This window comes from Gigantopelta aegis, chromosome 3 (assembly GCF_016097555.1).
Source record: "Gigantopelta aegis isolate Gae_Host chromosome 3, Gae_host_genome, whole genome shotgun sequence".
Taxonomy (NCBI): domain Eukaryota; kingdom Metazoa; phylum Mollusca; class Gastropoda; order Neomphalida; family Peltospiridae; genus Gigantopelta; species Gigantopelta aegis.
Window position 1 is genome coordinate 85,367,563 of NC_054701.1, and position 288,358 is coordinate 85,655,920.

Here is a 288,358-nt window from a genome sequence, read left to right on the forward strand (position 1 = left end):
ACGTGCACACTATAGGGTCTCCACGAGTACTCGGGCACGGGCCGAGTCTAGCAAGACTCTAATCTGATGTCACTCTTTGACGTGCACACTATAGGGTCTTCACGAGTACTCGGGCACGGGCCGAGTCTAGCAAGACTCTAATCTGATGTCACTCTTTGACGTGCACACTATAGGGTCTTCACGAGTACTCGGGCACGGGCCGGGTCTAGCAAGACTCTAATCTGATGTCACTCTTTGACGTGCACACTATAGGGTCTTCACGAGTACTCGGGCACGGGCCGAGTCTAGCAAGACTCTAATCTGATGTCACTCTTTGACGTGCACACTATAGGGTCTTCACGAGTACTCGGGCACGGGCCGGGTCTAGCAAGACTCTAATCTGATGTCACTCTTTGACGTGCACACTATAGGGTCTTCACGAGTACTCGGGCACGGGCCGAGTCTAGCAAGACTCTAATCTGATGTCACTCTTTGACGTGCACACTATAGGGTCTTCACGAGTACTCGGGCACGGGCCGGGTCTAGCAAGACTCTAATCTGATGTCACTCTTTGACGTGCACACTATAGGGTCTTCACGAGTACTCGGGCACGGGCCGAGTCTAGCAAGACTCTAATCTGATGTCACTCTTTGACGTGCACACTATAGGGTCTTCACGAGTACTCGGGCACGGGCCGGGTCTAGCAAGACTCTAATCTGATGTCACTCTTTGACGTGCACACTATAGGGTCTTCACGAGTACTCGGGCACGGGCCGGGTCTAGCAAGACTCTAATCTGATGTCACTCTTTGACGTGCACACTATAGGGTCTTCACGAGTACTCGGGCACGGGCCGGGTCTAGCAAGACTCTAATCTGATGTCACTCTTTGACGTGCACACTATAGGGTCTTCACGAGTACTCGGGCACGGACCGAGTCTAGCAAGACTCTAATCTGATGTCACTCTTTGACGTGCACACTATAGGGTCTTCACGAGTACTCGGGCACGGGCCGGGTCTAGCAAGACTCTAATCTGATGTCACTCTTTGACGTGCACACTATAGGGTCTTCACGAGTACTCGGGCACGGGCCGGGTCTAGCAAGACTCTAATCTGATGTCACTCTTTGACGTGCACACTATAGGGTCTTCACGAGTACTCGGGCACGGGCCGAGTCTAGCAAGACTCTAATCTGATGTCACTCTTTGACGTGCACACTATAGGGTCTTCACGAGTACTCGGGCACGGGCCGGGTCTAGCAAGACTCTAATCTGATGTCACTCTTTGACGTGCACACTATAGGGTCTTCACGAGTACTCGGGCACGGGCCGGGTCTAACAAGACTCTAATCTGATGTCACTCTTTGACGTGCACACTATAGGGTCTTCACGAGTACTCGGGCACGGGCCGGGTCTAGCAAGACTCTAATCTGATGTCACTCTTTGACGTGCACACTATAGGGTCTTCACGAGTACTCGGGCACGGGCCGAGTCTAGCAAGACTCTAATCTGATGTCACTCTTTGACGTGCACACTATAGGGTCTTCACGAGTACTCGGGCACGGGCCGGGTCTAGCAAGACTCTAATCTGATGTCACTCTTTGACGTGCACACTATAGGGTCTCCACGAGTACTCGGGCACGGGCCGAGTCTAGCAAGACTCTAATCTGTTCATAGGACTCGAGTACCCGTGCAAGAAGTATATATACTTCTTGCACGGGTACTCGAGTCCTATATGGAATGCTACATATACAATGGCATGATTTGGCATCTATGTCCAGCACTGTAATTAAGATGCATAATGCTATTTTATTTTATTTGTTATAGTCTCATCAGGACCGTAGCTAGGATGTTTTTGTTTGTTTGTTTGTTTTTGTTTGTTTGTTTGTTTGTTTATTATTTATTTTTTTAATTTTATTTTTAATGTTTGTTTTGTTTTTTGTTTTGTTTTGTTTTTGGGGGGGGGGGGGGGGGGGGGGGGGGCAACTGAGTAGTTAATAGTCTAAAACTCCTTAAATGGCTAAGAAGAGAATTTTCTTTAAATTTCTAAAAAAAATTCTGGATCAAACAAACAAACAACCCAACAACAACAAAAACCCCCAACAACAACAACAAACAACAAACACCCCCCCCCCCCAAAAAAAAAAAAAACCCACCTGATAAAAATATACATGTGTTTGCTTCTAGAATGTTAAGATTATCTCTTTGAGGAAAATGCCAGAGGATGATAAAGTAGGCCAATAAAATCCATTCTGGCACACATGTCCAGCTGGGATACACGTATTGTACTAGTATGTAGACTGGATATTGGCAATATATAGGAAGTGACTACCTTAAAAAATAATTTAAAAAAATAAAATAAATTCTTGTCACTCATGTTCATTGACCTAACCAGAATTTTATATTGGCGGGCACCCACACGGGGATGGGGTGGAGCATTAACTGTCTGAGTCATATTCTATACGACAGGTAAATATAAAAAGTGGGTGGGGAAGAAGGTGTGATTAGGGGAGGCATGACCCCCATGCCCCCTCATGATACGCCAGTAGTCGGGGTGGGAGGGGTGTGTGAATACCGGTAAAATAAATTCCAAATATTTCCCCACGTATGTGATAGGCCCATAATCACAAATTTAAATGTAGGCCTATAATTTGGTTCATTTTGTTTAATTTAGTAGCCTGTATAGATACACTTATCTCAAAACTCAACCAATGTTTTTTTTTTTTTTTTTTACCTAACTGGCAACAGAGCAGAAAATCGTGCAGGGTGGGTTCTGACTGAGGCAAGCGAACTTTTTAGGGGGATCAAGGCTATGCTTGCCCGAAGAATGCATTTTCACGAGCGTACAAACCGTACGCGCGGGGGGGGGGGGGGGGGGGGGGGGTTAAGGTGCCAGCGTACACTTTTTTTGAAAGTGAAAAATGTCGATCAACATTTTTTATTTGGGGATGTACACTTTTAGGGGGGGGGGGGGAGTGGTCAATAATGTACGGTTTGTACGCTCGTGAAAATGTTGAAAATTATGGACGGCCCCTAACCTTTAAGTTGTTTAACTTCGTTTACAGGCACGTGTGCGGGGTAGGCGGGGGTGTTTTTGATCACATTGACTATACTAACTGTGTTGACGTCATCAATGATATGACGTCACATGATTATTACGATAAGTTTGTGAAACCGCTTGGAAGATCGGTGAGTTTTTCTTTTGGTTTCTTCTTTTTCAACTTTGTATTAGACCCGCAGAAATGATATCTGAAGTGAGGTGGAGAGGCACTATCTCTACTGGGTAGCACAAATACGAGTTTTATCTAAAATTATAGGTCTACAGAGTAGAAAAACAAAACAAAAAACAGTCGTCCTCAAATGGGAGTGCAGGCTGTGTTCCCTCCCACCTTGGCCCCCTATTTATTTCTATGGGCCTGGTTTCTTCTTGTTCATGCTCACCCTCCCCTTTTTTTTCTACGTTGTTGTCTTCTTCTTAATGTGTTTGTTTTTGTGTACGTGTGCGTGTATTTAATTATCATTTTTAATTAATATTTGAATTAGTTTTGTATTTTTGTTTCTTGGATATGACCGGCCTCGGTGGCGTCGTGGTTAAGCCATCGGACATAAGGCTAGTTGGTACAGGCTGCGCAGCCCGGTACCGGCCCCCACTCAGAACGAGTTTTAATGACTCAGTAGGTAGGTGTAAGGCCACTACACCCTGTTCTCTCTCACTAACAATTAACAACTAACCCTCTGTCCTGGACAGACAGCCCAGATAGCTGAGGTATGTGCCCATGACAGCGTGCTTGAACCTTAATTGGATATAAGCACGGAAATAAGTTGAAATGAATGTTGGATATGTGTGTTTGCGGTTGTTGAACACTGGGTTTTTTGTTTTTGTTTATTTGTTTGCATAATTCTGAATGAAATGCAACCTACTCGCACTAGGCGGCGAGGGTCGTATGTTAAGAAAACAACTTTAAGAGACCATCTCAAATGGGGCGGGACGTAGCCTAGTGGTAAAGTGTCCGCCTGATGCGCGGTCGGTTTGGTATCGATCCCCGTCAGTGGGCCCATTGGGCTATTTCTCGTTCCATCCAATGCACCATAACTGGTGTAACAAAGGCCGTGGTATTTGCTATCCTGTCTGTGGGATGGTGCATATAAAAGATGTCTTGCTGTTAATTGAAAAGAGTAGCCTATGAAATGGCGACAGCGGGTTTCCTCTCTCAATATATGTGTGGTCCTTAACCATATGTCTGACGCCATATAACCGTAAATAAATTTACAAATGCAACATTTCGCCATTTTTGGTCTGGTTTTGTCTTAACATTCCATTACGTTTGTTCAGTTTGAATGTCTTAGGGGCCTATTCAGTTTCGTCTGTTCGGTTTTCATTAATCATTTCTGCTATTTTGTTAAGTTCTCATTATTGATTTCTGTTACAGTGAGAGTGTTCATTTCTCATTTTTGATTTCTATAACTGTTCTCTCTCAGCTTTTGTTTAAGTGTTTGTTCAGTTCGCACTGTGGGTTCAATGTTTATCATTGTAGTCTTTTACAGTTTGACCAGTTCTCATTGATTTTCATGTACAGTTTGTTGTGTTCTCATTAATGGTTTCTGCTACAGTTTGTTCTCAATCTTTTTTGTTTACAGTTTGTTCATTTCTCATTAGTGTGTTACAGTTTGTTCAGTACTCATTATTGATTTCTGCTGCAGTTTGTTCTGTTCGTTTATCTCTGTTATAGCTTGCTCAGATCGCCTTAATAATTTCTGTTAGTTTGTTCAGTTTTCATTCTTGTTTTAATTTCGTTACGTTTCAATTTACAGTTTGTTAATTTCTCGTCAGTTTTCCATTTCTCTGTTAGTTTACATTACAATTTGTTCAGTTTTTATTATTGATTTCTGTTACAGTCTGTTCAGTTCTCATTATTGGTTTTTGTTTCAGTTGGTTCAGTTTTCATTCGTTTCTGTGTACAATTTGTTCATTTCACATTAGTTTATGTTACATTTTATTCAGTTATCATGATTGGTTTCTGCTACAGTTATTTCTGTTTGTTGATTTCTGCTAGTTTTACATTCTCATTGGTTTATTTTAAATTTGGTTCTGTTCGCATTATTTGTTTCTTTTACAGTTTGTTCAGTTCGCATTATTGGTTTCTTTTATATTACTAGTTTATGTTTCAATTGTTCAATTCTCAATATTGGTTTTTGTTACAGATTTTTCAGTTCTCATTGTTGATTTCTGTTACAGTCTGTTTAGTTCTTCTCATTTATATCTGTTACATTTTGTTCAGTTTTCATTTTTGGTTTCTGTTAGTTTGGCCGATCTGTTTACTAATTTGTTAAAGTTTGGTCCGTTGTCAATATTAGTTTGTCCTAGTTTCATTATTGATTTGTGTTACAGCTTGTTCAGTTTCCCATTATTGACTTCTGTTAGGCCTATAGTTTGTTCCGTTCGCATTTCTGGTTTATGTTACAATTATTCTGTTCTCGTGATTATTATCTGTTATAATTTATTCAGTTGCAGTTTGATCCTTTCTCATTATAACATTTTGTCAGTTCACATTATTGATTTATGTTCCTGTTTGTTCAGTTCGCATTATTGGTTTCTGTTACACTTTGTTCATTTGTCTTTTGTTTCTGTTTAACTGTTGGTTAATTTCTCATTATTGATTTCTGTTACAATTCGTTCTGTTCTCATTATTGATTTGTTTACAATTTGTTAATTTCTCATTAGTTTAAGTTACAGTTTATTTAGTTACCATTGCTGGTTTCCGCTACAGCCTGTTCTGTTCTAATTGGTTTCTGCTAATGCTTGTTCTGTTCATTGTTTTCTGTTACCGTTTGTTAAGTTCGCATTATTTGTTTCTTTTATAATTTGTTCAGTTTACATTACTGGTTTTTGTTACAGTTCTTTGATTTCTTATGTTTGGTTTCTGTTACAGTTTGGCTGATCTAATTACCGATTTCTGTTAATGTTCAGTGTTTGTTTATGTTATACTTTGTCCTGTGTTCATTATTGATGTGTGTTACAGTTTGTTTAGTACGCATTATTGGTTTATGTTACAGCTTTTTCAATTCACATTGTTGTCTTCTGTTAGGCCTATAGTTTGGTCAGTTACCATTTCTGATTTATGTTACAGTTTGTTTATTTCTCATAAATTTATGCTATAGTTTATTCGGTTCTTATTATTAGTTTGTGTCACAGTTTGTTCAGTTCTCATTATTATCTTCTGCTACAGTTTGTTCATTTCTCATTCGTTTCTGCTTACAGTTTGTTCATTTCTCATTCGTTTCTGTTTACAGTTCATTTCTCATTCGTTTCTGTTTACAGTTTGTTCATTTCTCAGTATATGGTGCGATCTATTCAGTTCTTATTATTGATTTTTGCAACAGTTCAATGTCTTATTCTCATTCGTTTCTGTTTACAGTTTGTTCATTTCTCATTCGTTTCTGTTTACAGTTTGTTCATTTCTCAGTATATGGTGCGGTCTATTCAGTTCTTATTATTGATTTCTGCAACAGTTCAATGTCTTATTCTCATTTGTTTCTCTTTACAGTTTGTTCATTTCTCATTTGTTTGTATTTACAGTTTGTCCAGTTCTCATTATTGTTTTCTGTTAGTTTGTTCATTTTCATTCCTTTGTGTTTACAATTTGTTCATTTCTCATTAGTTTATGTTACACTTTTTTTCTGTTGTAATTATTGATTTCTGTTAAAGTTTCTTTAGTTCTCATTCGTTTTTGTTTACATTTTTTTTTCTTTCTCATTAGTTTCTGTTACAGTTTGTTCAGTTCTTATTATTTATTTCTGTTATTGTTTGTTCAGTTCTCATTATTGGTTTCTGTTACATAGAGATTAATACATGAGTGGCCGTTAGATACCATTTATCTCACGAGTTTTAAAATGTATATAACGATTGAAAGCGAGTTTGATACGTTTTTAAACAACGAGTTGTGAGATAAATGGTATCTAACAGACACGAATGTATTCTTTTATTTGTTACATATCCTCATAAAAGAGGTTTTAAGCAAATTTCAACATCTTTTGTTCGACTAAAAGTTATTTACAGCTTTTGAACTTGTAGCTGACATAGGCATCACAGACACATGAATGTCAGGTTAACTGTACGTCACAGTCTAATCAATTTCATAATAATAGTTTTTCATTGGTTGTATGGCATCGGTGACCTGGTCTTCACCTAGGAGCAGACAGTCGTATGTCTTGAAATTGTGAACACACATACATTTGTTAACAACCGTGTGTAACCAAAAAATAACGCATGGTGTTCTCACCAACGGGTATGTCAAATGTTTGTTAAGTTCGCATTATTTGTTTCTGTTAGTTTGTTTAGTTCCTCTCATTTTTGGTTTCTGTTACAGTTTGACCGATCTGATTACCGATTTGATTTAAAATTACGTCCGTTGTCAGTATAAGTTTGTTATACTTTGTCCTGTTTTCATTATTGATTTATGTTACAGCTTGTTCATTTCGCATTATTGTCTTCTGTTAGGCCTGTAGTTTGTTCAGTTAGCATTTCTGGTGTATGTTACAATTTGTTCAGTTCTCGTAATTGTTATCCGTTGTAATTTATTCAGTTGGCATTGTTGACTTTTGTTGCAGTTTATCGCTTTCTCATTATAATTTTGTTAGTTTCTACGGTTCTCATTGGTTGGTTTGTTCTGTTCTCATTATTGGTTTTTGCTACAGTTTGTTCAGTTCTTAATCATTTCTCGTTACAGTTTGTTCATTTCTGATCAGTTTACATTACACATTGTTCAGTTCTCATTATTAGTTTCCGGTTGTTTTTTTCAGTTCTCATTATTAATTTCTGTTCCAGTGTTCAGTGCTCATTGTTAGTTTCTGTTACAGTGTGTTCAGTTCTCATTCGTTTCTGTTTACAGTATGTTTATTTCTCATTAGTTTATGTTATAGTGTATTCAGTTCTCATTGTTGGTTTCTGCTATAGTCCAGTGTTCAGTTCTTGTTCGTTTCTGTTTACAGTTTGTTCAGGTATCACTATTGGTTTCTTTTAGTTTTTTCAGTTCTCATTGGTTTATGTTTACAGTTTGTTCATTTCTCATTAGTTTGTTCTGTTCTCATTATTGATTTCTGTTACAGTTTGTTTAGTTCTCATTCGTTTCTGTTTATAATTTGTTCAGTTCTCATTAGTTTATGTTACTATTTGTTCTGTCATCTTTATTGGTTTCTGTTACAGTTTGTTCAATTCTTATTGTTGGTTTCTATTACAGTTTGACCGATCTAATTACCGATTTCTGCCAGTGTTAGTTTATGTTATACTTTGTCCTGTTTTCATTATTGATGCCTGTTGAGTTTGTTCAGTTCGCATTGGTTTATGCTACGGCTTGCTCAATTCGAACTGTTGACTTCCTATAGTTTGTTAGCTTCATAGTATTGTTTATGTTAAAGCATTCAATTCTCGTGATTTGGTGTCCTTTGACTTTTTTTTACAGTTTGTTCGGTTCCCATTAGTTTACATTTCAAATTGATCAGTTCTCAGTATTGGTTTCTGTTACAGTTTGTTCAGTTCTCATTAGTTTACATTACAAATTGTTCAGTTCTCATTATTGGTTTCTGTTACAGTTTGTTCAATTCTCATTATTAGTTTGTTACAGTTTGTTCAGTTCTCATTGGTTTCTGTTTACTGTTTCTTCATTTCTCATTAGTTTACATTACAAATTGTTCAGTTCTCATTATTGGTTTCTGTTACAGTTTGCTCAGTTCTCATTCGTTTCTGTTTACAGTTTGTTTATTTCTTATTTATATTACAGTGTATTTATTTATCATTATTGGTTACTGCTGCAGTTCATTGTTCAGTTCTCATTCATTTCTGTTTACAGTTTGTTCAGTTCTTACTATTAGTTTGTTTTAGTTTGTTCAGTTCTCATTCGTGTATGTTTACAGTTTGTTATGTTTCATTAGTTTATGTTTATTCTGTTCTCATTATTGATTTCTGTTACAGTTTGTTCAGTTCTCATGATTGTTGTCCGTTATAATTTATTCCGTTCACATTGTTGACTTCTGTTACGGCTTGTTCAGTTCTCATTATAAGTTTCTGTTACAGTTTGTCCAATGTTCATTATTGATTTCTTTTGAAGTTTCTGCAGTTGGTTTCTTTTACAGATTGTTCATTTCTCATTATTGGTTTTTGTTAAGAGGTTTGTTCAAGTTGTATTTGATTCTGTTGTGAGTTTCCAACTGATAATTTCTGTTAGTTTATTTAGTGTGAGAAAACTGATAGCTTCTGCAGTTTGTTCCGTTCACATGATTGATTTATTTTACAGTTTGTTCATTTCTCATCACTGGTTTCTGTTACATTTTGTTCATTTCTAATTATTGTGTTTTGTTAAGAGATTATTCAGTTCTTCTTGTAGGATTCTGCTAGTTTGTTCAGATCTAAATGTTTATAATTGATTTCTGATACAGGCCAGTTCCCATTCATTGTGTGTGTGTGTGTGTGTGTGTGTGTGTGTGTGTGTGTGTGTGTTACAGTTCAATTCTCATTATTTCTTTCTGTTACAGGTGAGTTCTCATTATTTCTTTCTTTGATGTGTTTGTTTAGTTTTCATTAGTCACTGATCTTACGTTGTTCAGTTCTCGTTATTAGTTTGTGCAACAGTTTGCTAATTTCTTATTTTTGGTTTTGTTCAATTTTCATTATTGTTGCTTTTAGTTCAGATCTCATCATCCCTTTAGTTCGTTCCCTCTTGATTCTATTAATTCTTTCAGTTCTTATTATGTTCTGTTAAAGTGGGGTTTTTTTTGTTCTCATTGGTTTTTGTTAAGATTTCATCAAATTCTCATTACTGATTTCTCTCAGAGTTTGTTCATTTCGCATTATTGTTTTCTGGACCGGCTTCGGTGGTGTCGTGGTTAGCCATCGGTCTACAGGCTGGTAGGTACTGGGTTCGGATCCCAATCGAGCATGGGGTTTTTAATCCAGATACCGACTCCAAACCCTGAGTGAGTGCCACGCAAGCTCAATGGGTAGGTGTAAACACTTGCACCGACCAGTGATCCATAACTGGTTCAACAAATGCCATGGTTTGTGCTATCCTGCCTGTGGGAAGTGCAAATAAAAGATCCCTTGCTGCCTGTCGTAAAAGAGTAGCCTATGTGGCGACAGCGGGTTTTCTCTCAAAATCTGTGTGGTCCTTAACCATATGTCTGACGCCATATAACCGTAAATAAAATGTGTTGAGTGCGTCGTTAAATAAAACATTTCTTTCTTTTTTATTGTTTTCTGCTACTCTTTTCGTTTTTGATTAGCATTAATTGTCTTTGCTAAAATTGTATTCAGTTCTCATTATGTTTCATGTTACAGTTTGTTCAGGTTTTAGTTTGGGGACTGGGAAGAAAAGGTTTGTGAAGAGGACAACAATAAGACAAGAAAGAATGAAGAAGATGATATCTGTTGTGACGGTACATGCTCTAATTTCTTTTCGCCTGTGGCGATATTAATTGTTTTAGAGGGCCGTGTGCAGTTCCAAATGCACTTAGCCCAGGTGGCCAGTAGTTACGTAATACCTCCGCGAGTGCGGTTTTTACAACCGTGATTTTGGCGACTGGCGACAGAATGTCTGGTCATCTAAGAAAATATACCGACTCTGGGAGAAGTGGAAATATCAGATGATACGTGAGATACCGCCTTGTACCCCCAGGCGATATTCGGATTTTTTTAAATAAATAGCTAGGATTTTAGAGATATCAGGGAGAAACATAGGAAGTCTTCCAGGGGGAACGTTAGTCCGTCCGGACTGGTAAATATTTTTATTTCTGCTCTGTGTATAACCTTGATGTGATTGATGTGACTTTAAATATTTTAATACTGTATTATACCAATATTATTTAGACGGTGCTGCCGGTCATCTGACGCAGTATACTGTAGGCTCACCGTTCTGATATATATATATATATATATATATATATATATATATATATATATAAAGCTTATCCAGTCATCCTAGAGGACCTAGGTAAACTGTAGGTTATTGTCTTTATTGTGATAGGTACCAGTATTAATTCTGTGTTACAAGGTTACTGAATGAGTAGTAAGGGTTAATTAAAAATTAACCCGTTAGGAATAGAGTTGTAATTCCTTTATTTATTAAGTTCCCCTGGCAGCGTTTCTCAATTATCACACGTTACTGAACGAGTAGTAAGGGTTAATTAAAAATTAACCAGTTAGGAATAGAGTTGTAATTCCTTTATTAATTAAGTTCTCCTGGAAGCGTTTCTCAATTATCACACGTGTGGGTGTTGTGTCACGGTGAAGTGATTAGCATATTGTGTAAACTAGACACCTAGAGATTAACTAATTAAGTGATCAGTTCTAGGTTGTTATTATTTGTTGTTGTTAATTAACTACTGCGGCAGTACATTTGTCAGTGTAGGTTAATACAGATTCCAAAGTGTATTGTGTTTTTGTTGTGTTTTCTAGTGAACTAAACGTGCTATAATAATATATACTTTATATAAGATCTTATCTCTGATCATACCTAGACGAGCCACTCGGGTAAATACTGCTCGATACAGAGATATCTAATAGATATACAGTTAGGAGAGATATTTGTATAATCGTGTTTCATCCAGTTACGGGTATTATAGGATCCCCGTGACATCTGTACTGATACCAAACACACACACACACACACACACACACACACACACACACACACACACACACACACACACACACACACACACACACACACAAACACACACACACTCGCACGCACGCACGCATACACACACACACACACCACACACACACAGTTAAGTTCTCATTTATGGATCATATTACACCTTTTCGGAACTAAGAAGAAAACGTTGAAGAAGATAACAATAGAAAAGAAAGAATGAAGATGGCATCTGTACACACACCACACACAAAGAGGGAGGGAGAGAGAGAGAGAGAGAGAGAGAGAGAGAGAGAGAGAGAGAGAGAGAGAGAGAGAGAGAGAGAGAGAGAGAGAGAGCCGAGAGGTTGAGAGTGGAGGAGAGAGAGAGAGAGAGAGAGAGAGAGAGGGCGGAGAGAGAGGAGAGAGGAGAGAGAGAGAGAGAGAGAGAGAGAGAGAGAGAGTTAACGGGAGAGGGAGAGAGAGAGAGGATTTAACGGGAGGAGAGGGAGAGAGAGAGAGAGTTAACGAGAGGAGAGGGGAGGGAGAGAGAACGATAGGAGAGAGAGAGAGAGAGAGAGAGAGAGAGAGAGAGAGAGAGAGAGAGTGAGAGAGAGAGAGAGGAGAGAGAGAGAGAGAGAGAGAGAGAGAGAGAGAGAGAGAGAGAGAGAGAGAAAGAGTGAGTGAGTGAGTGAGTTAACGGGAGAGGGGGAGAGAGACAGATATACAGAGAAGATATAGAACGTCTGAATTGCTTTAAACATGACTATATTCTAATGTGTTTTATTTCCTGACATGATAGTTTGAAGTCAAGATGTTTATGTTGTAATGGGATCCGTCACGAAATTCAGTGTATAGTATTAGAGGACATCAAAGAATCAAATGCTCAGAATTTTCAATAATATGTTCATATTTAGAAGATTTTTTTTTAATAAAGTTAATAATGCTTTAGAATAGGCGATGAATAATAAATCAAACTGAATAGCTTACAGTGCATTTTTGCGCGTTATCAAATCAGAATTCATATGGACAGTAACTCTTGGCTATATTGAAATTGTTGCGAGTTCTCTCCCTCTATCACAATACGTGTGTACACGGACCCCTCTTTTTTAAACGAGAAGAACATTTTTTGTTTAACGGTACTGCAATTTATTTTGAACCCTCAATCATTATATGTTTATCATCGAAGTTGCGAGACATACTAGCAGTTCAAATACGACAAATACGTGGCGGGACGCAGATAACGGTAAAGCGCTCGCTTGATGCACGGTCTGTCTAGGATCGATACCCGTCGGTTGGTCCATTAGTCTATTTCTCGTTATATCCAGTGCATCACGACAGGCATATCAAAGGCCGTGGTATGTGCTATCCTGTCTTGGATGGTGCATATAAAAGATCCCTTGCTGCTAATGGAAAAAATGTAGCGGGTTTCCTCTTTAAAACTACGTGATAATTACCAAATGTTTGACATCCAATAGCCGATTATTAACAAATCGATGTGCTCTAGTGTAGTCGTTAAACAAAACAAACTTTAACTTCCATGATCCACTATCAGGTGCTCGTCCTTAAGAGGACTTCCACGTCCCTAGGAGTTCCGTACCAGAATGTTTCATCCCTCCTGCACCGCTTGTAGGACAGCCACTCACAAGGACTTATTTAGAAAGAAAACCATTTGCTGGGAATAGAGCTCAGTGGACTATATACAGCTGTGATGGCATGCACTCCTAAATCACTAAAAACAGTGACGATACCAGGTGTTCGTAAAAGTTGAGCATGTCCTGACCCACTGACCCCGTCATGAGCACAACCCTCAGACATCAAGACCATAGTTGAAATGTACAAGATTTTCACCAAAAAAAGAAGATAAAAAGCCATGTACAAGGTCAAAATAGGGTATTGTATCACACACCATTTCAGTCGGTGATGCATCATGTCGCAAAATGACCTCTGAGTGTCTACCATAAAACGTTTTAAAGCCTTTCAGGATTCCTTTGATGTTATAGCCAAGATCAAACAACTTTACCTCAACGATATGTCGATCTTTAAAATCAGCATCATGCCCTATGGTATCTCCGAAGTTGTGAAATATAGACACCAATAGCTGGTGCAGAAGGGAAAATTTACTGAATTGGAAAGTTGAAGTCATCTCTTTTATCATACAGCTTTGTTTGAAGGCCAACGTTGTTCCAAATTTCTATGTATACACCAAGGTATGAAACGGAGTTTATACATTCTGTTTCCTTTATTTCTAACTGGTTGGTAAATCAATGGAAGGTAATCTGTGATCTTATTATTATGGAATGATATAAGATCTTCAATATGTCGAAAGGTGAAATTAAACGTTTTCGCCAGACTCCTTTGTTTTGATTTAGCCAGATTAGTTAGAAAATATTATACATATGCATAGATAAACGAATCGGTGAGTAATGGAGCAAATTGGTGCCCAAGGGATCGCTATCTTCTGTCTATATGCCCTATCACCAAATCGAAACTACTATGTTGTCAGTGAGTAAGTCCAACATTTCACATATTTATATTATGTCTGTCTCAGTATACTTTTGTCATCTATTTCGAAAATAAATACATGTAAATGCTTTTTTTTTTTTATCATAGATAAAAGAAAGGGTCGCAGTAGTCTTGCACAATATTATTGCATGCATATTTTAACGAACTCAAATTCAGAATGTGTTCAGTTGCAATCATTTGTTAAACCCCCATAGACTGTTGATAACGGTTCTATTATAACACACTTAAACGAGATGCAGCGTTTCCCTCCATCAAACTGATATGACGGACTTTCAGGAGTGAAGCCGCTTTTGGTTTAAACATTGTGTTGTGCACTTCTACCACATTAATTTCGAAAATTTCCTGTCAACTATTGCAGTGCATACAAACTTAAAATAAAAAATAAGATATATCTGATACTCTCTTAAAAACAGAAAACGGCCCACATTTTGGAAGATGTATCAAATGATTTTTTAAATTATTATTTGTTTTATCAATATTCAAAATAATAAACTGGTTTTGTGAAAAATATTAATGTTTTGTGTTGCATACCTTTTTCGCTATTGAACTTTAAAAAGTTTGACTTTTATATGAATCAACCGATATTTATAGGTATATAAACGCAGTTTACAATAATATATAGTATTGTATGTTTGGCCATATGGGTTTAACATAAAACGGGAAAAGGTTTTTTTTTTGTCAAAGTGTTTATTTTATTTATATAAAAATATACCACATAATATGTTATGTACACATGCAATAATAATTATCTTTTTAATTATATGTTTGGCGTATTCCGTCCATTCTCTTCGGCATTCAGTGTCATATTACCAGAAGAATTCTTCAAAATGTGATCGAAGGATTAACTAAAATGAAAAAAGATAATTTAAGAAAGTTAAATTATAATTGCATTCATAAGCAGTCGAGTAATCATTAGTGCAATCGAATATGGGTCGAGTAATCTGTAGTGCAATCGAACATGGGTCGAATAATCAGTAGTGCAATTGAACATGAGTCGAGTAATCAGTAGTGCAATCGAACATGAGTAATCAGTAGTGCAATCGAACAAGGGTCGAGTAATCGGTAGTGCAATCGAACAAGGGTCGAGTAATCAGTAGTGCAATCGAACACGGGTCGAGTAATCGGTAGTGCAATCGAACAAGGGTCGAGTAATCGGTAGTGCAGTGGAACATGGGTCGAGTAATCGGTAGTGCAGTGGAACATGGGTCGAGTAATCAGTAGTGCAATCGAACATGGGTCGAGTAATCAGTAGTGCAGTCGAACAAGGGTCGAGTAATCAGTAGTGCAGTCGAACATGGGTCGAGTAATCAGTAGTGCAGTCGAACATGGGTCGAGTAATCAGTAGTGCAATCGAACATGGGTCGAGTAATCAGTAGTGCACTCGAACATGGGTCGAGTAATCAGTAAGTGCACTCGAACATGGGTCGAGTAATCAGTAGCGCAGTCGAACATGGGTCGAGTAATCAGTAGTGCAGTCGAACATGGGTCGAGTAATCAGTAGTGCAATCGAACATGGGTCGAAGAGGCCAAGTATTCCATGTAAGTGTAAGAAACATAGCTGATCGAGAGAGACATAGAACCTAGTCTGGTTGAAATCTGGGCCAGAGCTTTATAAAACGTTAAAGTCGACACTCAGGACTTTTAACAACATCCAGACTGAAAGTACATTACATTCGTTTAGACATAACTATAACATTATTTTGTTTTAACACGAAGCATTAAGAATGTTAATATTTCTTCTATATAAAATAGTTTATTACACATCGCATGCAAGAATCAATGATGCTTGTCAAATAAAAACAAAAACAGCCATGGCGGAAATCATTTCTTGATGCTTCTGTTTTCAAATGCGATCGTATGAGAATATATTCCCTAATTAAATTAATTATTTATCGCAATCAGAATTAGTTATGTCAACAAGTGTGAAATTGTCGACGTAGTACACCCAAGGCCGTGCATAGCATAAAAAACTAACAGGGCGGTGGTTGTGCTGGTGGCCGTGTGTGTGTGTGTGTGTGTCTGTCTGTCTGTCTGTCTGTCTGTCTCTCTCTCTCTCTCTCTCTCTCTCTCTCTCTCTCTCTCTCTCTCTCTCTCTCTGTATGCGTGTGTGTGTCAGTAAAACGATACATTTCTACTGCAATAAGTTTATACGACCTTCACACAAGTGGGATACGCATGTACTTGTGCACCAAATAAAATGTACGTGTAGGTAAATATTAGTCTTCTAAAGATGTACAAAATTAATTATTAATTCAAATATATCTGTTACCAAATGGCAATGCCTATAGCTTAGAGACTACGTACGACTTGTTTATATTGAGCCATGTTTATCCCGGAATCTAGATCTCTCCCATCATTTAGTGTTTGTCATTACTCTTAAGAAACATAGTTATAAATATATGAGGAACTCCCAAAATAGTTTATGGCAAGATAAAATGTATGTTGAAAGCTAGTATCATCGTTTTAATACTACATGTAGTAGTAATTCATAAGCCCATACAGTTACATATTTGTGGCTCATTTAGGAAGATTAAAACCACAGACTGTCAAATACTATTCGAATCGGTGAGGTATATTCGAATCTTCCCAGTATACATTTTAATTGTTTATTTATTATACTGATGCTTATCATGAACAAAAATTAGTATTTTTCACGTTTTATATTATAGTAGCATACCTCGGATATATAGGTATTCACTGTTGATATACTTACGTTGATAAAAAGTAGACTTTGTCATTCCACATAAGCCGGATTTAGTCTGAAATATAAGCAAAGCATTGTTAAACATTAAGCATATTTCAAAAGCTATACTGGTGAAATAAGAGAACACATGGTGTTTGAGACCAAATTTAATTCACTACCAGAGTAGTTGTGTCTGTATACAATACAGATATGTAATGTGGGACTGATCATGATCATAGAGCTTGGTGCATGTACAGATATTTCCTTTCGGTTTCCACGCTAATGCTAATGCATAACTTCTGACTTCAGTGGACTTGGTTTGAGTTTGGAGTTTTCCTTCTTCTAGGAGAGTTTCCTTACTAGGATTCTCAGCCCCTCCAGTCCAGTTTTGATTTTGGAGTTTGCTTCTCCTAGACAGTTGTCTTTCTTGACTCACATCCTCTGTCTGTCCGGTCCATATTAGTCTAGTCTTTACCCTTTGACCAGTCCAGCTTGGGTGACCCTACCAGGAGTTGATGCGCCAACTGACATAGCTCTCCGTGTCATTGAGACATGCAAGCTACCTCACTACGTCAAGGAATGGACCATGAGATAGTTAATATGGGACTGACTGCTAGTAACACGGTTAACTTCCTGATACTGTGGTAAAGGTTTCTCTTGCAGTCAATATCTGTTGTCACTATTTATGTCGTATTTTATTTATTTCCATCAGTATACGACTATTTTTTTTTATCTTTCATACACAAATAAACACATGCATGGGTTGACATTGCTTAATTTGTGTGCTCTTTGTTAATATATGTTCTTGGCATGCCTGTTAACTATGTGTTGCACATTGTAATATGTCTGAGTATCGTTGAATAGATTTGTAAATTGACAAATAAAGATTAATAAACTACGTTTTTTTTTTTTTTTTGTTTTTTTTTTGGGGGGGGGGGGGGTTGGGAAAGGGGATGGGAAGTAGAGGATGCCAGCTCAAGGAGTTGAGCCAGAGATCACTGAAGTTGTGGGGTTTTTTCTGGTGTCACAAAAAAAGATGAAATATTTAGACCACTAAACACATATCACAAACAAGAGACTAGGGATACTTAGGTCCATATATGGATGTAGTCTTTCTGTCCTGATACGTTCAGATTTACGTTAACATAGGCGATTGCCTGATCGCTTACCAAACCCAATAAAACATGGAAAAAAATTCTTCTTTTTAAAAAAGATATGTCTTTGTTTATACTGGATACTCAAGTTTTTACTTGATTTCTAATCTTTATTTAACTTATTCAAAATAGTTTTCATAAATATATTTTATCAAATTGAACACACACAAACACGTCTATTTGATATGGAAAACAGATATTTGTCACACTGGTATTGTACAGTGTGCTTTTGTAATGCTCTTATCGACCTAATTCGTAATTGTGTTTGAGCACTGAATTATTAATATGTATACATGGCAAATCTATTAGGGTCTGTTTTAATGTTGTATATGTTAATACTACCAGATTGGGAAGGTAAACTTTCAGCAATCAATAATAAATTTGGCTTTACGGATTTGCATCCGCATCAATTCTGGCAAAGATGACGGCCATTGTCTGTCAAATCAGTATAAAAAAGTTAAAGTTTATTTTGTTTAACGACACCACTAGAGCACAAATTTATTAATCATCGACTATTGGATGTCAAGCATTTGGTAATTTTGACATAATATAGTCTTAGTGAGGAAACATTTTTTCCATTAGTAGAAAGGAATCTTTTTATATGCACCATCCAACAGACAGGATAGCACGTAGCACGGCTTTTGATATACCAGTCATGATTCACTGGCTAGAACATGAAATAGCCCAATTGTCCCACCGACGTGGATCGATCCCAGACCGACCGCGCATCAGCCGAACGCTTTACCACCGAGCTACGTCCCGCTCCTGTCAAATGAGTATCGAACAAGCCAAGGATAAAAAGTGTCCTTTGTTAACAGGTACGTGCATCATACAGGTCATTGTTATACTAAAGTGTCCTTTGTTAACAGGCACGTGCATCATACAAGTGACCTTTGTTAACAGGCACGTGCATCATACAGGTCGTTGTTATACTAAAGTGTCCTTGGTTAACAGGCACGTGCATCATACAGGTCGTTGTTACACTAAAGTGTCCTTTGCTAACAGGCACGTGCATCATACAGGTCGTTGTTACACTAAAGTGTCCTTTGCTAACAGGCACGTGCATCATACAGGTCGTTGTTACACTAAAGTGTCCTTTGTTAACAGGCACGTGCATCATACAGGTCGTTGTTACACAAAAGTGTCCTTGGTTAACAGGCACGTGCATCATACAGGTCGTTGTTACACTAAAGTGTCCTTTGTTAACAGGCACGTGCATCATACAGGTCGTTGTTATACTAAAGTGTCCTTTGTTAACAGGCTCGTGCATCATACAGGTCATTGTTACACTAAAGTGTCCTTTGTTAACAGGTACGTGCATCATACAGGTCGTTGTTACACTAAAGTAGCATATGTCATAAAGATGGACACTTTCACGATATACATATAATCCAATAGTAAGTCAAAGTGTTTGCATTTGTATATTAGAGGAGCAAGGACAATGAACTGATTTAACGTGCACGTTCAGTTGTAGCGCACGCCTGTCTTGGGCACCGCTTCTGACATGAGCCAGAACGAAATACCCTTTATAATAGTTGCAGATCGAAGAAAAAAGGGAAGACGAGGTGCCCCTTTTAGTAAATTAAACACATTTTTTGTTTCTGCAAATTCTCACATTTTTAAAAATAAAGTTAAAATAAGCTATATAACATTATTTACATTTTGTCAAAAAGTACTTAAACCTCACCTCAACAACAACAAAAAGCAACAAAACAAAAACTATTTCAGGCACTGAAAAATTCCAAGATGACCCTTTTCATGTTACTTTTGGAGACCATTATAGATCTCCTACTGTTTCAACAAGTTGGTAATCATGGTTTCGTTTACATCAGGTCCGACTGTTTAAACATAAATCAAAAGCGAACGTTAACATTAATAACGTTCTTCAAATAGCAGACGCCTGCGCCGGTCTCGCATATTTATCCCTTGTCCTTCAGTTTGCTCCTTTAATGAAGGTTTCGATCGCGAATGTCCAGGCTCTGTTTACTTTGAGTTTTAAGACACAATTGTTCAAAGTGGCCCACGTCGGGTCCTAAAGAAACGCCCCACCTCCGTGTAATTTCCTCAAATTCTAAAGAACATTATCTCACAAATATTTTTCTAGTTCATTTTGAAAGAAACACGGATGTAGTACAACATTGACGGGAATCCGACTGTGTTTACACAGAATTATGCACTTGTCGGGTCAGAAATCTGATTTTTGAAAGAACACATTGATTTTTTTAAACCAAAAGGCGCACACGTGGCTACATCGTAAAATACGTTGCAAAAAAAAAATACCGACATCGATGGTGTCGTTGTTACACCATCGGACATAAGGCTGGTAGGTATTGGGTTCGCAGCCCGGTACCGGTGTAGGAGGCTCAAATCACGCTAGAGTGGTTTGAGCCTAGGCTCAAATCACTCCCCTCAGGCTCAAATCACTCACCCCTTGCAGGCTCAAAACACTCCCCAGGCTCAAATCACTCCCCCTAGTATATTAATGCAGAACGATTTATCATGTCATGTCATAGGGTTTTACGTGCACATTCAGAAAAATAGTAGTGTTTTATTCATGTTTTCTTAATTATTAATGAAAAAATTGTATATTGAAATTTGCAGCTGTTGCCATGGTAACATAAATAAAATAACCATCTACGAAATGCTATCATTACGTAGGTGGATCATTATGGTATATATGGGTGTAATTTCATGTTAAAATGTCCATGGATTTTAATAAAATTACTAGAAATGTAGAACAGGTGAAAATTCTTTAAATTTAGCAAAAAGAATGCGGCAGGATAAGGGTTAATATATTGGATAAAACTATGTGTAATGTATTTCTTAGATTTCGTATTGCTAATCACTTTTTACCTACTGAGCCAGGAAGGTGGTCCAATATTTTATATGCAGAGAGAACATGTATTTATTGTTCTACTGATGACGTTGGTGATGAATTTCATTATTTATTTGTTTGTACAAAATTTACTGAAGAAAGATGTAAATATATTCATAAATATTATACCATTAGACCAAATATTCATAAATTTAAGCATCTTTTTAATTGTAAAACAATTGGCATCCTTAGAAAGCTATGTAAATTTATAACTATTATTAACAAAACTTTCTGTTCCTCCTAAGAATTCTAGTATGTACAGTATATGAATTATTTGTTTTATTGAAGCCTGTTATCTTGACGCTGATATGTATGTATATATGGTACCGGAAAATACAATATATATAATACAAACAAATACATACATAAATAACATACAACGTGATCAATATGGAATAATTATCATTTATAATTCATGTACAATAATAGCATATAGTCTATAATAGTTATGAATTTAAACAGATTTTTTTAGTTCCTTTACAGAAATATGTATAGTAGTAGAGGATTTGTGTCATTCTACAGAATATCTAATGTTGCTATTTTAAACTCTGCTTGTTGACACTTATGAATAAGACCGGAGGGCCTAAAGACCTAATGGGCAAATGATCAGGAGGGCAAGTGACCGCCACCCTCATTGTACATGGTCTATAAGAGTATTCTTGACCAGTTTAATGTTTACACAATTGCTTCAACTTTCAGTTCGCGACTTACGAGTTGTGCTAGACGAGAAGGAACGGCACAGAATAGTGACGATGTGCCACGAAGGGTGTAACACTTCAACTGAAGCACAGGCTATTGGCGGACACATCGGAAGAGATAAGACTCTCATCAAAATATTGGAGAGGTACATATCAATCTATTGTTTTATTCAATGTATGTTGCCATAAGTACGCCTACATGTTAGTGACCAGGGCATACTTTCACAAATCTCTTATCCACTACTAAGAGACCATAACGCTCTTTTTGCAGATAGTTAATGCACTGCAAAGAGAGCGTTATGGTCTCTTAGCGGATAAGAAAGCTTTTATGAAGAGCTTTTATTTGTGAAAGGATACCCAGTTAAAGCCGCGTACGATTTATCGACACCACCCCGTATGAGCGCTACCCACTCATTCTCACTAATGAGGTACAATTGGGTATCAGAATAATATTTACATATAGAACCATAGTAATATGCATCGAAAATATAGTAAAAACAGCCAGTTGACGAGCCCAGTTTATGTAATCGTAAACGGACGGTTGATGAATTTTCAATATAATTTTCATTGTTCAACAAATGTGTGCTATATTATGTACATAAGAAGAAAGAATTAAATCTCAGGTAAACAGTAACTGCATTTGGTTGCAGGTTTTGGTGGCCTGGTGTCAAGAATGATGTTAAGACCCACGTGTCGAGTTGCGATAGATGCCAGCGGGCGAGTACTAGATTCCAGAAGACAGCACCACACATGACTTCAGTTCCGATTCCGGGAATGCCATGGAAGCAAGTTGGAATTGACATCTGCTCTCTACAAACGACACCCGACGGCTACAACTGTATGGTGGTCATGGTCGATTACTTCACTAAGTGGATTGAAGCGAAACCTCTGCAGAACAAAACGGCGAAGAGCGTTGCAGTCTTCATCTATGAGACCGCCAACAGCGCGACTACCAGAAACGCCATTCAAGGAAGACCTCATTTACGCAAGGAGACCTCGTCCTGGTATGGAATTCCAGACGTGCAGACCGGAAGGGTGGCAAGAGTGTCGGTCAAGGCCTGTACGAAGTCAGACAAACAGACAGTTCTACGGTCTTAAAGTCGAAGGTTAACGGCACCAACATGAAGGTATACAAGTCGAGGATTTCAGCATCTAGCACGCCACCAAAACCCCAAGAAAAGACAACAGAATCCACCGATGTACAAGTCACACGATGTGAAGAAAATCCCATCTCATTCGTCCCGACTGATGCTCCCTGGCGGAAGTTCGCGTGTCAAAAGCTGGACATTGCGCAACCGAAGGGAAGGTTCCCAAAGCGATCACCCCCCGGATCTCTAGAGAAACTACCAGCGAAAATTGACACGATAGTAGGGGACGGCAACTGCCTGTTTCGGGCCATCTCCAAAGAAGTAAGCAGAACTGAAAAGCACCATAGGACAATCCGCTCACAAGTCGTTCAAGTTCTCGGTGATGAACGCTATAGCAAGCACTTCCAGGGTTACTCTGGCCACCCGGATATGACAGCATACTTATTGGCGAGTGATATGGACAATAATGCAGTTTGGGTCACAGACATTGAGATTGTTGGCGTGGTTTCCATGTTAAATACACCAGTAGTCATACACACGGAAGATCGCCAAGGCCAGCGACGCTGGATGCGGTACGAACCCTTGTGCGTTGTACCACCCCTCATGGACTCTAACTGTATGATATACCTCACAAATTACAATGAACACTTTAATCGTGTAATGTAGTCATATATGAATCTGAAATGTATGCTTTCTGACATGTTGACCTCATTGTCTATTTTCCATTACCTGTGTTCGTGAAAACATGGAAAATAACCCCACAAGTTAGTCTGTGTTATGGAAAATCTGCTCTCGTCAACCCACTTACATCCATGAAGACGTAATATAAAGCAAGTTGATTCAGACGTCATTCCTTATATTGACAGTCACACGTAACAACACAAACTGTTTTTTACCAAGTTTAATCATCTGCAAAAAAACTATTCTCGGAAGATAACTATGACAACGTATAAATTGAGTTACAATGTAAACAATAAAAATGTCCTCCTTTGCTTATTATAAGTAACAGCTGGTATTTAATTGACAAACTATTATCCTGTTCAATTATTTAGACCCAAAGTTTTTTGCAAATGTTACGTTTATTTCCTATTCGATATTTGTTTTCTTTGCATTTACATGAAAACAAACCCAAACCCCGACAGGTTTTATATACAAATCATCATATAAAATGCACGAAGTTGACTTAATTTCACTTTTTAAAAATCTCTGTGTCATTTGAATGCACGTTATTTCGCCTATAAATAACTAAGGTCATTTGCATATCAAAAGCATCATTCTATAGTGCGTTTCAAACTAATGTTCGGTTCTATCGTCCTATCCGCACAAATCGTAGTATGACCTATATTTAAGAAAATATCTGTAAACATGAAGCAGGCGCGGATTTTGGTGGGGAGTTCAAGTGACAAAACCTCAGTTTGAAAAAAAAATATGTATCAAATATTATAATTATATTGTGGAATACACAACTAACTCACTGTCCTGGACAGATAGCCCAGCTGAGGTGTGTCCAGGACAGCGTGCTTGAACCTTAATTGGATATAAGCACGAAAATAAGTTGAAATAAAATAAATGAAACGTGACTACATCGTAAAATGCGTTGCAAATTTTTTTAAAATAAAAATGCAGTGCTGATTAATGTCAGAAAATTTAATTTATACAGGTTTGTATTACTATGATATTATTTTTTATTACAAACCCTTCGACGTAAGTGCATTAATGTTGATGTATCCATTACTTTGCATCTAGAAATCGATTTTGTCAAGGAAGAACACACACATTAATCTGCACTGTGGTATTGTTCTTTGGAATGGAAGGACACTTCAGCACATTTTATAACTACAGTATTTGGGTTTGTTTATTTTGTTTAACGACACCGCTAGAGCACATTGATTTATTAATCATCGGCTAGTGGATGTCAAAACAGTATTTGGTGTCTAACATATGGATATTTCGGCAGATAGTCGAAAGAAGTAATGTGATAGCACAATACAAAAACCTATTTAGCCACGAATCCAACTATTTAGGGAGTTCCAATTAGATCTTAACATAAATACTCGCAATTTCGAAAGCGCGGAGGTGGGAGGAGGTCAAGACCCCCCCCCCCCCCCATATTTCCATGGCGAGGAAATACACAACACAGTCTTTGGTGTGGCTGGGATGAGAAAACAAACGAAGGCGATTGATTCTAACCATCGCACCCACAGTTTCTAGTTATTTGATTAGTACCAGTCGATGGAACACTCATGCGCCATACGCTATATTGTCTGTGTTCATATATAATATATGACAATAAAGCGTTGTGCGCGTAGTGTTCCATCAACTGGTACTAATCAAACACACCTAGAAAGTCCAACCAGGACCCGAACGCCCGTGATCGCTCATTAGACGCTATCTCGCATCTCAAGAAAGAACCCCCCCCCCCCCCAACTTTAAAAGAAGGACTAATTTGATACCTGAGTTTGAGTCCATTAATGAACATTTAGCTCTCTGAGTTTTTAAAAAGGGTTCCTGAGTTTGCTGTAATTTTTAAAATGTTATCGACTAACAGAGACTTTTTAACGATTGTAATTACATATCAAATATATTTTTCTGCATAAAATATTAGTGTCTGTATATTAAACGTGTTTCTGATTGTTCTAATATTTGTACTGGTTTAAATTTCATTTTATTTCCTAAAATATTTTTTTTTCGTACGTATGACATTATTTGAAGACAAAATCCAGTTTGGGCTTCTTACAAATATTAAGACGACCAGAAACACATTGAATAAACTGGCACTGATATTCTAAACAAGAAAATATATTTATCATGTAAGTTTAATCGTAGAAATATTTTATTAATCGGAAACATCTTACAATGCAGCAAACTCAGACATGTCCCTTTAAAAAAATAATTAGGACTACACAGGAAAACTGAAGGGACAGTGTGAATGCTTTAAAACCTGGATTATAAATCGGTGAAAATATTTGTTTCTCTTCCAAATATACTTACATCATCCGGGAAGTTGATATTAGTTCTGAGCGATCTGTTGTTAAGAGGTTTTGTTGGTCGTATGTTGCTGAGGAGTGGGGCCGCCCTATCGCCGGACCATCGGTATAGTGATCGCAAAGAGTGCAGCTGAAACGAGAATACAGACATAGCAGTATTAAAAAAAAGAATTGTTTGATTATCATCATCTCAAAAAAAAAGAAATGTTTTGTACACAATTTGTGGGGCATTTATGTGGGACTCGATCCTACAACCACAACGCTGTTAGATCATACTGATTATTTAATCGTTGGCGATTGGATTTATGAAGACAGACTTTACTGGAGATCCTTTACTGGAGATTTCATCCCTTTTGCATCGACACAAAGAGGACTTCCACTTCAAGGACTAGTCTCACTAAATGAAACCTAGCACCGGATAGAGCCCATTGAAATAAGCACTCACGAATCACCTTAGAAGTTGTATATACAGCGGTTATTGTCATTGTAATTTTATCTCATTATTTCCATGAACGGTTCATGCACGCTGTTATATAGACTGTCCAGGACAGTGGTTTAGTGAATGATGAGAGAGAGAGAGAGAGAGAGAGAGAGAGAGAGAGAGAGAGAGAGAGAGAGAGAGAGAGAGAGAGAGAGAGAGAGTATGTCGACGTAGTGGTCTTTCACCCCTCACAAGGCCGTTAACAGTCATTTAGTTTGGGATCTGTTACAGAGATGCGAACCCAGTACTTATCAAATTTAAGTCCGATGGCTTAGCCACTATACCACCGAGGACGGCAACATGCATACAGATTTATTCATTTATAAGATAACTACTTCCGTTTTGTTCCGTCCATAACGCTCTGTGTATTGCAGATAATTACTAAATGTCTGAAGATTGTAAAGACCAAAAGCTGTATACACTGGACTAACCAATAATTAACACATTTCACAAGTTTGAAGCATTTCTTTTTAGTTTGGAAATTACATAAATGAGACCCGTATATGAACTGGCCCGGATATTTGTTTTATATAACTGCACCTTAGCACTTGCTTAATCTGAAGTTATTGTTGGTGTGAAATAAATTGATATTGATACTTGGTGAAATAAGAAAACCGCTAGCACCTCGTATTTCACTCTTTTCCATTATTAGCCAGAGTATGTGTGTACAGTTTCTTACACATTAACACGCATGCCGCTATTTTATGACTTCCCTGGAAGAAAGATCTAGCAACACCAGACGATCACTCTCTCACCGAGTCGCATTCCCATTCCTACATGGAACCACTTCTAAGATAAGAAAGGAGCTGGACGTAGCCGAGTGGTAAAGCGCTCGCTTGATGCGCGGTCGGTATAGGATCGATCCCCGTCGGTAGGTTCATCGGGCTAGTTCTCGTTATAACCAGTGCACCACGACTGATATATCAAAGGTCATGGTGTGTGCTATGGTGCATATAAAAGACCCCTTGCTACTAATGAAAAAATGTAGCGGATTCTCTAAGACTATACGTCAAAATTACCAAATGTTTGACATCCAATAGCCGATGATTGATAAATCAATGTGCTCTAGTGGTGTTGTGAAACAAAACAAACTTTAGATAAGAAACTGCATTATTTGAATTTTAAAAATGTTTTTATTTTAAAACTGTTATACTTTTTTAAACGTTAAAACTCGTTACTGATGCCGAATCTTTGCGCAATGCAGAGTCGAATGGGCATTTGGCAAAATGGTGGTTGATTCCATGCTACTGGGCATAAACAGTTCTAACTGTCAGACCTCGATATACTCCCATGTGTAATTGTACTATCGAAGGACATCCCACGCAGCCTTCCATTTATTAAGTCGTCGACTGTACCAATAAGTGTCTAACAGCCTCTTTTCAAAAGTAATATAAAGAGAAAAATACTTTAATGTTTTGAAAAAAGGAAACTGCGATTAGATATGTTTTACTAAATTAACCGTAAGTAGTTTCTGGTTTGTCTCTGCATGTTTTCTAAATCTCATTTCACTTGCTTCAGTAAAGAGAGTGGATTTCAAGTTGAAAGCAGAACGTGGAAAAGTAGTTTGATCATTAGTGGAGGATGAAGACAAATCGATATTTTAAATACAAAACAAAAACATAGACTCGTCAAAGTAATATCTTCATTATATCTCCATAAAGATGAAAGGACAAAGGCAATCCTATTACAGTCGCGTGAGTACTAAATCTATATTTATCAAATGTACAGGATATTAGTTTACAAGGCGTGTTTATAATTATAATATTGTCATCCACAAACTCTCTTTGAAAAAGACCAATATGGAAGGAAACGAAAGAAAGGAAATGTCTGTTTAATGGTATCTCAATAGGCTGTTTAATGGTATCTCGATAGGCTGTTTAATCAGAGGCAAGGAAATGTCTGTTTAATGGTATCTCAATAGGCTGTTTAATGGTATCTCAATAGGCTGTTTAATCAGAGGCAAGGAAATGTCTGTTTAATGGTATCTCAATAGGCTGTTTAATCAGAGGCAAGGAAATGTCTGTTTAATGGTATCTCAACAGGCTGTTTAATCAGAGGCAGGGAAATGTCTGTTTAATGGTATCTCAATGTCTGTTTAATGGTATCTCAACAGGCTGTTTAATCAGAGGCAAGCAGATAAAATGCAACTGAATTTCTTATTGACAAAACCGTAATCTGTAATCAAAATCGTATCTCCACAAAATAGAGTCGAAAGGATATTTTAAGCAAAGTTTGCTTCCATGATCCACTATCAGGTGCTCGTCATCAGAAGGACCGCCATTCCCCTAGGAGATCCGTAACATGATGGTTCATCCCTCCTGCACCGCCAGTAGGACTGCCACTCCCCTAGGAGATCCGTAACATGATGGTTCATCCCTCCTGCACCGCCAGTAGGACTGCCACTCCCAAGACTAGCTTCGAAACTCTCGTATAAATAATTACTTGAATCATAAGGTTTGCTTTATTTTTGTATTATTTATAAAGGGAGGGGAATGAACGAAACGTGTATTTAACGACATGTCAGGCGGGCAACCTTCCACTGAGATTGTGATTGGACATAATCCCCCCCCCCCCCCCCCGGTAATAATCCCCTGATACAGAAACCCACTTCCCTTGTGGAAAAGTAGAAACAATCCCCTTCATGATTATTGCGGGTGACTAGTGGTGACGACAATGACCACCAGATAGTCCTTATCAAGGACAACGGAGTCCAGCAACCAGATGATCACAAACGATGGACTAAAGTTTGTTTAAAACCAACTAGAGCACATTGATTTATTAATCATCAGCTGTTGGAAGTCAAACATTGGTAATTTTCACACAGTCTTAGAGAGGAAACTTGCTTAATTTTTTCATTAGTAGCAAGGAATCTTTTACATGCACCATCACACAGGACAGGATAGCACATATCACAACGAACAAGTCGTTGTGCACTGCTAAAACGAGAAATAGCCCAATGGTCCCGGAGGCCCACCGACGACGAGGATTGATCTTAGGACCATGAACTAAGACATTTGTCTAACTGTGAAACCTAGTACATGAATAGTACTGTTAAGAGTCTGGGATAAATAAGGGATATTATCGTGGATTCCACCGAAGTATGGCTACATCTAGGCCCTAGTTTTGAGTGAGTTACCTGTATATGAAAATAAATAACCCACCTGTATTTCATTATCTATATCTACTAATAAATACTGGTTAACATACCAATACTTTAGAGATGTAAACAGGTTTGTTAAAGAGACTACACGTGACGCAATATAAATACAGGTGAACTTACCAACACTTTAGAGATGTAAACAGGTTTGGTAAAGAGACTACACGTGACGCAATATAAATACTGGTGAACTTACCAACACTTTAGAGATGTAAACAGGTTTGTTAAAGAGACTACACGTGACGCAATATAAATACTGGTGAACTTACCAACACTTTAGAGATGTAAACAGGTTTGTTAAATAGTATCCACGTGACAGTCTCGTGACAGCCCGGCTGTGTGAGGGATCCCTCGTATGTGACGTAATAGTTCGTGTTGGACATCAGTGACATAAAGGGTAAAGTCTCCACACGAGATGTCTGGCCTGTAACAGAAAGCTAGAGTAAAAACACCTTCATCTGGACAAGAAATAAATATTTATTTTACATCACCTCGGCATATTCTAATATCTAATCTACTGCTATTTGGAGTCCAACATAGAGAGAGAGAGAGAGAGAGAGAGAGAGAGAGAGCGAGAGAGCGAGAGAGAGAATTAGGGATAGGGAGACAGAGACAGAGATAGACAGACAGACAGACAGACAGGCAGACATAGTAAGCGACTGAGAGAGACAGAAATAGTGATAGAAAGATAAAGTTTGTTTTGTTTAATGACACCACTAAACCACTAGAGCACATTAATATGTAATCATCGGCTATTGGATGTCAGAGTGAGAGAGAGAGAGCGAGAGAGCGAGAGAGCGAGAGCTCTAAAACATTCATAACTACTCGTAATCAAATAGTTGTAACATGCAATATCGTGGTCCGCTGGGAGACGGGTTTTTTTTAGCGCAGAAGCAATCATTATTTATATTGTATGTAAGTGCACACGTTTCGATTACTGTAGGTACCAGTTTTTAAACAGCACCCCGTCCCTAAAAATATCCTGCCCCAGAATACACCGAATACTAACAATCGGCCAGTGTTGGGTACAGACCTTGCCTTTGTATTTTCTGTATGTCCGCGGCCAAATTGTCGAAACCTTCATCCACCGGTTCGCCCAACTGCAAGTACAACACAGACAACGTTAAACCATAGACACAGGTACCTGGGGTTGGTCACATTAATAGCTATAAAACAAGGCATTCTTGTACATATATTTTATTACTAATGAAATACAAGTGAAAATGTACACACCTCTGCAAACACTGCTATGACACTAACTCCGTAAGGAGATTTGACAGCTTCCGCCAGCGATGTATAGATGTCAGTATTGTAGGCCATGAACTGTATCTGCAAAACAGAATACCGTATACGTTTTAATAGACATTTAAAAATAGACAATTATGTGCATTTTCATAGAAACAGCACAAACCACGACATATGACATACCAATTGTAAGACTGAATAGGATAGGATAAACGCCCAATGGATAGCTGAAGGGGTTCGTTCCTACCACCCAAGCACACCGAGCGAGCTGTCTACTGAGTGAGCTACTGATGTTACTATAATCTTATATTGTGATAAGGAAATGTGTACCTTGGTTTAGTCACCTGGAAACACCGAGTAGCTGTTGATGCTTACCTCCCGTGTGTTCGTCTGACCGTAATAAATCATAAATAATTATAATAAATCACAAATAATCATAATCAAACATCTTTTCAACAACAAAAATGACACACAAACAAACTAAATAACAATAATACAAAACTGACTGTGTCAAAAGCAGTTTTTAGCAGAGACACAGGAAACCAAGCTCAAAAATAAAAACACAAAGATTAACAGAAGAAGAAGAAATAATGATAATATATTTTAAAATCAAAATGGTTGATGTCACTCAATCTGAAATCACTGTGTGTGAATATTATAGGGACATTCCTGAGTTTGCTGCATTGTAAGATGTTTCCGACTAATAAAATATTTCTACGATTAAACTTAAATATTAAATATATTTTCTTGTTTAGAATATCAGTGTCTGTATATTCAATGTGTTTCTGGTCGTCTTAATATTTCTAAGAAACCCAAACTGGATTTTCTCTTCAAATAATTTCGTACGTACGTTAAAACAATAATTTAGGAAATAAGATGACATATAACCTAATACAAATATTAGAACGATCAGAAACACTTTGAATATACAGCCACTAATATTTTATGCAAAAAAATATATTTGCTATGTAATTGCAATCGTTAAAACGTCTCTGTTAGTCGATAACATCTTAAAAAGTTCATCAAACTCAGGAATGTCCCTTTAAGGCGAATATGAACACCTCAAACTATGCACATGTATATTTATCATCTATTCTTCTCTGTCTTTGAGATATCCACATAGTAACAAAGTGAAGAATTACTAATGCTTTGACATTAATGTTAGGTGTTTTCTCAGTAGGACCTTTTAAGTATATGTTTAACAGAATATTCAAGATTAGTCATAGTCAGTATGATCGCTTAGATTCCTAAACCTGTAGTATAATCACACACACACACACACACACACACACACACACACACACACACACACACACACACACATACATCTACACACACACACACATATATCTACACACACACATATATATATATATATATATATATATATATATATATATATATATATATACTGAACAAAATAAGAAACTTCCGCTAACTTTGCTTGAACATAAATTGATGAAATCAAACCGGGGGAATAATTGTTATATATGCGTTTAAAGAGTGTTCCATGATGCATCGTTTGGTGCAAAAATCATGGCCATAGGTTAACAGAAACTCGAAGAAATTTTGACCAAATGTGGTAGGGGTTAAAAATAAAAACACCCACATAATAACGGGTATGACCACCTCTTGAAATGACCACTGCAGTGCATCGCAGGCGCATAGAATTGACTAAAGTGTTGATTTCTGCCTGTGGAATATTGTTCCATTCCTGAATGAGCGCTTGACGAAGTTCGTTGACGTTAGCGGGTGGGTTGGGACGACGCCTCAATCGTCTGTCCAGACTATCCCAGACATGCTCGATGGGGTTGAGATCAGGACTTTTAGCGGGCCAGTCATCAATGAAATCAATGTTATTTGTCCTAAGAAAAGTTACAGTGTCTCTAGCTGTATGAGAGGTGTCATTATCATGCTGAAAAATCGAGATGTTGGCGTTGTTATGGAACAGAGGAATGACGTGATGAGCGAGAATGTCATCGCGGTAACGTTGAGCATTTAAATTGCCATCAATGACGACTAGTGGTGAACGATAACCATGGGCAATGGCTGCCCAGACCATGACAGAACCCCCACCCCCGAAACGATCTCGTTCAAGAACACAACAGTCAGCATAGCGTTCATTTCTCCTACGGTAGACGCGCACCCTGCCATCACCACGTTGTAAAGAAAATCTGGATTCATCCGAAAAAATAACGGTATTCCAGCGTCGCCGTATCCAACAAGTGTGTACACGTGCCCAATTAAGACGATTTAGATGATGACGTTGCGTTAAAACGCATCCGACGTAAGGACGTCGTGCATGTAAACCGTTCTCCCGCAGACGATTACGAACAGTTTGCCCACTGATTCGGTTATTATGAAGCCCAGGTGTGTTAGCAGCAGTAGCAGTGGCAGTTTGGAATCGATTGCGCAAATGCGTGTTCATGATATAACGGTCTTGACCACGCGTTGTAACACGCGGACGTCTACGACGTGGCAAGTCGTTGGTGCTTCCTGTCATTCGAAATCTTACGCGAAGATTTCGTATCGCTCGACTAGAACTCCCAACATGCCTTGCAACGTCTTCTGTCGACATGCCAGCATCAAGCATGCCAATCGCCCGTTCGCGTAAATTATTGGGTATTCTTGGCATACTAAAAATGCTACAATGTAAAAAACGTTAATGTTTTTACAAATTTTGAAGCGTTTTCGTTCACTTGACAACAATGTCAGTAAGACAAGTAAAACAAATTGACCGAATACTACACGGGACATGTCGAACCATGCATGCACGTGCAAATTGAATTTCACGTTGTCGACGATTAACAGTGCAAAAATAATCTATAAAATTCATGAATCCTGATAATACAGCTCAAGGCTAATATTACCTATATAATTTCATTACACAATGAATTCTTTAACACAACAAATACTATATGTACAAATCGGAAGTTTCTCTTTTTGTTCAGTATATATATAATATATATGCACATCGACACACGCATACCACCACATACATATATGTGCGCGCGCACACACACACACACACACACACACACACAGAGACACACAAATTGCAAAAGCATTTCTGTATATTAAACTACACTACGTTGCTATGCAATGTTACGAAACAGAAAATAATGCTACGGTGACATAACAGTCAATGTATATAAATGATGACGTCCACTGATTACTTTGAATCAGATCGTCACTGCGTTAAAAAATCTCTTTTATTATGGCGTGTACAGAATGTTGTATTTTCATTTGAATTTTAATGCATTTAGTTTTATTAAGAACGTAACAACAATCCATTGCATTGCCTGAGATTAGACTAATTATTATACTTAGGGTGCGATATTTATGATTATGAAAATGATGACATCTCTTTGAGTCTGTCATGTACAGAAAAAAAGGAAAAGAAAAAAGACCTGAATGATTTGTAATAATATTAGTGCAGCTTTTATATCAACTCTAATATTCGCTTAGCTCACATTAACGATATTTATGATTATGAAAATGACCCAAAGGGAGCAAAAGCAAATGAGTTATTTGATATGTCATTTCTTTCCCCATTAACCCGTGGTGGGTGCAGGTTTTATATACACGCTGTATTTTCGATGACAGTTAATCAATAATCGCAATATCCTGTTCACTGCAATCAATGTCATCACTGCACTGGTTCACGGCAGTTGTATTTGTCACATTCTTTTCTGTTCTTGGTGTCCCGGAAACAAATACAATAAATTCGCCAAGCACCAACGATCCTGTGGTTTGGAGAAATCGTGTAATATTTATAGATACCAAATGTCAAATGACATGTTAAAGATTAATGTATTTTATGGCTAGAACGTAAAATACATGATTTTTTTACGTATTCTAAATGAAGTAGAAACATGCTTTTCACATGAAAGTCTGATATCCGCAATTAGTGAATGTTATTGCAGAGCCCGCGGGTGTATTTGAAAGTGTGTATATAGGGAGCGGGGGGAGGGGAGGGGAGGGGGCAGAAACCGGAGGAGGGAAATGTTACGGTCGTAAAGGCCTGAACCTGTTACAGCTGATTCGATGTATACCCCGCCGAGAAAACATTGAATTTCAGGCGTTCAAATATTATGGCATTTCCAGCATTAAAGGGGCATTCCTGAGTTTGCTGCATTGTAGGATGTTTCCGACTAATAAAATATTTCTACGATTAAACTTGCATATTAAATATATTTTTTGGTTTAGAATATCAGTGTCTGTATATTCAATGTGTTTCTGGTCGTCTTAATATTTATAAGAAACCCAAACTGGATTTTGTCTTCAAATAATTTCGTACGTACGAAAAAATAGTTTTTAGGAAATAAAATGAAATTTAACCCAATACAAATATTAGAACGATCAGAAGCACGTTTAATATACAGCCACTGATAATTTATGCCGAAAAATATATTTTATATGTAATTACAGTCGTCAAAAAATCTGTTAGTCGATAACATCTTTAAAATGTGGTGGTGGTGGTGTGTGAGTGGGGGAGGTGGTGGTGGTGGTGTGTGTGAGAGTGAGTGAGTGGGGGGGGGATGTGTTCCACGGCCCCTGTATGAAAGTTGAAAGGAAATATACATTTCATGGGTATATTTGTGCATTAAATACCAACAGGATTTGCTACTGAATCTGATCTGGTGGTGATGGTGGTGGTGGTGATGATGTCCGTGCTTATCGTCACATGGTTCAAGCATATTTGCCTTGGCACAAAAATCAATACCAAATTATACCATTACAACACATATGATTTTAATGTTATTCTTCCTCGTATTTATGACTTCTTTTGTCTCGAGTTCGAAACCCACAATAGCATGCTTGAACATTACTTGAAATCGTCTTTTACCATGAAATGATTTTTGAAAAACAAATCCACTCTGGACAAGGGTCTCAGGCGAATACTAGCATGGGCATAATTTGGTTTACAAACACAATACAAGAAATGGACTGCAGCGTGAAATGCACACAGAACATTCTGGGGATTTAATCTGTCTGTTGACAAACACGATACAAGAAATGGACTGCAGCGTGAAATCAACACAGAACATTCTGGGGATTTAATCTGTCTGTTTACAAACACGATACAAGAAATGGACTGCAGCGTGAAATCAACACAGAACATTCTGGGGATTTAATCTGTCTGTTTACAAACACGATACAAGAAATGGACTGCAGCGTGAAATCAACACAGAACATTCTGGGGATTTAATCTATCTTTTTAGCTTTATAGTCACAAGCCCACTAATTTTAGTTCTGATCCTTCATAAAACGCCCCCACATGTGTAATTGTGTGTCTTTAAAAGTACTTCATCCTCAAAGGAATGTCTTTTTCCCCCGAAAAAAATGACGATGATACGTGTTAACGTACACGCTAGCAATAGGCCTACACCACTGAATGAATGAATGAATGTTTAACGACACCCCAGCACGAAAAATGCATCGGCTATAGGGTGTCAAATTATGTCTATAATGTGGTATTTCTATAATGTCAGTATGTCTATGATGTGGTATTTCAATAGTGTCAGTATGTCTATGATGTGGTATTTCTATGTCAGTATGTCTATGGTGTTGTATTTCTATAATGTCAGTATATCTGGTGTGACATTTCTATAATGTCAATATGTCTATGGTGTGGTATTTCTATAATGTCAGTATGTCTATGGTGTGGTATTTAAACTGTTTAATCAGTGTTTCACTTTTACCATGTTTATTTTTTATTTTAAACTTATTTCACTTAAGATTCAACTTCTTATTTTATCGTAATATGTATCGTATCGTAGGTTATGTATCGTGATACGTATTGCATCGTGGGTTATATATTGTGATACGTATCGTATCGTGATATGTATCGTATCGTGGGTTATATATCGTGATACGTATCGTATCGTGGGTTATATATCGTGATACGTATCGTATTGTGGGTTATATATCGTGATACGTATCGTATCGTGAGTTATGTATCGTGATACGTATCGTACCGTGGGTTATATAGTGATACGTATCGTATCGTGACCTTGGTGTATCGTGACACCGCTAGTTTTTGACCACAATATGTGGTTCCATCTCCGTCTGTAGGAAGACTGCCACTCCAGTATAGACGCCAAACATCTTGCTACAGATTTCGTAAAACAAGGGGAAGTGTGAATCCGAACACGGACGTGCATAGAATAATATTTCACGCCAGCTATTTTATAGAAATATTGCTCAAATTGGATAAGATACTCGATGAGTGTGTTTGAACTTCCAGAGCATGATAAACGTAGTTATTCTGTTATACGCTAACCATGGAGAGTTTTCTCCGCGCGGATGTTGTCTAGCGTTATTAAGTCAATCCATTTGTTCATCATGTCGCATACTTAATGACACTTCCAGAATGGATGAGCATGCCACGTATCATTTCCCAGAGCAATACCCGTAAGCCATTCACGCATGCCTGGTGTCTGAGACAACACAGTTCTTGTAAATATTGAAATCTGATCTGGCACCGGCGACGATTAACACTTTAGGGACTTAATTCACTAAAATTCTCACAACTTTGCGATCTCGCAGCGCAGTGGAAAACGACTTGCAGGGACGATGCCATGTTACTTAAGGGATCTGTGAATTAGGCCCCGTGTTCTTCTAAAGTGCAGGTTCTTTCACACCAAATGAAATTGCATTGTCGATAATGTTAAAAAGTTTCTAAAAAAACAACAACTCCGATATAGCAGTTTACTAAACCACTTATGCAATGGGAACTATTTTAACGTGTCCACATTCACTTAACCTCTGACTTCGCCTGGCATACAGTACACACAAAACATGTCGCGCCCTACATTTAATATATCAGCAAAAAAGGGTGGATCATATGACATTTAAAAGATTTAAATAATGTTGTTTTTTGTTATTGGTTTTGTTTTGTTTTTTAATTAACAACCTTCAATCTTAGAAAATCGTAAATGCATGTTTTAAACTGCACCCAATACTGGTTTCAACTTCTCTATGCATAGCAACTGTACGCTAAATAAAAAACTATATTATTTTATTGGGAAAAGTAGTATTTGCTGAGATAAACGCTGTCAGAAATTACTACCAATCACAGCTGCAGTAGTTTGTTTTCTCTTGAGATTCTTAGAACAATGATTAAAAAGTATCTCATTTTGTGCAAGACAAACACCATAAATGGACATTCCACGATTAGACGACCACTAAAACAATACTTAGGTTTCGCTAATAAAATCCAAGACAAGAATCCAATTATGTTGTATTTGTTATCTTTGATGCTTTGTAAAATGTACGGAAACACGTTAAAGTTAGTTTTGTTTAACAACACCACTACAGCACATTGATTTATTAATCATCAGCTATTGGATATCAAACATTTAGTAATTTGGACATATAGTCTGAGAGAAACCCACTACATTTTTCCATCAGTAGCAAGGGATATTTTATATGCACCATCCCACAAACAGGATAGCACATGCCACGGCCTTTGTTATTCCAGTCATGGTGCACTGGCTGGAACGAGAAATATCCCAATGGGCCCATATGATGGGGATCGATCCCAGACCGACCGCGCGTATGCACCAATTTTGTAATCATATTATATTTTGTTCGTTTGTTTTAGTTTAAAGTTTAAAAAGTATTATTTAACTGAAGATTAACGGCGAAGCATTGGGTCCTCTCCTTTAAAGTCTGTGCGAATCTCATCACAATTTAAAGGCTAGCTAAGCCATTGACAGAGATACTCCTAATGATTTTAAATTCCATTTTGACACAGTTGGGAAGCCTCATCAGAAAACAGTTCTGCTCATCCATTCTGGAATTAAATCATGTTTTCATGACCAGCCGTGGCCTCGAGTACCTGCTACGCTGGCTAATGGACGGTTCTAACGTGGAGGATCGTGCACGTTTAGACATGTCTGAGATGAAGTTCTCCATGTTTCTCACGGCTATCGCAGAGAGCGACAGGGACTTCCGTGATAAGAGAAATGACGGGAGCAGCGGGAGCGTCGGTAAAACAATCGATCGTCAGTAAACGATGAACTAACATTCGTGATCACACCTCCACGCACGAACATAACACCTAATCCTGTTACTGGAGCTATTTCAACGATAGTTCAAGAATCGCTGTGTGAGACAACTTTAAAAAAAATTGCACACTTTAAATTATTAAATGTCTTACAGTATCTAGCATTAATTTAATTATAGGCCTATGCAAGTATTAAAGGGCCATTCCTGAGTTTGCTCCATTGTAAGATGTTATCGACTTAGTCGGACTAACAGAGACCTTTTAACGATTGTAATTACATATCATATATATTTTTTCTGCATAACATATCAGTGCCTGTATATTAAATGTGTTTCTGATCGTTCTAATATTTGTACTAGATTAAAATTAATTTTATTTCCTAAAATATAGTTTTTTCGTACATACAAAATTATTTGAACACAAAATCCAGTTTTTTTTTTTTTTTTTTTTTTATTTTTTTTTACAAATATTGAGATGACCAGAAACACATTGAATATACAGACACTGATATTCTAAACAATATAATATATTTAATATGTAAGTTTAATCGTAGAACTATTTTATTAGTCGGAAAAATCTTACAATGGAGCAAACTCAGGAATGTCCCTTTAAAATATATATTTGATAACAAAACATCTTTTAAATAAATATTATTATAATTACATGTATATGAACGTCTCTAGTCCAAAGGTCGCAGATAATTGCAGACAGCGCTGGTTAAGACGATCAACGATTATTCCGTAAAAATCCGCAAAAATCGCCTATGTCGCACCTATGGGCTTTTCGCTGACTATTTTGAGTGTCGAAATAACTATACTATTATATTAAAGCGAGAATCGCTGATTGCACAGCAACCTATGAAATTGTAAACGTTTTGTCTTGACGCAATCGGATACTCTTATGGCTATTTTTGTACGACAAACTCGTATTGTGTAGCGTCGCCTTTAGATACAAAATAAGTTGTAGTTTATAGTGTGACAAGGTGTCATTAAACCACGTTCCATCCGTTTTCACTAGTCAGAAATATCATACACATTTATTAAATGGGAATTTTTTTTACATTTACATTAAACAACCTTTGATAATAACATCAAGATTAGATTTATGATCATAATGATGGCAGACATTCTCTTGCATGATGATGAACACCATTTCGCGGTTCAAGAAAAACAAACCCAACAAAAAACTACCAAAAAAAAGAAGAGAAAAACAAGCGAATGTCAGATATGTATAATTAACAACCTTAATGCACTGCATCATTCTGTCGCATCGGAACTAAACTCTGGAGTAATCAGCTTTGTGAGCGAGCCGGACTAGTTGGCGCCAGAAGGATTACTCCGCCATAAAAACGAATAGGAGAAATCCACCAGAAAGGTTCCGTCTCACTGGAATTCAAAACCAATGGACGACCAAGAGCCAGTAGTCGACGTCATTTCACCAGGTTATTATTAGTAACATCGCCGAAATTGATTGTTCTCAAAGTGAGGGATTAAAACCAGCTTATTTTAAATGAGAATATAATAACTTTTTACATGAAACAAACATTAAGAGGAATGCATCCACCACATCCTCTGTAACATAGGCGTATGATGATGCCAGCAACTGGAGGGGCCAGCTATATATGTTACTATAAATTTTCAGCTGGTAGTGGGGGTCTTCCGAGTTGGTGAGTAGCATAGCTCGAGTGTCATCTAGCCGTGGGACAGCCGGAGAACAATCGAGTTAGGGAGTTGCAATGTCATCCGGCCTCACTGCTTTCAACACCTATGGACTTCCAACTTGGAAAGGTCGGGCGGGACGTAGCCCAGTGGTACAGCACTCGCTCCATGCGCGGTAGGTGTGGAATCGATCCCTGTCTGTAGGCCCATTGGGCTATTTCTCGTTCCAGCCAGTGCACCGCGACTGGTATATCAAAGGCCGTGGTATGTGCTACCACGTTGTTGAGATGGTGCATATAAAAGATCCCTTGCTGCTTGTCACGGGGATTCTATAATACCCGTAACTGAATAAAACACGATTGTCAAAATATCTCTCCTAACTGTATATCTATTAGATCTCTCTGTAACAGGCGGTTAAACCCTAGTATGGCTCGTCTAGGTATGATCAGAGATACGATCTTATATAAAGTATATATTATTATAGCACGTTTAGTTCACTAGAAACACAACAAACACACAATACACTTTGGAATCTGTATTAATCTACGCTGACAAATGTACAGCCGTAGTAGTTAATTAATAACAACAATAATAACAACCCAGAACTGATCACTTAATTAGTTAATCTCTAGGTGTCTAGTTACACAATATGCGAATCACTTCACCGTGACACAAAACCCACACGTGTGATAATTGAGAAACGCTTCCAGGAGAAGTTAATTAATAAAGGAATTACAACGCCATTCCTAACTGGTTAATTTTTAATTAACTCTTACTACTCGTTCAGTAACGTGTGATAATTGAGAAACGCTTCCAGGGGAACTTAATTAATAAAGGAATTACAGCTCTATTCCTAACGGGTTAATTTTTAATTAACCCTAACTACTCATTCAGTAACCTTGTAACACAGAATTAATACTGGTACCTATCACAATAAAGACAATAACCTACAGTTTACCTAGGTCTTCTAAGATGACTGGCTAAGCTTTATATTACCAAATACTCGTATAAAATATAGAACAGTAAGACTACGATTTACTTCGTCAGATGACCGAAGACACTGTCTAAAGAATATTGGTATAATACAGTATTAAAATATTAAAAGTCACATCAATCACATCAAGGTTATACACCGAGCAGAAAATATATAATTATCAAAGTCCCGTCTGAACTAATATAGTTCGTTCAGTGGACGACGTCCGTGATCCCCTGGAGCCTTCCTAGTTCGTTTTCCTCATAACTCTAAAAAAACTAGCTATTTATTATAAAATCAGAAATTCGCCTGGGGGTACAAGGCGGTACCTCCCCCTATCATCTGATATTTCCACCGCGACCAAGCGGTATTATTTCTCTCTGATCGTCAGACTTACTGACGCCATCGTCGGTATTACGTAACTACTCGCCACATGGCCTCCGCACCTGGCTAAGGGTGTGTATTAGGCGTACCGATCGAGGACTGTCGCGCAGAAGTATTACGTAACAAGTGCACACGACCCTCTAAAACAATTAATATCGCCACAGGCGAAAAGAAATTAAGAGCATGTACCATCACACCCCCCCCCCCACCTCAAAAAGGATATTTCCTCTACTCTAGGAATAGGGAAATATACTACATTAAAACAAAAAGGTGCGTTAACCGACGCATACGGGCATTTATAACACATGTAATAATAAGGTGACTACCAGTAATCACACTGAGTCTCTGAGTCCCTGGTATACACAATAAAATATATATAAACAAAACAGAAATCAAGAATGTCAACACATTATCATAACGTTCAACTTCGGGACAGGGCATCAGCGATTACATTGGATGTGCCCTTGATATGTCCAATGGTAATTGGGTATTCTTGCAGAAGAAGACTCCATCTCAAAACTCTCTGGTTGGAGGCTTTCATTAGGATGGTCCAGTCCGTCTTCGTCTTCTTGGAACAGCACAGCTCCAGCACCCACGTCACTGGCACCCACAACTAGCTTGAACGGCATTCGGTAGTCTGGTGCTGCCATCACGGGAGACGAGTGGCGCCTCTGCTTGAGACGGTTGAATGACTTCTCGCATTCACCTGACCAATGGAACTTCGTTTCCTTCTTTTTCAGCGTCGCACGTTTTCCAGGTTTTCTCCGATAGGCATGCTGTCGAATCGGTGTAGCGTTGGGTTCCAAGCGCACATCTTGGCTTAAGGTCTTGGTAACCGTTGGAAGGTTCTGACAAATGGAAACATTGTCTTGTTTCAACGTAGTCAACTTTGCTCGCTGGGGGCTCAAGTCTGCTAGAATCTGGCCGTTGGCCAACTTGACCTCTGCAGTCTTGACGTCATCACAGGAAATTGAGTGTCTCTCAATTTGGACCGGTCTCTCTGGAACTATCGGCAGTCTGTCAAAATAACCTTTTAGCAAATTGATGTGACAATACCTACTTTTCCTAACCCTATCAGGAGTGTTTATCACATACCCTGTCTCATTAACCCGTTTGTGCACAACATAGGGCCCGAAATACCTGTTCTGCACAGAACCCCGTTTAATGGGAAGGTACAGCAGCACCTTATCCCCTGGTTTAAATTCCCGACTTTTAGCCTTCCTATCAAACACTGATTTTATTTTGCTCTGAGCATGGCTCGGTTGCTTCCTAGCTAGTTCGGTCGCCGGCAACCTCCTATCCCTAACTCTTTTATTCATCAATACTCTCTCAGTTAACAATGTACTGCGAACTGCCAACAATTTTGGATCAGCCCCCTGCTCTAGAATTAACTCTTGTCTATTACAAGGTAAATCCCCTCTATCAAACACAACTGGTTCATTTCCCCTCTGCGGGAGATCAACAGGTTCCACCACATTTAATTCCTCAGTTGACTTATCTACCATTTTACTGATAACCTCATCCACTCCAATTTCATGGCTCACACACGTATCAGACAAATCACAAATATCCTCTGGGTCTCGTGCTAACCTACTGGCCATAGCCCTAGTCTTTACACACGCAGGATATCTAATCTCATCAACCTCACTCTCTTCTACTGGTAAAGGGCTGTCTTTAATTAACAATTGGTCACATGTCGGCTGACAACACTGACTAGTCAAATCATTACCCAACAAAACTCCTATGTTTTCAACAGGCAAGTCCTTCACAACACCCATAACGACTGGTCCCGTCACAAACTTCGAACACAAGAAAACCTTATGTAACCGGACAACAATTTTTTCTCCAGTAACCGAGCTTAAAGCCAAACTATGTCCTGTATCTGAATTTTCAATACCAGCTAAACACTTTTGCGTTATCAGACTCTGACTACACCCGGTATCTCTATAGATTGATATTGCCTTAGGACACAACTCTTGTTTCACATCACAAACCATACTAGTGGACACATACGGGTTTACTTTCTCTGCCATGGGACTAACCATTAACTCTCTCGCTAACGGAGCTGACCTCACTAAACCGACCACTTGCGCATTATCGCGTTTCCTTTTAAAACAGTCCCCGATAAGATGGTTATCCTTTTTACAGTAACTGCAATGTGGACGAAAAGTTCGTGCATTGGCTGATAATGCAGGTCTATCCTTACTTTGCCCACCAGGTGCATTCCTTGCCTGACTAGCTGACCAACTAGATGACTCTCCCCGATAGTTACTTTCCCGGGAAAAACCTGGCTGAAATTTCTTCTTATCACCCTGTTGTAAAGAGCTACCCTGTACTGCCTGAGGTTTGTGTATTAACACGTAATCATCTGCCACTATGCCTGCCTCCTCTATCTTTTTGTCATCACGATCCTCTAAATGAATACGTAAGCTAACTGGTAATCCATTTTTAATGTCCTGTAAGATCAACAACTCCCGTAACTCGGTATATGACTCTACCTGATGAGAAATCACCCATTTATCAAACATCCCTGCCTTATTAGCCACAAACTCACTATAAGACTGACCCTGCGTTTTTCTCAACTCGCTATACCGTAAACGATAATCCTCAGGTCGTAATTCATAAGCCCTCAACACTGCAGCCTTAACTAGGTCGTACTGACTTGCTCGCTCATCACTCATTGAATTATAAGCTATACTAGCCTTCCCCTTAAACTTAGACACGGCTAACAATGTCCACTTAGACTGCGGCCAATTTAGCTGCTTAGCGGCCCGTTCAAAAAGTTGAAAGAACATATCTACCTCCTGGTCATCAAATACCGGCACTGATCTATAAGCCTCCGACATGTTAAACCCATTTCCGGCTTCTCGTCTGACTTCTTCAGTATTCAGCTTTAACTCATGTTCCACTTTTAATTTTTCTAACTGGAATTCTCTATCCCTCTCTTCTCTTTCTCTCTCTCTATCCCTCTCTTCTCTTTCTCTTTCTCTATCTCTATTTCTATCTTCTCTATCTCTATTTCTATCTTCTCTATCTCTATCTTCTTTCTCTCTATCCCTCTCTCTATCTCTCTCTCTCTCTTCTCTATCTAATGCACGTTCTTCTCTTTCGTACTCAAGTTTTTTTAAAGCTAATTGTTGTTCCACACTTAACTCATTTATCTCTATCTCTGGAACAATCTCACTGTCTTCCATAACAGGCCTATCACCAAAAACTTCCTGGATAATAATTGTCTTTATATCACCTAAGGTTTTAGCTGATGTTAAATCAATTTCTCGCTCACCCGCGATTTCAACTAATTCGGCCTTACGTGCTCGCTTAATCTCCACTACACTGAGCGTAGGCCTATCCAGCAAATTCTTATCCATGTTTAGATATGACGCACTTATTATTAATTAATTTTCTAGTGAACAACGTGCTACTTCGAGTAAATTTGTAAAAATTAATTTATAAAGCCCCCATTTACAAACAATACTTTTTTAAATATGCATGTCCCGTTTCAGATCCGGGACGAGCGCCCCAATTTTCTACTCCTGTCACGGGGATTCTATAATACCCGTAACTGAATAAAACACGATTATCAAAATATCTCTCCTAACTGTATATCTATTAGATCTCTCTGTAACAGGCGGTTAAACCCTAGTATGGCTCGTCTAGGTATGATCAGAGATACGATCTTATATAAAGTATATATTATTATAGCACGTTTAGTTCACTAGAAACACAACAAACACACAATACACTTTGGAATATGTATTAATCTACGCTGACAAATGTACAGCCGTAGTAGTTAATTAATAACAACAATAATAACAACCCAGAACTGATCACTTAATTAGTTAATCTCTAGGTGTCTAGTTACACAATATGCGAATCACTTCACCGTGACACAACACCCACACGTTTGATAATTGAGAAACGCTTCCAGGAGAAGTTAATTAATAAAGGAATTACAACGCCATTCCTAACTGGTTAATTTTTAATTAACCCTTACTACTCGTTCAGTAACGTGTGATAATTGAGAAACGCTTCCAGGGGAACTTAATTAATAAAGGAATTACAGCTCTATTCCTAACGGGTTAATTTTTAATTAACCCTAACTACTCATGCAGTAACCTTGTAACACAGAATTAATACTGGTACCTATCACAATAAAGACAATAACCTACAGTTTACCTAGGTCTTCTAGGATGACTGGCTAAGCTTTATATTACCAAATACTCGTATAAAATATAGAACAGTAAGACTACGATTTACTTCGTCAGATGACCGAAGACACTGTCTAAAGAATATTGGTATAATACAGTATTAAAATATTAAAAGTCACATCAATCACATCAAGGTTATACACCGAGCAGAAAATATATAATTACCAAAGTCCCGTCTGAACTAATATAGTTCGTTCAGTGGACGACGTCCGTGATCCCCTGGAGCCTTCCTAGTTCGTTTTCCTCATAACTCTAAAAAAACTAGCTATTTATTATAAAATCAGAAATTCGCCTGGGGGTACAAGGCGGTACCTCCCCCTATCATCTGATATTTCCACCGCGACCAAGCGGTATTATTTCTCTCTGATCGTCAGACTTACTGACGCCATCGTCGCCAAATCACGGTTGTAAAAACCGCACTCGCAGAGGTATTACGTAACTACTCGCCACATGGCCTCCGCATCTGGCTAAGGGTGTGTATTAGGCGTACCGATCGAGGAGTGTCGCGCAGAAGTATTACGTAACAAGTGCACACGACCCTCTAAAACAATTAATATCGCCACAGGCGAAAAGAAATTAAGAGCATGTACCTTCACACTGCTTATCGAAAAGAGTAGCCCATGAAGTGGCGACAGAGGCTTTCATCTCTCAATATCTGTGTGGTCCTTAACCACATGTCTGACGCCATATAACCGTAAATAAAATGTGTTGAGTGCGTCGTTAAATAAAACATTTCCTTCCTTCCAACTTGGAAAAATGACAGCAACTGGAGAAAGTGGGAGGGGGTGGGGGTAGGCGTTTGTTAGGAAGTGTGTGTGTGTGGAGGGGCTATATTTTAATTGGAATTGTAACGAGGGAGGGATGTATTGTCTTAAGAGTTGGGGGGTTAATGCTACCGGTGCCTATTACCTATATAGAATCACCTGAAAAAATATACACGAAACATAGTACTATATTGTTGTCATAATACATGTACATAATATTATATAGCACAGGCACATGTACAAGTGATCTAAAATTAACTTTGTAAAACGTTAAATATATAAAAACATAACGGGGAGATTTACCTCAGCTGTAAATGGTATTCCATCAATGGTATGCTCCGATCCCCAGTTGTCATCATGGCCGAAGTGAAATTTTATCTGGACTATCCTATATCGGTACATCAAAGGGCCGTCGCTGATGTTTACTGCATTGTCAATGACGTCATCAAGCACGATAGTGACATCGTGCCCAGTGTTGTATAAGGTGCCACGGACCTGCGAAAACCCCCAAATAAAATAGTGTAAAGTAGTTGATCGAATAACCAAGCGTGTAGCTGAGAGGGACCCAAAGGCTTTGTCCACTAATTTTGGTCAAGTCATTAATTTTGCGTTTCTATAGGCCTTAAAATGAGAGTTTTATTTATAAAATATATTTATGAAATATTAAAAAAATAATAATAAAAAAATCGTTTTGTGCGTGGTGGTGGTGGTGGTGGTGTGTGTGTGTGTGTGTGGGGGGGGTTGACATGCACCTGATACATATCCATTATCATCCAAATACTGCAATGCGCGGAACACACCACGACATTATCTTAAACGTCCTAGCTCGAGTCAACTCTAGCCCTCCCCTTATTGATAGGTTGTAGTGGAGGGCTAGAGAGGACTGTGTGTAATACTTCAGCAATTGTCGACGACCAAATGGTTGCCAGCTACTGTGTCTACAATACGCATTTTTTCCTAAATCTGATAACACAGAGATTTAGTTTAATTATTCTCGAGTCCAGTCATGATATCAAACTTACTTGTTGTTGACCAGTACCAACATGTCACGTGGGCACACACTTTGTTCTGCGTCACCACAAGAAAGTACAGCGCATGTTCGTTTTGCATAGCGGCGTCTGGCTTTTCCGTGTAGCGTTAACTTCATGTGAGTTTAATGTTACGACGTCCAAGCACACACCTGACGTAAATTAAGGTTCCGAGCAGAAAAGTGTGTATTTCAGTCTACTTACTGTTTTTACAAAATTACGTAGACCCACACGACAAAAAAGCATATGCCATGGTCATGGATATATTAGCCATGGGATAGTAGTTGAAACTGAGGATAAACCAGCGGGTTTACGACAAAAGTAGACTCTTTGAACTCAAGTGATGTAGAAATCCTCCTGCTCAAGCAATTCTTTTTCAAATATTTTCCATGGGGAGTATGATTCGACTCTCCTATGAATTGTTGGCCACAATCTTGACCCCCCAACCCATACTAATATGTTTGTGAACACGCGTTCGACAACAGCCATTTCCTGTTAGTAGGAAAATGTTTGATTGTTCAATATAGTCTGTATAGTTCGCTGTGCTATACAATCGTATGATTCTATTAATGCATCTAGTTGGAATTGACCCGACGATGTACGTAGTTAAGCTAGTATAGACAAATCGTTTTCTGCATAGATACGAGTTCCGATTGTGGTAACGGTTTGGTCGTTCGGATATACTATATGTGTCCGGTGTTCAGTGACATGTTCATCAGAATCTATTCAATTAAGTTGAGACAGGTTTGAGATACATGCTCGTGTCGGATCGCGAAGGTCACATCTATCATTGAAGCGAGCCACGCGGACTGCCTGGGATAAATGGTTTGGAATGTAATTAAGAAAACTGACCGTTTTCGGGGCATCGATGTCAATTCTCCGGAGACTCGGGTCAAACAGGAGGGCGCGTGGCTTGATGTCCACCGGCGATTGGTACTTCCCGGACTCGCAAAGCGTCCAGTCGGGGTGAAGTGACCCCCAGAACTTAGGACCTGAAAACACACCATATGACACTGTAAATATGTATGTAAAAAAACATTAATTTTTACAATTTACAATGTATTCAATAACATAGTACCTAATACAGATATAGAATTCGAAGCCAATGTTTATGTATGTTTGCTCTACCAACATTTGCATTAAAAACATTAATTCTGACAATTGATTTTAAAAAATATAAAGTTGCATAAATGATACTGTAAATCTGTTTGTCAAAAACATTATTTTTGACAATTTAAAATACATGTAAATTCAGTATCAAAGTACTTAATACACATACACAATTGGAAGTCGTTGTTTATGTTAGTTTACCCTACCTACACGTGAAGTACAAGCATTCATTCTGACATCTAATGTTAAAAATATACAATTGCACAGATCCTAATACACATAAATAAGTCAATGTTTATGTTGGTTGCTCTGCCTACACTTGTATTAAAAGCATTCATTCTGATATTAAAAATATTCAATCGCATACATACATACACATGCATTAAAAACATTAATTTTCACAATCGATATTTTAACAAATTGCGTGTGCCGTGAAGAATTAAATATTCTACGTTCGGTAATGCAAGGATTGCTTAATAGACAAATAAAAGCCAAAGTTTGTGTTAGTTTACGCTACATATATTTCTAATGCGAATTTCAGAACGCCCTCAAAAGTTTCACGGTAATTTAGTTCTGGACACCACCCGAATAAAGTGTCATCATATATTACACGAGTGTTCATCACCGACATGTCGGAACCTAACCACCATCTTATCCAGCTATGAACTATCCACTATCGCTAAATGATAAGGGCAATGTGACAATATCTGATAATCTGACAACATCTCATAAAATGCATAGAATAAACCTTCAAGAGGAAAACTCAGGAGCGTAGGCTAGGGGGTTCGAGGTTCGAACGAACCTCCCTCCTCCCGCTGAGGCTGAAACAGTTTGTTACAATGCAATATTAGACTATTAAAATGTGCCAAGAAAAAAGTAGACAAAAGAGTCCGCTATTCCACTTCTTCCATGTTATGAAAACAGAAAAGTCCGTTTCTTCAAAATGCATATCTTGAAGGCTATCGACAGCTTGACTGTGTGAGACAAATTATCAATCTTTGATATCTAACCTCCCCCACCCAAAAAAAGAAAAAAAGAAAGAAAAAAAACAAACAAAAAAGGAAGCTAAAAAAGAAGAAAGAGAAGCATTTTGAAGTATCCGATTATAAAAATGTATAAAAAATAACTTAAACAACTGAAAACCTTAGAGCAGTTGAGTAGATGCCATACTTTTATCAATGGATGTTTCTGTCTTTTGAAGATGGTTCAGTGAAAAAAATAGAGTCGCTCGTGTAGAAGCTAGTAACAAAGAATCAGACGACGTCACTCCGAAACCTAATTAAGAAGAGATTGGGGTTGGCCATCTTCAAAGAGAACGGATCGACACTGAAATGCGTCGAATTACATGTTGATAAAAGAGTTCACAAACCTTGATCGCATTCATTATTGATTTATTTTCTCTCAAAATGATTTTTTCCAACTGACTTCTACTGGAAGGCCGAAAGAACGAATTTAACTGAGAGAGCAAAAAAATTTAAATTTCAATCTAGAGCCGAAGAGGAAAACATTTCGCAACGATTTCAGTTTTATTATGTTTTAAAAACGTCTTGAAGGAATACACGACTAAACTAGAGCCCGTGGAGAAACATGATTTATTATATAACATTTAGTGAAATAGCTTAAAATATCAGTGAAACAAAAGTGTTATCAGTCACTCAGTGACGATAACACATTTTAGAATGAAAATTTCACTATTTGACTCTAAAATGTGTTATCGTCACTGTAGAAAGTGTTATCTTCACTGTAAGAAAGCCGGAACTATTTTGCTGCTGGCATTTTAAAAATAAAGGTAAATTGTCAAAAGTTATATAATAAATAGAAAATTTAAGTTTTTTTGTTAAATATGATTTTTATTTCATCTCATGAAGTTTACAATTATATCACACTCGTCGCACAAGCGCGTCTCGTGAGATATGATTGCAAACTTCACTCGATGAGATATAAATCATATTTTTAAAAAATCCCATGAAATATCCTCAATATACATGTAGTACCAAGCTAGAGCCCGTGAAGAAACATTATACAATTATAGTCCAGCGGTCAGAGCGTTTGTCTGATCTGCGGAGTGTTGTAGATTCCTTGGACCAATCATCCCACTAGATTATTTACCGTTTCAACCAAACATAAAGCTGATAGATACTGGGTTCGCACCCCGGTACCGGCTCCCACCCAGAGCGAGTTCAACGACTCATCTGGGCAGGTGTGAGGCCACTACACCGACTTCTCTCTCACTAACAAGTAACCTTCTGTCCGGGACAGACAGCCCGGATAGCTGAGGTGTGTGCCCAGGACAGCGTACTTGAACCTTAATTGTATTTAAGCACAAAAACAAGTATAAATTAATATTCTATGAATGACGCACCAAAGGTTGTGGTATCTACGCTCATGTCTGTGAGAAAGTACACATACTATATCTAGCAGTTGTATGAAAGGAGTCTGTGCAGAATAATCGTCGGAATAATCACGCTTAGCTTTCCTGAGGTTATGTTACTCAAACATTACTTTACTACAGTCGTACTGTCATAAGAACCGAATGGCTTTATTTCACTGGTATTGTCATAACTTGTCAAAGCTGCTCCGAATAACAAAAGAAAAAAATATATATGCCCACATTTTGTGAGTATGTGAGTGTAGTAATGTTTTATTAATCAGCTATTATACGAAATATATGTAATACTAGCCAAGCAATATACTATATACCAAATTTGCAGCACCATTTACAATAGATCATATGAATTATAAATAACCGTTATAGCTGAATTCGTTTTATAGTCCGCTGTTTATTGCTAAAGCGTTCAGCAGGAGAGAAACACGAGGATGGTAAATAGATCAAACCAATCCCATTAGTAAGGTGATTCCTTGAGCAGAAATGATTATCCTCGTAGATACAACAAACAGATCAATCTACATTTGATCGCAGTCAGCTGCTGGCGGTTTTGGTTTTTTTGATCAGCCGGAGTCGGCATACGAGACTTCTGACTAACACGGTATTAGCTGAAATCAGGCGACCAATTACATCCTCAAATATATTGTGTACAGTTAATTTTGTGTTAGCTAAAATGTGTGCAGTTCGTTTTCAATTTGTAATAACTGTTTTGTACAGCTTAGTGGTGATGGTGTGAGAGAGAGAGAGAGAGTTAAGGAGGGTGTGTGTGTGTGTGTGTGTGGGGGGGGGGGGGGGGGGTCTAGAATGTGGCGGACGACATTTGCGGAGGAAGGAGGGGTCGAGTCGTGATCCCTCGGAAAATACATTAAAAAAAAAAGAATGAAAATTTGATTTGTTTTTTTTATTTAGGTTTCAACCCCTGAAAATCACTCCCCTAAAATGTTTTCACATCGATGTCTGGATACCCGACCCATTGGGTTGATATGAATCATATGTAATAGGTGATTTCTGTTGTATGGGTGATAATAACCTCTGCTTGAAATCCGGTCGCTATTGCCCCCAGGAACATGATTCCAACGACTTCCATTGAAGATCCGTCCTCTGCGTCGCATAGCATTTACAAGAGGGGAATAATCATAACGGACAAGCGCAGTGTACGAATGTATTATTGCAGCTTGTATTCGCCCACCTGTAAATTTAACACCGTACGTACGCGTATGCAAGACGCTCACGAATAAGCATGATGACCAAGATATACAATATGTACGACAAAACTGTATACCGTGATCAAATTCGTAGCTCTGCACAAGACAGAGTCAAAAGGACGTTATTGCTTCTATGATCCACTATCAGGTGCTCAGCCCTAGGAGATACCTAACATGATGTTTCATCCCTCCTGCACCGCCTGTAGGATGAATGCCACTCGCAAGACTTAACTTGGGGAAAACTCGAACTTGCACAGGATAGAGTAGCCCGAGAATTCTTACCGTAATAGAACAAGACGGACTTTTGGACACGTGAAGAAAGCATTATAACTGTCAAAATATACGTCTTGCTCTTTTACGGTTAGAGTACTCGGGCTAAGGATAGAATATATATATATATATATATATATATATATATATATATATATATACACACACACAGCTGTGTACCCACGAATCACTGTAGAAACAAAACTTCCATATAGTTTGCAGAAGTGTGTCACCGACCGTGTTCCATTTCTTCAATCCAGGTGCGGCTTCTATTCGTCTATTCAGTACCGGACATGATGGGTTGACATGGCCTTATTTAATAGCTGGTTTCTATTTTATGGTTGACATAGCCTCTTTTTGAAATTCAGCCGCCAGTTGCTTCAGGAACATGGTGAAAACGACGTTCCTTAAAGATTCAGTGTCTGTTTCATTGAAGGGCATGGTTGATACGAATCCTGTTTGACACCCGGACTCTCTAAAATCTCTCTTTCTTTGACGGATACGTCTCACACAAGCTCTGAGATCTGGCTTTTTGTTACCCCCCCCCCCTCCCTTGTCATATCCATGACACCACCCCACCCTTAAAAACGCGACCTTTGTTACTTTCAGAGACATCGCTGACACGACCGATGTTTGAGATCCGTCTTTTGATTTCTTTGAAGGACATGACTGAACCGTCACTTAATTTGACTTTTCTGTATTCAGATCGTGTCCGTCTTAAAGAAGTACGGTATGGCAACACGTCACGCCCTATAAATCGACCAGTTTATGATGGAATCTATGATTTATGGACATTGATAATTGCGTCTATTACACTATCAGTTTCCTCGGGCCGAAAGTGTTTCCTCGAGAGTATTAAAGCCCATTGATTCCCGCCGCTTCATCAGAGAGTAAATTAGCCTTCCATCGGCGCTCTAATATATTGTTTTCTAAACGTATTTGCTCGTTTTAAATCGCATTTATTTCACAGACGCATGTCATAACACAACGATCGTCGCTTAGGTTGATTTTGGGGCGAATACAGTAAAACCAGTATTTGACATTCAGTAAACTGAATTTTTTTTCTCTCTCGCTCTTTCCTCCTTCTGTCGCGCTTTCTCTCTCTCTCTCTCTCCATCCATCCATCGATCCATTTATCGATCCATCCATCGATCCATCCATCGATCCATCCATTTATCAGTCCTTCCATCCATCCATCCATCTATTTTTAATCCCTCTCTCACTCCATATATCATTACTGCCGTCATCCCACAAAATTCCTCCACCAGTCCAGTTCCATTATCTTTTTTAAAACATGTAAAATACTACATATTTTTGCTTCAACAACAGCATTATAGTAAACTGTTTATGAATACATTCTCTCTTTACTTTTAAGTATAATACATTGTCTTAGAATCCGAGAGTCTTTCCTATTTTACTCCTACAGAGGATTCTGGTTTATCGGATAATACTTTGGAACCGTCTTTAAAAACACTCCATTTAACTCATATATACATGTACATTTCACTTTTGGATATCCCACACAAAAGAGCACACAACTTACTTCAAACCGTTCTGGACTTATTTAAAAGGACATTCCTGAGTTTGCTGCAATTTTAAAGATGTTATCGACTAACAGACACTTCAACGATTGTAATTAAATATCAAATGTATTTCTCTGTATAACCCCTGCGCGTGCTGTAACCTCACCGTGGTGCAGGGGTGTAACATTCTCTTTGAGAATGGCCAATACAGCACAAATTGAAGTTTAGAGTAAAATTCGGTGTCCGTAAAATTCTGTGATATTTGTATTTGTATTTTTGGCACAGTTCTTTACACTGTTTTTGTTTAAACCTTGAATTTTTATATTGATGTTGATCATCACTTTATTTATTTGCATTATCATAGTTTGACACCCAATAGCCGATGTATTTTTCGTGCTGGGGTGTCGTTAAACATTCATTCATTCATTCATTCATTCTCTGTATAAATTATTAGTGGCTGCATATTAAACATATTTCTCATCGTTCTAATATTTGTACTGGTTTAAATTTAATTTAATTTCCTAAAATAACCTTTTTTGTACGTACGAAATTATTTGAAGACAAAATCCAGTTTGGGCTTCTTACAAATATTAAGATGACCAAAAACACAATGAATATACAAACACTGATATTATAAACAAGAAAATATATTTAATATGTAAGTTCACTCGTAGAAATATTTTATTAGTCGGAAACATCTTACAATGCAGCAAACTCAGGAATGTCCCTTTAAATACGTATGTACAAATACATAAAAAGTCTACAAATATTTTAGGAAAATAATAATTTTAAAATGAAAATAAAGCCGCAGTTCTAAATATACCCCTTCTACCTCTCCCTTCAACCACTCCCAAAGCCCAGAATAGGCGTGCTTGAACAGTTTTCTGATGGAAGCTCGTCAAACATTTCTAATAACCATACTCAGTATTGCACAATGGTATAGTGGTTTCGTTGGAGAGAAAGAAAGAGGGGATGCGTGTGTGTGTGAGAGAGAGAGAGAGAGAGAGAGAGAGAGAGAGAGAGAGTACCCTTTTAACATGCCCCTATACCACTAAGATTTTGGGCATGTCCATCCCGGGCCCGGCCTCTGGATAGCCAGTGATCTGGTCCGGGACAGAATATAAATGGACAATTTTGAATTTTTAAACTAAAATTGGGAGTGGGACTTTAACAATTAGACAAATTATTTTAGAAAGCGCAGGCCAAAAAGAATTTAAATTTATAATTATCTATTTTAAATAAAATATTAAATTTTAAACATTATTTATTTTTGACGCTAGTAATTTCTGTCAGCGATTCAGAAAATAAATATATTAATATTTAATCAAAAGAAACATTTTAGCCCTAGGGAGGAAAAGTGGAAAGTTGGGCCCAAGCCTCATAGGTTTATTTAGTAAATGTTTTAAGAAGAGACACTTTTCCTATCCGGAACTTCAGTGTGACCAACCAAGAGGGCAGGGAGGGCGGGAGCGGGTTCTAAACATACCTAGTCAACCCTACGGCCGAAACCGCCTACGCCCTATAGCCTCCCTAGTAGTTCCTACCATCTATTAGCTCCAGCTCCCCCCTCCCCCTGGCGAGTGCAACCGTCATGCCGTCCAGTGGCAGCGCTCTTCAAACATACTCTTAACAAAAGTAGGGGAACTCTAATAAGAATTACAATTGCCAGAATTGTAAAGTATATTAGCTGTGGGGAATGGTTATATGATAATAGTGAATTAATTGGGTAAACATTACAACAGGTAGTTCAGTATTACAGTAGGTTTTATGACCACCAAAGATCTTGAAGGACGATTGGGGTCAGAAGTGAAATTTGAAAGTTGACGTTTTTTTATCAGACAATCGCAAATTCAAACAACTAATGACTAAACACAAAATAATAACAACTGTATGATCAACAGAATGAAAACGATTAACAGAAATAATGTTCCACAGTGATTAATGAACCTTCCTGGAAATTGTCAAAATCGAGAATGTCACACTACGCACGTGTACTGCGTGATGTACGTGCAAACTATGGAATGTATTTCGGTGTGTTGATAAACAGACCTGAACGTTCTTTACTAGGATGTCTGTGGTCAAAACGTATGTTCGGTCTAATAGTTGATTAACATTAATAGTTCAGGTTTCCCTACTTTTTTGAAGAGTATATATTTGGCCCCAACAGTTAACAAGAATATAGCTCATAATTCTTTTTTGAAGAGTATATTAATAAAGTTTCAGTGATGGTCACCAGAGGGTGACAGATGTTCTGTAGTTGTATCAGAAGTAGGTTAAGGCAGCAGAAGATTAAGTTGAGTGGAGTTGAGTTAAGTGTCGTAGAGTGGAGCGAAACATCTGGATCGACGCTGATGAGTAGGAGCCTCGCAGAAGTCCCGAGAAACTGAACGTTATGCAATTCACAGACGCTGTCACTCTTTAATTTTAACCGCCAGTCGAGGCATGGGATTTTTAATCCAGATAACTACTCCAAACCCTGAGTGAGTGCTCCGCAAGGCTCAATAACTGGTTCAACAAAGACCAAGGTTTGTGCTATCCTGCCTGTGCGAAACGCAAATAAAAGATCCCTTGCTGCCTGTCGTAAAAGAATAGCCTATGTGGCGACAGCGGGTTTCCTCTTTAAAAAAAGTGTCAGAATGACCATATGTTTGACGTCCAATAGCCGATGATAAGATAAAAAATCAATATGCTCTAGTGGCGTCGTTAAATAAAACAAACTTTACTTTTTTTTCTTTAATTTTAAAAACCACATAACAACAGCCATGGTACAGGGGCCATGCTGCTGATGGGGGCACAGGAAAGTGTGAACCACCCTGTTAAATATTTATTGGTATTGTAAAAAGGATAAAAAAATATAATAAAATAAATCACATAATAAAATACAGAGAACGCTTGTAAACATTAAAACATTCAATTTTTAAAACAAAAACACCAAATATAAAAAAGACATTAATATATATAAAGCCAAGCCAAAGAGCCCCCCCCCCCCCCCCCCCCCCCCCCCCACACTTGTGAGTGAGAAAGTCTTACCTAAATCACCTTCATATTCCCAGCTCGGTAAACTGGCGCCTGGATCTAAAAAACCCAAAACAAATGCAAATGTTAGTTAATGTAAATTTTTTTTTATTATTTTAACATCTCTATTCAACCTAAAACATTAAATTAAATAAAAATTCACAGTCCGTTTGTCATGTGCTCATAATTGGACTTCGTAGAAAAGAAATTAGTCTGAGGAAAATACATTCGTATAACAAACAACGCCCTTTTGTATAAGGTGCATGCAGCATATGTTCTGCCATTTGACGCTGACATCATCTGTCTCTGTCTCTCTCTGTGTCTGTCTGTCTCTCTCTTTCTCTGTCTGTCTGTCTCTGCCTCTCTCTGTCTGTCTCCAACTCTCTCTCTCTGTCCGTATGTCTGTCTCTCCCTCCCTCCGTCTCTGTTTCTCTCTCTCAGTACTTCTCTCCGTCTCTGTCTCTCTCTATGTGTCAACTCTCTCTATCTGTCTGTTTCTCTCTGTCAGTCTATCTCTGTCTCCCTACCATTTGACTCCCACCGAGGATCTCTCTCTCTCTCTCTCTCTCTCTCTCTCTCTCTCTCTCTCTCTCTCTCTCTCTCTCATATCTAAATCACCGTGTTATACACCAAATAACCGTAGTTGGAAACATGCCTGGGTGCCATTAAACAAATATTCCTTTTCTCTCTGCTTTAAAACAATTTTTATTTTATCTGTTTATGGATTAAATTTTCTTTCTTTCTTTTAACTCAACTAGTCGTGTTTATACTAATGGAAATGTCGAGCTCAGGTTTCAGACATTTAGCGAAATGATCCACCATTTTTTATTTACTGCAGAGTCGATCAATAAGCAGCAAACTTTTTGTTTTAATTATTAAAACGTAAAGAAAATAAAGAAAGAGATTAAGAATTAAAAAATTCAAGATAGATCAAATTACAATAAGCAGTTTTCTAAAATGGTCGTATAATTAATTCTTGAGTATATATATATATATATATATATATATATATATATATATATATATATATATATATATATATAATGCAGACGGGTTTATTGAGACTATTGGCTTCAAGGCTGAAGTACTAGTACCGTGTTCTTATCAGTGTCGTCACAAATCTTCTTCATTAGACTGGCTGACAAAGTAGGAACTGAATTTCTCTGTAACTGACTATAATTGTTGCTCACATTCGCATAACTCATCAGATTAATGTAATAATGCATGACTTTATTGAGGGCCCCTCCATGTCAGACCATCATTAGCCATATAACATGAACCAAACAAAATCTGCTCTGATATACTGCGGGCATTAGATGTTCTGCTGGTTATAATTAAAAGTGACAGAAAAAGAGGAATACGGTGAAAAACCACAACTAAAACCCAGACGGCAATTAGGCCGGTCGCAAAATAAATTCCTTTTTTCATTTAATTGTTAAATTCAGTTACTATAATGCATTATTATTCTTTGTTTTCCTTTTATGTGGTTGTTTCTAAATTAAACACTTGTCGTGAACACGTTTCCAGGGGAACTTTCAGAATATGCAAAAGAACATAGATGCGATCTAAAACCACAAAGAGCCAGCTGCCACATATACTATTTGTACAGAAGATAGCTGCAACTTAGAATCTTAGAAACATAGCCTGTGATGACCAATCATGGAACACTGGATTGAGGCATGCCTCCCCACCCCTCCCAGTCCACTGAGGACGATCGATCCTGCGACCCATCACGCCTAAGGCTGACCTACATTCCACCACCAGACTGAAGAAATGGAATATGGCCAGTGACACACTTCCGCAAACTATAAGGAATTTTATCACCTTGGCAATCATCGTAACAGAAAAGTTATTCATGAGCGTCTGGCATTCAGTGTTACGACTGTAAAATCTATATGTGTGTCGTTGACGTTTAAATGTACAAAAGGGCACATGCAAACTGCAGTAACACATTCGTGCAACATGTTCGCAAACCATGGTACCATCTCGACTAACTACTGCATTTCGACTAACTACTGCATTTCGTAAATACTGCATCTCGTACTGCATTTCGCAATGCAGTATAGTTAAACGGAATAGTATCTTGGCGTGCGAAGATCATTCTTGGACTGCGTTAATAAAGATGCATAGCTTGTCTGTTACAAAAAAAAAAAATCACTATTGCAAATGATATATGACGCCAGTATAAAAACCCGATAGTCCCTTTTGGTCTTGGAGAAAATGAGCTTTGAAATGATGACCGCGGCGACTGTCCATCCAACAGACACATTATTACTACAACACGACCGCCAGAAATTGCGTCCATGCATATTTCACCCCAGGGAGATGACAGGACAAAGCTGAAATTATACGTGTGAGTCTCGTGGCATGTGCTATCCTGTCTGTCGTCATGGAAATACATATAAAAGATGCCATGCTAATGGGTAAGGTAGTCTACGTGGCTTTAAAAGATAGTCCTGGGTTCTGTGCTAAATTGTAACGTGTTCACGACTAGTAGAGACGTTTTAGCGACTATTGTTACACATGTAGTGTATTTTCGTACCTAGAATATCGGTGTCTGTATAGTGAATGTGGGCGTCCTAATGTTTGCTGCAGTCCAAACTGGCTATATTTCTCCCAATAATTTCGAAAAAAAGGAAATAAAGAGAAGTTTACTGCAAACATTAGGACGATCAAAAACACTAGATAATGCTGTTGTAAAATGGAAAAATTTGTTTTTAAAGCGTAATTTTAGCCGTTAACTTAAAAGAGCTGTCAGAAAATAGACTGCACCATTAGTCGTGTTACGATGTGTTTATAGACAGGGCTTCTAGATTACGGTAGCCCCACTCACATGACTAGTGATATTCAGTGTTGGGCTAGTAAATAACTACTATTGCCATACCCGACGGCTAGTGAAAAAACAATTGTCATATGTTGCAGTTAAGTCTTATTTTGTAAATATGAATATCCTGACCCCACCCAAACCCCTAAGTTAGTGATTTTTAAACTCCGTCTCCCTCTTTAGGTAACATATCTGGTTATTACTATTATTTAGTCAAATTATATTAACTTCAAGTAAAGTAGGGCTAGTGAATTTTTAATCGTGGCTAGTACATGTTTTAAATCACTGATCCCATGGCTAGTGGATTTAAACAAAATTCTAGAAGCCCTGTTATACATTTGATATCTCAATATCCTTTCTTTCTGCACAGTAAAATGGCAAAATGGTTGCACTGGTCCCGAATGTCGCTGTATTTGCATTTGTATATGTATATGAGTTTATGGTTTTGAATACAAATAGACTGAGACGTTACGTGCCAGGAAGAGCGTTCTTAAAAATCACTGGATATAGTACGAACACAAGGTATAACATAATCATCATCATCATTACAGTCTTCTATAAGACCAGCATTATAACTATCATCATCATCATCATCATCACCATCATCATAATTACAATCACCTCTATGACCAGCATTATAATAATAATAATAATAATAATTATCATTATCATCATCAGCATCATCATCATCATCATCATCATTACAATCACCTCTACGATCAGCATACTACTACCACTACTACTACTACTAATAATAATAATCATCATCATCATCATCATCATCATCATCATCATCATCATCATCATCATCATCATCATCATCATCATCATCACAACCTTCTCTACGACCAGTATTATAACTATCATCATTATCCCCAAATGTACATGTGTGTTTACAGTTCCGACATTACCGACATTTCATATAATATAAATACATGTACACGCGTAGGCCCTTTTCTAGTTCCGACAACCGACATTAACAATACATTATTTTCTAGTCGACATTCACATATTGTATAGATCTCCAAATGTACACGCGTAGGCCCTATGTCTACAGTTCCGACAACCGACATTAACAATACATTATTTTCTAGTCGACATTCATAATGTAATATATTATATAGATCTCCAAATGTACACGTGCATGTCTACAGTTACGACAACCGGCATTAATAATACAAGCAATTCTGCGTGTTATAATTGCAATTTCCGGCACATTGTCGTGCTGATGAGAGGCGCGGACGGGTCGATGCTAGTCCAGATCCCGTTGCATGCCTCGCTTAGTTCGGAAGCGAACAAAAAAAATATTACAAGATTGATTTATGGACAAGCTGTCATCGTGATTTCACGGTGGAAGATACCACTGAGGCAGGACACGGTACCGAAAGACGTGGGAATTGAAAGAAAGCAAACACCATCGGTCTTTTTTTTCTGACAGCTAGCAGGCAGGCAATATCGCTGATATTATTTGGCGAGTTATAATTATGTCGTCAAAGTCGATACTTTCATCTGTGGAAAAATGTATGTAGAGCAATTTAGTACACTCAAATATATAAGCTACTAAAAGCTAAACTCTTGTATATTTTAAAAACATTGTTTAATTATTTAGGATAGCACACTTTAAATTGCCCCTAAACCCCAATAACAAAAAACAAATCCAACCCAAAACTATCCAACACCCCCCCCCCAAACAAAAACCCCCAACAACTCCAAAACCATCCCGAAAACCCCAAGCCCCCAAACTTTCCCACCCGAAAAACATCCCACCATGCCCCCCCAATCCCGAGAAATTTTTACCTTTTCGTTTATTAATAACATTAAAAAGGTTCCTGTGTCATGTCCCACTACACAGGTGCCCCCCCCCCCCCCCGCCATACAAAATCCTGCCTACGCCAATGACACAAACACACACACGCAATCACGCACGCATACATGCACACACACACACACACACACACACACCAATATCAGTGATTCCATAATTATGAGCGGCGCAGTTTGTGGTAGTAGACACGCCATCGCCACCGTCAGTAAGCGCGCACAAGGATAACGGCCTATTACCATTCATCTAATATCAATATCTCTTGGCCTATAATCACTCATCTAGGTCACGGATAAATGTAACACTCGCAAATGGACAGCTTTTCCAGTGGTTTGTTACAAAATGTTTGTGAAAAAACATAAATAACATTATACTAAATTGTCGTTATTTTATTCCCCTGAGGAAGTTTATATATATTTTTTTATATTATGCTAAATTGTCATGCTTATATATCATCAAATGCACGACCAAATGCAAAGTGTGCCATTACCGTTCTATTATGTCGACATATTTATATGCTGTATGGACAAAGTTGGCGAGAACTGTTCATGGCGATAACAGGCGAGTTTATTAAAACTAGTTATCTTTGTATTTTGCATTACAATAATATTTGGTGATGTCAAATTGTAGCATTAAAATTCTAAACCGAAATGTTAATCTATTTGATGAGCATTCTGATGCTTGCAAACATGGATGTATTAAATTCTCTGGATTTTGAACGAAACCTTGGACTGATTTTAGTAACACAATTATATGGATCAGTCGACATTTAGACCAAGTGTCGAAGTAACAAAATGTTGGACACACAATAGCCATAGTTTAAAATGTGTTGAGGTGTCGTTAAACAAACATTCCTTTTGTCAAAATAACCATATGATAGATATAAATTAGCAATAACATAAAATGTGCTGACTCAGTGAGGTGTCATTCAACAAACATTACTTTCCTTTCCTCTCAACAAAATAGCCGTAGTTTAAAATTTGCTGAGGTATCGTGAACTAAGAGCGAAAATAACCATACGACAGACACAATATAGCGGTAATTTCATTCATTTATTCAACTCATTTTCGTGTTTATATCCAATTAAGGTTCAAGCATGCTGTCCTGGGAACACACCTCAGCTGTTTTTTTCCAGGACAGTGGTTTAGTGGGAGAGAGAGAGAGAGAGAGAGAGAGAGAGAGAGAGAGAGAGAGAGAGAGAGAGAGAGGTAGGTGTAGTGGTCTTACACCAAACCACTGGGTCGTTAAAACTCACTCTGGGTGGGAGCCGGTACCGGGATGCGATCCCAGTACCTACCAGCCTTATGTCCGATGGCTTAACCACTACACCACCGAGGCCGGTAACCGTAATTTTAAATGTACTGAGGTGATGTTCAATAAACATTCCTTTCCTTTCCTTCAGATGTGCAACGGGGACACGAAATGGTCTTTAGGTAAACAATATTTGGGTGTTGTTATAGTAAATACATTTTTACTTGTACAAGATGGCAATTTCGTTTAGGTTTCAGGACAGCACATCCACGTTGGGCATTTCGTTAAATTGAGCGTGAGTGATGCGCCAACAGACACAACCACGACAGATCATTATCTGGGCGACTCGGCCGATCAGCAAATATCCATTAGAGAAATATATGTTGGATCTGCTCTCTAGCGTAGTTAGAGCAAGTTATGTTAACATGGTAATGGTGCGTCCACCAGACGATTTGTATTTACAACCCAGTCGATTGCAATAAAACATCTCAGTTCGTGGTCGGGGTTGTGCAAACGCCTGCACAGTAGCATGATTTGTAGTTTGTCCCGAAGCCGGAGAATCAGATAAAATAGAAATCTGTGCAATTTAGGTAAAGCGATGCCTTATCGGTAAAGTGATGGACGTATCGGCTTCGGGACGCCATTAACGTTTATTGCATTATTTCATCATGGCCTTAATTGCAGACAGGGATGAGGCAATAATTTGCTTATTTTATGTATCATTCTGAGTTGAGTGGTATCATGTTAGACAATTTTTATGGGAAAAACCAATATGCTGCTGCTTTTTTTCAAAAAGAAAACAAATCGCAAAACGAATCCAGCAAATTAATGTCACTGATGTCAGACAGAAAACTGTTTAAGATGAGTGAGTCAGAGAGAGAGAGAGAGAGAGAGAGAGAGAGAGAGAGAGAGAGAGAGAGAGAGAGAGAGAGAGAGAGAGAGAGAGAGAGAGCACCAGACAGACAGAAACAGAGAGTAGAAAATGATAGAGATGAGAGAACGACAGCGAGATGAAGGTAGACAGGAACGAAATATGAAACTAAAATGACACAAATTGAACAAAATAGATATAGGCAATGAGAGCACAATTATGTCGAATAATTTTTTTTATAACAATACCATGATTTAAATGAAGAAGAGTAACAAGAAGAAGAAATGAAGATGGGATCGAACATCAGCCGATGTACATTAATTGTTTGTACTACTGGACAAAGCGTTTTCACATTGCCGAAACAGAACACAATGCTACAATCAGATCACATTCAAACTGATCCTCGCCAATAGACCGAAAACCATTTCAATTCGGACTGAAAATAATCTGACTGTGCATCAAACCAGGCTGAATACCAAACTAGACTGATCATACAACAGAAGATAATAAAACCAGATTGAGACAACAGCAGACTGACCGTGAAACTAGACTGTCAAACAGTTCAACATTAACTTAGCAAAAATACAAAGCTAGCATCAAACTAAGATTATACCATACACGCTATCACATATGACACACTTGAACATCATCACGGCAATGACATCTATTTGACTGTAAACTACAATAAGTCTGGTAACACAAAAGGGTCACAAAGAAGGATGGCTATTTTCTGCATCAACGTGACTTACAATAAATGAAGTCGGAAACGTCAATCAAATTTCGCTTCAAGGGAGCCACTGTAAAGTTTTATAAGCAACATAAAAGAAAAATACTGAAAGCATTAGAATGATCTGACATAATTTGCACAGTAAACTGATAATGAGAAATGCGTGAACAGAAAACACAATAGCTTTATTCTTCTAAAGTACATTAATGAGACGAAACCTTCGCTCAGCGCTGGAATTGATTATTTAATAGTCTCAGCACTCCCGGCCAATTATGTAGCATCCACATCTAACATGCGTGACCAGGCGTGGGGTCGAAACGACGGACCATTTTACTCCCACCGAGGATCTCTCTCTCTCACTCTCTCTCTCTCTCTCTCTCTCTCTCTCTCTCTCTCTCTCTCTCTCTCTCTGTGTGTGTCTGTCTATCTATCTATATATATATATCCGGCCTCTCTGTATCCACCCACCTCTGTCTGTCTGTCTGTCTGTCTGTCTCCTCTCTCTCTCTCTCTCTCTCTCTCTCTCTCTCTCTCTCTCTCTCTCTCTCTCTCTCATTCTGTTTCTCTCACACACACAAAACACATCATCTAGTGTATACTCGCCAGTCGTAAAATTCAGTGTATATTCATCAATGATAAAATTCAGTGTGTACTGAGCAGTGAGGATGTCCCACAGGACGTGTTGTGTTTGCGAGACATGGACAAATCTGTGTGTAAAACTGACAATAGCGGAGGACGCCATGGCGGTCGCGGTGGCACGGAACTGGGCAATATCGTACAGATTTAAGTCTTTATCTTCTCGTCAGCATGACCCCCGGGGACCTGTAATAATCGTAGGAGCGTGTGTTAATGTATTGGCGGTGTCCTCCTGTACGAGATACAGAATCCATCTCTGATGGTAAAGGTGTCCACTTGGGAAATGACAGAAAATATGGTCGATCTATTACGTGCGACGTGAGAGTTTCACGGCGAAACTGAGGAGCCGTCTCATTATTTAAAGCTATGTTATCTGACAGAATCTGAAATTAATTTTTCATAGCAAGGTACCAGAAGAATCGATTTGTTTTTCTTCAAAGTATCACAGATCCATTTCCTGAGATAACAAATTACAGAGCAATTTAGATACCATTGGAGCAAAAAGTCATTTGCGATCATATGCATTTACAAGTTTCATTTATTTCGCTGTTGTGAATGCAGACGAAATCTCCTGTGGTAAAAAGATTAAGAGTTCGCAGACTATTTAATGAGAAGGGAATCCATGTGGGAGATTAAAACTCCATAAATTAGCATTAGTCTCAAAATGCAAGCAAAGCTGATGGATCCAAATATTTGAAAACTTCCCTAAACCACGCTGTAACTTAAGTTCAAGTTCCTTTTATTGCCTTAAGTTTTACAACTCATCAGCATCATACAAACAATATAGCATATATTATACAGATATGTACACAATAATGTACAGGATAATGATGGAGAGTGATTTAACACTATAGACATATATAATACAAAGTATCACAGTACTGCTGACTTATATCACATAAAGATATAGGTCGTTATTACATAAGAGAAAATGTTAAATACTTGAGGTGCTACCGGGATACACATGTATGATGCACTACATTGTACATCACTATTAGCATTACGTCTTTATTCCACTAGTTCATTTCTTACCTTATTTGCCCGTTGTAAATATTTCCCAAGGTTATTAAGATCTTTATTATTGTCAGTTCTTAAAAGTTGTATAAGCTTGAAAACACTTGGACGTTTATAATAATATTGTTTTATAAATTGTGTTCTTATATCATTGTATCTTGGACATTGTAGAATGAAATGGTACTCATCTTCTACTTCATTTGTATTACATACTGTACATAATCTTTCTGATCTTTCAATGTTTCTGTATCTACCAAATTCTATATTTAATTTATGGGCGCAGAGTCTAAATTTTGTAATTTCTTTCAATTGTGTAACGTCCAACGGTTTTGTAAGATAACTTTGCAATTTAAATTCAGTTAATAAATATTTATACAAATTACCTTTTGACGTTGCTGTTATTCTATTGTAAGATTGTTGCTTGAACACATCACACAATCTTTGCTTAATTACACTGTAAGTATTATTATCAACTTCCGTTAGACTCCATATATAATTTAAACCAAGTGCATTTAGTTCCTGTTTAACATCCATTAACCAATTGTTATCAAGCTGATCCATTTCCTCATATATAGCCATTAATATGCAGTTATTAGTATTACGTAGTTTAATCCAGTATTTAAAAATTCTTAGTTTTCTAATAATATACAATGGAAATCTTCCTAATTCACTATATACAAAATCATTACATGTCCCTTTCCGTACACCCAGTAACTTTTTACAAAATTGTAAATGAATCTTTTCAACGTCTTGGCCAGGGTGGAAACCCCATACTTCCGATCCATAACTAAGAACACTGTTGACATAGGTATCAAATACAGATAGCATTGTTTCAATATTAAATAATTATTTTTACATACGTTATGAATTGAGAATAAAGCTTTACGACCTTGTTCCGCTGCTCTTTTTTGTGTCCTACTAAATTTTCCGTTATAATAAAATAAAATACCAAGGTAATTAAATTCATTGACAACCTCTAGTTGACAACCATTATAAAATCACTTCTCATTATCTCGAAGTTTGCCTCCATTTCTAAAAACAATAATTTGGGTCTTAGTTGTATTTACTGTTAAATCCCATTTACTTGTATAATTAGATATTGAATCAAGCATTTTTTGCAATCCTTCGGGTGTTTCAGCTAGAAGCACCATATCATCGGCATACATTATTAGAAATATATTTAACATTTGTATATCAACATATGGACAATTATCTGATAATAGGTGCATTTCGCAATCGTTAACATACATAGAAAATAATATTGGTGACAAAACCTCACCCTGAAATAAACCGTTCTTGCACATAAAAAAATCAGAAAGGTCATTATTGTATTTTACACAACATTTAACATCATTATATAAAGACCGTATAATAGCTAACATTCTTCCTTCGATACCTTGTTGAATTAGTTTGAACCACAAGTTTTGTCTGTTAATAAAATCAAAAGCTTTTTTTGTAATCTACAAAGCAACAATATAAACGTGTTCGATTCTTTAGTGTTCTATGTATTAAATGTTGTAAGATAAAAATGGCATCTATAGTAGACATTTGGTTTCTGAATCCTAGTTGGCGTCAGTAATGATATCATGATCTAAGTCGTAATCTAGCAATCTTTTGTTTAAAATAGAAGTAAAAAGTTTACCCAAACAACTGACTAATGTAATGCCCCTGTAATTGTCAGTATCATTTGTATTTCCTTTTTTAAAAACAGGAACAATACAGCCAACTGACCAAGACTGAGGATAGTGACCAGATTTAAAAACATTATTAAACAATAAAAGTAGACATGGCATCAAAACATCTTTACAATTTATAAGATACTCATTTAAAATATGATCATAACCACAGGCTTTGTTCTTCTGTAACCCTTTAATCGCAACGACGATTTCTTTTTCAGTAATGTCATGATCTAATGCAGTACATGATGTTTGACTAGTGTGTGTATCATAACTCGATAAGAACTCATCTACTTCATGGTTAGTTGTAGGTTCGGTACCAGCCAGATTAGAAAAATGGTTGAAAAATGCATCATTACTCAACTCCGATCTGTTATTTTGTTTTCTTTTCTGGAAATATTTGTAAAACGTTTTAGGGTTATATTTTCTTAAATAATTCAACATGTTACCCTGTTGGCATTTATATTTCTTTTTCAATTTATATTCTAATTTTTTTGTATATTTGTTTTACCCGAATAAGTTCAATGCGATTGTCATTAGTTTTGTTAGCGTTAAAATTTCGTATGGCTTTTCTGTATTCATTGTATCGTTGTTTCAAAACTTCGTTAAACCAAGGTTTATCTTCACGTTTGGTCTTAGATGATCTTTTCTCTGTTGTACTAGTTTTGTAAGTCTTAATGAAACAGTAAGGTAAAATAATGTTATTCAGTTCATTTGTAAATTTGTCTACACATGTATTTATATTTTCATGACTGGTTTCTTTTATGGTACATATATTTAATAAAGCATCCATACGCTCAGCAATTTTGAGAACAATCTCTTGATTATTTTCATCATTCCATTTTACACTAAAATGCGTTTGTTCTTTTACATTTGGTACATAATTAATTTCTTCTACAACAGAGTAGTATATTGTGAAACAAACTGGCGAATGGTCCGAAAAACAATTAAAGTTACCTGACTCAAACTGTTCAATTAATTCAAAACAAGATTCATTTATAAGTACATAATCTATAAGGCTAAAGCCATTAGCATTATAAACTGTTATATTTCCGTTTCTATCTCCAGAATGTCTACCATTTAAAATCCGCAGACCACTAGTTTTACATAAAGATAAAAGTTTCCTGCCGAACTGATTTATTGTTTTATCTTCATTAAAACGTGATACGATATCAGCATCAGGTATGTATTCTACAACGTTAGATAATATATGTGCTGAGAATTCAGATAGTCTATCATTTTCAATGAAGTCAGAACCAGTCCCAGTACGACTGTTAAAGTCACCAATAGCTATAATGTTACCTAACTCGATATATCTAGCTATACTATCTTCAAGCACTGGAAATAAATCAACATCATTGTTATTATAATATGTACTACTGATAGGGGGGATGTAATTAATAAAAATATAAGTATCTCTACCAACATTAACATTAGCTACAAGCTTCAGTATAACAATGCTGTCGCAAACCTTCTCAATACAAAACAACAATCTTTTAAAGAGTCTCTGATGAAAAGAACTATTCCTCCTCCTTTGCCATGCTCTCTTGGTATATTGCATGTAATATAATTGGGTATGGTTATATCATTAGAATCTATCCAGCATTCATATAAACAAATAATATCGTATTTACAAATGATGTCTAAAAATTCCACATCTTGCAGTTTGTTATTTAAAGACCTACACACGTTCCAAGATAGTACAGATAAATCACCCTCCGCGAGTCACTATACTGCATTGTCACTGGTATCCGATGGTCCAGATGCGTGATGGTGATCCGATATTGGTGTAGAAGAAGCACGCTGTCTTTTCGCTGTAGGTCTCCTGTCACGTTAAAGGTGCTATCTCAAAGTCTAATAATGGCGTTTTCCCACCAAAATTATATATTAACTTTTGCTTTAAAATGTAAACATTTTACCTTCAACTGTATGTCCATAAAAATTACAGCAAAATACTTTAATGTAATAGTACAAAATAATACGTTTTACTGGAGAATACTTGGTGGGACTTCAGTGGTAAAGCGCTCGCCTGATGCGTGGTCAGTCTAGGATCGATCCCTGTCAGTGGGCCCATTGAGCTATTTCTCGTTCCACCCAGTAGTATGTGCTATCCTGTCTGTGGCATGCTGCACATAAAATATATATTTCTACTAATGGAAAAAGGTAGCGGGTCTCCTCTCTAAGACTATATATCAAAATTACCAAATGTTTGACACCCAATAGCCGATGATTAATAAATCAATGTGCTCTAGTGGTATCGTTAAACAAACTTTAACTTCAGTGGACGACGGACAGAAATGAGCGTACAATCCAGGCAAACATTCCGTAACGTTATGCCAGGAAGATTTACGTGATTTCTGAGCAATTGTTGTATGCAGAATATTAACCTGTGTTCTGAATGACGCTGGAAGCTGATACGTCTTGCTTGTAACAGAAAAATACGCTTGTACGATATCCAATCAAATGATTGATTACGGTCATAATCGCAAGTATCATGCTGGATATTAATAACAAAAAGCGTGTCATTCCGAGGTTTTCAGTTGTATTTAAGGCGTCGCCACACAATACGAGTGCCTCGTACAAGAACAGCCAATTGCTTAGCAACCGATGAAATTTTAATATTTGTCTTTGTAACAATCGGCTATTTTCGTGTCTATTCACGGACGTGACACTCGTATCGTTTAGCGTCGCCTTTAGACAACACTCAAAATACGTACGATGGGCCAGACTATTTTCGTGTTATTTCGTGAAAACAGATTCCGATAATGGTTTATAAGGTTTACAATACACGTCTACGTCATTATGAATGCATGGTCTGGTGATGAGAAACGCATAAGTCTAGCTAGTATGTCGCCAAACGGTTGTGAGTTGGAATCCCTAGTGAAAAAGTCAACCATTTTGTACGCGAACGCCCTGTTAAGTACCAAGCTTAAGTGTGTCACTGTATAAGACCTTTCTTTTTTATCCAACAAAATGAAAAAAAAACCTCACAAAAAACCTCCTCCCCCCCCCCCCCCCCGAAAAAAAAACAACCTAATTAATTTGTATTTTCTTTCGAAAGAAAAAATCCCAAGTAATGGCTAAAGTTATGATTGTTCGACATGTGCTGTTTTTGTTCGATCCAGTTTATTAGACACTAGTTACACTTGCTGATGCTTCGCTGCACGCGAATGACCTTTCATCTTTTTCTTTTATCCATCTGGGAACCATATTTAACACGACATCACCACTACTGTTCTCATAATGGCAAAACGTTATTTGTCGGTGGAAATTGATTTTAACGAAATACACAAACCTCATCATTAAAGTCAGAACTACAATATGTAGCCAGACCTCAATTCCTTTAAGAGTTTCTATATATACCGCAAGTTCATGACTGATGAGAAAATACAAACTCGACAGTTACAAAACGATTATTTGAGGGGTGTTCCGTAGCATTCCGCCAAGCAAAAAAAAGTAAGATTAAAAAAGAACGCTTAAAACACTGTTAAACGTAAATTATATTGAATGAAATTGAAATAACTGAAACAGAAAATTGGATATTGAAATAACATAGTGAAACAGCACGTTGAAATTATTAAGTAATAATAAAAATAAAATTAGAAATTAAAACAAGAAAGTTGAAGTTGAAAGTTAAATAGAAAGCATAATAATTTATAATTAAATAGTGATTTTTGTTAAAACAGAAAATAAAAATGATTTGAATATTAGTGAACTTTAAAAAAAAAATGTTTTGAGAAAAAAAACCTCGATTAATATTGTATATAATATACGATAGGCACTAGAGTGCAGAAATAGCGCTTCAGTGAATTTATCGAATTTATCTTGAAAACATTTCCAAAGCAGCTTCCTTTCTTGTAAATATTTTCTGCTCAGATATTGTAAACAAATTATATTGATTGGCTGTCTACCGAGTTTAGAATCTAACAGCATTACCAAGAAGGAAGGAAGGAAATGTTTTATTTAACGACGCACTCAACACATTTTATTTACGGTTATATGGCGTCGGGCATATGGTTAAGGACCACACATATATTGAGAGAGGAAACCCGCTGTCGCCACTTCATGGGCTACTCTTTTCGATTAGCAGCAAGGGATCTTTTATATACACCATCCCACAGACAGGATAGTATATACCACGGCCTTTGTTACACCAGTTGTGGAGCACTGGCTGGAACGAGAAATAGCCCAATGGGCCCACCGACGGGAATCGATCTTAGATTGATCGCGCATCAGGCGAGCGCGGTACCACTGAACTACGAGTCCAGTAAATTTATGGTTTGTCCTCGGACAAATTGCAACAGAAGGGTTTTTGTTTTATATTGTAGATATTACCTCAATGAATATTATATCCAAAATAGGATAAAATCGGACATCCCGCCCCGCATATTCAAGAAAGTTCTATACATCTTAATATTATGATTCCGGCTCTTTGTCTCTCTCTCTGTCTCTCTCTCTGTCTCTCTCTCTCTCTCTCTCTCTCTCTCTCTCTCTCTCTCTCTCTCTCTCTCTCTCTCTCATATACCGCCCACAGAAAATTGGCTGTAACGAGGGGATCGATCTTACAACCTCTAGAACTTTTTCAGTTAAACACGGCTTCAGTTTGTCGTAAAAGTCTAATTGTGTGCACAATCGGCAGCTGGTGGTATCTTTGCAAGCAACTAATCCCTTGCTCAAGTTGATATGTAAACCCACAGAAATATTGCTTACCGATGAAGGAATGGTTGAATGAATGTTTAACGACACCACAAGCATATAACAAATGTATCTGGTAGTGAGTGTTAAACAAGGTAAATACATCAAAGAACTGATAATCAACATAAATAAAACACGTTCAAGATTTCAATTAAAACACAATATCAAGCGTTGGGCAAAAGAATAAATATCACATGTAAGTATATTAAAATTTCGAATAAAATTCATCATCTCGTAAAATGTTAAAATAAATTTAATGTAGAAACGAAACGATTCCATCAAATTTTGTTTACCAAATATATGTTTCTCAAGATTATGATTACATTGTATCAAAACCCTTCTTCGGAATTATTGGTTACCGTGTTCTGTTTTGGGTTGGTGTACGTATTCTACGCGTTGGATGAATCGCTAGTAACGAAGAATGTGTCTGAAAATGCCATATACAGCTATTCAATCCTAGTATCCCTTTCTGACTATAATTTTCAGCGTTTCCAAGTTACTGTAAAAACTTTCGAACTCTATATACACATCTGTATATCTATATGACTGACATACTAGTATTACAACGTGCTGTCCTGTCTGTGGAGAATTACATACAAACGATCTCTTGTTGTTAATTGAAAAAATGCTGCAGCTTTTCTCTACGACTACGTGTCAAAACTATACATGTACTTTGTATCCAGTAGCTGATGATTAATTAATAAATATGCTCTAGTGGTGTTGTTAAACAAAATAAACTAAATTCTAAGACTACGTGTAAAAAATTACCAAATGTATCCAATAACCGATGATTTATAATCAATGTGCTCTAGTGGTATCGTTAAACAAAACGAACTTTTAACTATTATTACGACGTCTTCACAAGTTATGACCCTTACCTTGATCTGGAATCGTCTGTCCAACCAAGGCTAACAGAATGAGAGCCAACACGTGTACACTCATCTTCATCCCGAGGATCCGCTCTTCTCGCTTCTGTACTGGGTCGCTGGCAGTGTCCACACACGGTTATCTACATCTATCTACACTCGGAGTAATCACCGACGTCACGAGACGAGAACGCTCTCACGCAGGAGTCGATATCCGACTGCCGCGCGCACCGGCCCAAGGTCCAGCCCTTCCGCCGTCAGCTGTCACATTCATCGCTTCCACAAATTGCATTTCTTTTACCGAACCATTTTGCGTTTTCACGAGGTTTGCTTGGAAGAGAATGGCATCGCGGATCTTTCCTGCAATTGTATTACGGTTTGCTGATTGCGGTGCCGACGCAGGCCGACTATTGATTGCAGGGGAAAGACTGATCTACGTATACGACGTTTGGTGTCGTGACGGGATGGACCTGGTTCTCTTGAGACCACTGAGTGATTTCGTGGGGTCGTGTCATTACCGTGCGGCTTAGTCCCACCATCAGAAGGGTGATTTGATAGGATATCGTCATTACCGCAGGGTTTATCCCCCACCGTCAGTTCGGTGATTTCGAAGACCTTGTTATTACCGCTGGATTAGGCTCGAATCATCAGTCCCCTACATAATCACGTACAGTGTACTTTACATGCAATTACTAATTATGCCTTCACGTGAAAGTATTGGAAACTAAATTTTGTGCCTAACTTCACAATATTTATGTTGAACAAAGAAAGAAAGAAAGAAATGTTTTATTTAACGACGCACTCAACACATTTTATTTACGGTTATATGGCGTCAGACATATGGTTAAGGACCACACAGATTTTGAGAGGAAACCCGTTGTTGCCACTACATGGGCTACTCTTTCCGATTAGCAGCAAGGGATCTTTTATTTGCGCTTCCCACAGGCAGGATAGCACAAACCATGGCCTTTGTTGAACCAGTCATGGATCACTGATCGGTGCAAGTGGTTTACACCTACCCATTGAGCCTTGCAGAGCATTCACTCAGGGTTTGGAGTCGGTATCTGGATTAAAAATTCCATGCCTCGACTGGGATCCGAACCCAGTACCTACCAGCCTGTAGACTGATGGCCTAACCACGACGCCACCGAGGCCGGTATATGTTGAACAAATGTTTAATAAATGGGCCTACTGCTCAATTAGTAAAACCAATCAATCAAACAAAAATAAACAACAACAAAAAAAAAGAAAGAAAGCCAGACAAAGAAAAACAAATATTTCAAAGAACTTGAAGCCTATTGGTAGACCATATAAAACTGAACGATATTGTACAACAGCGATTAACAAGGAACGAAAGAAAGAAAAAAAAACACTAAGGAAGAAATTTTTATTCAAGGACGCCCTCATCTCATTGTTATTTACAGAACTATATTTCGTTTAACATATCAGACACGTGTCCAGGAGGAGGGTTTCGGGGGTCGAATCCCCTCCCTCCTCAAGCACATTTTATTCTTTCTCAATATATTTTTTTCAGTGGATCATAACTTGACCCCACTATAGACTTCACTCGTCACAGTCTAGACCTTCTCCCTACTAAAATTCCTGTGGCAAAGGACAATACCTATAATAGGCTACCAGTTTTTACCTAGGGATATTTTATTATTATGCACAATCCCACAGATAGGTAAGTATATACATGTACCTTTGTTACACCACTGGTGGAGCACTGGTTGGAAGGAGAAATAGCCCAGCGGGCCAACTGACGGACATTGATCCTAGATCGACCGCGCATCAGAAGAGCGTTTACTACAGGATACCATCTCGCACCCGAATAAATGAATGAGTACAGGACTCAAGGATGGATGGACGTTGAAATGTTTAACGAGCCATATCTAACCGTAATGGAAATGTGTGAGCGTGCGTGTGTTATATATATGTATCTCCTGTAAAACCCATCTTGTCACTGTCAAATATTGTTATTGCATATTCCCCATATGCCGTTGTGTTATGCCTGGGAGAAATAAAGTTCTGTTCTGTTCTGTAGAGATCAAAGGGAAATTCGAATTCGGTGACAGATAAGCATAAATGAATGAACGATCATGAATTGATGAACGATCCTGAATGAAAGAATGAATGAATGACATTGCCAATATGTTGTAGTCAACACTTCAAACAACAGTGTATTAAAGTCAAAATGTTAGTTTGTTTTATTAACGACACCACTAGAGCTCGTTGATTTATTAATCATCGGCTATTTTTGACTCGTAGTCTCAGAGAAAACCCGCTACATATTTCCATTTGTAGCCAAATATATTTTATATGCACTTCCCACCAGACATGACAGCACATTCCACGCCTTTGATATACCAGTCGTGGTGTGCTGCTTGAGACGGGAAGAAACCCACTCAGAGAATAGGTCCACGGAGGTGGTTTGATCCTACGACACAAGCTCTACCAGAAACACACAAATTACAAGTGGAATTCAGGGCTTGCCCACGGTTATAATTTATGTTCACCTAAACATTCGCCAATCTGCAAATTCTTTCGCCAATATCAATATGTATTCACCAAATATTTTTAGAATATTTTTTTCCCTCCAAAATATGTTTTATTCATATAAATGCTCAAATATTCTCATTATGTTTTTTCTTGCATTACAGATTTTTATTGGTCTCTTGTATACACAGATGAAGTCAAAACTATTAAAAATAATATAAAAGAAAGCTTGTTTTGAAATTTAATATCAAATGTTCATGTTCTACAAAGAGCCATCAATAATAAATAAATAAAACATATCAATACCAGGGGTCGCGTTAAGATGCGTCCATGCGTCCCTGAACGTATGGAAAGCAGACTTAGACGCCTGCTCATCACCACAAGTGATAATAAAACCGTTCCAGTTTATTTTCAAAGACGCATTCCAGACGCATGTTTATTCCATTATTTCATCATAACCACGTCCTAAGTGATCTGGACGCATAGAATCAGTTAGCCAAGTCAAACAATCCGTCACTCATAATGCCGCCATGACATCCGCTATCGTTCCCACTATAGTGAGAAGATGAAATGTCACAATAACTTAATAATTGCGGCCACTATATCAGCAAACTGCATCAATATACCACTATGCGTCTGAACATTGATATAGTTTAGGTATTGTGTGTATTTATTTAAACCATTAAAGCCGCACACCCTAGTTCCATCCAGCGAAAATAAATTATAATTTGGTTAATCTACAAACCTGTAACACACTTAGATCACGTGTTTATCAAATGGAGTGAAAAAGCAGGTTTTATATCGATAAATACCATGGGAATCCCCATGTCCCAATTGCTTGAAATAATTTTGAAAGTTAGTATTCTGATGTCACCGGTAGATGTCTCTCGAAGCACAAAAATGCCTACGTCACGACAAATTTCACAGACTTGGGGTGCGTTCGTTTCACCTCTCCAGATATCGTAAGACTTAGCAAAATTATTGGTTTTAAGGGTTTGTAACGTTTTGTATTGAGACACTTACTTGTCTGAACTTTATTGTTACTGAAAATGTTCACGAACTCTGAAGAAAAATCTCACAAATGAACAACAACAAATCGGATGTTGATTGCGCGAACCGTGCACGAGAAAACAAACTGAACCAAAATGATAACGGTCACGTGATATACCAACGTCTGTGACATTGAAATGGAAATATCCCCTCTAAAAATAGATTGGACCTCGCTTGCTTAACGTTTTTTTCTCGACAACACGTCTTGTGAAAAAATGCAAAAAATGCATTTCGTGGTTTTACAAACATCAGGATTACCAAAAAAGTACTTCAGGTGAATGGAAATGTGTATTCTAAATAATAAAATGTAAGTAAAGTGCAATTTTATTTGTGAAAAATGGGGTTTAATAGCGAAAAACAACGCCGTAATGGTTAACAAATAGCCGTAACTAGGGTGTGTCCCTTTAACACGACTATCGAAAATATAGTCTACAAAATGACGTCATTTTGACGTAGATTGGCCAGGAGAGATTTTTCCCTTACAAACAAAACAATCTAACTTAGATATGCATCACTAATTGTTTATTTTGAAAACAAATAACTAAACTATAACAACATAATATCAATACGATAACCAAAAGAGTAACAAGCATCGCACCCCTATTTGGAAACTGGACCTGCCCTACATCAGACCTTGAAACAATCATGGCCGCCAGTATTTGGTTGAATAATGAAATTTAACCTAACTTGATAATAATGGCCATTGGCTGTAAAAAGCTAGCGGCAATGAGCCACTTACACTGACATATGGCACCCACGTGTTTGGAGTGTTCGTAGGCTCTATGGTGTCTACTATGTACTGTGTATAGTCAATAGAAATATAGTGATATAACACAAGGCTAAAAATAAGCGGTGTCGCATCGCAATTTGCGATAATTAGAAATTATAGGCCTACATGATCATAATTAAATCAATTTTTTGTATCTCATTTATGAAGGACTAGTAAAGCTAAGAGAGTTGCGTTTTTTCTAGGTCAGAAGCCTAACTGCGCTCTTTGTGTAACGACTGCATTCAACGATGGACCGTGATCCAGTTCCTCTTTGTGTAAGGCCCAACAAGCACGTGCCGCGGTTGCGTAGCAAAAGCATTTTCCCCTGGCATGGGTGGGTGTTGTTTTTTTTAGAAAATTTATATGAAATGTATTTCAGGCGGACACTGTTTCAAACATGACTTCTGACGACAGTTTAAGGTATGTAGAGGCATTTTAAGGTACGAAACACTGGGGAGGGGCAAGCAAATTATTATTTTCTTTTTGTCCCAATTTTTTTTTGAAATGCTGACACAGGGGTTACGCATTTCCTTGCTGCTATGTATTCTTATCCCTGGGGTAGGAATTCTCACCCCGGGGTTAGTGGTGGTGGTGGGGTCAAATGAATGTTTTATCGAGATTGGTGTCAAAATAAAGGGAATTTGAAACTGAATAACATTCTAGTTATCGTGACCTACTTTCCAAACTTTTTTTTATATTTTCAAACATAAACATATCGTGTTTGGTACCAAAATAAATGGTATAATAATATGGACTCATGGATTTTGAGAATGGACTCATGGAAATGAGCCAATTCAGGAGCAAATGAGACCACTGGGAAAAAATCCTTAATGCTACCCATGAATACACGAATTACATGATGTAGTTTGATGTCAAATTCGAAATAAAATAAAACATCAATACATGAATAACATGAATAAGAAGAATGCACATATGAAGTAAAAAACATCAAGTTTATAATAAAATAAAACATCAATACATGAATAACATGAATAAGAAGAATGCACATATGAAGTAAAAAACATCAAGTTTATAATAAAATAAAATATCAATACATGAATAACATGAATAATACTCCTTTGTTTCACCAAAGACCAGTGGCGAAACGCAGATTCAAAATCAATGTCATCTTTTTTCAATGCAATTTTCATCAGGTTCTGCAAACCAGCAATGTTGAGACTGTTTCTCATTGCTTTTTTTTTCCATCAAATTTTGCCTACTGAACACACGTTCACAGTCCACTGTTGAAACAGGTGCGAGAAGTAATTTTTCAGCAGCTGCTGCTACCAGGGGATACGATGACTTAGACTTAATGCACAGTTGTGCAACATCCCCATCAGACTGAAACATCTCCCTACCCTTCCCCAACTGAATCTTTAGATAAGCTAAAAAAAATCTTAGTATTTCCTGCTTACAGTCTGTCACCTCACCCACCCCACACCTAGCCACACCTGTTTTTACAGTATCCTCAGCCACATCAACACTACATACCGTTGGATCAAACAATTTGGTCAAAGCAGAGAGAACTGCAGCATCACCTTCGTTGGTAAATCTTCTTTTTTTTCCTTTTTTTTTTGTTAGTAAATCTTTGGTTCAAGTTGGTGACAACATCGTTTACAAAACTATCAAAACCTGTGACAGCCTCAACTCTTTGAGCTCTGCTGTCTCTGATGGTGTGACCTTGAAATTCAAATGTCTGCAAACCTAACGGGTCAGTCTGGGGCTCAGATGGAACTGTACTGAGAAACTTTAGCTAAATACAGAGTTACTAACTTTATTATGCTATTCCCAACCTTATCATTAAGAACTATACATTGACCAAATGAAAGCCCTTCAAATGTAATATTTATTTATTTAGCACATTTTAAACTATACTTAGTTTGACACTGCCGAAAGAGAGAAGAAACCCGCTTTTGCCTGAATGCGAAGACTTACAATAGCACTGGGGCCCCCCGCCCCAATCTAATTAAAATTAGCTCCACTATTACATGTGGATCTAACAGCAGCCCTTTGGAGCTCATGTCCAGTTGACCTTTCATTCGACCAATCAAAAACTTACTTGCAAAATCATGCCAGTGATTTGAAAAGAATTTGAAAGCATTCGGGATTATGCCGAGGGTATACGAAATGATTCGGGTGAATTACGAAGTATGCCGGAAACTAATTGCAAAATAAAATTTTATATAAAATTCGTTTCAAGACGAAAAGAACCCGTGATGGTATAGCCATAAAATCTATTTATACTAGTATAAAATCCAGAGTTTATTACTGCACTTTCCCCCCTGTTTTTTCAATGTTGAAATAGACCAACAAGTTCGGCTGTTTCGCCCGATATTTTTAGAATTTGTATGCTCCCGAATAATGCTATAAAAGCAGAAGTGTAATTGGTCGATATTTAAATTGTTATTTATAGATTAAATGTCACCTGGACATGGGAGTCCACGCAATGCTGTTAGATCTACTGATAGACCCAGTAGAGCTAATTTTCATCAGATTGAAGCCGCCCCAACACTGCGACCCATCGCACCTCGAACTAGTGTTCTACCATTGAGCTACAAGCCGCCCCAACTCTGCGACCCATCGCACCTCGAACTAGTGTTCTACCATTGAGCTACAAGCCGCCCCAACACTGCGACCCATCGCACCTCGAACTAGTGTTCTACCATTGAGCTACAAGCCGCCCCAACTCTGCGACCCATGGCACCTCGAAGTAGTGTTCTACCATTGAGCTACAAGCCGCCCCAACTCTGCGACCCATCGCACCTCGAACTAGTGTTCTACCATTGAGCTACAAGCCGCCCCAACATTGCGACCCATCGCACCTCGAAGTAATGTTCTACCATTGAGCTACAACCCATCCCAACACTGCGACCCACCGCACCTCGAACTAGTGTTCTACCATTGAGCTACAAGCCGCCCCAACACTGCGACCCATCGCATCTCGAACTAGTGTTCTACCATTGAGCAACAAGCCGCTCCAACACTGCGACCCATCTCACGCACCTCGAACTAGTGTTCTAACATTGAGCTACAACCCGTCCCAACACTGCGACCCATCGCACCTCAAACTAGTGTTCTACCATTGAGCTACAAGCCGCCCCAACACTGCGACCCATCGCACCTCGAACTAGTGTTCTACCATTGAGCAACAAGCCGCTCCAACACTGCGACCCATCGCACGCACCTCGAACTAGTGTTCTACCATTGAGCTACAAGCGCCCCAACACTGCGACCCATCGCACCTCGAACTAGTGTTCTACCATTGAGCTACAAGCCGCCCCAACACTGCGACCCATCGCATCTCGAACTAGTGTTCTACCATTGAGCAAAAAGCCGCTCCAACACTGCGACCCATCTCACGCACCTCGAACTAGTGTTCTAACATTGAGCTACAACCCGTCCCAACACTGCGACCCATCGCACCTCAAACTAGTGTTCTACCATTGAGCTACAAGCCGCCCCAACACTGCGACCCATCGCACCTCGAACTAGTGTTCTACCATTGAGCAACAAGCCGCTCCAACACTGCGACCCATCGCACGCACCTCGAACTAGTGTTCTACCATTGAGCTACAAGCGCCCCAACACTGCGACCCATCGCACCTCGAACTAGTGTTCTACCATTGAGCTACAAGCCGCCCCAACACTGCGACCCATCGCACCTCGAACTAGTGTTCTACCATTGAGCTACAAGCCACCCAACACTGCGACCCATCTCACGCACCTCGAACTAGTGTTCTACCATTGAGCTACAACCCGTCCCAACACTGCGACCCATCGCACCTCGAATTAGTGTTCTACCATTGAGCTACAAGCCGCCCCAACACTGCGACCCATCGCACCTCGAACTAGTGTTCTACCATTGAGCTACAACCCGTCCCAACACTGCGACCCATCGCACGCACCTCGAACTAGTGTTCTACCATTGAGCTACAACCCGTCCCAACACTGCGACCCATCGCACCTCGAATTAGTGTTCTACCATTGAGCAACAAGCCGCTCCAACACTGCGACCCATCGCACGCACCTCGAACTAGTGTTCTACCATTGAGCTACAAGCGCCCCAACACTGCGACCCATCGCACCTCGAACTAGTGTTCTACCATTGAGCTACAAGCCGCCCAACACTGCGACCCATCGCACCTCGAACTAGTGTTCTACCATTGAGCTACAAGCCGCCCCAATACTGCGACCCATCGCACCTCGAACTACTGTTCTACCATTGAGCTACAAGCCGCCCCAACACTGCGACCCATCGCACCTCGAACTAGTGTTCTACCATTGAGCAACAAGCCGCCCCTACAGTCCGACTGCACAGTACTGGACACACCTTTATTTGTGCTGTGCCAAACAGTTTATAAATAATTTAATATATACTACTAAAAAGACGTCGGTCACCACCCTGGCACGATGAGGTCTGGCCTCAGATTACAGTTATCTTCCCATTTGGTTGTCCAAAATCCGGAAGTTTAAACGCGCAAGTAGTCTGCTGTTTGACTGTGATTATTTCATGGCAGACAGTTATGAAGTGGCAACTGTTTGACTGAAGTGACAGGGGATAGCATGTAGTTTGTAAACATGTGTAACTTGTTGACATTGGAGACTTGTTTGTGGTAATTCCGGCCCATGCAAAAGTAGTGCTTTTTGTGTAAAATGGGTGTACTCCGGCCTGTTTTAGAGGGTGTGTCTGTTTAAACCAATATGCTGAGAGAAAGAGCTGGACAACAGGGGTTGTCCTTTTCAGGGTATGTGTCCCCCATGCAGGCAAAGGTACATACAAAACTGCACGGGCCTGCTGATATTAATAAAAATGTTATAGCCACTAAGGCTGTATAGAAACATATAGCGAAATTAATTGTGGTCTGAGGCCGTCTTGCGTTGTCGACCTGGAACCAAGCTCCTGGTCCAATCCGCTGCAGAAGTGGAATTACAAAAGGTTGAACAATCTCGTTGAAATAACGCTGACCATCCAAATTTCCGTTAATTACGTACAGAGGGGTTCTGTGGTTCACACCATCACATTTCCCCCTCCAAATGGTACACGTTGAGCAACGTTGACATCAGCAAATCTTTATCCTTGACGATGATAAACACGAGCCCGACCATCATTGAACTGGAGCGAGAAGCGTGACTCATCTGTGAACAATGTCTCTGCCCACTGACCAGAGTTCCACCGGATATTACGTCTGAACCAGTTTGACGAGCCCTTCTGTAACGGTTAAGTAGCTGTAGTCGGACCACAGGACGCCGGCATCGCAAACCTAATGGTCTGGTCGGACACGTTGTTGCTTGTGCCAGCTGTGACTCGATTCCGAAGATGCCTGCGGTCAAAAAGCGCTGTCGCAATGCCGTTATCATCAGGAAGCGGTCTTCTCGTGCTGTTGTTGATCGGAGTCTTCCAGGGCGATTCTGAATAGCATTAGTTGTCATGAACCTCTGCCAGAGTGTACCGATAACGCTCTGGCTTATATTTAGATGGTGAGCCACAGTTCTCTGAGTTTGTCCATCTTGTAGCCAGCCAATGGCCCTTCCCTTGTCTTGGAAGCTGAGTTGTCGTCGAACCATCTTTAAACTTAAAGTAATGATGAAGGGAAAATGCTCATTCCTTTTATTGCTAAAATTGGCATGAATGACACTCATACAAGACACGTGCAAATGGTGCATGAGGTGTCACAATTGGTGTTTCGATGCAGTTTGTCAGTTTAGTTAGTCTAAGTTCTTGCTTCAAGTCCATGAAAAGGAAATATGGGTTAACTTTAAAAGTTTCTAAAGATAAGTGCAATGATTGCATATCCCACAATCTAATTAAAATTAGCTCCACTATTACATGTGGATCTAACAGCAGCCCGTTGGAGCTCATGTCCAGTTGACCTTTCATTCGACCAATCAAAAACTTACTTGCAAAATCATGCCAGTGATTTGAAAAGAATTTGAAAACATTCGGGATTATGCCGAGGGTATACGAAATGATTCGGGTGAATTACGAAGTATGCCGAAAACTAATTGCAATATAAAATTTTATATAAATTTTTTTTTAAGACGAAGAAAAAAACCCGTGATGGTATAGCCATAAAATCTGTTTATACTAATATACAATCCAGAGTTTATTACTGCACTCTTCCACCTGTTTTTTCAATGTTGAAATAGACCAACAAGTTCGCGTATTGAATAAATAGTCTCGCCCGATATTTTTAGAATTAGTATGCTCCCGAATAACGCTATAAAAGACGAAGTGTAATTGGTCGATATTTAAATTGTTATTAATAGATGAAATGTCACCTGGACATGGGAGTCCACGAAATGCTGTTAGATCTACTGGTAGACCCAGTAGAGCTAATTTTAATCAGATTGCATATCCCATAATAACGCTGTGTCTATTGTCCAAATGACAACACAAAGGGGGATATTCTAACCCTATCTGGCTTAAAAAGACATACTTACAAAAATTATCAAAACATTTCCTTTGACCCTTAACTTCTTTTGAGTAGATATGAAAAAATAACAGCTCAACCTTTTAAAACATTTTCAACACATTAAAACTATAAAATTACGGAACAGTGTTGACGGTTTTGGGGGATTCACTGAACAGTGTGACATCAGCTATAATATGCATTAGTAATGTTTTTATTTCAATGACGTCCTTGTACTTCCATATACCTAGAAAATGCCACATATTGGCAACAGACCACAATTATTTACGCTATATGTATGTATCTATATAGCGTTAGTGGCTATAGCACTTTTATTAATATCAGTAGGTTCGTATATTTGTTTTAATGCACTTTGCTTGCTGGGCGGCAACATACTCTGAAAAGGACAACTCTTGTTGTCCAGCTCTTCCTCCCAGGATATTGGTTTAAACAAACACACCCACTAAACCTGGCCGGAGGATATACCCATTTTATACAAAAAGCACTAATTTTGCATGGTCCAAAATTACCCCCAAAAAGTCTACACGTTTGCAAACTATATGCTCCACACTGTCAACTTCAGTCTAATAGTTACCACTTCAAAGAGGTCTGTCATGACATAATTATTAACCACAGTCAAACAGCAGACTACTGGAAGATAACTGTGATCTAAGGCCTATTGTGCATTATTAGTTATCTCCCTTGCTTCTAGGAACAATCAACGTCTTGCTAATACGCCCCCGAATGCCCCTACACGTTACATAGGCGTCAGATGGGGGGGGGGGGGGGGGGGGGGGGGGGGGGGGGGGGTAATAACCCCCTACTATAAAATTAGAAGTGCAATCTCCCCCCACCCCCAGTTAAAAGGCAAATATATATATATATATATATATATATATATATATATATATATATATATATATATATATATATATATATATATATATATATACTCTTCAAAAAAAGTAGGGGAATTCTAATAAGAATTTAGAATTGCCAAAATTGTAAGGTATATTAGTTGTGGGGAATGGTTATATTAATAATAGTGATTTAATTGGGCAAACATTACAACCGGTAGTTCAGTATTACAGTAGGTTTTATGACCACCAAAGATCTTGAAGGACGATTGGGGTCAGAAGTGAAATTTGAAAGTCGACGTTTTTTTTTTATCAGTAAATCGCAAATTCAAACAATAAAAATGACTAGAAACAAAACAATAACAACTGTATGATCAACAGAATAAAAAAGATTGACAGAAATAATGTTCCACAGTGATTAATGGACCTTCCTGGAAATTGTTAAAATCGAGAATGACACCCCACGCACGTGTACGGGACAGCTGCGTGATTCATGTGCAAACTATGGAATGTGTATCGATGTGTGATAAACAGACCTGAACGTTCTTTACTAGGATGTCTGTGGTAAAAACGTATGTTCGGTCTAATAGTTGATATTAACATTAATATTTCAGGTTTCCCTACTTTTTTGAAGAGTATATATTTGGCCCCAACAGTTCACAAGAATATAGCTCATAATTCTCCATGTTTGTATAATTTGCTTTAATATGTCTAAAGTTGATTATAAACACACACACACACACACACACACACACACACACACACACACACACACACACACACACCACGCACACACTTTTGTAACCCTCTTTACCAAATCGTGGATCTGCCTCTGAACGTATATATCTGTAACCTATATGGTGAATTGTCGTAAAACAAATAACATTTTCCTTTCCTCCAGACATTGCAGGCAGTGTGCTTTAGTCTTTATACAATGTACATTTTTCTTTATTTTTAACTGATGTGGAATTTTCTCAATGTGAGGCCCGAAATAAAATGAAATGTTCAATCGAATACTCGTCATTACAGTCAAAGGTCAAGGCAACTCACCAAGGCTGGTAACTACTATAATTTGGGGGATTACAAAAAGTTTGGTTTGTTTAACGACACCACTAGAACACATTGATTAATTAATCATTGGCTACTGAATGTCAAACATATAGTAATTCCTAATGCAGCAAGGGATCTTTTATATGCACTTTCATACAGACAGGAAAGCACATACCACGGCCTTTGACCAGTTATGGTGCACTGGCTGAAACGAGAAACCCCCAGTCAATTGAATGGATCCACCGAGGTGGTTCGATCCTGCGACGCAAGCACCTCAGCCGAGCACTCAACGGACTGAGCTAAATCCCGCCACTGGGGATTACAAAGTCGTCATATATTTCCGATAAGACATACACTGACCATCAGTTCGCCAAACCACGATTCTGTTTCTAATAAACTTTCTGATACTGTTTTTGTTCCCTCTCTACAGCCTTTCTGACACAAATGTACACAGACTCATCCATGGAGGGGTGCTGGGCGTACAAGGGGACCAGTCTCCCTGAAATTCATTCAAGCACATCTCTTTTCTGGCTTTAAAAAAAAATGCCGTGGGTTGCCCTTTTCACGAGTTTGTCAATGTGCCTTTTTCCCTTAGTTCCCCAATATTTCTTTGATTTGCCACCTGTGTAAAGTTTATTATACTCATTTTATTTTACTTACATGTCTACTTATTAAACGTATTTCGATTCTGTTTTATTTAATTTATTTCCGATCTAGCCTTCATAAATGTTTCTTTAGAACTGTTGTTCAAAATTGTAACGGTTACTACCATTTCTAACAGACAATTTAAAGAGAACTTTAAAGTCTGAAAATGTCCATTTTATTACGTCAGTCACAGTCAGTTATGTGGCCACCAAAAAAAAAACCCCACCACACACAAAAACACCAACTACTTATAGGACCTGGCCGCTGTCTGATTAATTAAATTTCAGCCATTAAGTAGCTTATGGCAAATCTGATATAAAATATAAAAATTGGTTTTAACTGTAACGTCAGTTACTATATGGAAGGAAGGAAGGAAATGTTTTATTTAACGACGCACTCAACACATTTTATTTACGGTTATATGGCGTCAGACATATGGTTAAGGACCACACAGATATATAGAGAGAGAGGAAACCCGCTGTCGCCACTTCATGGGCTACTCTTTTCGATTAACAGCAAGGGATCTTTTATATGCACCATCCCACAAACAGGATAGTACATACCACGACCTTTGTTACACCAGTTGTGGAGCACTGGCTAGAACGAGAAGTAGCCCGACGGGGATCGATCCTAAACCGATCGCGCATCAAGCGAGCGCTTTACCACTGGGCTATGTCCCGCCCCCTTACTATATGGAATTACAACGTATTCCAAAACAACTTTCTCCCGTCAATCACGATATTACTTATACAACTTTCTCCCGTCAATCACGATATTACTGATACAACTTTTTCCCGTCAATCACGATATTACTTATACAACTTTCTCCCGTCAATCACGATATTACTTATACAACTTTCTCCCGTCAATCACGATATTACTTATACAACTTTCTCCCGTCAAACCGGCCTCGGTGGCGTCGTGGCAAGCCATCGGTCTACAGGCTGGTAGGTACTGGGTTCGGATCCCAGTCGAGGCATGGGATTTTTAATCCAGATACCGACTCCAAACCCTGAGTGAGTGCTCCGCAAGGCTCAGTGGGTAGGTGTAAACCACTTGCACCGACCAGTGATCCATAACTGGTTCAACAAAGGCCATGGTTTGTGCTATCCTGCCTGTGGGAAGCGCAAATAAAAGATCCCTTGCTGCTAATCGGAAGAGTAGCCCATGTAGTGGCGACAGCGGGTTTTCTCTTAGAATCTGTGTGGTCCTTAACCATATGTCTGACGCCATATAACCGTAAATAAAATGTGCTGAGTGCGTCGTTAAATAAAACATTTCTTTCTTTCTTTCTCCCGTCAATCACGATATTACTTATATAACTTTCCCACTAAAAGACACAAACTCCATTATATTAATACGTTAAACACGTTTTTTTTTTAGGATACTTCAGAGTTCAGTGTGTGTGTGTGTGGGGGGGGGGGGGGGGGATTTCGGCACCCACTCTGGATCCGAACATGCCGAAGGTTATTATTATTATTATTATTATTATTATTATTATTAATCAATTAATAAAAAATATCAATAACTAAAAGTGAGTTTACCAGTTCATTTGAAGGAATATATACCATTGTTCCCTGAGTATCTGTTTTTTTCTACTGCCATCCCACTTACTAATAAATTAGGTACGGTCCTGTATATGCTATCCTGTCTCTGAGATGCTGCTACTCAAAAAGAGTAGCCCATGGAGCGGCGATAACGGGTTTCCTCTCATTATCTGTGGGGAGCCCGGGGAGCGAAGAGACACAATGATTGGAGATGGCTATGGCTTTGGTCATCATGTCCCCAACCACCCACCCACACAAACCAACAGCTACGTCCGTGTTCCTAAGGTTACCAAATAAAATTTCAGTAATTTTAAACCTACCAAAATAGTTTAGAGCTGACTAACCCTGCAATTAGAATACAAGTTAAGATGCCCAACCCATACTCTAATCTGCTGACTGAATGTCCAAGAAAGCCTTTACTCATCAACGACCACTCCCTTTGCTAAATATAGTCATTTGTGATCGGCAAAACAAAACGGATATATACACAAGTAACATTTCCTCTATAAAGTATTAGTGCGTGTAATTTTCTCCCTTTAACATTAAATGATGTAGCCTAACCATATATATAATTAGTTTAAATCAAACAAAGTATGTTAAATAAAAACACAAACACTTCAGTGTCATCTGAGATTGAAGTCTGGTTTCAAAAATAAGTTGTCGTCGGTGTCGTCTGCTTTTAATTATTTTTTGGCGGAGAAAATACTACTATTATTTCTGCCCGTAAGCCATTGAAACCTGTGCTGGGAGAACGGCGTATTCTATTGTTTTATGACCACTAATTGTCGGGTCAATGTGGTGGCATTCTCTCTTCTATCGGAATGGAATTTGGAAACTGCGCGTAACCCGACCCATGAAAACATCGCCCCACGCCTGCGAGTCCTGACCGGCAGACGGCAACTAACAAAAAAGATAACAGGTTGAATAATTACCCTTTGTTTCTCGACTGCGACTCACCTTTTGCGAATTGAGACGGTTCCAAAGGCTACTTGTATTCAGATCGTTCGAAATTATTGGAATACTTTTGACATAGAAGGTTTTTTTTTTAAATATTTATTTGGAAACAATATACTTGAAGAAGTATTGTGTAACATTTGTCAAATCGCGTTACCGAATCACTAATTTTGATGGACTCGTGACAGTTAGAAGAACTAGAAATTAATGCGCAAGTCTCTCTGGAGTTTTGATTTCTGTCCACGTCTGCCCTAGTTTTGCAAGGAAATGAAGCCATCATTGGGTCTCGTACTTATCACGGTACTGTTAGGTGAGTATCAGATTTCTGTTTCTTTTTCGACAACATTTGATATGCACTTGTTAGCACGGTCATATTACAGTAGGCTATTACAGGGCTTAGTGCATTAACGCATATGCCATACGTTCCACAAAAGTATCGAGGCAAAACCATGACCAGCTATTTTGAGAAGTTTCCTTTTCACTGAGACTGTTTTTCAAATTGATTTTATTTATTTATTTACTTATTTTGTTTATTTGTTTGTTTATTTACTTTACTTACTTCTGTGCTTGTTTCTTTTGATATATGTTTCAAAGTTTGTTTATGTCTTTTTGTTTTAGCTATTCTTGGTTTACAACATTAATAACACAATGTAACTTTCAAATCAAAATCATACTACATCTCATATAAAAGGATATTTTAATATGCAGGTGTAACCAATTACAATTTACAGTCTAATAATAACATTAAAAATACATAAAATTGAACAAAAATGTAATGGTATCTGCTGATTATCAAAATATTATTGTTAGTAAATCTTACGGAAGAGATTAATTTTACATGTAGAATGCAGGAAATGGCATTTTAGGACATCTAGTTTTCAAAATTTTACGGTGGAGAATACCCCCGAATCCCCGAACCCCCTAAAACTTTGCTTTGTGCCATCGATCTCAGTCAGCTTTGTGCCATCGATCTCAGTCAGCCTCCCCCCCCCCCCCCCCCTCTCCAATGTCTACTTGCTTTCGCCGTGCCTGATTATTCCTGGTTTCATCTAACATACGTCTAATATACGGGTACTGTTTAAAGATAATTATGTGGTTGATTTTCACATTTAATTTCTATTCAAACCAGTCTTTTTATATACTACTGCACAATAAAGCCGAACATTTGGTTTTCATTATATCAACAACAATAACAACAACAAAACAAACCTACCAAAAAACACCAACCCAACAACACAAAAACAAACAAACAAACAAACAAACAAAAACACCCCCAAATCCCCAGACAAATATAGGTCCAAGAACGTCGTCCTGGGCACACAATTCGGCTATTTAGAATAGCTGTCGAGAACAATAGAATCATTCTGGGTTTAAGCTCGTTCGATATATCTGCCGCAAAACGTAATGTGACAAATAAATAAATAACATAAATAAATAAATAAAAAGCAACCAAACAGAAACAAACCCAGAAAATAGAACATTCATATATATAGAGGATTCACTATTGAATATATATATATATATTTGTAGTGTAAATTAACAGTTTTGAAAATATCAAAATATTTTTGTTTTCTAATCACAGTTTATAAAACCGAATAGTAAAAGAAGAATACTTTATATTAGAAGTGTTATCTCAAAGTTGCATAATGGCGTCTTCCCACCAAATATATTATCAACTTGTGTTTTAAAATATAAACATTATACCTTCAACTATATGCCCATAAAAATACAATTACAACTAAATAATTAAATTTAATGGCAGAGGTAAAATGATTTAGAAGACAACCGCGACGGCAATCAGCAGTGCCGCAGTAAAATGCTGTCGCAAAAATATTTAATAAATTATGTACTGTATCAAATTATATACGTTTAATAGGTTATTCATTGATTAGTACTTGGCTACTCGTATATCTATATTATTTATATATCTGTAGTATTACCAAATGTTTGACATCCAATAGCCGTTGATTAATAAATTAATGTGCTCTAGTGGTGTCGTTAAATAAAACAAATTATAATTATTTATACGCGTGGGGAGGGGAGGGGGTGAGAGCACATTACAATTTAGAAATTCCCGAGTAATTTATGCAAAGGTTATGTGTGTGATCGATTCGTTTGTAGTTATTTATTAGAAATAAATGAAAAAATATAGAAATATGGTACTGTAACTTTGTGATAGCTGCTTTAAGTAAAGCCAAATTTTAAGTTTCTGAAGTATACCCCTCCTCCCCTCCCACTAAGTGCGTGTGTACGAATTTATGCAGGGGAAGTGGTCTAGACTTTGGCGAGCGAAGTTTATAAGGGGATCGAGTCATGCTCTCCTCGAAAATATATTGGAAAAACAATTGATTAATTGGGGAGGGAGGATTCGACGTTCGACCCCGCCCCTGAAAACGCGTCTGGTCCCCTTCATTGCTTTGTGAATATAAACAGTCGCCGGTTATATAGTATATGCTACTATTTTATAAAATAGGAATATTTCTAAAAAGAAAATATATATTTACAAATATGTACGATTATATCATTGGTGTATTATTAACTAAAGTGAGAATATCCTGTTGGAGAGGGTGTCTGGAAACGTGCACTGCAGCCGGTGACGCCGGGGTGTTACGTAAATGTGTCATCAGCGACGCGAGCTGGTCAAAGGTCAGCACATGTTATCATAGGTGTAGATAAGTGGATTTAATGACAGACGAACAACGCATACAGTATGACCAAGGAACATACAGTGGAACTGTCCTGTAATTACAGATTTAATATAGTTTTCTAAATAAACTTTTAGTGGTTGTATATTAAACGTCTTCTGGTCGTTATAGTGTTTACACTATGTCAAACTTCATTTTATTTCCTAATATATATATACACATGTACACACACACACACACACACACACACACACACACACACACACACACATATATATATATATATATATATATATATATATATATATATATATATATTATATATCTATATGTTTCAAACATAGGAATTTATTAGGATACCAAATCCAGTTTGGGTTACTTACAAATATTTGGACGATCACAAACACCGGTTATTCCTTAAGTAACTGTTATGGAGGCGAGCTGTGGTCAATTTTTAAATAGTATTTCCCTATTTACAGTCTCTTGTTTGACTTTACTGAAACTTTATCCACATGTGTAACTGTAATAGATCAACCAAACACCCTATATGACGAGTGCATAAGAAGACCACGTTCTGTTAACTGGGTTAGTCAAATAAGAGACCTGCTTCTCACTAACGGTTTTGGTTACATATGGTATAATAAAAATGTAGAAAATCGCAATACATTTATATCACTATTCAAACAGAGAATGACTGATCAATGTATCCAATCTATGTATGCTGTATTCAACAATTCTCCAAAATGTCTGTTATACAAATACGTTGTTAATAATTATTGTTTACAACCTTATCTTCAGAAACCTATTGCCTTGAAATACAAACATATTTTGAGTAAATATAGATTATCTTCCCATAATCTCTTCATAGAAACGGGCAGATAACACAATATTGAGAGGAATAATAGAATTTGTCGTCTGTGCAATATGAATGTAGTAGAAGACGAATATCACTTTGTTCTAGTGTGTCCTTTCTACAGTAACATAAGAGATAAATATATTAAACCTTTTTATTATAATAAACCATCAACATTTAAATTAACGCAACTACTGTCCAGCGACAACTCAAAACAGCTAATTAAATTGTGTAAGTATTTGAACACTGCTACCACGCATAGAACAGACAACTTCGATACATGACATATGTTAGTATATTGTATATTATTGCTATGCATGCATTACCCATTTACTATAGAATTTTATCGATTGTAACCCGATGCTACATACCATTCCCCGCAGTGTGCACATTACATTATTTTATATATAAATATGTATGTATTCCTACAAAATTGATATTTTTTGGCAAAAATAAAATGTGTGTTTATAATACTTGGTGTCCATTTTCACGGGCTGAAACTAGAGTCTACGACTTTAATAAGTTCCCTCTTTTTTTTCTTTAAAGTAATTAACGTGCCAGTATCCAGGTTCAAGCACGCTATCCTGAGGACACAATTCATCAGTGTGTACTCCCTATATAGGAAAAACAATATAAATTATGTCACAAATTTGTATTCATCTTTTGACATTTCTCGCACCAGTCAGTGCACCACGACTGGTACATCAAAGGTCGTGGAATGTGCTATCCTGTCTATGGGATGGTGCATATAAAAGATCCCTTGCTGCTAATCGAAAAGATCATATCAACAGCAGGTTTCCTCCCTTAATATCTGTGTGGTCCTTAACCATATGTCCGACGCCAATTGACCGTAAATAAAATGTGTTGAGTGCGTCGTTAAATAAAACATTTCCTTCCTTCGTTCATCGTTTGCCTGAAGGGGCGGGACGTAGCCCAGTGGTACAGCGCTCGCTCGATGCGCGGGCGATCTAGGGTCGATCCCCGTCGGTGGGACCATTGGGCTATTTCTCGTTCCAGCCAGTGCACCACGACTGGTATATCAAAGGCCGTGGTATGTACTACCCTGTCTGTGGGATGGTGCATATAAAAGATCCCTTGCTGCTAATCGAAAAGAGTAGCTCAATATCTGTGTGGTCCTTAACCATATGTCCGAGGCCATATATCCGTAAATAAAATCTGATGAGTGTCTCGTTAAATAAAACATTTCCTTCCTTCTGTTGACTGAAATGGGAGATAACTCAGTATGCTATGTAAGATTTTTCATCTAGATTAATTTAGCTTTGATCTCGCTATAATCTGCATTCTTCAGAATAACTAAGCTGCAGGAGGCAGAATAATTTCAAATAATGAAACTGTGAAAACTAATTATACTGTATGTCAGATTTCTAACGACGTGGTTATACGTCTGATTTTGGTTCTGATATTATTAGCTCGAGTGTCCCCTAGCCGTATTCTGACTCAAATCTAAACAGAATACAGCTAGATGACACTCGTGCTACGATATTGTATGCTTTATTACATTAGTCAGTTAATTGCAGTTTTAAAGTGTTCTTCTGACTTTGTTTTCGAACTGTTTTTATAACATACTTCTTCGTTTTCTGAAATGTGTCATGGTTATCCAGAATGTTTTTCACCACTTCTCTTTCTGCCATTGGAGTAAACCTTTGTTTTTTACTTATCCAGTTAATACACAACTTCCTTAGGCACAATTTCACTTGCATTGTTCTTTCTAGTTCACTGAACCCTTATTTTCCGGTGCCTTGCATTAAGAAATCATTCTGCTGGTTAAATAGGCATCTGTTATAGTAAAAGGTAATTTTAGTCTCGGTTGATATTCGTCAACCTCTTAATAGTTAATAATCCTCACCGAACAGGTGTGCAGACAAAACTGAATGGCTTATAGGAACGAGGCATTCTTTTTCAACATTAATGAGACAGTTTCGTGGTTTGTTTTGTGTAACGACACCACTAGGGCATATTGAGTTATTAATCATCGGCTATTGGATGTCAAACATTTGGTAATTTTGACATAAATAGTCTTAGCGAGGAAACCCGGTGGGTTTGGGTTTTTTTCTATCTAATTACAAACCGTACACCAAACTAGTAGCAATACAGTTAAATACCACGATACCCTGCTAGAAAAGTTACATTTTAGTATGACGTCCTCTATGTGACATCTCTGTTATCTGTCATACTGTAGAACACCGAGTCATAGGCTCTAAAAACTGGAACATACACGACACATGAATGGCAGAACGAATAAATGTTTTAACGACACCCCAGCACACAAATGCACATCGGCTGTTGAGTGTTAGAATAAATAAATGACGAAATGTGACTGCCACTCTGCATACATTGTAAAATGCATACATAAAAACTGTGATTGCAGACCCCTGGGGTCTAATTCACTAAACTATCGCAACTTTGCGATCTCGCAGTGCAATGCTAAGAGACTTGCAAAGAGGAAAGGAAAGGAATGTTTTATTTAACGACGCACTCAACACATTTTATTTACGGTTATATGGCGTCAGACATATGGTTAAGGACCACACAGAGTTTGAGAGGAAACCCGCTGTCGCCACTACATGGGCTACTTTTCCGATTAGCAGCAAGGGATCTTTTATTTGCGTTTCCCACAGGCAGGATAACACAAACCATGGCCTTTGTTGAACCAGTTATGGATCACTGGTCGGTGCAAGTGGTTTACACCTACCCATTGAGCCTTGCGGAGCACTCACTCAGGGTTTGGAGTCGGTATCTGGATTAAAAATCCCATGCCTTGACTGGGATCCGAACCCAGTACCTACCAGCCTGTAGACCGATGGCCTACCACGACGCCACCGAGGCCGGTTTGCAAAGAGGATGCTTTGTTGTCTAGCAGAGCCTAAGAGACCTTTGTGAATTAGGCCCCAGATATTCCAACGGATTTATGTTCAGTGACCAAAATGACCAATTTTTTTTATAGGCACAAAAATTCCACTTGGATTTGCGCAAACCTAATTATATTCTCGTCTTGCTATGTGCATGGAGAGATATTAAGATTAACGTTGGTAATCATTTCGTGGGTCTGCATTTAAACGGCGTCAATGGACACTGCTTTGTACTAAAATATGATTAAGTGACTTTCAGTATTCTAGTGGTTTTGTCATAATTTCAACATAACTGCTTGTTTCCAAGGATACTTTTGATGAACTCGTCTGGCAAGATTAACATGTATCTTAATAATCAGTTTTACTGGCTATCGCTAGCTCATCCTTATATTTTTCTTATTGTCGTTGTTGTTGATGATGATGTTTGTTGTTTATTTCTTTAATAAAGATAAAATTCAATATTAACGTGCTATTTTTCTCATACATTTTTTTTTGTTTCGTTTATCTACAGCTGTTCTAGAACTCGCAGTAACACAGACCTCAGACGATGGTAAGAATCAAAATGAATTTATTAGTATTCTAATTAAATGAAAGAAAGTGCAAACATGTCCATACAAACTGGCAATCAGTGAAATACTTTTACCACAACAGAGATGTAGATTTGCAGTTGGTATTCATGGCCGTACCTGTTCTAAAATAGCGGATGGGGATGAGGGTAAGAGTAAAACAAGAATTAGGAAAAATAATATATGGTTTTCTTCAGTTAGTGACAAAAGGGGCCCCATTATATTAATGGCAGAGACAGTTACTACAAACTTTCAAGAGAAGACCAGGTACCGGTAATGATGACATGCAAGTGATGTAGGAAGGTGCCAAAATGTGGACGGGGGGTGGGGGGGGGGGGGTGGGGGGGTGGGGTGGGGGGTGGGGTGGGGGTTAGGTGGCACACTGTTATATTTACACACTTTTACACTATTATAAAGCAAATATAAAGCAAAATATCTGAAGGGGGGGGCACATGCCCCCCCTTTGCCCCCCACCCTCCTCCGCTTCCTACGTCAGTGCATGGCTGAGAATAGGCCACTGTAAACTCAAGCACCACATGTACACACAATTCCGAGTGAGAGACACTGGAACATGTCATTGTGGTACAACCGCCATGTCTTGATCATTTCTCGCAGCAGGACCACATGAAAGCAGTCTGGTCGTCAAATGTACCCCGGAAGGAGAAACTATTCGGCTCCAGTGAGAACATGCAACATACAGCAGTACTTGTTCGAGATACCGGTGTTCCTGTCTTAGCGTTCCAAAAGGAAAAGATGATGTTAATGGCAAAATTTGTGGACATTCATCATGTTCATTTACTCGTGGTTTTAAGTCAGTGATTATTGTTTTGATATTTGTAATTAGGAGTGGGCTTTGTAAATTGGAAGTTAATTATCACAAAAAAATGTAGAAATAGCGAAATACTGCACTAGTTAGCAAGTTGGATAATATGTCTTTAAGCGACGCTAGGCTCGGTAAGTCAGTAAACAAGGTCAGTGTATTCAGACCTCAGTGTTTAAGGGGAGCTACCACTCTCGCTCCCCATTTCTCCCATGAGACTAGTTCAAGGAGAGGAATGTTTAACTCTCTTTAGCAAGTGAATTTATATGCTATTAATATGAAAATATCTTAAATGGCTCCCTGTAATCTAAATTAGGGGGAGATTAATCACTCTCCTCAATTTCATTTCACAGTGAGCTCTGTATATTATATTTTAATGGGTCTTTTTAAGTTTAAAAATACTTTGTTTTTTGTCTAGCTGAAGAATAAAATTTATTAATGTTCGTTTCCATACACTTAGTTTATTTTTACGCCAGGTCCGGCCCTATACCTTCCTGAAATATGTTATTAATATGTATTATGTAATCTATGCTATAAAATTAGTCGAGACCTTAATTGAATGGCCGATGAAATTTGCCAGTTGCCAATTTATTTTGACAAACCTACAAAGGCCATGGGATGTGGTGTCCCGTCTTTTGAAAAGTGAATGTAATTGATCCTTCGCTGCTAATCGCTAAGAGTAGCCATATGGCGGTGATGGGTTATCTCTGCACCATTAACCTAGTAACCACGAACACAAGCATGTAATAATCGTCATGTGCCTATTGTTATATCTGTAGTGTTCCAGTACTATGGTATACAAAATATAGTAACTGGAAGAACCACACCACCATATTCCAGTTTAGGAAATACGTCTTCACCGAAAACAAATATACTGCAATGTCTTTTCAGATCTTGTTTTGATGATTACAAGCAGGATAACCTCAGTAATATTTAAATAACTCATCGGTTTGAAGTTACTTGTTATTTTTAGTACTAAGTGATAACAACTGCGCAAGTAGTCTGCAGCCACTTATATAGCAGCAACTTGAGGTGGTCCTCTGGCTTAACGGTAGATCATTCGTAATATTTGTGGTCATCCTATTTTGATAATTTGTATAGTAGTTACAAGGTGCGGACCCAGCAGTTTGTGAAAGGGGCGGGGGAGGGAGGGGGGTGTCTGACATGATAAGAAGTGTTTGAACAGGATTTTATTATTACAGTTTTACGTCGGCGAAAAAAACCCTTGGGTGGGGCACCCCTCGGCATCTCCCCTTGGATCCGATCCTGGTTACAAAGCGACTGTGCTTCCTAAAACTATCAGTCACGTACGTCTCTCAACATTGTCCGATTGTTCACAGAATATATTCTCAAATAAAAATTGTATTGAAATACTTGCAAAAGTGGTGAATGGTGTACAACCTCACGTCTTTGAACACGACTCCTTTCTCTTATATACCGGCCTCGGTGGCGTCGTGGCAGGTCATCGGTCTACAGGGTGGTAGGTACTTGGTTCCTAGTCGAGGCATGGGATTTTTAATCCAGATACCGACTCCAAACCCTGAGTGAGTGCTCCGCAAGGCTCAATGGGTAGGTGTAAACCACTTGCACCGACCAGTGATCCATAACTGGTTCAACAAAGGCCATGGTTTGTGCTATCCTGCCTGTGGGAAGCGCAAATAAAAGATCCCTTGCTGCCTGTCGTAAAAAGAGTAGCCTATGTGGCGACAGCTGGTTTCCTCTAAAAACAGTGTCAGAATGACCATATGTTTGACGTCCAATAGCCGATGATAAGATAAAAAATCAATGTGCTCTAGTGGCGTCGTTAAATAAAACTTTACTTTCCTTTCTCTTATATAACTTCAGACCCATGCAATGATGATAACCACACGACTATCGATCAACCAGCCAGAGGTGTGGGCAGTGACCCGGAATCAAACGTCAACAGCCAACCCTTCTGTGACAAAAACCTAGCTGAAGGGTGGTACCACTTTGAACTGAATGGCGTCACAGCAGAAATTCCAACCACGTGTCTACGGGTATGTAAGTTTAATAAAAACAATTTTATAAAAGTTGTGTTTTGCCTATGTTGATGGTTTTAAATTAAATATTATAATTAATTTTTCAATTCTCTCATCAATGTAGCTAGCTCACTTTTAGAAGTTTATTGAGTGTTTTTTTTTTCTTTGTTCCTTTTGAATCACACATCTCAACTTTCCATATCAAGAAATACCAAATTTTAAATTTAGGTGTACGCTAGTTCAAAATAAGCAAGTTCTACACAACGAAAGTCGGCACTTGTATCGTTTTAGTTATGCAAATTTAGTTAAGTTAATTATACCATTTTACTTGCTAAAAGGCTCTTATTAATCATAAGTATGTTACTATACAAATGTGAGTCTGACATTCATTAGGCAATGAATGAATGAATGAATGAATGAATGTTTAACGACACCCCAGCACGAAACATACATCGGCTATTGGGTGTCAAACTATGGTAATGTAAATAAATAAAGTGATGTTCAACATCAATATAAAAATTCAAGGTTTAAACAAAAACAGTGTAAAGAACTGTGCAAAAATACAAATACAAATATCACAGAATTTTACGGACACCGAATTTTACTCTAAACTTCAATTTGTGCTGTATTGGCCATTCTCAAAGAAAATGTTACACCCCTGCACCACGGTGAGGTTACAGCACGCACAGGGGACATTAGGCAATGATTAATAAAAAAAGAAGTTCGTTTTGTTTAACGACACGACTAGAGCACATTGATTTATTAATCATCGGCTATTGGATGTCAAACATTTGGTAATTTTGACATATAGTTTTACAGAGGAGACCCGCTATATTTTACCATTAGTAGTAAAGGGAACCTTTATATGCACCATCCCACAGACAGGATAACACATACCACGGCCTTTTATATACCAGTAGTGGTGCACTGGCGCGATGATTAATAAACAAGTGTGGTCTAATAATGACGTTAAATAAAAAAAAAAAAAAAAAAAAATTCATTTTGATTTTATTTATAACTTCTTATTTTTATGCTTATGTCCAGTTAAGGTTCAAGCACGCTGTCATGGACACGCACCTCAATTATCTGGGATGTCTGTCCAGGTCAGTGGGTTAATGATTAGTTGTTAGCGAGAGAGAACTTGCTGTTGTGGCTATACACCTACTCATTGAGCCGCTAGGGCGGAACGTAGCCCAGTAGTAAAGCGCCCGCTTGATGCGCGGTCGGTTTGGGATCGATCCCAGTCAGTGGGCCCATTGGGCTATTTCTCTCTCCAGCCAGTGCACCAAGACTGGTACATCAAAAGCTGTGGTATGTGCTATCCTGTCTATGAGATGGTGCATATAAAAGATCCATTGCTGCTAATCGAAAATAGTAGCCCATGAAGTAGCGAAAGCGGGTGTCCTCCCTTAATATCTGTGTGGTCGCTAACCATATGTCTGACGCCATATAACCGTAAATAAAATGTGTTGAGTGTGTCGTTAAATAAGCCATTTCCTTCCTTCATTGAGCCGCTAAAACTCGCCCTGGATGGGAGATGGTATTTAGCTACAAGCCTAAACCACCACTAAACTAAACCGTGGGCGATACAACAAACTAAGGCCAGAGTCTTTAAGTGTTTGTTTTTTTCAGTCCGGATCGTGCTCGGGCAGTATTTCCATGCGGATAGACCTGGGAGACCGGGCTCTCCCTGCTGTGGAGGGGAAGGAAGTGCACGCCTCGGTCTGCGGGTCCTACGAGGTCCTAGGTCAATGGGACTGCTGCGTCCTCAGACAGACCACCCGGATACGAAACTGCGGAAAGTTCTACATTTACTATTTATATCCCGTCGACCGGTGCCCGGTGTCGTACTGCGTACAAGGTATGTGGACACTCTTTATACGTTCATTTAGATCCACACCACTGTCATTAAAAATAACAATAATAATAGGTTGGTACAACAACGTCCGTGGTATGCATTGTCCTGTATATAAAATACCCCTTGCTGCTTTATCGGTAGCATTAGACTATGTGGCGGCAGCACGTTCTCCTTTTCCTTCTCGACCAAATGTGGAAATAACCATACGTTAGACACGAAAATAGCTATGGTTTAAAATGTGCTGAGGTGTCGTTAAACAAATACGCCTTTCCTTTAATTTATTTTAACAAATCTAAACCTGCACAAAATTCATATATCTGTTCTATGATTGAACTTCATACAGCCAGCCAACTAGGTCTGTCACGAACCTCTTTAAGTTATGTATACACTTTCTGGAGTGGCAGTCTTCTTAAAGACATAGTTTGACACCCAATAGCCGATATATTTTTTGTGTTGGGGTGTCGTTAAACATTCATTCATTCATTCATTCATTCATTCTTAAAGACAAGTAGGAAGTGTGTATATGAAGTGGCGGTCATCCTACAGACAAATGGAATATTTGGGTATATGGAGTGACAGTCCTCCTAAGATACTTGGAATGCATATATCGAGTGGCAGTCCTCGTACAGCGAAAATGAGATATACTCTTCCAAAAAAGAAACGCAAAAGGGTACAAATGGGTTATAACTCCGATTTTATGTTTCCTACCGGTTCATGCTTTGTGAATATAAGGTCATTGCATGTCCCAAACACATTCCCACGGTTACATTCGATAAAACGCAGCTACTGTACAATAAAGTTCCAAAATGTGAATATTCGCAAAAACGCAGCCACGTGCAAACCATGTCACCACTGCACGTGCGTTGTCTGCACGTGCAACATGAACACCGACAGTATAAAAGTGCAGGGTGTTCGCTTGCCTGGCCTCTGTATCTGGCCGACAGTTGACAATCCAGGACATGCCACGTCTCAGTGAACCGCAGAGAAACAATGCCATCGGCCGACTAGACGCAGGCGAATCCAGAACGGCCGTTGCCAGGGCATTCCATGTGTCCCCAAGCACCATCTCCAGACTGTGGGACCTTTACCAGCAACATGGATCAACACGTGACCTCCCTAGATCCGGTCGACCACGGGTCACTACCCCCGGCAGGACCGCTACATCCGGGTACGCCACCTTCGGGAACGATTGACTACTGCCACCTCCACAGCCGCAGCAATACCAGGTTTGCGCAGGATATCCGACCAGACCGTACGGAACCGCCTACGTGAGGTAGGAATTCGTGCCAGACGTCCAGTTCGAGGTGTCATCTTAACACCACAACACCGTCGACTCCGACTGCAGTGGTGCCAGATTCATCGACAATGGCCTCAACTGCGATGGAGACAGGTGTGGTTCAGTGGACGAGTCCCGATTTCTGCTCCGACGTCATGATGGAAGATGTCGCGTGTATAGGCGTCGTGGTGAACGTTATGCGGCAAACTGCGTACAGGAAGTGGACAGATTCGGCGGGGGTAGTGTCATGGTGTGGGCAGCCATCTCACACACTGGCAGAACTGACCTGGTCCACGTGCAGGGCAACCTGAATGCACAGGGCTACATTGACCAGATCCTCCGGCCACACATCGTTCCAGTTATGGCCAACGCCAACGCAGTGTTCCAACATGACAACGCCAGACCTCACACAGCACGTCTCACAACGGCTTTCCTACAGAACAACAACATTAATGTCCTTCCTTGGCCATCGATATCACCGGATTTGAACCCAATTGAGCATCTATGGGACGAGTTGGACCGACGCCTCCGACAGCGACAACCACAGCCCCAGACCCTGCCCGAGCTGGCAGCAGCCTTGCAGGCCGAGTGGGCCACCATCCCCCGGGACGTCATCCGTACTCTGGTTGCTTCAATAGGCAGGCGGTGCCAGGCAGTTGTCAACACACGCGGAGGCCACACCCGGTATTGACTCCAGATGACCTTGACCTTGGTGGTGTGTCCTATCACTTACTCACAATGGACTAGAGTGAATTGTGAACAATCCTGCAACATTTGGTAATTATCGGACTCACCATTCAATAATGAAATCAATTCTCCAAATGTTACGACAATGTGGTTTTGCGTTTCTTCTTTTGAAGAGTATATTTATATATGTGATGGCAGTCCTCCTAAGTGAAAGTAGGGAATGTGTATCTGGAGTGTCAGTCGTCCTACAAGCGACACATCTAATGGTGATTCATAGGAAACGTCCATGACGACCTTGTGAAAACGGTCCTTTTACTGCCTTATACAAAGCTACGATTTTGAATGCGGTGGTGGTTTTGTTATTCAGATTTACTACTTTAACACAAGAGAAATGAATACCACTTGAAAATAAGATAGTAATTTTACCCTATTTTATATGTTGCATGTAGGGCCTACTTGAACATAAATTAACTAATTGCGTGTCAAAGCAACTGCTATATTGCTTTAAATTAAAATAGTAAATTGTTTAAGTAAACCTGCCAAATGTGTTTTTTACAGATTCAGGGCAAAGCATACCCCCGGAACTAATAGTAAAACAAGGAGACGTTGTCAACAACGTATCTGCGGAAACCACGTCGTTCACGGGTAAGATATAAATAATACTACACTGGTTTTCGCAAGATATTTAATGCGTACCACCAGGTGCGTACGAAATTTGTATGACACACCCAGACGTTCACCGTGTGGGTAATAAACAAAGAATACAACATGAGTGGCCGTTAGATACCATTTATCTTACAACGGGTTGTTTTAAAACGTATCAACGAGTTCCAAATTTTATGAGTCTGGAAAATATAATAAATGCTAAAACAATTAGCAAGTGTCCGAATGCTCACCCTCCCCGCAATACCCCCAGTCCCTCCAGTTCGAATTTGAAGCTACTGCAAAAAAAAAAGAGTAACAATGAAAACCTATTTAATAAATAAATAATGTTAAATCAGTACATCAGTATAGATGTAGGCACTAAATAAAAGATGTTTATGCAATGGAACTCTTTTTAATTCTATTTTTGATGGTTATTATATGTTTTAGCAATCACTCTGTGCCAAGACGATCAACTCGAGTGTAATGTTAATAACACTGTCAGCTGTGCCCGACGATGCGATGACGTCACAGAATGTGATGATGGCGTTGACGAAGATGGGTGTGATGACCAAATGACCACTCCATACGGTTTGTACACGGGCAATACGTGTTTGTATACATACTCTACACGTCCAATACAAACATGTATTACACACCAGTGTAAGATATTGCTAATGTCATAACAATAACTCAACATCTAACTAGTGTAATATTGGCGTAACGTGAGCGTGAAGTAGATCACTTGCTGATGCTATTCATAGAAAAATAACGTGTAGTAGGATTCGATATCTACTTACTTCTGCGTTGCGGCTTGTTTGCAGTTGGTTTGTAATAAATAAAATACTGAACCAGCTTGCGTGTCATACCATTTTTATGAAACTCGTGAACAGTGTTGGTATCTGACTTGCTTTCGCTCGTCATATACCAAAACTGTTCACTCATTTCATTAAAAAAAAAATATGACAGGCAAGCTAGTTTAGTATTCTATATATACCCAATGTGTTAGAAATACTATTTAATACACTGTAAATTGTGTATATACCTATGCATTCAGTACAAACATACAGTCCACATGTACACATTGAGTACAAACATAATTATAAAATTCATATTCAAAACATGCACGAGAGAGGAAGTTGCATCATCATAAAGTACCTATAATACCGGTATACACGACCCTAAGATCCCGGGGTGGGGGCATTTGAGGATCACAAAATGTGCTCTTTTATATCCATCTACCCCCTCCCCCCCCCCCCCCCAATATTCTGCCTTTTTAAAGTTGATTAGCCCAACATATTTGCAAAACAGAACACTGGACGTTTTCACACAACTAGTATATTATATTGTCTTTTTATGGTACAATTTGTTGATAGATGACTTGGTTATAAAACGTCGGTGGCGTCGTGGCAGGCCATCGGTCTATAGGCTGGTAGGTACTGGGTTCGGATCCCAGTCGAGGCATGGGATTTTTAATCCAGATACCGACTCCAAACCCTGAGTGAGTGCTCCGCAAGGCTCAATGGGTAGGTGTAAACCACTTGTCCCGACCAGTGATCCATAACTGGTTCAACAAAGGCCATGGTTTGTGCTATCCTGCCTGTGGGAAGCGCAAATAAAAGATCTCTTGCTGCTAATCGGAAGAGTAGCCCATGTAGTGGCGACAGCGGGTTTCCTCTTAGAATCTGTGTGGTCCTTAACCATATGTCTGACGCCATATAACCGTAAATAAAATGTGCTGAGTGCGTCGTTAAATAAAACATTTCTTTCTTTCTTTCTTTGGTTATAAAACGATGCATGATACAAAATGCAGTATTAGTAAATGCTGTACCATTGATAAGATACTCAACATCTAATGTTCATACTAAAGACGGTGGACGATTGGTCCACCAGCTTCATAAAACTTATATATACTCTTGAAAATGTTCGAGGCAGCTTGTGAAAAGCCTAAAATGTATTGGAACTAGTCAGTAATTACGTTACACCATTTATCTGACAGTTGATATCTACCCTCATCCCCATCTTCGTGTAGCCTTGGGTGAAATGCTCCAAACGTCATTGTCAGTATGGTCCTATCTGATGTCGTCAGTGTTGTGACAGAGAATACGTGCCACGACAACTGTCTAAATATCCATTGAACTCATTCGTGTGCAGATTGGGATTTGTTAAACGTCTCAGCAATTCATGGAAGCAGTAACCACCTTACTGAAACATCATTTAGACTTTACCTTATGCAATGATATGATTCTGAATACTTTGATTTTTCGTTCAGATTACTAAATACTAATATTCAAAACAAAATTTGACAAAAATTGTTTACATTATATTTTATATATAATAAATAATTGAATTTGTTTTGTTTTCTATCTCACAGAAGTCTTCCCAGCTCCGCCACCTGACGATGACTTAAGCTCAGCCATCCCAGAGTCTTCTAACACTACAAGCACCACCACTGACGTTTTGGTCACACGATCTTTATACAGCGTAAGCACGTCACCGTCAGACTTCACTGAGCAAAACGATCCCACACACCCTGCAACAGATGACGGCACAACGGACGACGGATCATCAGTCAGCATTGATAGCGCGTTTGAAGAAGGGGCTGGAGCAACAGAATCTGAAACAACAGAACGTTCTTTAGCAGAGTCTTCTTCTGTAATTCATAAGGGCAAACCAACCACAGAGGATCATGTCAGCGAGTCCAGCTTGGTCGCGGAATTGCCTGTTGTATCTACCGGCTTCGTCACGGACGTTCCTGGTGTAATGACATCGATAAAAGAGAATAATAGCAAAGCTGCTAATACAACAACATTGACAACGCCGACGACACCTGCTTCATCTTCTGTGAATCCGCTGACAAAAGAACTGGCGACGTCGTCTCCTGTTTCATCTACGGAAGCAAGCACTTCTAGTTCCAGTGTGGAACAGACGGATGGTAGTGCAGCAGTACCTTCAAGCCCGACGTCATCGCTGCCAACAACATCTCGAGACACGGTGACTAAAGAAACACACTTCTCTTCTTCAGCAGGCACTTCTACCATGACGTCAACAGTACCAACCACCACAACGTCAACCGTACCACCCACCACAACAATTCCAAAACCATCCCCACAAGCCGATGATGGCAGAATTGTACTCAAGTTCCGTTCGGGGAAAAATCATATAGAGGTGATGATAGGAACACATCCAGCTTGTGTTCGAGGTTTTAGTTGTTTAAAAAAAATTACCTTAGTAGAAGATCAAGCTTATGGACACTAACTTTCGTTGGTAGTGTGTGTGTGGGGGGGGGGGGGGGGGGGCAGAACTTTGCATATGACATTTTATTAGGGATCTTTTATATGCACTATCATACAAACAGGTTACACCGTTACTCTTCTAGCAATGGACAAATTTGAAGGCGATTTTACATTCACAAATAAATTAGATGTGAAAGTTAATATTTGATGCAAAACTAAGCTTTAGACAGAAATACCACACAGTATTGCTAGAGAATCGAATATCTTTAATTCAGGCCTGTAGGAACGAGGTGGGGTGGGGGGTGGGTAATGTGTGCAAGGGTGGCACAGGCCTACCCCATTTAGGTCTAAAATGTACGTGTTTTGTCCTACTCTGTATATAGAGTATAAAAGTCTCACCACTTGATAATGTGCCTCCCCAAACACCCAATACCCACCCCACCCCACTAGAGATTGTGCCCCTCCACTTGTCGTTTCTTCGGGAATATTTAATGACCATGTTCCTTTGATTTTCTAAGGACAAGAAAAACTTCACTGCGGTCATGAAAAGCAAGCTAACGAACTTGACGGCAATCCTGGGATCGGATACTGGACTGGAGAACGGCAGTGGTCCATCCGTAGTGCTGACTGACGGACCGACACTAAAACAGGACTATGTTTATCTCACGTTTCGTTTGGAACAAAATAATGGTAAGACGTCATCAGCAACAGTAACCATATGTCTGACGCCATATAACCGGTAAATAAAATGTGTTGAGTGCGTCATTAAATAAAACATTTCTTTCTTTTTTCTTTCTTTCTTTCTTTCTTTCTTTCTTTCTTTCTTTCTATCATCAGCAACAGAATACTTTTAATTTTATAACTCTATTTCAGCACCTCGTACTGGCAAATGTGAAAATAAAAGGAAATGTTTTTTGTAAACAACATTTAATTTTTATGTACAGTTTGTGTAAACATTGCTGAGTATATTAATAAAAACCGCAATAATAGCCCATAGTAAAAAAATAAGTCGTCTGCTTATTGAGTTTGTAATTATAATCAGCCGATTAGTTTATCCTACTAAACTATATATTTGATTATTGTCTTGTTAATCTGTATGTAGGATGAAATAATCGAAAATATCTGATTTCAAACTCCATGAACATATGTCATTAATAAAATCTTCATTCATTCATTCATTTTCATTCGTATTTTCTTTCTTTCATTCATTCATTAATTCATTAGTTCCTTCTTTTGTTAATTAATTAATTAATTAATTCATTCATTCATTCTTTCATACATTCATTCATTAAATAATTCGTCATTTAATTAATCAGTTAATTAATTTATTCATTAATTAATTCAGTAAATCGTTCCTAACTTTGATTCGTCGTTAATGTGGTTGTTGTAGACGTCGTCCCTGCCGATGTACTCCTGCAGCTGTTCCGTGTCCTTCAGACCAGCGACAAAAACAAGCAAACATGGCGGGAGGTACGTTTCACGATAATGGTTAAAATTTCATATGAAACGATTCGGAGGAAAGTGTGTTGACACAGGCGCCACACTAGGAAGGGTTCGGATGTATAAATGGTTTATTTTTTTAATTTTTAAATTTTTAGAACTTTACTAAAAAAAAAAAATCCACAAATGTAATAAACCATACATTTTCTAATTTACTTGTTCAGTACAGAACAAACACTTTAAAAAAAATTCTGGTGGTGTCTATATATTATTACTAGATATAAATATAAATTGAAAACAATTTGCTCGACTATAATAACTGAGATGAAATAATTTTGTATGAAAAAAGTAAAGTTTGTTTTATTTAACGACGCCACTAGAACACATTGATTTTTTATGTTATCATCGGCTATTGGACGTCAAACATATGGTCATTCTTACACTGTTTTTTTGAGGAAACCCGCTGTCGCCACATAGGCTACTCTTTTACGACAAGCAGCAAGGGATCTTTTATTTGCGCTTCCCACAGACAGGATAGCACAAACCATGGCCTTTGTTGAACCAGTTATGGATCACTGGTCGGTATAAATGGTTTACACCTACCCATTGAGCCTTACGGAGCACTTACTCAGGGTTTGGAGTCGGTATCTGGATTAAAAATCCCATGCCTCGACTGGGATCCGAACCCAGTACCTACCAGCCTGTAGACCGATGGTCTAACCACGACGCCACCAAGGCCGGTCATTTTGTATGATTAAACGGGCTTCTTACAAAACAATATTCCATTTTTAAAAACCCAAACGAATACAGTAAATACAATAACTCTTGCTGTAACTATCCTTGGGTTTTTGAGTTTCAAGTAATCATACTACTTACTGTAGGTTCAAAATCTACTGAAATCAATAATTAACCTTTATACTAGAGATACTGATCGAAGTGCACCCAACATGAAATTGAACATGGGATACACGCCCCCCCCCCCCCCCCCCCCACCTACCGATGAGCTACTACAAACATTATGACACTAGGTGTCAAAAATTACCAAATGTGTGACATCCAATAGACAATGATTAATAAATCAATGTGATCTAGTGATGTCGTTAAACGAAACAAACTTTAACTTTTGATGAAGGATTACAGATAATGCCACGCAATGGGCGACTCTTTTTGATTAGCAGCAAGGAATCTTTTATAAGCAGCATTCCACAGACAGGATAGTACATACCACGGCCTTTGTTACACCAGCTGTGGAGCACTGGCCGGAACGAAAAATAGCCCAAAAGGCAAGCGCTTTTACCGCTGAACTACATTCCACTCCAAATCGTAAACTACGATAAATTGCTCTTCTACTTGACATAGATTCCACATACTAAAGTAGTGTCGGAAATAGAATAAAATTTATTTTCGTCAATTATTTCTTTCATATTAAACTGATAAGTAAATATTTTGTAAATACCTATTTAATGATACTCTACCTAATTTAGCATTTACTTGTTTGGGCTCTCATTGATGTATAAGGTGGTGTTTACTCTTGAAATTAAAATAAAGATGTCTTTAAACAGGATATTTGTGACCTTTATTGGAACAGACTATAACACATTTTGATGGATATGTGTCAATTTCATTTACCCGTAAACAAAATTTTAATTTAAAACTGCACGATAACTGATTATTTTGAATTGCAGCACAAATTATTAATTTTGACCAGCATATTTAGTGAATATAAATTCAATATAAATACAGTAGATATTTACACAATTTTGCAACCACTTAAAGGTGCTATATCAGAAGTTATATGTGAGCATCTGTATGTGATAAAGATTCTTCAATAAAATGTATTTTCTACTAGTAGATAAAATCATTTCCTATAATCATTTATGGGCATATAAGGTGTAGTCTTTAAATCGTAAAGCAAAATTTAGTAAAAACATGATTTGCAATAGCTGTCATGAACTTTGAGATAGCACCTTTAATACCGGAAAATAGATCACAAACTCAAAATGGTTCTTGATAGTTTTGCTCAAAAGTTACTTATAAATGTCTACAAATATACAAATATCGTCGAGCTTTGTAATTGTTGCGACGGAGTGTCACGAAGCGTAGCTGAATGTGGATGCTGTCGGGTTTCTTTCTGTAGTATGTGTATTAGTGATTAATATGTGGATTTATTTTTGTATCAGTTAACTCGAAAATGATCGATGTAAAGGTATTTGACGTCAAACATAGGATTGTTGTGGTATTAGAGCGGGAATCTTTGCCTACCGTTTGGTAGTCAGGAATTGCCAAAAATATACATAGGTTGGTCTCTGACTGTAATGAGAGCGTATTTATGTCCAAATGTCCGTCTAGCTCTCTTACAGTCAGAGTACTCGGGCTAATGTCGATCAAACTTTGTTATAGTCTGTTCCAATAAAGTGCACAAATCACCTGTTTACTCACATATTTTTTTTAATTTCAAGAGTAAACACCACCTTGTACATCAATGAGAGCCAAAACAAGTAAATGCTAAATTAGGTAGATTATCATTAAATAGATATTTACAAAATATTAACTTGTCTGTTTAATATGTAAGAAATAATCGACGAAAATAATTTTTATTCTATTTCCCACAGCACTTTTTTTTTGTATAGATGATAACCATGTCACCTGTATTGACTTCGCTGAGATCACATAGGGCAAAAAGCATGTAATTTTGTGCCGGCTGCCATTTTGACATTTTATGGAATATTCTCCAAGAGGGGTCAAAGGATATGACTTAATATAACAACGTAATTTTTGTATTAGTATTTGTTTGTTTAAAGATACTACTAGAGATCATTGATTTTATATTAATTATGTTACATACTTTGGAGGCTTTCACCCCTCTTGAAGAGTATTCTTTAAAAAAACAAAATGGCAGATGGCAGAAAACTGCATGTATTTTGCCCAATGCTATCTCAGCAAAGTCGATACTGGCGACAACGGTACAGTCTCATAGGTGGCATCTGTGTCACTGTAATAGGGGTTTTCACAACTCGTGTCTGGACAAAATTTGGTGGAAATGTAGTAATTAAAGACAAGACAGTAATTTATCGTAGTTGTTAACAATTTGGTTGGGACTTTAGTCTTTAAAATCTAGGGGTAAAGCGCCCGCTTGATGCGCGGTCTGTCTGGTATCGATCCCCGTCGGTGGGCCCATTGGGCTATTTCTCGCTCCAGCCAGTGCACCACGACTGGTATATCAAAGACAGTGGTATGTGTTATCCTGTCTATGGGATGGTGTATATAAAATAACCCTTGCTACTAATGATAACAAATGTAGCGGGTTTCATTTCTAAGACTATGTCAAAATTACCATATGTTTGACATCCAATAGCCGATGATTGATAAATCAATGTGCACTAGTGGTGTCGTTAAACAAAACAAACAAACTTTAAAACCACAACTGGTCAAAGGCTGTGGTGTGTGCTTTCCTGTCTATGGGAAAGTGAATAAAAAGATCCCTTGCTTGTAAAGGAAAAATGTAGCGGGTTTCCTCTGACTACAAGTCAGAACTAGAAAATGTTTGACATAAAACAGCCGATGATTAATTAATCAGTGTGCTTTAGTGGTGTCGTTAAATGTGTTATTTTATATTCCCAGATGGATCTGGAACTGGTCGATTTCTACAAGGCTACTGACGGCCCCGGCACGGAAGTGAGACCCAATTCGTCGCTGTTCAAGGACAACGTCGTCCTCTTCATCGCCATCATCTCGATAGGCTCGTTGTGCATCATCATCGTCGTCGTCTGGCTGTGCTGTATCCGGTGCAGAAACCGCTCGAGTTCCGACCGCAGTTCTGTGCTGGTGTGTATGTCGTCTCAAATAGTTATACGATATTAAACGAGCTTCCATTTTTATGTCCCGAGTGAAATAATGTTCAGGTGTCACGAGCTTTAGCAAGTGACAATGAAAATTATTTCACATGGGACATAAACATGATACGAAATGGTAGCGAGTTTAATATTCTATTTTGTTAGCTATACCCGATCTTAATTGATAATACTCAACTCATTTGGTTGACGTTCCTGTAACTTGTAGGGCTGTAGTGCGCCAATCGATGACGTCACGAAATGTTACGTCCCACTTGGTGTTCTAGTGGAACTATCACTTTGATATGTACCAAGATATTTTTAACCATATGGGTAATAAAGAATACTCTTAATCAAAGACAGATCTATCTCATGGTCCACTCCTTGACGTAGTGAGGTAGCTTGCATGTCTTAATGACTCGAAGAGCTACGCCAGCTGAAGCATTAGCTCCTGGTAGGGTCACCCAAGCTGGACTGGTCAAAGGGTAGAGAATAAACTAACATGGACCGAACAGACAGAGGACGTGAGTCACGACAGGTAGGTGGGTTTATCTTATAAAATGATACGGCAATTGTGTCTCATTTTAACTGAATTGAGTAATCAATTATAGGACAAGCAAACTCCAAAATCAAAACTGGGCTGGAGAGGCTCAGAATCCTGGTAAGGAAACTCTCCTAGGAGAAGGAAAACTCCAAACTCAAACCAAGTCAACTGAAGTCAAAGTACAGAAGCTATGCATCAGCATTAGCGTGGAAAACGAAAGGAAATGTCTGTACATGCACCGAGCAAACACACATGCATGATGCATACCATGTAGAGATACAAACAGACAACTGATGGACAGACGGACGGATGGACGGTCTTTCTGGCAGATAGGCAGGTAGGTAGATCTACAATTCTGTACACGCTGATTTCGATGGCCAGTATATTCCGTTGCAATACAGGCTTTAACTAGCATGCAGGCAGACAGGCAGGCAGGTAGGTAGGTGGATTTATCTTATAAAATGATATGTGTCTCATTTTAACTGAATTGAGTAATCAATTATAGAAAAAGGCCGGACGTAGCCCAATGGTAAAGCGTTCGCTCGATGCGCGGTCGGTCCGAGTTCGATCCCCGTCGGTGGGCCCATTGGGCTATTTCTCGTTCCAGCCAGTGCACCACGACTGGTATATCAAAGACCGTGGTATGTACTACCCTGTCTGTGGAATGGTGCATATAAAAGATCCCTTGCTGCTAATCGAAAAAGAGTAGCCCATGAAGTGGCGACAGCGGGTATCCTGTCTCAATATCTACCGGCCTCGGTGGCGTAGTGGTTAGGCCATCGGTCTACAGGCTGGTAGGTACTGGGTTCGGATCCCAGTCGAGGTACGGGATTTTTAATCCAGATACCGACTCCAAACCCTGAGTGAGTGCTCCGCAAGGCTCAATGGGTAGGTGTAAACCACTTGTACCGACCAGTGATCCATAACTGGTTCAACAAGGCCATGGTTTGTGCTATCCTGCCTGTGGGAAGCGCAAATAAAAGATCCCTTGCTGCTAATGGGAAAGAGTAGCCCAATGTAGTGGCGACAGCGGGTTTCCTCTCAAAATCTGTGTGGTCCTTAACCATATGTCTGACGCCATATAACCGTAAATAAAATGTGTTGAGTGCGTCGTTAAATAAAACATTTCTTTCCTCCCTTCTTCCCTTCCTTCAATTATAGAAACCAGATCAAAAGTCAGACTTAATTCTTCACTGTTTTCAAAACTAATGCTTGTTTCATGTTATTTGTATGCATATCGGCCAGGGTTACGAGACGTTCTTCTAATGACGTATGTCTGTTTTAAAATGCATGTATTTACATACATGGTTGTACATCAGTTGATCTACCAAATAGTGCAGCAAAATATTGCTTGAAAACTTTTAAAATTAATCCACCCAGAAATTTATTTTATTCAAGCAGCTACATAGACGCAACATCTCATTATAGTGTCAGTATAACAGCAATACTATAAAACTCAATGTTCCTCGTTTCCTCGACAGAAAGCCAATGTCTCGGACAATCGGACTGTTCTATCAGTGGAGAACCCAGCGACAGACGCGGAGATAATGAAGGACGAAACCAATCAGCTGAAGGAAACCCATAAAGGGGATTCACACCTCCCACCCGGGGCGCCCCCTGAGGACGAGAACGGCTGGATCGTACCCTTAGACGAGGTGACAACAGACAATGTTGCGTTTGAGACAGAAGATACGCGGTTTTGACTGTAATAATGATAGGGTGTTTTTTTTATATAAATGCTAAAGAGTCGTTACATCTTGTGTGCTAACATATTTTTTCTAGATATTTTTTTTCTTAGCCATTAATTAAAAGAAGAAGAAAAAAAAAGAGAGTACAAATTTAAAAAAAATATTATAAAAAAGAAAGAAAAGAAAGAGGCAGTATACAATTAAATAATAAAAAGAAAAGAAAAGAAAAAGATGAAATATACTGAGAGAAAGAAATAAGGAACACCTGGTATTGTAGACCAAACGTCAGTCACTATTAGCATAGTAATAAAGTACTAAGATGTAATGTGGTACTGAATGTCAGTAATGTGACATTAGACGTCAATGACACGGTTAACTTTCTCACTCTATGGATAAGGGTTTTGGCTGCAGTCAGTGTTGAAATCCTGCTAGTGTTGGTATGATCCCTTATTTCTCTCCACCAGTGTATTTATGGGCTATTTAACCGTTGCATCAACGAAGATCACTTTGGACATAATAGTCTGAAAAGAATTGACCCCAAGGGTGACGATGTTATGTACTCTGACTTCAGACACTATGTAGCCATCTATTATAGTTATAGTTTTCATACAGTTCAAGCAATATTGTCAATAACAATGGCTGATTAGCAAAATAATAATCTTGTTGACATTTTCTGGGAAGAAACAGTTTAAGGTTGAAGATAACCTGTGCACGTGGTTCTTGTTTGAGCATTGCAACAAGACACTGTGACACTAGAGTATAGAGCAATGGTAGCCATGAAGATGTCAAATCGACATATTAAAAGAATATCCTGAGTTAACTGCCATTCATATATCCGATCAACAGAGCCTTTTAATGACTGAAATTATATATTAAATACATTTCCTTGTCTAGAACATCAGTGTGTTTACATTCAGTGTGTTTCTGGTCGTTGTAATGTTTGTAGGAGCACAGGTGGGACTTTACCTGCAAAGAATAAAGTATATACCAGGAAATACAATGAAAACGGAGCTACCACAAACAATTATGAATAGCACACACTGAACATACATACATACATACATAAATACATACATACATGTAAACAAGAAAATGTATTTAATATGTAATATGAATTGTTAAAAAGGTTGTTAGTCGGAAACTCGGGATAATCTCTTCAAGTTATATTACGCATTGTTCATATTATTGAAGATAATGTCTCTTTAGTCTGTCCAGTCATTCTACAAAAATATTTTTTTTTGTAAATAATTTTAGTTTGGTTTGACGTAAGCAGAAAAGTAAAAGTATTTTGGAAATTTAAAAAAATACAATATTTTGTGTCCAATTTAGAAAACAACGTGGCCCAGAATAAAAATAACTTGTAGTTAATTCCATAGTATAAAAAAAGGTGTTCCCTGTGGGGAGGACTACAGAACGAAAGAAGTATTCGATCTGTATTACGCATGGCTTAAAGCAAGTTACGCAACCCACTTGATGCTGCTGCCATGACATCAACTGCTGTTGCTCCAGAATGCAGGGTCATTAAAAGTATATATATATATATATATATATATATATATATATATATATATATATATATATATATATATATATATATATATATATATATATATATATATACAACAATGTATATATATATTATCAGAGTGAGCATAACACCAGTTAATATGACAGTAATATTTTGTTCTCATGTACCGGGAAAGATTATTAGCAGCAACCAAAGATGATTATACTACTAGAGATCAGTGCATACTAATATTTTCTTTTCGAAAGTTTCTTCTCGCTTGTATTCCAGGCCTCTGCGAATTGAAAATTTGCGTGAACCATTTATGGGTTACGCAAAAACAAATTCAGATCACCCATTTAGTTTGTATGTAACCCATCATGAACATGTAAAAGATGCCATAAATTCAATGCGCGAACAAAAAATTGGTTATACAAAGTATACTTATGCTAGTGACGCGCGAACGAAACTATCGCTCTCGCAGTTTCCAGACGCCTGTATTCAATTCAGTCATATATACATGTATCAACTCGCGAATAATAATCGGTGTTTAAACCAATAGTTTTAAGTTATATTATATTGTACTGTATTCGGACAATATAGTTCTGATGTACATGTATAATGCATTTATTTTGTGTATATTGTATCCATTGTTGGTTAGTTGAAACAAAATGCCTTGCGACTGGAATATGTTTTGACTTCGCTTTGTTACTTAAGACACAAATTATTTTCACAGGAGAGCTTATAAACAAATATATAACATTTTCTTTCCCCAAGGCCGTATCCCCTCATCCCCAAAATGACCCCCATTCAAAAAAAAAAAAAAAAAATCCAAATCCAAATGAAATGAAACAAACGACAACCCCCCAACCCCCAACCCCCCAAAAACAAACCCAGCCAATCAGAAAACAAAACGAAAACAAACGTAACATTTTTTTAAACTAAGTTGACCTTATATTACTGTACCATGATTTTGTTTCGGTTCCTCTTCCCTCTCAATTTGGGTACGGCCCTAATACCAAACAAAATGCCATCATAAATTTGAATGCTTCGTTTGTGAGCGTGTTTTATTGTGCCAGTCTTCATGGTTATGATGGTGTACAGGTGTCATGATCTTGAAGATCAATACGTCATTTGGTGTAGGACTATCTTGAACCGCGTATGTTTAAAATAGTTCGCACTAAGTGATTTACAATTCATTCATTTTACCATTCCATCCACATCATCGATTTTAATACAAGATATAGGATTTACCTGGATTTTTAAAAGACTTATATTGCATTATTTCTTTTTTGTCATGCTCATTCTTTCGTTTTTCTTTCCAGTTTCGTGTAGTGTTTTTAATAATTAAACTTTCTCACCTTTAGTCTTGTTGGTTTGGTTACCTGGCTACTGATTTCACGTCATAATTGTAGAAGTGTAGATAATGGCCAATAGCCATTCTTCAACATGGGCTTCAGAAAATACATACTATGGAAGAAGGGCAAAAAAACGCGTCTAAAGGTTATTACGACTGGTCTTTTATCCTATATGTGTTTATTTGAGTCTGTTGTCAGTGTTCAATGTTTTTAATGTATTCTGCATGCACTCGAAGGGTGTATAGTCCAACGCCAAGTTTTTAAGTGTGAATAGTTTTTAATAATTCAAATGAAAACATACAATTCCTCCTGAGATATTGTGGCTACATAACTAGAAATAATGGCATGTTATTAGTATTTAGTCAGATTCGCCTATGCGACCACCTCATATATGCAGCCATCCGTCTTAAGAGGGGGCGGGACGTAGCTCAGTGGTACAGCGCTCGCTCGATGCGCGGTCGGTCTGGGATCGATCCCCGTCGGTGGGCCCATTGGGCTATTTCTCGTCACAGCCAGTGCACCACAACTGGCATATCAAAGGTCGTGGTATGTGCTATCCTGTCTGTGGGATGGTGCATATAAAAGATCCCTTGCTGCTAATCGGAAAGAGTAGCCCATGAAGTGGCGACAGCGGGTTTCCTCTCTCAATATCTGTGTGGTCCTTAACCATATGTCTGACGCCATATAACCGTAATTAAAATGTTAAGTGCGTCGTTAAATAAAACATTTCTTTCATTTCTTTCCGTCTTAAGAAAAAGAAACCGTTGTTTGTTTTGTTTAACGAGAACACTAGAGCACATTGATTTATTCATCATCAGCCACTGGATGTCATGATTTGATAATTTTGACATATAGTCTTAGAGAGGAAATCCGCTACATTTTCCCATTAATAACAAGGGATCTTTTAGATGCATTTTCCCACGGATAGGATAGCACATGCCACGACCTTTGGTATACCAGTCTCAGGGCCGTAGCTAGCGGTAAAAATAATAGAAACTTACAGAAAATCCTCTTCTTAACCATTTAAGTTTTAGTTGTGCTCGTTTGTTCCAAGAATTAATCTGACCACCACCCTCAAAAAAAAAAAAAAAAAAAAATTAAAAATCCTAGCTACGGCTCAGAGTCTGTACTAGCCGACTTATTATTTTCCTAAATCATTTAAAGCTACCGTCTGTAAACTATTTATAATTAATGTAACGAAATCCACCTGAACCGATATTTATGTAGGTGCCTGTTCAACACAGGTTTGGTTGTACGTTACTACACGGAGTGAAAATTATAAGCATGATGGATGATGTGAACGTTTGTATGTAGTGTTTCGGTTACACTTTACTTCGTTTTTTCACTTTAAATATTTCATTATTAATACTAACATATAGCATTTTTGTATTCGTTTTAAGTATTACTCTGTACATTATTGCAAATAACACTGAACAAAAATAGAATGTATATTTTTACCGAATACTATTGTTATATATTAGCTACTGTAGTGTGTAAATTTTTTTCAATATGCTGCAAATAAAACGAATTCGTGTGTGCATGTATAATTGGTCTGTGTTCAGTCTTTCTTATATTTGTCATTTTAGCATTTACCATGTTTGACTGATGCATTGTTTCGTGCTGGGGTGTCGTTAAACATTAATTCATTCTTATCTTTAAAGGAAACAAATATAATTATTGACCAATGACTACATTCATCAACTCTTAAAGTGTGTGTGTCGGGGGGGGGGGGGGGGGGGGGTGGGGGTGGCAGTGTCGTAATATATGTTATTTAAAAGACGAACAAAATATGTAGGCCTATTTTAAAGGGACTATCCCAAGTTTTCTGCCCTAGCAAGACTTCTATTGTTTCCCCAACAAAATAAACATACGCCCTGCTTTTCTAAAAGTCTTGCCTTAAGACAGCGATCAGATTCATCGTTTTTTTATATCCGCCAATTTCGATTGTATTGAAATCAGTAACTGCGAACAGACCTGTCCGCCCCCGCTGTCTTCAGCCTGGATCCCCCCCACCCAGTGACGGTCTCAACTCTTTTCGGGGCAAAGATGATAAGAATTGGGAGACGTCTACAGAGGAAGATGACGTCAGGGCTTGCCACCTAGAGGGCCAGAGTTAACTGTTAACCCCACTTACCAGATTCGTGGGGTGTACAGTAACCGTCTTCCTTAAGACATGGGGTGGGAGTGTGTGTGTGTGTGTGTGGGGGGGGGGTGTGTACAGCAACCGTCTTCCTTAAGACATGGGGTGGGAGTGTGTGTGTGTGTGTGGGGGTGTGTACAGCAACCGTCTTCCTTAAGACATGGGGTGGGAGTGTGTGTGTGTGTGTGTGTGTGGGGTGTACAGTAACCGTCTTCCTTAAGACATGGGGTGTGTGTGTGTGTGTGTGTGTGTGTGTGGGGTGTACAGCAACCGTCTTCCTTAAGACATGGGGTGGGAGTGTGTGTGTGTGTGTGTGTGGGGTGTACAGTAACCGTCTTCCTTAAGACATGGGGTGGGAGTGTGTGTGTGTGTGGGGGGGGTGTACAGTAACCGTCTTCCTTAAGACATGGGGTGGGAGTGTGTGTGTGTGTGTATGTGTGTGTGGGGGGTGTACAGTAACCGTCTTCCTTAAGACATGGGGTGGGTGTGTGTGTGTGTGTGTGTGTGGGGTGTACAGTAACCGTCTTCCTTAAGACATGGGGTGTGTGTGTGTGTGTGTGTGTGTGTGGGGTGTACAGTAACCGTCTTCCTTAAGACATGGGGTGGGAGTGTGTGTGTGTGTGTACAGTAACCGTCTTCCTTAAGACATGGGGTGGGAGTGTGTGTGTGTGTGTGTGTGTGGGGTGTTATGGCAGTATTACCAAATTACAATTTTGGTATTCTTGAGTTAATTATGCAAAGATGATTATGTAATTATTAATAAATTTGTATGTTTAATATGTTGAAACTTAAGAGAATACATCTCTATCTTCCTTTGTGGACCCAGTAAAGAAAAATGTTTTATTTAACGATGCACTAAACACATTTATTTACAGTTATATGGTGTCAGACATATGGTTAAGGACCACACATATTTTGAGAGAAAACCCGCTGTCTCCACTACATGGGCTACTCTTTCTGATTAGCAGCAAGGGATCTTTTCTTTGTGCTTCCCACAGGCAGGATAGCACAAACCATGGCCTTTGTTGAACCAGTTATGGATCACTGGTCGGTGCGAGTGGTTACACCTACCCACTGAGCCTTGTGGAGCACTCACTGAGGGTTTAGAGTCTGTATCTGGATTAAAAATACCATGCCTCGACTGGGATCTGAACCCAGTACCTACCAGCCTGTAGACCGATGGCCTAACCACGATGCCGGTGGACCCAGTAAAGAAAGAAATGTTTTATTTAACTATGCACTCAACACATTTTATTTACGGTTGTATGGCATCACACATATGGTTAAGGACCACACAGATTTTGAGAGGAAACCTGCTGTCGACACTACATGGGCTACTCTTTCCGATTAGCAGCAAGGGATCTTTTATTTGTGCTTCCCACAGGCAGGATAGCACAAACCATGGCCTTTGTTGAACCAGTTATGGATCACTGGTTGGTGCAAGTGGTTTACACCTACCCATTGAGCCTTGTGGAGCACTCACTCAGGGTTTGGAGTCTTGTATCTGGATTAAAAATCCCGTACCTCGACTGGGATCTGAACCCAGTACCTACCAGCCTGTAGACCGATGGCCTAACCACGACGCCACAGAGGCCGGTGGACCCAGTAAATGCAGCTTCAATACTGTCCAATCAGTTTATACTATTAAAAGCAAGTCTTTGAAAATACTGACTATGGAGCCTTAGATATATCTCTTGAACCTTTCTCTCAGGGAATAACAAATCACATACTAATTATGTTTATACAAACTTTTTATCTTCACAATAACATACAATAAAAACCATAAATGAACAAATGTACAAAGACAATAGTATCATATCTGTTCAAATGCTTGTTCACTTCCATTTGATAAAAGTAAAATGAAAGAAAAAGAAAACAAATGTGAAAAAAAAGAAAACAATAATAATTAAATAATAATAAAAATTCCAAATTAAAAACAACTCGAGTTCTCCCCTGTCAAAGCATATTTTGAAATGATACATACAATAATAAACTTGCAAAATATAAATGATCATAATGTATTAATGATTATGAAACCCCATTTAAAATATGCTTCACAACATGCATACTTGTATTATGAAGGTACTTGGTCCCACTGTAACACAGCAGAGTATTTTTGATTTACCAGTAAGCTCAGTTTCTTGCTTAACTATTAAAGTGCTTCATATGTGGTCATATATGGTTATATCTGAGTGTTTAAAACAATGTATCCTCCAAACAGACTGACTCCAGATATGAATATAAAATATGAGCCAGTGTAGTGTTTTCAGGTATAATGCCTTTGTTACATTTTAAGGTATCATTTTCAAAGGATCCATTTGTAATTAAATATTTCAATTAAAAAACAATTTTTTTTTTTTTAGCAAATAGTTTTTGGTTTACAAATTAAACTACCAGGTAGCCAAATATTAACAGATGACCACATCTATTAAACAGTGTCTTATAGACTATCTTACTACACTGCAAAAATCATCTCAGCCATCTGTCTTATGAGACACATCATTAATACATACTCAATAGAGGTTTGACCAGAACAAAACAAAAACGCACCAAAAAGTAGAAAAAATCTGGCAGCAAAAATGAATTGGAGATGAACACTAATGTATTTTAAATAAAAATAAAAATTAGTACCTTAAAACTGCTGACACAAGTATTGTGATGGACATTCATAGATGTAACTATAAACCAAGTTTCACTGATCTAGGACTCGTAGTTTGTGACAAATGGAGCTGAACACAAAGATTTAATGCTGGAGCTACATGTATATGTAAAGTCCCTGGAAAATACCTATATCTCACCTTTTGTCTATGTCAAGGCAAAACAAGAATGAATGAATGAATGAATGAATGAATGAATGAATGTTTAATGACACCCCAGTATGGATAATACATTGGCTATTGGGTGTCAAATTAAAATAAATGCAAAAATAGGCAAAAATGAGATTCTTCTTATAAATGCACAGTGCCTCTTAAATCTGCATTAACAACAAAACAAAACTTAAACTTTTGTATTGTTTAACAACACCACTAGAGCACACTGATTTATTAATCATCGGCTATTGGATGTCAAAAATTTCGTAATTTTTACATATAGTCTTAGTAGCAAGGGATCTTTTATATGCACCATACCACAGACAGGATAACACATACCAAAGCCTTTGATATACCAGTCATGGCACAATGGATGGAACGAGAAATCACCCAATGGGCAGATCTAGACAGAAAGTAAAATAATTTGCAATTTAATATCTATATGTTGCAAAACATTTAAGTGTTTATGATATACACTACATTAATTCAATCTAAGTATGATGTTGATATCAATGCACCAATATACAAGAGTCTGGGAATGTGTAATAAAACAAGATTTGACATAAAAACAAAAACATAATGGACCTAAGTTACAAAGACTGTTTATGACTTACACGCGCGTATCTACATGTATTTACAATGCTTAAACACCCGCATTTAAGAAAAAACAGGCTTCGTAAGTTCGGCCCATTGAATCTCGATATTAATCTTGGGGCCAGTAATTCTGATTATGGTACAGAAGTAATCCTGGGAACAACTCATCCAGTTAGCCAAAACATGATTTATTAAGTGGTTTTTAAAACCAAGTTTTTTTCAGCAGCTAATAATAATTTTTTTTAACTCCCACCCCAAATTATGTATACTAAAAACAAAACAAAATTTACTCATGAAAAATATTTTTAACAGCAAAATGAGCATCAGACAATAAAACAGTGCATTCTGTTATTATTCTGTCAAAATGAAGAAAGAAATAAAGAAAGGTTTTATTTAACGCACTCAACACATTTTATTTACGGTTATATGGCATCAAACATATGGTGAAGGACCACATAGATAATGAGAAAGGAAACCCACTGTCGCCACTTCATGGGCTACTCTTTTCGATTAGCAGCAAGGGATCTTTTATATGCACCATCCCACAGACAGGGTAGTACATACTACAGCCTTTGATATACCCAGTCGTGGTGCACTGGCTGGAACGAGAAATAGCCCAATTGGCCCACCGACAGGCATCGATCCCACACCAATCGTGCATCGAGTGAGCGCTGTACCACTGGGCTACGTCACGCCCCGTCAGAATGAAGGGTCAGAAAATTAAAATGTATTTAACTCCACTTTCATAATGGTGATAGCAGGTATTTGGCTACCTGTAAATTAACTTACTATATTAATCACAATATACCAGTTTCATTGGTGCAAACAATCTTGTTCCAACAGAAATTTGATAGTTAATTGTGCTGCAAATAAAAATATTTACAAAACTTTATCCACAAAATATATTTTAAAATTTTTAGAAATAACTTTGAACGGCTTTAATCAACAAAAATAATCAATATTTCTTTGATAAGACAGAGTAATACAACAAAGAAAATCTACGGCATAGACTTTTGTTAATTTACGACATTAATTTTAGGCACATGTATTCAAACTTACAATACCTTGGAAAAGTCTAATCAAGAGGCACTTGATACATTTTATGGGCCGAATTTGCAAAACCTGTTTATTTCTTACACATGTGTAACTAGTTACAGACACAATGCTGAAACACCTGCCTTTAAGAAAAACAGGCCAGTGCTTCTAGATTATGGTAGGCCCACTCCCATGGTTAGTGATATTCAATATTGGGCAAGTAAATAACTACTATTGCCATGCCCAATGGCTAGTGATTTTTTTTTTTTTATCAAATGTTGCAGTTAAGACTATCTTATAAATATGAATATCCTTCCCTCGCCCCAACCCCCCAATGTTAGTGTTTTTAAGCTCTATCCAATTATTGCTATCATTTAATAGAATTGTATTAACGTAAAAAGTAATGTAGGGCTAGTGGATGTTTAATTGTGGCTAGTAAATGTTTAAAATCACTGATCCCATGGCTAGTGGATTTTAAAAACATTCTAGAAGCCCTGCAGGCTTTGTAAAATCTGCCCTATGTTTTTAACATGTCGTTTCACCCAGGCATCAATAACATTTTCCTCTTTGTCGAAGTGTTTCTTGATTGATGAAACGTGTTCACTTTCTTTGAGCCGATCTTGGCCGCGTGACCAGCAGCAACAAGGGCGTCGGGGATATTGAGATCTTCTGTGCTTTCTGTGTCATACAGATCAACATGTAGACAGCCACTCCATGATCTGAAAGAAAATAAAAGAAAGAATGAATGAATGAATGAATGAATGAATGAATGAATGAATGAATGAATGTTTAACGACACCCCAGCACAAAGATATACATTGGCTATTGGGAGTCAGAAAAGTTAAGTACATGGAATGAATGAATGAATGAATGAACAAATGAATAAATGAATGGATGGATGGATGGATGGATGGATGGATGAATGAATGAATGAATGTTTAACCACACACCAGCACAAAAATACACATCATGTATTGGGAAGGAAGGAAATGTTTTATTTAACGAAGCACTCAACACATTTTATTTATGGTTATATGGCGTCAGACATATGGTCAAGGACCACACAGATATTGAGGGAGGAAAACCGTTGTCGCCACTTCATAGGCTACTCTTTTCGATTAGCAGCAAGGGATCTTTTATATGCACCATCCCATAGACAGGATAGCACATACCACGGCCTTTGATGTACCAGTCGTGGTGCACTGGATGGAGTGAGAAATAGCCCAATGTGCCCACCGACGAGGACCGATCCCAAACCTCTGGGCTACGTCCCGCCCCTCATCAGATATTGGGTGTCAGATAAGTGTAGTATATAGTGTGCATGTTTATTGATATACCTCATCAGATATTGGGTGTCAGACAAGTGTTTAGTATATAGTGTGCATGTTTATTGATATACCTCATCAGATATTGGGTGTCAGACAAGTGTAGTATATAGTGTGCATGTTTATTGATATACCTCATCAGATATTGGGTGTCAAGACAAGTGTAGTATATAGTGTGCATGTTTATTGATATACCTCATCAGATATTGGGTGTCAGACAAGTGTAGTATATAGTGTGCATGTTTATTGATATACCTCATCAGATATTGGGTGTCAGACAAGTGTAGTATATAGTGTGCATGTTTATTGATATACCTCATCAGATATTGGGTGTCAGACAAGTGTTTAGTATATAGTGTGCATGTTTATTGATATACCTCATCAGATATTGGGTGTCAGACAAGTGTAGTATATAGTGTGCATGTTTATTGATATACCTCATCAGATATTGGGTGTCAGACAAGTGTAGTATATAGTGTGCATGTTTAATGATATACCTCATCAGATATTGGGTGTCAGACAAGTGTAGTATATAGTGTGCATGTTTATTGATATACCTCATCAGATATTGGGTGTCAGACAAGTGTAGTATATAGTGTGCATGTTTATTGATATACCTCATCAGATATTGGGTGTCAGACAAGTGTAGTATATAGTGTGCATGTTTATTGATATACCTCATCAGATATTGGGTGTCAGACAAGTGTTTAGTATATAGTGTGCATGTTTATTGATATACCTCATCAGATATTGGGTGTCAGACAAGTGTAGTATATAGTGTGCATGTTTATTGATATACCTCATCAGATATTGGGTGTCAGACAAGTGTTTAGTATATAGTGTGCATGTTTATTGATATACCTCATCAGATATTGGGTGTCAGACAAGTGTTTAGTATATAGTGTGCATGTTTATTGATATACCTCATCAGATATTGGGTGTCAGACAAGTGTTTAGTATACCATATATGCAAATATTTTCGCGGCTAAAATAATTCGCGATCAGGTTTTCATTTTACATTTTCGTGAGGAATTATTTTCGCGACTGTGTCCCCCGATAATAAAATCAAAATTACCCATATTTCATTTGCCAAACTCTTTTCAATGACGATTTCATGCGCATGCTATCAGCGAGACGTCAATGTTGTATGTATGTCTGATAAGACATGTTATTGATGGAACACGCACATGCGATACAAAAAATTGAAAAACATAAATATCAGAAGAAATAACTTTTAATTATTGGTGGTACGCCAAAACTTCCATTCAAGGTTACAAAGAAAACAAACAAAACTGAGGTTACGTAACAACAGACTTACGCGCAACTGTGTCACTTCGATCAAATCCACGTGACCAGGCAGGTTTACAGAATCACGGGACCCTTGGGGACCTCTGCTTGATTCTGATATGGGTTGGGCGTGTAGAGATAAGACTATATATTATACAGTAAATAATTTCTAATGTATCCATGAAAATTATACCAAATCAGAAATAAGTTCGCGCGTAATTAAATTCACGGTGCTATCAACATGTTCGCAGTATATTTTATTCGCGAACATATTTGCATATACGGTAAGCAAATATTATTTATATAATTATGTAAAACCACAGTGTAAAGAGCTGTGGGAAAAAGTATTACACAATATAATTATCAAGGTAAGTATATTTTAAAAGTGTATAGAAATCAAAATGTTTTAGAAACTTTGAACTTAATTCTGGGTAGAATTAAAAAAAGATTCCCCAAAAAGAGGGTAAATTCATGAGTTTCAAAGTTAAACAACACCACTAGAGCACATTGATTTATTAATCATTGGTTATTGGATGTCAAATATTTGGTAATTGTGATATATAGAGGAAACCTGCTACATTTGTTAATTACACAATGTCATGTAGCAGCAAGGGATTTTTTATATGCATCATCGATCCACGACGGGACGGCACATACACATGTACCACGACCTTTGATATACCAGTCATGGTGCAATGGCTAGAATGACCATGTGTTTCAAAGTTATGAGTTTATTTTGTTTTACTGGTAACAACACCACCAGAAAACATTAAATTAATCCTTTGCTATTGGTTGTCAAACAGTTGATAATATTGACACATACTAGCAACAAGTGACAGGATCTAACTCACTCAGTAGAGTGCCTGCCTAAGGCACTTTGGTTAAAGGATCAAACCTCTTTCGTAGACCCATTCTCAGACTGTTGTTTCTCCCATTCCAACTAGGGCCTCCACGAGTCGAAAATATTGGTCTCGAGTGCTCGAATGTCAAACCCGACCCAGACCAGAGTACCTGATACATACACTAGATGATAATGAGACAAAGGAATAAAGTAAAATAGCATTATGCATCTCAATTCCAGTTCTGAACATGGATGCCAAATCATGCCATTGTATTCCACACATTTGACTTTTGTTTTCCCTTGGTGTCTCATAGCCGTGTAATGTAACCGGCAGCTAACATATGGCAAAATGATGTAAAAACAATAGAATTAAATGAGAGTGCTCTTCTTTGCACGGGTACTTGAGTCCTGTGAAAGGACTCGAGTCTTGCTAGACTCGACCCGTACCCGAGTACTCGAGTACTCGTGGAGACTCTAATCTCAACCAGTTCCCCACAACTGGTATATCAAAAGATATGGTATGTACTGTACTATCAATGACACAGTGTATATAAAATAGTACCAGTCGTGGTACACTGATTGGAGCGAGAAATAGCCCAATGGGCCCACTGGCGGGGATTGATCCTAAACCGACCGCGCATCAAGCGAGCGTATTGTTTATGTAATACCAGTTTGTGAATGTGTCCATAATAATTGTATATGCATACAAATGTGTGCAATGTGTGAGTGTGCAAGTACAATATGATGGTCTGCTATATGTACATGTATGTCTGTGCCATGTTTACGTGTCTTGTGAATGTGCAAGTACAATATGATGGTCTGCTATATGTACATGTATGTCTGTGCCATGTTTATGTGTCTTATGAATGTGCAAGTACAATATGATGGTCTGATATATGTACATGTATGTCTGTGCCATGTTTATGTGTCTTATGAATGTGCAAGTACAATATGATGGTCTGATATATGTACATGTATGTCTGTGCCATGTTTATGTGTCTTATGAATGTGCAAGTACAATATGATGGTCTGATATATGTACATGTATGTCTGTGCCATGTTTACGTGTCTTGTGAATGCTTGTTTGTGGCATTCATGTACCTGCAATTTTACACAATGTATTTAGCAGAACAATATTTGGTAACAAAATTATGTCCATGAATTGTTGTGTATTTATTCATCCACAGGACCAAGAAAATGTCTGTTTTTAATGGGTTTTCGGATTAGATAACAATATTTGTGACAAAATTATGTTCATGAATTGTTGTGTCTTATTTGTTTAACTTTCATCCTTGACAGGCTCAACTAAATTAATTTGTGGTAGGTACTAGGGAGAACAGAGTTATCTCACCTTGACTTGATGAAGGCCACCATTATCTTCCCATCAACCAACGTGTGAAAATAATTTCTGGAATTTTAAAGAAATGTACAAAATTAATTAATTATATTAGTATTTTAACATAAAAACAAGCCATTAAAAAGATTATTTTGAGTTATATAACTATCCCTTTTCAATTATTTTTTTCTACAGCCATGTATAAATTGTGGAAAATTAACCATTTGATGATTGTCCAACCAACCTGGAAAATTAGCAAATAATTGAAAATTGAATAAAGAGTTATTCTTGTTGCTAAATAAAAATTAAAACAAATTGTAGCAGGTTTATTTTGAAATTATCTGGCAAAACAAATTCCACTTATCAATATTCAATGATTAAACAAAATGCTGGGGTGTTACTAAACAAATATTTTATTGTTTGGTTCAAATATTCGTGATCTGTGTGCTTATAAAACTTTCAGTCTAGACTTGAGACTCTAATAGTCTGAGACACTAATGTCATGACGACATACAAATGGTATGCGTGTGATGTCATTAGCAATTGAGTCTGGACTCTTAAGACGTTTTATAAGCACATGTCCTGGAGATCAAAGAAAAATAATGTTTGTTTAATGCTACCTCAGCACATTTTAAACTTTGGCTATTTGGTGTCTGATATAGTCGTTTAGACACTTGAGAAAAACTACTTCTACCAAATGTGCTACTGAGCCTATTCTTACCAGTGAGGAGCAATGGATGTTTATCTTCAGTTTCCCATTGACAGGGCAGCACATATCATGGCCCTTGATATATAGCAGTCATGGGGCACAACATGTGGTTTGAATGAGGAAAAACTCAAAGGGTCCACCTTGATTGATTGATCCTAGTACCCATGACACCTCAGGTGAGTGCTCTACCACCAAGCTACATCAAAAAGTTAAAGTTTGTTTTGTTTAAAGACACCACTGAAGCACACTGATTTATTAATCATTGGCTCTGAGATGTCATTCGGTAATTGTGTCATAGAGTCTTAGAGGAAAGCTGCTACATTATTCTATTAGTAGCAATTAAAGGATCTTTTATATGCACTTTCCAATACACAGGAGATAGCCTTTGATATATACCAGTCATGATGCACTGGTTGGGATGGGCAAAAACCCAATCAGAGAATGGGTCCACTGCGGTGATTCAATCCTTCGATGCAAGCACCTCAGGCGAGCGCTATACCAACTGAGCTAGACTCCTGCCGCCTGAACTACAAGCCTACATCCCATCACCTTGTTACACAAATTGTAGACTCAGGCATTTCAATAACAAATAACAGGTGGCAATTTTCAACCTATTTAATAAATGTTTACCAGGTACCAGAATTTTCCATATTTATAAGCCAACGTGAAATGAAGCCTGTGGGTTTAAAATGGGAAACTGCACTGTATTTCTGCCCATGAGCTTAAATTTTTATACTTTTTTAAACAGGAATATTTGTGTGACAAAGAATAATATATTTACTGTAAATAAAATGGAAGAAGTTTTTTAAATGATAAATTTTAAAAGTATTAGGATTAAAGATGTATTGGTATTAGTGCTGCTACGATAAACCGGTATACCGGGAAACCGCGATAATTGATCAGCTCGATACGAACTGCGGTACAGTTTTGCGTATCGCGATTTATAGTATACACACTATTTTTTCCTTGTATCTTATTTGACTTGAAATAGGCAAACACACAAACAAACAAACAAAAACCACATCATTTTATTAATTGGTGATGACAAGAAAAGTAACAATCACGTCAAGCGTAGTCGGCTTACTTGTTGGCATACAAAGTTCTAACTTCTAAACAAAACATCCAACAAAGTCAAATAAAAATAACCAGTTAACGACAATTATAAATAAATGTTTTGTTACTTACACATCATTATTAATTGTTCATTTATGTTGGAATACGGCTACGGCTATCATCTTCAAAGAAATAAACCAACAAGTGAGAATCACACTTCGCTGTTTTTCCCCTTTTCCTTTCAACTTAATTAAGGCACACTGTCCTCAGCTATCTGGGCTGTCTGTCCAGGACAGTGGGTTAGTTGTTAGTTGGTTAGTGGTTAGTGAGAGAGGAGGGTGTAGTGGCCTTACATCTACCAACTGAACCCTTAAGAACTCGCTCTGGGTTGGAGCCGGTACCGAGCTGCGAACCCTGTACCTACCAGCCTGTAGTCTGATGGCTTAACCACTGCACCACCGAGGCCGGTACTGTTTTTTTTCCTGAACTCGGAATACTTTGGCCGATTGTTCAAAACACCTCGGCCAATAACCTCGGTTGATCTGCTGAAACATTGTGACTCAATATGTACGTTAAGGATTTCCAAATGTGACAATTTATAAACAGTTCGACACTATCACACCGGTGTTCTTGTAGACTAGTATTGTGTTAAAAAATTAAAATGACCAAGAAGAACATTATGCTAATAAATGTCGTGGTTTATATAATCATTTAGGTCTATGATGGAATCAATATAACAAATATTTCAATTTATATACTTAGTATTACTTATTTAACTCAAACTAGCTACATGTATGTTAAGTTTTATGCCTTAAAAATGCATGCAACAATTATTTAGCAACTGACCATCAAAGAAACGCTGACGTGTTTGATGTTTATTATGATGCGTTTGATGTTTATGATCAAAGTTTATGCTGTCTGCTTTCATTAAAAAAACAACCCCCATAAATATTAAATTTAAATATCAACTATATTGCAATACATATTGCAATATGGTTTCTTATATTGCAATACGGTTTTGACTGTATCGTTGCACCCCAAATTTGTATAGAAAGAAAGAAAGAAATGTTTTATTTAACGACGCACTCAACACATTTTATTTACGGTTATATGGCGTCAGACACATCGTTAAGGACCACACAGATTTTGAGAGGAAACCCGCTGTCGCCACTACATGGGCTACTATTTCCGATTATCAGCAAGGGATCTTTTATTTGCACTTCCCACAGGCAGGATAGCACAAACCATGGCCTTTGTTGATCCAGTTATGGATCACTGGTCGGTGCAAGTGGTTTACACCTACCCATTGAGCCTTGGGGAGAACTCACTCAGGGTTTGGAGTCGGTATCTGGATTAAAAATCCCATGCCTTGACTGGGATCCGAACCCAGTACCTTCCAGCCTGTAGACCGATGGCCTAACCACAATGCCACTGAGGCCGGTCCCTAATTTGTATAGTTTCACAAATCATAATCGCTATTTTTACATTTATTTGTGAGAAAGAAAACCTTTCAAATTAATCAATCCCATGCATAATCTTTTAATAATTAACTCAATGATGTCAAAATTGTGACATGCCTTCTGTGGCTTCCCCAAGAATGTTTAGCTAAGAAGATAAATTACACAGGAAATCAATGTCATGTATCCATCAACACAATCCAGCATCCAGTACACAAGGTCAGTCATAATCAAAGGTGCCTCCTCAACTATAAAACTGTGGTGGATAGAATATGCAGGGCCCACCTCAACAGTTGAAAGGCAAATCAATACCAGAATTTTTTATTTATTTCTTCTTCTTTCTTTTCTCCTCAGATCAAAACAATAATTTGATACATTTAAATCACTAAAACTATATTTGTATATCTGTGAACATATGGTGTGTGTGTGCGTGTGTGTGCATGTATGCATGCATGCGTGTGTGTATGGATATGGATATGGATAATGTACACAAGTATATTACAAACACTGTGTAAGTCAATGATTCAAGGCTCTCCACCCCCCCCCCCCCCCACCCCCCAAAAAAATAAAAAATAAACCCCAGCATCCATCCCTCAGTTGCTGGTATTTTCAAGAGCCTCAGGATGTCTTTTGGTGATACAAATTACCCCACTGCCATCCTTATCTACTCTTCTTTTGTTATAGTATGTATATTTTTTAATTTCTTAATTTAAGCCACAGCCTAATTTGGGATAAAACTGTATCTTCTTCAAGGTGGCATTTTCCATATTATATAAATATGAAAAATCCCGGTATACAATTACAAATAATGAATACTTTCTGTCTGGAAGTTAATATCTGTAGTCTAATTTGCATAAGCCGATTATACACATTACAAAGACTATTCCTGAATGGTTGCATGTCAATAACACAAACCAAGGAAACTTGGTCTTTCTAAGCCTTTAATACCAAACAGATTATATGTCACACGACATTCATAGCAGGTGGCAATTGCGAGTTATATTTGTCTGGAAATTTCTATAATTCTTAATGATACCATTGCACTAAATGAAGTCTGTGTTTATAGAGATTGTTATACAAGCTTGATTTTATGAAACGAGTCAGGATTTTTGTATTGCCCGAGCTATTGTTCGGGAAATACATGAATCATGACATGAGTTTCGTAAAATCGGTACAATTCACACGTGAGATTAATAATTTCTTTACTATCCATATTATTATTGTGGGTTTTTTTTAAAATCAACAACAAGGACTGACTCAAAATGTTTCAACCACAACTAGAAGGAGACGATGAAATGACATCATATTTCACATTAAAAGTCTGAGCTAGGACTGGGGAAGCAATTTCATGGTATGATGTAGCTTCTCAAAATTACGTCATTACACTTGTTATGCTTCGTATGGTTTTTATTAACTCGTTATGTTGTACCATGTGGATAATATAAAACAGTTTGTTTGTTTTGTTTAACACCACCACTAGAGCACATTCATTAATTATCGGCTATTGGATGTCACACATTTGGTCATTTTGACATAGTCTTAGAGTGGAAACCTGCTATATTTTTCCATCAGTAGCAAGGGATCTTTTATATGCACCATCCCACTGACATGATAGCACATACTACGGCCTTTGATATACCAGTCGTGGTGAACTGGCTGGAACCAGAAATAGCCAAATGGGCCCACTGAAGGCGACTGATTTTAGACTCACCATGCATCAACTGAGTGCTTTACCACTGGGCTATGTCCAGCCCCTATGTGGATAATAAAACCTGTTTCTAACCTCGCGTCATCTGACCACTGTTCCTCTCCACCTGGGGGCTCTATCCCGGACAGGAAGCACTCTATGGCTTGCTGAGGAAGATGCAGGAACTCGGGCTGCAGTTCTCGGATCGCCCTCTCGTCAACCCAAGCCATGTTACCAAAGTCAGCAAAGAAAACCTGCGTGAGAAAACAACATGAACCAAAGGAGTAATACATAACCAGAACTTCACACACGTTGTTTTCTCTTCCTATTTATTGCACAAGTTTATTTTGAGCAAGAATATATACCACGAGACCGCGTAGCGCATCAAGTGGTATGTTCTTTCACAAAATAAATAAGAAGTTCTGTATTTAGAGCGAGAGAGAGAGAGAGAGAGAGAGAGAGAGAGAGAGAGAGAGAGAGAGAGAGAGAGAGAGAGAGAGAGAGAGAGAGAGAGAGAGAGAGAGAGAGAGAGAGAGATATAGAGAGAGAGAGAGAGATAGAGAGAGAGAGCGAGAGCGAGAGAGAGAGAGCGAGAGAGAGAGAGAGAGAGAGAGAGAGCGAGAAAGAAAGAGAGAGAGAGAGAGAGAGAGAGAGAGAGAGAGAGAGAGAGAGAGAGAGAGAGAGAGAGAGAGAGAGAAAAGAGAGAGAGAGAGAGAGAGAGAGAGAGAGAGAAAGAGAGACTTGCAACCCTCTCCTTCCCTTAAAGCCCACCTGTACATAAGGGACAGTTTTAACAAAATGATTTTTCATTTAAAAGCATATGCTATATTAACTCCCCCATTCTCCAGCATAAAGATTTGTATATGTGAAAATACTGATAACCGTACATTGCCCCCAACCGCATTAGATTATTACACTGTACAGCTGTTAACTAATCAACATGACAAAAAGTTTGGCAGGAATGGATCCAGGAGGGTGATGGGGGTGTGCACCTCCTTCGTCAATTTTGAAGTGCCTTGAAAAATCCTATGATTAGCAAAAGGTGATTTGTTCTTAGTGATGACCATGTAATATCCTTGTCTGCTAGGTGTTTTTGGGATACACCTGTCGGCAGTTTGATGTAACATGATACACCCGTCGGGAGTTTGATGTAACATGATACACCCGTCGGGAGTTTGATGTAACATGATACACCCGTCGGGAGTTTGATGTAACATGATACACCCGTCAGGAGTTTGATATAACATGATACACCCGTCAGGAGTTTGATGAACATGATACACCCGTCTGGAGTTTGATGTAACATGATACACTCGTCGAGAGTTTGATGAACATGATACACCCGTCTGGAGTTTGATGTAACATGATACACCCGTCGGGAGTTTGATGTAACATGATACACTCGTCGAGAGTTTGATGAACATGATACACCCGTCTGGAGTTTGATGTAACATGATACACCCGTCGGGAGTTTGATGTAACATGATACACCCGTCGGGAGTTTGATGTAACATGATACACCCGTCAGGAGTTTGATATAACATGATACACCCGTCGAGAGTTTGATGTAACATGATACACCCGCCGGGAGTTTGATGAACATGATACACCCATCAGGAGTTTGATGTAACATGATACACCCGTCAGGAGTTTGATACAACATGATACACCCATCTGGAGTTTGATGTAACATGATACACTCGTCGAGAGTTTGATATAACATGATACACCCGTCAGGAGTTTGATGAACATGATACACCCGTCAGGAGTTTGATGTAACATGATACACCCGTCAGGAGTTTGATATAACATGATACACCCGTCTGGATGATACACACCCGTCAGGAGTTTGATGAACATGATACACCCGTCTGGAGTTTGATGTAACATGATACACTCGTCGAGAGTTTGATACAACATGATACACCCGTCAGGAGTTTGATGAATATGATACACCCGTCAGGAGTTTGATATAACATGATATACCCATCAGGAGTTTGATGTAACATGATACACCCGTCAGGAGTTTGATGAACATGATACACTCGTCGAGAGTTTGATATAACATGATACACCCGTCAGGAGTTTGATGAATATGATACACCCGTCAGGAGTTTGATATAACATGATACACCCATCAGGAGTTTGATGTAACATGATACACCCGTCAGGAGTTTGATATAACATGATACACCCGTCTGGAGTTTGATGTAACATGATACACCCGTCTAATTATAGCCTGCACAAGGATTTCCTTTAATGTGCAGTAATACGTGAAAAGTAGGTCACTGCCATCCCAAGTTGTACCTGTATGCAAGGTTTGATCATCCTGTGTGAAGTGATGAAAAAAATATGCTCAGGAAATGAAACGTATAAAAATACCTCAACTTTTTCCTCTTCCACATTGCTGTCTGTGACCTTGGCTCGATACCACATCCCGTTATGTGGACACCTCGCCGCAACAGCCTGGCCCGGGGCTAGCAGTGTGTAGTCGGTGTCAAAGCAAGACTTCTTTTTGTACGTCTCACTGAAATATTTACTGACATGTGTAGTCATTGCTGAGAGCATACAGAGTTAGTACTATGTTCCCAACCTGCAAAGTCCTTTTAACGACTACTATTACATATTATGCAATATATTTTCTTGTTTCGAACATTTGTGTATAATGTTTGTAATAACACAAACCAGATTTTATCTCTGAATAATTTTGTACGTATGAAATAATGGATAGAGAAACAGGAAATAAAACACTGCTACAAACATTAGGATGATTGGAAACACACTGGATATACAGACACTGATGTTCTAAACACACTGGATATAAAGACACTGATGTTCTAAACAAGAACATTTATTTAAAGTGACATTTTCGTCGTTAAAAAGACCTTATTAGTCAGAAACACATTACAATGGTAGCAAAATAAGGACAGTCCCATTAAAAAACAAACATTAAAATTAAATTAAATTTTAAACATTAAATTTAAATTCTTTAAATTAATTTTAAAAATTAAATTAAATAAAAAAATTAAATGTCACTAACACAATACTAAAATAAAAATAATTATTGCAAGTACCGGTAAATAACAACGAAAAGCCCTAAATTATTGTTAAATTCTTTTATCTGTTTTACTCAGTAACTTGAAAAATTACTACTACATGTATGTTCAAAACTAAAAAGACTACCTACATGTATGTTGTATACATAAAAAATTTGTTTTAATGATTTAAATTCTTAAAAGAAAAGCTGAAAACTTTAAAGTTTTAAATCTCTTACACTGAATAATATGATGCTTGAAATATCATAACGCTGCTGAAAATTCCTTGCTTGGACTTTACAGACCCAGCAAGATATTTAACTTAGGAGTGAAGGAAAGAAATATTTATTTAACGACACACTCAACACATTTTATTTACAGTCATATGGCATCAGACATATGGTTAAGGACCACACAGATATTGAGAGAGGAAACCCGCTGTCGCCACTTCAATTAGCAGCAAGGGATCTTTAATATGCACCATCCCACAGACAGGATAGTACATACCACAGCCTTTGATATACCAGTTGTGGTGTACTGGCTGGAACGAGAAATAGCCCAATGGGCCCACTGACGGGGATCGATCCCAGACCGACCGTGCATCGAGCGAGCGCTTTACCACTGGGCTACGTCCCAACCCTAACTTGGGAGTGATGGGTTACAGGATCAATTCCTCAAATTTGTTTTTGTCTCAATTAGTGCCTCACAACTGGTATATCTAAGACCCCGGGATATGATGTCCTGCCTATAGGAAAGTGCATACAAAGGATCTCTAGCTGCTACTTCGAAGGTATGGCCTATATGGTGGTAGCAAGTATTCTCTATATCTACACTAAGTCTTAAAATAACCACATGCTATACAGCAAAATGCCAAGGTTAAAAAATGTACCAAGATGTCATTAATCAAATATTCCTTTCTTTTAATCCGTCTTAGCTGTTAATACACCGGCTGGTACTCACTTCATTGATTTAACTAGATCTTCCAATGTTTCCTCATCTTCCAGTCGCTTCATGACGTCTGGTAAAACAATATATAAATATGACATTTTACATTAAAGAGACATTCCTGAGTTTGCTGCATTGTAAGATGTTTCCGACTAATAAAATATTTCTATGATTAAACTTACATATTAAATATTTGTTTTTGTATAGAATATCAGTGTCTGTATATTCAATGTGTTTCTGGATTTTGTCTTCAAATAATTTCATATGTACGGAAAAAAAATATATTAGGAAATAAAATGAAATTTAACCTAGTACAAATATAAGAATGATCAGAAACACGTTTAATATACAGCCATTAATATTTTATGCAGAAAAATATATTTGATATGTAATTACATGTACAATCGTTTAAAAGTCTCTGTAAGTCGATAACATCTTAAAAATTGCAGCAAACTCAGGAATGTCCCTTTAACAAGAATTCCACAAAATTAAAGGTCTTACCTGCCATAAACCATTTCGGTGCACTGTGATAAACATCCATGTGTATAAACCAAGTTTTATTGACCTAGGACTTAATAGTTTGTGAGAAACTGATTTCACTGCAAAACAATACCTACATGTACATGTATATCTTGCCTTTTTCTTTTCTTGTATCCCACTGCCCCCTTTCGTTTTACTCCTTTCAATTCCATCTCATTAAAAATTCTTCCTATCTGGCAACTCCTTCTATCTTTTAACTTCTATTGCTGTCCACCTCCACATCCCAGTCCTTGTCTCTCCATCTGCAACAGGTGCTCGTCTCTTGTCGCTATCTGTGCCACAGACCTGTCATTTCTCATCAGCTTTTACCTGTGGGCTTAGTCTGACCATTTCAGAGAATGATGAGTAGTTACTTCTGGCATTGTTAAGAGGCACTTGTAACTACCCACTATGCTCCCCTACTACTGGCGGTCGTTAGTTAGTGCCATGGGTCAGACCAGCAGAGAATGAAGATGCTAAGTAGGTGCAGGGAAGTACACAGAGACTGCACCCGTGGAGGAAGTAGAGATAGGTAGGCAATGGTTATATCTTACCTTTTGTCTTCATAAAAGTGAAACAAAAAGGGCTACGCAAAAATAATTTGGCCAGCCCTGTACTGGTGAATGTGTTTGTGTCATGTCGGACAAGGTACAAATACACACACACTATCGAAAAAACCCACCAAGTTTGGAGGGTTTTAATAATGTTTCAGAACAAACTAACCTTTCCCTGGGGAAAACCTTGAGCTGCATCACTCTGCCTATATGGGTAATAAATTGTGAATCTCATCCAGCAGATAGTCATACATTGTAGATAACCATACCAGTCAGTGACGTAGGAAGGTGCCAAAAAGTGGGGGGCACATTTTTATATTTACACACTTTTACACTATTATAAAGCAAATATAAAGCAAAATATCTGAAAAGTGTGGGGGGGGGGGATGCCCCCCCCCCCCCCAGCTTCCTACGCCAGTGCCAGTTAATTACCAGTTTTAAGTGTAACAATATATCTTAAAGCTGAAGGATATATACTGTAAATCATGAAATTAATGCGAGCAAGTAATTAATGCGAAAAATGTGGCGAACACATCGTCGCAATAATAACTTGATGCATTTTGTTTAGTCTCATTCCCAATACAAAAAATGTGCAGGATTTTACTAAAATAATTTTTTTTTTTTTTTTAAACGTCTTTTTGTGAATACTTCAAGAATCTTTCTTTCGTTTCGATGTTGCCATTCTATTTTCACTTTCCTGGAATATCATAGCGGTTATATAATACAGTGATGTTCCAAATGTTTTGTTTTTAAAAAGCTCATTTTGCGATGTGAGTATGTTTCAAATTTTCTTACACTTCTGGATTACTGTATACATTTAAACTGTTTTGAACATTTGTAAAATTATAATCAACAAATTTTATTACTAAATATATTCATTTAAAAATGAAACAGTAGAAAATTAAATAACCGTAACCAACAATCTGCGTATTTCTTCAAACCATTTGGCTCGACTCTATACATGGCATTTAATTTAGACTGGTCGCAAGTTGTCACTGTTGCAACATATCACATTTGTTAACGTCTATTCCTGTGCTGCGCATCAAGTGTATAAAATCATCAGTCTAAAACATTTGTTAGAATAATACGTCTGCGTTCGTGTGAAATATTGTGCCCTGTAATAGCGACCCGTTTACCTTTTATTCCTACTGGTGGATTAATTAGAAGAATCACCACACAAAAGTGCGAGGCATACCCTTAACAATAAGGTGTAGTTATACTAATTATACTACTTTAAGTAATTAGGGCTTCCTGGTCGACCCACCATGCGATTAGCTTCAGATTATATAGTAGCTGTGAAAACAACTACTGACTTCTTTTAACATGAAAGATGAAGCAAGCCCAAACAATATAATAACAACACAACTGTTTTTTTTACGTGATGTGGACTTTTACCCGACGCATTAATAAAAATACGCATTTTTGTTCACTCATGTACGGACGCAATAATATCATGACGTATTAATTACATGATTTACAGTATATAATTATATATATTTGGGGCAGTGTTTTTCTCCCCGTCTCCACAGTACACTGTGGAAGTTTGGTCATTATGGTTATTTCTCTCTTACACAACACACCTTGAGGGTTCTGGTGGAGCTCATCAACGGAGGTCTTTCCCCATGGTAAGTTGATGTAGAAGTGCCGTGGACTCATAATGGTACAGATGTCCACAGCTACGATGCTGCCCTCTTCAGGCAGGATCTCGGACTGGTCCTCATCCAGGGCATACACCGGTACCCGGTCCAGAGTGACACCTGCAAAAATAAACCATTACATCTCTATATGATGTACTTCAATGCATGATAAATGACACATGTAAGCGTGGCAAAGCCACATATGCTTATGGGCTCCCATTTGTGTACAAGGGCAGGCTGGTTTTTGCCCAAATTAAACAAAATTGTCCGAATCTGGATAACAAAATTTGTTCATATTAGCATTACTGCCAAACAGCTATATAGGGTTGCAAACATATCACTGTTAATTTTGCCGGTAGAATGATGGAAATACATGGTAAACAGGTCTCAGGTTTGCACATTTGGCCTGATTATCTTATCATTTTTGCCCAAATTAGAGAATTTGCTTCAGCACTAGGGGGGGGGAGTTGCCACCCCTGCCCCTGTCTCATATGCTTATGTAAAGTCATGATGGCCTGCAAGTCATACATGTATGTTGAATAGAGAAAACATAAATTAATGTATGTAAGTGCTAGATATGTTTGTAAAAAGTAGGTAGTCCAACAGTAGATTCCTTTAACATTTTGTAATAGATTCCATAACATAACATTAACATTTACAAAATGGCACTTTTAAAAGTAAATTAACACAATATTTCAACCAATCATTTACATGTAGTTATCAGGGCTTTAGATCTTTTATATGCACCATGCCCCACAGGATAGCACATACCATGACCTTTGATATACCAGTCGTGATTCTCTTGCAGGAACGAGAAATTGCTCAATGGGCCCACTGATGGAAATTGATCCTAGACCAACTGTACATCAGGCGAGCGCTCTACCACTGGGCTATATCCCGCCCTATCACAGGGCGTGGTCAGGCTGGACAAAGTGAAGTTTTTCATCACTTCACCTGTTAATGTTAGGTCTGCTTAACCTCCCACACATTAAAGTGCTGTGCCAGACCATACACTAAAATTTCAAATTCCACAATTAAATGCTTTCTTAATTCATTGCAATAATATTTTACACCGATATGTAAATCAATAATTACGAAAATGCCCCATAAAAGTATTAAAACATCACTCCCGTAGAACACTGCCGGAAACGACCGAGTAAAATTCTCAGTAAAAACATTTGCCTGTAAATAGCCGTGACGTCACGAAGGGAACGCGCTTCACAGAAACCTACCACGAGATGACTTCCAGCGCAACCGAAAGTGGGACCGACAGCTGCGACTGCCAAGCTCATTGATCATGCGATTCTTCTTTCGATGATGAATAGTGTAGTAATGACGACTGGACTAATATTTGTGCAACACAACAAATAATGCCTTATCAGTTTGAACCTGGAACATCTTCCGACGAACCACCGGCCTGACAGATGACGATGAAAATGATCGTGGAGACAGCTTACCACTAATTTACTTTTATTCTTGTTTTGTTCTTTAGCTTTTCATGCGAATTATTTTGCTACACTGTATGTTCTAATACTTGTGATGTAGTAGAAAAGACGATAAATAACTCTTAAATTCTACGAGTCAAGTGGACCCGATATCGGTAATTTTACGAAATAAACAAAAACGACTTTTAGTCCGTCCCATCCCTCTATGAAGATGTTTTTTTGTGTGAATAATTTCAGTTTAGTTTGACGTAAAAAAAAAGAAGTAAAAGTGTTTTGGAAATAACAAAACAATACTATTTTTTGTATGCAGTTGTGAAAACAGTCTGCTCAGAAATAAATAACTTATTTTAATTTTAAAAAATAAACAAAAACGGGCTTTTAGCCCATCCCATCTATCTATGAAGATGTTTTTTTGTGTGAATAATTTCAGTTTAGTTTGACGTAAAAAAAAGTAAAAGTGTTTTGGAAATAACAAAACAATACTATTGTTTTTGTGTGCAGTTGTGAAAACAGTCTGATCAGAAATAAATAACTTATAGGCTAGCACATTCCATAGTATGAAAAATGGTTTTCTGTGGGAAGGTATAGTAAAATTAATTTAATGTATTTATAGTCTGTTTTACAGAGAACGCCTGTTTTCATACTATGGAATTTACAAGTCATTTATTTCTGAGCCGATTGTTTTCTAATATGCATACAAAATTAGCTCTTTTTTTTCTTTTTTACAAAAAAACCCTACATTTTTGTAGGATGGGACGGACTAGGCTATAGATACTTACTTGTCTGTACTTTATTGTTTTAATGTTCTCGAACTGTAAAGAAAAATCTCACAAATTAACGAGATGCAAACGACAACAAATCGGATCTCGATGTCTGCACGAACCGTGCATGAGAAAACAAATTGACCGGAGTTGAAAGCAAAACGTAATTTGGGACATTGACGATACGCACCCCAAGGTCGTTTCGGTGTGGATGGCGTCGGCTTGTTGTCATTTGTTTTGTGTCGCAGAAAAATTGTTGGTACGGCATCTTTTTTTAAAAGCCATAACACATGGTATTCCCATATCTCGCTTAAGCCGACAAGCCAGTTCGCAACGGTCTCCGGCATTTTCTTCCTGTCTAGTATTTCCACATTGTTTTAATCAAATTCACACACAGCTTTCTCACAGCAACATTACTAGGAAATACGTGAAGACTAAATTTATCGGCTTTTGTATTGCTACAGCCGCCAACAACACGCCGTTTAACCATAATAAACACAAAAGAAGCAATGAACAATGGCGCTGACTATCGAAAGGAGTTCCCTTCATGACGTCAAGGATCAAATCTTACGGAAAGTCCCGAAACGAATTCAGCTGGTTCTGTTTTTCAGGGGAATATTTTTAAATGGAAAATATACCGGTATATAATTTTTTTCCTTTTTTTTTTAAAATTTTCTAATCATATTAAATAATATCTTGATTGATATAGCTCAATATATCATAATCTGGAACAGCACTTTAAGATACAGCTTACCTAAAACTAATCTGACAGTCATCACTAAACACATACCTGTTGTATTGGTAATATGTCTGTATATAGACTGACATCAGTGAAAACATACCTGTTGTATTGGAAATGTGTCTGTATATATAGGCTGTCATCAGTGAAAACATACCTGTTGTATTGGTAATATGTCTGTATATAGGCTGTCATCAGTGAAAACATACCTGTTGTATTGGTAATGTGTCTGTATATAGGCTGGCATCAGTGAAAAAATACCTGTTGTATTGGTAATGTGTCTGTATATAGGCTGACATCAGTGAAAAAATACCTGTTGTATTGGTAATATGTCTGTATATAGACAGACATCAGTAAAAACATACCTGTTGTATTGGTAATATGTTTGTATATAGGCTGTCATCAGTGAAAACATACCTGTTGTATTGGTAATATGTCTATATATATAGGCTGTCATCAGTAAAAACATACCTGTTGTATTGGTAATATGTCTATATACATGTATATATAGGCAAACATCACTAAACACATACCTGTTGTATTGGTAATATGTCTGTATATAGGCTGTCATCAGTGAAAACATACATGTACCTGTTGTATTGGTAATATGTGTATATATATATATATATATATATATATATATATATATATATATAGGCAGACATCACTAAACACATACCTGTTGTATTGGTAATATGTATATATATATATATATATATATATATATATATATATAGGCAGACATCACTAAACACATACCTGTTGTATTAGTAATATGTCTGTATATAGGCTGTCATCAGTGAAAACATACATGTTGTATTTGTAATATGTCTCTATATAGGCTGTCATCAGTGAAAACATACCTGTTGTATTGGTAATATGTCTATATATAGGCAGACATCACTAAACACATACCTGTTGTATTGGTAATATGTCTGTATATAGGCTGTCATCACTAAACACATACCTGTTGTATTGGTAATATGTCTGTATATAGGCAGTCATCACTAAAAACATACCTGTTGTATTGGTAATATGTCTGTATATAGGCAGTCATCACTAAACATATACCTGTTGTATTGGTAATATGTCTATATATAGACAGACATCGGTAAAAACATACCTGTTGTATTCGTAATATGTCTATATATAGGCAGACATCGGTAAAAACATACCTGTTGTATTGGTAATATGTCTGTATATAGACAGACATCAGTAAAAACATACCTGTTGTATTGGTAATATGTCTGTATATAGACAGACATCAGTGAAAACATACCTGTTGTATTGGTAATATGTCTATATATGCAGCGATCACCCTGCCAGCATTTTCCTGGAGTGTTGAAAAATTTACAGATTCTTTGTTCATCTTTTGCTTCTGAAAGGAGAAAAAAAGATACTTTTAAAAATACGATCACACCCACTAGGCTGGCCACTAAACAAGGTAAAGGTAACAATATTTAATGACACCACATAAGCACCTTGATTAATCAATCATTGCAAGGTAAAGGTAACAATATTTAATGACACCACATAAGCACCTTGATTAATCAATCATTGCCTATCGACGTCAAGCATTTGGTAATTCTGACATGCAGTTTTCAGAGGAAACTTTTTATATTAGCTGCAAAGGATCTATTATATATACTCTTCAAAAACATGTAGGGGAACCTGAAATATTAATGTTAATATCAACGATTAGACTGAACATACGCTTTGACCACAGACATCCTAGTAAAGAACATTCAGGTCTGTTTATCAACACACAGAAACACATTCCATAGTTTGCACGTGCATCATGCAGTTGCCCCGTACACGTGTGTGGGGTGTCATTCTCGATTTTGACAATTTCCAGGAAGGTTGATTAATAACTGTGAAACATTATTTCTGTCAATCTTTTTCATTCTGTTGATCATACAGTTGTTATTGTTTTAATTTAAGTCATTTTTATTGTTTTAATTTGTGATGTGGCGTATGCAACGCAATTAGCGTCTACGGGCTATTGGCATACTGCAAACAGGCAAAGTCAATGTGAAGTGGCCAACACCTTCAATGTTTCAAAGTCAGTGATTAGCAGACTATGGAACAACAAACCCAAAATGTTGACGATCGACTCCGTTCCAGTCGTCCCAGGGCAACGACAGGAGTGCAGGATCGATTCATCTGGAACCAGGCTCTAAGAAATCAATCGCAAAGGGCAAATCAAATTGTTGCAAACCTTCATCTGGCTGCTGGTATCAGAGTTACAGGTTAGATGATTAGAAATCTCTTCATGCAGCCCATCTTCATGCTCGACAGCCCTGGGTTGTACCTACTTTGACAAATCATGAATGGGAGAAGTGAGAGAAGTGTTTTATTTAACGACGCACTCAACACATTTTTATTTACGGTTATATGGCGTCAGACATATGGTTCAGGACCACACATATTTTGAGAGGAAACCCGCTGTCGCCACTACATGGGCTACTCTTCCGATTGGCAGCAAGGGATCTTTTATTTGCGCTTCCCACAGGCAGGATAGCACAAACCATGGCCTTTGTTGAACCAGTTATGGATCACTGGTCGGTGCAAGTGGTTTACACCTACCCATTGAGCCTTGCGGAGCACTCACTCAGGGTTTGGAGTCGGTATCTGGATTAAAAATCCCATGCCTCGACTGGGATCCCAGTACCTACCAGCCTGTAGACCGATGACCTGCCACGACGCCACCGAGGCCGGTAATCATGAATGGTGTAGGAAGCGTCAGAACTGGGGTATTCTGAACCACCGGTTGTAATGTTTGCCCAATTAATTCACTATTATCATATAACCATTCCCCACAGCTAATATACCTTACAATTTTGGCAATTGTAAATTCTTATTAGAGTGCCCCTACTTTTTTTTGAAGAGTATATATATATATACACATACATACATACAGACAGACAGAAAGACAGACATATATGTATATATATATATATATATATACTTTCCCACAAACCTAGGGGACTGATCAGGAGTTTTGAACCTCTGACCCATGCATGTCAGTTGAGAGCTCTACAAGCAAGCTAATCCCCCAACCCTGTTACAATGAGAGGACCTATTACTGTTCTTCAGATCAACTAAACTAACACCACTTTTGCTGTGGTATGTTTGAAATATCTGCTATTAGATGAAACCTGTGCTTAACATGGGCAAGTTTAAATGGGATGTGCAAGAGTGGAGAAAGTACTCGCCAGCTCGCCAAATGTGAGTAAAAATTCTGATGGACGAGTTAAACAATGAAACTACCAGTCTAAGGGGCAATCGTTCTTTTTCTGACTGACTTATCTTTTTTATTTGTTTTTATTTTGCATCGAATATGCGACTCTGCATCAGCCATGCCAAAATTCCAAACCATTCAATTAATGGTTGAGAATGATGAAATACACAACATGTGTACCACATTGGCAACAGACGATGAAACGGTCAATACTTCCGATGGCTTGTTTACATTGAAAGTATGTTGCCAGTCTGTTAAATACTTGCGAGATATCACTTGAATTTTGAAGATCTATATGAAAGAAATGTGAAAAAAATTATATCGGAATATTAAATGTTTTAAATAGATTTTTCTAGGTGTGATGTTGATTACTTATGAAGGGCCGTTAATACTGTATTATTTGAAGTGGAGACAGTGTTTATTATAATATTGTTGAACAGTAATATATTGTTCTATAGACTGGCAGACTAGTAAAAATTCTGGTGGAGTAGTAAATTTTAGATGGTTCTGGTCCAATGGGGCTAGTAAAATATTTTCCATTTCTTCACCCCTGGATGTGGTAGCCTTACACAGGACTTTCATCTAACATATGACTACCATGTAGATATAGGCAGCCCTCATTAGCCGAGGCTATATACACAGCTGATGAGTTTATAGCCACTTCTACATGTATACAGATGGTGGGTTTCACTACCATTGTATTTACGCAATACTTAGCATGATGTGTATACAGTGGTCGACTGGACCTGAATGCATAAATATCCTTGTGAAGTGTGACATCAGTTAACCTTTGTGCGTCGTTAAATAAAACATTTCCTTCCTTCCTTCAGTTAACCTTTAGACTACTGGATTAATTTTTGACAAAAAACCACATTTAGTGGATACAAGTTTATAATATTTACTCACATATATTCACTTAAATGTTTTATAAATACATAAAATAAAGTTCATATTTGAATCAGTAAGTATTATTTTTGTGGTTTTTTATAATTTTTATGATATTTTAGATTGGTGATATTTAGGTTGATGTTGATTAAAATGCACTGTATACAGTGTACAATATATCGACTGGCGTGACATCTCGCCTGCAGTAATCAGAAGGTTAAGTACAAAGAAAGCTGTCGGCAGTACAAACAAGCATTCTGAGAGTACTGTTAAAGCAGTACATGTCACCTACTGGGCCCATGAAATTTTCATATCTCCTAAGTTCAAGGGGCATAACTCAAAAATGAGTAAATAGGCACAAAGTCAAGATTGATCTATAGCAGTACATGATAAAGCTATGTCCAAACTTTTAGCTCAATATCTCGAGGGATTGAGATTTTTCATAAAACTATATACATGTATAGGACAGACAGATGGACAGACAGACAGACAGACAGACAGAAGGATGGAGACAAACCTATAGCTCATCCGTTGGACTGTTAGGGGACTAATTAAGAGGAGAAAGAGTCCGAATGATCTGAAACTGTTAAAATGGCCTTGCATATTACAATGTATATTATTGATTAACTGAGCAGGTGTTTTGCTTCCTAACGAAAGACAACTTAAATATTGCCTGATCTTTTAACAAAAAAATGTGGGTAAAACAAGTATGTTTCAGACAGGACAAATACAAATTAATAGGCAATTATCGAAAAGGACAAACTGATGTTGAGATCGAGTAACAGTTAATGTAAATTCTTTACATACCAGACATTACCACTGAACATTTAAAAACAAAAAATCTTGATTAGCAATATTTCTAGTCAGATGAAAATAGATTACCAATTACTGTTTAATGTTTTAAAATTGTGTAGCAATATCTGAAATTTGTGTAGTGAATCGCGACACGATACTGAACAAAATGTTCCTGTTATTTATGATATCACACAGCAATAACACACATTTATTGTTTTAAAAGACATATAATTGGCTGTCCTAGGTGATGAGCCAGTCACCACAGCCAATGAAATAAGCACAATTAAACTTGATATCTCTGTGATGTTTAAGTTAACGTGCAGCTGATTGCTCTGCTCTGGGATGCATGTGTTAAGTGTAAAGCAAGTGCAGTAATTAAGAGTTAGATGGAAAAGATGTTTAATTGGTTTTAAACCTGGTTTTTGAGTATATTTAAGAAATAAAATCCTACATGTAAATTCATGTGTGTTAGATACCGTTATCTTAAAGCCATTGCTTAAAAATTTATCATTTTTGCTTCTCAGATACGTTTTGAAATAACTTAGATAAATGGAATCTAACGCCCCCTCGTGTACAGCCCTACTGTGTCTGTAAATCCTAAACAAGAAATTTTAAGTAATATCATATTTCCAGTATGCCCGAAATTAAAAATATTATATACTTTACAACAATTTACAAGTCCTAGTAAACATTAAAGCAAGAATATTGAGAAAAAAACAACCACCCCAGAATATGCTGTATACATGTATATCATGCTGGCAGTTGTTTTATTTTTGAACATAAAATACCATTATGATATTCATTCTTCAAGGACATGAAGATGCCCCCCCCAAGTTGCCTTGACCAGCATATTACTGAAGATGCAGCTATAAAGATATTAATAACCACTGGAGCCATAAAACTAGCCATGCACTTTGAAGTACAAAGTATATGAAGTGCTAACTAGCAGGTGTAATCAAGGGACATTTTCCAAACAATAAGAATAACCTGCAAAATCTATAGGCCGACATATTTCATGATATTTCCATGGAAACTCGAAATATCATTACTGATAAGCAGACAATTATTGATAAATAAGACAGTTATCCCACGATTGATATCATATTTAACATTTCTACAAATCAAGTTAATTTTGTAGAAATAGAACGGAACACGTGGGCACTGGGATTGTGGTATATGGGGTGGAATTGAGAATGGAAAATTTAGGGAGTGGACAGGTGATTGGGGAGGGGGTTATATATATATATATATATATATATATATATATATATATATATGGTGGAATCAAAAATGAAAGATTTAGGGAGTGGGCAGGTGACTGGGGAGGGGGTTGTATATATGGGGTGGAGTTGGTGTAAAATGGAAGATTTAGGGAGTGGGCAGGTGACTGAGGAGGTGGTTGTATATATGAGATGGAGTTGGTGTAAAAATGGAGGATTTAGGGCTTGGAAAAGTGGATAGTGAGGGTGTTATATGCATGTATATGGGGTAGACTGTGTAAAAATGGACATGACTGGGCAGGGTGTTGTACATATGACGTGGAATGGGTGTGAAAATGGAAGATTTAGGAAATGGACAGGATGTGACTGGGGGAGTTTTGTATATACAGGGTGGAGTTGTTGTGACAATGAAAGATTTAGGGAGTGAGAAGAAGGTAACAGGGGAAGAAGGTGTTGTATATGGAATGGAGGTGGTGTGAAAATGAAAGATTTAGGGAGTGGGAAGAAGGTAACAGGGGAAGAAGGTGTTGTATATGGAATGGAGGTGATGTGAAAATGAAAGATTTAGGGAGTGGGAAGAAGGTAACAGGGGAAGAAGGTGTTGTATATGGAATGGAGGTGGTGTGAAAATGAAAGATTTAGGGAGTGGGAAGAATGTAACAGGGGAAGAAGGTGTTGTATATGGAATGGAGGTGGTGTGACAATGAAAGATTTAGGGAGTGGGAAGAAGGTAACAGGGGAAGAAGGTGTTGTATATGGAATGGAGGTGGTGTGACAATGAAAGATTTAGGGAGTGGGAAGAAGGTAACAGGGGAAGAAGGTGTTGTATATGGAATGGAGGTGGTGTGAAAATGAAAGATTTAGGGAGTGGGAAGAATGTAACAGGGGAAGAAGGTGTTGTATATGGAATGGAGGTGGTGTGACAATGAAAGATTTAGGGAGTGGGAAGAATGTAACAGGGGAAGAAGGTGTTGTATATGGAATGGAGGTGGTGTGACAATGAAAGATTTAGGGAGTGGGAAGAATGTAACAGGGGAAGAAGGGTGTATATGGTAGGTGGTGTGAACATTTAGGGAGGTGGTGTGAAAATGAAAGATTTAGGGAGTGGGAAGAATGTAACAGGGGAAGAAGGTGTTGTATATGAAATGGAGGTGGTGTGACAATGAAAGATTTAGGGAGTGGGAAGAATGTAACAGGGGAAGAAGGTGTTGTATATGGAATGGAGGTGGTGTGACAATGAAAGATTTAGGGAGTGGGAAGAAGGTAACAGGGGAAGAAGGTGTTGTATATGGAATGGAGGTGGTGTGACAATGAAAGATTTAGGGAGTGGGAAGAAGGTAACAGGGGAAGAAGGTGTTGTATATGGAATGGAGGTGGTGTGACAATGAAAGATTTAGGGAGTGGGAAGAAGGTAACAGGGGAAGAAGGTGTTGTATATGGAATGGAGGTGGTGTGAAAACGAAAGATTTAGGGAGTGGGAAGAAGGTAACAGGGGAAGAAGGTGTTGTATATGGAATGGAGGTGGTGTGAAAACGAAAGATTTAGGGAGTGGGAAGAAGGTAACAGGGGAAGAAGGTGTTGTATATGGAATGGAGGTGGTGTGAAAACGAAAGATTTAGGGAGTGGGAAGAAGGTAACAGGGGAAGAAGGTGTTGTATATGGAATGGAGGTGGTGTGAAAACGAAAGATTTAGGGAGTGGGAAGAAGGTAACAGGGGAAGAAGGTGTTGTATATGGAATGGAGGTGGTGTGACAACGAAAGATTTAGGGAGTGGGAAGAAGGTAACAGGGGAAGAAGGTGTTGTATATGGAATGGAGGTGGTGTGAAAACGAAAGATTTAGGGAGTGGGAAGAAGGTAACAGGGGAAGGAGGTGTTGTATATGGAATGGAGGTGGTGTGAAAATGAAAGATTTAGGGAGTGGGAAGAAGGTAACAGGGGAAGGTGTTGTATATGGAATGGAGGTGATGTGAAAATGAAAGATTTAGGGAGTGGGAAGAAGGTAACAGGGGAAGAAGGTGTTGTATATGGAATGGAGGTGGTGTGACAATGAAAGATTTAGGGAGTGGACAGGAGGTGACTGGAGAGGGTTTGCATATATGGGGTGGAGTTGTGAGAATGGAAGCTTTAGGGTGTGGACAGGAGGTGACTGGAGAGGGTTTGCATATATGGGGTGGAGTTGTGAGAATGGAAGATTTAGGGTGTGGACAGGAGGTGACTGGAGAGGGTTTGCATATATGGGGTGGAGTTGTGAGAATGGAAGCTTTAGGGTGTGGACAGCAGGTGACTGGAGAGGGTTTGCATATATGGGGTGGAGTTGTGAGAATGGAAGCTTTAGGGTGTGGACAGGAGGTGACTGGAGAGGGTTTGCATATATGGGGTGGAGTTGTGAGAATGGAAGCTTTAGGGTGTGGACAGGAGGTGACTGGAGAGGGTTTGCATATATGGGGTGGAGTTGTGAGAATGGAAGATTTAGGGTGTGGACAGGAGGTGACTGGAGAGGGTTTGCATATATGGGGTGGAGTTGTGAGAATGGAAAATTTAGGGAGTTGGCAGGTGCCGGGGAGGGTGTGATATATATGGTTGCAGGGCTCGAACTTAAGAATTTATCGCCCATGGCAATTGAAAAAACAAATTGCCGTCGGTGAAAACACACACCGGCAGCAATTTTGAGTATGCCGACGGCAATTGTTTTTTAACTGAATTTTGCAGCAAATAAACCTCACTGAAAGGTGATGTTTCTGTACATACATGTAGTCAAATTTCTTCAATGTATGTCAATAAACTTCAATAAACAAGAATGTATTATAAATGGAATCATGGACTACTAGCATAAGCTAACATATAACGGAACCTGGTGTTTCTGAGACGAGGGTGCTAAAGTTTTCGGTGAATATAACATGAAAATTGTTCTATGGATTACATTAAATTGTATACAGTGTTCTCGCTGGGTGAAAATTAAAGGAGGATGGTTGCCACCATTTCAAAAAAAACAAAAAACAAAAAAACAAAAGAGGAACGTTTCGTTACTGTATATTGTTGTGTTTTGGTTGACTTTGAGGAAATACCTATCCCTTATTTTGCCCCTCAGTATCTGATACTGAAAAGTTGGTACGATGTACAAGCTGCCTTATCTTTTGTGCACTGTTAGTTAAAACGTAGGTCAGTTAAAACGAGTGTTGGTCTGACATTCACGGGTATTCATTTTGCTAAACCGATCAAACTTTTAATATTATTATTTTAATAAAGATTTTAAGATATCTGAAAAATAATAATAATAAAAAAATTTAAAGCGATATCCTACCTTGGGATAATATTTTTCTGTTCTTTTTATTTCCATCTTCATCGAGTGAATCGATCGCATTGATATTGCCAGCTGATAAAAAGTAGTTACGTTTTTGTAAAAGCAGTGTATATACAGGCCTATTATTTGGCACCCAAGATAAATGATTTTAATAATGAACACTACCACTTCCGTTTTTATAAGCAGTGATCACCCCCCCCCCCCCAACAAAATTAAATGTTTCTAATATTTTTTATAAGGAACTGCTGAATAAACAAATAACAGTAAGTAAAAATCATCAGTTATACGACCAATTAAATCTGCAACTGAGGTTAAAATATCAGACACGAGTTGGTGAACACAATAGACAGAATGACCATTCTGATCATGTGACAAATTTGGTGCCAAATAAGTGGGTTTTTTAGTTGGAGATTTTTTCATTGCTAAAATAAAATAAAACTGTTATTGTGTGTATCAAACATAAAAATGGATACTGGTATGGGACACAATAGAGGCTGTCAACAATAGTGTTAATTATGTTACGGTAACTGTCGTAAGCTACTGAAAAACAGCTACTGAAGTTTTTCGTCAGTTGCGCTTTCGTACACAACGCGGCTTGTTTCCTTTGACGTCCAGCATGCAGACTGATCGATGTTTTTCAGTGTGAAACCTGTGGTTGATATATAATTATCGAACACGTATAGATACCTTTATCCTATAATTTATCCATATAATATTCATATCATAAACCCATGTGACATTTATCATTATTAACTGCATGTTAATGTTTTTCTGTCAATGGGTCTTTGTTTACAGCCAACAATACCTGAGCATAACATTTTGATGAGATTTAGTTCAGTGTGTGACGTCATATTACTGGTGGTGACGTTCGCTTGATGTGCGGTCCGTCTCGAATCAATCCCTGTCGGTGGGCCCATTGGGCTATTTCTCACTCCAGCCAGTGCACCATGACTGATATATCAAAAGCTGTGGTATGTGTTATCCTGTCTGTGGGATGGTGCATATAAAAGATTGTTAATTGAAAAGAGTAGCCCATGAAGTGGTGACAGTGGGTTTCCACTCTCAACCTGTGTGGTCCTTAACCATATGTCTGATGCTATATAACTGTAAATAAAATGTGTTGAATGCATCGTTAAATAAAACATTTCCTTTCTTCCTTCATATTACTGGTGAGGCGACTTCAAAACTTTGATTTACTAAATATTGAACTAAAAGGTTATTTTAAAAATGTTATAGGATAAATAGAATTCGCTACTCATGTCTAGTTAATTGGTATTTGTCTTAGCAGAGCCTCAACAAATACTGATTAACATAGACTCGGTTGATATTTTACTTATTAAAAAAGACGAGTTATGAATCCTCAATTTATAGCGTCTTTTCTCCTTTTCCTTCATTCTTTCTATTTTTAATTAATATTTATTTAAATTGCATAAATATATTACTGATGTGAAATGTATGTATTATGGAGAAGGCATATAGTAACTTGTGCATAATCAATTTATTCTTTTTAGAAAGCAATAACACATATTTCAATCAACCGAACAGTTAGTGACAGAGCACTTGACTCTGTTGGTCTCGGTCTTGTCTGTGTCTGTCTCTTTCTGTCTCTCTCCGTCTCTATCTCTCTCTGTTGAAATCAATATTGAACTGTAAACTAAGCTATAAACCTGACAGTTCAACAACACATTACAAGCACTAGCTACCGTATATCATTGCATCTGGTAGACAAAGTTATAAACATTTTTTTATAAACATTTTATACATCACATTTTCAATATAGCAGATTACACGTCAATGTCACTGAAAAGAGCGGGCCATTTACATGTATATTAACATTTAACAAAAGCAATGAGTTTATCTGCCCTGGTTACATACATACATACACACACACACACACACAGAACACGTAGTAGAGAATGAAAAAAAAGAAAAAAAAACCCCTGCTTTTTTTCATAGCTTGCAAAATGTAAATCCATTTTATACTGTATTTTTCAGTTACTACATAAATACAATTTTCAGATGTAAAATTTTGTTATTTAATATGACTAACTTTGATGAATGAAAGTTTGAGCTAAATGTATTTTTAATAGATACTGTTGCATTAAAAATACCCATAATCCAGCCTTTGTCAAGTAAAAGTGAAATATACATAATTGTCTAGTAAAAGAAAACAAAGAAATGTTTTATTTAACGACGCACTCAACACATTTTATTTACGGTTATATGGCATCAGACATATTGTTAAGGACCACACAGATATTGAGAGAGGAAACCCGCTGTCGCCACTTCATGGGCTACTCTTTTCGATTAGCAGCAAGAGATCTTTTATATGCACCATCCCACAGACAGGGTAGTGCATACCACGGCCTTTGATATACCAGTCGTGAGGCACTGGCCGGAATGAGAAATAGCCCAGTGGGTCCACCGATGGGGATCGATCCCAAACTGACCATGCATCAGGCAGGTGCTTTACCACTGAGGTATGTCCTGCTCCCGTCAAGTAAAAGAAACAAGTATTATATATACATACATGTAGACAGTGAGACCCCTCAAAACCAGACCCTCTGTAAACCGGAATTCCCTTAAAAAAACCCTGGATTTTTATAACAGTCTCCTTTTAAATATTAGTTTCATAACAGAATTTCTTACACACACGTTGGTGAGAACACCATATGCGTTATTTTTGATAACACATGGTTGTTTACACATGTACGTGTGTTAACAATTTCAAAACATACGACTGGCTGGTCCTAGGTAATGACCAGGTCACCACTGCCATACATCCAATGAAACACTACAAGATGAAAATAGATTATATCGTATGTATAGTTAACCTGACAATCATGGGTCTGTGACGTGTAAGTCAGCTACAAGTGCAACAGCTGTAAATAACTTTTAGCCAAAAAGATATTAAAATTTGCTTAAAACCTGGTGTTTGAGGATATGTAAGAAATAGAATAATACATTCGTGTCCGTTAGATACCATTTATCTCACAACTGGTTGTTTAAAAATGTATCAAACTCGTTAGATACATTTTAAAACTTGTGAGATAAATGGTATTATTCTCTATATCTCTAAACTGAATACCCCTCAAAAAGCAGACTTTTTACTTGTCCCGTGGGTGTCCAGTTTAGAGGGGTTTCACATACTGTTACTAATCTGGGCTATGTCCCGTGGGTGTCCAGTTTAGAGGGGTTTCACATATGTGTTACTAATCTGGGCTATGTCCCGTGGGTGTCCAGTTTAGAGGGGTTCCACATACGTGTTACTAATCTGGGCTATGTCCCGTGGGTGTCCAGTTTAGAGGGGTTCCACATACGTGTTACTAATCTGGGCTATGTCCTGTGGGTGTCCAGTTTAGAGGGGTTCCACATACGTGTTACTGATCTGGGCTACGTCCTGTGGGTGTCCAGTTTAGAGGGGTTTCACATACGTGTTACTGATCTGGGCTACGTCCCGTGGGTGTCCAGTTTAGAGGGGTTTCACATACGTGTTACTAATCTGGGCTATGTCCTGCCCTTTAGGAACTGGCTAATTTGGCACTGGGGAATGGGCAGTATTAGCATTATTTCATATAGTACAGTTTAATTAATCAACTCATTTATTGTTTACAACAGAAGGTAGACGTAACCAATATAAGTTTGTGCATTCACTGTACAGTAGAAGAAAAACTACTCATCAATATTCATAGACTGTTAAAAAAACCCACGAGATACAGGTATATTTGATTTCCAGTACTAGATGTTGTTAAATATTTACAAGACTGTCGACCGTGGTTAACTATGTTGGTACAAGGACAAATTCATGATAATGGAGTCGATTATATCACTTTTTGTGTGCACATCCAGCACACATTTCAATTTGTACCTGAACTGGCATAATTCCCACTTATAGACAGTAAAGTTTGTTTTATTTAACGACGCCACTATCATCGGCTATTGGAAGTCAAACATATGGTTATTCTGACACTGTTTTTTTTTAGGAAACCCGCTGTTGCCACATAGGGTACTCTTTTACAACAGGCAGGATAGCACAAACCATGGCCATTGTTGAACCAGTTATGGATCACTGGTTGGTGCAAGTGGTTTACACCTACCCACTGAGCCTTGCGGAGCACTCACTCAGGGTTTGGAGTCGGTATCTGGATTAAAAATCCAATGCCTCGACTGGGATCTGACCCCAGTACCTACCAGCCTGTAGACCGATGGCCTAACCACAACGCCACCAAGGCCGGTCACTTATAGACAGGTGCAAGAAGTATGACCGTGAAATTGTAAACACATATGGCCATGAAGTGTTAAATTTAAAATGTCACAGAAAGCTGCAAGAACATTTACTTAAGGATTGTGTTACTTCGCTGTGGTGCCAAAAAATAAAAAATCATCCGCAAACTGTGTGAATTAGCAAAGCTGTTCACACATAAGTAAGCAGATGATTTTTTTTGTTCATACCCAGTTGAACATAAAAGAAATAGGAGACAATCCTCATAATCAATAATGCTCAATAAGACAAGTAGCACCAATATGAAGTGACATCATCAAATATGACATAACCTGACATTTTTATGATCATCGAGAAATGAACAAACTTGCAATGCTACAGCTCGATCAATGAAACATTATAATATTGTAATGGATGTAACCGAAATTTAATTACATTTGTTTTAATGGAATAAATAATAAACAAATAATGTAATATAATTTCTAATTCACTGTTTTTAACATCTTACTGATTTAATTAGCTTGGTTATAAATTAATAAAATTATCCTACATATTAAATATTTTTGATATAATTAATATCTGGTATTTGACATTTAAATTTAGTAGTAGCTAATTTACCTGCCTTGTTCAAGAAATCACAAATCTTCTATAATTAATTTTATATACTTGTTTTTCCTTCCCCTTTTTTTTCTTTATTAGAAAGATGTATGTAACATCAGTGTTCGAGATAAACGGGATCCCGATATCCCGGGGATACCAGACTTCAATAACCCAGTATCCCATTGGGATACCATATAATGTTGTTGTTTTTTAATCCTGTGTTTTTATTTTTCACTGAAACAGTGAAAGTCGTCATTTACTGGTGAAGTTAAGTAACAATGTCGTCCACATAAATTTTGTTACAATGTTATTTATGAATTTCATTTAAGTGAGATACTAAATTATCAGGTGGGATACCAGGTTTTGAAATGTTAGTATCCAACTGGGATACTGCCCCAAATTTTTAATCTCGACCACTGAACATAAATTACTGTAGAATCACATTTCACAGCAGGCATTTGAAAGTACAATCGATTCATTTGCACGTTACTCATGCAAATCTAATTTTATGTAATCTAATTTTCAGACATTTAAATTTAGGACAGCATTTTCATGGACATAAATTATGATAATGGAATACCTAAGTTGTTTTTGCATAACCGACAAATAGGTTATTCAAATTTTCAATTCTTAGAGTCTTGTACTGAGTAGGTAGTTTCATAACTATTAAAAATGTTGAATATTAATTGCAATGAAAATATTGAATTGTCCTCCCTTTCCCACACATCTTATTCCATTTTGGGACTTTAATAAAATAAATAAAACAATCATATAGCTTTGAATTAATGTTAAACATTAAAAACTATTCTGTAAGTTTCTTGCATGTAAAAAAGGACAAAGAATGTTATGGTAAAACCTCTGTTACATTTTTATGACTTTGCAGAATGGGGACTGTATTTTTTTTTAGATCATTATAAAATGGTTTATGAATCAGTCATGGATGATAGAAGGAAGGAAGGAAATGTTTTATTTAAAGACGCACTCAACACATTTTATTTATGGTTATATGGCATCGGACATATGGTTAAGGACAACACAGATATTGAGGGAGGAAATCCGCTGTTGCCACTTCATGGTCCACTCTTTTCAATTAGCAGCATGGTATCTTTTATATGCAGCATTCCATAGACAGGATAGCACATACCACGGCCTTTGATGTACCAGTCGTGGTGCACTGGCTGGAGCGAGAAATAGCTCAATGGGCACACTGACAGGAATCGATCCCAAACCGACTGCGCATCAAGCGAGCGCTTTACCACTAGGATACTAGTATATCACTATATGTCTCGTCCCTCGGTCACGGATGAACACAATAAACTAAATAATTGTTTTGCTGTTGTAGTACCGCCATTTATGCTGTTTGACTAAATGAATCTTGAATTTGGCGACAGATTTATTCAGCAAATTTGCCATATAGCTAATATTTTATGGTCTTCAGCCTAAACCCTGATATATGCATTGTGTTCAGTATTGTATTAAATGAGGCAATTTGAGCCCTGCAGAAAATTTATTTCTGTACTGAAAAGATACGGTGACAGACTGTTAATCCCTTACTATTTGTATGTGCCCTTTGTATGTATAACGTCTGTTGCCAACACCGTGTATCAGTTACATGGCCGAGTCTCCTGGGATGAACGGTTCATCAATAAACGGATCCAATATGGAAAAAAAAGCTCTGATTACCTGTACTTTTTTCATGGGATCAGATGGGCTTGTTTTCATATTGTCACATATATATATATATATATATATATATATATATATATATATATATATATAACATTCATTTGAAAGAACACTGGAGAAGATATTTCGAATAATACAAATATTTGTAAACCAAAAATATTTCAGTTTGTAAGAGAACAAAAAACAACAACAAAACCCAAAACCTACCTGTCATGGTTTGTAATTTGTTTGTTGTTGAGTTGTTATGTTTTGGTGGGGTTTATTTTATGGGGGGTGGTGGTTACTGGGGGGGGGGGGGGGAGGTGTTTTGTGGTAAAAACCAACAACATGTTAGTGTTAAATTGTAGTCAGATACACTTTTAGCTGCCATTTATAGGAACATACTCGTACAGCATAAAAAATGTAATGATGAATTTATAAGAAGTGATTCTATTATGGTAAAGTGCTCACTTGATGCGTGATCGGTTTGGGATTGATGCCCGTCGGTGGGCCCACTGAGCTATTTTTTATTCCAGCCAGTGCACCACAACTGGTATATCAAAGGCCGTGATATGTACTACCCTGTCTATGGGATGATGCATATAAAAGATCCCTTGCTGCTAATTGAAAAGAGTAGCCCATGAAGTGGCGACAGCGGGTTTCCTCTCTCATTATCTGTGTGGTCCTTAACCATATGTCTGACGCCATATAACTGTAAATAAAATGTGTCGAGTCCATCATTAAATAAAATATTTCCTTCCTTCCTTCCTTCTTTTGTTTGAGGTACATATACACGTACTATTTTAAAAAGCAGTTTATTATGTTACCAACACGTTATTAATTTAACAATAATAGCAATATCAATATGGCCATCCCCTTGTTTCATACCATAACGACATTTCTCCAAGATAAAAAACTAATTATAGCCAATTTAACTCTATAATCATTATGGTGATGGCACTGGTAAACCGTGTTAATGACTATTGATTCCGTAACACTTCAAAGACTGTAAGCTCACATAAACAGTTCAACAATATATATTCATTTCCTGCAATCAGCCTTGGTGGTGTCATGGTTAGGCCATCGGTCTACAGGCTGGTAGGTACTGGGTTCGGATCCCAGTCAAGGCATGGGATTTTTAATCCAGATACCGACTCCAAACCCTGAGTGAGTGTTCCGCAAGGCTCAGTGGGTAGGTGTAAACCACTTTGGTTCAACAAAGGCCATGGTTTGTGCTATTCTGCCTGTGGGAAGCGCAAATAAAAGATCCCTTGCTGCCTGTCATAAAAGAGTAGCCTATGTGGTCACAGCAGGTTTCCTCTAAAAAACAGTGTCAGAATGACCATATGTTTGACGTCAAATAGCCGATGATAAGATAAAAAATCAATGTGCTCTAGTGGTGTCTTAAATAAAACAAACTTTACTTTCATTTCCTGCATAATTTGATTGTGAAAAACACAACTATACATTTAGTTTTTCACTCTTAAGCTGGCTTTACTTTTGAGTCGAGAAATACATTTTTCCAAAACTGTGTTAGGTAAACACAGTGTTAAAGGTGTGTAATGGGGTGGGGTGGTGTGGGTGTAGGGGTATGTGGGGTGCTAATGAGAGCATTGGGGGGGGGGGGGGGAGGCTAACAAATTAACAGTTTGATTGATTGATTTGTCCAGCAATTATTTAAGACTCAATAAGGGCCATTTTCAATGTTTGTTTGATTTTTTGACACAGTGCTGACATGGTTATAATAAACCACACTACTGATATATATAGTATTTGTGAAAACTTTGGTACTGATAACCAAAGTTTCAATTTGTTTTATGCATTAATTTTTCGAGTTCTGTGCCTGTGGAGAAATACATATATCATTTAAATTACAAACAATCTGCATAATTACAAACAACACAACTTATTTAGTCAAAAATACACATAAAATCAGTTTAAACATCCTTTCCATGACCTGGCCTGACCTGGTGCTTATAAAATTTTTAGAGTCTAGACTCAAGACTAACAGAGTCTGAGACACTACTGTCATGACAACGCCATACAAACTGTATGTGTGTGACGTCATTAAAGATTGAGTCTGGACGTTTATAAGCACGGGCCCTGAGGTTTACTGAAGGATAACATTCAGTTTTTAGCAACGTCATCCAATTAGAATAGTGTAAATGATATACATGTAACAGCAAAAAAAAAAAAAAAAAAAAAAAAAAACCCAGTTAAAAGTTTGTAATTATAATTTGGCAAGCATGGTTGGAACTATTGTTCACGACAGACAGCTGGTAGTCTAGCTGGTCTATACACAGTCATATTAATTATATGTTAATGTCAAATAAACACCATTCTTCTACACATGCATTTACATTAAAAAAGTGGACACCTGTTGCCTCGTAGAGTAGAAAATTAAACAACAACAGCAGGTACAAGTTATCATTATAATCTATACAGGCTCCCGTACAGCACACGTGAAATGACCTGTCGAACATACATATGAGGGACACCAATCTCACTAATTGGAACACCATTGTCAAACATGAAGATCACACATCTCGTCCAATATTGGCGCCAGATGCAACCAGTTCCTCTCATTTCATTCTAATCGTTTTCAGACACATTTTTCCATATACAGTGAAAACAAGGTTTGTTTACATACATCTACATGAGATATGGCCTTTCCCAATCAAAGGAAGGAAATGTTTTATTTAACGACGCACTCAACACATTTTATTTACGGTTATATGGCATCGGACATACAGTTAAGGACCACACAGATATTGAGGGAGGAAACCCGCTGTCACCACTTCAAGTGCTAGTCTTTTCGATTAGCAGCAAGGGATCTTTTATATGTACCATACCATAAACAGGATAGCACATACCACGGCCTTTGATGTACCAGTCATGGTGCACTGGCTGGAACGAGACATTTTCCCAATCACTTCACCAAAACATGTGAATTGTATCAATACAATTGTGTGTGTATTTCTAATATCCTTAAGCTTTCACTACACGTGGTGGAATGAATTAACAACAAATATTTTCTTGTTTCTCCAATGCCCCAGCCTCCTCCCACCAGCCCAGTTTCAAGGAAATACTAGTCAGACAAAATCTCTATACAACTTGACTTTCTTCAAAATTAGTATTATTTTCTTGTTTCTCCAATGCCCCAGCCTCCTCCCCCCACCCCAGTTTCAAGGAAATACTAGTAAGACAAAATCTCTATACAACTTGACTTTCTTCAAAATTAGTATTATTTTCTTGTTTCTCCAATGCCCCAGCCTCCTCCCACCAGCCCAGTTTCAAGGAAATACTAGTAAGACAAAATCTCTATACAACTTGACTTTCTTCAAAATTGGTATTATTTTCTTGTTTCTCCAATGCCCCAGCCTCCTCCCCCCACCCCAGTTTCAAGGAAATACTAGTAAGACAAAATCTCTATACAACTTGACTTTCTTCAAAATTAGTATTATTTTCTTTGTGGGGGCGGGACATAGCCCAGTGGTAAAGCACTCACTTGATGCACGGTCAGTTCAGGATCGATCCCCGTCGGTGGCCCCATTGGGCTATTTCTCGTTCCAGCCAGTGCACCATGACTGGTGTAACAAAGGCTGTGGTATGTACTATCCTGTCTGTGGGATGGTGCATATAAAAGATCCCTTGCTGTTAATCGAAAAGAGTAGCTCATGATAGTGGATTTCCTCTATATATATCTGTGTGGTCCTTAACCACGTCTGACACCATATAACCGTAAATAAAATGTGTTGAGTGCGTTGTTAAATAAAACATTTTCTTCCTTATTTTTTTTGTCTTCTACAGTTTAACCCAGTGCTGGGTGCAAACCGCATTCAGTGAAACCCCTCAAAACCTGTCCCTCTGTAAACAGGAATTGCCTCAAAACCAGACATTTTTTTCTGGCCCCCTTTTAAATATCACTACAGAACAGAACCTCTTTAAACCAGATACCCCTTATAACAAGACATTTTACTCAGTCAGTGGATGTTCAGTTTAGAAGGGTTTCCTAATGTCGCAGTAGCCATGGAATACTGACCAGAATATATTTTTAAAAAAAATGAAAATCCTAAACTGGTCCATCTACCACAATTATAGCTCAGTTGGTAGAGAGTGTTTGTTCTGTTTAATGACACCACTAGAGAACATTTACGGTTATATGGCATCGGAAGGAAGGACTACACAGAATATTTTTATATGGCATCAGACAATGGTTAAGGACTACACACTCGGTTATACATATTTTATTTACGGTTATATGGCATGGCATATGGTTCGGACAGATCATATGGTTTAAGGACTACACAGATCATTTTATTTACGGTATATGGCATATATGGTTAAGGACTACACAGATCATTTTATTTACGGTTATATGGCATCAGACATATGGTTAAGGACTACACAGATCATTTTATTTACGGTTATATGGCATCGGACATATGGTTAAGGACTACACAGATATTGATGGAAGAAACCCGTTGTCGCCACTTCATGGGCTACTCTTTTTGATTAGCAGCAAGGGATCTTTTATATGCACCATCCCATAGAATAGCACATACCATGACCTTTGATGTACCAGTCATGGTGCACTGGCTGGAGCGAGAAATAGCCCAATGAGCCTACCGACGGGGATTGATCCCAAACCGACAGAGAACATGGATTACTTGATCATCAGCTATTGGATGTCAAACATTTGATAATTATGACACGTAGTCATCAGAGGAAATCTGCTATATTTTTTTTAATGCAGCAAAGGATCTTTTATATGCACTTTTCCACAGACAGGAAAGAACACACCACAGCCTTTAACCAGTTGTGGTGCACAAGCTGGAACAAGAAAAAATCCAGTCAGCTGAATAGATCCACTGAGGTGATTCGATCCTGCGACACAAGCACCTAAGTTAGCATTCAACCGACTGAGCTAAATCCTGCCCCCATGCAGAGTGCCTGCATATTATAAGGTGCTTGTGTTGTAGGATTGAACCACAGTTGGTGAAACCATTCTCTGATTATATTTCACCATCAGTGTCCATGACTGGTATATTAAAAGGCTGTGGTATGTGCTGTCATGTCAGTGGGAATAAGCATTTAAAAGATCACTTGCTGCTAACGGGAAAATGACGTAGCAGATTTCTTCTAAATACTGTATTTCAGAATTATCAAACGATTAATTAATCAATGTGCTCTAGTGTTGAGAAACAAAACAAATTCTACTTTAGTCCATCTGACTGCATGAGCCATCTTGGTCCTCAGCCACGTGCTCTACAAATGAGCCAAGTACATGATCCTCCTTGATATAAAAACAACCCACAAGAAAGTTTGTTTTGTTTAGCAGCACCACTAGAGTCCATTGATTAATTAATCATTGGATGTCAAACATTTAATAACTCTGACAGAGTCTTAGAGAGGAAACCTGCTACATTTTTTCAATAGTAGCAAGAGATATATATGCACCATCCCAGAGATAGGAAATCACATACTACAGCCTTTGATATACCAGTTGTGGTGCACTGGTTGGAACAAGAACTAGCCCAGTGGGTCCACTGGTAGGGATCGATCCCAGACAGACTGCACATCAGGCGGGCACTCAACCGACGAGCTAATTCCCCCTACATGTAAGAGTATCAGCAAACAGGAAGCGTTCAATGATACTGGTGACATCTCCTTTATCCGATATTAACACACTGTCATCCTCATCAAATAAACTTACCTAAAAAATCAGGCTAATGATATAAAAACAAATATCATAGCTGCCGTTCAATATGATCAAGTCACGTTGGATTCTTTTTTATGTCTTTCTTGTTTTTTGGGATATTGTATAATATCCAATTAAGATGGAGTCTTACCATTCCAGGAAAATGGTTTATTCATGTTTGATAACTGCATCATGATCAAGTATAAGAAAGACAACTGCTATCAAATAGTGTATTTGTTTAAAGGGACATTCCTGAGTTTGCTGCACTTTTTAAGATGTTATTGACTAACAGAGACTTTTTAATGATTGTAATTACGTATCAAATATATTTTTCTGCATAAAATATTAAGCGTGTTTCTGATCTTTTTAATATTTGTATTTGGTTAACTGATGTTTTATTTCCAAAAATGTAATTTTTTTGTACATACAAAATTATTTGAAGACAAAATCCAGTTTGGGCTTCTTACAAATATTAAGATGACCAGAAACATATTGAATATACAGACACTGATATTCTAAACCAGAAAATATATTTAATATGTAAGTTTAATTGTAGAAATATTTTATTAGTCGGAAACATCTTACACTGCAGCAAACTCAGGAATGTCCCTTTAATTAGCAGAATGATACGGTTCATGTTTGATAACTGCAGCATGGTCTAAGTATAATTAGCAGGGCTCATACTTGTCCATTGTCAAATTTAGCCAGTTGCTAATTTTCATACAAAGTGGCTACAACATGTAGTCTTTGGCTGATAAAAATTTCTTTAAATTAACCACTTTTGAATAATTTTGAAGGATATACGTACTCTACATATCTGAAAATGGACTAAAACAAAATTAGTTCCAGTTTGAGTCGTAAATTAGGAAACATAACTGCTATCATAGAGTGTCTTCTTTTTAATTAGCAGCAAGATATTTTTTAAGTGAAGCATTTTTCTCATGCGGACTGGCCTCGGTGGCGTCGTGGTTAGGCCATCGGTCTACAGGCTGGTAGGTACTGGGTTCAGATCCCAGTCGAGGCATCCAGATACCAACTCCAAACCTTGAGTGAGTGCTCCGCAAGGCTCAATGGGTAAGTGTAAACCACTTGCACTGACCAGTGATCCATAACTGGTTCAACAAAGGCCATGGTTTGTGCTATCCTGCCTGTGGGAAGCGCAAATAAAAGATCCCTTGCTGCTAATCGGAAAGAGTAGCCCATTTAGTGGTGACAGCGGGTTTCCTCTCAAAATCTGTGTGGTCCTTAACCATGTCTGACGCCATATAACCGTAAATAAAATGTGATGAGTGCGTCGTTAAATAAAACATTTCTTTCTTTTTCTCATGCGACTACTTTTATGCAGCTTAATTTCACCCAAGTAATAAACTTTTGTTATTTATCTTCTAACTACCTAAGGGTATGACCAGACACTTGAGGTGCATGCATGGTCAATCATGCATGACTGTGACATAAACTAACAGTATTTTACACAAAGTATACATTTAGTGATATACTATCCTGTTAAGTACAGTGCAAAGGATATTCTTTCCACACTGAACATGCAACATGCTGTTCATAATTCAATTGTCTAGAGTAGTTTTATCAGAATATAAATTGAATGCATTCCTCTGCATGACGAAATAACAAACTCATTCGATGAGAGGTTTTGACTGTACTCCAAGATCTTTGGTATAAATTTCAGTTAAATTCCTGTTAGATCTTGTCACACAATTAAAAGTCTATTCTGGTTTAATCTAATTTATACTATTTTAACTTTGACTGAATATTACCATGTGCTTTGGAACTTAATTAAATTTTAAAAATTTAATTCTTAACAACTAAGTGGTCCTGAACTGGCTTCTCCTAGGAATTTAGATTTGTTTAAGCTCATTCTAATTATGGCCCATATTATCTGCGAATAATAATTAATTTCTTTTATATTTAGACCTGATGCAAACAAATTCCTCTTTTGATTTAATTCTAATACTATACCCTTTGATGTTATCACTGGTTTCTATTTTCCTGTTTTATTTTTATATAGTTTTAAACAAATTTCAAATTTCAAATTCCTTACATGTAGCCGTTTTTATCTCCATCCGTCTATCTAGGACACATTTCAGAGGGTGTGCCCAGGACAGGCATGCTTAAATGTTTGATATCTATCGATATAAGCATGTATTAAATGGTCTATTTCCACTTATAGCCCAGATGGATTCATGACCACATAGTTAGATCTGCCCATTCTCCCCATCCTTCCAAGTGGTAAATACTTAAGTCATTTGTTCATTTACCTGACTGTAAACATCCATGGACAACAAATGTTTCATTCCATTTAGTATACTTTCATTACATTCCAATGATTTAAGGACAAATGAAGGGGTATGTACTGGGTGGAGATCTTTCCATTAATTCCTGGTAAAAAGAAAACACAAGATAAAAAACAAGAACCAGTATTTATTAGAGTTTTGTCATCTCCAGAGAGTCATGGTTGTGATTGTTATGGACCTCGGTCAAGGTCATCTGCGAGTCTAAGATGATTTCTATTTGTGTATCAGTGGATCTCTTTGTCTTTGAATGTTTGCATCTATGGGAAGGCCTATCACACACAATACAGTCAGCAGAATCTCCGTAAGCAATCGACTGAATGCTCGTCATCTTTCCTGAATGGTCTCTGTGGCGAGATTTCTGCACCATCTGCGAAACTCGTCTCCTCAACCCCTTCATGACCTCATTTATCTGAGCAGTTCTGTATCCGTGAACGATAGCACTGACGAAAGACTTGACAAGAAACACAGGAATGAAATACACGATGTTCACATCTCCGGATGAATCTCCAGCGTGCAAACACACATTGCAATAAAATGCAAAATACACGAACAGCGGCACGTAACAAAGCACTAAGAAACACACGTCAATCAGTGACGTCACGACGAGATGACAATAGTGACGGAAGTTTGAGCTGGTTGGCGATATGAAGTGACGACACGATCTTATAATGGTAATGTGTCTCTTCACGAATATCAGCGTGATGCAGTTGAAGAGAAGGATGAGGATGTGCAGGACCATCACGAATAGCAGGTAGTGCCACGAGTAGTACCTGAAGAACCGATGTGAGAACTCCACGTTCTTCCACCCGACCTGGGGCAGGAACCCGACAATGAACGACAGGTTCCACAAGATAACCATCACTGTGATCATGTTCTTCTTATCCAGGTGCTGCACATAGTGCAGAGGCCGACTCAGTCTTATGAAGCAGTCGAGGTTGAGGCACAGAAGGGACAGACCGTACGCCAAGGAAGCAGTGAAGAAGAGACTCTCGGGAAGGAAGAAGTCGATGAGTAGATCCTCGAGGAATAAGTACATGATCATCTTGAATATTCCATACGCTCCCACCAGCACATCGCTGACACACAGGTTCCGCACGAACACCAGAGTCGGGCTCTGTCCACCACCCGTGAACTTGGAAGCAATGAGAACGATGAAGTTGGCTGTCATGGTAACCGATCCCATGGTCATGATGACGACAATCTCTTCGGTAGTGAGGTGCTGCTGCAATCCGAAATCAGAGGCGTTTTGTTTTGAAACATTACCTGCAAATTTCTCCTTGGGAATACAAATTACACATGTCATGTCTCGGTGGTGACCATGTTAAAATAGTAAACGGTTATCTCAAAACACATTCTATTAACATTCCTTGATAGCTGAATGTCCAGTATGAAAAATGCCCCAAAACATCCATGAGAATGATGTAATGTACCATAGTAATTAGTCCAAAGTGTCAAAAACAATCAGTTAAGATTTAAAGAATAGTTCATTTTATTCTAACAGAAAGCTGTGGTTTCAAATTGATACAAACAGGACCACTTGTTTGTAATAGATTCCTGTAGTTTTTATGTTCTTGATAAAATAAAACTATGCAGATTTCAAAATAATACAAATATGATTATTTTTTTATTTTATAATATATACCTGTAGTTTTTATTTTCTTGTTAAAACAAAGCTGTGCAGGTTTCAAAAGGATAAACAGAATAACTTATTGATATATTCATGTATCTGTAGTTTTTATGTTCTTTCTAAAACAAAGTTGTGCAGGTTTCAAAACAATACAAGCAGGATAACTGTCGTTTCTTGTTAAAGTAAAGTGTTGATCACAAAACAGCATCTATGGGTCATCTACATCTAAATTCGATCTGAAGTTCGAAAACAATACAGGAAAACTGGACATCTACCATGTACGTGAATATCCATTATTTTCTCTTTTAATCTCTGTTAGCAGAATGACATTCCTTTCTTAAAACTATAAAAACAACTGGTCAGACACAAGTTTTAATTACAAGTATCATCTCTGAACTTTTAACTTCCACCGTACGAAAGTGAATCAGAAGGAACTCCATACAACACTGGTCTGTGATGAAAAGTTCAGCGAACTCCAGCTAGTGTACAAAAATCCAATACCACGCTGCCGCTCACAAAACATTGTCCGTACATGTCCACAGTATAGAATGACTCATAAATGTGAGAGAGAGAGACAGACAATTTTACACCAATACTGATCTCTGCAATACGGTCATCTCGAACACACCTGTAGCGGTGGAGTGTCCATTATAGTGTAAAACACACTAACACAGTGCCTTTCCTCATTAATGCAGGTATCACAAGTGCCGCCACTGCACTGCGTTCCACGAAAGCCAGAACATATCACTGTACAAAGGCCCAACACGCAGATATTAATATCACCATTTACACAATTAATAATAGATTCAATACCGCGTTAAAATTAATAATTCAAACATTCTGTTTATGGTGATGTCCAGATACAATTTACGTTGATTGAACATGATATATATACAAATGTATAAAGTACAATCAAACCTGTCCACAATAGACATCTCTTGATTATCAACAAAATGTAGTCTTATAAACAGGTGGCCATTATTTGCAGGTTAACAATGTATGTAATAATATTGTTAAGTCAGTAATTACATATTGGCCTTGCTATATATCAGATGAGGACTATTATATTGCTGTGCAATGACCTATAACCAGGCCATTGTGAAAACACCCATTTTTTTACAATTTAAGTGATCAATTTCTACCAAATACAAACTAAGGTATATGAAATAATATTTTAGGCAATGATAGGCTCAATTTTGTTTTTTTAAACCAAATAAAATATCATGGGTCACTGTGTGTTCATGTGCACAAACCACTACTTTAAATTTTGTCTCCTGTATCTAGAACAGACGTTAAAGCTATAAATGTATTTGCAGTATGTCGTGTCATGCAGTATAATAATAGCTAAGCAATTACAAGTGACTGAAAACTGAAATCAATTTTGTTTCATATAGCTGAATGTTCTCTCTAAGTAATTACTGTCTGGGTCAAATATCAGCTCTCCTTTTTTTTAACAATTTACTCTGCTAACTCCAAATATATCCAAAATGGGTACATTTTTCGATCATGTAAAAAACATAAACACAAATTTCTTAGACAAAGGTTTTGGGGAAATATAACTGATAATGTTATTGACTAGAAGTATAGAGAGACATTATGACACAGCTGGGAACTAACTTTGTGCCCAAAACAAAACATTTTCTCTGACTGGTTGCATTAAGGGTGATACGGATAATAGGTGTACAAGGACTATAATCACTACATATTGTAACAGAACTAAATAAATGCAAAATACATTTTTTTATTATAGTGCTACTGCATCTGAAGTGAAGATAAAACAAATCCCCCCCACCCCCCCCCAAAAAAAAAAGGAAGGAAGGAAATATTTTCTTTAACAATGCACTCAACACATTTTTATTAATTTACAGTTATATGATGCCAGACATATGGTTGAGGACCACACAGATATTGAGAGAGGAAACCCGCTGTCACCACTTCATGGGCTACTCTTTTTAATTAGTAACAAGTGATCTTTTATATGCACCATCCCATAGACAGGATAGTACATACCACAGCTTTTGTTATACCAGTTGTGGAGAACTGGCTGGAACGAGAAATAGCCCAATGGGCCCACTGACAGGAATCGATCCTAGACTGATCGCGCATCAGGCAAGCTCTGTACTACTGCGCTAATACACCCCGCCCTTCACGAAGAGAATCAACAGAAGCAATACAGTCTTTCTAAGAAAACCCAAGAGCAAAAAATTCCGGAATTAAAATGCTTGTAATAGCCCACGGTCAAATACAGGATTTTATTACGAACTGCCCCAGTATGATGTGTATAACGTATGCTGTTTGCAGAATATTACAGTTTAGTTGATTAATAATTTTAGCTATTATATATTATGCTTGCCAAGTAATTTTTATTATTATTATTATTTTTTTTTTTATTATTATTATTTTTTTTTTTTTTTTTATTATTACAAATATTTCAGTCATATTAGATGAATAATTACGAATAATTATGGACTAATTCATGTCTCTTGTTAACAGTCAATAGTTCTTACCAGCCTAGTGATGAGATGTATGAATCAAAGATTAAGGTATGTGTTGTCTTAGCTGTCTTTTACAAAGTGTTTATAGGCCAATAGCTCAATAATGAAATACAGTATATATTAAATGCTAAGATAAAGGTACATTTATTTGTAAGTGCAATCCTAGCTGTCTCATTCTAGCCAGTGCACCATAACTGGTATAACAAAAGCCGTGGTATGTACTATCCTGTCTGTGGTACATGTATACTGTTTGTGGGATGGTGCATATAAAAGATCCCTTGCTACTAATTGAAAAAATATAGTGGGCTTCCTCTCTTAGACTATACTGGTGTATGTCAAAATTACCAAATGCTTGACATCCAATAGCCGATGATTAATCTAACAATGTGCTCCAGTGGTGACGTTAAACAAAACAAACTTTAACCTTTTATCTTTAAATCATATATCACAATTAATAGCTTAGACTTACACAATATGTTGAGGTGTGTTTTAATATTTATTACTTTTCTTTATACATGTAATCAATAAATATAGCCTGCAGGTATGTGTCTCTTTTCTAACCAAAAGCTAACAAAATTAACACTCTTTAAAGATCTGTATTTACTTGATTATCAAATTAGATTTTTGGCAATTGTACACTAAAACATCCCTTAAAATTCAGATGAACTTATTAAAGCCGCACACCCTAGTTCCATCCAGCGAAAATAAATTATAATTTGGTTAATCTACAAACCTGTAACACACTTAGATCACATTTTTATCAAATGGAGTGAAAAAGCAGGTTTTATATCGATAAATACCATGGGAATCCCCATGTCCCAATTGCTTGAAATAATTTTGAAAGTTAGTATTCTGATGTCACCGGTAGATGTCGCTCGAAGCAATGCCTACGTCACGACAAATTTCACAGACTTGGGGTGCGTTCGTTTCACCTCTCCTGGACATGTTCCAACTGTTCTGTCCTGGTTGTATCCGCTCTCCCGATATCGTAAGCACTTAGCAAAATTATTGGTTTTAAGGGTTTGTAATGTTTTGTATTGAGACACTTACTTGTCTGAACTTTATTGTTACTGAAAATGTTCACGAACTGTGAAGAAAAATCTCACAAATGAACAACAACAAATCGGATGTTGATTGCACGAACCGTGCACGAGAAAACAAACCGAACCAAAATGATAATGGTCACGTGATATACCAACGTCTGTGACACTGAAATGGAAATATCCCCTCTAAAAATAGATTGGACCTCGCTTGCTTAACGTTTTTTTCTCGACAACACATCTTGTGAAAAAATGCAATAAATGTATTTCGTGGTTTTACAAACATCAGGATTACCAAAAAGCACTTCAGGTGAATGGAAATGTGTATTCTAAATAATAAAATGTAAGTAAAGTGCAATTTTATTTGTGAAAAGTGGGGTTTAATAGCGAAAAACAACGCCGTAATGGTTAACAAATAACTGTAACTAGGGTGTGTCCCTTTAAGGAAATTTAATACTTTTATCATCCCAGCCAGTGCACCACAACTGGTATATCAAAGGCTGTGGTATGTGCTACAAGTCTGTAGGATGGTACATATAAAAGATCCCTTGCTATTAACTGGAAAAATGTATAGGGTTTTCTCCAAGACTATGTAAAAATTACAACATGTTTGACATCCAACAGCCGATGATTAATAAATCAATGTACTCTAGTGCTGTCGTTAAACAAAACAAAACTTGTTTAACACTTGTAATCATAACAAAGTAAATACCTGATCATTACAAAACTTGTTTAACACTTGTAATCATAACAAAGTAAATACCTGATCATTACAAAACTTGTTTAACACTTGTAATCATAACAAAGTAAATACCTGATCATTACAAAACTTGTTTAACACTTGTAATCATAACAAAGTAAATACCTGATCATTACAAAACTCGCTTAACACTTGTAATCATAACAAAGTAAATACCTGATCATTACAAAACTTGTTTAACACTTGTAATCATAACAAAGTAAATATCTGATCATTACAAAAATGCCATTGCAGAACAATTTTGGTGGCACTCCTGACTATAGCATCATGAAATTCAAGTGCTTATGAAATATATTTACCAATTTAAATTTTAATTTGCATTCAGTGATCTGTTGAATGACAACATACTCAGCTGTAATTAAACAAACTCTTTACCATTTGCATTCAGTGATCTGATGAATGACAACATACTGAGCTGTAATTAAACAAACTCTTTACCATTTACCATTAAATACTCATCGGGCAGGACATAGCCCAGTGGTAAAGCACTCGCTTGATGCGCGGTCGGTTTACAATCAATTCCTGTCAATGGGCCCCATTGGACTATTTCTCATTCTAGCCAGTGCACCACGACTGGTATATCAAAGGCCATGGTATGTGCTATCTTGTCTGTGGGATCATGCATATAAAAGATCCCTTGCTACTAATGGAAAAATGTAGCGGGTTTCCGATAACTATGAGTCAGAATTACCAAATGTTTTACATCCAATAGCCGATGTTTAATAAATCAATGTGCTCTGGTGGTGTCGTTAAACAAAACAAACTTTAACTCTTTTCCTTTTTCCTTCGGAATATTGGCAAAATGGTAGAAACAACAAGAAACAGTGAGACGACCAATATATCCGACATATTAATCAGACTGTAAATCAAAATACATGTATTTTTTAAAATCCACATACAACAATTATACTGATAAAAAAGAGCTTACAGGAATAACATGTTTTAATTTGGTCTTAACACTGTACCGGCCTCGGTTAAGCCATTGAACTACAGGCTGACAGGTACAGAGTTCGCAGCCCGGTACCGGCTCAAACCCAGAGTGAGTTCTTAAGGGCTCAATGGGTAGGTGTAAGGCCACTACACCCTCTTCTCTCTCACTAACCAACTAACAACTAACCCACTGTTCTGGACAGACAGCCCAGATAGCTGAGGACAGCGTGCTTGAACCTTAATTGGATATACCCGGTAAGCACGAAAATAAGTTGAAATCATTAACACAGTTAGGGGAAGAAGTGGATGTCTAGTAGATGGACTGCAGAATTCATTGTACAGATTACCTTTCACAGACAAGCTGCTTATAATTAACATTTTATAAAATCTATAATTCACTGTATGATACAAAATCAGTGTTTTGCACTCTAAGGCTAACAAACAAAGCATCTGTTTTGTCATCTTTTACACCAGATTATCTGACAAGTAGGGCAATCAATTCTATACACAATAGCGCATCTTCAAAGTCTTTGTTTCCCCACATACTGGAAAATGTAGTACACAAAATTGAGACTATAGCATACCAAAACATTGTGCCTTGTAACTAAATAACAAATATAGTGGTTGCCTTGGTAAACAAAAATTGTCAATTGGAAAATATAAAAATTAATTACAAAATCACACAAATATATAGCACTCTATAAAATATCTTTTCACCCATTTGTAAAGACGTCTATTTTTGTTTACAATAACAGCTACATGTATGTATGTATGATTTGTTATCCTGTTTGAGGGCAGGGCTACATGCATGCAGGTGGCTCTGGGTGAGCAAAACAATTGGCCAAATTGTTTATTAAATGTCAAGACACGCAGAAATCGTCAGTTATTTTCTTTAAAATGTCAATTATTAGATGAAATTATTTCGTCAAAATAAAATAAAATTTAGAAACTGCTTTCAAAATTCGCAACTGGTGAATTTGGCGAGTGCCTGAGCTAACCCTATTTGAGAGGCTCTCAGAATATCTGTAGTCTGACATATACCAAATTACACTCTTAAATGTCGACACACATGACACCGAACAATTTATCAATCAAATTGTTATGCAAGGTAAAACTGAAGTTCTTATTCATGTACTTCATTTTAATTCACAAACACACAAACAAAAAGTCAAATTGCTATGCAAGTAAAACTCAAGTTCTTAAAATTTATTTTAATTTACAAACAAACAAAAAAAAGAGCATGCAATGGAAGCACCATAGTTCACTCTTCCATAGACACCCCCCTAACCCCCCCCCCACCAAACCCCCCCCCCAAACAAAACAAACAAAGACAAATTTTCTTCAATTTTGAACAAATTTTGATGACATGTATGCAAATATAAAGAAAGGCACCACAATAAACAGGACTTGCATATGCAGATGAGTTGAAAAAGTTGACACAAGCAACCAAATTCTTCTTGTTCCATTGATGAGAGGAACTGTGTTTAATAATGCCTCAGCACATTTTAAACTATGGCTATTTGGTTCATGTTGCAACAAAACTATGGTTATTTTGACACTTATTTTGAGAGATCGAGAACTTGTTGAAAAAGCAGTAAGGGATATTTTATAGATGCACTTTCCTTACAGACAATACAGCACATACCACAGCCATTGATAATAGCATTTGATATATAACAACATGGAATTGTGAGCTTGTCATATATTGAATAATAGTCACCGTGACTAATAGTGATATTAGTTGATCACATAAAAAAAGTGTATGTTTTATACAGAATATGGTTTAACTAAGCATATTTTTATTGCCATTTTATATGTACATAATATTTATTGATACACACACATTATAACTATTCATATGAAATAAATGATGGGAATGAACATTAATGTTAAGTCAGTTCAATGTACCGTACCCACCTATTGGTATGCACTGTACCGGGTGTCATGTACAACAAGTAAATTAATTTAGATCCGACGATATACGCCAGCTGCCAGCAGTAAATGACATACCATGTGTATTGCACACCTGATGGGACAAACGAACAACTTCTACTTGTAATGCAAACACAGGAGAGCATGTGCAGCGCTTATCATTAAACATTGATAGATATCACAGCTAATGAACACAATAAAACAGAGCTACCCGACATGAGGTAGCGGCACATTGCGTCTCGGAGATCTCACATATTGATTTAACATTAACCCTTTGACAAATTAGCTCAGCCTATAATTCAAAATGTTGCCAAAGCCATCCTCAAGGTAAGCAGGGGAGGGATGTAGCCCAGTGGTAAAGTGTCTGCTTGATGTGCAGTCAGTCTGGGATCGATCCCTGTTGGTGGGCCCATTGGGCTATTTCTTGCTCCAGCCAGTGCACCACGACTGGTATATCAAAGGCTGTGATATGTGCTATCCTGTCTGTGGGATAGTGCATATAAAAAGATCCCTTGCTACTAATGGAAAAATGTAGCAAGTTCCTCTCTAGGACTATATGTCAGAAGTACCAAATTTTTGACATTCAACAGCCAATGATTAATAAATCAATGTGCTCTAGTGGTGTCATTAAAACTAATTTTCCCCTCAAGGTATGCAGACTTTGGTATTTACCAAGAAAAGACATGTTAGTACATTTCATATGGAGATGTGCACATCAAAGTAAAAACAAAAAAATGCATGGTCAAAGAAATACATGTATACATATAATATACAGAAATTTCACGTAAAAACATTTTCTAGGCCTTAATTGTTAGACACATGTCAATGAATAATATGCCAGGTCCTCTTGGCAATTTGCATGTTTAACACATTTCACTCAGCAGTATGCATGGTTGAAACGATTGTTTTTGGGAGACATTTGGTAGCATATTCAATTTGGAAAAATATTAAAACCGAAAATCCCCAAAATCCATTACTGATTATCATGTAGCACTGATTATTAGTATTACCATGATTACTGAAAATTGGTTTCCCATGACTAACGAAGATCACAGGGCAGGGAACGGAAAAAGTGTTTCCAATAAAGTTTAACATCCTGTGGCTTGACATAATGACAGTTTCATTTGACCTAACCAAACATGTCAGGGAATATTTTGTTTTCAAAATCTCGATTAGCGATATTTCTAGTCAATTGAGAATTGATTAGCAACTACTGTTTAAGGTTTTAAATTGTGTAGTGATCTCTGAAATGTGTGTAGCAAATTATGACGCAATACTAAAATGTTCTCTGCACGTCTGCTCATGGGTATGTACTGAGCTAAAACAAGACTATGCAAATTAACTAATTAACAGATGAACCTTTGCACTCCTAATTAAGCCACTCAATGTAAGTCTTAATGCTTTTTAAAGTCAATATCACTACAAAGGTATTCAATATTAAGAAAATTAATTCCAACAATGTCATGTATTTTTGTTAAAATATGTCATTGAGTTTAACTGTGAGGTTAGATGTGTTTGTTTTGACAAAAAAATTTAAGAAAGCACATACATGTACATGTATTAAATTTTTCTGCTTACATAAATATAAAGTAAATATTAAAATTGATTAAATGTGGTTGTTAAAGTGCATGTATATGTATATGAAGCTCTAAAATTATTGGATGTAAAAACAGAAACACAAAACTCTTTAAAAATCCCACAGTAAACAATCTTTAAGACGGCACATAAATATTTCTGCTGGCATAAATATAAAGTAAATATAAAAATTGATTAAATGTGGGTGTCAAAGTATAGTATACCTACACAAAAAACAGAAAGGCAAAATTCTTTATGAAGGCACAGTAAATATTTCTCCTAACACAAATTGAAAGGAAATATGAAAAGTGCTTAAATATGTGGGAGCCAAAGTTGTATATTCTAAGCTCTAAAATATTTGAATGAAAAACAGAAAGACAAACATCTTTAACAAGGCATAGTAAATATTTCTGCTACCATAATCTTTAGGAAAAAAAAGAAAGTAATGTTTTATTTAACGATGCACTCAACACATTTTGTTTATGGTTAATTGGCATCAGAAATATGGTTAAGGACCATGCATACAGATATTGAGAGAAGAAACCTGATGTTGTCACTTTATGGGCTACTCTTTTCGATTAACAGAAAGGGTTCTTTTATATGCACCATCCCATACACAGGGTAGTACATACCACAGCCTTTGATATACCAGTCGTGGTGCACTGGCTGGAACGAGAAATAGCCCAATGGGCTCACCGACGAGGATCGATCCCAGACTGACAGCGCATCGAGTGAGCACTTTACCACTGGGCTATGTCCTGCCCCATAATCTTTAGGAATGTATAGTAAATATTTCTGCTACGGCTACCATAATCTTTTAGAAAGCACAGTATATATTTCTGGTGACATAAATATAAAGGACCATGCGAGTGCCAAATAAAATCAATCCTATGAGTAAGAGTAAAACAGTGAGGCATTAGACCAATGATGAAAGACAGTGGGACATGACGAGGACACAAACTCACAGCAATGTCATCCACCAGCCCTGAATTATCTCCAATAATCATACAGAGCATCAAATTATTGTAAAATACTACGTCTCACAATCACCCTAAGTCCAGATAATGTTGGGAATTGGATGCAATTTCATCACAGATCATCGCTTATAATCGGTTTGCACCAACTGATCAATGTTTGATTACACAACTGGTTAGCATTATAAGAACATTAATTAGTAGTTTCTGAATGATAGAAACTATGTACTTTTATTTGTCTTCATGCAATGGAATAGGCCTAGCAAAGCATTAGTTTTACCTTTAATAACTGCAGGCAAAAAAAAAGAAGCTTTATGAATGAAAACAATCCTAATGCCAACATATTTACATCAATTCCCTCATTTAAAGTGGAGGCACAATTACAGTTAACATTTTCCATGACAACTGATTGTGGAATTTCAAAATTGATCATCATATCTGTATATCCCAACCGGTCAATTTCCGATTATAATCAATAAATGGAACATCACTAGCTTTAGGTGCAACGGGTTGTGGGATTGAGTTTGGTGGACTCATTGGGTTGTGGGATTGAGTTTGGTGGACTCATTGGGTTGTGGGGTCGAGTTTGGTGGACTCATTGGGTTGTGGGGTCGAGTTTGGTGGACTCATTGGGTTGTGGGGTCGAGTTTGGTGGACTCACTGGGTTGTGGGTCGAGTTTGGTGGACTCATTGGGTTGTGGGGTCGAGTTTGGTGGACTCATTGGGTTGTGGGGTCGAGTTTGGTGGACTCATTGGGTTGTGGGGTCGAGTTTGGTGGACTCATTGGGTTGTGGGGTCGAGTTTGGTGGACTCATTGGGTTGTGGGGTCGAGTTTGGTGGACTCATTGGGTTGTGGGTCGAGTTTGGTGGACTCATTGGGTTGTAGAAGTAAATAAGGAAGGAAATGTTTTATTTAACGACGCACTCAACACATTTTATTTACTGTTATATGGCGTCAGACATATGGTTAAGGACCACACAGATATTGAGAGAGGAAACCCACTGTTGCCATTTCATGTGCTACTCTTTTCGATAAGCAGCAAAGGATCTTTTATATGCACTATCCCACAGACAGGGTACATACCACGGCCTTTGATATGCCAGTCATGGTACACTGGCTGGAACGAAAAATAACCTAATGGGCCCACCGACGGGGATCGATCCCAGACGGACCGCACATGGGTTGTGGAATCGAGTTTGGTGGACTCAATGGGTTGCCTCCAGTCCCAGACCTCCATTCCAAACCTCCATCCCAACCGGTGCCACATTAACTGGTAATTCAATGGCTGTGGTATGTGTCCTGTCTTTGGAAAAGCACATACATATACATGAAAGATCTCTTGGTAAGCGCAGTCTATATTGTGGCAGATGTAGGTTTTTTCTCTCATTTTAGACCAAGTGTCACAACAACCATGTGTTAATTAAGAAATCAAACTGTGGTTGTGAAAAATGTGCTGAGGTGTTAAATGTTCCTGCTAGCAGAGCTAGAAAATTAACGATGACACAGACATCAATTGCTGTCATTTAGATTTTACATGGGTAAATTTAATTGCTGTCACTTGTGAAAATCACCGACAGCACTATTGTGTCGTCAGTAAAGCTCCTCAACGACGGCAAAAAGTATACATCTGGTGTACATTATCTGCCAGCATATGACATTTGGTACATTTGAAATATGTCTACATACAGCATAATAATCTTTCAGTCTTGTATATTTGCTGCACAAGTAACTTTTAAAAAAATTGGCACAGGCAGGCCCAAAATTATCATTGGAGGGCTGTTTTACATGTTAGACAAATTCTTAAGTTCGAACCTTGTTCTGTAAAATATTATCTTAGTAGTACAAAATAATAATTTATGTTTATATTTTTAATAAAATGTTATTTGTTAATAATCAATAAACCGTCTTTAATTTGTATCATGTGTATCAGAACAGAATCCAAATCGCACTGAAACGTTTTTCTAAACCAACAAATATATGTAGTAACCAATCAGGGATGATCATACAAACACTTATCACAAGGTTATTAACGTAAACCAATTATGTAAAAACACCTACATTCGGTTGCCAGGATCGAAAGCATGTATTAATTCTTTGTAATCTTATAGGCAGTAAGTAGTGAAAAATTGCCCACAACTGCCTAGTATTAACGCTTCATGTTGTAACCCAGGAGAATTGCATTTATTTATTTTTCCATTTTATCGGATTAAAACAGATTTTATATCTCTTTTACTGAGTACGCCTAGGTCTGATTAGTTCACAAAGGTAAATGTCTATGGGTTTTTAAAATGTTTTCACATCTCTTGAACCTCCAGTGTTTATTGTGGAGCCTTGACATTTATCTTCATCAATTAACATCTAATGAAAATGCGAATTATAATCTAGTAAATGCATAACTGTATTGACATCCAACAATGGCCCAGCAATGGCCAAAAGATATTGAAAAATGGGGTGGGACAGTAAGAAAATTAATGAGGATAATATACAATAATTCGTTATAAATTGAATAGAGGGAAAAAAGAGAAATATTCCTACATATATTGATATAACTGTTCACAATACATATACCACAAAACATGTTAATTCCCATTTCAATATTTATTCATAGCACCTTGTTCTGGTTACCGTGACAACATTTGTAAACATTGAACAATTTAATTTTTGTATGGCAAATTAAATATAACCAGCTATTTCAATACCATTATCCTGTAAGAATCTGATATGCAGTGCTCAGAGTAATCGCTGGGTACGTCAAATAATCAATGGAGTCACCCAACACAATCAGCGTCTTGATAAAAATGACATTAAATCTAATGAACAGTCTTTAATCTATATTGGGGCTGGACGTAGCCCAGTGGTAAAGCACTTGCTTGATGTGTGTCTGGGATCGATTCCCGTCGGTGGGCCCATTGGGCTATTTCTCGTTCCAGCCAGTGCACCACGATTGGTATATCAAAAGCCATGGTATGTGCTATCCTAACTGTGGGAAAGTGCATATAAGAGATTCCTTGCTGCATAAGAGAAAATGTAGCAGGTTCCCTCTAATGAACTATAATAGTATATGTAAAAATGACCAAATGTTTGGCATCCAATAGCCAATGATTAATGAATCAAAGTGCTCTAGTAGTGTTGTAAAACAAACCAAACCTTTTTTAAATCTATATTGTGCTTCAACTGAATTATTTTGAAGACGTTCAATTCACCTCTTGAATCATACAAAAACATACACTAAGTTCTACAATTTGAACTGATATTTATCACAGAAATGCTAGTTTGTTTGCTTTGTTTAAGGACACCACTAGAGCAGATTGATTTATTAATCATCAGCTATTGGATGTCAGACATTTTGTAATTTTTTGACATAATCTTTGAGGAGAAACTTGCAACTTTTTTCCATTCATAGCAAGAAATATTCCAATGAGCCCACCGACGGGGATCGATCCTAGACCGACCATGCATCAGGCGAGCACTTAACCATTGAACTATGTCCCAGCCCTCACAGAAATGAAAGGGATTCGCATCAGATATAACGTCCAGTATGCAAAGAAAAGGACAGGAATATTTGCTTTAGAACACATCGGCACATTGTAAACTAATTGTTGAACTTAACGACGGCACTGATAGACAGTAAAGGGCAGGACGTACCTCAGTGGTAAAGTATTCGCTTGATGCACAGTTGGTCTGTGATCGATCTCTGTTGCTCGGCCCATTGGGCTATCTCTCGTTCCAGCCAGTGCACCATGACTAGTATATCAAAGGTCATGGTATGTGCTATCCTGTCTGTGGGGTGGTGCATATAAAAGATACCTTGCTAGAAATAAAAAAATGTTGCAGGTTTCCTCTATAAGACTACAGATCAAAAGTACCAAATGGTTGACATCCAACAGCCGATGATTAATAAATCAATGTGCTTTAGTGGTGTCGGTAAACAAAACTAATTTTATTTAAACTTTGTATCTGATAGACAGCAATTGCAATAGTCGAGATATGAATTGCCATAAGCTTTACCACAGTTCTTTTTACCACCCGATAAAAATTATTGCAGTTTGGTAGAGTTAATAAATTTTGCTTTTTAAATTTAAAAGTTTATTTGTTACTGGTTTAAAAAATGTGTAGCCAGGCTCAAAATGGTTGTACTTGAAACATTTTGCCTGTGGCTAAAGTATTTTCAAACTGCAGCTATAGGTGACCATCCATAAAGTATGTACACACAAATATGCAATTTTTTTAACTGCCCACCCCTCTCCATTAATATCTTTTGTTCGTTTGATAATTAAATCACTCCCACCCATGTACAGGTGTATATCGATCTTCCATGCTAAAAAGTAAATCAGATTGTAGGAACGTGGAAGGAAGGAAGTTTTTTATTTAATGATGCACTCAACACATTTTATTTACGGGTATAATATGGTGTAGACCAGTGGTAAAGTGCTCGCTTGATGTGCGGTTGGTTTGGGATCGATCCCTGTCAGTAGGCCCATTGCGCTATTTCTTGCTCCAGCCTGTGCACCACGACTGGTATATCAAAGACCGTGGTATGTGCTATCCTGTCTATGGGATGGTGCATATAAAAGATGCCATTACTGTTAATCGAAAAAAGTAGCCCATGAAGTGATGACAGTGGGTTTCCTCTATCAATATTTGTGTGGTCCTTAACCAAATGCCCGACGCCATATAACCGTAAATAAAATGTGTTGAGTGTGTTGTTAAATAAAACATTTCCTTTCTTCCTGTTAGTAAATCCTTCTATCCTGTTAGTAAATCCTTCTATCCTGTTAGTAAATCCTTCTATCCCACCTGTACACTTTCCTACATAATACCTGAAACCTCCTCCCACCTCTGGACAAATGTACTTTATGGATGGCCCTATACTTAACAAATTCTTAAGTTTGAACCATGCTATACTTTGGCTATTTGGTTAATGTTTGTTTTGTTTAACGACACCACTAGAACACATTGATTTATTAATTGACTATTTATTTATCATTGGCATTTGGATGTCAAACATTTAGTCATTTTGACATATACATGTAGCCTTTGAAAGGAAATATGCTACATTTATATGCACCACCCCATAGACAGGATAGCACATACCATGACCTTTGATATACCAGTCATGGTGCACTGGCTGGAGTGAAAAATAGCCCAATGAGCCCACCGATGTGCATCAAGCAAGCACTTTACAACTGAGCAAACGTGTGTGTGTTTTTGACACTTGGTGACGAGAAAGAGAGGAAACCAGCTGCCACCAAATAGTCTATTCTTACAATTTTCATATCTCCTAAGTTCAAGGGCCATAATACAGGTAACTCTGTGAAAAATGGACGTGGAATTTAGCTCAGTTGGTTGCCATAACACTTTACTGTCAATCTTTCTGTAATCTGTAGTCAATGGCCTATGCCCCAGAAGGGACGACGGGCATAAGCAAGTAGTAAGTAAGTCAATCTTTTTGTGAACTGTAGTCAATGGCCTATGCCCCAGAAGGGACGACAGCCATAAGCAAGTAGTAAGTAAGTCCATCTTTCTGTGATGCCGTATTTCTTTCCATCAATATACAAGACAGTTATTTAATAGTTGGTCAACATTTTTATACAAATCCTTCTTCTGTGTTTCAGGTTATTATTTGAGACTAGTACCATCATTAAATGACAAAACGATCAGAAATGCCTACAGGTGCATTCCAGTAAATCAATGCTTGCACCGGCATGTAACTAGCAATGAATGAATGAATGAATGAATGTTTAACGACACCCCAGCACGAAAAATACATCGGCTATTGGGTGTCAAACTATGGTAATGCAAATAATTAAAGTGATGATCAACATCAATATAAAAATTCAAGACTTAAACAAAAATAGTGTAAAGAACTATTCAAAAACACAAATATCACAGAATTTTACGGATACTGAATTTTACTCAAAACTTCAATTTTGTGCTGTATTGGCCATTCTCAAAGAGAATGTTACACCCCTGCACCACGGTGAGGTTACAGCACACGCAGGGATGTAACTAGCAGATAACCTGTACCTAACAGTAAAACTGGACCAGCTAGGAGTAACAACTAATACTACTAGCGATTTTTTAGTATTGACAAGATCTTCTATCAAGTATTACAAGCCGGTCAACCTACGTCACAGAGGTTGGTCTAATATACATTTACATCAATGTATAATGGTGCTAAATATCAAAAAAAAAAAAAATTGTTAATAAAGAAAATAATATGTGCACCGAAGACTGTATCATTAGATTTATGCATCTTTTAAAACATTGTCATTAAATGTTCTGTAATTTTAAAACACTTTGATTTATTTCAGTAATTGTGCGAGTGTGCAACTACCATTCCGAAACAATGGATTGAAGAGTTTAAAAATACTTTCACAAAGTGGCTTTAATTGGGACACATATCAACGCAATACTGTAAATCGTAACATATTAGGGATCTTAAAATGTATTGAAATCCAAATAAGTGACATATTAGTGACATAAAACATTAACAAAGTTGTCATATCAAGAATTAAAAATCAATAAACTTAAGTTGTAGATCAAGTTTGACGTTATGCAGCTTACAGACAACTTACATAATAAAGTAAAAATTACAGTAACTATTGTTGTTTGCTACCCTTTTGGTTTAATCATAAGCATGTAACCATTGTTAATGTGTGTAATTTTATGCTCGCTAACATTTCCTGATTTACTGTGATTTGAAAGAAAGGAAATGTTTTATTTAATGACGCATTCAACACATTTTATTTACGGTTATATGGGGTGAGACATATGGTTAAGGACCACACAGATTTTGAGAGGAAACCCGCTGTCGCCACTTCATGGGCTACTCTTTCCAATTAGCAGCAAGGGATCTTTTATTTGCGCTTCCCACAGGCAAGATAGCACAAAACATGGCCTTTGTTGAACCAGTTATGGATCACTGGTCGGTGCAAGTGGTTTACACCTACCCAATGAGCCTTGCGGAGCACTCACTCAGGGTTTGGAGTCGGTATCTGGATTAAAAATCCCATGCCTCGACAGATCCGAACTCAGTACCTGTAGACCGATTTCCTCTTTTTTACAGTTCACCAATTCCCACCCCTGATTGAAACATGTAGCAGTGTTCCTCAGAACACTACATATCTAAATTACCAAATGCTTGATATTCAACAGCTGATGATTAATTAATAATGTACGATATCTGTGTCATTAAACAAAACAAACTTTACCTTCAGTTACCCCTGTACTTTCCTGTCAGTGGGTCCATTGGGCTATTTCCTGTCAGTGGGCCCATGGGCTATTTCTCACTCCAGCCGGTTAACTACAACTGGTATATCAAAGGTGGTGGTTTTTGCTATCCTGTAGGTGGAATGGTGCATATAAATTAAAAGAACCCTTGCTACTAATGGAAAAATGTGGCTGGTTTCTCTCTAAAAACTATATGTCAGAATTACCAAATGTTTGACATCCAATAGCAGATAATCTAATGTGCTCTAGTGATGTTGTGAAACCAAACAAACTTGTAAACCCTGTACTACATGTGTATATATTCTGTTGTGTAGACTAAATGTTTGCTTCAGGGTAGGTTTTTAGTGTTTATTTGTTCAATTCTTTAATTAATGAAAAAATTATTGGTGCATTCAAATCACAGTAGTACCGGCCTCAGTGGCATCATGGTTAGGCCATCGGTCAACAGGCTGGTAGGTACTGGGTTCGGATCCCAGTCGAGGCATGGGATTTTTAATCCAGATACCGACTCCAAACCCTGAGTAAGTGCTCCGCAAGGCTCAATGGGTAGGTGTAAACCACTTGCACCGACCAGTGATCCATAACTGGTTCAACAAAGGCCATGTTTTGTGCTATCTTGCCATTTCTCGTTCCAGCCAGTGCACCACAACGGGTATATCAAAGGCTGTGGTATGTGCTATCCTGTCTGTGGGAAAGTGCATATAAAAGATCCCTTGCTGCATTAGGAAAGATGCAGCAGGTTTTCTCTGATGACTACGAGTCAGAATTACCAAATGTTTGACATCCAACAGCCGATGATTGATTAATCAATGTGCTCTAGTGGTGTTGTTAAACAAAACATACTTCTCGCCTTGTGATTTCAACAAGGTGGACTGGCCTCGGTGGCATCGTGGTTAGGCCATCTGTCTACAGGTACTGGGTTCGGATCTCAGTCGAGGCATGGGATTTTAAATCCAGATACCGACTCCAAACCCTGAGTGAGTGCTCCACAAGGCTCAATGGGTAGGTGTAAATCACTTGCACCAACCAGTGATCCATAACTGGTTCAACAAAGGCCATGGTTTGTGCTATCCTGTCTGTGGGAAGTGCAAATAAAAGATCCCTTGCTGTTAATCGGAAAGAGTAGCCCATGTAGTGGCGACAGCGGGTTTCCTCTAAAAATCTGTGTGCTCCTTAACCATATGTCTGACGCCATATAACCTAAATAAAATGTGTTGAGTGTGTCGTTAAATAAAACATTTCTTTCTTTTTCATCAAGGTGAGACAAAAATGAAACTCTTACTGTATCCAGTAGTAGCCACCCCTGCGTCGTCAATATCCACTTTGTAACTGTTCCTCAGTGACATGAAGTCTTCCTCCATTGGATTCCAGTGAACATCCGAGTCAACATCTTCAAAGGATTTATTGGCAGCAGCTGAAAGATATGTCATCTTTAAAAATAATGGTCCTTTGAGGAAACTGATCAAATATAAGCTGGTTTTATTTTTAAACTGTACTGGAAAGACATTTCACCTTTAAAAGCAATGGAACATTGGGCAAATGGATCAAACACAAAATGATTATTTCCAATATTGAAATGGATTAAACTTATACCGGCCTTGGTGGTGTCGTGGTTAAGCCATCAGACATAAGGCTGGTAGGTACTGGGTTCGCAGCCCAGTACCGACTCAGTGGGCCAATGGGTAGGTGTAAGACCACTACACCCTCTTCTTTTTCACTAACCACTAACCCACTGTGCTGGACAGACAGCCCAGATAGCTGTGGTGTGTGCCCAGGACAGCGTGCTTGAACCTTGATTGGATATAGGCACGAAAATAAGGTGTCATTCAAGCATTTAACAAAAATTTTTTTTTTAGGGGTATATATGTTTTACCTAAATTTTTGGGGTATATTAAACAAATTAAAAGTAGCTTCAGAAACCAACAAAACTGTCTCTGAAATTGGTCTAATGGTTCCCAATTATGGCATCCAGAAGGATCTTGAAGCAGCAAAGAGTTGTTTTAATGCCTTCTGTTTATATTTACTTTGCACGTCATTTGTCATATTACTAATAAATATAATTAGAGGTATAATTTCTATAAATAACTATGAAGTGAATTAAAACATTTACTCCCACACAAATTAAAGAAGATTTCAAAATAAATGTGACAGTTTGCTACAGTTGTATGTACATTTACCCTAAAACTAATTTAGCAATTTATGTAAAATATGTCCTTGCTTGAATTATACTCTGCACATTTGTGTTAACAGTCAGACACCTGTTGTTTTGATCAAGCTGTATATAAATGTATTTGGCACTTGTAATTACATTTTTCATTCCAACCAGTGGTCCACAACTGGTTCATCAAAGACTGTGGTATGTGATGTCCTGTCTGTGGGAATGTACATATAAAAGACCTCTTGCTGCTTGTCGGAAAGAGTAGCCTATGTGGTGGCAGTGGGTTTCCTCTAAAGAAATATGTCAGAATGACCATGTTTGACGTCCAATAGCCGATGATAAGATAAACATCAGTGCTCTAGAGGCATCGTTAAATAAAACAAGCAAACAAACTCTGTAATGACATATACTATAGTGGCAGTCCTTTTACAGAGCGAGTGGGAACCATATATTATGGCCAAGACCAACTCTTTTTGTAGGAAAAGCAAACGAAGGTGAGACATGACTGCACACCCTCATGACTCTTTATTGTAATTTCTTTTGGAATCAGTCTAGTGCAGAGATACTGTATTGATGGTAACGGCAGATTTGTAATAGAACCATCCTGTACATTACAGCTTTTGGAATCAGTCTAGTGCAGAGATACTGTATTGATGGTAACGGCAGATTTGTAATAGAACCATCCTGTACATTACAGCTTTTGGAATCAGTCTAGTGCAGAGATACTGTATTGATGGTAACGGCAGATTTGTAATAGAACCATCCTGTACATTACAGCTTTTGGAATCAGTCTAGTGCAGAGATACTGTATTGATGGTAACGGCAGATTTGTAATAGAACCATCCTGTACATTACAGCTTTTGGAATCAGTCTAGTGCAGAGATACTGTATTGATGGTAACGGCAGATTTGTAATAGAACCATCCTGTACATTACAGATTTTTTTATGGGCGGGACGTAGCCCAGTGGTACAGTGTTCGCTTGTTGTGCGGTCGGTGTAGGATCAATCCCCGTCAGTGGGCCCACTGGGCTATTTCTCCTTCCAGCCAGTGATCCACAACTGGTGAAACAAAGGCTGTGGTATGTACTACCCTGTCTGTGGGATTGTGCATAAAAGACCCCTTGCTGCTAATCGAAAAGAGTAGCTCATGAAGTTGTGTGGTCCGTAACCATATGTCTGACGCCATATAACAGTAAATAAAATGTGTTGAGTACATCGTTAAATCAAACATTTCTTTCTTTCATTCTATTACACTTTTAAAATTGTATATTACCTTGGGGAATTTCCACTGAGTAGATCAAAACATATTTCTGTTAATTTTCTTGGAATAAGAAAACCCTTCCTTCAGGAGGGCAAAATACCTTCAAGTCCAGACTCAAAACTCGAAACTTTAGAGTCTATACTGAAATCTTTAATTACATCACATACAGGCAATTTATACTCATTGAAATTTGTTTTGTTTAATGACACCACTAGAGCACATTGATTTATTAATCATCAGCTACTGGATGTCAAACATATGGTCATTTTGACACATTCATAGAGATGAAACCTGCTACATTTTTCCATTAGTACCAAGGGATCTTTTATATGCACCATCCCACAGACAGGATAGCCTTTGATATACCAGTCGTGGTGCACTGGCTTGAGCGAGAAATAACCAAATAGGCCCACCAATGGGGATCAATCCCAGACCGACCGTGCATCAAGGGAGCGTTTTTCCACTGGGCTATGTCCTGCCCTTTGTACTCGTTGCCACAGGTACTCGCTGCCACAGGTACTCTCGTTGCCACAGGTACTCGCTGCCACAGGTACTCTCGTTGCCACAGGTACTCGCTGCCACAGGTACTCTCGTTGCCACAGGTACACTCGATGCCACAGGTACACTCGCTGCCACAGGTACATGTACACTCATTGCCACAGGTACACTCGCTGCCACAGGTACACTCTCTGCCACAGGCACTCGCTGCCACAGGTACACTCGCTGCCACAGGTACTCATTGCCACATGTACATGTACACTCGTTGCCACAGGTACACTCGTTGCCACAGGTACACTCGCTGCCACAGGTACACTCGCTGCCACAGGTACTCGTTGCCACAGGTACACTCGTTGCCACAGGTACACTCATTGCCACAGGTACACTCGCTGCACATGTACACTCGTTGCCACATGTCTACTTGTTGCTAAATGTATGTCTTTGGAGTATCAAGATGTTATTAGTTGTACAGACTTGAGTTCATGCTTCAAAAGTTTTATGAGGTCAATAATAAGAGTACCTGTTTTAACATTTTGATTTTCCAGTTGGTCGGGGAGTTCGAAGTCTAGCATCGCGAGATCTCGATTCATCAACTCTAGATTGATGCAGATTTCCTCATCGGTCGAGTTGTCCGTCAGATAGACCTGGATTGGCTCAGTCTGTGCATGGCACCTGCTCGGATAAACAAAAAATCACCCATAATTCTCAATCTGAAACCCATAAAAGATGCAGGGAAGACTGTTCCGAAAATTACAGATAGGATTGGAAGGGGACAATGGTTTTTCATTATTCAAACAATTTTTTTTTTTTTATTAACATCAAATAGACCAGCATATCCAAATAAATAATATTAGACCAGCGTATCCAAATATATAACACTAGACAGCCATTGATACTTGGTGATTATGTCATTTTGTAAGCAAAAGTAGTACCTAATGTCACATATGTAACACTTCTAGTGACAAAATGGTAGCGAGTTTAATATCCTATTTATTACCCATTATCGATTTTAATTTATATCACTGATCTTGTTTGGTCGACGTTCTGGGAAAGTTGTAGTGCATGCCAAAGTGTTACGTCCCACTTGTTGCTCTAGTGTGATGTAACACTGATGAGACCCAAGATATTTTTAAGCATATGGGTAATAAAATTACACATGACATTCTTTCACAAACCTTTTATGATTTGGTTCGAAACTTCCAGAGACAACACACAGCTTGAGTTTCTTTTCAAACTGAGCCAGTTCTTTAAACACGTCAATACCCTGCTGTGACCAGGCCTTGGCTGGAACCGCTAAACCGTGTTCAATATCCCCCAACTCTAGTGGCACGACATGAGCTAAAGAGCACCAGATAGCGAGAGGGGGCAGGTACGTGAATTCGTCTGGGAGCGCGTACACTTTGGACCTGGGAAGCCACTCGTTATCGCCGAAATCGAGGTAGAACACCCGGACACTCTTAACATTATTACCAGCCTCCTCCCAGTCTCCACATTCCGTCCTCATGTCCATGATCTGTGCCCTGTAGAAACAGCTGTCTTTGGAGAACTCGGCACAACAGAGCCGGTTTACTTTGGGCGTGAATTCCTTGTACAGTTTCTTGAGCTGTTTCTTTGAGGATCTTTCAAACTGCTGGTTCAGGTCCTTCATCAGCCTGTCCAGGGTTTTTCCTGTCTCCGATGACACTCGGTGGACGTGGAAGTTGTTAGGCGAAGAGATGTGAGAAATCAGAATATCAAAATACGTGTTGCTCTTTTCTTGAACACTGTCATTCTGCTCAGAAGTCACAGCTGTCTTAAAGCCTTTTTCCGACATTGCAGGCGATAGTGTACTCGTATCTTTATCAGCAAGACTAATACCACTCGTATCTTTATCACACTGGCTAATACCGCTGGTATCTTTATCACACTGGCTAGTACTGCTGGTATCTTTATCACCCTGGCTAGTACTGCTGGTATCTTTATCACACTGGCCAATACCACTGGTATCTTTATCGCACTGTCTAATACCACTAGTATCTTTATCACCATGGCTGATATCACTAGTATCTTTATCACTATGGCTGATACCACTAATATCTTTATCACTATGGCTGACACTACTAATATCTTTATCACACTGGCTAACACCACTTGAAGAGTCATCAGCACGGGAACACTGTTTAGAGATCAAGTCTTTTCCATTCAGTTCTGGTTCCTTGCTAGACTCTCCACCGACAGACTGGCTAGAGCAACTATTACTGCTAGAGAGAGTTCCGGAACCCTGTTGATCACTTCCAACAAAATCTGTTGATGAGATAGTAGTATTTAGCTCTCTGTCGTTTTTGGTTGCAGATACTTCAGTAAGGGACTTTGAATCTGACTGAGTATTCTCTGCCTGTGGTTCCGAATCCACTGTGTTGTCACATCCTTTCTCTAGTGTAGATGACACACACTTTCTCCTGTTCCCTACAACTCGTCTTCTCATTCTGTGATGAACAGACGGCACTTTTGGAACAGTTTTCTTCAAAACAGGCATCAACTTGGATTCTTCTTCTTCATTATTATTATTATTCACAAGTTCACAAGCTGGTTTACCTGTTTCTGCCGAATCTTGTTTTGCTGAACACGTCAACTCGGATTTCCCAACAGTCGACGATGCTGGCAACACTGATTTCACTGCTATATTACCCACACTGCAATGTTTAACTTGATTTTTACCCTCGCAAGCAACAGCTACAGCACGAGCTACACTCGCCTTGCCTTTCACTTTCAGCTGCGTGGCTTTAGGTGAGCTGGAGGACAAAACGGACGACAGATCAAGATCAGCACCACCAAATAACTGTCGCAGTTTGGTTATCTGTTCAGAGATGGACAGCTGTCTGGCAGTGCCCTGCTCCAGAAGGATGCTGCTAACATGAAGCTTTGTAAACTGGACCTGTTGTGAGCTTTGGTTAGTGACATCAGGAACAATAGGAAGGTTCCAGGCCAAGTCGACGAGGTACGGGAAAAGTTGGCTGTTGGCACAATACACAAGCTGCAAGTGTAACGTCTGGCCAAAGACGCACGATCGGAAGCCATGAATTTCATCTTCAGTCCAAACTCCAAGTTTATTAGCTGGTGCAATCTATTAAAACAAATAATGAAGAAAAAAAAAATGAATGAATGAAGAAGTGGCACAGGCCCGTAGGAATGATATCTGAAGTGTGTGTATGTGTGTGTGTCTGTGTGCATGTCTCTGTGTGTGTCTGTGTAGCGTGTGTGTGAGTGATGGCACAATCTCTAGTGAGTGGGTCACAGCCTCCAGTAGGGGTGGGGGAGCACAAGCCATATTTTAATCTTTATTTATATAGAGTAGGGCCAAAACCCCCATAATTTTCACCCTGAAGTGGAGGGGGTGGGGGCTGGCTACCCAAGACCCTACCCTCGGTTCCTACAGGTCTGGGCAAGAATTGAAGAAAAAAGAAAGAAATGTTAAACAAAAATCAAAATGATAATACACTGTTTAATCACAGACTAATTAGAACATTAAAAGGGATGCTTAGCAATACCAAATTGTTTAATGAGAAGCAGGCAAATGCCTTATTTATTTAAGTATTGAGCAAAATATAATGAAAAGAATACGGTACTTTGCTAGCTTTTTTAATAATGTATTATTTATTTATTTGAAATGTTTTATTTTGCTAAATTATTTATTTCAAATTCATTATAAAGATTATCTCTGTATATATCTGTAACTAATAAACTCTGATAATCTGCAAACACAATATCATAAGACTGTTTATATTTATTCCTTTATTATTTTATTATTTTACTTTTTAAGCACTTACCGCAGACAGTGCACAAAAGATGGCTTGTGCCGGCAAGGCGGTGAATTCCACTGGCAATGGTATAATGGTTTTTACTGGGACATGACTAGTGTTGCCGAAATCAACATAGAGAACTTCGGCTTTGCTGTCAGGCTCTGTCACTGAAAGAATATAACAGTCTTTGCGAGAAACAACTTCCATGACTGGAAAGACAAACAAGTCATTTCAGTAAATTAAGATACCTCAACACAAAACTACATGTACAGTGAAACCCCTCTAAACCAGATATCCACGGTGACCAAGAAAAATGTCCAGTTAAAAGGGGTTCCGGTTTACAGAGTTTCTGCTCTGTAATGATATGTAAAATAGGACCATGAAAACCATACGGATTTAAGAAAAGTGTCCACTTATTATCCGAGGGTTCAGTTTTGAAAGAATTCCAGTTATTTGAGGGGTCAGTTTTGAGAGAATTCCAGTTATTTGAGGGATCAGTTTTGAGAGAATTCCAGTTATCCGAGGGTTCAGTTTTGAGAGAATTCCAGTTATTTGAGGTTTCAGTTTTGAGAGAATTCCAGTTATCCGAGGGTTTGGTTTTGAGAGAATTCTAGTTATCTGAGGGTTTGGTTTTGAGAGAATTCCAGTTATCTGAGGGTTTGGTTTTGAAAGAATTCTGATTATCCGAGGGTTCAGTTTTGAGGAAATTCCAGTTATCTGAGGGATCAGTTTTGAGAGAATTCCATTTATCTGAGGGATCAGTTTTGAGAGAATTCTGATTATCTGAGGGTTCAGTTTTGAGAGAATTCCAGTTATCTGAGAGTTCAATTTTGAGAGAATTCCAGTTATTTGAGAGTTCAATTTTGAGGGAATTCCAGTTATTTGAGGGATCAGATTTGAGAGAATTCCAGTTATCCGAGGGTTCAGTTTTGAGAAAATTCCAGTTATTTGAGGTTTCAGTTTTGAGAGAATTCCAGTTATCTGAGGGTTTGGTTTTGAGAGAATTCTAGTTATCTGAGGGTTTGGTTTTGAGAGAATTCCAGTTATCTGAGGGTTTGGTTTTGAAAGAATTCTGATTATCCGAAGGTTCAGTTTTGAGGGAATTCCAGTTATCTGAGGGATCAGTTTTGAGAGAATTCCATTTATCTGAGGGATCAGTTTTGAGAGAATTCTGATTATCTGAAGGTTCAGTTTTGAGAGAATTCCAGTTATCTGAGGGTTCAGTTTTGAGAATAGTCAGTTCTTTGAGGTTTCAGTTTTGAGGGGTTTCACTATACAACCAGAGATCTCTCAAGAACATCAGAATAGCTCTCTGTTAGCATGTTAAGACTGCCCCAGAAAATCACTACAGCCTACTAACCAGTCAAAAAGCCAACAACAAACCCTCCCAGAGAAAAAACAACAACAACACACCACCACCCCCCCCCCCCCCCCCACCCCCCATACAGACAAAAAACAAAAAAGAGTCAAAACTTCAGGATTGAAAAAGACTGAAATTTGCAGTACAATCATTCAAATTTAAAACTAACCAATCAAAGCTTTAGGACAGAATAGACTGACATATTCCACATTAAACTTTATCTTTAAGTAAAGTAATAAAGTAATAAATAAATATTTCTGTCATTAAAACCTGTTGAAATACTGTCAAACCTGTGATAAGCAGTCACCAAAGGATATATATCAAACGGTTGCCTTTAATGACAGGCGACTGCTTAATTCAGGTCGGTTTATATTTAGGAGAATAAAATTGTGGCCCCTTAAACCAGCGACTGCTAGAGATTTGTCTGTACATAGATCTTGGCCCATATTTTCGAAGCTATCTTAGCGCTACGAAATTGTAAAACCATCATAAGCTGTGACCTCACTACAGCACACTCCATAGTGACGTCACAGCTTACGATGGTTTTACGATTTCGTAGCGCTAAGATAGCTTCGAAAATATAGGCCCTGGTTATTTAGAATAATAACGCTAGAACAGGTACATCTCTGCAAAAGAAAGTCACCATTGTCAGTCCTGATCACTTTGGCTCGATAGTACAGAGAGGGATTTTCTTGTAAAAATGGAGCAAGGCACATCATTCCAAGCCGAGGTTCCGGTCTGGCAACTGCAGGGTCCACCATGGAAACATGGAGTCTAAGAGTAAAACAGAGGAGATGAAGAAAGCATAGCAACACAGTGATTAAAGTATAGACACAAATAGCAGAAGAACCTGACAAAATAACGGGTTGTTGTCAAAACAGAGCAAATATTGATTAACTGTAAGGCCTAAAAACAAAATAGGTTTTTCTGGTTTCCCGACCTATCTTAATTTTATGTAGCGACCCTGAAATTTGAAGAAAAAAAGAAAGATTTTTTTTTTTTTAATCATAATCCCTGATTTTTTACAAACATCAATCTAGATTTGGGACACCTCGGCCGATTATGGTTTCTCAGTTTGATTCGATTTAAACAAAACCCCCAAAACCCAACAATTCCTACCTACACACACTATTTTTTTCAAGGATGAAACCTGACACACACTTTCCTGGTTTTAGGCCCAACTAACCCCTTGGTCAAATCTCTTGTTTCTTTGCCTACAGAAAGTCTCTTTGGCTTAACAATAACAACACCACTAGAGCACAATAAATCATCGGCTATTGGATGTCAAATATTTGGTCATTATAGTTTTAGAGAGTAAATCCCTTACATGTTTCCATTAGTAGCAAGGGATCTTTTATATGCACCATCCCACATACAAGCTAGCACATACCACAGCCTTTAATATACCGGTCGTGGTGCACTGCAGGCATCGAAATAAGCATTGTGTCTGGTAACCCATTTACAAGTTACCACAAAATATAGTCTGGTAACCTATAGGTTTCCACAACTATATGAAAGTTAGAATTGAATTCCTGTTACTACTACGCAGTCGTTCTGAAATTGTAACGGTGCGCGCGAACATCGATACGAGAAACGAAATCCGGAAGTAAATTTATCTAGTGGGCGCTGCTTAAACGCAGATTGCCAAAATTGCTTTACAAGTGCGCACGAACATCGGTGCAATTTTGTACGAGAAACCAAAACGCGGATATAAATTCATTTAGTGGACGCTGCTTAAACGCGGAGTGACTTGCGCGCGAACATCGATGCAATTCCTGACGAGAAAATGAAATGCAGAAGTCCTGAATGCATTGCCTGGTTTACGTTCGGAAACGAAACTACCATTCGTTGAAATTTTTTATCGAGAACGAAACACCGTTATCGACTTTTCTAACATGTGGTAACCTCCTGGTAACCTGAACGACTGTTCTCGACTTATTTCGATGCCTGCACTGACTGGAATGAGAAATAGCACCCAATGGGTACACTGATGGGGACTGATACTAAACTGACAACATATCAGGCCTTTATCTACAAAAACAAGTACAATTACTGCTCCTTTATAAAAACAAATGAGCTTGTAATCCAGATCCATAACACTACTATATTTGTTACTCGTTTTAAAGCCACCTTAAAAATCATCAGGCATCATTTTAGTAAATGTTTCAAGCATGGTCATTCAGGTTGCCACGTGACCATAAATTTGAGAAGTATACTTTAATCTAAAAAAACATCAGATTAAACATACATGTAAACTCCTCCCTGTAACTTTTCATGTACACACACAAGTTTCATTACAATAGCATGGTATTAGTGTGTCTGGGAAGGACTTTTAATAGTAAATATAATCTAATGATTAGAATTGTAAACTTGATCAACCTTCAAGTTATCAAGTTCATATTTTGTGCTCAACACACTTTGCTTAAAAATCATTCTGATGCTTGAAATTATGGTATAAAGCTATTAGACTGTAAGAAATGTGTGAGCACTTGTATGCTATGTTATAATTTATAAAGAGAATGATTAACTTACAGTGTGAAATGCACCCATGACAATAAATGTCAATATAATGTACTTCAACAATCCTGAATAAGATTACTACATCAGTGTGCTCAGACAGAATATCTACCAGTCAACCGATTAGAACAACAATGTGTGTACACAAGGATTTAGCCAGGATATTTCACCAAGGTCCCATGACTGATGGGATTGCGAAAAATAGGGCGAGTACATGATACTTGGGATATTTTCAGTCCACATTGCAGTACAACAATGTTAAAATTAAAAGTTTGTTTTGTTTAACGACACCACTAGAGCACACTGATTAATTAATCATTGGCTATTGGATGTCAAACATTTGGTAATTCTGACTTGAGAGTCATCAGAGGAAACCAACTACATTTTTTCTAATGCAGCAAGGGATCTTTTACATGCACTTTCCCACAGACAGGAAAACATATACCACACTTTGTCCAGTTGTGGTACACTGGTTGGAACGAGAAAAAAACCAATCAGTTGAATGGATCTATCGAGGTGGTTTGATCTTGCGATACAAGCACCTCAAGCGAGCACTCAACTGACTGAGCTAAATCCCACCCCTATAGAGAACAGACATAATTAAATTTATACATCTGTACAGAAATTGGGAATTTCAGTGCATCTTTCTTTTGGGAAGGGGGCCTGTGTTAGGACCCACAGAACACCTGATAAATCCTTGGTACAGAAGTCAAAACAAAAATGTTATCCTACTTACTGTATCTGATTTCTTAGATCATCAAGAACTTGGCTCACAGTCTGCACGTAGAAGGACCACGGTGTATCTATTTCACTGACAACTACTTGGATGGTGGCATCAGGATCCAATGTCAGTGGCTTCACCACCAAAGATGTTTCAGACGGTGAAGACATCACACTACTTGCCGATTTGGAAATGACCACTCGGTCCACGTTACATTCAGGAACAGCTACCTGAGATGCAGATGCTGTAGGCATATTCTGTTGCATGTCCATCAAAGATGTAGTCGTTTGAGGAAGTATTGGCACAACAGATGCAGATGTTTGAGGCATGGATGTTAATGATGTAGGTGATCGAGGTATGGATGCAAAAGTTGCAGATGTTTGAGGCATACTTGCAAAAGATATATATGACTGAGGGATGCCAGTAACAAATGGAAATGTATGAGGCAAGGATGTCAATGGATTTGATGTTTGAGGCATTTGTGCAAAACATGCTGCTGTTTGAGGCATGCCTGTCAAAGTTGCAGATGTCTGAGGCATGCATGTAAAAGATGTTGATTCCTGAGGCAAATCTTCCAAAATTGCAGATGGCTGGGTCACTTTAGAATGAGACTGTGAAGCACCAACTGGAGCAACAGAAGCCATCTTTTTATCTTCATTCTCTGTCTCTGTTAAACACTGATAAAAAGCTTCAGTTGATGCATGATTGTCGTTAAAATCAGAAACAGACACATGTTGACCATCACTGTCTTGCTGAACTGCAGTTGATGGCGTATTGCATGTTATTTCTAGCTGGTGAGAGATCTTGGTATCACGACCAGCATCAGGCTTAACATGCTTGATGGCTGAAGAATTGACTGAACAAAACATAATCATAAGATAAAATCATAATCATTCACCAAAAGGTTGTCAATCAGATACGACACAGAAACTAGCGAGTTATGTTGTTATGATACAGTAGTTATGTTATGTAGTATAATATAACAAATCAGTTTACCCAAAACACAGTTAATAATATAACGTGTTTGCTATTATTAATATTAAAACTATTGTAAGTTAAAGCTTCTTTTAAAATATTAAAAAACAAAAAACCCAAAAACCCAAAAACATTTAATGATTATACTATTTTAAAAATTCTAGATCTTTGATGGAATACCTACCTTTATTGGTGTACAACTCTTTTGAACCTTCATAGCTAGGCTGTTTATTAATCCAGTTAGAAACATCATCACGTCTGGTCTCATGATTTTCCTTCATATCACTATGAAAGCCGTCCTTGTCAAGTAGATCACGGTTCTTGATATCACCATGAATGCCACCCTTGTCCTGCAGTTTGTTGTCCGAGACTATTCTCACTGGATCCACGTCATTGTCGTTCTCCAGACTGGAAGTGTTGACACTCGTTACATGTTCAGCTGACGGCCTCACCCGACACAAAGACTGCTGTTCTTCTGATGAGACCGAGAGACCATCTAACTCACTGTCAGTATTTTCTGAAATACATATTAAATTATTTTTATACTTTTCGATAAAATGTACAAGTGTGAAGTCTTTGCAAGGAAAGGCTAGTGATCACTCCCACTTTCTTCCACACTCGATTGGATACGTTTTAGGGAAGCGGTAAATTAATCACCTTGCAATAAAAAAAATTAAAAAATTTCAAACTCCTAGGTGATGACCAGATTGCCACTTCCATTACCATCCATTACCACACCATCCAATGAAAAATAAAGCACAATCGAAATTGATTGCTCTCTGATGTATAAGTTAACCTAAAACTGATTGCTCTGTGACACATGGGTTTCTTGAAGGTATGCAATAGCCTCCTACATTCGTGTCAGTTAGATATCATGTCTTAAAACTGTTTAAAAATGTCTTCAACTCGCTTTCGCTTGTTAAGATACGTTTTCAATCAACTGCTAAGACAAATGGTATTCTAGATACATGTGTGCAACATTAGTATCAATTACCAATCACTTTCTCTGCTGTGGCAAGAAGATAGAAACAGTTGTTACTACACTTGTCCAGCATCTGCATGACATGTAAGTAGGTCTCCATCGGCAAATCATGGTCAGACGACGACGTCTTCTGTCTAGCGTACGACTGTACCTGAAACAAATAATAACCAGGAATTCCCCAGTGTCACTGACAGTTGCAAGCATAAATGTCCACCTCAACATAAGTTAAAATATTAATAATAAATTTTTAAAAATAATAATAACCAAGTTTTAATAAATTCAATCCAAATTTTAAGTTTACTGGGGTTTTCAATTATGCATTGTGCTGAACTAGATGCAGCTACTAATCCAGCTTCATTGATCTAGGACTTAATTATTACTTGTGAGCAATTAAGCTGAATGCAACTTTACTGTTGAGCTATACGTATAAATGCAAAACTTCATTGTTGGGTTAAATACAAAGGTTGACACTATCGATGTTGGAAAAAGTAATTTACCTATATCTTTCCTTTTTACTTTGTTCTGAAGGCATGATGAAAATGAAAGTAAACAAATTACAAAAAAAACACACCAAAATATTGAGTTTAAAGAAAGAAAGACACGTTTATTTAACGACGCACTCAACACATTTTATTTATGGTTATATGGCATCAGACATATGGTTAAGGACCACACAAGTATTGACAGAGGAAACCCGCTGTCGCCACTTCATGGGCTACTCTTTCCGATTAGCAGCAAGGGATCTTTTATATGCACCATCCCACAGACATGGTAGTACATACCACGGCCTTTGTTATACCAGTCGTCGTGCACTGGCTGGAATGAGAAATAGCCCAATGGGCCCACTGACGGGGATCGATCCCACACCGACCGTGCGCTGTACCACTGGGCTATGTCCCGCCCATATTAAGTTTAAGGACACTTAAACATCTACAAATATTGTTAAAATTTATGGCTATTAAAAAAAAAATCAATGTGTTTAAGGACATCTTAACACTGTTTATCTGGAACTATTAAATGTCACTGGCCTCAGTGGCATTGTGGTTAGGTCATCGGTCAATAGGCTGGTAGGTACTGGGTTCGGATCCCAGTCGAGGCATGGGATTTTTAATCCAGATACCGACTCCAAACCCTGAGTGAGTGCTCCGCAAGGCTCAATGGGTAGGTGTAAAACACTTGCACCGACCAGTGATCCATAACTGGTTCAACAAAGGACATGGTTTGTGCTATCCTGCCTGTGGGAAGCGCAACTAAAAGATCCCTTGCTGCTAATCGGAAAGAGTAGCCCATGAAGTGGTGACAGTGGGTTTCCTCTTAAAATCTGTGTGGTCCTTAACCATATGTCTGACGCCATATAACCGTAAATAAAATGTGTTGAATGCGTCGTTAAAAAAAAAGAAAAAAAGTAAGAAAAAACCCTATTGTGTATGGTAAATACAGTGTATAGCCTAACAGGCGAGAAGACAAACCAACTGTAAGCCATTTATAAACTTAGAGATTATTAAACAAGCTTGTGTGTCGTACTGATTTTACGACATGAGTGTCAGGAATTTTGTATTGCCCAAGCGAGAGCGAGGGTAAAACATGAATCCTGACATGAGTTTCGTAACATCAGTACGACTCACACGCAAGTGTAATAATTTCTTTATTAACCATATTATTATTGTTGTTTTCTTTATGAATAACAAGACCCAACTCAAAATGTTTCAGCCACAACTAGGACACGACGAAATGTCATATTTCAAATGCACAGTCTGAGCTAGGACTGAAGCAACGTTATGTTATGACGTCGCTTCCCAAAAGTACATCATTAGACTTGTTATTACACGTGTGCTTCGTATGATTGTTATTAACTCGGTTATGTTGAACCATATGAATAATAATTTTTCATGTTTATAGTAAATAAATAACACATTATTGCCCACACCAAAATGCTACATATAAATTTTTAAAAAGAAAACAAAAACCATAACTCACTCCCTCCACATGTTCTGAAATCACAGAGATAAGTTCATTCTTCAGCTCACTAACATCTTGTAGTTTCTGTTCAATCTTGTGCCGCAACAGATGTTTCTGTTTATGTCTTGAAGACTGTTTCATTTCTAAAAGACATGGAATGAAATGCATAAACTGAATATAGCCTGTTAAGATACATTTGGTAAGTGATTTTGTTTTGTACAAGCTGATAGACTGAAAATTTTAACCTGCAAATTTTAAAAAACATTTTATCAAGGCTTTAGTACCTAGTGCTGAATGCACAATAATAATTACATATAATCAGTATTCCATTGTACATCCCAAGTAAAAGTTGTATCACATTTTAAAACGTTAGTCCCTTTTTGTTCATGGTTACAATTCTTACAGTCCAGGGTCTGAACGGCACCTAGGGGAAACACTGATACACATTGTAGTAATAATGTAAAACTCGACAGACATCTACATGTACATACTATTTTATGTTTTAAATTTTTAGAGCCTTTATTTGCTTCCATAGAAATATGATTGTGATGTGACCTTACTTTTACTGACATCACCCATCAGTATGTAAATATAAACATGCACATGCAGATGACAATTGCCATATATTTTAGACTTATCATCATAAATTAAGAAAACTACGAGACTTGGCGTTTTAATGTACATGTATACTGATCATGTGTTTTGTCCAATTTGGATTTACATGTAGGAAAAGTACTTTTGAAGGTAAAACGTAAGACAAATTGGTTTAAAATTTCTTGGCTGCCAACTTTTTGCAGCTGTGACTGGCAATGTAAACAAATGGTAGGTAGCATATTACTTTAAAAAGGAGAGAAATCTCAAATAGTGCTTCAACAGACACTGTGACTCAACAAGTTGTGACTATACAGTGCCGACTGGGGTATCAATGCATTCATGGATCAGTTTCTCTTTGAACAATGCCGATAATTACATAGTAAAATGTGTTTCTAACCAAAGCAGCAGTGTATAATCTAAAATTCACAAATTGTTTTATTGATGTCTGTTGTCAAAAATGCAGCACAAGCTAAGTGAAAGTACCGTATTGACAACAAACCCGGAGCCTCGTCCAAGGTAATATTCTGCCATAAATGATGACTGCTACCTGCTGGACCGTGCGGTTTCAGAGGTACAATTTACATTGTACATTAAATAAACACAATGGAACTAGATGATTCGTCCACTGTTCAATTTTAAAGGATAGGACTAAACATTCATGTTAAAGGATGCCATTCGCAATGCATAGGGCTTCCCCGGGTCTATTAACAGGCACGGGAAACTCTTTTTCCCGGAAAACGTGAAGGCGTTCTCGTAACAGTTCAAGTATAAACACGTGCATGATATGGTAAAAACTATTTTTAAAAAAACCCTTTAAATATGAATTTTAAAACGTACTACATCGCACTGCTTCAACACAGAAATATTTACTCTTAGTTTGTGATTACCAAAGACTAGCAAATGACACATTAAAAACATTTTGTACCAGGCTGTCCATGACTAGACGCTTATTTAGGCCCGTAGGAACGATATCTGGAGTGGAGGATGGAAACCTCTATGGTGGGGAGACCAGTCATATTTTTACTTGAACGGGGGACTGTTATTTTCAGACTTGTTCTGATAACAAATCAACAAGAAACCACGTGATCAGGCTTATCCCACCTTTTCACAGGTTTGTTGATGATCGTTATTTTGTTTTGTCATACAAAATTATTTTTAAGTAACTTCTTTCATAAAATTCACTGCAGAGATATATGTAAATATATCACACCTAAATAATAAATTAATAAATGTTAACTAATATGTTTTTAATTGTGGATTAACCCATCTAACCGGTTTTCGTTTTATCACATTACCGATGATGTAATAAGTAATTCACAAACATCAAAAGAAACTGACTTTCACATTTGTGGTAAACAGGTAACTACTTCGTTTTAAACTTAAACAACAAAACAATAAACGTTTTTCGGGTGTGTTTTTTTTTTTTTTAAATACGAATGGTATCGAATATAATTTGTCGATCAAATAAATTAATCATGTCAGTCGAGACGTTCCAAGGTATTCCGAATATTCACAAAAAGTTTGTTTTATTTAACGACGCCACTAGAGCACATTGATTTTTTTATCTTATTATCGGCTATTGGACGTCAAACATATGGTCATTTTGACCACAGATTTTGAGAGGAAACCCGCTGTCACCACTTCATGGGCTACTCTTTTACAACAGGTAGCAAGGGATCTTTTATTTGCACTTCCCACAGGCAGGATAGCACAAACCATGGCCTTTGTTGAACCAGTTATGGATCACTGGTCGGTGCACGTGGTTTACACCTAGCCATTGAGCCTTGCGGAGCACTCACTCAGGGTTTGGAGTCGGTATCTGGATTAAAAATCCTATGCCTCGACTGGGATCCGAACCCAGTACCTACCAGCCTGTAGACCGACCGAATATTCATGAGCTAAGATCATTGTTTTCAAGATCATGTTTATTTAACTCTCAAAGCACGCTATTTGTATATAGAGGATACTCCCCGAGTGTCTTGATATAATTTATCAGCACGAGTTGATAAAAGTATGAAAACCGAGGCTTGCCGAGGATTTTATACTTTTATCAACAAGTGCTGATAAATTATATCACAAGACACGAGGGTTGTATTCTTTTTATCATCCATCATCATTCTTTTCATCTGCGACGGTTGTAAACAATGTCAATAATGTGGGTTGAATGTCAGCGGTAGACTCGTTAACTAGCAGAACAGCAGTGGCGTGACATCACTAATAGTTAGTTTAGCGCTGAAACAAACCCAGTGACGTAACAAAACATTGTCTTGTGATTAAAATTTGACCAATCAAGATTATAAGAAGTGATATCTCCTGCAGAGAATATCGCAGGAGATATCACAAATGACAGTGCCAGCGATATCTCCTACAAAGGCCTTTAATGGATGATAAAACACTGTTATAACAGTTTGCGATGAAACACCGCTGATTTCGTGTTTGTTTTTTAAGTACAACAATTGCTAAAAATTCTGATACTGCTTTATAAAAAAACATTTTACTTGTTCACCGAATAACCACTACGGCAAATTATGCTTGTCCGAGTAAATTTTCACTTGTTGGGACAAACGGACAATTTAAGTGCTTATTTCGAACGCTGTAAATTAGAATATGCACCTTAGTTCGCTTTTATTTTTAGTAACAATTTGACTGTTGTGGACTGGAATGACTGTCAAAAGGTTTTAAAACGTCTACTTTTCTGCATTTCCTTTTCAGTTTTCTTTCATAATTTCAGTTTGAACAAAAAAAGTTTGTTTGGAAGTGTGTTTTGTTTAATGACACCCCTAGGGCACATTGATTTATTAATCATTGCTATATGGTGTCAAACATGTGGAAATTTTGACATATAGTCTTAGAGAGGAAACCTGCTACATTTTTCTATTAGTAGCAAGGGATCGTTTATATGCACCATCCCACAAAACAGGAGGGCACATACCACAGCCTTTGATATACCAGTCATGGCATTTAAAAAATGCAGGAAATGCATTTTTGTCATTCTTAATATCAATGAAGCTGTCCTACTTTGAGTTTATATATCAAGAAAACAACTGAATTTTTTTTTAAAGCTATGATTATTATTATGATATAATTATTGATAATTGTAATATTTTTTAATCACATCCTTAATATGTACAGTAAAACCTGTTCTAGCGGCCACCTGATTTCAGGGGCCACCTGCCTTAAGCGGCCACCTTTTTCCCTCCCAAACGATTTATAACATAAATGCACCTGTAATAAGCAGTCACCTGTCTAACGCGGCCAGCGGCCACCCTAATAGGATCCAAAATCACTGAAATACCTGTATTAAGCGGCCACAGTAAATGTTTACTATTATATAAAAGGGATATTTAACAACAGCAATACGGTGCAGCAAATAACCGATCTTCACACCTTCAGGAATACTAGTACCCATTCAGTCCCGACATCTCTACTGTGTATCAATTAAGAAAGTATGACTATGGGATGCATCTAATTGCCTCTGAGCAGGCTATGCATGACATTTGTAGATTCACTTACAATGACAATACACCGCATGAAGCAGAAATTAAATAATTAAATGGAAAGAGAAAACAAACTTGTTGAGAACGGTTAATTTAATACATTCAAGTTGCAGTTTTTCCTGAAGGAGGCGACATGTTAAAAGTTTATTTATAGTAAACTGTGAAGCACACAGACACTAAAATGAGAAACGACAACAAATGTTTTAAAAACTATATTTTGCAACCTGTAATCAGCGGCCACCTGTCTTAAGCGGCCACTTTTATCTACTCACTTGTGTGACTGCTTAAGACAGGTTTGACTGTATGTTCATACTTGATTTCCATCAGGGGATTAACAATTGAAAAAGGAGTTGGAACATTAATTTGCTAAAAATCATTGATAATATGACAACTTTCTAAGCATACTTTGCAAAATACCATGTGTGCTGAATCACCGGACATGGCTGTTCTGGGATCAGGCTAAAACGGCACCACTACCAAAACGGAAAATTTTTCGTTAGCGAAAACAGAACCAATTTGGCTATAACGGCACCTCAATGTTTTGGTGAATACATTTAACCATTCCCCCTACCCCCTACAAATATTTTGTTGTTGTAAATAATTTCAGTTTTGTCCGACATAAAAATAAAAGAAAATGTTGAAAATAACAAAATTATACAAAAACACATGACAAGACTCTTAATAGTAGTATATAAGAGTATCTTACATCCTGTGTGTAAAGTAATGCTGTAAATAAGAGATGCCATTTGTTAATTGTTTGTTTAGCATATTCTTACATTAATTGAATAACATTGTGAGATGCTTAGGCTACCACAAACACTGGCTAGTGGTTAATTAAATTTACTATGAAAACAATACAACAGATCTTAAACTAACAACATAACAACAACAAAGACAGACAAAAGGGTTTTCCTTTTAAAATGTGTTGTCTTTATTAAATGTTGAATCATGTAAACATTTTTTTCACCGTATACATACATGTATATTAACCACGAATACTTACCTGAATAAATGTGGCATACTAGCAGATAATCTATGTACTTTTTGTTCGTATGAAGCGGAATCGTTAGAACATTTATTCTTCACTTGTTATCACACAAGACAGTTGTGGGTAAACTTTAAAAATTGATTTAAGATCAAAACAGGTACTACCTTGAATTTAGATATATGTGTTATACTACTTGGCGGTCCACACTAAGTATTTTATTAAATCGTTTAATTTTAATAGTGAAACGGTACATTTATAGTTGTAAATATACAAATCATTCTCTAAATTTTATTGAAGTTGTAAATATAATAAAGTATCACAGAAATATTGAAAAATTCATATTGTCAGGAAAAGGAGACCAGTTCACAAGTAAATGGTCTAATTTACAACTTTAGTCATTTAAAGGCGTTATTTCTCTATTCCTCTTGTTATTGTTTTCAAACCGATTGTACTTACAAATAACACAAGTTCTAGTATATGTATCTTACACCTTTGAAACACCCATCATTTGAATAGAAACTATTCTTTCGTCATCTTTATCCTTCCTCTCCATTTTTCTGTCCCCCTATCATAAGTCTTAATTAAAAAAAAAAAATGTTTATGTTCTTCCTCTTCATCCTTAAAAAATGTGTTGTCCTTACTACATTAGACACCCACTTAAACCAGTTAAAAACAACAACAACAACAAAACCTTTTGGGTGTTAATTATAAACCTTTCTTTGTTCTTTTTTCCCCCCTTTCCTCTCTCTCCCCCCCCCCCCCCCCCCCCCCCCCCCACCTCCAATGCAAGCAAATTTCACCCATCATTCTTGACCCTCAGATCATTTTAAAATGCATATGTATGTATGTATATAAATACGGTTGTGCAGTATATGACAAGAAATGTAATGAATATAACTCCCATACATATCACATATTGTTTATATACATAATATGAAATATAAAACCTATACCTTACTGTTATACAGGTACACATAATCATGTTATAATTTGATTATTGTTGTATATTGTAAGACGATGATTCAACGCACCCCAACCGTGACATTGCCAGTGATCTGGGGATAATAAAGGTTAAAGGAGCTCAATCACGGATTTAGTGGGCCTTGTTTCTCTAAATATGCATTATAAATATAACCCGCTGTTTTACAACACCACACTGAGGTTCGGGCAAGTAATCTTTATCTAGTGCACGGGGCATGTTATGTCAATACTTTTCTTAACGTACACGGCGAGTTGCTTCCCTCTATGTAGCATATTTAAAATGGCGGGGGACTTTTGACGGTTTTGTGTGTCCATTTGTTGCACTATTTCGGTTGCAAAATGTTTGAAACAGTAGGACTTTCCTTTGGCACTGTCACGTTTAAAGAACATTATAAATACTTATAATAAATAGTTAGGGTTAAGGTTAGTGACAGTGCCAAAGGAAAGTCCTTCCGTTTGAAACATGGTGCCACAAGTTTTGAATACCAGCTATATATACGAATCATAGTCATAACGGACCCAGTACAAAACGGCCAAAGTGTAAAAGTCAAAACGGCCAAAGTGTAAGGACAACATCTGTTCACTCGTGCAAGATAAACGGTATTGCCTCGTAGCTTGTTGAGCTGGTATGACCAGTGGCCTGACCCAGGGTAGAGTTAATGTTATGGGGTAACTTTTTATTACTAATATTTATTTCAAATGGGGGAACTGGGAGGATTTTGAATTTTAAGTTGTTCGCCATTCTAGGCAAAATGTCTTTATAATGAACTGTTGTGTGTGTATGTTATTATTATTATTATTATTCATGTGGTAAATTAGTGTAATAAAATGATATTGTGATACAGTTTCTGTTAAAAATGTGAAATAAAGTGTTAACTAGTAATATCGTTGTTTTTATACATATATTGCTTATATCGGTTAACATTATTAGTAATGAAAATTCATTTAGTGTTATGGTACGATAACTATTTCCTTCAGCCATTTTGACTTTTTCCTTTGGCTGTTTTAACTTTTTTCTTGGGCTGTTTTGACTTGCATGTTCTGGACCGTTTTATCCTAGGGCCGTTTTGACCGCATACCACATATACTTGGGTATGTAACAAGGTTCGGAGGTAGAACCACACATTCTACGTCCCTTCAGACTAGTCTTTACCCACTCCCTTAATTTGTTTCATTAGGGTTAGATTACTTAAGGTTTGTTATATTTGAATCCTTCCTTTAGCACTATCATGTTTACAGAGTTAATATGGCAGGGTGGGGGGGGGGGGGCACATGAAGACTGATTCACGAAAAATTAACATTCGAGCCCCCCCACCAGAATCGAGGTTAGGCCTACTAGTACTACAGTTGTGATTTTAATATTTGTTTTGTGGTTACCTAAAACTATATTCTGGGCAATGTATTAATTGTATAAGGCAGCAAAATAAATAATACTCCCGCCTTGCAACGCACTTCAAACTGACAAAACTTTATCTTCATTCAGAATCACATGGTAAAATAAAACGTCAAAAACGTTTGCAAACATTGCTTTTTGGTTTTGTTGTAAATTCCTCCCTATAGACGAACCATCTTTGATCGTAAGAAATGTTCAACTTTGTTTTATTTAACGACACCACTAGAGCACTTTGAAATGATTGATTTATTAATCATAGGCTAATGGGTGTCAAATATATGGTAATTTTAATATGTAGTCTTAGAAAAAAAACCCACTACATTTTTCCATTAGTAGTAAGAGGTCTTTTATATGCACTACCCCACATTCATGATAGCACATATCACAGTATGTGATATACCAGTCGTGAATGGGACGAGAAATAGCCCAGTCGTGAATGGGACGAGAAATAGCCCAATCGTCCTCCGACGGGGATCGATCCTAGACCGACCGCGCATCAAGAGAACGCTTTACACTGGGCTACGTCCCGGCCTAATCCTAAGGATGGACTATTTCTTGTATAAATAATTATAGCAAAAATACATTCAAACTGTTATTATTTCGAACCGAGTTGTCTTGTCCAATGTTGGTTAATTTGACCAAAACATAGCATAATGTAGTGCGCGAATGAAAGGTGAACGATAACGCAAAAATAACTAAGGTAGACAACTCGGTTAGAAATGTTTACACGAAATAATTTTCTAATCTCATGATCTTAGATCCTGTTTATGTTTGACGTTTGATCTCACTATTTATTATAGACATTTTTAATTTTGCTTCCAAAAGCAACCGGCTGTCAGACTCATTTTAGAGGCAATTTATTTTTCATATTTTTCAGTTTCATGTTTCTACATTTTTTTTTTTTGATTGTTGAATTATGCAGTCAAACAGTTTATATAATCTCATTCTGACCATGAGCGTGTTTATTTTGCAGGCTTTTGTTAAATCCAGATAATTCCACTCTATTTTTATATTTGTATTCTTAAAATGTTGTGGGTTATCAATTGGTTGTCAAGGACTCCCTTTTGTATCTCTGCGCGTGCTGTAACGTCAACGTGGTGCAGGTGTGTAAAATTCTCTTTGAGAATGGCCAATACAGCACAAAATTTAAATTTTGAATAAAAGTCAGCATCTATCTGTGATATTTGTTTTTCTGCATAGTTCTTTACACTGTTTTTATTTAAATTTTGAATTTTTGTATTGATGTTGATCATCACTTTGTTTACGTTACCATAGTTTGACACTCAATAGCTGATGTATTTTTCGTGCTGGGGTGTCGTTAAACATTCATTCATTTATTCATTCATTCTCATTTTGTAATTTTCCTTCAGAATATTTAAAACCATTTTAAAAATTATTATTAGGTGGAATGTAGCCCAGTAGTAAAATGTCAGCCTGATGCATGGTCGGTATAGGGTCAGTTCCTGTTAGGCTATTTCTTGTTCCATCCAGTTCACCACAACTGGTATATCAAAGGACGTATGGTATACATGTACTATCCTTTCTGTGGGATGCTGGATGGTGCATATAAATTGTGTTTTGTTTTGGAAAATGTCACCAAAATAGGTGACATAGTTAACAATATTTAAGGCTGATCTATGCAACAGTTCTTAATGCCCATGTGTGAAACTGCTATGTTAGTGTGAAGTTAAAGTGCAGAAATACATGTAGTAGTTTAATACAAAAGTAGCTACATATAATTTGCATAACAACTGCCTGTTCATAAACATAAATATACTTTTGAACCAAATATATGAAACAGCAATACTCACGATTGGTCAAAAATGTGATCTGCTTATGGAGTTTAATTTTATTTATTTTTTGTTCAAATTGAGTTATATTCAGTTTCTAACCAATTCTATTGTATAGTCAATAGTTGATCAGTTTGTGTAAATTAATCAATGAGGAAATTCACTAATTTATGTGACAAATTTGTCTTGTTATATTGTAGATGAGCTGATGGTTAGCACATGTCCGGTCGCGACCAAGACTGGCAGACTAATGAGTCTTCTTCAGTCACCAAAGAACCTTCGATGGATGTTTGGATTTCTTCTTGTTCTTGTTTGTCTCGTGTACTTGGCCAGTAACTCCAACTGGTGTCAAGCTGCTTTCGTCCAGGCTTCATATTCGTCAGACAGAACGTACTCTGTGTGGCCACCATTTTTACTTCCCTCACAATACAACCAGGTTTGAAATTTTGCTGAATTTATTTTTAAAAGGAAAGGGTGACGTTTACATACATGTATGTAGTCAACTCCTACAATGCCGTGGAGATTGTTGAGGAGTTTTTAATTCTCCACAGCACGTTTTTGCCTTGGAATATAGTCAATTTGTTTCAGTGGCATGTTTTTTGCCGTAGACATTTTCTAAATTGCAGGGGTTGTATAGTTCAGTCGGTAGAGTGCTTGGATCATAGAGTTGAACCCCTTGATGGATCCATTGGTTGTTTTGTTTCTGTCATGATCAGTGACCCTTAATGGTCAGAGTATATCTATGCAGTGCAGTAAAGTATAATTTTAAGCTTGACAAGTACAGGAAGGTAGCAATTGTGGCAGGTGTAGGCACCTATTTATAAACACCATATACATGTTTAACTTAATTGTAGGTACAGCAATTATATTACAGGTATATCTCAAATTTTAAAGATTAGTTATACAGTCAGTGTTTGACAAATGTTTGAGAATGTCACTAGCCCTCAGTAACTTTGGCTAGTGTCTTATATGTATAATAGCAATACAGTTGATAATTTCTACTAGCCCAGATAAAAAATTCACTAGCCCAGATCAAAAATTCATCAGCCCAGATCAAAAATTCACCAGCCCAGATCAAAAATTCACTAGCCCAGATCAAAAATTCACCAGCCCAGATCAAAAATTCACCAGCCCAAATGGAGGGCTAGTGGATTTGTCGAACTCTGCACAGGTGAGGTAGTAAAGTTTGCAGTTAGTTAGATGGCAAAAGGCCTCAGTGGAGCTTTGAACTGCATCCCACTGTATTTTGCTTTGGTGGGATAATAATTATATATACATATACATATACATATACATATACATATACATATACATATACATATACATATACATATACATATACATATACACATACATATACACATATACATATATAATTACAAACTTGATAACCTTAAAATAAACCGTAGCAAAGTTTAGGAGGGGATAAGACATGCTTCCCCGGAAAAAGTATTGAAAAACAGAATCAAATTTGTTTGATCAAGAGGAGGGTTCCACTGCCGAAACCCACCCTCTGTACACGCTTCTATATTTGTAATTATATAAGAACCTGCTCATCATTTTAAAATAAATTTATTGATGGACAACTGTCACAAACTGCATAAATTGTGTAGTGTAGTGAAGGATTTAAAACTAAACTCCTCAGAAAATGATGTCATTACAAATGGGATGTCATTATGTAAAGCAGGTCATGGGAACATTAGAAACTGATTTATGAATTATGTCTAGTTTTAACTAAATAAGTTGTGCTGTTTGTAATTATAAGAATTGTACATCATTTTGTTGTGAATTTATCTATGTATAACAGTAATTTTATACAATTTGTGATTGTTATACATCAATAAATTCACAAAAAATGACGAACAATTCTTAGATGGAACTGACATCACTTAATATGGCTTACATGATGATTGTATTTTATACATGGTTTGTTTCAGGACTGGTTTATAACAAAATGTGTGATAGGTTTCCACTTTTCTATCACGGATCTCAGCAGCATTCTTCAGCAATGGTCAAAATCCAAAGACCCATCATGCAGGTAAGTGATATTGCCCTGGGAGATTTAACCAATGAAAATAAACATGAGACAAAATTCGATCCAATTAATGAATAGGTAACGTAATGCAACGTCAACTGCTAATTCTAATGTAAACACCCACAATCTTGTGACAAAACACTTTGCTGTCCTTCAGCAAAAAGATAACATCTTTAGTCATATCGAGTTTTATTTCCGCAAATACGACAAAGACACGGTCAGTAATCATCAAATTGTGTAAGGAATATCTTGCAGATTTAGAAACAAACATGATACATCAAAATGCATTTGGAATCAGCATTCTCAGAATTTTATGTTATCCTCGTGATATGGGTTTTGGCGTGGATAAGCAACAATCTCATGTAGTATAGAAATAACAATGTTTTTCTTGTTATTATTGATAGAGACATAACCTAATATATTACATACCGGTAATGAAAATATATCTGTATTCTTATTGATCAAAAACCAGTCACATGACCGTCCGTAAATAGTGATATTGCCCTGAGACGGTCTCACCGGTCCATCAAAAGTGATATTGCCCTGACCAATGAAAATAAAGATGAGACAAAATTCTATCCAATTAATGAGTAGGTAAGGGGCCGTCCATAATTTTCAACATTTTCACGAGCGTACAAACCGTACGCAGGGGGGAGGGGGTTAAGGGGCCAGTGTCTACTTTTTTTGAACATGAAAAATGTTGATCAACATTTTTCATTTGGGGATGTACACTTTTAGGGGGGGGTGTGTGTAAAAAGTGTACGGTTTGTACGCTTGTGAAAATGTGGAAAATTATGGACGGCCCCTAACGTACTGCAACGTCAACTGCTAACTCTAATGTAAACAAGCACAATCTTGTGACAAAACACTTTGCTGTCCTTCAGCAAAAAGATAACATCTTTAGTCATACCGAGTTTAATTCAGCAAATACGACAAAAACAAGGTCAGTAATCGTCAAATGTGTATGGAATATATCGCAGATTTAGAAAAGTACATGATACATCAAAATGCAGTTGGAATCAGCACTCTCAGGATTTTATGTTACAAATAAAAAATGCATTTGAAGGTAATCGGTAACTGTTCAGTATAAATGTATTTTCAGATTTATCACATTTTGTGTTTTATTTTGCTATTAATATGATTTTGATACTTGCTGGTTATAATGTCTCGAATTTGATGTTTTGTCTTGGTAACGTTTCAACTGTTTAATTCCGCATTCCTCTGCGTGTCATACAACGTCATAGGATTACTTGACATCACTAAATCCCATCAGTTTTAACGCATTGCGGGAAATTATAAGCGTTGGCGTATTTAGATTCTGATAAACAAAGCAGGAATGTACGAGTCTTATGGATGACATTATGTAATAAAACAATTATTGACCACACTTTGGGCAATATCATGTTTTATGTACCTTAGGCATTGATATGAATCAATATCAATGTCTTCGGTCCATAAAACATGATATTGCCCTCAATGACGATCAATAAATGATAAGTATATATATACATGTGTATATATAATTAAAATATAAACATTAAATTCAACATATAGTGAGATTTTTAGTTTTAGTTTTAGTCTTGTTATTTCTTGTTATTCCACTAGTAGCAGATGACAATGTCTCGTGCAGCAGGTGAGTAAAATTCAGTGTGAAAATTTGGAGATACAAAGTTCCTTAAGGAAAGTAGTACTTTTAGTTGCATGGTATTTTTAATTGTTTATACTTACCACAAACTAGCAAATTGTAAACATTGCTTTATTTTTATCAATAAAAAATACTTCCGTCAACAACATCTTCTGCATTTGACGTCATAGCTTTTCTTTGATGACGCACAGTTGCTATTTAAAGATCGCGCGCCAAAATACATACCACACCATAATATATACCAAAATGATACATATAAAAAATGCATTTGGAGGTACAGTAATCAGTAACTGTTCAGTTTAAATGTATGTTCAGATTTATTATATTTTGTGTTTTATTTTGTTATTAATATGATTTTGACACTCTTGCTGGTCATAGTGTCTCTAATTTAATTTTTGTCTTGGTAATGTTGCAACTGTTTATTTCCAAGTTCCTCTGCTTGTCATACGATGTCATAGGATTACGTGACATCATTAAATCTCATAGTACGCATTTATGGATTTTATTATGTAATTATTGACCTTATTTTAGGCAATATCAGGTTTTATTTACCAAAGAAATTGATGTTGGCTTCTGTTAATATCAATTTCTTCGGTCCATAAAACCTGATATTGCCCTCAATGATGGTCAGTAATTGATATATTTTGAAATTTCAATTTTTTTTTTTAAAGACTTTCATTGGTATCATTTTACTGATAAATTAGTGCATAACAGAAATGTTTTTAAACTTTCAGAAATCTGTTTAAAAGGTTTTCGTCTGTGTACGATGTGGAGAATCGCAAGGCACCTCTTCTGTTTCCAGGGCCATTTCAGTCGAAAGTTCGACTCTGGGTTGGAAACAATGAGAAGCTCTTTCAGCAAGCATTCCATCAGGTAATTATTGCCAGGAGTTTTAGACAGAACAAAAAAACACATTTTAGATCCATGGAATTTCTGTGGGTTTTTCTGTTGTTTTTTAAAAATTAATTTATGGACTGTCAAACTGGATTTAAGAGCAAGGCCTAGCTCTGCCATTCGCCAATTGCAAATTTTATTTTAATTTAGCAAAAGAATTTCATGTAATGATTGAGATGTGTTGAAAAAATTGTGGATTTTTGGCATTTATTAGAACATTTTGCAAAACTTTGTACATAGCCAGAGCTAGTCCTGAAAAGGGATTGATGAAATGATGCAAGGTGCATGTACGCAGAGTATGGGATTGGACAGATGTCTTTTCTTCTTCACCTCTCCACCTCTCCTCAAACAAATGCATATTCCCATACTGATAATAGGCTGGTTCGAACATCTCAACAGGATAGGCGAAGTATCTAAAACAGAGAAAACACCTCAAGGTTTCTCCATTTCATGCACATTGTTGTCACTGAACTGAACTCTGTGATCATGCTGATTTAATTAGAAATCCTGATTATAGAAATGTTGAGTTCTCTTATTTATGATTTGTACAGCTATTCAATTTATATGTGTAAAGAAAAGGAATGGAAAGTTTGTTTGAACTAGACTAGACATATGTTTGGTGTCTACTATATAAACACATAATACATTGATTTCAGCACTTTGTCTAGAGTATAAATAGGAAATCCACTGCTGCTACGTAGGCTATTCTAACACACTAGCAACTATGAAAACAAATATCACACCCCTTAATATAATGATCATGGAGCACGATTGGGATGGTAGTGGAGGTGGGTAGGCCGGGAATGTATTGGTTCCACTGAGGGAAATATTGTATACTGGATTAATGTTGTGACATTTAGCACATGTCCGTGATATGTAAACTTTGCAAATGACTGTTGGTATCTGCAATGAAAATAATGCATGCATATAAATTTTGCGACTTGAGTTTTAGTACAAACAATGCAAACTTTATATGCACACATTTTATCCCCTATTTACAGTAGAGTTGTATCCTAACTGAACGCAAGTGATTATTTTAGAAATCATTGATTTCAGTCGTAGTATCTCATATGTCCGGTTAATTTAGGATGCAGCTATTGAAATCAATGATTTCTAAAAGAACTGCTTGCATCCGGTTAGGATACCCCTGCGTGTGCTGTAACCTCACCGTGGTGCAGGGGTGTAACATTCTCTTTGAGAATGGCCAATACAGCACAAAATTTAAGTTTTGAGTAAAATTCAGTATCCGTAAAATTCTGTGATATTTGTGTTTTTGTACAGTTCTTTACACTGTTTTTGTTTAAGGGTTGAATTTTTATATTGATGTTGATCATCACTTTATTTATTTGCATTACCATAGTTTGACACCCAATAGCCGATGTATTTTTCATGCTGGGGCGTCGTTAAACATTCATTCATTCATTCATTCATACCATAGTTTGACACCCAATAGCTGATGTATTTTTCGTGCTGAGGTGTCGTTAAACATTCATTCATTCATTCATTCATTCCGGTTGGGATACAGCTTAATTCTACGATCCATCACACTGCATCCATATAATTTAGGTAGGTATTAACGTGCACATTCAGAGCAAGCTGTTGCAGCGCTTGCTTGTCATAGGTGCAGGTGTCGACTTTCGTCAGCTCCTCCGTCTAGTACAGGAAAGGGTTTGGGGTGGGTGAGAGAGGGGATTGCCCGTGCTGGCATGTGCCAGGGAGCACAAGCAGCCCGACCAGGGTCGGTAGTGGGCAGAGGATGATTTGTTTTCCCTCCTTGCACCCTTTATATATGTATACTGTATATATATATACTGTTGCAAGTATTATGTAGTATTATATGCTAAATGGACAATTTTGTTTTTGTTTGTAGGAGGTGATAAATGTATATAATTATTTTACTCGGGAACATACCATTTACAACCCATTAAGAGACAAACGACCTATCACCAAACCAAAAGAACCTGAAGAAGTTTAGTAAGTTTGTTTATTCAAATATTAACTCATTGTCTCGAGATATAAAAGCTGGCTTACTATTTCTACTAATGCATGAATTAAGGGTATTGCCAATCTGTCCCAAATATTTGCTACCTACAATTAAACTATGTTTTCTGACAAACATCAATCACTTCTTAACAATTTTATTTTATGAATGTAAAAAAACAACCGCAATTTGCTTTCAGTTTGATATAAAAATAACCTGCATTAATGTTACCTCTAACCTATGGCATTTCCCCCTATTCACATAGACTGATCCAAACATCACAACAGCCATTCGAATGGCTAAAATCTTCTACTGTTCTGGCCGATGAGCTCAAAAGAATGAAGAGGTTATCATGTGATTGAAACCGACTGCTGGGACAATATTTTAAAATCTTACATAATCGGATTTGGTTTCACATGATTTTTTCTTAGGTAACTGATTGTTTGGTTACACAAATTATATTTGCTTAGTGAATAAAATTCTTATGATCCTGAATGTTTGTAACATTTAATTGTACAGAATGTAAATGTTCACTATTTAAAGTTGTGTAACGTCACACAAACAGAACAATTGTTCACTTAAAATATTGTGTTCTGGCTCAATAGAAGATTTTAGCCGTTTGATTGGCTGTTGAGATATGAATAGGGGTAAAAGCCATAAGTCAGGTTAAGTAATCATACTGTGCGTTTGAAGTGAAATATGTCATTTTGAAACATTTGTCAACCGCAAGTTGTAAAAACAAAAAAACTCCCAGAAAGAAAATGGGTAAAGTATTTTTTTTGTCTGACATTTGCAATGGATTAGGTTTAGGATTAGGGTTAAGAAAATCATACAGTAATGATAAGAGTAATTAATTTTGTCAAAAGGTTCACTTAAAACAAAAAAATCTTCAACATTTTTTGGGTATGGCGCCTTACCTGTTTTACCCTCTGGCAGAAACCCTGATGTATCTGTAAAACCAGCACGATTTTTAACTGGTTATAGCACACATTGCTGATTTTTTTTAGGAACATTCTTGTAAGTTTAATTACTAATGATAATAAAAATTTACATAGCTTTTTTTTTAAATCCCCTACATCATGATTACTAAATAATGTTATTGTTTATGACACTTTCACAAAGTTCACTTCACCGTTCATTGATAATGTCATGTGCTCCCAGCCAATTTATAGTTCCTCCTTTAAAACATCTTGACTATTCATTATAAAATACAAATATAATAGGTTAAAAAAAAAAATTGTTTTTGTTTTTCAGTATTGAGAGGCTGATCTCTGAAAGCAAAAACTCTTGTGATTTTTGTCATTATCGAAAGTAAGTTGAATGTATGATAGTACAGTGAAACCCCTCAAAACCGGACCCTCTCATTTTCAAAGTCGGATATATCATAATCTTTTTATGGTCCTGATGAAGTATTTTTAATACCTGATTATATCAACGTCTTAGGTATTTTTCAAGAAGCATATGATACAAATTAAGCTGTAAAAGTATTTTTTTACTTATTTTTACATTTTTTTCATGTAGTTTCGTGTTTTAAAATTTGCCGTATGGGCGGGGTAAAATCCTCACCTCGTCCTGGCCGGGAATAAAACGTGAATCAAAATGCTTTGGATAGGGTGCTGATAAAACAAAACAAAAATAGTACTGAATGTTTATCGGACATGGGCTTTCAATCACAGTGACTAACTCAATGCAGTAACAACCGTATCATGTACTATTGTCATTGGAAAATGGTTTATTATCCTGTCATCAAGTACTGGTACCTATGGTTTAAACTGAAGCTTGACTATTTTTTTATTATTATTATTTTTAATTCGGTAATGTTTTACTCACTGATTATTTAATTTAATAAATTTTTGGAAATATTTCACGCGAATCCAAGTAGATTCGGATGTTTTATGCTTGCATGAATCTTGGTGCGAAGCGAATTTTGAGCCCTGATCAAGTGGAATCTTGATATCCTTCACGAACATGTTCAATGTTTGCTTCAAGAACGGACAAAACAACAATTAATTTAATTCACTGTCTTCCTATTATTTGAATTTAAGTTTGTTTTGGAAATGTTTATTAGAAAAATAAAGAGTAGACAAAAGTAATGTAGCGGTGTCGAAAAAGTGTCAGTAGCATTTCATTGCCATATTGTTTTTCAACATGGAACATCCAGCTAAACCTCACTGTACTGAACTTTCACTTGCAGATAAACTTGCAATCATTAAACAATTTAAAAGTATATAAGCAAACGTTAAAATATCTTAAGTCAAAGGTTCTTTATTGGATTATTATCTAGAGGATATATAGAGGATTCTTTACGAGTATTTTTTAATATGGAAAATATCAACCGAGTCAGGTACACAGATCTTGTTGGCTTGTAAGCAAATGACCCATCCACAGCAACACATTACCTAGAGACCTTGTAAATTTGCATACCATTATTAACCAGGTTAATAAAGTAAATTATCACATGGGTTTATGACATGGATTTCATGGGTAAGTTATAGGATAGATTTTCAATACATATATACTACTGAATATAAATAGGACATCAATGGAAACAAACAACAGAGTACAACAAAACCTCTTGGTCTAATGGATGTCCGGTTTTAAGAGGTTTCACTATACATGTATATATTACTAGTGATTTGATAACCATGTGTTTATCCAGATCTGTCTGAAGTTTTCACTTAGCTCATATAGCATTTTCACCCTTGATAAATTGAAAATGGGTTGAACCTTACTATTTCTCAATTAACATGAAAAAGAAGAAAAAGAATGGCAAAATATTTTTAAATTATGTCGATTATTGTAAAATAATCTTTGGAAATCTGCATAAAGGTACTGAAACTTTCCTTTAAAAAGACATGGCAAGTCATGGAATTCAGTTGTTAATAAAGTGTCAGGAATATCCAATGATGTTCAATCAGCTCTGGTGATGTAGTTAAACAAAACAAAGTTTTAACTTTTTTTCCCATGATTGTCTGTTTCAGTTTCACTGCCGAACACACCATGCATCGCCTGGAGTCGAAATTTGCCTTCACGGCTTCAAATGCGTTTAAGATGGACAAGTGGCACGCCCTGTTTGCTCTCAAGAAACACCACCCCTTGAACTGGTCCCTTGATGAGTACATGGACCTGATGAACTTGTCCGTCAAATGGTCAGCACCTTCGTGTTATGTAATCAATCTTTGTTTTCCCTGTTAGTTCAGTTGGTAGAATACTGGACTCATGCAAGGGTCCTTGGTTAGGTCAGGTCAGAGGGTTGTTACGTGCACATTCAGAGCAAGCTGTTGTAGGTTCCAATAGACCAAATCAATTCCTATTGCTGATAATGTTAAGGTTTACTAATAAAACTGATATAAGCAGCGTTTCAACACACCCATGAAGTACAGCAATAGAAAGTGTGGCACCTCACATCTAATCTAGCTGCTAGAAAATGGGGGGTCACGTATCATTTAAGAGATTTAGTTTATGTTTTTAATAGCAACCCTAATTTTTCCTGTAAATTGCAGTTCCATTTTTGGGGGTACACCGCATTAGTTTCAACCTCTGGTATATACTGCATAACAACTGTATAACAAATAAAAGTGTATTTATTTATTGTCAATGGATAGTAGTATTTGCACAAATAATCAATGTCACATATTACTACCAATCACACCCACAGCTGCTTTTACTCTGTAAATATTTGATGGTGCACGTCGAACTTTAACACGGTACTCTCTTCTCTGGTACTATGCAACCTATATCAAAAAAATATATTATTCAAAAAGTGTCCAATTGGGTGTTTTCATGACTATCAGGATCTTCTGTGTTCTGATATGATGTGACAACATAATTGAAAGTGTTGTTCCTACAGTGCAACCTGATTTAATGTACACCTCAGGAAACATCAGTGTTATGCAAAGTTGTATACAAATGCAATGTATCATATTTAAAACAAATAATAAATAAAGATACTACTCTTGAAGATACATACTATGGGTTGGTTGTGTATGCTTAGTTGTATATGTAGTGTGTGCATGCATAGTCAGAGTCTCTCATTTCCAATAAATAATTACCTTAAAACTCATTTATTGCAGTGACCCTGTGTTTTGAAAGACTTTAATGGGCATATGACAAGAACTTAACTAGAAAAAAAGCATATTACATGTGGTATCTGAAATGAACACCACTGCATCCACAAATAATAGTAAATTAATGTGGTACACATCATGGTGGGGTAAACACCCAAGGTATGGACTATGCTTGGATGTCAAGTCACTGAATGCAATATTTTCAAACCCATCAGCCTAGTTGGTTTTTATATATGCATTATTAAATCCAATGACAGCTACCAATATATATGTTGATATTTTATTAATAATCTCCAGTGATTGGTGCTTACAGACATGTATCATATCTAGAGTTAAAAAAACCCACATTCAATCCATCAAAAGAGTGCGAAAGTCATTTTTCTTTTTTAACTGAATATAATATTTATATTGTATGCATTACTACAATCTGTAATGTAACAAATCATTTACATAGTAATATTGGAAAATATAGCTTTACAAGTGTGGTAATAGTGGAAGATAATACTAACACACTCCTAGGTAGATTAACAAATGTGTCAAAATTGCTCTTGTACTTCGTATATACTTCAAATACCCTTTACTATAGAAAACTCACTGAATATATGGACAAGATTTAATGATTGACCTAAAGCTATCATTACCAAGCTTATATTTGTGTACAAATAAAGAAGAGAATGCAAAATGGCTACACAGAACTCACTTTAATGTTTTTACCAAACTCACAAAAACAATTGTAAAAACTCCCATATTTGCCTAAAACATAATTCACCAAACTAAAAAGTATGTTAAAATTACAGCAGAAATCAGGTTATTTAAATATAGTCATTCCAGAGCCAATTGCATTCAAATACACATTGTTAATGGAGATCTAAAAGATTAACCTAATATCAGTTAACATTATTTTTTAACTAAAAATAAATTATTACTAATAGCTTATTTCATCTTGCCTAGACCTATTATCCTAAATAAGATTAGTGTTATATGACATGTCCATCACCTTGGATAAATAAGCTTTAAAATATTTTAAGTAAAACTTATGGGCCAAAATCTCCAATTGGTCAGCACTGACTTTTTTTAAAACTCTATTCTCAGCAGTGCACAGTAAATTAATGCCAAGGTCAAGGTCATTATGAACTCCTATGCCTTAGTGTAACCTAATTAAGCAATTATGACTGTCAAATAACAGTAAATGGCACACAATATAACATAATGATAATATAGTGAATATATGCTATAGGTTCCAATAGACCAAATCAATTCCTATTGCCGATTATGTTAACGTTTACTAATAAAACTGATATAAGCAGCATTTCAACACACCCAGGAAGTACAGCAATAGAAAGTGTGGCACCTCACATCTAATCTAGCTGCTAGAAAATGGGGGGTCACGTATCATTTAAGAGATTTAATTTATGTTTTTAATAGCAACCGTCATTTTTCCTGTAAATTGCAGTTCCATTTTTGGGGGTACCCCGCATTAGTTCCAACCTCTGGTATATACTGCATAACAACTGTATAACAAATAAAAGTGTATTTATTTATTGTCAATGGATAGTAGTATTTGCACAAATAATCAATGTCACATATTACTACCAATCACACCCACAGCTGCTTTTACTCCGTAAATATTTGATGGTGCACGTCGAACTTTGACACGGTACTCTCTTCTTTGGTACTATGCAACCTGTAGCACATGTCTGTCATGGGCGCAGGTGTCAACTTCTGCCGGTTCCTCCATCCAGGACAGGAAAGGGTTTTGGGGGTGGGAGAGGAGATCACCAATGCTGGCATGTGCACGGGAGCAACAGCAGCATGACCAAGTTAATTAGCGGTTTCCTTGGTTTGCATTATTTTATTTATAAAGGTACTGTAAAGTGGATCTATCTAAAATATGATTAATCCCCTTTGATGTGCCAATGGTGTTTTTTGTCCTATACAGTTTATTATATTATAGGTTCTGTTATTATAATTTTTTTTATCATTAATAATAATATTATTATTATTAGTCCACTACCGGTCCAAACTGGCGGGGACTATAAGTTTCATCACCCTGTCTGTCCGTCTGTATGTCAGTCCATCTGTACTACATATAGTTTCATCACCCTGTCTGTCCGTCTGTATGTCATTCCATCTGTACTACATATAGTTTCATCACCCTGTCTGTCCGTCTGTATGTCAGTCCATCTGTACTACATATAGTTTCATCACCCTGTCTGTCCGTCTGTATGTCAGTCCATCTGTACTACATATAGTTTCATCACCCTGTCTGTCCGTCTGTATGTCAGTCCGTCTGTACTACATATAGTTTTATCACCCTGTCTGTATGTCTGTCCGTCTGTACTACATATAGTTTCATCACCCTGTCTGTTCGTCTGTATGTCAGTCCATCTGTACTACATATAGTTTCATCACCCTGTCTGTCCGTCTGTATGTCAGTCCGTCTGTACTACATATAGTTTCATCACCCTGTCTGTCCGTCTGTATGTCTGTCCGTCTGTACTACATATAATTTTGTTATAAATGCCTCAAGATACTGAGCTGAAATCTTGTGTGTAGCTTTATCATAATCTGTTACAGAACAATGTTGATTTTCATGGCAATGTATCCTCTCTTTTTTTTTAGAATTATGGCCTTTGAATTTCGGAGATCTGAAAACTTGTTGGGCCAGGTAGAGGACATGTATTGCTTTAACAGTACTCTCAGAATACTTGTTATTGTTGTTATTAATTGACTTGTTATTGTTTGTGCAGGTTCCAGGCAGCCAGTACGTTTGACGAGAGTGCCCAGTATCCAGTGATAGTCTGGGACATATTGCCTCATGCTGGCGCTAGCCAGGTCCACCCTCACATGCACGGGTTCATCGACCCAACACACTACCATGGTCAGTGTAGAGTTATTCCACTAAACAAAATCAATAGAGAGCTAGTTCTCTTTTCTTTTAATTTTTCCATTTTTTGTTCCTGTTATATAGAGGATACTCCGCCTTGGATTTCATGCTTTTATCAACTCGTGCTGATAGATTATGATATCACAAGGTACAATGGGGGTATTCTTTTTATCATCCATTATGGTTCTTTTCATTTGCAACAATTGTAAACAATGTCAGTAATGTGGGTTGAATGTCATTATATTTGGTTGGTAGACTCATTAACTAGCAGAATAAGGGGCGTGACGTCACTAATGATAGGTTTATACACAATGACGTAACAAAATACCATCCGTCTATATAGAGGATACTACCCAAGTGTCTTGTATTAAAATTTGACCAATCAAGATTATAAGAAGCGATATCTTAGGAGAATATCGCAGGAGATATCACAAATTATAGTGTCAGCGATATCTCCTACAAAAGCCTTTAATGGATGATAAAAATAAAAATGTTTGTTTAGAGTATTCTAAAATTACTGTCCTGTGTTTGCAAGTAAGATATTCTTTATATCATCCATTATAATTTTTTGTGACAATTTTAAACAATGTCAATAGTGTGGGTTGAATGTCACTATATTTGGTAGCGATAGACTCGTTAATTAGTAGCATGACAGTGACGTGATGTGACATGACTACGAATGGGTTTAGTGCTGAAACATACACAGTGACATTACAAAAGAAACAATATCTCCTAGGAGAATATCGCAGGAGATATCGCAAATTATAGTGCCAGCGATATCTCCTACAAAAGCCTTTAATGGATGATAAATTATGAAACTCAGTGGTAAAGCATGAGTTAGAAGTGTTATTGAGGCAAGGAGCATTATCTTCTTCTTTGCAACCCATTCAAATGTGTCCAATGCTCTTTGGGATCGATCCCCATTGGTGGACTCATTGGGCTGTTTCTCATTCAGCTAGTGTGAAAGTATGGAGGAAGTGCATGTAAAAGATCCCTTGCTGGTTTTCTGTAGGAGTAGCCTCTGTGGAAGCAACAGGTTTCTTCCTATACTGAGGCGGGATTCAGCCCAGTCCGTTGAGTGCTCGCTTGAGGTACTTGTGTCGCAGGATCGAACCACCTCAGTGGATCCTTTCAACTGATTTGTTTTTTTTCTCATTCCAACCAGTGCAGCACAACTGGTCAAAAGCTGTGGTATGTGCTTTCCTGTCTGTGGGAAAGTGTATATAAAAGATCCCTTGCAGCATTAGGAAAAATTATTACGTGTCAGAATTACTGAAGGTTTGACATCCAATAGCTGATTAAGTCATCAATGTGCTCCAGTGATAGAACATGAGTTAGTGTTATGGAGTCAAGGCGCGTTTCTTCTTTCAACCTATTCACGTGTCCAATGCTCTATGGGCAAAGTGGTAAAGCATGAGTTAGAAGTGTTATTGAGTCAAGGCGCGTTTCTTCTTTCAACCTATTCACGTGTCCAATGCTCTATGGGCAAAGTGGTAAAGCATGAGTTAGAAGTGTTATTGAGTCAAGGCGCGTTTCTTCTTTCAACCTATTCACGTGTCCAATGCTCTATGGGCAAAGTGGTAAAGCATGAGTTAGAAGTGTTATTGAGTCAAGGCGCGTTTCTTCTTTCAACCTATTCACGTGTCCAATGCTCTATGGGCAAAGTGGTAAAGCATGAGTTAGAAGTGTTATTGAGTCAAGGCGCGTTTCTTCTTTCAACCTATTCACGTGTCCAATGCTCTCTGGGCAAAGTGGTAAAGCATGAGTTAGAAGTGTTATTGAGTCAAGGCGCGTTTCTTCTTTCAACCTATTCACGTGTCCAATGCTCTATGGGCAAAGTGGTAAAGCATGAGTTAGAAGTGTTATTGAGTCAAGGCGCGTTTCTTCTTTCAACCTATTCACGTGTCCAATGCTCTATGGGCAAAGTGGTAAAGCATGAGTTAGAAGTGTTATTGAGTGAAGGCGCGTTTCTTCTTTCAACCTATTCACGTGTCCAATGCTCTCTGGGCAAAGTGGTAAAGCATGAGTTAGAAGTGTTATTGAGTCAAGGCGCGTTTCTTCTTTCAACCTATTCACGTGTCCAATGCTCTATGGGCAAAGTGGTAAAGCATGAGTTAGAAGTGTTATTGAGTCAAGGCGCGTTTCTTCTTTCAACCTATTCACGTGTCCAATGCTCTATGGGCAAAGTGGTAAAGCATGAGTTAGAAGTGTTATTGAGTGAAGGCGCGTTTCTTCTTTCAACCTATTCACGTGTCCAATGCTCTATGGGCAAAGTGGTAAAGCATGAGTTAGAAGTGTTATTGAGTGAAGGCGCGTTTCTTCTTTCAACCTATTCACGTGTCCAATGCTCTATGGGCAAAGTGGTAAAGCATGAGTTAGAAGTGTTATTGAGTCAAGGCGCGTTTCTTCTTTCAACCTATTCACGTGTCCAATGCTCTATGGGCAAAGTGGTAAAGCATGAGTTAGAAGTGTTATTGAGTCCAGGCGCGTTTCTTCTTTCAACCTATTCACGTGTCCAATGCTCTATGGGCAAAGTGATAAAGCATGAGTTAGAAGTGTTATGGAGTCAAGGCGCGTTTCTTCTTTCAACCTATTCACGTGTCCAATGCTCTCTGGGCAAAGTGGTAAAGCATGAGTTAGAAGTGTTATGGAGTCAAGGCGCGTTTCTTCTTTCAACCTATTCACGTGTCCAATGCTCTCTGGGCAAAGTGGTAAAGCATGAGTTAGAAGTGTTATTGAGTCCAGGCGCGTTTCTTCTTTGCAACCCATTCACATGTCCAATGCTCTCTGGGCAAAGTGATAAAGCACTCACCTGATATGTGGTCAGTCTTTGGGATCAATCCCCATTGGTGGGCTAATTGGACTGTTTCTCGTTCAGCTAGTGTACCATGACTGGTATATCAAAGGTCATGGTATGTGCTATCCTGTGTGTGAGATGGTGCATATATTAAAAGATTCTTTGCTATTAATGGAAAAATGTAGTGGGTTTTCTCTCTTAAGATTACCAAAATAGACTTTAATAAACTTTCTTCATATCCTATACATCAATATAATCAGATCAGGCTTCAAGTTTAAAAGGATTCCGTGCTTCCATCAATCCCTGATTTTGGGTTTTTACAATTCTGGCCAGATCATAAAAACAAAAACCCACATTCAATGCCAGCATGTTAAGACACCAAAATTCTGTAATTTAAATGTACCTAAATGTCATTAGGCAAACATTCCTTCCCTCTCCTGATAACCACAGTAGTTAAGCATTCCTATGCTGCAGTAGTTTTGGTTTTTATTTGATTTTTGTGTTTTGTGGTGTAGGTGTGGTTGAAATGTGGAGGACTGCAGGGGAAGACTATTACCGCCAGTCTGGAAAGAATTATTTTCAAGATCTTGTCAACTTTTACTCTGCTCTCGGACTCACTGTTGAACATGGAAATGCTGTAGCGTTTGCCAATTTAGTAAGCATTTTTTCAACATGCATTAAAGGTGTTTATTTCAGTGCAGTGACTTGGGCTAATTCTTTTGTATCAGTGGAAAGAGGTTGCAATTAATTTGTGTCAAAACAGTCATGGCCAATTCTTTAGAAGTTCTTGGTTTGGGTTAGTTACTTTGTTTCTTTTTTTTAAGTGCCATGGCCAGTCATTAAAAATTTTAAATTCAAGGTTAAAATAATATCATAGTTTAAAGTTCTAGGTTAATTGTATTTCAGTTTAAGGTGCAAGAATAAAATAATTTCAAATTTTAAAGTTTAAGGTGCAAATTTAAACAAAGTTTTTCAGAGTTTAAAATGTTGGAACATAATAATTTCAAAGTTTACAGTTCATGGGTAAAGTCATTTCAGAGTTGCAAGGTTTATTGTGTGAATTCAAATTAAAGTTATGGCTGGAGAAAATCATTAGATATGGATTGAAATCTTTTTGTGTTTACTATAAATCACGTTCTCCATATGTTTACTAAAAGCAACTATTGTAGTCCCAAAATGCTGTCTTAATTTAATCTACAGCTGACATATTGAACCATATTTCTTTTCATTTGTTTTTGTTTCAGGTTCCTAAGAAGGATAATGAGATAGTAGTGATGAGTCCGGTAGCTGGTGAAAGTTTTTTTCAGTTGATATTCTTTGTCCTCAGGGGTAAGTTTGCTTGGTTGCTAGGAAACAAGAAATAGTAAACAAATATAGACAGTAGGTAGGAAGGGCTTTAATTGTGTATGGAAAAAAATCAGAATACAAAAATATAGTGCAGTATATAACAAGATGTATTAGCAGTTTGGAGTATTTGGTCAATTACTTGTTAACCAACTTTAAATTTTAATAAGCCAAGCAGCCTACGATGGCATTTTGTTCAACGTTAAACGTTTTATGTTTAGGTCCATTTCTCAAAAACATGATTTGTACTAGTTACATTAAATTTTTGAATGTTTATCTCAATGCATGTTTTATAAAATTGGAAATTTATTAAAATAATTTTTTTATTAATTTTGTTTTAAGCTTACTTTATCGAATGACTTACCTCAGATGGGCAGAATGTAGCTCAGTGGTAGAGCACTCGCCTGAGGTGTGATGGGTCACAGGATCAATTGCCTTCAGTGGACTTGGTCCCCCCCCCCCCCCCAATCCCAACCAATGTCCCACATCTGTTACATCAAAGGCTGTGGTATGTACTATCCTGTCTTTGGGAAATGAATATAAAAAATCCATTGCTACTTTTTGGAAGAATTAGTCTGTGTGTCAGCAGTAGGTTTCCTCTCTGTCCTTTTCGTTTCCTTTGCTAATAAGCATCAGCAGTTTATGGAAGAAGAAGAAATGTTTTATTTAATGATACACTCGATACATTTTAACTACATTTATATGGCATCGAACAACAGTGTATGGATACCTATTCTTGTAACTTGGGAACATAAAAACTACAAGTAATTTACATCTGTTTTGTCTTACTTTCAGCTTTTATAGATGATCTCAACAAATATTGCATTAGCATGGGTTTTGGACTGCCCGCTTTGGTAAGATGATACTAATTTTTTCTTGCACATTCTGTTTTTTATTGTACATACATGTACCTACATGGATGTACCTGTCTTAAAATAAATAGACGAGCAGTAGCATGAGAATCATAGCACAGTGATGGAGGATCTCACAGAGAAAGAAAAAGAACTTAAAAGGATGCTTCTTTATATTTTTCTAGGGGGTGTAACTGTCCCAGACCTCATCTCGCCATGTGCAAAACAACAGTGTAGATAAAAATTAACATTGGTCATCATTTCCGTACATTTCATGTTTGTCTTCCCTCTCTGCTTATAATTGATACACTATGAAAGTACATGTAATACAAATAATTATATTTCAGTGACATACATGTATATTGTACAGTTATTGAGTTCTCTGTTTTTAAATTACTATTCTGAAAAGAGACTTAGATAAGGTCCCTATAATTCAATGAATTTCTTTGCTACCACAGCTACAATTGTTTACATTATAATTTGTTATTGATTTTCAGAAAAGTTCACATGGTCGTATTCCGGCTTATGCTCGTATTATAACGCGAGGTCCGGTAGCCGACGTCCGAACAGATATGAGCTCTCTTGAGTTGTTTGCGGTACGTTGTGATTAGTAATCTGTTATTACATAAGTAGGCATAATTAAGAAATTTGTTGTTTGCGGTACATTGTGATGAGTAATTTGTTATTACAGGAGTAGGCATACATTTATTTATTATTTGTTTGTGGTCAATTGTAACAAATAGTTAGTTTTTAATTACAAAGGTGTACTTAATAAATGCTTTGTTTATATTATAGGTGGTATCTAAAGTTCACTCATGTAGTATTCTCATTTTACACACGGCAGTAATCGTATTTTGTAGGTTTTATAGATATATTGACTTAGTACAGTCCAGATAAACATTAATTCTGTTATTTCTTCTTTTTGTTTTAGGCTACCAATGTGAACATTGACCCCTGGAAGGCGATTCTCTATATAAAAGATTCTGTTGAGAGAAGATCGAAAAATTTATAGCATATGTGTTCAGAACTTTACATACACAATTAATTTATTTTTGTATTTTCCAGTCATTGTCAATCTCTCTCTATTATATATATATATTGATACCCTTTGTGACCCACCTGACACATTTTTACTCACTTCATTTGTTTAGTTCTTAGATTTAGGCATGAAGGAGGGCTTAAAAGCATTGATGCAAATATTTTAACCCTTTTCATAATTATGATGATCATGTAAAAATTCTTGCAGATAAACAACACAACACCCCAAACCACAATGTAATTCTGGTATTTCCATAGTCAAAACTGATCCTTAAATTTTTTTATTATGACTTTGTTAAAAATATAACCAACACAAAATATTTTAGTTTTTTAAAAAGTGGTGTGCTAGTGCCTTTATAAAACATACTGTGTGCCTTTTTCATGTAGTGTTCTCACGGTTTTGTGTTCTCTTCCATGTTATAAACCCTGGCATGCAGGGGTGGATCCATGAAATATTTTATGGTTAGGACTAACAGGAAAAACATGTACCAACTCATAGATAGGGAATCCCAATTAAAAACAAAGCAAAAAAGAGCACAAATTAATATTTTTAGGGTGATGGGTCCCCTGTCTACCACACCTCCGACTCCCAACCCTGGATCCGCCCCTGACCTGGAGTTAATGAACAGCTAATGCTGTTTACAGAGTTGTTGATTTTGTGTTACATGTTTCACATCGTGTCATTTACCCCGACAGTCCCAGTTTATGAAATATTTTTTTTTATTATCAAGTAGTTTATATAGATATAAAATTGTATTTATTGATTTAGGTTTTTTCTCAAGACATATGACTGGCTGCTCCTACATGATGACCAGGTCACCAGTGCCATACATCCAATGAAAAACAGCACAGTGGAAATGAATGATGTATAGTTAACTTGACAATCATGTGTCTGTGATGCATAAGTAAGCTACAAATGCAACAGCTGTAAATAACTTTTAGTCGAAAAAGATGTTAAAATTTGCTTAAAACCTGGTTTTTGAGAATATCAGGCCTCCCAGCCACTTGTACATATTAAAATATAGGAAATATAGGAATTTGCATACCAGAATATAAGAGTTTTATAGGAATTTTGAGGTCAACTATAGGAGTTTTATAGGAAAATCTGGACCGATTATCATGATTATAGGCATCTTACACATATTTCTAAAGACATTTACATTACTAATGGTATGTTTTTACCTTGTGTATGTACACAAGATACCATCTACTACCTCAACAAATGTATACCAAGGCTTGCCAACAGTCTATAGCGATATCCAGGATACTTTGAAAGTTGGTGCATCTTGTATCGGTAATACATCCTCCTCACCTCATTAGCACTTGATACAGATCTTCCACATTCAAAGCATCTTTTGAATTTCTGACAGGCTGGCTTCCTATCACTGCGAATATAACTCAGTAACATATTTTATTCATTGGCATTTATCAGCATTTTGGCAAAACAATTGAGTAAAATATAGGAAATGAATCTCAATATAGGAGTTTTATAGGATTCTATAAAAAAAATATAGGAAATATAGAAGGTCTGGGAGGCCTGGAATATGTAAGAAACAGAATAATACACTTGTGTCCGTTAAGATACATTTTAAAACAACTCGTTGTGAGATAATGGTATCTAACGGCTACTCATGTATTATTTTCTATATACCTAAATAAAAGTTATTTTTGATCATTGCAGATCAAATCCAATCTGTTTTGTGAAATTTAGGTCGATATTTTGCATATAATATTTTTAACCATATACGTTGACATTATTGCCTAATAATATGGGATTCCATTTGGTAAAACAGTCCAGCCATAGCACATATTCAGTGTACTAAAAGGTTTATGATTTTCATAATTCAATTATCACTGATTGGACCATGCCAGCTGGCAATGACCATGACAACAACCACTATACATTGCTGAGAATAGAGTTAGAATTGAGAACAGAGTTAAAATCGGTCATTAAGAGATTGAAATAATTGCTTTACATATGGCAATTGACTTGTCATATACATCTGATAATATATCTAATCTGAAATTAGTCATTAATACTTGTTTTAACAATACTGGGTTGATGTTTTAATCTCCATTAACATATTTATCATGTATAAAATTCTAAAAACTATGTTTTTACAGACCTTGATCTTTACTGTTATATTGACATGTTTTTAGGGTCCTGGGTTATATTGTACAGAAATATTTCATTTATACAGTACCAGGTACATGTATTTTGTTTATAGATTGAAGAAACACATTACCAAATTCACTGTATATATGTGTAACAATTAATGTGTAACAATAAGTGTGTAAACATATCTTTAGATCTTTACATCACTTTATGGGCTGAATTTAAAAATTCGTAAATTCGGCTCCCTTTTTAAATATTCACTTAGTTTTCTCCCCTGAAGTTAATTTTAATTATGTACTACTGTATTACATCTAGGCATTTATGACCACATTAAATTCTGTAGTAACTTGAAATTTATTTTCCAAACAAATGAAAATTTACAAGTCAGTTGTAGTTTTAGGATTTTACGTACACAAGACAATCTAGGGAAATCAAATGATGTCTCTATTTACCCATAGCCTTGTAAACATTCCCTAATAACATCACTGCTAGTAATTTAAGTTGGTTTTAGATTATTTTTTTTGGGGGGTGGGGGTGGAGGGCTGTAATTTGTTTGTAAAATACAATAGATTCGAATTTATATTTACTTTAGATAGAACCGCTTTCGACTCAAGTAAACTGTCCCCCTACTAAATTCTTTCACACACACATTACTGAACAATAGTGTGGCAAAGAAAATATAGGTCTATTGTCCAGTAGTAGCAAGGGATCTTCTATATGCACAAGTCCTGATTGGATTACACATACCACAGCCTTTGATATACCAGTCGTGATGCACTGGCTGGAATGAGAAATAGCCCAGTGGGCCACACCGACAGGGATCAGTCTTAGCCTGACCGTGAGCACTTTACCACTGGGCTATGTCCTACACCTTGACAAAACATAAGCTACACAACTTGTTATATTTTACTACTGTATCATTATATGCAACACAGGTCTGTACACATTTAATAAAACAGTTACATGTGTTATTAATCGATCCCTTTTGCTGCCATACACATTATAATTAAATTTCATTACAATTTAAAGGCATCCCATTGGTCCAGCTATAGCAATGTGAGTTTGTTAATTTCTCAATGAATGTAAAAACGTAATCTTTGTTAATTTCTCAATGAATGTAAAAACGTCATCTTTGTTAATTTCTCAATGAATGTAAAAACGTTATCAAGGGATGTCATACCTGATGACATCATTTTATATTAGTCCTTCCTCTTATTGTGTGTTATTGTTTATGAACCAAAACAATAATTCAAAATAAAATATGAACTTTTAGTGTTATTGTTTTAAATTTAATTATTTGTCTGGTATTTCTTTTTTAAAAATCATCCACAAACTTGTGTGAATGTCTTTGCAGCTCACAAATTAGCTGCTGGTGTCTGCATATAACCAGATTTTGTAGTGAGGATTCTCAACTGACCCATTGCAAAACTTATTAATATGGTAAATGTAAAGACAGACACAAACATTAAAAGATTGTTTTGTTTAACACCACCACTAGAAGAGATCGGTTTATTAATCATTGGCTGTTGGATGTCAAACAGGTGATTTTGACAGTTTTAGAAAGGAAACCCACTACATTTTTCCATTAGTAGCAAGGCATCTGTTTTATGCACCATCTCACACAGGATAACACATACCACAGCCTTTGATATACCAGTCATGTTGCACTGGCTGGAACGAGAAATAGCCCAATGGGCCCCACCTATGGGGATCGATCCCACACCAATCGCACTGAGCTACATCCCTCCACCACCCTGAAGAAACCAGCTTGCCACAAGCAAGTGATACATTTGTTTTCATAGTAATTGTCAACATTTAAAAGGAAAACGAATCAATAAGCATGGTTGAACATTTTATTCTCAACATGGTTGTTTTGAATAATTTACCCTATTTGGCAACTTCATTCATTGTATGCGATCACAACAATCAGTACTGGAATAAAATATCTGTGGCATGGTCAGGGGCTAATGACTGGTTTGACTAGTATCATCACCTTCTGTCATATCTTATAGTCCGTCCCATAGGGAACTCCTTTTTTCATACTATGGAATTCAAGAATGATGTAATGCAAACTTAGCTCTATCTACACCTGCACATGATTTCACATTTAGAACAATGACAGCAGGTCCCAGTAATTAGAACATCAAAGGGAAATGAAATAATTGCACCTCTTTAAGGGCTTAATAAAAGTGCCATACCTCATGTAACAGTGGTATGCAGCTTCAGGGCTAGCGAATTTTGAAAGCAGTTGGCGAATTTTAATTTGGGGAAAAAATTAATGTAATAATTGATTTTTTTTTTGGAAAACAACTTGATTTCTGCAATTTTTCAAGTTTAATACACAATTTGGCGAACTATTTTTCTCACCCAGAGCTAGATCAATTGGATTATTATTAGGGTAAAGTGGTTTCGAGTCAAACACCTTTCAACTTTTAGATACATCAAAAATATGGTGCAAAATGTGCCATTTTCAAAAGACGTGTCCAACTCAAGATCATTTTATGCAAGTGTGCTCGCTTAACACCAATATTTCTTGTATCTTCAACTTCTTTGGTTTCTTAGTTAATGCAAATATCTTGCACATTTATACTAATCATTAAAGCAACATAGCAAACATTGATTTTACACAGTTCAAACGTTTGGTGAATATAACGTTTCATCTACATTTCAAGACATTTTCTACAAGAACAGCAACACCGGTTTAGACATTGATATTTAGTTTAAAGTGTGTTTTGTTCTGCCACTTTATATGGTACTGTAACAATCTGAACACTATGCAACAGGAGACTGGAAGTGAAAGGTTCCATTTATTAAAATAAGAAACGTTTTCTGAACTAATAGAAGCTTAGGGGTGGGAAGTAGCCCAGTGGTACAGCGCTCGCTTAATGCGCAATCGGTTTGGGACTGATCTCAATGCTTATATTTCTTCTAACCATTTTTATGTTGATAGAAATTTCTAGTGTTTTTTATATTATTTTTTAAAAATGTTTGATGAAACATTTCTGCAAATCTGACATTAATGTATTTATGACCTATTTATAACCACCAGACAGTAAAATGTTTTTAGAAATGTGGCACTGTAAGCTAATATCTGCGGCTTGCTGGGTGTTTTTTTTAAAGATTTATAGTTATTTGTGTCTGAACCCTTAAAATATGTCATTTCAGAAGTTCTTTCAAGTTAACTTTGTGCTGTCCATTATCTATACACAGAGACAGACAGCAGTTTTCAATATACACTAGATCTTAAATAGATAAAATTTCACAATTTACACACACACATATATATATATATTTAATTTATACATTCACATATATTCATTAATGATATTATAGCAAAGCAAGACAATATTATTAAAATGCATGTCATGAGTTCTGGTCAATTGGCATTACTTCAACACTAGAAACTGTCAATTCATTCTTTGTCACATCATTCAGAGACGATGTGGGAACCTGCATGGTGGCTATTTGGCTTGTGTCCATGGAAACGGTGAGACTCTGCTGTTGACTGGTGTCCATATGGTTTGAGGTATACGTAACTCCTGGCGCGCCCACAATCTGGTACAGGGATACCGGAATAGTAATCACTCCTGAAATAGAACGAAAGGGAGACAACTGCTAATCATCAATATGGTTTAAGTAAGGTGTATGTTACTCCCACAACCTGGTACAGCAACAGGAATAGTAATTTGGTACTGCAACAGGAATAGTAATCTGGTACAGCAACAGGAATAGTAATCTGGTACAGCAACAGGGATAGTAATCACTCCTATCTGAAAAAAGGTGAGACAAATGCTAATCAATACAAATCTGAGATGTACGTTACTCAGACTGGTACAGCAACAAGAATAGTAATCTTGCCTAAATATAACAAAGGGGAGACAACTGCTAATTGATACAGTCTGACGTGTATGTTACTCCCATTGGTACAGTAACAGAAATAATAATCATACTTAAAGGAGACCGGACACCAAATCATATATACGGCTAGAGCTAGACCCGTGACGTCATCGATGAGAGGAAAACTGAAGAAACTACCAAGCAGCATGGACGAACTTAGCGATTCGAGTGACGAAGAATTGTGTCCAGCTTGTGCTAATGGCATCAAACCGTATCAGTTTGAACCACTTATCAGAGACTTTGTCCCTAATCCTGGAAATGTTGTCTTAGACAAAAATTCGGATGAATCAACAGCCGACGAAGATGAGGAAGCCACACGGTCCTAGACTAGCATACAAGCATTTTTTTTAAACATAATTTTTTATGACATTTTTAATGTAAACTGAAGCAAATGGACCTAATTAGAAGAAAAGCACACAAAATGTAATAATATTTCATCATAAATTCCAGAAGCCGATTTCGCAAATTTGCAAAAAGCATCCCCTCCTCACCAAAGCAAGATATAATAATTTAACAAAAAACTTTGTTCTCTTAACTAGTTACCCTCCAAGTTTTAATGTGTTTGGTTAAACCGTGTACTTTTAATTATTAAGAAAATGTGTTACCAGTCTGCCGAAACTGTCCGCAACCAGGTACAGAAACACAGAAATGTTGGAAAATATTATACTGTTGCTACATACTGACAATCACTTTGCAACTAATATGTCTTATCGACAATATTATTATGTAGTCTTTGCATTTATTAATATAAAATACAACAGGCCCGTAGGAACCGGAGAGGGGCGGGCCTAGGGGTTTGTTCTCCATCACACACTGTAGGATTTTCACTACTTTGCATAAATAAAGATGATATAAAGATAAAAATCTAGTTTGTATCCCTCACTATCCCCCCCCCCCTGAGGTTACGTAATAAAACAGGCCCGTAGGAACTGGGGGGTGGGGGTGGGGGGGCGCACTTGTGAGCTTTTCGCCATTGTAACCAAAATCTGATGTAGAGTTTATACCCGGTCCGTCAGTGCCCCCCCCCCCCCCCCCCCAAGTCATTCCTACGGGCCTGTAAAAACTAAATATATTCAAAGGAGTATATTGGGTGGTTATAGGTTTGAAATGTTTTTTTATTGAACATTTTATTTCATGCACTTTTACAAATTTTAAACAGCAATTATGTTACCATAATCTATCGAAAAAATAAAACATATTTCTGAGATTTTTTAGTACATACATGTAAGTTTACCCTCCGCACCCTCTGGCAGAAACCCAGGGTAAGTATTAAAATAATTATTTGGTGTAGAGTATTTTTAATATGACATACAGAAAGCATTGAAAAGTACAATTTTATTATGCTTTAATAATTGACATTAGCTTTAAAATTAATTAACCATCATTCCTTCTGGCCAGAGTACATATGTTGTTCCTGCCAAAGTGTTAGTATTTTAATTTTAATGACAATATACTGAACTGACGATAAACATTGTTAACTAACGTAATAATTCAAGTTTTGAAGGTGTTTTGTTATGAGGTTAACAAACCAACTAGATCAAGATATGTTAGTATGGAGTCGTTATTGGCTGTCAGTGAAAATTAATTTGGTAATTATAGATAAATAAATGTGAAGTTTAAATATTCGTATGTGAACAAATTGCAATACCTTTATTTAATGTATATCTTAAGTACATACTTGTTTTAATTTTCACTGTAAATGAACCATAACCTGCTGTATTTAGTTGGTGTAAAGCCCATTCGACGACAATAATGCGTCCATGTTTTAAAACAACTTTCGGCTTTTTTGGAAATCGAAACCATGATGTTGGCCGTTTCTTGGGATGCATTGCTGTTACTGTTGCAGTTAAATACTGTGCAGTTAACCATCATATAATTACGTCGACAGTATATAATAACACTAATTATCTTGTAAATTAAATTCCCGATAAACCTGGAGACAAAAAAAAAAAAAGACGACTAAAAGGCACAACCAAAGAATCAACACGTGTACCGGTATTGCTTGGTAACGCTCACCGATGACGTATTGCCTCGCTTTCGTTCAGATCTATGCATAATCCCGCCCACTTCTGTTTTTACCCCAAACCTAAGACACGCAGCTGACCGGTGCCTCGCAGCGAGCCGGGCATTAGAGTAATGCGGTATTTGACGCTAACTTAATCCATTACACACTACATGTCTTTTGGTGTCCGGTCTCCTTTAATATAAGAAAGGGGAGACAACCGCTAATTGATACAGTCTGATGTGTATGTTACTCCCACTGGTACAGTAACAGGAATAGTAATCATGCCTAAATGGGAAAAAAGGGGAGACAAATGCCAATCGATATATAGTCTGAGGTGTATGTTAACCAAACTGGCACAGTGACACAGAAATAATAATCTTTCCTAAACAGAAAAAAAGAGAGACAACTGCTAATCATTGAAGGTTCTTTGAGGATGATCGAACTATTAGTTATGACTTTACACTCCCATTTGCAAATGAGTAATTATATACGGTGGAACTAAATTTATCTGTACCATTATTTAAAACAAAAAGGGCCGAATTTACGAAGACTGTTTTTCTTAAACGTTTTTAAGCATTGTAAATGTATGTAGTTACACACATGTAAGACTTAAACATGCTTTGTAAATGTGACCCAATATAAATTAAAAAACAAATTCAATAATTAAAGAAGAAAAAAACCCTAACAAAAACTGACCATAATGTTTAAAAAGGAAAACTCTTTTTCTCGAACCCGTGGGACAGTTTAATGCCATACCTGAAGGACAATCTCCCGAGCCTAGAGCGACCTCTCCGTTAAATACGAGCTGGTTCCCGTCCTGGCCCATCGCTGAGAGAGTGTTCACCGTGCCAGCAGTGTGGTTGAGCATGCCCATGGTGGGGTTCACCACTGTGGCCACATGGGCCCCCATGTTGTTTTGATTGGTTGCCACCTCAGCCAATGTCTGGACAGCCTGGGATGCTTCATGTTGAGTGTCGTTGATCTGCAGAAAGAAGGTCAATGTTTCAAAGAAGAAACCCGTTGGTGCGACATACATTATTCTAACAAAGAATTGTTTTACACTCATTTATCTGTATCTATCCTGGGTTTAGGCTCTCAATTGCTGAATGGGAATTAAGGTTACACGTGGTGGAAAATTTGACAAAGAGCTAATTTAAAAATCAAATAAATAAAAATTAGCACTCTTCAAGTTTGCCCATTGCGAATTTGAAAATCAATTGGCAAATTTTATTTTAATTTGGAGACTAAATTTCATGTAATAATTATTGTTTTGGAAAATAACTGGGGTTTTGCCATATTTGAAGTTTAAATAGATGATCTGACTAAATGATCCTCTCACCCAGAGCTTGCCCTGCAATAACCAAATAAATACATGAGTGACCAAGTAAGTACATAGATCCCTTTTTAACAACTAAAATCATGTATCACATATTAAACACATTTTTTTGTTTAGAATTTTAGTGTCTGTACAACAAATATATTTTTGGCCATTCTAATGTTTTATTTTGTTTTCTACTATACATTCATTTGACAATAAATAATTACTGGGAGGAAAAATGCAGTTTTAGGCTACTGTAAATGTTAGGAACAAGAAACACTGTATACATATATACCGACACTGACAATGCTTTTAATATGTAGTTTTAGTTATTGAAATAACTGTATTAACTGGAAACATATTATTACGTCAGCAAACAAAGGATAGTCTCTGAGCATTTCGAATCAAATCCAGTTTACTTTCTGAAAACTATTTTACCCCTCCCCAAATTTTTTAAAATAATAATAAAGAAGAAAATAAAGAGCTGAAATTGAAATTTAAAAACCTGTCAAATCACCTCCCCATTACTTACAGCATGTACGACTGTAGCCTGTGTGCCATCTGGAAGTGTGACGATGCTACCCACATGAGCCGTGTCAATCTGCACAATGGAGATGGTGCCGTCAGGGTTGTTGACGGTCTGGACCATCGTACCGCTGTACTGGGTGGGATGCTGTGACGCCGATGCATGGGTAATATTCAGCTCGTCACTGAAGGCGTGCAGTAGTTCCTCACGACCGTGATTCTTGTAGCAGTTTTTAACAATAGTTCTAAGAGCTTCAGTCCAGGAAACCTGAAAGGAAAAAAACCAAGCAAAACAATAAAACTTGTCATGTTCGACAACCATGATTTTTAAAATCAAAACTTGATAATCTGTTAAATTTACATTTTAAAAATAATTAAGTCCTATATTTTTAAACCAGCTCTCGCAATTCAAATCATCTTGCAATGGCAATTTTTAGAGATAATAAAGTAAACAGTTAAAGTTTGTTTTGTTTAATATCACCACTAGAGCATATTGATTTATTAATCATTGGTTACTGGATGTCAAAACGTATGGTAATTCTAACATATAGTCTTGGAAAGGAAACCCGCTACATTTTGTGTGTAGTCTGATGATAAAATGCTCACCTGATGCATGGTCGGTCTATGATTGATCCCCATCAGTAGGCCCATTTCTCATTCCAACCAGTGCACAATAACTGGTATATCTAAGGCCATGGTGTGTGCTATCCTGTCTGTGGGATAGTGCATATAAAAGATCCATTGCTACTAATTGAAAAATGTAAGTTTCCTAAGACTATACGTCAAATTATCAAATATCTGACACCCAATAATCTATGATTAATGAATCAATGTGCTCAAATGGCGTCATTAAATAAAACAAACTTTAACGTTTAAGAAATTACTGTCATACAAAGCCTGTATAGTATTTGTCTCTTATTTAAAATAAAGAATTACCTTCTGTTTCTCCTCTTCAGACCTGGCATCACTGCGGACATTGGCCCACGGCAGGTCGTTGGGCCACCACACTGGCCGGTACTCCATCTTACCCCAGCCAGGCTTTCCTCGGCCCGTAGAATATTTCAACATCAGGGGAATAAATGCTCTAAGCTGGGCCTAAAAAATGTGAAACATAGGTGAACCAATATTATAACTCTAATGCATCACCATCAATAATATCCATTTTCTTTGTTACCAAATAAATATAATTCAATTCGTTTGTGATGTAATACATCAGACCTTGTCTTTTACGGTGTGCGAGTGTGATCGCGCTCGTACAGCCCACGTAATTTTAATCTGGCAAGTGTAAAAAATAACGCATGTTACACTTAACAAACAGCGCACGTAAATAATTTTGTATACTGATTGTCACTATTTTAAGTATTTACCATATGTAGCTGATAGACCCGTTTAATAATACCTGAAAAAAAATGTGATGAGAACGGTAGCATCCATGCATGCCATCTAACACTGAAAAGGTATCTATAATTGTTGTAGTGGTCAAATAATCGGGTTTAAATTAATTAACTGTGTTGTGAAGTTCGCTAGAGTACTTTTAGTTATTTGAGGGAAAATTCCGCTTTCGTTTAATTTTACTGTCGATTATATATCACCCGTTGCTTTACCATGGGCCAAGGGAGATAATTCTAATGTAATGGCAACCAACCATGTGCAGACGACCAAGATTAAAGAACGCCTAAAACAATGGTAAAGAAAATATACATGTCATCCCCACGTTTAATATAAATCTTTTGATTTTCTATGTAACAAACTTCCTTTATGTTTCTTGGGTTATTGATTTTAACGTTATATATATATGTAAAAACACCTTTTTATATGTCACATGGTTGGCTCGATTGTACCGTAAATGTTGTAATTACAAAATAGTGAATATATAATTTTCTAGTATTATTAATGTATTAATATAAAAAAGACACAGTATTTAGTTCTTTTATATTTTATATCTTTCAGTCAATCTGTATTTTGGATCCCTAAGAATAAGAAAACAATTCATGAACAAGAATAAAGAACTTCAGTTTGAACACATGTGCTTGGTTGTCAACAGCATTGACATTGTTATTTAACCATGGATAGTGAAGAAGATACAGAATCAAGTGAGCGTGGTGAAGAAACAAGATCAAGAAAAATGACTGAAAAGGGGTTACAGTGTAGTAAAGAAATAAAATCTAAAAAGATTGATCATGTATTTAAGCAACTTAAGAAAGAATATCAACATGTTGATAGTGCAATGACCTCGTGTGACTTTTCCAAGGAATCTATCAAAAATGTTCGTTGTGCATATGCAAAGTGGCTTAAATTACTTGATAATTTATATGAAGTTCGCAAAGAATATGCAGATCTTCTTGAAGAACCGGACCGTTCCAGATTCAAGGACGAGTGTAGTGGCCAAGATCATATTCTATTAAAGTTAAAAGCATCTGTAGATCAATACTTCATGAGAACTGGAGCTACCCAGAGAGAAAGTGAAGAATGGGCACAGATCAGTAATGCTTCATCTAGGAAAGGTTCCATAATATCAAGAGGCAGCCATTCATCTTTGGCAAGCTCGATATCCTCCACAAAGCTGCAGGAAAGTCAAAGAAAGGCAGAGCTTATGGCTACGGCCAAGGCGTTGAAAGAAAAGCAAAGATTAGAAGTCGCTAAATTGAAAATCAAAATGAGAGAAGAGGAACTTGAGCTACAAACACAACTTGATATTTCAGAGGCAAAATCTAAGGTTCTTGACAGTTTTGAAAGCGGACAGAACATAACTGGTAATGAAACACGATTTCCATTGACTCCTGTGGAAAAACTTTCTGAGTTTGAGCATGCTAACATTACAGATAATTCATTTGGACAAGTAACTGATAGAACCAACTTAATCCCAAGGCATCGCCATTCGTGCCAGTGGATGGAAATGTACTACGTATTCAGATGGACACAGATTCTAATGTGATCAAGTCAGTTGTGCAACAGCTTCGAAAACCTAACCCAGACATACAAAAATTTAGTGGTGATCCGCTTCAATACGAAAAGTTCAAGAGGCAATTCTATACCAAAATAGTTATGAATTCAGACGACGGCGACGAAAGGATGAGTTATCTTGAACAATTTACTACCGGAGAAGCATATCGAGTTGTGAAAGGATATAGCTATTTGGATGCAAGCAGGGGTTACATTGCCGCATGTAAAGAATTAGAAGAAAGGTATGGAAATGAAGAAGCTATTGCTACTGCCTTGGTAAAACGTGCACTAAATTGGCCAAATGTGAAATACAATGACGCAAAGGCTCTCGACGAATACGCCATCTTCCTTACAGAATGTGAAAATGCTGTACATGCTATATCTGCAGTAAGAGTTCTTGAATACCCTGACAATTTACGCAAGTTAGTCATGAAAAATGGAGAAGCTGCATTCAGAACATACGTAGTTCTGGCAAAGTTATAGAATTTCACGACCTTGTGGAATTTGTAAAGAAAGAAGCCAAGAAAGTGATAGACCCCATGTATGGTAACAAGCCATGCAAACTGATGATAAATCGCTGCCCCCCAGCAAAAAATCCAACGTTGTTCCTCCTAGATACAAAGCAAGAGGATCATTTGCCACAAATGTTGCCAAGTCCGACCAAACAAAACAAAACATTAACGTAAATAATAACTCGATCAACACAAGCAAACCAGTTAACAAAGCTGTTCAAAAACCATGTATCTACTGTAGCGAGAATTCTCATTCCATAGACTCTTGTGATAAATTGGCTTCTAAGCCCCATGTTGATAGACTAGCATTCCTGCGCTCGAAAGGCGTTTGCTTCCAGTGTCTAGTTCATGGACATATCGGTAGAAACTGTGATAAAAGGGCCATATGCAGAAGTTGTGAAGGAAATCATCAAAGTATTCTCCACGTGAACAAGGAAAAGGACAAAAACATAATTAGTGCGTGCACAGATTTAGATGACAGTGTTGGTGCGTATAAGGAGGCCGGCGCAGGCGAATGTACTTTAGCTATCATCCCAGTTAAAGTAGCCATGAAAGAAAGTCTGAAAATTGTTGAAACTTACGCTTTCTTAGACCCAGGTAGTACAGTGTCGTTTTGCTCAGAGTCCTTGATTAAAAAGTTAGGATGTAGTGGAAAAAAGATGGAGATCACAATTGATACCATGGGAAAGTCACATACCATGTACTCCTATGCCATCAAAGGACTTCAAGTATTTGATTTAGATGAAGAAAATCCTATCCCGCTACCTGTCGTGTACTCAAAAGAAGAAGTAACGAAGAACCACATACCTTCCTCGTCTGACAGTGTCGCATTTCTCTCACCTGCAAGGCATTAACATACCTGAGATAGATTCAGAGGTAGGCTTGCTCATTGGAGGAAATGTTCCAGATGCATATTCTCCATTTGAAATTAGAACAGGTCCACAAGGTAGCCCTCACGCAACCGGAACTCGTCTAGGCTGGATACTCTGGAACGTAATACGCTCAACCCCACAAGAAACCAGAAATCGATTTCAAACTATGAGAACAGAGATCCTTGTAGCCAAGGAAGCTGAAGAACTAAAAGAACTTGATAAGATTGTAAGAAAAAGTATAAATTTTGACTTTCCAGAGAAAACCATTGACGATAAGAAAGAAATGTCTCCAGAGGATAACAAATTCTTTGAGACGGTAACAGAATCTATAAATCTGCAAAATGGGCACTACTACATTAAGCTGCCATTTAGAAACGAAGATGTTAGGATGCCAGACAACAGCAAACAAGCTCTACAGCATTTGAAGTCTCAAGAAAAGATTTGTCCATGATCCCAAATTTCGTGATGACTACAAGAAATTTATGAGTGACATTATTGACAAAGGATATGCCGAGAAAGTACCTGAGGAGAAAATTAAAGGTCAAGATGGAAAATTGGGGTATGTACCTCACCACGGTGTATACCATCCCAGAAAGCCTGGGAAAATACGTGTGGTTTTCGACTGTGGCAGCTAGCTACCAAGGTGTGTCATTAAACAACATGCTTCTACAAGGTCCTGACCTTACAAGTAACTTGATAGGAATTCTATTGAGATTTTGCCAAGAACCGGTAGCCGTCATGGGAGATATAGAAACAATGTTTTACCGTGTAAGAGTACCCGAAGAAGACGGCAACTTTCAGAGATTCTTCTGGTGGCTGGATGGAAACTATGATCAAGAACCAGAGGTGTATCGGATGTTAGTACATCTATTTGGATCAGTCTCATCCTCCAGTTGTGCAACATTTGCCTTACAACAAATTATCTGAATACTGTAAAATCATTTATTTTCGAGGGGTGTAATTTTCGCGCTAAAAGAAATTAGCCATGTTCGCGTAATTAATATTTCGCGCATCCCTGATTAAACCAAAAAAATAAATAATTAACAAAATTAGTATGAGTGTTTATACAGTGAACAATTAAGACGATCCAAAAACAATCGTTTGATCGTGTAGGCTTTCTACCAGATCAAACGATTAGGGTTTCACAGGTAAAGGGCCTCTTTAAGATTAAATAAATGGCTGCTTGTGTTTAGTCATTATATATAGAAGCGTAGATCGTTTGTAAATCACTACCATCCAAAATGTCTTTATTCTCGTGGTTAAAATATTCACCCCAACCTAAAACGCCCGGCTTGCCAAACCCACTGAAAGCAAGACTGAAAACGAGGCAGAAACGATAGTCGCAGCAAACACGTCATTGACCCGTATGTGACCTCAACCCGAAAAGAACTTGGCCTGCCACATGATCAAAAAGCCTAGTGTCTTTTTGACGTTTACAAAGCTCACAGAACGGAGAAAATATGCGAACTGTTAACAAACAAAAAAACATTTCGATTGTGTACATTCCTGCTTGTTTTACGGATCAGCTTCAGCCATTGGATTTAACCGTCAACAGAATTTTCAAAGATGAATTGAAACGGTGCTTTCATGTGTGGTACGCAAGTGAAGTTGGAAAAATTTTGGATGAAAACGAGGAAGAGTCTGAAAATGAGGACAGTATTAAAAGTGTGAATGTTGACTTAAAAACCAGCATTGTTAAACCAATTCATGCACAGTGGCTAATTGAAGTGTGTGAGATTGTGTCAAAGAAAAAGAATCTGATCATGAATGGTTTTCGCAAAGCCGGCATTCTTGTTGATTGACATAAAGTGATTAACAATAGATCGGCAAGTTTCACCAACTTCATTCTTACGTAAGAACTTTAAATACCTACTAGTAAGCAGTGTTTAATTCCTTTTCCCACGTATGTTGTTCCTCAATCATTATTACGTAAGAACTTTAAATACCTACTAGTAAGCAGTGTTTAATTCCTTTTCCCACGTATGTTGTTCCTCAATCATTATTACGTAAGAACTTTAAATACCTACTAGTAAGCAGTGTTTAATTCCTTTTCCCACGTATGTTGTTCCTCAATCATTATTACGTAAGAACTTTAAATACCTACTAGTAAGCAGTGTTTAATTCCTTTTCCCACGTATGTTGTTCCTCAATCATTATTACGTAAGAACTTTAAATACCTACTAGTAAGCAGTGTTTAATTCCTTTTCCCACGTATGTTGTTCCTCAATCAGTATTACGTAAGAACTTTAAATACCTACTAGTAAGCAGTGTTTAATTCCTTTTCCCGTGTATGTTGTTCCTCAATCACTATTACGTAAGAACTTTAAATACCTACTAGTAAGCAGTGTTTAATTCCTTTTCCCACGTATGTTGTTCCTCAATCATTATTACGTTAGAACTTTAAATACCTACTAGTAAGCAGTGTTTAATTCCTTTTCCCACGTATGTTGTTCCTCAATCATTATTACGTAAGAACTTTAAATACCTACTAGTAAGCAGTGTTTAATTCCTTTTCCCACGTATGTTGTTCCTCAATCACTATTACGTAAGAACTTTAAATACCTACTAGTAAGCAGTGTTTAATTCCTTTTCCCACGTATGTTGTTCCTCAATCACTATTACGTAAGAACTTTAAATACCCACTAGTAAGCAGTGTTTAATTCCTTTTCCCACGTATGTTGTTCCTCAATCATTATTACGTAAGAACTTTAAATACCCACTAGTAAGCAGTGTTTAATTCCTTTTCCCACGTATGTTGTTCCTCAATCATTATTACGTAAGAACTTTAAATACCTACTAGTAAGCAGTGTTTAATTCCTTTTCCCACGTATGTTGTTCCTCAATCACTGTATTACATGCATTGTTTGTTTTGTAATAAATTAATTGAAAATTATTTAGTTTTGTTTATTTTGTTACACACCATATATATCTGGGTCCATATCTGTTCTTTTGAAACGTTTGGGAATTGTACATTTCTATAATCAGGTCGTCTAGTAACAATTTGGTGATCAAATTAGAATAGATTAATTTTTCACGGGGTTGTAAATTTCGCACTAAATGTTTTTGCGCAAATTGCGCGAAAATTAAGTACCTGCGAAAATAAATGATTTTACAGTAGTACATATTGTAATTTTAAAAAATCAAATTGTCTGCATCAGTGCATGTCATAATTATATTTGTATAACACTACTCTTGAAAGTTTTTAATAAGTTATTAGAACTCCATTCCTGAAAGGGAAAAGAAGTCTGACTACACTAATGAACCAAACAACATAAAATTAGAAGTAAACATTATTGGTTTATTGGTTCATTTTTGCAACATATATGTCTCTACATTTACATGTACCAATTACTTCATAAATTAATAATGCTTGGTTTTCACTCGCCTTAGCATTTTGACAAGTGCGATTTTTCACTCGTCTTGGTTTTTCAAAAGCCAAGGACTGATACATGTTTGAAATCAGAGCCGGTTTATTCTAGTAGCACATGTAGCATGTGCTCCGGGCCCCATGCTTCAGGAGGCCCCGCGGTGATGCGTACATTTTGTAAACATAAACACACAAAAAACCTGCAGAAACATTTAAACAATGGATTTATTTACCAGAGTTTTATTAGATCTTCAAATTACTTCTTTACCTTACTGTCTTTGACTGCCTCTACTTTGCTTCCATTACTTTTACCATGTTAACATTTTAAGTGGTATTCTTCTATTACGGTCGTTGCTAGAAAGGATACCAGTAGAGGCAAAGGCCTGGTTACATGTATACCTTCGTGTTCTTGGGTCAATTTATTTTCTCCAGGTCTAACCCCCCCCCCCCCGAGGGGGTTGCAAAATATATATCCTGGGAAATGGAGACGCACTGTTATTTGTGCTACACGCCCTGTGGATCCTTAAACTGGCTCTGCTTGAAACAAGATAAAATTGAAACAGAAATTAAAAGATCTATTACCGATGAGAAAATATGAAGGGATTAATAATTGACAGATATGTGTTTGCTTGATGCAAAGAAGGTACTGAAAAGTAACATACACAGGTAACAGGTATATGTTAAATAAAGGTTAGTATATGTTGAATAAAGATTAATCAGCTTTTAAAAATAAAACTGCACCTGTGTCATTTTATCTACAGCTGTTGGAATACCATCAATTGATAAGGGAGGCAACTCCTGCATTCCAGAATTATCAGGATTCACTGGAGCCTGTTCTGCCAGTGCAGACTCTAAATCTTGCATGATCATACCACGACAATTACGGATCTGCAAAAAAATTGATACAATCATAACAATGTGGCAACAGAGAAAAATAACAAATGTTGATTCAAACACTTGAATAAAAACAAGCAAGTGAAACTAATAATCAGTGGGGTGTGATTTTATAAAGTTTGAAAAGGAGAAATCATGACATTAGATGTATGTACTAAATATTTAAAAGATTAATCAATTCACATATAAAAGGTGCTGGCCAGTTTTAAAAAAAGGGTGGGGTGTGGAGGTATTAATGCCACACTTTCTCCCAATAATATTTATAATGTAATACTTAACCCCACACCCTCTAGAGCATTATATAACTGTTCACAATTACTGTTTTCCCCGATAAGTTAAAAATGTTAGGGAACTAGCATCATCTAAATGGTATATATGTTAATTTCAACATGCCTGCATGAGTGTTATAATATATCCCTGATTGGAGCTTTAGTTTAAATAACAATGAAGTTTTCTTACGACAGTTTCGAGCGGCTGAGAACCGAACACTTTATATGAGTTGAGTGAGACACCTGACTGCGAGGCCTTGCCGGGAGTACAGCACAGAACAACGGCCTGTTGTCCTACCCGCGTCGTGTACTCCTCAATACACACCTTCAGCTTCCTGGTAAAACAAACATACACAGATAAATATAAAAAAAACCCACAATGAACTCTTCAATACACACCTTCAGCTTCCTGGTAAAACAAACATACACAGATAAATATAAAAAAACCCCACAATGAACTCTTCAATACACACCTTCAGCTTCCTGGTAAAACAAACATACACAGATAAATATAAAAAAAAACCCACATGCAATGAACTCTTCAATACACACCTTCAGCTTCCTGGTAAAACAAACATACACAGCTAAATATAAACACACACAATGAACTTTTCAATACACACCTTCAGATTTCTGGTAAAACATACATACACAGATAAACAAACATTTACAATGTATTCTTCAAATTCAATAAACACCTTCAGCTTTCTGGTGAAAGAACCATACACAGATAAATAAACATACACAATGAACTCTTTAATACACACCTTCAGCTTCCTGGTAAAACAAACATACACAAATAGACAAACATACACAATGAACTTCTCACTAAACACTTTCATATACACCTTTTATAAGCACATAACTTAACCTCCATGTCACCCCCATAAATCTGCCCCCCTGTAATTACCTTAAAAGGCGAGTTTGTTGTCTTTTTCTGTTGGCAGGATTTGTTTCAAAATGGTGTGCTCGTTTTCGTTTCTTAGCTGAGACAATAGCAGCTGCAGCAGCCTTTCCAATTATACCTAAACAAAAAAAAGACAACCTCTTTAGTCATTTAGCACATACATACATGTATATATATGTCTAGAATATTCAAATAAGATGTGCATTTAGGCCTGCATGTATCACCATAAAATGTTAAATCACGTCCTAGAGTTCCAGGGCTAGCTCTGGGTGAGCTATAACATTTGCAAAATCACCTATTAAACTTCAAAACCCCAGTTATTTTCTAATAAAATAACAAGTATTACCACATGAAATTTATTCACCAGTCATTTATAAACTTTGCAAATGGTGAATTTGGCGAGTGCCACTGCTAGCCCTGAGTTCAGTAAGCAGTAAGTCTTTAAGTTTATTACATAAGGCAGGGAGAGGACAATTTTTCAAAATTGTGCGTAAACTCCTTGGAGAATACATGGATTTTTTAGTTTTGGTTTTTTACAAAATTAAAAAAAGAAAAAAGAAGTAAACCTGAAGCTGCTAGTTGAGCTGTGACATCATCTGACACAGCATTTGCCAACAGGTCATGTGGGTCAAAGGTCGTAGATTCTGGAGAACTTGGCTCACTAATCCCATCACTCATCACGTCGGAATTCATGTGTGATTGGTTGATGGTTATCGTTCCTGTAGAGATCTGTAAAGGAGCTGAGATAGCAGTTTCCATCCTCTATAGATCTTCACAGTACTTCCGACTGCCAAGTACTTTGAAAATAAAAGAAAGAAAAATAAAGAGTTATAAAGGTAGAGTAAACTCAAACAAGAGATTTATGTGTTGGAAAGATGCATACCCGGACCACCAACACATACTGACATTTTAACAAATGAAAAACGCGTAGTAATTTTAGAGTTAATAAAAAAACCCATGATTATTCCTGCTAACTGGGGGCAGCCATTTTGTTTTGTTTTTGTGACGTCCGGTGGTATAGCTTGGGGCGAAGTGATGTCAGCTCCATCTATCTGCTCTATGCACAGTGTAAACAAACACTCTAATTTACGACAAGGCGCTTCGCTTTCATCAATCTGACTTGTAAAACAACATAAATGACGATAGTATAATAAACTATTTAACTAAATATATTTCAATTTGCATCAATAGAACGAAATGGAGTTATAGTATTTTTCTTTTTTTTTAAATCCAAAGAAAAAATGCATATTAGGCCTATTGGCATGCTACGTTCGAGCAAAAATGACCACCCATGATGCCCAAGTGATAATTTTCTTTTCTTTAGGACTACGTAATTGGCCAGTTTTGTGATTTTAGATGGGAAAGTCTACTTAATCAAGGGTTTTACAGAATTACTTACAGTAATAAAGCAGGACGGCTGATCGATTACAATTAGGGGAGTGTCCGTTCGGTTAACACACAATACCCTGTGATCTTAATAAAAGAGGCACGTCTATTTAGTGTGTCTAGACACAGTGTCTGGGGACCGTCTAAATATACACCTGCCAATCAGGAACCACAGGTACAGGCCACGGAAAGAAAAGACCAATTAACTAACAAAACATTCCGATTATTATTTCAGTACGTGGCTGTGATATGTGCTATCTTGTCTGTAGAATGGTGTATGTATAAAAGATCCCTTGCTATTAATAAAAAAAATGTAGCTGGTTTCCTCTCCAAAACTATATAAGTATGTCAAAATTATTAAATATTTGACATCCAAAAGCTGATGATGAATAAATCAAAGTGGTTCAGTAGCAGTTTAAAAAAAAAAAAAAACCCCACCCAAAACATGCATGTAGGCCTAGTAATTAATGAGACCAGTCTATTAGAACTAATAGAAGTCTGGTTTATCAAGTATAAGTATTATTTTTCCTTGTTTATATATAAGGTAGCATATATGCATTGAAGTGGTACAGGTATTCAATATGTTAGAATGCAACATAATTGTAATGATATTGTGTAAAAATATTGTTACTGGTACCTTATAAACAGTTTAAATGTTTATTTTATTTTATTATTTGTAAAAAAATTGCTGCCTAAACAAATGATCAACATCGCATGATTTGTTTTTAAATGCCCCATTTTAATATAGGCCCTAGTATGGTTTTCGTGAACTAGTGATGTGTTGTCCTCACCCTCAGCCCACTTCATTTATCATTCCTAATCCTATAAGCCTGACATGTATGCAATAACCAGTCATACCATACACTTAACATGGTCACCCTTTAAAGTTTTTACACTTTTTATTTCTTCTGCTGGTACAATATATTAGGCTATTTGATTACATGCATAATTTTTACATTTCAAAACAAAAAATTTAGCCATTAAATTTTTAAAAGCACATTTTTTTATAAATTATAAATAATATAATTTTTTAATCAGTCTATTCTTTTAAGCATTAAATTATGCTTAGGCTGAGTCTAAGAAAACAACCATAAGATGTTCCATTTCATTTGCAAAATAATAAAACGAAAAGGAAAACATTTGTGTTAATTTTTCTGGGCCAGATATATGAGAATCAGTTTGGAATAGGTTAGGCCATCATTATTTTATTACTTTTTTAAATCAAACACCACACAACTATTTATTTTGTTGTTTATTATGTGTATTATAGTGGGAAACATACTGCATGCACACATTTGCCGCCCTCACTGCTCAGCATCTGTCAAATGCGCAGATATTTTCACTTTGAGAGCTACGGGACATGGCCACAATGCGACTGCGCTGTTGTTCGCCATTATACCCTGGATGTTAGGCAATAGGACCTGCGCATAATGCTGGGAATACCACTTAAACTGTAATCACGAACGTCTTCAAAGCCAACTTTAACAAGTGAAGACGTTTTACTTGCGCACCACGTAAATATTGTGGTCTGCATGCGCATTTTAAAGAACATATTTGTGTACAAAAATTAACTTTCGTTGGGGAAAAAAGAAAAATGGCGGCGATACAACTGAGTCTGCGCAAAACAGAATAAACGAGCAACTCCTATGTCTTGTTGAGGCGTTTTAAACACTTTACTCAAAAGATGATTTACCAAGTATAATACCAAATTAAAGTACGAAAATCGTCGTTTGTGACAATATTTTTAATATGATCAGAAACTTACCAATTATGGAAGAAATATTGAAATGAAATGTATTAATTTTCTAGAACAAATGCGCAGACTTGTAGAAAATCAATCATGACTGAGCATGCTGAAGGACGCGAGGGCGTGGAAGCATTTTACTGTGGTAGCAGCGCCACCTGTACACGTTTTCGCGGTAGTTTTGATTTAAGTTGGGGCGGGGATTTTGGGATTAGATTTTAGTCGGATTGCAAGCATAATTATGATGTATTGGCAACACATATACTGCACAGCATTTAACATATATCGATATAGCGTTCTAAGAGCTTTTCTAATACCGATTTGTTATGCGTCCGTCATCGCACACACTATTAACTTTTCCTTTTAGGCATAAATTATTATTTTCAAGTGTTTGGTCGTGTTTGGTCAAGTTTGGACTGGGTTGTTCTTCTCTGGCCCTGTATTGGGGCTTTCACCACAAACTAATTGAGACATGATATTTCGATATTATTATTTTTTAAATATTTTTTTATATATAAAGTTGACAATAAATATGTTTAAAAAAATTAAAATGTTAAAAGTCTATCTTTTTAGAATTGATGGAATATTTCTAGCTGATATTTCTAGGCCTACATTGATAATGATTCCCAGGGACAGTCTTCATTACCTATTAGCCTAGAGGGAGATTTTTTTTTTTTTTTTTTTTTAATTATTGTTATATTAATAATAATAATAATAATAATAACAATATAAATTGGAAATCTGAAAGTTCAAATCGTATAGGACTTCTGAAACTTGGTACTATGATTCTCTGGAGCGGTCTTCCCAAACTATTAGTCAGATATTTTAGAATTTTAAAATGGAAATTTAACATTGAAAAATTGAAAGTCTATCATTTAGAGTTTTTACTGGGTAGTTCTGAAACTGTAGGCTCTACAGTGATTATCAGAAGCAGTCTTCATAAACTAATAGAGACGTATTTCGGAACTTTTTTATTTTTTATTTTTTTTTAAATTTAAATTTAAATATTTTAAATTGCTGTTTAACATGGTCCATTCCTTGACGTGGTGAGGTGGCTTGTATATCTCAATGACCCAGACAGCTATGTCAGGAGTTTCGGGTCCTGTTAAGAATACCTAAGCTGGATTGGTCAATGGCTAGAGACGGGACTGATATGGACTAAGGGTGCCGTAACCCTAACAGAAAGTGAGAGGTATTTGGCCACAACGTGCACTATAATAGACCACAATACCATGCATTTACAGCTATTATGACTACACTTAAGTCGTCAAGCGAACAAAAAGAAGAAAGAAAAAAATGTTTTACTTAACGACACACTCAACACATTTTATTTACAGTTATATGGCGTCAGACATATGGTTAAAGACCACACATATTTTGCGAGGAAACCCGCTGTCTCCACTACATGGGCTACTCTTTCCGATTAGCTGCAAGGGATCTTTTATTTGCGCTTCCCACAGGCAGGATAGCACAAACCATGGCCTTTGTTGAACCAGTTATGGATCACTGGTCGGTGCAAGTGGTTTACACCTACCCATTGAGCCTTGCGGAGCACTCACTCTTTTTTTTTGGATGCAATTATTAGGCCATCAGTGTATTAAAAATTCAATATTTGCAAGTTTTTATTTGTTCCTGAGAACCGCCATCTTGGATTTCAAAATGGCCAACATTTCCCTAAGGAGGGGGTACAATCTTTAGTTTAGGGGGCAGGCTCTAATGGAAGGGGGTGAGGGACATAAGCCAGATTTTTTATCTTTATATAGAGTAGGGAAAAACTAAAAACAAAACAAAAACAATGCGTTTTCGTCCGGGAGTAGTGGGCATTGGCCCTCCCCGGTTCCTGCGGGCCATTTAGATAATACACCTATTATTACTAGGTCACAGGACCTCATTTACATTGCTCTACATGACTGAACTGTCAAAAATAATTCACATAATTTGTCTAGTTATAAATGTCGAAATTTGTCTCATAGGCATACAGTTTTAATTTAGATAATTCTTACACTTCACACATGGGATATTCTAAGGTGGTCTTTACACTGAAGACCACCACCCCACGCCACCCACCCCCTTTTACAAGATATATAATTGTTTTTATCCCGCAACTTTACAATAAGAGTGGAGAAATCATCTTTATTCCTTTTGATATACTCCAACTAACAAACGTGTTAACAGTATGACATTTTCTTCATGATAATTCCTGAATATTAATATGTCATACAAATAATATATATATATATATATATATATATATATATATATATATATATATATATATATATATATATATATATAATTATACAGATTGTATTAAAATCAGAACAAATACAATAAGCTTTCGAAATATTTATTTCTGCAAACTGATTAAAAACATGATTTGTACAGTACAAATACTGTATATGAAATGATTGCTAACAAGTTATTAAACTACATAATCACGTCCTAATCGCAAATAATATTATTACAATATCAGCGACTTTAATTAAAAAAGATAGTATTGGTAAAATATCAAAGAAATGGTAAAAGAAAAGATGACAAAATTAATTTAAACAACAAAAATCCAAACAAACCAACCAACCCCCCCCCCCCCCCCCCCCAACAATTTGAACAAACTAAACAAACAAACCCAAAGACATTTCCACGACAAGATGTTTATTTTAGTTCTTAGTTCTAAATATTTCTTCAAATATTGATCCAGAAATATGACATTAGAAGAAGTTTGCTGGCGTGGCGGTCTATTTTTAAATTAAAAAATCATTTATGACGTGCAACCGTTTAAATATAGACTAGTTATCTGACCGTCTGTGACCGAGCCGGACTAGACCATTACAGAGAAGGTGTGTAAATCATACAAAATTTACCTGTGCACTACAGGACAATACTGCTGCACATTGACACTCGGAGTTAATTTTTTGTGTAACGGGGGCATTTTAATCTGTACATGTTTTATTTTGTTTATTTCAGTTTACAATTAGTTATAGTTCACCTGACTCTTGCACACACTTCACTATCGTTCGCGTCACGGCAATCGGCACCTACGTTTTCAGCAATAACTTTACTTCTAAAAAAATAAATTCGCTCCTATTTTTAAATTTTTGAAATAATTTAATTTAAATTAAAAGAAACAATAGTTATTTTTTTAAATTTCCAAAACGTTTTTCCTTTTTTGACTATATGTCGACCCAAACTAAAATAATCAAGAAAAAAAAACCCGGATTTGTTTTTAACGAAATTTATAATAAATAAAGAATTCATACAACGTATTAAAATTTGTCCTAAGCCTAAGGGTTGAGTTTCATGAATTTCACACAAAATTTCAGATATCGCGTTTTCGTCAAAATCTTCAAAACACAACCACCTTAAATTGTAAGATATGTCTACAACATAGTAATTTAATTAAAGTTTGTGGTTGCTATGGTTATGAAAATTACCGTGGAAAATTGCTAAAAAATCGAAAATTGTCTAAAAAAAATATTTTCTTTCGCTATTTTTTTAATTTTTAGAAATAATTTTATTTAAATTCACAGAAAAAAAATATTGTTTTTGTTATTTCCAAAACGTCGATCCAAACTAAAATAATAAATGAAAAAAACCTACTCAAGACTGCTAGCTGTTTGTGGTATAGGCCCACGAAATGCACAAAACACACAACTCGTCCACACCTTACATCAGCAGCAATGGTATAGCCCACGCATGTCAGATGTTTACCGGACAAAAGACACACAAAAAACACCTTCGTGTCGTTTATAAGACAAAAATTACAAATATTACACATTTAGCATAATCTACAATCAATCCCAAAGTCAGAGCCCATAAAATCGAGAAATTGATACATTTATTTACAAACTTTGACGTTTTCACAAGTTTGCAACAGCAGACATATGGAGTGCGCATGCGCCGAGAGTAAGAAAGTTCGTAAATTTCACTTTTTTCAATTAAAAAATGATGGATTATAATCTGCACCAATCAAAAAAATATTTACACTGATTGCTCGGCAAGTATCTCAGGCATTAATTGGCTAGCGAACTGGGATGAAACCGCCTGTCAAAATGTTTGACACGGGGAATCCCTTCGAGTCTCCGAATTTAGCAGGGAATCCTCAAGCTTTTCCATTAGGAATGAAATTTAAACGATTTAAAAACATGAAAAATGACGGTGGTAAAATCAATCAAAAAAATATAACAAACTATTTTCGGGTAGAAAAATTATTAAAGTTCCATATTCTGAGCGAACTGGCTCACGATCGCCGTTTTATTAAAATAAAAATGGTGTTGACAGTGAAAAAGCCAGCGTTAAAACGGTTACACCATTGAATTTAATTAGGTCAGCGCTCAGTGAGCAAACTTCTTCTAATGATAATGTCCTCAAAACAGTTTTCTCTCTGCCAATTAGAATCACTGGAACTCGTACTCCTGGGTACGATAAATAAAGGAAAATAAACACTGAATGATTTGTGGATTCCTTGTGACGTATACAAATTACAGTGAGGCTGATATAAACTATCTCTGATGGCTGTGGTTAATTAGTGACAGTTTCTCTGTTAGTTCAGTGGACGGAGCACATGAATGTTCTTGTGTACAAGTCTGCCAGGTTATACATTCTCACAGTTCGGAACTGAATTGGGAGACATCGTTGTTATGACTGTCGGGGCGGGTATCGAAAGGGTTGCATGTTGCCGTGTCGTAATAAATAGGTTTACCACGTGGGCGTGAACGACACCTAAAAGAAGGAAACAAAGGAATGGGTGTATAATGACACCTCAGCAGATTTAAAACTACCAGGATTTGATCTCTAGCAGGGTTATTTCCACACTTGAGAGAGAGAGAGAGAGAGAGAGAGAGAGAGAGAGAGAGAGAGAGAGGAGAGATAAAGAGACAGAGAGAGAGGGAGAGAGAAGATATACAGAGGCAAAGAGAAAGAGAGAGAGAGAGAGAGAGAGAGAGAGAGAGAGAGAGAGAGAGAGACAGACAGAGACAGAGAGAGAGAGAGAGAGATACAGAGGCAGAGAGAGAGAGAGAGAGAGAGAGACAGACAGAGAGACAGAGAGAGAGAGAGAGATACAGAGGCAGAGAGAGAGAGAGAGAGAGAGAGAGAGAGAGAGAGAGAGAGAGAGAGAGAGAGACTGACACAGACAGACAGATAGAGCGAGAGGTGCAGACAGACAGAATGTAAGCCGAATTATATTAAGTGTTTGGTAATAGACGCTGGAAGATGCTAGCCGATGGTAGAGGATTATTTGATGCTTGATATTTGGTAGAGGCGATCATCTATGAGGTGTGAGGTTTACCGAGTACAACCATTAACCTTTGTTTAGTTTCTTTAAGAATATATTACTCTGCAGCTATTCTAACATATTCAAAACAATATGAATACGAAAAAGTTTGTTTGTTTGTTTAACCATATGAATACAAAATATCAGACATATTTTGACAATAATACATAATATTTCACAACATATGTTGAGCAAGTCGGTCAAGTGCTGTGCGTTTTGTGACTTTCCACTGTTAACAATGTTAGCTGTTACTTACCACATAACAGTGGTGAAGATGGAGAAAGGGACAAGTATCGTCAAAACAACGATTGTAGATATGTACCCTGTAATGTAAAACAAACAGATCTAGTGTTTTTGACATTAGAGGTAATGTTCAGGGCCGTACCTAGTGGGGTGACAGTATAGAGAGGGGAGTTTGCCTTCGCTCCCGATATATAAAACAAAAGGGATTTTTTTCTTGTTTTTGTTTTGTTTTTTTAACTTTTTTTGGTCTATCTGAAGGGCACCCTATATTACTGTGCCCTAACTCCGGTTTTTACTAGTTGTTTCTAGGTACGGTCCTGCTGTTGTAATATTACACATATTTTACGCATTCTCTCGCTCTGCACATGACAATTTGATTTTGTATATAGCCTAATATTAAATTAAACGAATGCCTTTATAAAACGATAACAACTGAACATTATATACTGATATATATATATAACCTGTTCTTTTGTATGTAGTTTGTGTCAACTGAGACGTTTCAGAAAATAAATTTGGCATTAGATGCGACTTAATAATATTAATAAACAAACCAGACTGTATGGATTCCTTTGTCTTGATGGGTATCTGCGACGATTCTAAATAATAATAACAGCAATAGACTAGTAAAAATAATCATAGTAATAAGAATCATCATTGTCATAATCATTATCATCACCATCACCATCATCATCATCATCACCATCATCATCGTCATCATCATCATCGCCATCATCATCATCATCACCATCATCGCCATCACCACCATCATCATAATGATAAAAGAAATCGCATTATTCAATTATTTGAACGAGAAGGATTAAAAATTGAACGATGAGAATGCTGTTTTTATGTTCAAAAATAAAAACAAGAAGACTGTTCTGTAATGTAGTTTTTAATTTAAGAAAAAACCCAATAAGATCAAAACAAACCGAAACAATATTTAATACTATAATTGTGTGTGCTCACTTTTTTCGCTATTCAACTTTAAAAAAGTAGAACATTTTATTATAAATCACTCGACATAATAAAATGCTTTTAATAAAGAAAACCAACGAATGTTCTTACTTCGAGTGATATTTGAAGACGAGGTGAAAGGATTAACACTGTTGGTGGATCTCGTGGTAGGCGGCATACAGACACATCCTTTGTTTGTAGTTGTTATTTTAATAGTGCTGTTTATATAATCTGAAAAGAAACATGAGTTCGTTAAAAAATAGCAACATTTCACTTCTTTTGTTTGTTTTTTGTTTTTTCCATTCACAAAACAAGGGTTGTTACTTGAATCAAGTCTAAAACAACTATTGGACGATAACAAATGTAATCAGAGCATGGTAATAATAATTTAAAAAACCCACAACCATAACCCCCCGCCCCCCAAAAAACCCCACACCAAACAAACTAAAAAACAAACAAAACAAAAAAGAAAGAACCACCCCCCAAAAAAATCCCCAAACAACCCCCCCCAAAACAAAAAAACACAAACAAGACAACAAAAAACACAACAAAAACAACAAAACAAACAACAAACAAAAACAAAAACAATCCCCCCCCCCAAAAAAAAAAATAAAAAAATAAATAAATAAAGACGCAAACAAAACAAAACAAAACACTCTTTAACTTTTTTATGTTTCGAAGGGACGCAAATGCCTCTTTCCCCCAGATTGGGCCTTGACTGCCAACAACACCAACTAATCAGCAAGACACTGGTACAACTCGGCACACTTTTTGTTTGTAAGAAAGGAACGTGTGACATGTCCTGGATCTATGTATGCCAGTGGGTAAATCACCATTTTTCATGTGCGCAGTTTTGGGCGCGGGCGCAGAATTGCAGATGCGACAAAAGTAGATTTTATGATTGTCAGTTTAGTAGTGTTTTCATATGTTCACACTAATATTATGCGACAGCCGTTCGGTAAAAATCAGTGATGGATTCAATCTCCTTAAAAGTTTCTTTTGCTTAACGACACCACTAGAGTACAGCTATTGGATGTCAAATATTTGGTAATTTTGACTTAATATTCTTAGAGAGGAAACCCGCTATATTTTTCATTGAATAGCGAGGGATCTTTTATATTCACCATCCCAGGATATATTCACCATCCCAGGATACCACATAGGCCTACCAAAGCCTTGGATATACAAGTCGTGATGAACGGGCTGGAACGAGAAATATAAACCAGCCGACGAGGATCGATCCTAGACCGACTGCGCATCCGACGAGCGCTTTAACACCGAGATACGTCCCGCCCCCTCTCTGCCTGCCCTTTTTAATAAAGAGATGAAAGGAAAGTGATCGAACAGCCAGTGTAAAGCAGGACAATATCCGGGTATTACCGTAGGTAATCGTGGGTTCGTGGGTCGTACTCCCACCGGTCACACGCTGCGGTGTCGTTGTAGAGGTGTTAGACAGTCGAGGACAAGCTGTCGCTAAAATGAACAAAATTAAAAATTAAAATATTCAAGTAAAGCGATATTTTACTGTGTCTTTTTCCTATGGTTATTTCAACATTTGTGGCACGCAGAGAGAGAGAGAGAGAGAGAGAGAGAGAGAGAGAGAGAGAGAGAGAGAGAGAGAGAGAGAGAGAGACAGAGAGACAGACAGAGAGAGACAGGGAGAGAGAAGGAGAGAGGAGACAGAGACAGATACAGAGAGAGAGAGAGAGAGAGAGAGAGAGAGAGAGAGAGAGAGAGAGAGAGAGAGAGAGAGAGAGAGAGAGAGAGAGAGAGAATCAGTTGTCGCCACACAGGTTACACATTTGTTACTCCTACCAACAACAAAAATATCAAGCATCTGTTATATACACTTCATGACATGACCTACCTTGGTCACACCTGGGACCGCCCCATCCCCTCTCGCACCCAGATGGACACTGTCCGGTGAGACTGTGGCACACGGCGCCATTTTTACACTGTCCACATAGTTTGCAGCCATCACCGTAGGTTCCAGGATCACAGTCTAAACACGAAGAAATACGGTAACTGAATACTACAAAGCATAACCTCTCCCCCCCCCCCCCCTCTTTTCTTTTTGTATCGTTATTTTTTTTTACTAATATGAATAGGGGACGTTCATAATTATCAACAAAAAAGTTAAAGTTTGTTTTGTTTAATGACACCACTAAAGCACATTGATTTATTAATCAATTTTGACATGTAGTTTTAGAAAGGAAACTCGCTATGGTTTAATGTCCATTAGTATCAAGGGATTTTTTTTTAAATATGTCCCATCCCACAGTCAGGATAGCACACAGTATTGTCTTTGATATGTCAGTCATGGTGCTCTGGCATGCAAGAGTAATAGGCCAATGCGCCCGCCGACGGGAATCGATTCTAGACCGACCTTGCGTACGGTTTGTCAAAACGCGTAGGAACAATATCGGGGGGGGGGGGGGGGGGGGGGGGGGGGGGGGTGGGGCACAGTCGCTAGTGCAGGGGGTGCAAAGTAAATAATGGGGTGGGGGCACAAGTAAGATTTTAATTTTGTTTTTATATAGAGTAGGACAAGAGTAAGGGAAAGAAACACAGGCCTGTGAACATTTTAAAACATAAGCGTACGTGACAGCGGAGTGGAGGTGGGATGTGGGGGAGACACAGGCCTGTGAACATAAGCGTACGTGACGGCGGAGTGGAGGTGGGATGTGGGGGCTAGAGCAAATCATCAAATTGAGCTGGTCCGAAACCTTTTCACCATGTATTTCCATCACTCTAGCCACACTATTAGTTGTAATCCATGTAAAAATGCGTAGTGGTTCGTTTTCTAGCATATATAAATGTTTGGCAGTAACGCGCTAATATGAATAAATGTTGTTACCCAGATTCTGGCATTTTCGTTCAATTCGGCTAAAAACTTTATGTTAAAAGTGTAAGCATAAAACAGTGACGTCACTAGTTAATGCGTGTGGCACACTCCTAAGATTCCCTCCTAAAATACTTTTTTTCCTACTAGTAAATGGAATTAGTTGGTTGTAATTTTTATAGACATATAACTGAAAGTATAAACTTTATGTTTCAAAGCAAATATTTATAAATATTTTTGGCGGTAACCGCCATTATTGCAACTTTGAGGTATCACTTTTATTATATCAATGAATCTTTGGTATGATTCATATATGAAACTAAATGATTGATTGATTGACTGCTATCTTAACCTACGTCTATCACATCTATTGCCAGTCCAGCTTGGTTTGCACTGCCCCCTACAGTCGCCTGTTACTTTGTCGCACTCTCTCCCACCCTTACACTGACCACAGGGGGTGCACTTCTCGCCAAAAGTCGCATGCGGACATCCTGAAACACATACAAGAAAATTCACTCAGAATGATGGTATTATTTAATTACGTCTTTCAGGTGGGTGGCTTTCTTTCATTGGTCGATCGCGAGTAGGAAGATAATAACGGAGGGGAGCATACGGGAATAGCCACGAAAATAGCCGATTTAATAAGCATTGCCATTTCATCGGTTGCTATGCAATCGGCTATTTTCGTACGAGGCACCATTGGACATGTTCATACTAAAATTCTTATATACCTACACTGATATAACTTCTCCAGGGGCGGAAACAGGATTTTTCCTGGGAAGGAGTGCAACGTTTACCGTATTAAGGGAACGTTCAACGTTTAAAGAGAACACGTTTCACTGAAAAGTACAGTGCACTAGCATGCATGCATTAAATACATACATTATATCGGGGAACTTAGAAATTCAACATTGCGTGTGTATGCGAGAGAGAGAGAGAGAGAGAGAGAGAGAGAGAGAGAGAGAGAGAGAGAGAGAGAGAGAGAGAGAGAGAGAGAGAGAGAGAGAGCGCGTATATGTGTATATGCATGCTGGTCTAATAAGCTTACACTAATTCAACCCGAGTTACATAAAACATATTGCATCCTTCAACCCGCTAGTACCAGCCATGTTGTCGTTTATAATTTTGTGAATTATCTTACATTATTAACACTTCTGTGATATTAATTATAGCCCAAACAGACCTTGGTCACACTTGTCCATCCTCCACCCGGGGCTGCATCCCGTGGGACACCCCCCTGTGATTGGATCGCAGGTTGTCCCTGAGACACAGTGGCCGCAGATACTTCTACACTGGTCGCCGTATTTACCCGCGGCGCAGGCTGTTTGAATATAAATACATTTAACACATGAGGATGCCAGTAATAACTATACGGTAGTCTCTTATATACTCTTTAAGTAGGGGAACTCTAATAAGAATTTACAATTGCCAAAATTGTAAGGTATATTAGCTGTGGGGAATGGTTATATGATAATAGTGAATTTATTGGGCAAACATTACAACCGGTAGTTTAGTATTACAGTAGGTTTTATGATCACCAAAGATCTTGAAGGACGACTGGGGTCAGAAGTGAACTTTGAAAGTTGACGGGGTTTTTTTATCAGTAATTCGCAAATTTAAACAATAAAAATGACTAAAAACAAAACAATAACAATTGTATGATCAAAAGAATGAAAAAGATTGACAGAAATAATGTTCCACAGTGATTAACCGACCTTCCTGGAAATTGTCAAAATCCAGAATGACACACCACGCATGTGTACGGGGCACCTGCGTGACGCATGTGCAAACTATGGAATGTGTTTCGGTGTGTTGATAAACAGACCTGACCCCGTGATTACAAACCTTAAAGTCTAAACTTTAATAAAGTCCAGACTTTAACTTCATGGCAACGCCATTCAAATAGCATTGCGTTAAAGTCTGGACTTTATTAAAGTCTAGACTTTAAGTTTTATAAGCACGGGCCCGGAACGTTCTTTACTAGGATGTATTTGGTCAAAACATATGCTCGGTCTAATAGAGTTCCCCTACCTTTTTGAAGAGTATATAGTTTGTCAATGTTAGGGATTCTCAAAGTACATTTTCATTAAAGATAAAATCTTCAATCTGGTTTGGATTCAAGAGGGCTGGTATACAACAATGCAGTTAAGATTATAAATCAGAGGTAGAATTGACCTAGAGTCAATTATGAAAACACTCACTACTAGGAGGTATAAATGCTTTAATTCATTATAAAGTAATAATTAGTATGAAGACCAAGACAATACAAAAATCGAATATCTACACAAGGCAAACGTCACTTTGTCAAATGCCCTTTTCACTCTGCCTTGTGCGAAGATACATTACTCCTTATATATATCGCAATAACAGGGTTTTTTCGTTCAGATTGTGAGATGAAATGTTTAAATTCTAAAATCTTTCACATTCGATTTTACCTTGGTCGCATCTAGCACCAGTCCAACCGACCTCACACTTGACAGGGCAGTTACCGGAAACTGCGTCACACCTCGTGCCATCCTGGCAGTGCCCACATGGCTGACAGCCAACCCCGTATGTCCCTGGACGACACGCTGTGGACGAAAGGGGTGAAATAATGCTTATATCCAATTAAGGTTCAAACACGCTGTCCTGGGCACACACCTCAGCTATCTGGACTATCTGTCCAGGACTTGGATATAAAAAATCCTGGAATAAGTATACCAGGCGATGGGTCGGGATGTCAACTACACCTCCACCCACCCACCCAAGTGCTGGAGAAAATCCTCACGTTCGGGCTAAAACGACGGAGATGTTCGGGCAAAATGAGCTGGCCTGAAAACATTTCACAATGCATGTTCATCATTCTACTCACAATATCACTTGTAATCCATGTAGAAATAATACGACTCATTTGGAACTCTATATATAGCTGCTTGGTAGCAATGCAAATATGAATAAGACTAGTATTGTTACCCACATTCGGGCATTTTTGTTTTCAATTCGGGCTAAAATCAGCATGTTCGCCTACAAAAATGAGAGCCTATACTGCTAGTCAACGTACTTAGATAATGAACATGGGTATAGGGCGTTAGTGAGTTAATTCTGCAGACGTAATTGTTCATACAATGAGTAACTGTATGCTCTATAAATAAAAGCAGTGTTTTATCTGATATTGTTTAAGGTGTAAAATCTCTGGTATGTTGTTTGATAATCTCTGGTATGTGTTTTGAAAATAATATCACCCATTCGTTCGCCACAGAACTAGACTTACGTTTGTTACATTTGTCACCCGTCCAACCCGAGGCACATCCCCTTGGACAGGCCCCACAAGCCTTGTCACAGACTGAACCCTGTTTGCAGTGACCGCATTGCTTACAACCTTGACCATAGAATCCGGAAGAACATTCTAGAAAACAACACAAATTACACGTGAATTCGTAGGATGATGCGAATATAGAAAGATGATGATAATGGTGATGATGACGATGGTAATGCTGGTGATGATGGTGATAATGATGATGATGATGATGATGATGATGATTGACACTGATTACGGTGTTACTGCTGCTGCTGCTGATAATAATAATAATGGTGTTGGTAATGATGATGGAGATGATAATGACGATGATGATGCTGGTGGTGATGGTGATAATGATAATTATTATTATTCTGATGTGCCATAATAATTACAATGATGTTGATGACAGTGCTGCTGCTACTGATGGTAATGATGATGATGAAAATAACGATGATAGTAATAAGTAAGCATACATTACCCTTGTCACACCTGTCGCCCTTCCATCCTGGCAGACAGCCTTGTGGGCAAACCCCACTGGTAAAATTACAGGATGTTCCACAGGCACAGTGACCGCAAGCTGACGTACAGTTCTCACCGAACAAATTAGGAGGGCAAACTACAAAACAGAAAGAAGCAGAATATAATAGTTACCAGACTAGAAAACTAAACATGACCATTCAGTGACTACATCTGATTTGTTCTACGAATACAAAGACTACCATACAAAGACTACCATACAAAGACTACCATAGAAAGACATCATATATAGACCAGTGCATTGCAGTTTTAAAAAAACATACTATTGTAAACGTAATATGTATAATATAAGCAGGTGTGTATACCACGTGTTTTCACAAAAGAAAGAAAGCTTTGACATCGATCTGAACTATATTAGGTTGTTTTCTTGATTTGTCCTTTAGATTCGTTTAGCGAATAGTATTTCGTAACCCAGTATAGAGTGGCTCATTACAGTTTTATAAGTTATATTGCTTGTATGTATATACTGAATTTTATTTTGTAATGGGATGAGACTTTAGTAAACTGTCTGTCTGTCTGAATGTCTGTCTGTATGTCTCGTCTGTCTGTCTGAAAGGTATTCTATTCAGGTATATTATCCTGGTTGTTTGCTTAGTATAATTGCTGTGGACAGTCTGATAAAAGGTAACAAATTCTTCGAGTTGGCCGCATTTACCTATCTAACACACATCGAGTAAGTCAGCGTGCTAGATATTAGACCATTTGTTTTTAATTTACCTACATTTGTGATTCCAGATAGTAATTTAATGTTGTCTTTTTCAATTTGTTTTTGTTTTTTAATGCTGGAAATACGAATCCCTGTACCACTGATAGTCGACTTCAGGTCTGCAGCCTTACTGACAAATACCGGCCTCGTGGCGTCGTGGTTAGGCCATCGGTCTACAGGCTGGTAGTTACTGGGTTCGGATCCCAGTCGAGGCCTGGGAGTTTTAATCCAGATACCGACTCCAAACCTGAGTGAGTGCTCCGCAAGGCTCAATGGGTAGGTGTAAACCACTTGCACCGACCAGTGATCCATAACTGGTTCAACAAAGGCCATGGTTTGTGCTATCCTGCCTGTGGGAAGCGCAAATAAAAGACCCCTTGCTGCCTGTCGTAAAAGAGTAGCCTATGTGGCGACAGCGGGTTTCCTCTAAAAAACAGTGTCAGAATGACCATATGTTTGACATCCAATAGTCGATGATAAGATAAAAAATCAATGTGCTCTAGTGGCGTCGTTAAATAAAACAAACTTTACTTTACTTTCCTTACTGACAAATGATCGTCCCCCCCCCCCCCCTCCGCTGTAATAACGGCCATCATGCACATGTATATACCTCCCTTACCTTCCTGACACAGATCACCAGACCATCCCGATACACAGCCTCCGGTACACACACCCGTCACTGTATCGCACACCCCACCCAGGCACTTCCCGCACTCCTTACAGTCATCTCCATAGGTTCCGTTTGAACAAACTGAAAAATAAATCGTAACAATTCAACACCCAGAGAGGTCAGTTGTCTGTATCCTACAAAACTAAAATACATTATATAACAAGACGTTTTCAATTTGGTATGGCTCTTTTAGGATGTATTTGATACTGTATAACACACGTATGGCCCCTTATATCTTTGAAAGCTCAAAGTTGTAAATCACCATTCACTTTTGCATGTATTTCAAGATGATTTTTTATGGCAGAATATATTCGGCAAAATCAGAGAAAATGATCGAGAAAAAACGTGACTGCTATTTTTAGGAAGTACCATCGCTTAATAACTACAATGCAAAACATCAATAACGGTTGACCACAAACAATTTTAGTTATCCACACTTAAAACATATATAATTGGCAGCTTACCATGTGCACAGTTGTTATCATTTAGTAATAAAAAATAAATAGTTATCCACATTAAACCATATACAATTGGCAGCTTACCATGTGCACAGTTTTTATCATTTAGTAATAAAAATAAATAGTTATCCACACTTAAACCATATATAATTGGCAGCTTACCATGTGCACAGTTGTTATCATTTAGTAATACAAATAAATAGTAATCCACACTTAAATCATATATAATTGGCAGCTTACCATGTGCACAGTTGTTATCATTTAGTAATAAAAATAAATAGTTATCCCCACTTAAACCATATATAATTGGCAGCTTACCATGTGCACAGTTGTTATCATTTAGTAATAAAAATAAATAGTTATCCACACTTAAATCATATATAACTGACAGCTTACCATGTGCATAGTTGTTATCATTTAGTAATAAAAATAACAAGTAACTTCAAACTTTAAATACTATAGAGGTCAGCCTACTTGAAATGATCAAAAATGATTTAAAAAGAGCAGTTAAAAAAAAAAGAAGTTTCGACACAGGTAATGATGGCGTGGTATTTCAAAGTCGTGCTAAGGTTTTGAGACTTAGCTTGAAACTTTTACAAGCAAGAGGTGTCACAATTTTGGTTCCCACAATTGGTATGTCAAAGGTCGTGGTATGTGCTGCCCTGCCTGTTGAAAGTACATATAAAAGATAACTTTCTTAATTTTTGCTTCGAAGACAAATGTTAGACACCCAGTTACCGATGATTAATTAACCAATGTGCTCTAGTGGTGTCGTTAAACAAAACAAACATTAACATCACTAAATTCTGTTTGAATAAGCGAAACGTTACTAAATCCTAAGTCTAGACTTCATTCAATATTTTACAAGGACGAAAAATAAAATAAAGTTTGTTTTGTTTAACGACATCACTAGAGCACATTGATTTATTAATCATCGGTTATTGAATGTCAAACATGTGGTAATTTTGACATATATAGTCTTAGAGAGGAAACCCGCTACATTTTTCCATTAGTAGCAATGGATCTTTTATATGCAGCATTCCACAGACAGGAAAACACATACCACTCCCTTTGACCAGTTGTGGCGAACTGGTTGGAAAGAGAAAACACCCATTCAGTTGAATGGATCCACCGAGGTGGTTCCATCCTACGACACAAGCAATTCAAGCGAGCGCTCAACCGACTGAGCTCAATCCCGCCCCTCCCACAACCTAAAGACTGTATAGTTTCTCAGAGGTTGGCCAGGATCCCACCGCTCCAACCACAAATTGTTAGCACCCCTCCCTTCTGGATACTCACGTAGGTCACAGCGCTCCCCTGTCCACCCTGGTTCACACCCTGCACACCGTCCATTATGCTCGTGACAAAGAGTTCCATATTTACAGTGTCCACAGTCCGAGGTACAGTCGGGTCCAAAACTTCCAGATGGACACTCTATGAGTTAATTGGAAAAAACAACAAAACAATTAAAGGCACATGTTCCGTTATAATCATTGTATGTACTTATGGTTGAAGCGTGTAATATTTTGCCTGGCATCGTCATTTCTGTATGTGCAGAGTGTTCAAGTTTGTTCTGATGTGTATACAGGCTAAAGACACGTGTCTTCATATGACTGTTTCCAACAGTGCATCACAATTGGTCAAAGGCCGTAGTATGTGCTTTCCTGTCTGTGAACAGAACAAAACTTTATTCACTCAGAACTCCAAACGGTGAGATGTTTACAAACATATATATATATATATATATATATATATATATATATATATATATATATATAATACAATGGCGGCTGCTGATTTAAATATACATGCATATATATATATATATATATATATATATATATATATATATATATATATATATATATATATCATACACAAAAGCTAAGATATATTAGTTGAATAAATCTATGACAAAGGTGTTTCTTTTAATACACTATTAATGACATTAAGAAACGTACATAGTTTCTTTATAATAGATAATTGTTTTGTGTTAAAGAGCTTGTGTAATTTAAAAGTGTTTGGTCTGTTGAGGTAATATTTATTTAGGTAGGTTGATCTTTCATTAGTAAAATGTGGATATTGAAATAGCTAATGAAATTCATCACCAACTGTAATTTTGCAAAGAGGGCAAATTCTATTTTTTCGTTCAATATTTTACCATCTGCCAATTGGAAGATAATGATTGCTGGTTCTGAATCGACTATAAATAATGCGTATTTTTTCAGGTAAGTAAAGAAGGTAATTTTTACAAGCATGCACCGATTTAAATATTCTATAAGTAATACATTTGGAATAAGTGTTACTATTTTCCTTCTAGGTTTGTCTGAATTGATCTTTTAAACGTTCAGTAACTAACTTACTAAATGAGTTCTTATTTGAGACTGTCTGGTTTAACCAATAATTTCCCAGTCCTTATTTATTTAATATATCGTTTATATTACTTAACCATTTAAATTTTGACCCATTTTTAGTGCTTTCACTAATCATTGTTTTGTACAGTATATATGATATTTTAGAGGCCTTTACTGTGATCAACGAGGCCCAAAACTGAGCATTCTAATTTGTATCTTAATATCTAATGGGAATACGCGTAATTCCCCATAAATCATGGGCAGTCGGGTACTCATTCTTAGCCTTAATAAGTCTCTTAGAAAATTTAGCTGTATTCTTTCTATATTTTGATTATTATCGAAACCCCAAACTTCCGAGGACTATAACAGTAGAGGGACAATGGTATTATCAAACAAGCGTAGTTGGCGGTCTGTTGTTAAATTAAGATTTCTAATTCTCATTTTCAGTAAGGTCATACCTTTATTAGCCTGTGCTATTAAAGATTTGTTTACTTGGATAAACGATCCTGTTCTAGTAAATATAATGCCTAAGTATTTATAGCTATCAACAATGTCTAATTTAATGTCCTTAATGTAGAATGATTTATTTTTGGGTGGAAAGTACATATAAAAGATCCCTGAAATGTAGCGGGTTTCCTCTGATGACTACGTGTCAGAATTACCAAATGTTTGACATCCAATAGCCGATGATTAATAAGTCAATGTGCTCTAGTGGTGTTGTTAAACAAAACAAACTTTTCCCCCCATATGACTTTTTGGTACGTGCCAGAATCTTAGTGACAGTCTTGAGTGTGTCTTGAGATATTTCCAACTAACAGAGCTTTTCAATGAAACACACTACATATTCATTACATTTTCTTCTCTAGAATACCGGTGTGCCTAAATTCAATGTGTTTCTCATCGTGTTCATTTATGTAAAAGTTCAGTTAATGTTACTACTTAATATATATTTCATATTGTACGTACGAAATTATTGTGAGGTAAAATTAAGTTTGGACTACTACAAACATTTTCGACGACCAAAATAACATTGTGTGTACAGACAATGATATTCTAAAGAAGGAAATGTATTTAAGGTGTAATTTACTCGTTAAAAAGGCTCTGTTAGTAGGAAATATCTTACAAATGCAGGACAATTTCTTTAATACATTTGTGTTTTAGAAGATTAGTTTACTGTTTTATGTCCCTAAATATACAACAGTTGATATGAGAGAGAGAGAGAGAGAGAGAGAGAGAGAGAGAGAGAGAGAGAGAGAGAGAGAGAGAGAGAGAGAGAGAGAGAGAGAGAGAGAGAGAGAGAGAGAGAGAGAGAGAGAGAGAGAGAGAGAGAGAGAGAGAGAGAGAGAGAGAGAGAGAGAGACAGACATAGATTAAATATAAATGACAAAACACACAAAACATTACCAACATATATTCTCCACACAACCTTCTGTCCGGGTGATATGAGGTGTAAATAATTCATTTTCAACTTTGTCATGTGACTGGAGGACATCAGTGGTTTGGTCGACATGTTGGTTCCTTCTCTCACCTGCAACGAACCTATCTCGTTCCACGTCACTGTAAACGTCTTGAAAGAGGCGCAGTCCAAGACTCGCCTTTCTGTTTTTGCCTTCGACTTGCAGGAAAAACAACCATCGTTGATGATGGATGTTGTGCCGTTGCCGCTACCGCCAAGAAGTATCTCGTAGTAGTTACCACTATGCACGTCAATAGCCGAGATGTTGGACAGAAAGAGGTAAGCGTTCCTGCAGCCCATGATGTCCACAGTGAGGGAATGTTTCCCGGTTACTGCAATACCGAAATCGTTGGTGCGGACCAGAGACATCTTACCAGATGTAGTTAGCGTAACATAGCGACCTGCACGAAATAAACGTTACAGTGAAGACTAGTGTTAAGCAACGAGTAAGAGAGAATAGGAAAGCGAGAGAGAGAGAGAGAGAGAGAGAGAGAGAGAGAGAGAGAGAGAGAGAGAGAGAGAGAGAGAGAGAGAGAGAGAGACACACACATACAGAGAGACAGAGAGGAAGAGAGACAGAAACAGAAAAAGAGAAAAAGATTAAGAGTGAGAGAGAAAGACAGAGACAGTGTGAGAGAGAGAGAGAGAGAGAGAGAGAGAGAGAGAGAGAGAGAGAGAGAGAGAGAGAGAGAGAGAAGGGGAGGGGGGGAGGAGGTTCGTAGCGGTCTTTAAATTCCTTGAAAGTCCTTGAATGTGCAAAAGTTATTTTTAGATCTTTGCAAGTCTTTGAATTGTAATAAAAGTCTTTAAACGTCATTACACTCTGACAAATCATAGCCAAAGCAATGATGATATCTTTTACAGCTACATGCATTTGATATTTTCCAATTACAAGGTTTAATCTGTCATGATGCATGTAAAAAAGCTAATTTGTTTTTGCCATGTACAGCAACGTAAACGAACTGATTTGGTATTTTTATCGCATTCTATTGTCTTTGACCGCTGTGTAAATTTTTTTTGAAGGTTTTTGAAAATAGAAGGCAAAAGTCTTTGAAAGTCTTTTAATTTGTTTGGTCTTTAAGGCTATGAACCCTGAGAGAGAGAGAGAGAGAGAGAGAGAGAGAGAGAGAGAGAGAGAGAGAGAGAGAGAGAGAGAGAGAGAGAGAGAGAGAGAGAGAGAGAGAGAGAGAGAGAGAAAGAAAGAGAGAGAAGAGAGAAGGAGACAGAGACAGATACAGAGACAGACAGACTGACAGAGAGAGATAATCAGTTGTCGCCACATAGGTTATTACTTCCGAAAAACGGCAAGGGAGATTTTATATGCATGTTTCCATAGACATGACATCACATATCACGTCCTTTGGTGTACCGACCACTCGTGGGGCATTGATAGTCACGGGAGAAGCCTCAATCCACGATGGTCCTCGATCCTGATCCGATTTCAATCGGGGAACCGTGGATCACATCACGACGTAGCTTACAAATATATTAAACATGTATTAATGAATCACCAAACACAGAACTGAAAAGCGTTGACGTTGCGCACGGTAATGCTATTAATTTTTAAATGGTGGGGGTTCAAATTCCATGCTTTGATTTTCTTAAGGCTAATTACTTAGATATTACGTAAACCTTCATTTTGTTTTCAGAAACAAATATATTTGCTCATTAACATTTTGGTTGAATCTCGGTTATTAAAGGATAAAAATAGGAAATATGTACACTGATTTACTGACAAACGTCGTATGTCGATGTGAAATTTGTAACATTTACAGACGGTCTCCTTTGCTTCAGAAAATGCATGCAAAAATGTTGGGTTCTGGGTGAACGACATTCATGTCGTATGATTTTAGACTGAGGGAAATTAAAAACACTCATGTATGGCCAAAAAATAGCAAGCAAGAATATTCAACTAAACGTGTAAATATGAACGAAAATGACATAACAGTAAATACAACGGTTAGCTTGGTGGCCGTAATTGTAATTACATCTACAATATTTTTATAATATTTTAAAGTTCATTCTTTGACTATTAAGATGGCTTAAAAATAGTAATTCATTTTATAATTTATTTTCAAGCTGTACTCATTGCCAGGTCAGACAGAAATGTCCGAATACATTACTCTACAGGTACCTCAAACAAAATGGAAGCCATATCCTAGTTAGACTACCATTTATACCATAAGCCTCACCTACATAATCTTTTATTAAAACATGTATAGAATATTAATTCTTTGAACTCGTGATATTTATTTTTTCTACAGATATATACCGGCCTCGGTGGCGGAGCCATCGGACTAAAGGCTGGTAGGTACTGAGTTCGGATCCCAGTCGAGGCATGGGAGTTTTAATCCAGATACCGACTCCAAACCCTGAGTGAGTTCTCCGCAAGGCTCAATGGGTAGGTGTAAGCCACTTGCACCGACCAGCGATCCATAACTGGTTCAACAAAGGCCATGGTTTGTGCTATCCTGCCTGTGGGAAGCGCAAATAAAAGATCCCTTGCTGCCTATCGTAAAAGAGTAGCCTATGTGGCGACAGCGGGTTTCCTAAAAAAAAAAAACCAGTGTCAGAATGACCATATGTTTGACGTCCAATAACCGATGATAAGATTAAAAATCAATGTGCTCTAGTGGCGTTGTTAAATAAAATAAACTTTACTTTTTTCTTCAGATAAAAATGCAATTTCCAGGTGTTTGTTTTCTGTTATGTTTTCAGTTCTCTATCAAGTATATGTGTAGCCTTTTAAATCAAAATAACGATTTTTCTACATGAAACTGTTTTTCATTTTCTTTACACTTTTATGTGTTCTATTTGTATTTTCAGGTGGTTGTGATTTTACCATAATAAATTTATTACCAAATACGTAGTCGAAGACACTGTCCAAAAGGTACCCGAACAAGTTTGAATTGCAGTGTTCTACGCGAATAGCAGCATAACAAAACAGACACAAACTCTGAATATTGTTGTTGCATGACAAACATTTAAAGAATTGTCTGGAATGGGATTAAAGTTAACATTTGTCGGTATTACCTGCATACGTCAATATTGGACAGATGCACAGTCCCACCATTAGAATCAACGAGCAATGTCGGACCAAAGACATCGTGTCGTCTGCAAAAATAAGAAACAATAAAGAAAAAAAACCCATGTTACAGATTTTCGAAGCTACCTACGATATTATAGTGACGTTGTAAGGTCGACGTGGCCTACGGTGGTTTTACGATATCGTAGCATTAAAATAACATCGAAAATATGGTCACATATCCCTAGGTATGCTGGGAGATGGTGTGTGTGTGTGTGTGTATGTGTGTGTGTGTGTGTGTGTGTGTGTGTGTGTGTGTGCATGTGCGCGCGATGTATGTAGAACTAGTAATTGAGTACGTTGTTAAAATTACATATAGCAACAGAAACAACTCTAAATAATTTAATATATAGTTTTCTCTAACATTTGAAGTTACAGCTTTAACTATAACAAATAAACAGTCACATACACACACACACACACACACACACACACACACACACACACACACACACACACACACACACACACACACTATATCATACGCATGTAGACGCACCTGTTTGCAGAACACAGGACTGGCCGTAAAGGTAGATTTTGTAAATACCTGTAGCAGATAGCCTTACTTATTGAACACACAGTTGTTTCAGAAACGCCTGCTTCAAACACCTGACAGAGAGGTAAAGCAAAACGACGGCCACATGGCCAGTCTTGTAATGTAGAAATGTTTTTGTTTGTATACTTTACCTGCAGTAATTAAAAAAGTCAAAAAAAAAGAAGAAAAAAACAAAAAAGAAGAAAAGAAAAAAAGAAGACACAATAAAAAACAACAACCCCATACCAAAGAACCTCGCGTGACTTCGTCGAATTTGGTATAACTTGCAAGTTGCTTGTTTGACCATTTTCACACTTTGTAACTACACCTTAAGCTTACCATAGCAATTATTAGTCACAAGGTATATTATGTTCAAAATGACGACAGATGCAGAAACAAAACAAATAAATAAGCACCCCGTAACTGAGTTAATCCGTTGCAGTGATCTCTTAATTGGAGAATCAGACATTCAAGATGATGAGAATGGTCCAAATCCTGTCAAAGACAATGAGATCAGCGTTTACAAACATGAAAGATGACGAGAATGGTCCAAATCCTGTCAAAGACAATGCGATCAGTATTTACAAACATGGAAAAATAACGTATCACAGTCATCAATAGGCAACACTTACCGATTATACAAAGAACAACTATTTTTTGAAAACTATATTAATAAACTACGTCTAACCATTTACATATCCGTTGAAACTGGACGCTGGAATAACATACTTATAGAAGATAGAATATGTACATTATGTAATGTAACGGACATTGGCAACGAGTTCCATTATATTTTCAATTGCAATTTGTTCCATAATCCAAGAGTCCAGTTTCTACACTCATATTATTACACGCGACCAAGTGCTTATATATTTAGAGAACTAATGGAGAATAAATGAAATAGTACCCTATAGAAATTAGCATGTTTCATAAATATAATAATTAATGAATTCAAACGCCCTTGACTATAAACACCATTAAAACCAAAAATATTTAATAAAATATTACCATTATGTACTGCGCGTACGTTTAACAATCTATTCGTTTATAAATACTTGGGTACCCGTATATCTGTATTAAATATATGTAGTATTACATAATATATTGATATGTGTGATTGTATGTTTTTGTGTATGTATTGTAATTAATTTATTTACTGTCAACTATCTTGTCACGTGTATATAATAAAATGTTTATGTATATATTCCTCCTATGCCGTGTGCAACGGTCCGAGTGTAAATAAAGTGTTACAAATGAGCTGAACGAATATTATTATTTATTTATTTATTTCATAAAAATATTGTTTGACATATATGGCATCAGGTCAGGTTAAAATGTTTTACGTGCACTTTCAGAACAAGCTGTTGTAGCGCACGCCTGTCCAGGGCACAGGTGCCGGCCTCGGCCGGCTCCTCCGTCCAGGACAGAAAAGAAGTGGGGTGGGGTGAAAGGGAGAGAGCACCACCCGACCGTAGCCGGTAACAGGCGGAGGGTGGTATGGTGCTATGGAATTTGGAATGTCCCGTAGGATTAAGCCAAAGAGAATGGGTGCGCACTTTTGATGAAAGAATCCAGGCGCAATTTTGAACGGTCAGCCTAAAGATAAAAATAGGGAGCTAGGTATAGTTTTAGACATTAGTCAGCTGATAGTAGCTCATATATGGAATATTTCTGAGCCCCTTATATATCAGTATTGCCATAAATACACACATATACCAACGTTCGTTACAACTTATTGTTCTCATTTCGATATTTCTTAGGGACCTATTCGACAGTAATAAACATAGTAGTGAAACAACAACAGTTTATTTTGTTTAACAATACCACTAGAGCACATTGATTTATTAATCATCTGCTACTGGATGTCAACCATTTGGTAATTCTAACATATAGTTTTAAAAAGGAAACCCGCTACATTTGTTTCCATTAGTAGCAAATGATCTTTTATATGCACCATCCCACAGGCAGGATAACACATACCACGGCCTTTGATATACAAGTCGTAGTGCACTGTCTGGAACGAGAAATAGCCAAATGGACCCACCGACGGGGATCGATCCCAGACCGACCGCACATCAGGTGAGCGCTTTACCACTGGGCTACGTCCCGACCCCAGTATAGTAGTGAAACAACAAAAACAATACACACCCTAGTGGTTAGTATGAGAGAAGTCTATGTAATGACCGGCCTCGGTGGCGATGTGGTTAAGCCATCGGACTACAGGCTGGTAGGTACAGGGTTCGCAGCCCGGTATCGGCTCCCACCCAGAGCGAGTTCTTAAGGGCTCACTGGGTAGGTGTAAGGCCACTACACCCTCTTCTCTCTCACTAACCACTAACCAACTAACAACTAACCCACTGTCCTGTACAGACAGACCAGATAGCTGAGGTGTGTGCCCAGGACAGCGTGCTTGGACCTTAATTGGATATAAGCACGAAAATAAGTTGAAATGAAATGAAACGATGTAATGACCTAACACCTTACTGAGTCATTAAAACGCGCCTGAGACACGATAGATCGCAGGATCAACCCACCCTCAATGGACTCTGGGGTTTTTCCCGTCCCAACCAGTGTACCAAAAGCGTACTGCCTTATTTTATTGAAAAATTTATGTTTTATCGTTAAGTAAAGTTTGTTTTATTTAACGACGCCAGTAGAGCACATTGATTTTTTTATCTTATCATCGGCTATTAGACGTCAAACATATGGTCATTATGACACTGGTTTTTTTTAAGGAAACCCGCTGTCGCCACATAGGCTACTCTTTTACGACAAGCAGCAAGGGATCTTTTATTTCCGCTTCCAATAGGCAGGATAGCACAAACCATGGCCTTTGTTGAACCAGTTATGGATCACTGGTCTGTGCAAGTGGTTTACCTCTACCCATTGAGCCTTGCGGAGCACTTACTCAGGGTTTGGAGTCGGTATCTGGTTTAAAAATCCCATGCCTCGACTGGGATCCGAACCCAGTACCTACCAGCCTGTAGACCGATGGCCTAATTATCTTTAAGAGTAACCTATGTGGCGGCATCGCTTTTTCACGATTTCACTCTCGAGCAAATGTCGAAACAACCATATGTTAGACGCCAAATCTGCACTGCTGAAGCAAAAGGCAGTATGTTTCTGCGAAAATCACTGTCTGTTACTTTTATCTATCTGGTATTGGCTTCATTAAGAAGTTGAATGATTTTGTGTCTGAGTATTAGTGGTTCAGGAAGGAGTTCCTCTGGTATCCGACTGTATTTGTAAATATCGTAATTCATGCGTTAAGTCAGTTTGTACCCGATTACCACTTACTGCCCTTTGTCTTAGCAGGGCAGAAATTGCCGTAGTTTGAAATATGCCGAGGTGCAATTAAACGAATATTCCTTTCCTTTAAAAAACCCCCACAACCCCTCACAACCCTCCCCCCACTACAAAATCCCCCCAAAATCACAACAGCAACAAACACTTATTCTGGGTGGCAACGTTAAAAAGGGATCTTTTATTTGCACTTTCTTACAGATATACCACGTATATATACCAGTTATGGGGCACTGGTTTGGACGCGTAGCCCAGTGCTAAAGCGTTCGCTTGATGTGCGGTTAGTCTATGATCAATCCCCGTCGACAGGTCTATTGAGCTATTTCTCGTGGTATGTGCTATCCTGTCTGTGGAATGGTGTATATAAAAGATCCCTTGCTACTAATGAAAAAATGTAGCGGGTTTCCTCTCTAAGACTATATGTCGAAATTACCAAATGTTTGACATCCAATAGCCGATCATTAATAAATCAATATGCTCCAATGGTGTCTTTAAAGAAAACAAACTTTAAACTGTTTGGTTTGGATGAGAGACAAAATATCAGAGAATGGGTCCACTGAGGTGGTTCGATCCTACGACCAAAGCAACTCAGGCAAGCAATCAAAACCATCTCACGCGAATTATCCAAAGCACCTCTGGCGAGTGATCCAAAGCACATCAGGCGAGTGATCCAAACTACCTCAGGCGAGTGATCTAAACCACCTCTGGCGAATGATCTAAACCACCTGAGGCGAGTTATCTAAACCACCTGAGGCGAGTGATCCAAACCACTTCAGGCGAGTGATCCAAACCACCTCAGGCGAGTGATCTAAATCACCTCAGGCGAGTGATTCAAACCACCTCAGGCGAGTAATCTAAACCACTCAGGCGAAGGATCCAAACCACTCAGGCGAGTGATCTTAACCACCTCAGGCGAGTGATCTAAACCACCTCAGGCGAGTGATTCAAACCACATCAGGCGAGTAATCCAAACCACTCAGGCGAAGGATCCAAACCACTCAGGCGAGTGATCTTAACCACCTCAGGCGAGGGATCAAAACCATCTCAGGAGAGTGATCTCAACCACCTCAGACGAGCGATCCAAACCACCTAAGGCGAGCGATATTCAGGACTGATCTAGATATCACCCTTGTAGCTTAATCAGTACTAAAAACCACGGAGACCAGGAAGACAAAGAAATAATCATTACATGACATGGTGTCAGTAGTTATTCTTCAAGGAACCGAGAGTTCTATGTCACCATGTAACCACGAGGAAGCAGACACTAGGCTTGTAATTCATGTTCAGGATACTATTCTGAACGGTTTTGCCAACAGTCTGGTGTGCGCTGTTGACACAAGTATGCTTGTCATTCTAACTGACAAGTTCCATCATTTGATTACCTTGAATCAAAATGTTAATATTGATTTGCTTTTGGTAAAGGCAAATACTTTCCATTTTATACATCAGTGGCATATTTGACTTCTTGGGTAAAGATACATTGCTGTCCCTACCTCTAAGGGTGCGACACTACCTCTATTTTTGTTTTGAAAAAAAAAAAGGTTCAATGACAGCCTGCGGTGCAAGAAACTGCTATCCTGTTGTAACCCGTATTTTTATTTACATGGTGCTCAGGCCTTACACATTCATAGATAAAGATTCTCAATGCTTCCAGCTTCTGGAGTGCTTTACAGACGAACGACCTAAAACATGTTGATAAAGCAAGGAAGGTGATGTACTGCTAAAAGGGGGAGACAGTAGAAACCATTCCACAAATCCAAGATGCCTTACTGCAGCACTCGACATGAGTTGCAATGCATAACAAGCTGGAATATTGTCCACCAATTAACAGAGTGAACACAATGCATCCACTCCAGAGGGGTGGGGATGGACGATTGCTAAAGACAACCAGTCCTGTTTACTGTACATGTGGCACCAAAAGCTTACTGTGATTTGGATACGTGTGGTTGCAAGATTCTGAAAGGATGTGGCACTAGATGTGCATGAAAAAAATGTCCATTGGAAATGCACTGAACTGAAATGTTCCATAAAACTGCATGCATGAGCAATGGTAATCATCAAATCATCTTGAATGATATATTTCACTATATATTGCAATTCTTAATGGGGTTAATCTATGCCGTGACTACACTACACTATATTGCAAGGAAACTTTGCCTGTCTAGAACAGAATGACGCCAAAGCAAACAGCTGGTAAGTTTCACAATACATGTTGCAGCTTTTCCCTTTGATATCTCCATATTTTGTCAATTTTATAAATATATTCATCTAGTGATATTTTAAATAGAACTTCCTCTATGGAAGGGGAGGGGGCATTTTTGTTATCCGCCACAGTCATTAGGGGCTGCTGTTGAGTGTTTGTAATGCGTCATGGTATCTAGTTTCTTGGTATATACAATGTATTTGGTGTGCATGTTACATATGATTTCTTCATGACATGAAAGTACAAATCATCCACACCAAAGCTATTGCTCACTCTGCACCACCACCACCCAAATCTGCACCTGCATTCATCTCATCTATTTACAATTATATTTAGAATTGATGCAGCATTAACAATGGATGAGAATCATACATTTGAATCATAACTTTCAATTTATTAAGAAATCCTTACAAGGAAGGGGAGAGGCATTTGATTGTCCTCGCTGACCACCAGAGGGCGCTGCTGGCTTGGGTCCATATAAGAAAATGTCTCTAATGGGGCAAAGTATATGTGTGCTTAGTTTCATGCTTTTAACCAAAAGTGCGCAGTTGGTTTGTTAACCGCTCCACTAAAAGGGGGTGGGGCCATTTGTAGATCCTCCCTGGCCACTAGGGGGCGCTGCTGAGTTGGGTCCATATCTAAAAATGTTTGTAATGGGCCAAGGTATATATGTACCAAGTTTCATGCTTTTAACCAAAAGTGCACAATTCAGTAAAACATTGGGCGTTATCAAGTACAAAGTCATTAACGGTCTATGCTGGCTGATGTTTAACACATAGCAACTTTTTCTGTTGTCACGAAACAGAGCATTACTGTTTTTAAAAAGGCCATTATGACAATAACGGATTCCATAAAAGAAACAATGTTGCAATTAACGCAGGATAAATTGCCACTTTCTGTACAGACCAGCGTGAGAATGGCTACAATGTTGAACAACAATGGTTGTCGTCACACACACGCTTTGTTCACACGTAAGGCGGTGCCACACAATACGAGTGCTTGGTGCGATTATAACCGATTATGACGTCGCCTTTACTCGACTACATTACTGTGCTTTTCTTTGATCCTAGAATCTGTTGTAAAAGGACAGAAATAGTTGTTTTGCGACGCGGAGAGAGAGCATTCATGCATGAGTGCTCACGGACTCCAAAATATGAGAGGCGGAGGAGGGGCATATGAGGGGCCGAGAGGTAGCGGCGTGTTCCCCGGAGAACATTTGGAATTTCTGGTGTTTAAACACGGCATTCAGAGCCATATACCGGCAAGTTGATGTGTGTGTGTGTGTGTGTGTGTGTGTGTGTGTGTGTGTGTGTGTGTGTGTGTGTGTGTGTGTGGTGTGTTAGGGGGGGGGGGGAGCGTGGCATAGTCCCCATCACATCCTTGTTCAGCAGCCTATGCAATTTTCCTTCGCAGTGGCAGGAATTCGAATATTACCGAATAGCCTGTGTATTAGCTGAAGTATTTGTATATTTTCGAGAGTAGTTTTTTCAATCTTAAAAGTATATTTATAATCTTTAGAATTTCCATTAAAATTAATACTTTTGTTTTTGAAGTATTTATTTTAAGTTTCCAAATATTACAATACTGATAGAATATATTTAACATGTGTTGTAAATTGACCGCACTTGTTGCTAGTAAAGCAGTATCATCAGCGTACAATAAGCAAAGAAGATGTATTCCAATGTCTAGTGTGTTCTTTTTATTATCTGCGATGGGAGAAACGCCATTCACAACCGTGGTTAAGTAAATATTACATTTGAACAAGAAACACTTGATAAAATCTTCTCTTCGAAATTAGAGATCTGTTTGAAAAAACCCTGAAAAAAAAACACATTTCCACTTTACAAAGGTAAAAGTACCTTATGCCTTTATTTCAAATGGAATTATTCAAATAACAAATGTTTTGTACCAGTTATTATCTTGTGAATACAAACAAAGTTTGATCGGGTATATATATATTTAACAGGAAGCCATTATTTACTTTTTATTTATACTTATATTTTTGTTTACAATTTATGATAAATTATGTGATTTTATTTTTAGCTTTTATACCAGGTGAAAGTTGATATTTTAAAATTAATATATAATTTAAGGTGAACATATGATTACCTATTTTTAAAAGTACATTTTTGTTTACAGATATTTGTTTTGATTTAGATTATTACATTATAAAACGGTGTGATGGGACTAAAACGTAACACTAATTCCTACACGAACACCAACACCAACACTATCACTATTATTATCACTATCACTAACACTAACACTAACACTAACACTAACACTAACACTATCACTAACACTATCACCAACACCATCACCATCACTAACACTATCACTATCACTATCACTATCACTTACAGTAACACTTAACGCTTAACACTAACACTAACATTTACAGCTTAACACTTAACGCTTAACACTAACACTAACTCTAAAGCAAACGTAACACTAACATTCTTAACACTAACACTAAAAACAAACGTAACACTTACCACTAGCAATAATACTCTGAACACTGACACTAAACACATAACACCTAACGCTTAACTCTAGCAATAATACTCTGAACACTGACACTAAACACATAACACCTAACGCTTAACTCTAACAATAATACTCTGAACACTGACACTAAACACATAACACCTAACGCTTAACTCTAACAATAATACTCTGAACACTGACACTAAACACATAACACCTAACGCTTAACTCTAACAATAATACTCTTAACTCTGACACTAAACACATAACACCTAACGCTTAACTCTAACAATAATACTCTTAACTCTGACACTAAACACATAACACCTAACGCTTAACTCTAACAATAATACTCTTAACACTGACACTAAACACATAACACCTAACGCTTAACTCTAACAATAATACTCTTAACACTGCCACTAAACACATAACACCTAACGCTTAACTCTAACAATAATACTCTTAACACTGCCACTAAACACATAACACCTAACGCTCAACTCTAACAATAATACTCTTAACTCTGACACTAAACACATAACACCTAACGCTCAACTCTAACAATAATACTCTTAACTCTGACACTAAACACATAACACCTAACGCTTAACTCTAACAATAATACTCTTAACATTTTAACACTAACATTTAACACCTAACGTGTTTAACACTAACAATAACACTGGTGACATTATCAATAACAATAACCCTCTTAATATCAACACTGTTACCACTAAACCCAAATTTAATCTCCCTTTAAAAACCCCCACAAACAACACCCCCCACACCCCCACCTAAATAATTTAAACTGAACTATACGAAATTACAACTTCCTTGTACTATAGGCTCCACAGTCTTTTATTAGTCCATGGTATTGTGGTTGTCAAATGTTTTCATATACTATTTGCTTTCTCATACTACACAACAAATGTTAAGTCTCATTTCAGTTCTTTGCGAGATGTCTCAATCTGACGTGATCTTTGCTTTCATCAGTTCAACAAAAAACTCATCATGAATAGTTCGTTTAAAAATTACAGGATATTAAACGAGCTTCCATTTCGTATCATGTTTATGTTCCGAGTAAAATAATTTTTCAGTTGTCACGAGTTTGGCGTTCTAGTGGGACGTATCACTTTAATATGTACCAAGATATTTTTAACCATATGGGTAATACTCGGTATTATTGCATAAAGCAAGAGTTTCAGTACTGGTAACCAGTTTGTTTTCTAAAGCTGTTGTACACATTTCATACTGTTTTTCCCTTTGTTCCACCCATTCGTTCTCAGACACTAAGCAAAACTGAATGCAGAAAATTTTCACAAAATGTATAAGAGAATTACAATATATTTGTGCAAATATATAGCAAGTGTGGTCTTTTAAGAATTATACACAAAATACAGTTGTAAACATGCTATTTCAGATATATTCTCGAGAACACGACTTCAAGGACAAGGTCGGCGGTCATTAAACAATATCATTGTGACCTGATTTCACTATGATCTTCTCCAGTCATCAGGTGGGTGTTATTGATATATATTTTACAAACCAATGTGAAGGTTACCAAGAATTTAGTGGCCTTCTGTATACATCTGTCAAAAGTCCATATCTATAAATATAAGCCCAAAATGATTATTTTACAATATCTAATGGAACCTATCCAAACTTTATATAAAAAGTACATTACAAAGATTAGAGTATTATTATTTTTTAATCACACAGTTAACCACTGAGGTTGGTTGATATAATTTATTACCCATATTGTTAAAAATATCTTGGTAAATATCAAAGTGATACGTCCCACTAGAACGCCAAGTGGGACTTAATACTTCGTGACGTCATCGATTGGCCATTACAACCTTACAGAAACGCCAACCAAACGATTTGAGTGATATAAAATAAGATCGATTATTGGTAATAAATAGGTTATTAAACTCGCTACCATTATGTATCATGTTTATGTCCCTCGTGAAATGATTTTTTTTTTATTGTCCCAGAACACATCTGTAATGTCAGGGTTGGGGCCCCGCATTCATTACGTACAGAAACATAGTGGTACACAGTGCACACACACACAATCAATAGAAAAGAAAAAATAAATAGATTAAAAAAAAAAAAAAACAAAAAAAAAACAAAAAAAACAATCATTTCACGAGGGACATAAACATGATACGAAATGGAAGCTCTTTTAATATCCTATAAATACCTAACAGGTCTAATAGATGTGTTGTGCAGTTTAGGCGATATTACAGAGTTTTATATGTTAAGAAATATTATAACATCCATCCATATACACATATTTAAATGAATATAGTTATTATCTACTAACAATGTAAATTAATTATGTAAGTTAGGAAAATATTTATAAAATGTTGATACTTTGTGATTTTATATTGTTTAGTGTTCTATATACATCTTATGTTGTACGTATCTCTAAATTGTTATTATGTACATGTTTGTCAACTAATGAGCAGTAAACAGTTAGTTAACATTTTTTAAAGCAATACTAGTATCTTGTAAACTTACATGCATGCCAAACACTTCTACTGTGTGTTAAATAAATCACTATCAACTTATTACACACTATATACCATTCATATACCTTGGGTCATGACTGTAAAATGTTATAAAAATACTGAGACCAACACACAAATCTAATTTTGTGATTTCATCATAATAGAGCGGCAACAAATGGTATGGATATACGGTACTACTGGGTGCTTTTGTCAGTATGGACTAGCAGGTGACTGACGGAAATCAATCCAAATAAATCTAAAGTGAAAATATTGAAATGAAAAAAACCCAACCAAACAAAACAGCAACAACAATGAAAACCCCCCAAAACACAAACAACAGCAACATACACCCCCTAAAAATATTTTTAATTCATAAACTATTCAATGGGGTTTTATTTAATTAACAATTAAAAACGTCAGTTGGTCTTGCTAGTTTCAGGTTCGATTTACTAACAGCATGGTAGTTTGTTTCTATGTTCTCTGCCAACAGATCCAGTGTCTGCTCAGAAGCATCATACTATTGAGAGCGAAATGGGATACTTCCAGAGAATGTCTTAAATGGATCGTCAGAATGTTACGAGAAGTGAATGGCCAACAAAGAACTACCCGAAAGCAGCAACCATTATGTTACCAGATGCAAAGCGGGGCGAGACGTAGCCCAGTAGTAAAGCGCTCGCTTGATGCGCGGTCGGTTTAGGATCGATCCCCGTCGGTGGCCCCATTGCGCTATTTCTCGTTCCAGCCAGTGCTCCACAACTGGTGTAACAAAAGGCCGTGGCATGTACTATCCTGTCTGTGGGATGGTGCATACAAAACATCCCTTGCTGCTAATCGAAAAGAGTACCCCATGAAATGGCGACAGCGGGTTTCCTCCTTCAATATCTATGTCGTCCTTAACCATATGTCTGACGCCATATAACCGTAAATAAAATGTGTTGAGTGCCTCGTTAAATAAAACATTCCTTCTTCTTCTTCTTCTTCAGATGCAAAGCAAAGAAGATGTCCTCATTAATGTAAAAGAACTCTGTTTGAAATGGGACACAGCCTGCAGAAGAACTGTCAAAAAGGAAAACTAGCTGAAAAAAGACATGCAGTGAACTAACCTACCTGGTTAATGAGGGAAGAAGACTGGCTAAATCCTAACAAGGACATGGTATTAAGCATAGTGTCTCATTCATTTTATTTATTTATTTTGGAAAATATCTAGTAGGAATGGAATATACATTGACGTCCAAAAGAAATTATACATACATAGTTTGAATAATTTGATAAATATTGTTAATCGAAAAGCACCAATTTAGAAACCACTATACAAACACGTTGCATATATCACGAAGAGCATTGTGGCATTTAGATGTTGAAATTCATGATACTTTCATATCCAACTGTACCGTTTGTTGGTTTTCGTTAATACAATTTCAACATAGTTTGACACCGAATAGCCGATATATTTTTGGTGCTGGGTTTTCGTTAAACATCTATTCTATTATATTCTACAATTTCAAGCCTTGTAAAGTTTCTTCTGAATGTTAGTATATATTTCTAAATTTCGTATGGATTACGCCAGGAGTATCTTATGTTTTAGGTCAGTGCCCACAGGTAAAACAAATAACTGGCTACTTCCCCTCGTAACACGAATCTCAAACTGTGTAACGTTTTGCCGTGGGATTATACTATTTTTAAAGTGGTTGGTTTATCAGCACACCTGCATATTAACCAAGGCTCTTTGATATTTACTTCGTTATGGTGAATGGTCTTCATTTTACTTTGTTATTGTAAATGGTCTTCTTTATCAAGATTTAAAAATGCTTAATTTATAGCCAAAATGGAAAATACTACGGTTTTTAATATACCAGTCGTGAAACATTGTTAATAATTAAATAAAACTCCAGTACTGATGGCTGAAATAAGGGCACTTAACGTGCGTAAAAGCATTAATTAATTCAGGATCGCTAATTTTTAGAAAACAAAACAAAAAACAGCCGGGGGAACAAACTTATGGTAGAATCAATAGATGGACCCGTCCATAGTAAATGTATTTAAAGAAAAAGTAATGTTTAGCGATACCTTTTGAACTATTTATATTAGGTATTAAGCGTGTAGATGCAATGTTTTGTTTACAAAATAAGGAAATACATCCGCAACAGCCACATCACTCATTGTTATCAAAACCTGGCCTGTTTGGCAAACAAAAACTAACAAAATAACTTATTTAGTCATTACGTCATATTTAATTATGCTTATTAAACTGACGGTACGGAATTACGAATTTAACATACCAGAAT

General features: G+C 37.3%; 7 protein-coding genes across 10 annotated transcripts; 2 read left to right on the top strand and 5 right to left on the bottom strand.

Annotated features, from left to right (window-relative positions):
- Window positions 1-14,179: 14,179 nt before the first annotated feature.
- On the bottom strand, window positions 14,180-73,752 carry LOC121369225 (putative carbonic anhydrase-like protein 1). The gene is made up of 10 exons (XM_041494171.1): window positions 73,427-73,752; window positions 57,048-57,092; window positions 48,376-48,515; window positions 46,799-46,990; window positions 30,483-30,578; window positions 30,283-30,349; window positions 29,519-29,673; window positions 25,616-25,741; window positions 16,840-16,885; window positions 14,180-14,971 (listed from the first exon to the last, which is right to left on the bottom strand). Exons 1-10 carry the CDS (start codon window positions 73,494-73,496, stop codon window positions 14,949-14,951), a joined length of 960 nt encoding a protein of 319 aa, XP_041350105.1. The 5' UTR covers window positions 73,497-73,752; the 3' UTR covers window positions 14,180-14,948.
- Window positions 73,753-88,871: 15,119 nt separating this feature from the next.
- LOC121369226 lies at window positions 88,872-116,566 on the top strand. The gene is made up of 11 exons (XM_041494173.1): window positions 88,872-89,502; window positions 96,072-96,110; window positions 98,792-98,964; window positions 100,579-100,807; window positions 103,326-103,412; window positions 103,860-104,000; window positions 105,784-106,577; window positions 107,164-107,335; window positions 108,036-108,115; window positions 111,707-111,910; window positions 113,941-116,566. Exons 1-11 carry the CDS (start codon window positions 89,460-89,462, stop codon window positions 114,160-114,162), a joined length of 2,184 nt encoding a protein of 727 aa, XP_041350107.1. The 5' UTR covers window positions 88,872-89,459; the 3' UTR covers window positions 114,163-116,566.
- A 7,280-nt stretch (window positions 116,567-123,846) lies between these two features.
- LOC121369227 lies at window positions 123,847-209,223 on the bottom strand. Of its 2 annotated transcripts, XM_041494174.1 has the most exons (17): window positions 209,148-209,223; window positions 201,654-201,778; window positions 199,689-199,827; window positions 198,879-199,211; window positions 197,735-198,575; window positions 195,125-195,255; window positions 193,149-193,288; window positions 190,518-192,445; window positions 189,863-190,014; window positions 186,708-186,839; window positions 144,198-144,296; window positions 139,917-140,093; window positions 137,279-137,336; window positions 135,666-135,810; window positions 133,380-133,537; window positions 128,393-128,449; window positions 123,847-124,307 (listed from the first exon to the last, which is right to left on the bottom strand). In XM_041494174.1, exons 2-17 carry the CDS (start codon window positions 201,774-201,776, stop codon window positions 124,127-124,129), a joined length of 4,794 nt encoding a protein of 1,597 aa, XP_041350108.1. In that variant the 5' UTR covers window positions 201,777-201,778; window positions 209,148-209,223; the 3' UTR covers window positions 123,847-124,126. The 2 variants fall into 2 exon arrangements, with proteins under 2 accessions (XP_041350108.1, XP_041350109.1); XM_041494175.1 differs by lacking the exons at window positions 123,847-124,307; window positions 128,393-128,449; window positions 133,380-133,537; ... (2 more) ...; window positions 139,917-140,093; window positions 144,198-144,296 and adding an exon at window positions 169,099-169,232.
- Window positions 166,973-169,080, bottom strand: LOC121369228 (adenosine receptor A1-like). The gene has a single exon (XM_041494177.1). It carries the CDS (start codon window positions 168,159-168,161, stop codon window positions 166,989-166,991), a length of 1,173 nt encoding a protein of 390 aa, XP_041350111.1. The 5' UTR covers window positions 168,162-169,080; the 3' UTR covers window positions 166,973-166,988.
- Window positions 209,224-209,802: 579 nt separating the features above from the next.
- Window positions 209,803-231,240, top strand: LOC121366469. The gene is made up of 13 exons (XM_041490914.1): window positions 209,803-209,940; window positions 211,079-211,314; window positions 212,816-212,916; window positions 215,293-215,431; window positions 217,323-217,426; window positions 218,688-218,744; window positions 220,415-220,582; window positions 224,251-224,381; window positions 227,700-227,839; window positions 228,429-228,513; window positions 229,324-229,382; window positions 229,877-229,975; window positions 230,311-231,240. The coding sequence occupies exons 2-13, from the start codon at window positions 211,087-211,089 to the stop codon at window positions 230,389-230,391; spliced, it is 1,392 nt and encodes a 463-aa protein (XP_041346848.1). The 5' UTR covers window positions 209,803-209,940; window positions 211,079-211,086; the 3' UTR covers window positions 230,392-231,240.
- Window positions 231,241-234,372: 3,132 nt separating this feature from the next.
- On the bottom strand, window positions 234,373-253,532 carry LOC121369229 (DNA-binding protein P3A2-like). Of its 3 annotated transcripts, none has more exons than XM_041494178.1 (9): window positions 253,194-253,532; window positions 250,609-250,839; window positions 250,046-250,160; window positions 249,326-249,470; window positions 248,714-248,860; window positions 241,215-241,373; window positions 240,286-240,546; window positions 239,192-239,417; window positions 234,373-236,120 (listed from the first exon to the last, which is right to left on the bottom strand). In XM_041494178.1, exons 2-9 carry the CDS (start codon window positions 250,799-250,801, stop codon window positions 235,897-235,899), a joined length of 1,470 nt encoding a protein of 489 aa, XP_041350112.1. In that variant the 5' UTR covers window positions 250,802-250,839; window positions 253,194-253,532; the 3' UTR covers window positions 234,373-235,896. The 3 variants fall into 3 exon arrangements, with proteins under 3 accessions (XP_041350112.1, XP_041350113.1, XP_041350114.1); XM_041494179.1 differs by lacking the exon at window positions 253,194-253,532 and adding an exon at window positions 252,722-253,158; XM_041494180.1 differs by lacking the exon at window positions 253,194-253,532 and adding an exon at window positions 252,711-253,158.
- Window positions 253,533-255,785: 2,253 nt separating this feature from the next.
- LOC121368900 (multiple epidermal growth factor-like domains protein 10) lies at window positions 255,786-272,313 on the bottom strand. The gene is made up of 15 exons (XM_041493657.1): window positions 271,893-272,313; window positions 270,674-270,693; window positions 269,434-269,566; window positions 267,626-267,757; window positions 266,242-266,379; window positions 265,737-265,871; window positions 264,922-265,056; window positions 263,670-263,807; window positions 262,843-262,977; window positions 261,512-261,646; window positions 261,025-261,117; window positions 259,756-259,875; window positions 259,242-259,286; window positions 258,701-258,767; window positions 255,786-257,891 (listed from the first exon to the last, which is right to left on the bottom strand). The coding sequence occupies exons 1-15, from the start codon at window positions 272,311-272,313 to the stop codon at window positions 257,774-257,776; spliced, it is 1,965 nt and encodes a 654-aa protein (XP_041349591.1). The 3' UTR covers window positions 255,786-257,773.
- Window positions 272,314-288,358: the final 16,045 nt, after the last annotated feature.

What these genes read in the sequence shown, in the direction of transcription:
- LOC121369225 (XM_041494171.1), bottom strand. Translation starts at nt 73,496, where the DNA reads ATGAAGATGAGTGTACACGTGTTGGCTCTCATTCTGTTAGCCTTGGTT. An exon ending in ACAGAAAATACAAAGGCAAG is followed by an intron (nt 29,674 to 30,282) that starts GTCTGTACCCAA and finishes TTTCTGTTACAG; the next exon opens with GCCAGACATCTCGTGTGGAG. An exon ending in ATATCAACTTCCCGGATGAT is followed by an intron (nt 16,886 to 25,615) that starts GTAAGTATATTT and finishes CTTATATTTCAG; the next exon opens with ACTAAATCCGGCTTATGTGG.
- LOC121369226 (XM_041494173.1), top strand. Translation starts at nt 89,460, where the DNA reads ATGAAGCCATCATTGGGTCTCGTACTTATCACGGTACTGTTAG. An exon ending in AACACAGACCTCAGACGATG is followed by an intron (nt 96,111 to 98,791) that starts GTAAGAATCAAA and finishes ATATAACTTCAG; the next exon opens with ACCCATGCAATGATGATAAC. An exon ending in CCGACCGCAGTTCTGTGCTG is followed by an intron (nt 111,911 to 113,940) that starts GTGTGTATGTCG and finishes TTTCCTCGACAG; the next exon opens with AAAGCCAATGTCTCGGACAA.
- LOC121369228 (XM_041494177.1), bottom strand. Translation starts at nt 168,161, where the DNA reads ATGACATGTGTAATTTGTATTCCCAAGGAGAAATTTGCAGGTAATGTT.
- LOC121369227 (XM_041494174.1), bottom strand. Translation starts at nt 201,776, where the DNA reads ATGAAACAGTCTTCAAGACATAAACAGAAACATCTGTTGCGGCACAAG. An exon ending in CACAGCAGAGAAAGTGATTG is followed by an intron (nt 199,212 to 199,688) that starts GTAATTGATACT and finishes TATGTATTTCAG; the next exon opens with AAAATACTGACAGTGAGTTA. An exon ending in TTCGAACCAAATCATAAAAG is followed by an intron (nt 190,015 to 190,517) that starts GTTTGTGAAAGA and finishes TTATCCGAGCAG; the next exon opens with GTGCCATGCACAGACTGAGC.
- LOC121366469 (XM_041490914.1), top strand. Translation starts at nt 211,087, where the DNA reads ATGGTTAGCACATGTCCGGTCGCGACCAAGACTGGCAGACTAATGAGT. An exon ending in TTCAGCAAGCATTCCATCAG is followed by an intron (nt 215,432 to 217,322) that starts GTAATTATTGCC and finishes TTTTGTTTGTAG; the next exon opens with GAGGTGATAAATGTATATAA. An exon ending in GATATTCTTTGTCCTCAGGG is followed by an intron (nt 228,514 to 229,323) that starts GTAAGTTTGCTT and finishes TCTTACTTTCAG; the next exon opens with CTTTTATAGATGATCTCAAC.
- LOC121369229 (XM_041494178.1), bottom strand. Translation starts at nt 250,801, where the DNA reads ATGGAAACTGCTATCTCAGCTCCTTTACAGATCTCTACAGGAACGATA. An exon ending in CTGAAGAGGAGAAACAGAAG is followed by an intron (nt 240,547 to 241,214) that starts GTAATTCTTTAT and finishes TTTTCCTTTCAG; the next exon opens with GTTTCCTGGACTGAAGCTCT. An exon ending in CTCGGGAGATTGTCCTTCAG is followed by an intron (nt 236,121 to 239,191) that starts GTATGGCATTAA and finishes GTTCTATTTCAG; the next exon opens with GAGTGATTACTATTCCGGTA.
- LOC121368900 (XM_041493657.1), bottom strand. Translation starts at nt 272,313, where the DNA reads ATGTCTCTGGTCCGCACCAACGATTTCGGTATTGCAGTAACCGGGAAA. An exon ending in AGGGGAGCGCTGTGACCTAC is followed by an intron (nt 267,758 to 269,433) that starts GTGAGTATCCAG and finishes TTTATTTTTCAG; the next exon opens with TTTGTTCAAACGGAACCTAT. An exon ending in TGGCAATAGATGTGATAGAC is followed by an intron (nt 261,647 to 262,842) that starts GTAGGTTAAGAT and finishes CTTCGTGTTTAG; the next exon opens with ACTGTGATCCTGGAACCTAC.